Genomic DNA, 212,430 nt, shown 5'->3' with positions numbered 1-212,430 from the left:
CACCCACTCCCACACTGTCCCTTCTGCCCTCTCCCTCCCCCCCCTTCCCCTGCCTCAGCCTCTCCGGGGGTCCTCCCCCAACCCCCACCACAAAGTTGACATCCGCCCCCGTGGCTCCCACATGGCACCCGGTTTCAAATCCGTTGCTGCTGCCGCTGCCTCTGTGACACCCCCAGGACAGGGCAGAGCAGGGGCGCCCGCAGTCCCTTGAGATTCCCCAGAAGCAGCTCGCAGAGCCTCTCCTCCCTCTTCTAGGCAGAGGGGGAAAAAAAAAGAATCAAAAGTAATTGCCCAAGGAAATGGTGGGTGTGGTCGTCTTTTTAAATGTTTTTAAAAATATTTTATTATCGCCAGCCCACCCATCAATTTGGAAAGCTGGAATTTGCTCTTTTTCCCGTCACTGATTTTGAAGTCCCGAGCCAGGGCCGAACGACAAAAGCAGGTTAAAGTGATTAACCGATTAACCGATCTGTGAGGAGCAGCTGGGGGAGGGCAGAGGGCGAAGGGCCAGATCATTATTCTTTTTTTTTCCACACTCTCTCTCTTCTCTCCACGATTATTGACCGCCCCGGGGGCCTGATCACAAACCCTGCTTGGCCAGGGAGGCGGACACTTCGTCGGCTAGCGTGGCGAGCTGGGGCGAGTCTACCATGTCGATGCTGCCCGTGGAGGACACGTTGCTGAGGTGCCGCGGAGACGTGTCCCCGGACACCACGGGCGACTTGTACACGATCTCCGCCCCGTGGTCTGTCTTGGCTTTGGCGTTCTCGCGGAAGGTCAGCTTGTGGGTTTCGATCTGCGAGAGAGGAGGTAGTTGGGTGGGGAGGGGAGGAGGGGTGAATTAAGCCATAGGAAGGGGAGCAAGTCCTGCCTGCCCCCCACCCCGGGGGGCTGCGGTGACCGTGGTCTGGTCTGGTCACCGTCCCGGAGTGAACACCTGCGCGCAGGTCCTCCAGCGCCTGCCTGCCAGCCACCCGCGTCCCTTGGCGCCGTGTATGAATATAGCCCTGGGTGCACGTCATTTCACACACGTGTAACCGTATCCTAGGAGTGGAATGGCTGGTAGGTCAAAAGACATGTGCATTTTATCTTAATAGATATCATCAAACTGCATGGGGCGCCTGGGTGGCTCAGTCATTAAGCATCTGACTTCGGCTCAGGTCATGAGCTCACAGTTCATGAGTTCGAGTCACCCATGGGGTGAGCTCGAGCCCCGCTCCGGGTAACGCATAAGCCCGGGGGAGGCCCCGCTTCTCTCTCTCTCTCTCTGCCCCTCGCTTACTGGTGCCCTCTCTCTAAAAAAAAATATTACCCAATTGCAAAGTAAAGCATGAAGGAGAAGCTGGAGATGATTAAGGGACATCCCCAGAGTCACTGCCGTCCAACCGTGAGCCACACACACTCCTCCCCTTCGCCTTTGACTGAGGACTTTGGAGGTGGCGGCAAGCGTGAACCGCCCTGGAAGGTGTGCTGGAAACGATGGTGCCATAAAGTCCTTTTTCAAGGAGAGACACAATGACAGGGCCAGGAGGCCAGAGGTACTTAGCTCCAGAGGATGCCCATGACCCTCAGAGAGCCTGTGTGGCAGATGTGAGCAGTTGTAAGAGCTCCTGCTGAGCCCGGAAGTGGCGGACAGGAATTCTCTCCTTTTTTTGGGTCCTAAGACCTTTGTGCATCTGGCGAAGCCAGAAAGATGGACACAAGCGGGCAGGCGCTCAGAGACCCACAAGCGTTCTGCACAGACTCGGGAGTCCGTGGACCCCGGCTGAGAAGCCCCCGTTGTGGTGGGGGGGGGCGGGGCTTGGACGTGGGTTTAAGTCCCCAAATCTCCCAAACTGAAGGGCGCTCTGGAGACGGGGGTCCTGCACTCCACCGCTTGTTAGAGCTTCCTGCCCATCACAGGAGGAAGTGGGGGACTAGACAGGCAGGGACACTCTGGGGTCAGGACAGGGACTTCTGAGTGGTGGGCAGGGCCAGGCCCACCCTTTCTCAGCCAGCACAGAGGTGAGTTAAAACGGAAGTTCACACTCTGGCTTGACTCTAAGTCATGTTCTTAGCTGGTTACAAAGTACCAGGAACCTTCCAGAACACCATCTCCTTTGGGTTTCAGCACCACCCGGGGATGTGGATATTTCGGTCCCATTTTGCTGAGGGAGAAACGAGCTGAGAGCACTTGCCCGGCCTGCCCAGGTCCCACCTCCAAGCAGAGTCAAGCCCAGAGCTTTGCTCAGGACATAGAAGCTTCCAGAGATGGGCAGAGACCTTCCTTCACCCAGGGAATCGCCAATGCCCAGGCCTTAAACCGGGGAGGCGGTCAGGTGACAGAAGCTAGAAGAGCCACCTGGCTTTTGCAGAGAACCTTCTCCACAACCTCAGAGAACTGGGCCCTGCCTCACTTCCCTTGAAGCACGCGGCCTCCCGGCCCCTCTTTTACCAGGGGCCAGGCACTGAGATGATATTTCTGCACCTTGGAAGCCCAGTCTGGGGAACCGGGTCCACCCTGCTGTCCGGGGTGGGGGTGGGGGGGTGACAGGGGGTGCTGCGGGGAGCCAGAGAGCGCAAGGCCATCCAAGGGCGTGAGTACCCCGCCCTCCGTGCCCCGGCCTTCAGGGAGCTCGCCTGTGGTCAGGTCTGTCCTGAGGTCTCAGTCTGCGGCCTCTGCTTTAAGTAAGACCACACCAGCCAGTGCTTCTCCAGAACCGCCCCCTTGGGCTTTGGCCTCACACGCGGCATGGGGCATGTCCATTCAGAATGAATGGTGTGACGGCTGCCACTTCCAACCAGCTGGGCCACTTTGGCCAGTGCCCTTTCTCACGCTGGGTTGGGTCTCAGAGTCTGTGCCCATTCTGGGACACCCCTTCTCCTTCCACCACCCCTCTGTCAGCTGCTGGGGGGCACTGCAAACTGGAAAATGGGCCACTTCCAGAAGTTCACGGCCGCTGGAGTGGGTGGGAACCCCCCAGAGAGCACTTTGGCTGCGTTTCTGCAGCAAAGAAGTACAGCCATAAGACCACATCCTGTGATGCGCCCGGAGGGAGCCTGCTCAGGGCCACAAGCCCTGGCTTCCCCTTCCCCCAGCTCCCACAGCGAGACCCGAGGACTCCAGAAACTGCCCGGATCGCCGAGGCCCTGGGTCCAGCAGCCTTCCCCGTGGACGATTCTGTGACCGACAGGCAGGGGCTCTGCGGGAATCTGGATTTCAGCATCACCGTTTTGCTCTGACTGCCTAGTGACCCACTTACAAAATCAGGTTACGCTCCCTTTACTCGTTCTGGTGCGCTGGGGTTGGCTTTGGGGATGGATGGCCACTTCCTTCCATGGACGCTTGCCAACCACAGGGCCGACCGCCGTCACGGAGGACAGCGGCGCTCACCTTTCTGGGCATGAAAGCATCACCTGGGGGCTTTACAAACTCCAGGTGCCCAGGCTGCACCTGAGACCAATCAGAATCTCCAGGTGGGGTCTGGGCATCAAATCTGGCAAGGCTCCCAGGTGACAGCAATGGCCGGCGAAGGTGGCTCACCCGATGAGTCCTGGTGGTTGCTGAGAATCCACAGGAAGCCAATTAGTTCAGGCCCCTCAGCTTTCCTTCTCTGGAAAACCGGACCAGGTTCGTGCACCGCACTCCATTAACAGCCATGTCTAAATGCAGCCTCCTCCCCACCCCGCCCCCTTTTACCTTTTTATTCCCTCCACCAGGGACGTGGGTGATGTTATCCAGGGACCCGATCTTCGACTGGACTCTGTCCTTGAAGTCCAGCTTCTCAGATTTTACCTCCACCTGGCCGCCTCCTGGAACACAACACACACGGGGGCACCAGGCCTTGAAGGAGGGCTAAGCAAGCCATTCCAAGTAGACCCCAATCCTTCGGAGTAGACAAGACGGTCCTTCATTTAGAAGGTAGTCTGGGCACAGGTAAGAGCCCTTCCCAAGGGCTGGACAACAGTTTGCTCTCTAACCAAGGTGTGCATCAATATTTGCTCAACAAATTCTTCCTCCTTAGTTCATGCAAAGGTCAATGACAACTCAGGGTAGGAGAAAAGATTCTAAATTCTAAAGTGGTCGGCTTCCAAAGAGTGAAGTCTCTCTTGGTCAACTTCCTGTAAAGCCACAGCCCTGCAAGGCCTCGGAGTGAAACTAAATGGCAAAATGCACCCTAACGAAGGAAGGGCCCTGACCCCTCCCCCTCCTCGGACACTAGGCGTCGCACCCGAGTGTGGGAGACGCGGCCAGAGAGGGAGACAGACAGACATCCTTCCTTTCTGGGGAAGGATAAGGCCACCCAAGAAAGCTGCTCATGGCGTGAATGGTGGCACAGCTGAGGGATGGTTTTCGCTGGGAGAGACCAAAGTCCCACAGCAAGTATAAGGGAAGCCGGAACGTGATGAGAGACGATCCGGACTACATCTCTGCCAGCCTTGTCTCCCCTCCCCACAGGAATGCTTCAGCAAGTGCGGATTCAGCTCTGAACCGGGCCCACGGCAGAAGTCCCCACTCTGGACCCCCGGGCAGGAGTTAGAATCTAGATCTACGCTGGGCAATACGGTAGCCACCAGCCCCATGTGGCTACTTAAATTTTAATTAAATACAATTAGCTCATTTTGTCCACTGCACTGGCCACATTTTCAGTGCTCAGTAGCCACGTGTGGTTGGGGGCCACCGCACTGGACGGAGCAGGTCTAGAACACTTCCATCAGCGCAGAGAGATCTCCAGATAGCTCTGATTTTCTTGTGGTGTGGGAAGGGGAGCGGGGAGGGAAGCATGGCAGAGCTCCAACGGCATTTACTGTCGAAACAAAGTCACGGCCGGAGTTTGGCAATGGCTGGCGCAGGCGGTGACGTGTCCCCTGTGTGGGCTGGGAACCAAACTGGAACATCCACAGGCCAGCCTTCGGGAGCCAGATCAGGCCTGTCCCCAGCTCTAGAGGCTCTGTGTGCAGCCTGCTTGGAGAACCAGGTTAGGGCTTAGGACCCGCCCCCCCTCGTCACGTTGGCTTGGCCACCATGGCGCCGTGCTCAGGAGTGAGATGGGAGAGCCACCCCTCCCAGGGCCCAGCAAGTTCCACCTTCGATGCTCCCCTCGTCAGCCCAGCCCATCAATCCTTCCCAGCCACTTTAGGAGAAGGCACCACCCAGTCCCGTCCCGCACCCCCCCCCCCACCACCTTCCCCGCCTTCTGCAAGGGCTACCTGGCTTATGATGGATGTTGCCTAGCGAGCCACACTTGGAGGTCACCTTGCTCAGGTCCACTGGTTTGTACACTATTTGCACCTGGAGGCGGGAGAGGACGAGGGAGAGACAGAGAATAAAACAGGATGATTTAATTACGGGGTGTAACCCCACGAAAAGCAGCTGTGTAAGTCCAGGCCCTGCTTGGACGGCGTTTCCTGTCCGCCGCGAGGAAGGCACCCGGTCATGGTGGGAAAATGTGTTGTTGGATTTCTGCCAGCCCTGCCCCAGGGGAGGTAGGTCTTCAGGGAATGACTGTGGGATTGAAGTGCCCTCGGTCCCACAGGGGGAAAACAAGGGTATTTGTCACTGTGCAGGGCCCACACCGTTCGTTTAAAAGAGTCACTGTTTCCTGAGCTGAAAGTGACACTGCATTCGGTGGGGACAAAGAAAGGAGGGATCCATAGGATCCATTTGTACCGCACTTGGACAATCTTGTTGGACAAGCCAGAAAGCCACATCTGCTGGTCCTCAAAGAGGAGCGGGCAGAGTGGGGTCGGTGGGGGCGCTTCCTCCCAGGAGAGGCTCCCACAAAGCCCAGCACCGCGGCAAGTGTGGGGACCTTCGGCAAGCAGCACCCAGAGCGGTTTGGCAGCTTGGAGGTAAGAGCCAGCTGGCACCTGGATAACACAGCGTCCTGGACATTTCGGTTCTCGAGCTCAAGGAGCAAAGCGACAGCAGGAGACGGGCAGACGGCACAGAGGACCCAGCAGGTCCGTCCCGGAGAGATGGAGCACAGCTCGGACACACACAGGGCTCAGAACCGGCCCGGGGCCCAGCACGCAGCTTGGCCACACTGCCCACTGCCCACCCTCCCGAGGGGAACGACAGCCGCTGAGCGCCCCACCGATCTCAGCCCAAGAACCGACTCCCTGGATGGGATCGCCCACAAGGAACCCCGCATCGGCAGATGGGTTTTCTGGAGGAAGCCTCTAGAAAGGCGTGTCTGTGAGGGGGTCCCTGGATGGTCACTGAGGGACACTTCCCAGGGCCTCCAGCAACCACCCGTGTGAGGCCACAAGAGGCCAGTCACCACGGAGTGGGAGCCCGGAGTTACCCAGGAGAGAGATGGCCTCCAGCCAGAGAGCCAGACAAAAAAGGAGGGAGATCTACTTCTGTCTAAATCACCTGGAACAATTCCAAATGATTTTAGTTAATTAAAATCGTGCTGGCGTTTGCCACTTCTTGATGGAGAGTTGACCGAGGCCAACAGGCGCCCTTGGCCTGTGTCTGTGGAGTGAGGCAAGGGGAGAGCCCAGGTGTGGCAGCCGGCACCCGTGCAGGTGGACGGGCAGGGGGTGAACAGTCCTGAGGGAACAGGGTCTGGGAGACAGTGTGCTGAGAGGCAGGGAAGGGGCCACGGGAGCTCCTCCTGGCACGAGAAGAGAGGGAAGTAAATTCTGTGACCCAGACTTCCCTCTTTCCCCTCAGCCCGGATGAGGTAACCTGGGGAGAGGAGGGTGTGCAGAAGGAGGCAGAGGGGACAGGACTGCCTGAGGGTAGGAGCCAGTGCAGGGGCGGCAGGAAGAGTGGAGGCCCCGGGGCAGAGCGGGGGAGGAGGCCAGGCCTGGAGTGGAGCCCAGAGCCCGCGGGAGGCAGGGAGGATCCCAAGGTGGACAAGGGAGCTGGGCCTGCCAGCTGGGACATCCCCTCCAGGCTAGGGAAGGGAGGGCCACAAGCCAGAGGCCGGAGGGCCCAGGCCAGGGGTCTAGCGCCCCCAAAACACCTGGCTAGGTGCCCAGAACCCCCAGCCGCCCTCCACCAGGAGAAGAGCTTTCTGTGAAGGTTCCTACTGCAAACCAGCAGCGGCCACACTCCAAGGACAATGCTCAGGGCCAGCCTGAGATATCCCGCGGCTCTTTGCCAGGTCACATAGGTTAGCCGGAGGCGGGCAGAGAGGGCGGGAGCACAGGAGGTGCCCTCGAGGAAGTCCCCTCATGTCCTAGGCACTGCCATCAGCAGTGGGAATGTACCGTCTGCCCCGAGCTCACGCCTGAAGCTACCTCTGGACCCCACAGCCCAGGCCCCACCAGCACAGCCTCCTGCCGGCCGACCAGACAGGAGTTAAACCAGAGAACAGGCCTCGCTCCTCCGGCCAGAGCCAAGGTCTGCAATAGTGATACCAGAGATCCAGGCGGAGCTAACACAGCAACCAGCACTCTGCGCGGAGCCCACAGTTGTGGGCCAGGGTGGGGGGTGGTCCTCACACCTTCCCCTTCCTTCTGGTAGCAGTGGGACAGGAGAGCAGGGCTGGGGACACAGAGGAAAACGCTGAGCAGACACTGGTGAGGAAGCGTTACGGAAGCGCCATGCAGCTCAGGGCGGGAGACAGACTCACATTGCAAGAATAAACCTCGGGGCTGGGCGCAGAGGTGCGGGCCCAGGCTGGGCACGTTCTGGAGAGACAGCCCGCCTGGGGCTACCACTGTCCCCCGCCCCCTGCCACCCTCCTGGCTGCCAGCCAGGAGCAAGGCACCTGCTCTCAGAAACCGTCCCCCCAGCCGGGGGTGGACCTCAAAGGGGCTCGACCCTCCCACTTTGATGTGTTTAAATGTGGTTTCCAGTCAACCCAGAGGCTGGGGTAGGGGCCGCAGAGAAGAGGGGCCTGGCCGCGGGAGGCCCAGTCCGTACCCACGGTGAGTGACCACGGAGTGGCCGGGAGGGGAACAGCAGAGCTGATGGAGTGGGTAGGTGAGAGGTGAGGAGGCCAGCCCCAAACCTCAGGGACTCCCCCACTAGGGACACCAGGCGTCCCCACGACATTTGGAGGGAGCCTAATGTAAAAGGGTCCAAGGCAGCATTTCTCTGTCAACCCCCAAGCGCCACAGGCAGGGTCCCCTGTGCACTTTTGGGGGCTATTTTTCCCCTGAAGTCTCTGCCAGGAGAGGGGCCGGTTTTACACCTGAGCCGAGGCTTGGGGATCTGCGAGGGAGACAAACACGAGCAGGGACTGGACTTTTCCTGCTCTGAGTGAGGACAGCAAAACATCGCGTCTGCTCATCAGAACGGACGTGCCAGCCGCCCACAGGGCTGTCCGTCCACGGGGGACGAGGGGACAGAGCCCAGTCTCAGACGCTGCCCCTTTCCTCCCAACCTCAAACGGGCGGCGGGGCTCCCAGGAGCCCGTGCCGGGCGGTGGGTGGGGTGGACCCGGGGTATTATGCCGTGAGGACCTGGCCTCCAGGTTTGGGCCAGAGAGAGGCTCAGCCATCCTCCTGTTCTGCAGAGGCCGGGGCCCCACAGGTGCTGGGGTCCCACCCCTCCTAGAACCGTGGACACGGGTGCAGGGAGCCTGGGGGGCACAGACTCTGCCCCCGAGGGCGGTTTATTCTCTGCAATGTCTCACAAGTGTATATTCTCATGCCGCTTGTTACAAACCAGAACCACGGAACGGGCCCAGGGAAAGTGTGACGATACTCACACTGCCGCCTCCTGGCACGTGTTTGATATTATCCTTTGAGCCACACTTGGACTGGACGTTGCTAAGATCCAGCTTCTTATTAATTATCTGCACCTTCGACAGCCAGAAAAAAGGATGAATGTCACATCACGCCCAGACGCACCTGCTCTGCCCTGACACACTCCGCTTCCTGCCTTGAGGGCGGGGACCAGGTTCCAGGCGGAGGGCAGGAGGTCTGAGTCACAGCTTCCACGCAGCCCCCCCCCCCCCCCCAGGAAGGCGGTTCCGGAACCGTGAGTGACTGTGGGAGGGGCAGGCTCCACCTCACCGAGCTGGGTTTGCAAAGCACAGCCACCGGGAGGCAGCTCTTCCCTTCACCAAAGGGCTGCACCACGGAGGCCCCCCAGAGGGCACATCTGAGGCCTGGAAATTGCAGCTGAGCGGCCGCCAGGCTGGGCCGGAGCGAGGTGTGCTCGATGACGTGCTTAAATGAATGAATAAAAAGTGCCATCTGTGTCCTCATTCGCACACCCACCAGGCCCGCCAGAACGTTCGCGAGACCTTTCTGTGGCTGTGCTCAAGCCTGTGGGCACTGCGATTACATACAGATAGATCTCCCTCTATTTTAATCCCAGACCCCACCCAGACCTAGAATTAGAATCTCAGTCTCCCCTTGGTGCTTCGGCCGCATGGCGAGGTTTGGGGATCGCTGCCATCACGGGGAAGAGACACAGATGACTCTGGAGAAGACGGATCCAGACACCCCTCCACGTGAGGGCTTTGGCACCTGGAAGGCAGGGTAGGTGCCTGACCTTCTATCCATCGGCTCACCCTTGTCCACAAGGCCGCCAGGGGCTTAAAGGGAAGCGGGCACATGTTCCTGAGGAGCTGTGGTCCAGAAAGCTGTGGTCCCCCTGTGTTTCTAAGAGGCTTCTCTCTCCAGGCACCAGGGAGGCGGTGCGGGGATATCACTGTTTTAGCGGTGAGTGATTTTTTTACCCGATTTGTCTAACAACGGAAATGCACAGACGACCGTGGCACAGAGGAGACCTCCCCGTTACCTCTGCTGGGGCTGGGCGACCTCTTTATCACAGGTGTCTTGCCCCACAGGCGCTCCCTGCTTGCAAACTGTGCCTTAGTTTCCCATTCATCGCTGATAACAGCGGCCAACTGGATTTCCCGAGTAAGAGCCAGCGTGGCTCTCTGAAACTCTGGCAATGGCACCGAGATCTCAGCGTGGCCAGGCGGGGGCCGTTGCTCCAGAGACGCAGGATCCGTGAGGATGGCTGTGGCTGGGGGTCGGAGCCCTGGCCCGGCTCCTGCGGGTAGAAGGGTCCCAAACTCTGACCCAGGAGCCACAGTCAGCCATCAAGGGTGCCACAGATCCTCACAAAATGGGGAAATGAGGACGTGATAGCAAAATTCTGTCCATCCTACTTTTTGGTGTGAAAATGGCCTTTCCTTTATTAAATTATTAGTTATTACATTACATTGATAGTAGACCATATTTAGCATTTTGAGATGTCCTTAGTCTGACGGAATAAAAACAGAGTAATCTTCTCTCAGACCCCATCCCTTTTTTTTCCCTTCGTTTTCCTGGTCTGGATCTAAAAACCTGGTAAGCACATATCTAACCCCCCATTTTTTCTTTCTTTCTTTTTTAATTTTTAATGTTTATTTTTTGAGAGAGAGAAAGAGACAGAGCACGAGCAGGGGAGGGGCAGAGAGAGAGGGAGACACAGAATCCGAAGCAGCCTCCAGGCTCTGAGCTCTCAGCACAGAGCCCAGCGTGGGGATCTAACTCACAGACTGTGAGATCATGACTTGAGCTGAAGTCAGACACTCAACCCACTGAGCCACCCAGGTGCCCCCTAACCTCCCTTTTTCATTTTTTTTATGTTCCTTTAAAATAAAAAGCTATGGGGGAGCCTAGGTGGCTCAGTGGGTTGAGTGTCCGGGTCTTGATTTCAGCTCTGCTCATGATCCCAGGGTCGTGGGATCGAGCCCTGCCTCAGTGTGGACCCTGCTTGGGATTCTTGGGATTCTCTCTCTCCTTCTCTCTCTGCCCTTCTCCCCTACTCTCATGCTCTCTCTCTCTCTCAAAATATAAAAATAAATAAAATTAAAAACTATGTATTTTTCATTAGAAAAGTAACATAACATTATGATTTTGAAAAATAGTTTAAACAAAGCAAAAAACGGTTTTCCTGCCACCCTACCACAACCACAATTTCATTTTGTGATATTCCCTTGAAATCACACATATATAAATAAAACTACCATCATGTACATATAAATGGTGGTAATTACTTACATACAATAATGTATCTTGCTTTAACAAGTAACATCATCTGCTAAGCATCTGCCTTGTCTACAGTCATCAGAAGGATTATTCTGGGCACCTGGGTGGCTCAGCCGGTTAAGCGTCTCACTTCCACTCAGGTCATGATCTCACGGTTCATGGGTTCGAGCCCTGCGTCAGGCTCCATGCTGACAGCTCAGAGCCTGGAGCTGCTTTGGATTGATTCTATGTCTCCCTCTCTCTCTGCCCCTTCCCCGCTTGTGCTGTCTCTCTCTCTCTCTCAAAAAAAAAAAAAATATTTAAAAAACTTTGTTAAGAAATAATAGGTTCTATTCCATTTTGTGTTATCTGTGTGATCAGACATTTGTATCGATTCCATTTTAAATAACAGGAACAGCCTCACCACAAATATCCTTCTGCAAGGAGCTCTTTCCATATTATGGATTATTTCATAGCAGAGTCCCAGAAGTAGAATTTCTGGGTCAAAGTAATAAATACTCTAAAAATTCTCCGTACACCTCTGCAAGCAGCTTCCTGAAGGGGCTGGGTCACTCTACCCTGTGAGCACCGCTGAGAAAGTCCGTTTCACTGCACAGCTCCCAGCATCAGGCAGGTAAAGAATCGGTCTGCTTTCTTTGACTTAAATAAATGGGGTTGCATCGTTGGCTTATTCTGCATTTTTTTTATTACAGAGTTGCTCCTTTGCCCCCTTTTTGCTCATAGGTGACTTTTTTCCTACAAATGTTTACATCTTTATATATTCAAAGTCTTCCTTTGTCTTCTCTTCTCTGTTGTTTGTTTTAAAGTATACGTATTTTGAGGAGGAGACAGAGCACTGCAAGCAGGGGAGGGGCAGAGAGAGAAGGAGACAGAATCCCAAGCAGGCTCTGCCCTGTCAGTGCAGAGCCCGATGCGGGGCTCGAACTCCGGAACCGTGAGATCATGGCCTGAGATCACAAGTGGGACGTGCAACTGACTGAGCCACCCAGGTGCCCCTCTTCTCTGTTTTTAAACGTAAACACCACCCTCATCTGGGGTGAATGGGTTGGGAGAATATCTAACTCCACCTCATCCTTCGCACCTGCCGTGCCCCTAACTTAGTGACGAGGAGGCCACTTGAGGCCCCGGGAGGTTAAGTAACCTTCTCAAGTCAGTGGTACAACCACAGGCTACCTACCTACCTGCGTGACAACAAAGTTTCGTCCCAGCGGTCCTTAAGCCGGGGTTCTCATACACCAAGTACAAACAACACTCTCTTGTGAGCCTCAAAATTCTCTCCTGCCAGCAAGGGGCTGCAGGGACAGTGCCTCGGCCCCGGCCTGTGCTGGGGCAGCAAATGGAACAGGCTTTCTCACACTGCTTCTTAAGGAGCTACCGCCGCCCTCTGCATAGTATCTTTGAATCCCTTCGGGCCACCCTCAGATTTTAAGGAGTGGGACATGAACTCCTTCTGTGGGGATCATTTTTTACTCATCACTTTCCACTGGATAAGTCCCAGAAGCAGACTTTGCCTTTCACAAAGGAATTGGAGCTGTTTAGTATTAGAAAACACACGCAAACACATGAAATAGCAAAACAACAAAATTAAAAGGATAATGGTAAAAGAAGCAGAGGTCATCAGGACTGACAATTAGACATCATTACATTGAACTCCAAGCTTCCTGGAAGCCAAAGCAAAAAGGGAAACTCGATGGGCTACCTAACTCTCCTTATCTGACAATAAAAACCAGTTTTTCAAGGAAGGTAACGTTATTTTCTGAACTAATCCATTTAAAGAGATTCATCAAATGAAGCAAGTGACATTAAGCAATAATAAGATCTGCAATATACATACAATTTTTTTTTAATGTGGCTTTTTCTTATTCCAGTCCCACACCAAAAGAAAAAAAGGGCAGCAAGTTTTTTTGTGGGATTTGGCAATAGACGAAGCAGACCTGAATTACTGTTAGTCGTCAAATTAAGTCAACACCCTTTACAGAATGTTAGATTTACAGAAGGGGGATAAAAGAGTTGGCATTACGAAACTGAAATCCTGAAACTTAATTTCTCAGCTAGAACAATATGTGTGATATTGACCCTCAGCCCTGGCCAGACACTGAAAATCCTCATCAAAGGACAGAACAATGTTTTCGAGGCTCCAAATTTTGATCTCGGGGACTCACAGTCAAGGGAGAATTTCCTGTGGTCAGGGTTTGATCCTAGAGGAGAGGCTGGGGTGGAGGGTGACTAAAGGACATGAAGCTGTCCCAAACCCTCACTGGGCCTTGATCTGATTCCGTTTGAGCTCAGAGCTCTCAAGATGCTCCAGATGGCCCAGTCCTCCCCCAGGAGCTCCCAGGCTGGCCCAGTGTCCACTGGCTGTCCCCGGAAAGGCCTGTCTCCAGCATGGCCTGGTGCTTGGTGGGCCCATCTTGGCTCCACTAGGGTCAACATACCCAGTGCATCTTCAAAACGATGGGATTTATACAAGATTGTTCAGAAAGATGCCATGTGCAGGGGGAGATGCCCAGAAGGTCAGGAAATTGCAGGGCTGTCCCAGGGGAGGGTCCCAGCCCTGTTCTGCAGGACCTGGCACCCTAGCTCAGGTTTAGCTCAGTTATAGCTGGCCCTGACCCAGGAGAGGCAGACTACCCCAGGTACAAATTGACTTAATTTACTCCATGTAAAGGTCTGACGTGTCTGTTTTTTTAAAACAAAAATTTTTTTTTTAACATTTGTTCATTTTTTGAGAGACAGAGTGAGACACAGAGTATGAGCTGGGGAGGGGCAGAGAGAGAGGGAGACAGAATCTGAAGCAGGCTCCAGGCTCTCAGCTGTCAGCACAGAGCCCGAGGTGGGGCCCGAACCCACGAACTGTGAGATGATGACCTGAGCCGAAGTCGGACGCTTAACGGACTGAGCCACCCAGGCACCCCTAGACGTGTCTGCTTTTTAAAATGAGAACTGGGACTTTGTCACTGACTATAATAAATGTTAAAGATACAGACTTCAGTTCTCCAGGATGGAGACAGACACAGCATTCTGTCGTCATCTTGTGGTTGCCTGGAATATTGCAGCCCAAGGCTTTCAAGGCCCTTCAGCTCCTGCAGGTTTCGGTCCTGCCTGGCCGATCCCAGCCACGGGCCTGAACATCCTCAGAGAACGTGACTTTAGCTCCATCTGCTCAGAACCAACCAGACCACCCCATGTTTGGGCCCCCGTGCCCTTTTCCTGCCATGACTTTGTAATCCTTTCCCACCCTTGGCAGCCACGGGCACTGCCTTGGTTCTCCAGAGCAGTCAGCCTTGGCCCTGAGTGAGCTCCTCCTCTCCCACCCTGGGCGGTCCCTGGGGCCCCTGTGCTTCCCACTGACACAGAAGGGCTGCTGAGGGCTCTCCGCGGCGTTGCCTTAACCTTGCTGGGCCCTCACCCGCCCGGTTATTCAACTCTGATTCTCCCAACCTCAGTCCCCAGGACCCACTGACCATGGAGCCTGAGGCTGGCTCCCTGCGGGCAGTGCCCTCCTCCTCCTCTGTCCTCTCCTGTCCTGTCAGGGCAAACTCCCAGCTGGTTCACCGCAGACCCAGCAGGGACCTCCCTCTATCGGCTGGCAACACCCCTTAGCTCTTGTGTAAAGGAACAAAACTCCAGCCTAAACCCATGTGCCCCTGGCCACCCCAGCCCTGTGACTTCTAGTTTTATTCTGCTTTTGGTCTGAACATCTCCAGGGTGTAGTTTCTCACTGTCTTCCTTCGGCCCATGTGCCTGGCACTCAAAGACCAACAATGGTTCCAAAACGGGCCTGTCCTGTCTTTTCTGACTTGCTGGTGACATATCACATTGCGGGGGACAGTCCATAACACAGGTGACCCTCAGTGATGCTGGTCAAGTGACCCTCAGTGTGGTGACCCTCAACCCTCACTGTGGGGGACCCTCAGTGGTGTGGGGGACCCTTAGTGTGGGGGACCCTCAGTGGTGTGGGTTTAATTTAATTCCTGGTATTTAAAAATTTCCCCTTTCAGTTACATGGACTTTCTATGTCCTTCTGTTTTTCTTTTAATGTGGGCTGGGACAAACAGGGCTGGGACAAACCCAGGGCAGGGCTGCAGGACACAGGGGCTGGCCTGGGTGGGGAACGAGCCTACTGAGGCAGGTGGAGGGAATCTGAAAACAGGGTCAGGACTGAAAGAGGAAAAACCAGCCATCAGATCCAGGGTACGCAGGAGACCCTAGTAGTGGGGGTTGAGGCCAGAGGCCAGCAGGATAAGAATTTGGGGACACTGGGCCTCAGCTTGCACATTGGGAACATCTGGGGAGACTCCCCGGGAGATCCTAATGGGCCGGGGGTAGGCTCTGGCACCAAGATTTTTCAAACAACCCACCCCCCGGCCCTCAGGTGATCCTCTAGCAGTCAGGCGGAAGGGCTGCTCCCCCAGGGAGCTGTATGCTTGTCTGCGTGGCTGGCCTGCCTTCCCTTCTCCCCCAGCCCCTGGTGGATTCAGCTGGTTCTGTTAAAGTGGCCAAGTGCTTATCTGCGATTTCAAAAATAATTTCGTTCTGGGACGACTGGGTGGCTCAGTCCATGGAGTGTCCGACTTCAGCTCAGGTCATGATCTCATGGTCCGTGAGTTTGAGCCCCGTGTCAGGCTCTGTGCTGACAGCTCAGAGCCTGGAACCTGCTTCAGATTCTGTGTCTCCCTCTCTCTCTGCCTCTCCCGGGCCTGTGCTCTCACGCACACGCTCTCTCTCAATAAATAAACGTTAAAAAAAATAATTTCATTCCGGACTCTTCAAGCAATACCTGCTCACAACAGCAAATCGTGAAAACAGAGCGAAGTACAGAGCAGTAAACAGGTGTTTTGCATTTTTTTTCCAACCACTGATTTACATCAATCCTCTGCGGTTTTCAGTCTCTGCAGGTTTGCAAACTGAACCCTTTACCTCCTCCTTCGGTGTGAGCATCTATGCAGGGAGCTATATTGTTCTTCAGACTCACAGCGCTGACCCTTTTGCAGCGTAAACACCCACAGAACTTGCTGCATGCAGGGACGCCACAGGGCCCCCAAAGGTCTCAAGGAGACCTCAGGAGACCTGCAGTCGGGGCCTTTTAAAGGTCTTCTCTGTGGATCCCATGTGCCTTCTTCTTTCCTGTTTCTTTTCCCTTCATTTCCCCGGGAGATTAGTGTTGCTCTTTGTCATGGCTGAAGGTTTCTTTGTTTCAGAAAATTTTCTGGGTTTTCCATGGGATTTAAGAGAAGCTGTTACTCCTCCCTTTGCCACTTTCCTGCCTCCTCCCCCAAAGAGTCCTGGATAGTTGCCCTCTCCCCTTTAACCCTTCGGTAGACGTGGACAGCTTTGTGCCTGCGCCCCAAATTGGGAGCATTTCCACGCTGAGCATTGGTTGCTGGCTCTCTTCCACTGGACTCCTCTTCCCCCACAGACGGGGCAGTCCTGGGTGCAAGGGGCAGATTCCGGCCCTGGGAGGGTCTCCAGTGGGACATGCTCAGCCCCGGCCCCGAGTTCTCTGCAGAACTGCTGGAGCCAGGCCAGGAGCACCCACACTTTCCAAGCTGATGTCGGAGGAACTCAGGGCTGGTGGGGGTGCAGCCTGAGCTGGTGGGGGTACAGCCTGGGCTGATGCAGGTGCAGCCTGGGGCCAGCAGGAAGAAGTGAGTGTTTGCTGCTGTGTGACAGCCCTCGGGCTGGAGATGCTGATGGTGACAGTTTCTCTCTTTCAGTGACGAGTCATTGTGAGATGCTGGTCACAGCCACCATCTTCTTGTAGGTGCAGGACTGGCTGTGTGGGTGTTTTGTTTCTCCTTTTTCAAAGCAAGGAGCAAACGGTCACTTTTGTTTTTCCTTTTTCAAAGCGAGGAGCAAACGGTCACTTTATGTCGTGAGAACAGGGCACACACACCAGACGCTGTCGGTGCTGAGGGGCCTATGCGACCACCAGTGGCCAACACCCCACCACCTCGGAAACACTATTCCTGCAGATCCCTCTGCCGAGAACCTCCAGGAGGGGCCAACTTCAAGTCAACACCCCGGCTGCCCCAGCTTCCAGCCCCTTCTGGAAGGAGATGGGCATGTTTACAAGGAGCAGCCAAGGCAAACACTGCAGAAAAGTAAACACGGGAAGTAAACAAGGCCAACTCTGTGGACCAAAGACCAGTGGCCATGAGACCCAGGGCTTTACCCCAGGAGGCACCCAGGCCTCCCGACTGGGCAGGACTCTACAGCCCCGGGATGGGAAAGGCCAGGGAGAGGTCCTGAGGCTCCATTGGGACCAAGGCACAGGGTTTCAATTAAGGCACCAACATGGACAGAAAGCGCTGAGACACCCTCCCCTCACGGTGACCCAGACGCCAGCCACGAGCGATAAATAACGTCAATACTGCAAAGGCCCCCGCTGTGGGGGAGGCACATGGTTCTAACTAGAAGGGAAACATTGGTTCCGGATGCCGTAATGCTCCCCCCAGCACAGCCAGAGGCTCGTCGCCCCCCAAGACGGCCCAAGCCCAGGAGGCCAAACACATCTGTGCTCCTAAGAGCGGAGTCGTGGTCCTCTGTCCCCCATACATGCCACCTATTCTCCCTTCTCCACTCCCCTTCCTGGTGCTGGAGGGGGAGACAGGCTGTTACGGGCCAACCCGTGTCCCCCAAAATTCATATGCTGATGTCTTAACTCACAGTGCCTCAGAACGCAACTGTATTTGGAGATGACGTCTTTAAAGAGGTGGGCCCCTATCCAGTATGACTGGTGTCCTTCCAGGAAGGAGAGACTGGGACACAGAGGCACCAGAGAAAAGACCACGTGAGGACACGAGAAGGCGGCCATCCACAAGCCAAGCAGAGACCTCATAAAACACTGGTCCTGCTGATAACCTTGACCTTGGTATTCTGGCCTCCGGAACTGTGAGGAAATAAACCTCTGTTATATAAGCTGCCGAGTCTGTGGTATTTTCTACGTCAGCCTTAGGACACTCATACAATGGGGGGGCAGGGACATGAAGAGGAGGAAGGGGGTCCAGGTCAGTCCCTATCTCCCACCACCTCACGCCCTTGGACGCTCATGTCTCTCCACCTTTAGGAAACCCAAAGATTTCATGAGCGCCCACCGGATCTGAGGAATTGCTTGTTCCAAACGGCACCCCAAATTTCCTCAGAACTGAGGATTTGAGAGAAACCTAACCTAACGTCTAACGAATGCCAGAGGCACTCACCTATAGACTGCTTGCATCATGTTCTAAATATAAGGTTGGGGAACCTCTGCGGGTGCCTCCACTTTGAGAACGCCCAGGCTTTACCCCATGGAGAGACAACCAACCCTTGTCGTCTCAGATACTGTCCCGTCAGCAGAGGCCCAAACAGGAAAGGAAAGAACCAGTACTTTCTCTCCCCTGAGCAGGGAGAGCACTCACGGCTTGGTGGGGACGCCCAAACAGAATGGAACCATGACGTGCCGTCTTTCCTTGAAGAGATCCGGGAGGGACTGGGGTGCCATGTGAGGTGAGAGTCACTGTGGGGGGCACCCACACACCTTCTCCTGGTTGTCCTGGGACGGGCACACACCCAGCCGGCCTCTGAGCGCCCTTACCTTCCCGCCTCCTGGCTGGTGCTTCAGGTTTTCGGTGGAGCCGATCTTGGATCTGACATTCTTCAGGTCTGGCATGGGGACGGGGGCCGTCTGCAGGCGGCTCTTGGCTGAAGATGGCGACTTGGGTGGAGTGCGGACCACCGCCACCTTCTTGGGCTCCCGGGTCGGCGGGGTTGGCAGGGACGGGGTGCGGGAGCGGCTGCCGGGGGTGCCCGGGGAGCCGGGGCTGCTGTAGCCGCTGCGATCCCCAGATTTCCCAGATTCACCTGGAGAGAGAGGAGGGGGTGAGCCCAGTGCTTGGGGTGGGTGGGAGCCAGCAAAGGCCCGGGGTGAGGGGGGCTGCCTGTCCTGAGGGCCCACTCCCAGACTCAGAGCCAGTTAGGCAGGTGGGAACAAGGCCAGAAGCTCAGCTAAACCAGCAGGAGGCTGTCCTTGCTCTCATTTCTAGAGAAATGTCTCTTCCTCTGGGCCTTGTTGCTTAGGGACCGAGATTCCCTGTTTCCCAGAGAAGCAAGAGAGTGGTCACCAAGGACCACCCAGTAGCCTTCCCCGAGGGGACCATCTCTGCCCCACGGCCCTGGAGTCAAGAGAGAGATTCCAACACACTGTGTGGTCCCAGAGAAGTCATGTTCCCTCTCAGAGCTCAAGGGCCTCGACTCAAACAGGGAGGGAATTATAATGCCGCAGTGAGGGGCGCCAGGCACAGATGCCTGTAGATGTGCTTTGTAAAACCAGCACAATTCTACATGGCCCTTCCCCGAGTAAGGGTGACACAGTGACAGGACCAGGGGGGTGCCCTGGTCTGGGTCTGTTAGACCCTTTGCCCACTGGGTGGCTTCTAAGCTGTTCAGCAAGTTCAAGGCCTCTATCCCAGCAGGCCCCTGCGCACACTCCCTGACTCCTCTGTGGTGAGTGGGGTCGACGAATGTACGCCTGCTTCGTGGCCACCCGTCTCTAGCTCTCCAGACAAGCCACGCTGCCTCGTGCCGCCGTGCCCTCCCCAACAGCTCCCTCCCCCGCTGCGCCCATGCGCAGTGATCCCTGAGCCTTTGCAAACTTTTAGGAAGGCTGCTGGGACTGTTCTCTCCCCGACAGACTCAGTCCCGGGCTCCCTAGCAGCTTCCCCCCTGCACTTCCCATGCCCCTGTCCACTCCATAGTTACTATTCCCTCTGCCCCATGAAGCAGTGTTTCTCCAAGTGTGGCCCAGGGGCCCCTGCATCAGAACGTCCAGAGCCTCGAGTCAGAAATGAGACCCATAGGATGCAGATCCCTGGGCCCGTCCAGACCTGGCATGACGGAGCCTCCTGGGCTGAAGGCCTGTACTATGGGTTCTTCCCAAGCTCCCAGGAGAATTCCTTCTTCTTCTTCTTCTTTTTTGTTAATGTTTAGTTATTTTTGAGAGACAGAGAGAGCCCCCACTCACGGGGGAGGGGCAGAGAGAGGGAGACAGAATCCGAAGCAGGCTCCAGGCTCTGAGCTGTCAGCACAGGGCCGCACATGGGGCTTGAACTCGTGAACCATGAGATCATGACCTGAACTGAAGTGGGACGCTCAACCCAGTGAGCCACCCACGCAGGTGCCCCCCAAGCTCCCTGGGGACTCCTGAGCACAATGGAGTCTGACAGCCACGGGGCTGAATGCTGTGCCGGTGTGAGGGCCCGGCTCCCCTCAGCTTTGGGGGTGTCTGGGCTCTACGGCCGCCTCCAAGCTTCCCAGATCCCTTGGCCCCTTGCGCCAGGAACCTTCTGTACCAAACAGGGACCTGTAGGCTCCAGCCTGGAGAAGGATGGCTCTTGGTTGGAAGCATCATGTGGCAGCAAAAAGGCGACTTCTCCCATCAAGAGGACAGCCACCCCCATTTTTTTGAGTTTGAATTTCCACATCTGTTGGATGTTCCTAATGTCATCAAGCTCTGGTAACAGGACAGGTGAAGCTTTTTTTTCCTCCTTTTCCACATGGGGAAACAACAGACAGGGCCTCCGCTCCAGGTTCAGCCCCCTGTCCCGCCCCCCGCCCCCCAACCCGGCCTCCAAGCACACAGGCTGATCACTGGGCTTGGTGTTAGTTACAAACCCTTTCTGCGCCACGTAATTGCACATTGACCGTGGGCAAACCACTCAGCCTCCTAAGCCTGTATTCCCATCTGGAAAATGGGGAGAGCGGTCACAGCCCACAGTGCTGATTTGAAGGCTGGATGTAGTAACAGGGGGGAGTGTTTAATACATGTGTGTTTAATAAATGCCCGCAGGAATTTCACACCTAAACCTTGGTCCAAGCTTCCAGCACCCACCAGCAGCTGGAGACACGTGCTCCATGCCCCCACCAAAGCCTCAGCTGGAGTAAACGAGAACACGCAGGAATAAAAAGGCCCATCAGACAGACACGTCTGCATATGCCACACACGAGGAGCAGGAGTTCTGACGGTTCTGAGTTCAGGTTCAACATGTGAAACGCACGTTTCAGAAGCAGGTCCTCTCCCCTCCGCTCTAAAAACCTAAGCCAGCAAATGGCCACACACAAAAAGCAAAGTGCCCCACGGGGCACTCAAAGCGGCCTCAGAATTACCTCGCTCAGATTTTGCCCCTGCAGGGGGTGGTTTTCTCTGCACCTGCTTGGTAGCTTAAAAAGAAAAATCCACAGGAAGACTCATTATAATGAAGCTTACACAGGGCCTCAGTGAGCTCTTCATGCTGTCTGTAGGCACCAGCCATGCCCAGCCAGGCCAGACGGCGGAAGCGAGCCAGGCAGGGAATGTGTTCAGAGAGCAGGGGTCCCGACTGGCAGGAGACAGGGCGAGGTGGCCCGCAGGGGAGATGTGCGCACCAGGAAGCTGCCACCCAAAAGCAGGTAAGACCCGAAGAGAAATGCATGTTCCCAGCTGTGTGAGTCAACTAGCTTAAGGCCAAGTAAAGAAAAGCAGGATCAAAATCACTTTCAAAATCCAATCACAATTCTGTGAATCACCCTTGTTATCAAATGAATTACATCCAAGGAGAAACAACCAATGCGTGTTAATGAGCAGCCGTCCTCTTAGGCACCACCCCAGGGCAAAGCAGGCAAACACCACAGCAAAAACACACACACACCGAGGGCTCCGAGCTCCCTGCCTGGGCCAGCGCAGGGCGGAGAGACCACTGACTAGTCCAGGCCTCTCGAGACCCGTACAACATCCACAGGCCCCTGAGCACCTCCTTAAAGCCAACACAGGCCAGACGCCCCTTGAGTTGTGCAGAATCTAAACCCAGTTGCCTGGGACAGACACCCGGGGGCTGTGGGAGAGCCTGGCTGTCTCCCATCCCCCAAAGAAGGCAACTCTACACTTTATAGCACCACTAGGAGCAGGAGCGGAATCGCCCCCTGCCTGGTTCCCCAAACTAACTGGGTTTACTCACATGGGCACAGGGGATCGGGCAGCGGGCAGGTGCTCTGCCGAAGGGCCCACTCCCAGGAAGTTCAAGTGTGCAAGGGCCACACCCAATGTGAGGTCACCCATAGTGACCTATCCAGAGACACAGAGCCACACGTCTCACTAGGGGGCTGAAAAACACCTCCTGGGGGCCCGGGACTTGGGGGTTAGAGAACCTCAGCCAATCTCCTTTCCTGCCACTGTTTTATTTTTTTAATTTTTTTGACATTTATTCATTTTTTGGTAGAGACAGAGCGTGAGTGCAGGAGGGGCAGAGAGAGAGGGAGACACAGAATCCAAAGCAGGCTCCAGGCTCTGAACTGACAGCACAGAGCCCGACGCGGGGCTCAAACGCACAGACCGTGAGATCATGACCTGAGCCGAAGTCGGACGCCCAACCGACTGAGCCACCCAGGTGTCCCATCCTGCCACTGTTAATCACACGGCTGCATTCTCCTCATGCTTAAAGTGAGCTGCTTAGACTTATTCATACAAATTCTTAGGGTCTTGATTTCTTCACTGATCAAAAGTGGGGATTCAATGATCTACCTCGGAAAATTGTCAAAAGGATTACAAAGAAAATGAGCATCTGGCGGTTAGTGAACTGTAGGTGCCCGTCAGCTACCAGAAGTGGCTAACTGTCAAGGGCCTTTGGAGAGGAGGAGGGCACATGCTGACAGCTGCCCCTGACGTGGATTCCAGGATGTTCTTCTTACCGGTGCCCGGTGGGGTCTTTGGGGAGGGCGTGGTTTTCGCTGGAATCCTGGTGGCATTGGCCTGGCCTTTCTGGCCTGGAGGGGCCGCTCCCCGGGGTGTGGCGATCTTCGTTCCAGCTTTACCGTCCGCCCCCTGTGAACCGAAGCACGGCACAGTGGTTTTTACGATCGGGGAAGGTTACTATCACCTAGAGTCAGTGCCAGTCCCACTCAACCTCCTCGATTCAAAATGAGGCTAAGATCCAAAACGACCCTTCGCCTACTAGGATGCGACAAATGTCTTCTACAGTCTCATGGGTTTGCCGGTACACCAACCCACAGCCCCACCCAAACGCCACATGCCCTGACTACCATTTTCCACAACAGGCATCAGCATGAGTTGTGCTAATGTGTTCCATAAAAAACACAACAGGGCTTATAGTGAGGATCAAGCTCTTTATCCACCCAGGGCCCATCATGGGCAGGACACTCCTATATGGACAGCCACTTTCTGATTCTCTGTAGGGATTTATTTATCTGACTGATGGTGGTTGGTTTCACCAGAGAGCCGCGGAGACACCGATGAACCTGACCTCGAGCGCTAACAGAGCTAGGTCATTGTTTTCTTCTCTCCCAAACAGCCCTCAGGTTTCAGTGACTCCTGAGTGTGCTGAGAGCCTTTGGCGGGGTGAACACCAGCACCAATCAGCCCACCGGCCAAAGGTCCAGAGCCCCCAGGCACAGCCTGCTGACTGCGGGCAGTTACTGGCTTTGACCTTGACACATAACGCAAACTCAAAAAAGAAACGGACATTCACCAAAGACAAGATGGTTCGGCAGAGGAGTGACCTTGTGGGACAGGCATTGCTGTGTCCAACCCAAATGAGGGCAATCTAGAAGCTCTCTCCGGTGCCAAAGGGCGGGGATTTTCAAATCAGGGTCCCATGGGGTGCTGTGGGGGCTGCTCTGAGGGACTAACGGAAGCGGAGATAAATGGTGCCACGCCCCCCTTTCCCCTTTCAACCAGACTTGTCTTTGCTCTACACGGTGCTTCCAAGTAAGAGTTTATCCGAAGGAAGGTCTTTGTGGCTAAAAACAACACACATCTGAAAACCATATGAGAGCAGCCTGATTCTTTTCAAAGGCGGTTTCCTTACCTTGACTTTCATCTCCTTTGCTCCAGAACTGCCAGTTCGGGGTGTGACAGAAGAGACGTGTTTAGGAGAGGAAGATGACTCTGGGCACACGGCAGGGCTGGAGGGTTTGATCAAAGGGTCTGAGCTACCAGGAGTGGGGCGTTTGGGGCTAAGGCAAGGCCTATTTTTCAGGGTTTTAGCAGAGGAAGGTGTGGATGTCTTAAACATAAACATAAATAAAATCAAAATAAAAGTCAGCACATGGGGGAGGGGAACAAACTGAAAAAGGACAGTAACTAAAAATAAACATGGCAGGTCATGGTTTAAAGCAGTGATCTCCAAACTGTGTGGATCACGTACCCTTATCCACCCTTCTCGTCCCTAAGAACAGAAAGCAGCCACACACCCTAACGTCCTCATACTTATTTATAGGTGAAATATGTATACTATGATGCCAACATAGGATGTATATTAAAAAACTTATGTATGACAGAACTTTTAAACGAGAAGAGGAAAAAAAAAAACCCAATGCAAGTTCTAGAATGTTCTTTAGCCCATTGGATCTTCTTAGGCCGCCCCCCACCACCCCCACTTTGGAGACCACTGGTTTAAAGGTGTTTCATGCCCAAAGAGTTAATGGAGATTGCCAAAGCATATGATTCTTAGGGTGTTTTTCAAGAAAACATCCCCAATGTGTCATAGGTCAGAAGGGCCCCACTTTCTGCTAAATTCCAGGTGAGGAACTCATGCCGGCCTGCTAATCCTTGGCCACCTTCTGCCACACTGAGAGTATCATGCTTGCTAAAATCACGACTGTGCTTGCTCCAAGTCTTAAAGATTCTGTCTCATACCTCAGGTCACACACACATACACACACACACACACACTTTCTGATTAACGTCTCAAACAAAACGTATCTTAACATTATCTGGCGAATCTTCATCTGGCCAGTGTTCACTCTTGAACACACTCTACCTAAGGATACAGCCTGGTCAGTGGAGCAGATGACCTCACGGACGGAGCTGCCCCTTGGAGGACAGGGAAACTGATTGACGATTGCTTGTCCTAACTGGCTCTGGGGTACTCTGACTGGGAAGCTTGGTCGCCTGGAGGAGGTGAGCTGGGAGGAGGAGGGGTCACACCTTCAGGCTTAAAACCCAGAGGCCTAGTCCAGATGTGTTTCAGAGAGGAAGTCAGAACTACCAAGCAGGGTCCTGACCACAGACTTCATTAGGCTTCTTGGTTGTATTTCCTCATTGGCCTTGGACCCCCATCCCCCCAAATGGCTGAGGCCCTCTGTGCCAGCCAGCCATGGTGAGGAGGAGGCCTGAGGGGTGGGGAAAGGTGTGGGGGGAGGGACACAGGCCGAGGTCCTGGAGCTGGTGACAAGGAAGGTTGCGGGTGGGTACTCCTCCTTCTCCAGCTGCACAAGCCCCCTTCTGCCAACAGCACTCCCCACCTGGCCAAGGTTCCTGAAAGAACTGACCCTTCGGTGTCCAGGGCGGGGATGTCTTACCCAAGTGTGCAAATGCATGAAGAAAGGAAGGCATGCACGCATGAGGCTGGGATTCCCCTAATGTGCATCATGACTGCCTAACAGCTACGGCCTAGGGCAGCTCCCAGCTGCCTCATCAGGGGGTCTGGTGATGGCAAACCCTGACTTCCTACAGGGCAGGCAAAACACATGCCACCCAACTCCTAGGGCTACACTCGGCATCTGAAGACCCCATCGAGGCTCTGGGACAAGTTAGGACCCAGACGCTTCAGGCAGAATTTATACTGGAAATTTTAGATGCCTTTAAGAAAACTAGGTCTTCACCTAGAGCCACAGGGGGATTTTCTTGGGGAAACCTTACTGTCCAGTGACAGAAGAATTTTCCAGGATGCAAAGTCATTAAGGGAGGAAACTACAACTGACAGAAAGCCCTGAGAAAGCCAGCACGGCCGTGGATGCATTTTTGGTGGGAGCAGGAGCGTCATTCACGGTTCCTCGGGTTGGTTTCTGAAGACCGACCAAAGCTTACGTCAAACTGGCCCCATGGCAAGATTTCAAGATGGCGTCTACTGCACCACGTGTCTACTTAGCATTTAGGGGAGCGTATCGCGTTTCCCTCCTCGACTATCCTTCCCAGCGTCGTCAGCCCCTCCTGGCACTCCACACCAATCAACCAACCCATCTGCTTAGAGTTCTGAAAGCATGCATCATTTCCTCATGCTTCCGGGTTTTGCTGTGCTGTTCCCACTCCTCAGAATGCTGCTCCCACCTCTGCCTCGGCAACCCTCCTTTACCTTTCCTTCACGGCCTACCTCACTGGTCCTCTTTTCTTGGACTTTTCCAGAACCCTCCACCTTAGGTGAGAGGTCACTTCCTTGATCAACACTCCCTCAGCCACCTGAGTAAATGATATTCTCTATACACCTTAAATATGTGTGTGTGTGTGTGTGTGTGTGTGTGTGTACATACATGTTTGCTGATCCTAGATCTGCAGTGGGTAGTGTAAGATTCAAACTTTACTGCAGAAAATTCAAATGTATCTTCGTTTACTGTGAACATCGCATTTCAATTCTAATGGCGTTGCAGTTAGGAGCTCTTACTCATGAACCTGCCGACCGCCCTTCCCTGGCAGAAGCATCAAAATGGATAAATGCTGGAACTTGAAAAGTTTGCATGAAACTACAAAGCACTTTTAATGACAGTCATCCTTCCGCGGCAGATGCTCTGCACGTGTTACATACAGAAATTAATTCAGACAAGCATGGCTTCTCGATAAACTGGATGTTGGCAGAGGCTCACGGTTTCATCAGCTTACCTTGGCTTTTTTGTCATCAGCTCCCGTCCCATCTCTGCCTTTACTGACCATGCGAGCTGATAAGATACAAAATGAGAATGTAAGTTACCCCCATTTGCACAGCTCCCAGAAAGAGCCGGACGTAGTCAACGCTGATTTCTCGGGATCAGTGCAACGTGTTTGGTTCAGCTGGGCTTGGTGGGCATTCAGTTGATTTTCTTTCCCCTTCAATCTGTCTCTCGTTGTTAGTATCAACACAGCACACTGGGGTCATTGCTTGGAGCAGGCTGGCCGAGGGTGGGGACATGCAGAGGGGGCGCAGTGAAAACTTGTTCCAGGCACACGCGGACACGGGGGCAAATCAGGATCGGAGACAGCGCAGACCCATCTCACGGGCTCCTTTCCTGTCTTAGCCAGGGTCAACCTCCTCCAGCAGGGACCACCTCCATGCCAAGGAGGGGCATTTGGAGGCCCCAGGGCCACAGATGGGGAAGCTCAGCTATGCTCCGACCTTCTGTAGGACCCCCCCCCCCCCCGCCCCGACACTCATGCTGTCACCCAAGGTTCAGGGTAAGTGAGTTGTCTGCCCAGAGCCTGTCCCTCACTAGGGAGGCTACAGTCGCCAGCCCCAGCTGCCCCCTGACAAGCCCACTCCACACCAGCCCGGGAAGGTCTTACTGCCACCTACAGGCCCTCCCAAGGGGAGGAAAATTTCCATTGTCCAACGGACATCCTTGCCATTTTCCCAAATTAGCTACAAACTAGTTACTGTCGAACAGCTTAGCAGATCATCTCTGGAGTTTGGAAACAAAACACTGCCGGCTTCTGTGTGTAAAAGCCGCACCCCTTGGTGAAACCACAGGTCCACCAGCACCATCTCTAACCCCTTTTCCTTCGGTTGACGTTCTTTGTTGACAATTGAGGATAGATTTTCATCTTTGGTTTCAATATCATATTCCCCCTGCCAAAAGGCCAATGGGGTCTCCTGGAGGTTCACACTGGCTACTGGAGCCTGGATTTCTAGAGTGACCCGAACTGATGATCTAGCCCAGAGATTTGCACAACGTACTGCTCAGCAGCACCACTGGGACAGGTTGAAAAAACACAGATTCCTGGGCCCACCCAAGACTCGTAAGCGTAAGGTGGGGCTTAGGAATACGCGTTTTCATAAGAGACCCAGGTAGACTGGATTCACATCTTTTGCCCAAATCAACCACGGCCACCATGTCACAACAAAAGCAGCTGCTAGATATGCACTTCCCAAATCGGGTGCTACTGAACGGGTCCTCTTCCAGGAGATGTTAGCAGGTGGGATCACATGAATTTGGGAAATCCATACTCTGTATCTTTCTCAGAGGGTCATAATGTGCAACTGAATATTAAAGGTTCTGACAAGTCCTGCTGCAGCAAACCTCGCTTCACTTGGCTTAGCTTGTTTTTCCCAGACTAATTGGACCATGGAACTCTTTTTCCCCTGGATACATCTATCGATAGCCAGTGTTCATAAAACACCATTTCAGGAAACGCTCTTATCATCTGCCGCATCACAGGTATTTGTCCCCTAGTATTTTGGAATTTAGGGTATTTTAAAATAAGATATATGATTTCTTTTTTTGGTCTTCAACTTTAATACAGGTTCCTTTATCTACAACATTTCTAAGTTCTCTTGACAAGTAAAATCTAATAAAAATCGAATAGAGGTTTGCAATGGATGGCTCAAGTAACACCCATTTCTGGGCCCTCCAAACACGCGAGAGGTCCTAAAGGTATGAATGCGCCCAACTTGTAGCCTGGAGGCCTCCTCTGGCCTCCTCGTCTTCCTGACAGGACACAGAGACCCCAACATGGGGGAACCTCCCCTCCCACCTCTCCGGCTCCCCAAGGGCTGCTCTGGTAGAGTGGGCTGGGGCTGAGGCCCCTGCAATCCCAGCACAGGGTTCCCCGGGCTCTGCCGAGGGCGGGGGAGGAGAAGATTCGGGACAGGAATGTTTGTTTCTGCTCATTGTCTCCCCTGCCGCAAGGCAGGGCGGGCAGGGGTGGGGGCTGTTAAACTGAAGGCTCAGCACAGGCTCTCGGCTGCCCCCAAATCCTCATACGTGTGTCGTGTGCTGTATGTGATGTGTTGTCCGCTGACAAGAGCAGCACAGGCCAGGCTCACGGCCTCTGTGTCTCTGGGCTCGGAGAACCTTCCAGAAGGTGCTGTGCTGACCAGGGAAGAGTGTGACGTGCACAGCAGACCCGCCCGGATTGTGAATGTGGCTCTGTCACTTACTGCTTGGTGGCCCTCAGCAAGTTACGTTCCCTCTCTGAGCCTCACTTTCCTCATTTGCAGAGCGGGGCTCCTTATGCCCCCTTGGAAGGGCTGGGAGGGTTCTAGACAATGAATTTAGGGCACACAAGTGAACCGGCTGTTATCCGCCCTGGGGAGGGCGGCACACCGACCAGCTGGGGGCTGGAGGACCGTTGTAATTCAAGTGGCCAGAGAAACGAACGGGGCGGAAAGCGCTGGGCGGGTGTTGGTGACATGCAACATGGCGGGCAAGCGTGAGAGCAGCACGTGCTACCAGAGCCTGAGGGGCAGGAGGAGGCCACGGGAGGGTGCGCAGCAGTGCCCGGCTGGTCGGTTGAGAGGTTCTCTCTGGGAACCTCAGAAGCAGCAGGACTCAAGGAAGGGCCGGAAGCTTGGTGGCAGTGCCCGCAGCCTGGGTGGCACACGAGGTCACCAGGAAGGCGCGAAGGAGCCCAAGACACAGACCTTTGAGTTGAGGGACCCGGCTGATGGGCTTCCCTGGCAGAACAGCTGCAGGCTGCTTTTCGAACGGTTCTGGAAGGTCCGACTTTTTTGTGTCCTCTCCCTCAGAAGGGCCCTGGGGCTCTTGCTCCTCTCCAGGGGGGCCGGGAAGTGCAGCCCCTTCCAAAGCCACCTCTGAACGTGCCTGTTCCTTCTGCACGTTGGCTTTGATTTCCACGTGGAAGGTGAACCCGGGGGGCGTGTCCTGCCCTTCCGCCGTGGGCCCTGCACCGGGCCCGGGGGGCTCTGAGGCCTCGATCTCTGTGGAAACTTGGGAGAGGAAATCGACAGGGAGGCGGATGGCACCCTCAGCTGCGAAGCCGGACAAGCCAGTGGCTCCTCTGGAAACTGTCTGGGGGGGTGGCCCGCCTCGGACTGGGGAGCTCTGCAGACCTGGGGCGACGTGGGAGCGAGGGGAGTCCTGGGGCGAGGACTCATCCACATCGCGGTCTTCATCGACATCCTTGCCCCCCCGCCTCTCTTTGCCATGGTCCCCCTTCAGAGGTGGCCCCTCCTGGCGCAGATCTCCCACAAGCTGGTACTCCAGTAGCTCCGCGTCATGACGACTTCCCTCTGTTTCCTCTAGTTCTGTCCCTGAAGGCTGGTGTGTGGCCTCCCTTGGGCCATGAGGCAGGATGGGGGCCCCGGGCGCGTGCTGGCGGGGCAGACCTGGGGTGCCCAGGTCGGCGGCCTCACCTCTCTGGTGCCCTGGCTCCCCAAGGAGGATCTCCTGCACAGCCTTGACACTCCCAGGCTCCGTCTGGAGATATCCAGGGGAGGCGGGCTTCGGAAAGGCCAGACCCCCCTCGACCCCATCCCCTGGTTTTGGTCCCCACTCTTGGTGGGGCTCCTGAGGGCCACCTGTTGGCGAAGGCGGTTGGCAGATGGGATGATGCTGGGAATGGTGGGAGACCACAGGGGCCTCTGGCTGTTTCTCCCCCACAGGCAGCACGGAGGCCCCGGAAGCTTCTCTGCCGTGGTCAGGCTGATTCTGAGAGCTAAACACATTGGCCAAGGGCCTCGAAGGTACCTCCCTCTGCTGGCTGGAAACTCTCAACTCCTCTGGGTTTGAAGAGGCAGCAATGGCAAATGGTTGGCAAGGATGCATTAATTGTTTAAGAGAAGGAACGCGCTCTTGAAATAAGAAAAGGATGTTTAAACAGCATCACGAGGCCAACTAACAAAGAACGAGGAATGCGGGCTCTGGGCTCATCTTTGTTGTTTTCCTTTGCTCAGAATGAAAGCTCTATTGGCTTACCTAACACTGACTCATTGGGTGACACTGGGTGAGCACCTCCCCTCTCTGCGCCTCAGTTTTCTCATCTGCAATAGGGGTGCTGGACCTGGTGACCTCTACGGCCCCGCTGGCACCAGCATTATCCCTCTGTCACCGGCTCTGGGTGGCCTCGGAGCACGTCTGCATCCAGGGCTGCCTTGTGCTGAATCCACTAGGCCACAGAAGCTTCTCCTTCTCTCCAGGGACACTGAGCTTCCTGAAGATTCTGGCCTCTAGATAGGACCTGGCTTGAGTGCCCCAAGGATCTCTTTTTTCTCCCTCTCTCTGTGTTTCCCCTTTTTGCAAAATGAAACCAGCGGGTACCCCTAAACCAACCCAGCCTCAAGCTCCACGCTCTGATAGATTTGGAAAATCCAAAATTTATCATCATCAGGAACCGTAAGGTTCCTATACACAGAAGCACAATTCAGATTTATCTGGCTCATGGGTCAAGTACGGGCCTTTTGCATAAGGTGCAGCAGACCACTGTGGCCGTAAAGGGTCCTGCGTGACAAAGGCATCGCCAGCCCGTGAGACCACCGCATTCACATGGTCACACAGCTGGCGGTTGGTGGAGGTCACGTCACCCTTTCTGGCTCATCCCGGTGGCGTTCACGCGAACCCTCCTTAAAGAACCTGACCGTGTACTAAGGACAGGAGAGGCATGCTCTGTGGTACTCCTAATAAACATCCTTTTTTTTTTTTAATTCCCACCCTTTAATCCTCCCATATGGTTCCAGCAGGACAACCCATACAATTCCTCTAAACGAAACCTAGAACCCCAAAGATTCGGGGGACTGGAAGACCTGAGGGGAGGGTGGTGGAGAATGCATGTGCGGTTGTGGACGCACGGCTAACACATGCCCGTCTTCTCTCCCCACCCGGGCAGAGTCTGTAGCTGCCTGTTGGCTCGCCTCCACCCCCACCCTGACACCAGGGCCTGACACCAGATCACGATCTCATTCATTTCCTGCTCCTGCCATCAACCACGGTGCCTGCCACATAGCGACGACCAACGACGGAATGCTGCCTGGTGAACAGGAAAATAGGCTCATTTCTGCTTTCTGCAGGGTCTGCAGCACCTCACTGGGACTGTTGGTCAGCCGCTGGGAAGAAGAGCCCAAATGACAGAGACGCAGGGACCAGACAACCTGATCAGGTGCCTCAGCACCATGGCTTCTCAGCAACCAACCAGCTCAACAGACCAGAGGCTGAGGCAGATGCTAGTCTTCACACCTCCCAGACGAGCCATGCATCCTTGCCTTCTGGAAAAGGCTTTCCTCCGAGAGCTTTCTAGAAATTGCTCTCGGTGAGGACATTACTGTTCTCCAACAGACTGTAAGACCTGGAATGACCTTCATTAAAAAAGAGACCAAGGAGGGGGGTGCCTGGGTGGCTCAGTCGGTTGCGCGTCTGACTCTTGGTTTCCGCTCAGGTCACGATCTCATGGTTCATGGGATTGAGCCCCAAATCGGGCTCCGTGCTGACAGTGCTTGGAGCCTGCTTGGGAGTCTCTCTCTCTCTCCCCCTCTATCTCTGACCTTCCTCCATTCACGTGCTCTCTATCTCAAAATAAATGAATAAACATTAAAAAAAAAGAGAAAAAGGCCCCCAAACATAAATAGTGAACACGTCTTGAAAAGTCATCAATATTTGATTGTACCGTGTGTGTGTATTGACTGAACCGATCATCGTGCAACTATATTTCTGGAGGAAGGAGTGAGGCTGGGAGAATATTGTATTCAGTTCCTAGAATACTATGAAGTGCTCAGTAAGTAATAAACATAGCAATCATCTTGCGGCGGTGGTGGGGGGGTGGTCCAAGGTAAACAATATTGGGCAAACAGTGTGCAGGCCTCAGGACTCTGGATAAACTTTCCCCCCACATCCCTGTCAGGAGGCCTGGTCTTCATGACACAGGAGAAAGGTCTACCCCTCCGTGTGACAGGACGTGGGTAAGGCCTTCCCTTATCTGACACTCTGCTTCCTGTAGTGCCATCCTAAAACGTCCTTGTCTGGCAGGTATTCATGAACGTGGGCTACCAGAGGCCTTCTTTCTGCAGCAGAAACTGCAAGGGTAAGATGTAATAACTATGCTTTTGTTAGATGGCTCTTTCTAAATCTGAAAATTGACTACAGGCCTTTAGCAAATAAAGTGTGTTTGTGGATCACGAGCATGTCCGATTTCGCTGGAGGGAACAGGGCTCATCAATTTGGACCAGCAGTCCTAATCAAGTCCTCCTTAGGATCAGAGGTAGAAACCTCCACGTTTTCCAGATCTGGTGCCAACTTCCCACTGCAAATGTCTACCTGGTGTTCATCTTTATAGCTACATGATTCTAGGCCACTGATGGGAAAAAAATGTAAAAATTGAGTGAGCACAGGGGCACCTGAGTGGCTCAGCTGGTTACACATCTCACTTTGGCTCAGGTCATGACCTCGCGGTTCATGGGTTTGAGCCCTGTGTCGAGCTCTATGCTGACAGCTCAGAGCCTGGAGCCTGCTTCAGATTCTGTGTCTCCCTCTCTCTGCCCCTCCCCCCCTCTCACACTCTGTCTGTCTCTCAAAAATAAATAAACATTTAAAAAATTTTTTTAAAAATTTGAGTGAGCATGAAAACAAAGTTTCCACAAAAGATGTTGGCCTGATTTTTTCATTGCATGGAATATGTTGCAGGGACATGAAGACCTAGCCTGTAATAAATATTTGTAGAAAAAACTCAAATCCACTTCTATGGAAATAAATGGTCATATCCAGTGGTTGTAAAAGCCTCTCATTTCACCTAAGCCTGAAAATCATGATCTGAAAGAAACAGGTGGCAGGGTTCTAGTTATTTAACACACAGACTGGGGTTCTTCCTTACACTGATTATCCCTTCTAATATTTTCTGAAGCTCTCTGTGAGTCTAAGAGTGAAAACACACCTCTCCATGCTATGCGAAATGAAGTTAGCCCACTATGGGGCAATGAACGGGCGCCTGGGTGGCTCAGGGGGTTAAGTGTCCGACTTTGGCTCAGATCATGATATCATGGCTCATGGGTTCGAGCTCTGGGCTGACAGCTCGACCCTGGAGCCCGCCAGAGCCCGGAGCCTGCTTCAGATTCTGTCTTTCTCTGCCCCTCCCCTGCTCATGCCCTGTCACTCTCTCAAAAATAAATACACATTAAAAAAAAACCAACAACCCTCAATGAAACACTTCTTTGGGCCCAGAGTCTTCCTAAAGCCAGATGGCCCCAATGCCAGCACTAGATGTTGGACAAATCCCGTATCACTTTCTGGAGAGAAAAAAAGTGTCTTTCTAGCTCTCTGGCAGTCTAGAAAGTTCCACATGATACAGTAGACTCTCCAGTTCATCGATGCAGCAGGTGATAGAAAATGAACTTAGTGCCATATTATATCAGAGGTCTCTATTTCCTGAGATAAGGAATTTTTTCTTTTTAAGTTTTTTTTAATGTTTATTTATTTTCGAGAGAGAGAGAGTGAGTGGGGGCAGAGAGAGAGGGAGACACAGAATCTGAAGTAAGCTCCGGGCTCTGAGCTGTCAGCACAGATCCCGATGTGGGCTCGAACTCACAGACCGTGAGATCATAACCTGAGCTGAAGTCGGATGCTTAACCCTCTGAGCCACCCAGGCACCCTGATAAGGAATCTTTAATATAAAATTAAGTTCTTAAAACATTTGGGCTAAATGATTACAGAAAGTTGGTTTCCTTGAACACAGTTTTGGTTCCTGAGAAGAAAATCATAATAAGGTCTGAATGTTGCACAGAAGAAAGTTAAAAAGAAATTGCTTGGTGGAGATATGGTTGAGGCCTTGCTCCTGGGACAGGGCCAGAGGGCAGCCTGAGGAGAAAATCACCTATCATTCACATGTGAGTTTCTGTTGGACACTCTTTCTTGACTCCCCAGGCTGGACAGGGCCAGCCTCTCTCAGGACACTAAATACCTTAGGAATAACTCAGAAACAGTGTTAGGAAAAAAAAAAAAAAAGAGGTGTGTGTGTGTGTGTGTGTGTGTGTGTGTGTGTGTGTCTAGAGTTCTTTCTATGTCTGATTAGCCCATCTTTGATAAGAACCTCCTGGACCCATGAATTAGGGCCCAGGTGCGAGTTTTCTTTGCAGGGTAGAGCCCATCTGAATGCTGCCATCTCCCTTCTCCTGACCCCCAGGTTGTGGTAGGCGATTCTAGCCCACTGACCTTGAGTCACATGTCCGGCGGCTTGGTCTTCCAGGTTGGGGGTGTCTCCAATGCCTGCTTCTTCAGCTGGTTTATGTGTCAACAAATGAAGAAGATATAAGCAAAAACAGTTATTGTTTGCCAGAAACCACGTTCTTTACATCTTCCAGTATTTTTCTGAAAACATTCAGGAAAGGCACATCTTATGAGTAAGTACCAAGGGGCTGAACCTCTGGTTTTCTGCAAATATTATTGCTGGGGATGTCTACAAAAGCAGGTTACTAAATGAACCCCACCGTACCCACACACTTTGCAGGTGACCATGATCCTGTAGGAAAGACCTTCTCCACAGTGGGCCCAGGGTCCCGAGTGCCCCACTCAACAAAGACACGCAGGGTGGGTGAGGTCAGAGAAGCAGTTTACTGCTCAACCATCACCACGGGAACCACCACCTAGCGGCAGGTGCACTCCCAGCCCCAGCCAGTGCTCTGGGGGCGCTCAGGGTGCAGGAAAGCACAAGGCGTGGGCTGTGGAGTCAGGCTGGGGTTCGCATCCAGCCACCGCCATTTACTTAACCTCTCGGAGCCTCTGTTTCCTCACCTAGACCCCCAAGGTGATGAAAATGGCTTGTCTCGGAGGACGACGGTGAGGGTGAAAATGAGAATTTGAATGACTGTGTTTAGTGAGATGCCGGGCGTATGGGAAGTGCCCCACAGCTGTGCAGGTTCTTTTCTCCAAACTACTAGGCAAACCCCTGTAACCACCTGCCAGGAGTAATTGCCACCTGGTTAGGAGGAGGCCGGGAGTGAGCAGCGTCTAGGGTGTCTTGGGCTCACCCCAAATGAAGAAGATCACATCATCAACAGTGACAAAATCAGTAAGCTTTACCGCAATGCCAATTTCTGCGCCGTGAAAAATCAGGACATTTGCTCCAGGACAACAGATACAATTGCGTACAGGAGAGTTTATAAAGCAAGTTGGTGCACACATTGACGTGCACTTGCCTCATGATGCCAGAAGAACCAACATGCATGCCCTGATGGATGGAGACAGGGAAACCACCACCCCTAAGAAATGCCTACAAGTTGCTGGCTGGGCCACGAGTCTTTTCTCCCAGACCTGAGATGGTTACGATTTCACGCCTAAAACAGAAATGCCAAGTCACCAGCTCAGGCCTGCCGTGGAGGGCAAGGAGGAGGGAAAAGAAAGATTCTCTGGGTCGCTGGACAGCTGCATGATGGCCTTATAAACACTGGCCCGCTGGCTGTCCCAGAACAGCGGCAGTGAGGGCCGTGAGGGGACTGGCAGTGGGCTCCCCAACCACCAGATCATAAACATGACCTTGCTCTCGGGCCCCCGCAAGCTGACACTGTGCCACCCACGAGGTCAAACAATGACAGCTTCAAGCACAGATTTTGTCTGAGTTTCTGACGAGGCTGTGGTAGAAAGGTTCAGAGTGACAGCAGGTCCAGCTAAGTGGCATAGAGTCCTGGAGATGGAGAACACGGGGAAGGGGGTGGGGGACACATGGGAATGACATCACTGCTGTGGCACTGGGAGGTCACTGCACTCACACGCGGGTGCAGAATTGCAATATCCTGGCCCCGGTGCGTGTCAGACACTGGAGGCTGCTGATAACCCTGACGCCCCCTCACTCCCCAGTTCCCAGCAAGGGAGGTGCTCAGAGAGGCCAAAGGGAGGAAGTAGGGTGTGTGGCCGTGGCTGTGCCATCACATCGCTACACGGGCTTTCCGCATCCCTGAAGCCCCAAGAGGCAGGGGCTCCCATCCCAGCAAGGCAGGGATTCCTGCTGTGGGGCGGCCACAGTGCATCCCCAGTAGACCTCAAAGGAGAAGTTTCAAGAATGTAAGACACCTAACCAAGGACGAAACTAGGTTACACATCATCCAGGTCAACAGCTGAAAAAAAGCCCCCCGAATCTAAATCCTCCCTATCTCGTTGAGGATGTAAAGGGTGGAGAGGGTGGCTTGGGAGCGTGGAGGACGGGCTGCATGGCCACCACCCACTTCAGCCCCAAAGGGAGGGTTTCAAGGCACCACTCGGAGACACTTGGTGCGTATCCCCTGTGGTTAGCGACACGGCGGACCGCTGTCAGAATCCCACCTGGGAAAACCAGAGGAGAGATGGGCTGGCCCCGCTTTGGGGGCGGAGCAAAGGGTGTGGCTGCAGCCCTGGGGTCAGTCTGCACACGCCAAGTTTGCTTGGGCAAAGCATGCCCTTGTGTTTCCCACAGACCCGATATGGACACAGGGAGGCAGCAGCGTGGAGGCGCCTTGGACCATGGCCGGTGGGCTCAATAGAAGCAAGCCAACTTCAGCAGAAGGCTGGAGGGGATCTTCAGATTCCAAGGGGCTGAAGAGAGCGAAGTGCCTGCTGGAATCAAGGGCAGAGGGAGGGACCTTTGGGGGACGACTGGGATGGAGGAGTCTGGAAGGATTCCAAACAGGTGCCCACAAAAGAAAGAGTCGACGTTAAACGCTGCAGAGAGCGTGAAGCCGCGCACAGTAGTGCTGATCCAGGACGAACTTTCCTGCCTCCCGTCCCCTCCACCTCCCCAGCCCCAAAGTGGGGGGCTGCAACCCTGAATGAGCTTGGGCTACTGGATGGGACCAGACATTCTAACCAGCACTCGCAAACGGTGTTTTGCGACGAGACTAAAGTACTTTTGATCGCTTAAGCAGTGATGAAAAAGTCAGAAGAGGGCTACAGTTTTCACCCTGGAGGGGAAGGGCTCTCCCACTGAGTAAACTATACAGGCACAGGGGTGGGGGTGGGGTACAAAAATCAGGTTATCCAAGAGCTCATCGTTGTTCAGCCTTCAAACGACCTTCACTGTCAAGGACGAGGGCCATCCAGCTTCAAGAATACGCCTCCATCCATCTCAAAAGACCAACTCACAAAGCAGAAACAGTTCTGACGAGTGGAGGGAGGGGGTGGTTGCCGCTGGACCTCTGCATGGGGGTTCTCAACAAATGGAGCCCCGAGAAAAAGCTGCAGTTTCCCAAAAAGCTGCTGTGAGCACTGTCTTCAGGAAGGAAACAAGACTCCTGTCTGGGGACGTTTTCTCCATTCTCCAGTGCTGGTGACATCCTGTCTGGAACTCTTCTGCACATCTTCTTCAGTGCCCTCCCAATCCAGAAGCCAACAGCTGAGCATTTACATAAGCTCAAAGAACACTACCAGAAGGCGACGGCGGCCAGAGCTCTGGGCTGAGCGAGCCGTTTCCTAAGGGTCCCAGGGGGCTGGAGGCCATCACCATTTCTGGTAGGTGCCCTGTCTGTGCGACCCCCATCATGTGTGCTGACAGGACAGTCTCGTCACGCCTCTTCGATGCAGATACGTTGAAAAAGCTAGTTCTAGAAATGGATGCTAGGTCACACTGCTGAGCTCCCTAGGGGCTGTCCCATTAAGATCCTCCAAAGGCATGGGTCAGTCATGAGACCTTGCCACACGTTTGGGTGCCCCAGGCGGTAAACTGTCTGTTAGGAGGTGACCCTGTCACTGGGCAGAGCCCTAGCAGGAAGGTGGACTGAGCCCAGGGGTGATCTGCCACCAGCCTGCCTCGGAGGACCCTGCAGAGAGCTTGGAGCTGATGTGCCGGCTGAGATGGAGGGAGAAGCTGGACGGAATCCAGAAGATCCTCCCTCCTCTGGGAGGCTGGCGGGCAGCCACGGAAGCCATCGGCCATCAAGGCACCAAGATTGGAATGACCCAAGATTCCCAGAAACCGGGAGTCCTCCCACGTTGCTGCCTCGCTGGGAGACAGCATAACCCCTATTCGCACCCACTCCTCCTTGCAGGGCGGCCGGGCACCCGGCCAGGGCCGCCTCCACCCAGCCACGAGAATCACCCTCACCTGTGGTTCCTTCTGGGATCTCCGTGTGGGGCTGAGCGGCCGCCTGCTCGCCGGGGGCTCCCTCATCCACTAAGGGCGCTGTCGCGTCTGGAAACCGAGAGTCGCCTTAAGGAGGCTAGGAAAGCCAGGCCAAGCCCCTCACCTTACTTCTCGAGTGGGAGCAGGCAGGGGCGGGGAGGCAGGAGGGGACTCGGCGGCATGCAAAAAGCAACACCACAAAGCAACACCCAGAGCCGCGCCCCTGCCTGATGTTTCCCCAGGAAGCACATGAATATCTTGCTTGGTGGCACCGCCTCATGAGATGCCCAGGCCATCTGCCGGGGACAGCCTCCGTGTGGATGCTGCAGCAGAAGAGACTGCCGGGGACGGGCCCAGGTGTTTTAAAGAGGAAATGTCTAAAATCAGATGGCCGTGAGGCTTTGAGCAAGACCTTTGCCCTTTGGGCCTCAGTTCCCTCATCTGCAAAATGGGAAAATCATGGCCAGGTGACCTTCAAGTTCTCGTCCAGCTCTAAGCCCCGTGTCCTGTGAGTCCGTGACTCACGGTTAAAAGCACAGACTCCCCCAGGTGGCAATGAACAGGCTGGTCCCGTCCAGAGCTGGGTGCTTGACAACAGGCTTAACAGATGGTCCACCTGCAGAGCAGAGGCCACAGTTAAAAACCCACCACCAGGAGCTGCTGTCAGCCTCTCATCAAGGCGAGCACCTTCCAATTCAGCAGTCCTCCCCAAGCAGTGCCCTGGCATACTCCCAGGCTGTTCCAGGCAGACATAAGGAGTTGTCAGCTTTGAAAGCTTTCCAAGAGTCCGAGTCAATTTAGTCAAATGGAATCCATTTTAATCACGGTCGTCTCGGGAGCAGGCGGAGCCGCCTGGCCAAGCCCAGCCCCAGCAGAGTCCCCTTCCTCGTGGGGAGGGAGTGGAAACTCTCGGGGCCCACACATGTACAGGATCCAGAGTGCAGCAAGACTTGGTTGGAAGATCCTTCCAGAATAATGTTGATGGGGCCACTGACAACCATGATTTGGGAGGCTGCTATGAAGTCTGGCATTAGTATTTGACGACCTCAGGGAGGTAGCAACTTGCAAAACTGTCCTAACCAGATCAGCGGGAAATGTCTCGCATCAGCAGCTCTAAGAAGAAGCACAAAGAGCCCTTGGCCTGGGTATTCTCTTCACTAGGCTGAGAACCTGGGGGGGGGAGGGGGGCGTGGGGGGGGGGAGCAGGGCCACACCTACTTTCTCCCCCACAGATGGTCCCTTACACCAAGCAATTGGCAGGCACTTTCTCAATTCATTCAAAGGTGGACACTTGGGGAGATGCCGGGACACGTTCTCGTCTTGTGACAGCCTCCAAAGTCATGGGCAGAGCCAGGAGGAGGAGAGTACTGAGAAGAGAACCATGAACCTCCCTGGGGATGAATGGGGAGGGATGGAAGGGCAGATACCTCAGACTGGTTACTTAAGAGCCATTCTCAATGCACTTATCCCTTGATTTCTCCTACTTATGAGTCTGGAAAGCAAAACGCTCCGTATTCCGGCCTCCCCCTTACAGCCAGGCGTGGCCATGAGACTCAGCTCTGGCCAATGAGACATAAGCGGAAGTCGGCTAGGCGGGGCTTGCAGGAAAACTGCTTTCCTAATAAAAAGGAAACACATTTGATTTCAGGGCCCTTTTAGCCAGGCTTTGCTACTTTCCTCTTGCTTGGAAGGCAGATGTGATGCTTGGAAGTGCAGCAGCCATCTTGTAACCACGAGGCAATAATCCAACCATTACAGATGGCAGAAGATAAAGACAGAAGAGCACTGATCACGCTGGAGACCTGCTGCCATCCAGACATGTTATTAAGTGAGACCAACAAACCTCTTCATATCTAGGCCCCAGCTAGTTTGGTTTTCCATTACCTAAAACCAAATGCAGTGTTGACTGACTCAGAAGGGAAGCAAGAAAAGGTGGTCAAAATCAGGACCAAGCAGCTCTTCAGGAAATACAGGAGGAGCTTTATAATAACCTAGACACCAAACGTCTAGAGAGGACAGGTCAGAAGGCGTGCTGGAATGCACACCTCGGCCAAGGTCCAGAGCCCTGGACCATGCCGAGAGCCCAAGAAATGAAGGATACTAGACCAGATCAGTCCCAAAGTATGAGCTTGGAGATGTGCACCGACCCGCCCCCTTTCTCACCCAAATGGCTGCACTGGGACCTGGTGGCTCGTGAGAGAAGAGCAAGGGGGGCGGGGGCTTCTGAAGGAGTGTGGGGTGGGGGGACAGCTGCCCATGGAGCAGGGGCTTTGTGGAGCTCTGCTCGGGCCCCGCTCGGCCACAGACCCAGCCTCTCCAAACGCGGCTGCCTCAAAGCACACACACGATGAAGGGGCCCAAACACGGCACCGGAGAGCGAGGCACCAAAGCAGGGCTTGGCTCCCGTGACATTCCCGGGCCTGAGCCCATCCTGCAAAGCACCGAACAAGCATGGCCGTCAGCCAGCGGGAGAGGCAGCAGCGGACGCGGCCGGGAAGGGTGGCACGCGGGGCTCAAAGCACGGCTAAGCGCAGGCTGGAGGCACGGAGGAGCTGTCTCAGGGAGGCAAGGAGAGGAGGGCCCACCTTCTGCCGTTGGCGTGCTCTTAGCATCCGAGGTTTCAGAGCCCGGTTCCTCAGATCCATCATCAGCGGGGGTCTGCAGGGGAGACTCTGGAACATACACAATGAGCCCCTCAGAACGGCTGCCGCTCCCCACCCCTCCTTCCGACTGCAGGAGGAAATGGAGAGCAGTGTCTTTCGGAGCCGAAAACCACCCAGCGCGGGACCCAGATGGATGGGGCGTGGCCACGTGATAAAGTCACAAGGGGGACCAATCCCACCCCCATCCCAACACGACGGTGTCCCCACAGCAGGGTCATCAGGCCAAGATGCAGGTGCTCGTTCCTGGACAAGAGGAGAAACTGCCTTTTAATCAGCCCGCGGTTTCAGCAGAGACTCGGCCTCATGCCGACAAAAGGGCAGCCGACACTACGAAGCCCGCTGCTGTGTCTTTCCTGACCGAGAGGCTCATGGGAGAGTGTAACCCTTCATCGGCGACAAGCAGAACGCCTGGAAACCCAGTCCGATCCAACTCCTTCCTCTGAAAAGGGCAGACGCAGTGCCTTCTAACTGGACATCGGATCGTGTGTCTGGACTTCACCCAGCTCGTTTCCTAGAAAGATCTCCAAGTACTGACCAGCAGGACTGGAGTCGCACCTGAAATGTCAGCCACAGTTACCTAGGGAGACAACTGCCCTTTCAGAATCCGAAGCCAAGGAGGCTCTGGTGGAGCCCGGGAAAGCCACTCCACCTGGGGGTGAGGGCAGGGTCTGCGGGGCTGGCCTGTGTACAAAGCAGAACCCCAAGACGACAAAGGGCAAGCAGTGTTCCACTGCACTGAGAGATCCGACACCCACGGCTAAAATGCCGCCAGTGGATACCCAGCCCTGGGGGCGACCGTCCGGCCAAAGAAGGACCAATTCTAAACAGATTTCCAGCACACCCACAGCTCCCTGGTCCTGGGGCTTACACAAACCTGCAAACTGCCTCGAGAAGGCTTTGGACAAATGGCGAGAAAGCATCTGCAGACTGTGTGCTGGGTCTTGTTATTACTAACCAGGCTTGACTGTCAGAGCACAAGAGCATATGGAGAGTGCCCCAAGCATGCTTGTCCCCCAAGCAGCCCCTCCCCCACTCTGTCCTGGAGCCTGCCATCCTTATCATTAGAATTAGCCTTATTAAATTTCTTGGAGGGACAGAAAGGAGGAGGAAGAAGCCTTTTCCGAACGTCTTAGCTGGAAGATCTAACAAGTTAACCCTTAAACACCTTTTAATTCCTTAGGGTGCACTCCTCTATCAGTTAACCACCTGTCACCTCACCCACCTGGGGGCTCTTGGCTGTATCCAGTCCTTGTCCAACTTTGAGCCTCCACACAGATACTCTTTGTTCTAGTATTTTATACGTGGTTTCTTGTCATGATTCCAAATAGTCTGTCACTTATCTAAAATGTTGCTAGTAAAGTGACACAGCTTCTGCCAAGTTATACCGCTCACGCCCCATATAGAAATCACTCCTAAATCCTTAGAAGCAAGAACAAATTTGATGGGAGTGATGGAAATCTCTTAAGTATCACTTGCTTTCTTGGGAAGTATACTCTTTAGGTAAGCAAACTATCTACAAATGTTTCCCTTTCACAGCAGTGACAAAAAGGCTAGCAACTTAAAATCTGCGCGCGCGCACACACACACACACACACACACACACACATATATCATATATCATATATTTGTTTTAGCACAGAACTTCTGATCATGTTTTATGTTAAAGAACTGAGCAGTTTTAGCAAACGTACCTTAGACAACTCTGAGACACAAAATAACTTGTAAACTCGTTCTAACTTTACAAATTGAATTTCATTTCTCCCCCCAAAAATATGAATGGTAAAAAACACTTTTTTTTCCTTTTTTTTTTAACGAACTTTTTACTTAAGAACAGTTTTGGATTTATAGGAAAAAAAATTACAAAGCTACTACAGAGAATATACCCTACACCAAGTTTCCCCAGTTATTAACATCCTATACTATTAGGTATATTTGTTGCAACGCTGTATGTATTTTAAATTTAATTTTTAATACCAGCCTACCCTAAACAGAATGTCACTGGCATAATTCACACCAGGCAGAATTCTAAGTTGGATTCCACCCATGAGGGTTTAATAACGGAAGTTCCAAGGGGACCTGGCTGAGTGACAAGGGGCAAAACAGATGACAAGGAGCTGAAGACGTCCCTCTGATGGGGCAGCACCGCATATCAGCCCTTGACCTCAGAGAGGAAACTCCGCTTGTCATCTGTCAACCGGGGAAAGTGACATCTGCCCTCAGCAGTTGTTGTGAGCATCGCCTGAGACGCTGGTGGTGAAGGCCTTTGCAATCCTAGAGTTCTAGAAAAATGCCCCAATTACCATTTTAAGGAAGTTCCCTTATAAGCAGGGTGGCCATAAACTTTATCACCCAAATTGGGACACTTGACTGTGGAAGCGGCAATGGTCATCATGACACAGAACAGAGACTTGCACGTGGATGTGTGGGCTCAGGTCCTCAGAAGAAGGAGCTCTCAGGGCCCCAGTGAGGGGGTCAAGGCGTCAGGGGATCAGGGGATCAGGGGATCAGGGAACAAGGCAAATTCTGGCTCCCACCCCAAGCTGCCTCAGCCAGGTAGGGCTGCAGGGATAAAGCGGCGTGCCACTAACCTTTGGGATCGAGGTCCTGGGGGCCAGTACCCTTCATTCCACATGGCTGAGGTCGGGGTGGGGAGAGAAAATGGGAAGGGGCTGTAGAGCCACGGGGGTGGAGGGGGACAGCAGGGGAAAGAAAATCAAGGCAAGAAGGGAAAGAGGGAAGGAGGAAAAGGAGACCGTGGGAGAGGAGGCGACGGGGTGCGGGGGTGGGGGGAACGGAGTGGGGGACAAAGGGAGGAAGGGCACCCAGCAGGACTCAAAGGAGAAAGCAGATTCCCTCACTGCCCTCCATGGGAGCTGCACCTTAGCAGCTCTGGCTGGAGCCAGGCTATGGCCTGGGAGAGGTAAGGACGTACATTTCTCACCACCATTTGGAGCCTGACACCCAGAGGGCAGATCTGGCCCCCTGGGACACTTGGCTGGTGTGGGTATTTCCCCCCACTCCCCTCCCCCAGCACCTGGGGCTGGGAGGCCCCAAGAAGGCCAGAGGGCAGCCTCTGAGCTCCCCAGGACAGTATATCCACTCTTCCTCTACCAGCCAGGAGCCCACCTGTCTGATGCCCAGGTTCCTCTGACTCCTACGCTCTCTGCTTCAACAGAGAGACAGAAGTCGCCTTTGAAACCAGGCCCCACAATGAGTCCTGCGAGCAGGGACTATCATTCCTCGTGCTTCCCCAACCCAGGGGTCCTTCTGGTGACCCTACCTCCTGCAGGGAACCTTCCCAGACAGATGCACCCAGAAGAGCACCCTTCCCACTTTGGAGCCCCACCGCCTCCAGCCACTGCTCCACACCTCAGGGTGCAAAGTATTTTTATTATTTTTAGCACTGAAAGAGAATAGCAGGCTGTTTGCTATTTTGTCTCCTCAGTAATGGGTCTGGAGGGCAGGAATGGAGGTCTTCTTACACTGGGTATCACTTGGCAATGACAGAGAGGACAGCATGAGAAGCAGGAGAGAGGGCTTGGTGCCCTCCATAGGACTCCCCAAACTCCGTGGACATGAAACACAGGTGTTTGGTGGGGGGGAGGAGGAGGTCGAGAAAACTTGGCCCAAAGACTGTATTATAGAATATCTAGGGGTTTAGGGGCGCCCGGGTGGCTCAGTCGGTTAAGGGCCCGTCTCAGGTCACGATCTCACAGTTCATCAGTTCAAGCCCTGTGTCGGGCTCTGCGCTGAAAGCAAGGAGCCTGTGTGGCATTCTCTCCCTCTCCCTCTCTCTTTATGCCCCTCCCCCACTTGTGCACTCTTGCGCTCTCTCTCTCTCTGAAAATAAATAACTAAACTTAAAAATAAAAAAAGAATATTTAGAGGTTTAGAGGATCCAGTTTGTTAGTATAGGTACAGCAGGAATCTCAGCGCTGACCTTGCTGAAAGAGGGCCCAGACAGGCTCTTAAGGAGGAGATAAAAATAAGATACAAAGCCCAGTATTTTTCATGTTCATGAATGCTGCTGATCTAAAGGTGAATAGATTGGGCTAAAGACTCAAGAGAGCACCGGGTATTAATCAGACTGACAGGCCCCTTGCAATCTTTGTCATGCCACTGTCCACACACGTGTCAGACTCTTCTTTGGAAGGGTACATTTTCAAACGGCCTCACATTTTGAGTTATCTTGGCCCTTTCAAATTATGAGGCTTCACTCTACTGACAACCCAACACAATCAAGTATTTAAAATTCCTTTCAAGAGCTTGTTGTTTCGGGCCAGCCCCTTCCTGAGCAAGCAGGTTGGCGGCCACCCACCCACGCCAACCCCGCCCCGCCCCCCAGGCACCTGTTGCGCATGCGTGGCTGCGCACTCACCTTTCAAGCCCTGGTCCACGTCACCCTCGTGGTCTTGCATTAGGGTGTAGCTCCCCTGAGAGGGGAGGTCTTTCCTCTCCCCCGTCCCGTACGTCCCAGCATGATCATCCATCACGGTGAAGTCCTGGCGGGGTTCAGCCATCCTGGGTCAAGGCCCACCTGGGGAAGGGAGATGGGAGGATGAGGACAGGCAAGCTGGGCTGAGGGGCCGAAGCGCTAGGGGGGTGGGGGTGGGGGCGGGGAGAGAGGGCCCACCTCCCGGGGGCAGACCGATCTCTGCCCCCATCCCCTCCCCGAAGGATGCCCAACCTCATCCGCCTTGCCCGTTATGCGTATGTGCCCGTTTTAATTCACCTGCATCACATCGCTTCATACTCAGAACCACCAGGTGGGCAGGTTCCCGGGCCTGGCTCGTGATGCCCAGCACTCTTTCCACTTCATTAAAATACAAATGCTGCCCACTAGTAGCTTGCTTACTTATTTATTTTTCTTCCCATTAAAATGTAAGGCCCATCAGGAGAGGGGCGCCATCAGCAAGTGAGGAAAATGACGCACAGAGACGCAATGGGATCATTCCATCACGAGGCAACAGCGAGGCAAACCGACTCTTGACCCTTGTCCAGCCTGCCCCCCCGGAGGTCAGGGCTGGGCCTCCACTCACCTCAGGGTCCCCCACCAGACCTCTCGGGTGTGCGTTCTTGGGGGTCGGGCTCAGAAGTCCCTAACAGCACCATGCACACACATGCACACATCGCTCCCTAGAGCCCCAGCAGGAGAGAGTACTTCACGTCCACAGAACGCACTAGAAAGTCATTTGCTCATACTCTGTTCTCATCTTTATTGAGAATATTTAGTGCTTTATTTTAAAAGTAATTCATAACTGTGAATTCTAGATTTTTGAGTATGCCATTTTGTTCTGGTTCATCCATCCTACTTTGGCTTATTCCATTTTTTTTTTCATCTTTATCTCTGTAATTTGAGTCTCCTCTTTTTGTTATCTTCCTTTTAAACATTTTATTTTTAGGTGATCTCTACGCTTAACATGGGGCTTGAATTCATGACTCCGAGATCAAGAGTCACATGCTGTAGTGACTGAGCCAGCCAGGTGCCCCGATATTGTTCTTTTAAATTACTTATGCTATTATTATTTTTTTTAATGTTATTTGTTTTGAGAGAGAGAGAGAGAGTGCACAGCCCAAACTCACCAACCATGAGATCATGACCTGAGCCGAAGTCAGACTCTTAACCACTGAGCCACCCAGGTGCCCCCAAAATGAATTCTTTTTTTTTTTTTTTAAAAGAATGAGCTTAGCAGGACCTCTATCCTAATGGTCTGTTTCCCTTAGAAAGCCCCCAAACATCAGAACCCCTCTTCTAAGAGGGACTAGTTCCATTATCTGAGGAAACTACTGCTCCCCACTCAGCTCTAGGAAATAGCATCTTCCTCCCTGGTGGAGCCTCTCGGAGCGTCCCCGGTCACCGCCCAATGGCTCATCCCCAAGACTGGTCCATGAGTCACTCCATCTGGCTGAGTCACCAGATGCCTCACCCTGGAGCAGTGGGATCGCCCCAGAAGCTCAAGGCCTCCCAGACTGGCTAGAGACACTGGCCCAGGTGAGCCAGGCCAGCCAGCTCAGGGCACCTTGTTCAACCTGCAGCTAAAGATTTAGGGAAGGCTGAGAAGTTGAGCTTCATGGTTTTGCTCTTTAGGTTTGATCAATTCCTTTCAATGACCAAGCTTCCCCTCCTGAAACATGGTGGATGGAGGTATACAAGTAAAACTCTGATGTATTGGTTTCCTCTTTTTTTTTTTTAATATTTATTTATTATTGAGAGACAGAGAGACACAGAGCGTGAGCAGGGGAGGGGCAGAGAGAGGGGGAGACACAGAATCCGAAGCAGGCTCCAGGCTCCGAGCTGTCAGCACAGAGCCTGACGCGAGGCTCAAACTCACAAGCCGTGAGATCGTGACCTGAGCCGAAGTCGGATACAACCAACTGAGCCTCCCAAGTGCCCCTGTTTGACCTTCTTGCATGTTTTCTCTGCCAGGTGTCCTTTAGAACATTTTTTCTCAAATTCTCAAAATTCCATTGGGATTTTGGGCTTATATTTTGTGCCAAAATGATAACAATTGCTCTCTTCAGAATATTTAGCGTTCCTACCCAAAAGCATAGTGTGTGTCTTCCCAATTATTCCGGTTCCCAAATCTCTCTGGGTGGAGGTAGGGGGGTGTCATTTGCATTTTTCTGGTGCTGAGCTCACTCTCGACGTCTTGCTGTCCTTTGTGCTGCCTTTGTGAACAGGACCCTTGCCCTCATCGTGCTGACGACTCATGAAGGGCTCTGGGTTTCCTCAGTGGAGGTGACCAGGCCACCGTTCCAATGCTGGAACTGGCCCCGAAGTGATGGGTTCCCCTCGACGTCTCCAGGGGAATAAACGGGAGAAGCATTTTCTGGGCCTTGATCAGACAGATGTGATCTCTTAGCAGAAAATCTCTCATCAATGAGCTTGTGAAAAGAAGCTGGAAGGATTCAGCAGGGTTTGCAGGAGAAGAATGCAAGGGTGAGGGAGGGCATTCTACTCTTTTCCCTACTCTTGAGGTCAGTTTGCCCCCAATTCAGTGGCTGCTCATATTTTAATGTTTATTGTTTATTTATTTTTGAGAGAGCATGGGGGAGGGGCAGAGAGAGAGGGAGACAGAGGATCTGAAGCAGGCTTTGCACTGACAGCAGAGAGCCCCATGCGGGGCTCAAACCCACGAACCGTCAGATAGTGAGCCATCATCAAGCTGAAGCCAGACACTCAACCGACTGAGCCACCCAGGTGGCTCCTGTTGCTGATATTTTAAAATCACAGGTTTTAGAGAAAGCGGTTCTTTCAAAGGAGCCTGGGAGGCGTGAGACACCAGGGACCCACACGCACTATAGCTCGCCACATTCAGCTCCTGGCTAAGTCGAGAAGTCCCAAAGCCCACCTTCCACTTATGCCCTGCACAGACAGGCTCGCTGACTAAAGTTCTCTTCTTCCAATAAATGGTACCACCACACATCCCAGCCCTAAGACCTGCAGCCAAGGACAGCAGACTGAAAACACGAAAATAAGCACAACCCCCGAGGTGGGTACACAGCCCAGACGAGACATGGTCACCACCCCACGGATCCCTGTAATCTAAGAGGGACACACAGACAGGAAAATAAACACACTGGGAGCTGTTTTCTTAAGGCTGCACTCTGCTTTCTTATTCTTCTAAATCAACCAATTCCCACCACCCCACCACCCCCGCCCTCATTTCCTACCTCCTGTTTTCCCCGGCAGTGACTTAAGGGCAGTGGGGTGGGAGGTAGGGAAGAAATTGTAGGAAAGGCACAAAAGTTGAGTTAAACCTGGAAACTAAAAAGGGCCACTTTTTTTTTTTTTAAGTTGATTTATTTTGAGAGAGAGAGGGAGGCGCAGCAAGAGAAGGAGAAAGAGAATCCCAGAATCCCTGAATCCAATCAGGGCTGTGGTTACTCAGTCTTTTTTTCCTTTTTTCTTTTGATTGAGGAGAAAGTCACACAACCGAAAATTAACCATTATATATATATATTTTTTTTAATTTTTTTAATGTTTATTTTTAACAGAGAGAGAAACAGAATGCAAGCGGGGGAGGGACAGAGAGAGAGACACACACACACACACAGAATCCAAAGCAGGCTCCAGGCTCTGAGCTGTCAGCACAGAGCCCGACGCAGGGCTTGAGCTCACGAACCACAAGATCATGACCTGAGCCGAAGTCAGATGCTGAACCGACTGAGCCACCCAGGCACCCCCAAAATTAACCATTTTAAAGTGAACAATCCAGTGGCATTTAGTACATTCACAGTGTTGTGCAACCATCATCTCTTACTAGCTTGGAAACATTTTCATCACCCCAAAAAGAAACCCTGTGCCCATGAAGTGGTTTCTCTTGAACCCCCTACCCCCACCCCCTGCCAGGCACCAATCTGCTTTCTGTCTCCATGGATTACCCTTGTTGGATATTTCAGATAACTGAAATCATTTAATATGTGGCCTTTTTGTGACAGGTTTCTTCCACTTAGCCTAATGTTTTCAGGACTCCTTCATGTTGTGGCTCGTGCTGGGGCTTCATTCCTTAATAAGATTCCGTTGTACGGACATAACACATTGTGTTTACCCATTTATCCTTTGATGGATACTTGCAGTCTTTTAATAAATTACAAGTTCGGAAACAAGCTAACATGGAATTTTTATTGTGACTTTTATCGGATAATGGTGAAATTGGGGTGGAGGGAGGAAAAAGGTGTGGGCAGGAAGGGGGGATGGTAGAAGAAAGAGAAGGGCAGGGCCCCCCAGGAAATCTTCAACTTCTTCCTCATTTCACCAAGGCTGGGCCCCCATGGGGCACAGGGATGTGTAGGTGAGACCCCGGGTCCCTTTTGCTCCCAAAGAATAGGGCCTCCGCAGGCCTCAAGACGGAGCAAATTTTCTGCCCGGCAGAATTCACGTCTTCTATGCAGCTTACCTGAAGCGGTACCTTTGTTTTCTGAGCCTCCTAGGCTGCCCTTTGAGGTGTCCGGTGGTGGATGTGGGAACCCCAGGCACCTAGTCCAGATGAAAGGTGACCTCTGAAACACCGCCAGGGGGCCCTGCTCACTATTTGGAGCTCATCTGCTGTTTTCCTGGACATTTCTCCATGACGACATTGAGGCTCGCTACAAACCTGAGAGGTGGGCAGGACCCAAATCCGAGACAGGTAAAGGGCCCCCAGAGACTAAATGACTTGCCCAAGACCACTGAGGCAGCCTGGGACCTTACTTAGATTTGAATACCGCTCCCTCAGCCCTGCTGCCCTCTGGGACGTGGACTCCTGGCATTCTGATGCCTCCTTCCGCTCCCCACCCAGGTCTTTCCTCCTGTACGGTTCCCCCGGGGGTCTGTAGGTTTCTTCTGACCTAGGGTAGTCTTCACCTGATGTAGAGGAAGACGAAATGGCCTTCCTGCGCCTACTGCCATCCTTCCTATTCTTCCTCATTTTCTTACCCACAGCAATGCAGTTTGGTAATCAGCAACTCAGGTTCTAGAAAGCTCCTTGGATAAGCCAGGGCCACACGGGACACCCTTGTGGCAGCTTTGGAGTATTAATAGCATCTATTTATGTGAGCCCTGTCTATAAGCCAGTCACAGGGGCTTCAGAGAGAGGGAGAGTTTCTCTGTAATACAACCACCTCATGAGAGGAATCATTGTCTCCACTCCCTGGACGAGAAAGCAGGCTCAGAGGTTCTGTAACCTGCTGAGGGTCACACAGCAAGCAAGGGGCAGAGCAGGGTCTGAACTTTGATCTTTTGATGATAAAACCCATCTCGAGGCTACTATATCTTACTGGTTCCTACTGGTGCCTTCCCAACAGTCTAAAGAGCACAACCCTTTTCTCCTCCCCTCCAGGACTGGGCGAAATGACGCTGTCCGGGCTGGAGTAAGAGCGGAGGGCAACCCTGGCTCTCCGTGCTCAGGGCTGGCAGACTCACTACCCAATCCCAACCGAGCTTTGAGAGTCTGAATCTCACCTCCGCGAGCGCACCTCAAGGGCAGGGGTATTTCAGGCCAAGCAGCAGCCTCGCTAGGGGGCAGCAGACGCCTGGCGGGCGGCGGGCTTCTCCCGGAGCAATGACCGCAGGCCCCGCCGGGGTGCCTGCTGTGACTCAGCGGAAAGCGGAATCGCCCGTCCTGTTCCCTGGCTCCGTTCAGACAAAGGGTGATAGCCCCTGGACCCCCTCGGCTTAAAAATCCCACACTGCCATTAGAGAGTGGTGACAATGCACAATTTTGCAAATATGCTGAAAACACTGAATTGTACATTTTAAAGGGGGAATTTCACGGCACCGGCACCGTAGGTATTTCAATAAAGCTGCCATTAAAAAAACAAATACCCTAAGTGGACCTCTTCTCTCAGATAGCTGAAAGATCAAGTAGAGATAATCTAGAATCTAAAAATAACCTTCCAGTGAACTTTGTTCCTCAAGGTTATTTTTGGCTCCTGCATCCCATTTTTCCTTTGCTCTGGTCCCTTTTTTGTACCATCAGGAAGGAGCCAGTGCACTAGGGTGGAAAACAGGATTCCTCATAATGACAAGAGCCGTGTTTCAAGTGTCTCCAGGTATTGACTTATTTAATTCATACACCCGTCTCTATTATTACGCCTACTTCTGCAGATGGGGAAATTAAGGCACAGGGAGGTTGAGTAAGTTGCCTAAGGTCTCAGAGCAGGCATGTAATGGAGTCAGGGTTCAAAGCCCAGGTGGCCTGACACGGAGTCTCACCTCCTTAAGCGGTCTGTTAACGGAGACTAAATACAGTAGTGATTGAAATACCAGATTAGGAATACCAGGACACTTGCTCAACTAAATTAAACCTTTCACTTCCCTTGAAAATTGCCTCTTTAGGGGGGTGCCTGGGTGGCTCAGTCAGTTAAGTGTCTGCCTCTTGATCTCGGCTCAGGTCATGATCTCACCGTTTGTGAGTTCAAGCCCTGCATCAGGCTGATAGCACATTGCCTGCTGGGAATTCTCTCTCCTTCTCTCCTTCTCTCTCTGTCCCTCCCCCTCTTGTGCTGTCTCTCAAAATAAATAAATAAACTCTTAAAAATTAAAATAAACAATTTTTTAAAAGAAAATTTCCTCTTTGTATTTACACTGTATTCTTTAGTGCTTATGGTCCAACTGTTTTACTTTAAGACACAGAGATTAGTGAAAGGGCAATGCATCCCCATCTCATGGGCTGAGTGAGGTGAACTCTGGGTCCCAGGTCATTAGGAAATCCCTCTACTCAAGAAGCAAGGAGCCAACCGTATCCAAAGGAAGAGAAAGAGTCTCAAGGGCTTAAATCAACGCGCCCTTCAGGCTGACTCCTGGCAACCATGATGCTTCAGAGGCCCTTCACTAACAGCCAGTCCCAACTGTGAGGGTCTGAGGGGCCGCGTCTCCTTTTGTGTCGCCTTCACCTCCCCTGCCCCTCATGGGTGGTGCCCAGCACAGAGACAGGCACAGGGAAGTCCTCACTTGCAGGAGGGTAAGACGACATGGCTCCTCCCTCAGAGAAGCGCTAAAATGTGAGCTCATGGTCACATCATAGCACAGTGTGCCACAGAATGTTCTAGAACCAAATTTGAACAATAGTAAAAAATACCCAGATTTTAAGCATAACTGCCAAATTAAGAGGAGAGAGGATAAAGGAGCTCACAGTGAGGGAAGACTTAGGTTGGTAAGAAGAAAATGGAATAATCCTGGGCGTCCATCCAAAGAGAACAATCAACAGTTGTATGAAAGCATGAATGAAGGCTGCTTTTTGGGGGGTGGTGGTGCTGCTGTGCACACACAATGTGTCATGGCTGATGTCAGCTGGCTAATGTCCACCATCGTAAGAAAATTCACAGATTGTGTCTGAGAGGACAGTTCTAGTGTTAAGCTTAAGGCTTCTGTTTTATTTCATTTTATTTTGCTCACTAAAGCCTTCTCTCCTCCTTTGTAACGGCTGGTATAGTGAAATGGGGCTGTAACATCTGGCTGGGTGATGGGTCAGGCTTGGGTGGCCTTTGTTTACAGAAACGCAGTCTCTTTCCCTCCAACCCCCTTTCTGGTAAGTTTTTGATCAGACTTCAATGAGGACAGTGCTGTCGTGTGACATCCTGATGGGTGGTAGAGACAGGCTGCTGAGCCTCTGTCTTGTTCAGGAACTGCCAATGTCCCTGACCACCACTTTAATTCTACCTGAGATGAATCCCCTGAACTCAGAGCACCAAATGGAAAAGGAAGAGTTTCTTGTGATGTCAGCCAAGAAAATCAGAGCAAAAAAACCTGTTTTTCTTGGGAAAACCACTCAATCTTTAGAGAGAGAGGAGAGAGAGAGAGAGAATGCACTGTTTTATAAAAGTGATTCATAGTCATCATTAAAAAGTTAAATACAAGAATGTGAAAGAGTAAAGCAAAATAACCACTTTTAACATTGTTAGGGAACTTCCTCGCAGACACCTCTTCTGTGCACACATAGAATTTTCCCTAAATGAGACTATGCTCTATAGCCTATTTTACTCACTTAATATGCTGTATTAATAAGCTTTATTTCTGGTTGATCTTTAGTGGATATAATCTGTAGCATCACAGCTGTGTCTGCCTCCCAGCTCCAACAGGCAGCAAACAGTCTACAAACCAACACAAGATTACACTTAAAAAGTGCTGAGGTGGGGGAAACTTTGACCCCCCCCCCCCCACTTTTTTTAGCCATCCATAATCATCCCTTAGGAAGAATGGGTATTTCTAGAGTCAGGCACTGTTTACACATTTTTATCTCATTTAATCCTCCCCACAACCTATGTGAAGTAGGGAACGTTATTATCTTATCTCCCTTTTATGTACTGAGGCTCAGTTGCTCAGGCTGGGGAGTAGGGGAGGCCGCATGTGGCTTTGAATGTGTAGTCCTAGGGTGCGTATGACATTGGGTGCGTGTGACATTGGGTGGGTCTCTGGAGACCTCCACCAGGAACCATGGAGCTCCACTGCACAGTCCTAATGTAGGAGGAACCGCCCCAACTACACCTTTGCGAGGTGCACCCGTCCAATCTTAGCTCCATTTTGCAGCTGGGGAAACTGAGACACAGAGAGGCTGAGGCTGAGGGACCTCCAATGGACCTAGAAATCGTGGCAGAGCTGGGGACAGAGTCTGGTGTGTGGCCATTTGCTGGAAAGCTCAGCTCAGGAATGGGAAGTCGGCTGGTATTGAGCACCAGAACTGACCCCAGGCAGGGTAGAGTGGCGTCTCAGACAGGAAGACGTGGCCACATCTGATGAATGGGACTCCTCAGTCAGGCTCTTGCCTCAGCAGCGCCTCGGGTGCCAGGAAGCCTCTCAGAGGCACCCTGGGGCCATGTGCCAAAGAGCATCATGGGTTCTGAAATGCACCTGCTGCACCATTAGCCATTACTGGCACTGATGGATGGCACTCTGGCTGCCCCCTTCTCAAGGCACTTTGAGAACACTGCCCAGCCTCACCCTCACAGCAGGGTTTGGGGAGGCAGCCTCCACCCTGCCCCCTCTACTCTAAGCCCAAATGTGAGCCTGGAGGATGCTTTGCTTTGCCGCCCTCCCTGGGGCTCTCCGTGAAGCAAGGTCTCCTGATCTTAAGATGCTATCTTTGTGTCTCCCCGACAGGTGCACCTAGAGGCCGCTCAACCGCAACTCCTTTTGTGACACACACTGAGTCCAACCTGATCAGTTGAATGAATGGCTGGACTCCCCGAGCCCATGGCTTCTGAGATGCAGGCATCAGCTCCAATCTTCTTGAGGGACCCTTGTTCTCAGCTGAGAGCTCTCCATGGATTTGGGTGGAAAGGACACCTGGTGTGGAGTCAAAAGCCCTGGGTTCGAGGCTGAGTAGGGACCACTAGCTGGTTGACACTGGGCCAGTCATTTGCCCTCTCGGTACCACGGCTTCTTCATTTGGAACATGGGCATGATGATACCTGTCTCACAGGGTGGCTGTGAAGGTCAATGGAAACATGCCTGAGAGAGAGCACTTTAGTGAACTGTTCTGGACTCATGTAAGATGCTGTTGTCATGACAGGTGAGTTATGAACAGGAGAAGGTACCTGAAGACGAGAAAGAGGAGGCTTAGCCTGAAGGGATAAGATAAGGGGCCAATGTGAGGGCCTTGGGCCGTGCCTCTGCCCTGAAGGAGGGGGAATAACGGCCCAAAGAGGGGAGAGGCAGCATCGGGGCAGCCCGGGGAGAAGAGGAAGAACGAGGGAGGCCTTCCGGAAAGGTCTCAGAAGTAGTGGAGAGAAGGTAAATGTCAAAAGTAGAATGAGGGGGTCTGTGCCCCCCACTCCTCCCCATGCAGGTGCCCCGACAATGACGGACAGGCTCAGAGAGGGCGTGCGAACCCCTGCGGCACCCAGTCTCAGCTTGCTGGGAGCAGGGCCCAGGGGTGGGGTGGGAGGCCGGAGTCTGCCGGGACATTTCATTAGATGGGAGCCACAGAGGAGAAAGGGAGGCAAGAGAAGAATGAAGGAGGAAAGGCAGTCGTTTTTACGATGTTTTCATCTCTACTTCTTGAGTCTGAGGACATCTCTGAAAGACGCGGAGGAGAGGAAGGTGGCGGGAGGCTGTTGCTAATTAGCAGTTGTCCCTCAGTAATGAGCAGCCTGAGCTCAGCGCCATCCCAGAAGGGTGCAAGAACCACATGCTAGAAATGCCACACCTGGGCAGGCGCGCCATCCCTGACTTCCTCCCTTGACAAAGGTGCCCTGACACGGCATCAGGGCCAGAGTCAACGACAGTGTGGTACAGGGGCATCAAGCACAAGCACACACACTAAGGCCAGGCTGCCACTTACCAGCTGGGTGGCCTTGGATGAGTCACTCAACCTCTCAGAGCCTCCACTGCCTTGTCCATAAAATGTGGGGTTTAAGTGAGTTAATGTGTCAGGTGCTTAGGACCATCACTGGCTCCTGGACAACACTACGTAAGCTCCACCTGTGGTTATTATCATGACAACCTTATCACCCATTAATTTAGCCAAACCTTTCTGTATCCTGTTTGTATTTTCAGACTAAACAGTCTTCACAGGGCACAGAGCCCCACCCCACTTTAGATCTAACGACACGTGGTGCCCCCTTGGCCCTCCCGATGCAGCCTCTGGCCAGCCAGGGCAGATGGCATACCCAGTGAGATCATCCCCTGGTCCCGTGACGCCTGGAGACAGGGCCAAAATCGTGTCCTGGAGCACCCTGCATGAAGCTGACTCCTTTGTAAGAGGGATGGGGGAGAGGAACACAGAGGCATGGAGAGAATTCCACCTTGTAATACCACGTAAAAAAAAGTAGCTTTAGAAATGTGCTTGTGCAGAATTTTTACAAACACCAACAACAAAAATAACACACACACACACACACACACACACACACACACACACACGCATACAAGAAGTCCTAAAGGCTATGTACTGAACAGAGGTTTTCTCTGGAAAGGGAAGTGGAATTAGGGAGACTTTCTCTCATTGGTCTACATTTGTGTTTTATTTTTTATTTTTTATTTTTTTTAACATTTATTTATTTTTGAGAGACAGAGCGTGAGTAGGGCAAGGGCAGAGAGAGAAGGAAACACAGAATCTGAAGCAGGCTCCCAGCTCTGCACTGACAGCAGCGAGCCTGGTGCGCGGCTCAAACCCACGAACTGTGCGATGGTGACCTGAGCTGAAGTCGGACGCTTAACCGACTGGGCCACCCAGGCACCCCTACATTTGTGTTTTATTATACTGTTTTATAGACATATATTAGGCTTATAATCTGATAAGAAGCAATAAATACCCTCCCATTTTGGCAATGCAACCCATCCTTGTAACAGCCAAGGATTTTCCCACAGTGCACTTCTCCTTCGATTCAAATATCACGAATTGCCTGCAGCCACGGGCAAGGCTGGAAGACACTTAACATTGATTCTAGGCATCGGGGCCACTTTGTGATCGATCACGGAGACAGAGGCTGTTGAGGGTGACATGTGCACGTGGGGCTCTGACTTGAGGCCGTAGAAGCACCACCAAAGGCACCTGACAGGGGTGAAGGCCTATGGGGCCAGTGGGGACCCCTGGATGGGAAAGGCTAATCAATGCTGGGAGGAAGGTAATGAGACCAAGGGGTCGGGTTTGCTAACAGCTGATGTGTAGTCTTTCAGGGACACTTTTTTTTTTTAATGTTTATTTTTGAGAGAGAGAGAGAGAGAGAGAGAGAGAGAGAGAATCCCAAGCAGGCTCTGAGCTGTCAGCACAGAGCCTGACACAGGGCTCAAACCCACGAACTGTGAGATCATGACCTGAGCCAAAGTCAGACACGTAACCGACTAAGCCACCTGGGTGCCCCTGAGGTACGCACTTAATGCGTATGACTCCATGTTATCAGCGTGAAGCAAGAAAGAAGTACAAAAAACTTAGACACATAATGGGAAATACATTCTACATGGAAAATGAGGAAACACCATACCTTGGGGGTGTAAGCCAAGGGGAGACCCTGAACGCCTGTTGGTCATAAGCGGGAGGCATTCATGTGACTCAGTGCTGTCTCCTCTGCCTGTATCTGAGCTGCTGTTGGGTCTTCCCAGGGTCTCAGGAATTACCATCAGCATCAACATCTTAAAGGAATACCGTAAACCACTGAAGTGTAACTTTCAATAGGCAAATTTTATGGTCTGTGAGTTATTATCTTAATAAAGATGTTTTTAAAACATTGCAAAAGAGGCTCGAAATTAAGCTTATTTTCTTTTCCTAAATCGAAAAATACAGATGCCCTTCTGCTGTGGGCGGGGAGTTGGAGCCCTGGGCCTGAACAGCTCGAAAGTGGTTCACTCCGAGGACCGTCTGAGATTAAGACGCTTGCACACAAACCTCTTCTCTTCTGGGCAGTCTGGCTTTGGCTCAGATCCAACCCCCAGGGCAAATTTTTCTGTGATAAAACAAACCACAGAGGTGGCTTTGCAATGTTTGTACCATCTCAGAAGCTTTCACTTCTTCTGTGGGAAGAGCAGAGGTCCTGGCCTTGGTCGGGGCGGGGGTTGTGGCTCCCCACAGTGCAGAGGGGGGGCCCAGGAAAAAACGCTGGGCCACAGGGCACCGCCCCAGGTGGGTGGGCCAGCAGGGAGTGGCAGGTGAAGATACCTTTGCGGGGGAGGCACAAGGTCACATCCATTAAAACACAGAACTGGCTACGCGCAGGGAAAGGGAGGGAAAATGGATGGGAAGAAACAGGCTGCTCACCCGGAAGGCTGTTTTGCCACAGAGATGGAGGGTGGGCCTCTGACGGGCCCTCCGAGCCAGCAGGCCCGGGCTGTATTCACCATCTTGTCCTCCCAAGCTCAGGGTGTGCAGATGCCGATAGAGGCAGGGATCGCTGGGGAGGGGCTCGTGCACGCACGTGTGCGCGCGCACACACACACACACACACACACACACACACACACACGTCCGGTGTCTTGGGGAAGGGGAAACACCACGACGCCCTCACTTCTGAAGCCTTCACCACACATGTCCCTGACCCCACATCTGTGGGATTAAGCTGGAAACCTCCACGTTCCTGAGACACAGGTAGGGATCCTGTGACCTCCCTGCCCTCCCTCCACTCCACATTTGGTCCAGCGTTCACCGTCATACTTGTCCCCTCATACTCTAATTGTACCCCATTAGACTCCCCATTAGAGGTTCTCTGAGGGTGGAGACTCCTGCACTTGTCTTTTTAAACCACGGTAAACAGCTCAGTTCTTAGTGCGGTGCTCGGTAAACGGGCTAGGTGCTCCATGTACCTTCACAGACCGACGTAGGAAAGAATGCGCACTGAAGGCCACACGGCACACTTTGTCAAACGGCATGTGCCGCCCTCACCACGCCACTCTCTCTCATGTCCGGGCCTTTGTGCGTGCTCGTCTCCCAGCCAGGAAAGCCCTCTTCTACTTGCCCTCCCCTGCGTCTGGCGAACTCCCACTCAAGCTCTAGAAGCCCTTCCTGGCTCCGCCAGACGCCCTCAAGTGTGCCCAGTAAACGCCTGTTGCACGGTGTTGTGATTCTCTGGTTGCTTGGCACTGGTCCAGGAGGGTTAATGTCCTGAGGGTGGGAGGGCCGTGCCACCTTCTTCACCACCGTGGCTTCAGCGCTTGGCCCACACCCGGCCCAGAGAAGGTCCTCACTAAACTGGCGAACCAATGAGGGTGGGGGGCAGGGAGATGGGTGTTGGTGGGATGGAGGGGGGAGATGGGGCAACATGAACTGCTAGCACTTCCCAAGCTCACAGCTCATGCGGTCTTGCAAATCTGACAGCCAGCCTGTTCCCTCGTACGGGCCACCCAGCCCCCTAACAGCCATACCTCTGACAGCCCCCAGGAGAGAATGTTCCCCTGTGATCGTGATCGGGGAAGGAACTCAAAATCTCCCCCACCCCTTTGTAAACCTCAAGTGACCAAAATGAATGGGATATAACTGCTATGTCGGCTGGGTGTCGGGCTAACCAGGAATGACCTTAAGTTTGTCATCTTTGTCATCAAGGTCTCTCCTATTTTTGTTCCTTCTCCCCCTCCCCCCAAAGCAGACCTTGTTCTCCAGGCATTTGTCTGGGAGCCCCTGCTTGGCTAGGACAGATTCATATAATTCTGGGTTCTCAAGCTTGGAATGGACCTTAAAAAAGAGGCCCTCGGGATGCCTGGGTGGCTCAGTCGGTTAAGTGGCCGACTTCGGCTCAGGTCATGATCTCACAGTTCGTGAGTTCGAGCCCCGCGTTGGGCTCTGTGCTGACAGCTCGGAGCCTGGAGCCTGCTTCGGATTCTGTGTCTCCCCCTCTCTGCCCCTCCCCAGCTGGCACTCTGTCTCTGTCTCTCTAAAAAATAAATAAATGTTAAAGAAAAATTTAAAAAAGAAAGGAAGGAAGGAAGAAGGATAGAAAGAAAGAGCCCCTCTATGGCACAGAGAGGTGAAGTGACTTGCCCAAGGTCACACAGCTAGTCAGCACTGAAGCCAGGATACAAACCTAAGTCAGGGGGACATTTCAATGAGGATACCCCAAGTAAGATAGAAAACCACTGTTTTCCATAACATCAAACCCATGTGTTTGATACTACAGGTCAGATGCTATCCTGTTTACTTAAAAAATACCACGTCTTTGCTATACAGGCTATCTTTGCCCAAGTCATAGATTTTACTTTTCACTGTTCTCTTTGAGTCCCCGTCACAATTCTAGGACATCAATCTGTGTTTCCCGTCAGGGAGGAGAGAAATGATCTGATTCCTTCAGGCTACACCAACAACGAACGAAAATACGACAAAGTAAGTTCACTGCGTACAGATCACTGAATTTGCTTCTTTTTACTGAAGAGAGATAAGGACATCAGAATCCGAAATATGCTCAGAGGGAACATGTCATGGCAAGAGAAGCTGTCACCAATGCAGGCCATGCATGAAGTCCACAGCTCTTCTCACATGTGGCCCTGGGGACATTTTGGGAGTAGATGCTCTGTCACTGGGTGCCTGGGGGCTCAGGATGAAGCCACATCATATGATTATCTAAGAACTTGTCACCCTGTCACCCACAGTTCTCAGTTCAAGACAAAGAGCAGAGTAATTAGAAACCATGTAGAAGACTGTTTACGATTAAACAGCTCTGTGATTTCCTTTTCATTCTTGTGGCTTACTGTGTGGACAGCATTTTCCAGGGAGCCATGAAATGTGCACTTGTAAGTAATATCCAAGGGATCAAGAGTGTCTAAACACCTGAAGCCAGTGATTAAAGGCTTGTTTTAGGTGAAAAAAATATAAAATTAGTTAAGATGTTGTAACAGGATACAAACGGAACTGATTTTACTTAGAAAAACCTCGTTAAAAAAAAAAAGTACAATGTGACCAAAGGTATTATCAAGTATAATTTGGATTATTTGTATCCTAATTTAGATACTTATCCCTAGGGGCACCTGGGTGGCTCAGTCAGTTAAGCCACCAACTCCAACTCTGACCAACTTCGGCTCAGGTCATGATCTCGAGGTTCATGGGTTCGAGCCCTGCATCGGCTCTGTGCTGACAGCTCAGAGCCTGGAGCCTGCTTCAGATTCTGTGTCTCCTTCTCTCTCTCTGCCCCTCCTCTGCTCTCTCTCTCTCTCTCTCTCAAAAATAAATAAACATTAAAAAAACTAAAAAAAAAAAAGATACTTATCCCACATCTTCCAGATCTGGTTTGAAAAGATTAATTATTAAATCTTTTTCTCTTAAGTAAAACTATGCATTTGCCTTTAGTTAATGTGGTAGGCAAGAATGGCCTCTCAAAGAAGTTCAATGTCCTAACCCCCGGAACCTACGAATCTGTTAACTTTACATGGCAAAAGGGAAGTAAGAAGGTAGATGGAATTAAGATTGTCGCCCAGCTGAGCTTAAAATAGAGCGCTGATCCTAGATTATCCGGGTGGGCCCAGTGTAATCGCAAGGGTCCTTCTACGTGGGAGATGGAGGGAGGAGAGTCTGCGTCAGAGCGATGTGACATTAGAAAGACTCAGCTGGTCGTCACCAGCTTTGAAGATGGATGGGGCCATGAGCCAAGAAATGTAAACAGCTCCAGGAGCTGGGAACGGCAAGAAAGCAAACCTCCCCTAGATTCTCCAGAAAGGTGTGCAGTGCCGTCGACACCTTGATTTTAGCCCAGTGAGAGCTGCGTCAGGCTTCTGACCTCCAGAACCGTCAGATAAACGTCTGTGTTGGTTTAAGGCACTAGGTTGGTAGCAGTCAGTTACCGAAGCAAACAGACAAGTAAGTCTGCTCACTCATGTGGACTGGTACTTTAACGACAACTGGATTTGGGGGAAAGGAAGGAAAGAAATGGACTGGGACAGCACATCTGCCATGTGCCGGTATCATGGGAGACCCTGAAGTACGTGCCACACTCGGTCTCCCCCACCCTCCAGTGAGGTAGGTATTAACAGCGCCATTGTTGACGGCTCTGAATCTCCAAGAGGTTAAGGCACTTGTCTGAGGCTCCCCCTGCTACAGTGGCAAAGCCTGGGTGTGAAGAAGTCTGCTTGCCTCCAAATCAGTTTCTATTCGACGGCATGGCCTTCCTCCACTCAAGCTTAATGATGCAAAAAGCCCACAGGGCTTGCTCTGTCCCACTGAGTACCAGGAGAGCCCCAGAATGGTGGCTCTCCACCTGCCCTGCCGGGCCCCCTCCTCCCTTCTCTCCCATATGCCAGCAGGGTTGGGGAGCAGGCCAGAGGTGCAAGAGAGCTCCTCCCCACAGCTCTGGCCCTTCCATGGCCCCAGCCTCTGCACCGTCCATTGGAGGGGCCACAAACAAAGTAATACATTGCCCCTTGGTCTGTGGTGGAGGAAGGAAATAAATCAGGTGGGGAGTCTGACCCAGGAACTGCACTGATGACAGCTAACCAATGTGCTCTCATACCCCGTATGTATCTGCAGACTAGGAGTGGGCCCTTGTAGGAGGAGGGATCTTTTCCCGCTGTGAATGGTGAGGTGTATGGAAGAGACCTCTTCTCCCAGGTGGGAGGAAATGGGGTGGGAGTCACCCCTCCGGGCTTCTCACACTGATTGCCACACAGCCCCAGGCTTGCATATTCTGTGTGCTGAAATGGCACTCGTGGCTCTCACAGCGTTCTGGGTGTTCCGCGAACACACCTGGGCTTAGTTCAAAACAGGAGTCTGCTTTGGGAGCTGTCCAGATGTGGGTAGCTAATGATGTGATGGGGGGGGGGGAGGGCCTTTTCCTAATCAAAGGATAGAATCCTGTTAATTAAGAGTAATGCCTTGTGCTTAAAAGGCGCAAGTTCAGACCCACCCGTTAGTCTCTTCGGTTAAGATCACTTTTAAATCAAAGCAGCCACACTGAGGTTGTAGGAAGCATCTATTATTAACAGGCAGAGAGAAATGGGCTCCTAAGTGAGAGGCTCGCCAATCACCACACCGTGGAGGGAGGCTTGGGGGCTGATTGAGGCATGTCAGCTGTGTACTGAAGTTTATAGCAGCTTTCTGTGCACACATGCGTTACTGATGCTGTGCTTAGAGGCTGTGTGTATGTGTGTGTGGTGGGGTACCATGCCCATGCCTGTGCACACATGCCCTCCATTACGGAAGGCGGCCCCAGGATACCTTATGGGCAGCAGAACAGGCCAGGCAGGGAGAGGATGATATAAACAGGACAGAGCAACCCCGGTGGCCTGGCCTTGGCTGAGCAGCTGGAGGTACTACAGGGACTAGGTCAGCAAGCAGATTATGGGGAAGGCACGTACCAGCCCCCACCAGAGACCAGAAAAAGGAGCAGATGTGGTTCCTGCCCTTTGGTGTATTCAGTCTGGCCAAGGAGAAACATATACAAATACTGAACGACACAGGGATAGTTTCAGAGCAAAGCGACCCCCATGGGCAACTCTATTCTCGGAATGCTGCCTACCACGTGCAGAGGCTCCAGGCTGGACAAAGGGATGGACGGTGTGCTCCCTGCTCTCTCAGATGTGGTTTGGGAGGGAAGACAAAAAGATAACCACAGTCTCAGACCAGAAGAGAGAAGGCAGATTGGCTTGTCCCCCAAGAGTCTGATTCTGTGAGCTAAGTACGGCGAACTTAGGCTAAGACTTGAAAGGAGAGCAGGCCCAGAGCAACAAACCCCTTCTTCTTGGCTGGAGAGGGTGGTGACAGGGTCATTATCAGGCAAAGGGATCATCTCCAGGCAAAGGGGCACCTCTGGTCAAGAGGGTGATGGTTGAGAGGCAAGACGTTTTGGAGAAGCCCAGATCAGAGAGACTTAAGGCCAGGCGCCAGCTAAAGGCCCCGAGCCAACGTCCAGGAGAACAGTTCCCTGTGCAGCCAGAGCAGCCAACAAGCTCTCTCTGTGACGGTCCTGTTTGCTGGAAATTAACAAGGAATGAAGAGCGTTCTTCCTGCAGGTTTGGTTCCGGGGCTGGTAGTGGAGCTGCTAATTCTTGCAGAGTGCAAATTCCTGCACTGCCTGAGTTCCGGGGGGTAAGTAAACTGGCCCTGGCCGTGTGCCCACCTCTGACCGCCTTTCAAGGGTGATCCTTGAACCAGAAGCAGTGGCAGGTTACATAATTAAGCTTGAAGAGGTCCTGGCCAGAGCTTCCTCATTAGAAAAGGTTGCAGCAGCATAAAGCCTTGCGAGGGGAAGGAGGGCTTGGGGAGGGAAGAAGAGGGGAACAGATGGGGTGGGGACTGAGGGAGGAGGCATCACAGCACCCAGGAGGGGATGCCTGGCGTCTCCTGAGGCAATGGAAAGGCCTCTTTGGAGGGATAATTCTCAGTACACCATTAGCTGTCAGAGTCAGCAGACCGACCACAGTCAATTTCCAAATGCCAGTGACAGGCTCCTGGATACAGCAGCCCTCTCCAGAGACGTCTGCCCTAGAAGGCTGTAACTGCAGGCAGTTCCTTCCGCAGTCACTGTCCAGCCAGAGGACAAAAATGTGCACGCTTATCTGAACAGAAGTGTTCCCTTTGCTTTTCCCAATTATTAACCTGTGGTTGTTAAACAGCTTGAAGGATCAGAGGTCCTTCTAGGAGGAGAGAAACTCAAAAAGGCGTTCCGCTCAGAGTCCACCTTCTGTCTGGTAAGAAGGTTATTTGACTCTGCAGATGAGGCAACAGAGAAGCTACGCAAGTTGCCCAAAGACACCCAGCTAGTCGACAGCAAAGGAAGACAAGAAATCAGCCTCCTAGAGCAGATGGAGGCACATGGTGCCAGAAAGCAGGTTTCCATTCTCCACAGAACTGATGACTTTACAACAGCGTGGTCACATGCTCAAGTCCCTGCCTGCTCATAGGCTGACCAGTTTCTAGCCAATGGCGGTCAGCCAGCAAAAGTCTAGTGACCGAAGCACCAGCAGGGGGCACACTCTCAACTGTATGGCTGATGGTATCGTTTGGGCAACTGTCCAAGAAAAGTGTTCTTTTAAATTAATTTAAAACCCACAGTATAAACTACTCTCGGAAAAGAAGAATAAATTCATGCATCATTTAGGTCCAACACACTCCTTTTAAATATTCTAATGACCACTAATGATTGTATTTTAAGGAAACAAACCAATAATGCAAAGTGTAAACAACAAATGGAAGCCTTTTTCTGAATTCAGTCAATTGATTGTGAATGGCTGGAGAGATCATTCCTCCTAAGAAAAACCCGCAGGAATGTAGTTCAAACCCATTGCTCACTTCAATCTTCTCAAACCTAACCTGTTCTGGTTTATCTATTCGGTTTTGTTTTGTTTTTTAAGGCAGTAAATATAACAGAGCAAAAGTTCCACGAGAAGACATTTTAAGGTGCAGATACACTTGAGAGCACTGGGAGAGGGAACCCTCAAGCCAGAGTGGCTTCTTCCTGTCCAGGAAGAAGGTCAACGGACCTGGGATCTGGCAAGTGGCCTTATCTTCCCCGAACAAACAAGGCTTTGCCTCAGTTTCCTCAGTCCTAGGAGGACTGTCCGCAAAGTTCTATAATCTCCCTTTGGCTCCACCAGGACAAGGGGCTGGAGTACAATGTGGGGACCAAGGGTGAGGTGGAGAAAGTGGCTGCCACACGGCAAGGTAATAAAGGGGTGGACTGTCTGTAGAGAATCCAAAATCAATAATAAAACCGACTAACAGCCAGCCTGGTTTTATGAGCGCCATGTGCCTACAATCCTAAACGGTATTTGTGCTAAAATACTCCTCCTCAAAAATGTGTTCTTGGTCTCTAAGTTATAAACAATCGGTGTCATTGCCGGTGAGTGTTAATAACATGTATGTAAGGTTTACATTAGCACTTTAAAAAACGTACCCTTTAGGAAACCTGGTTTTCTCCATAGAAGTCACTTGGAGAACTCCCAGGTACACAATTGGCCCCAACATATGTGGAGTTGGCTCCACACGGTTGTTGCAAGAGAAAGTTGTTAACAGTTCAGAATTGTGAGCTTGCTTCGGGCACCATTTGTGGCTTCAGTCTTAGTGAGACAGCACGTTCCTGCATTTAGGAAGTAGGTTGTAAGCGTGAACCAAGGTAGTTCGGCCACCTAGGAGCTGACTTACTTTAATGCTGTCCTTTCGTGGGGCCACATGGAGATTTTTATTTGTGTTTAAAATTTAAAAGAGCGACACTGAGTGTGAACTGCCAAGTGTAATATTTGTGCTTGGTAAGTACAACTTTTACTCACACGTGATATATTTTACTGAGTCTGAATAATATATTTCAAATGGAAACGTCTTCTTTTTTAATTGTTGAGTTATCGTGTTTAAAACTAAAAAAATTAAGCAGTAAAGCAGTACCTCCGTGGTATGATTTAGTGGTTGCTAAATTACAGGCAACTTCTGTAGATGTCTCACTTTCATGAAAATTCACTTATTAGTAACTGAACAGTGATTTACATAAATTATCATTATATCAGGCTGCAACCAACAATCAAACCTCCATAGATATAATAACAGTTTAATAAGTACTTGTGCTTTTTGTCCTATTTGGTACCATAATATTTACTTTTCTTTTTTGTAATTGTGGCATAATTATATGTATGGAGTTCTGTCAGAGAAACATTTTCTTCCTTCTGTTTCTTTTCTGGCCATTATTACTATCATTTCATTTCATGGTTATTTCTGAAGATCATTCTGTGATATAAAGGAGGGGAAAGTGAAGTGACAAGGTGCCTAGCAGCTCATACCACCGTTCTGCAAAGTGGCTTGTGATGGGTGAGCCAACCCCTTCCACAATCAGCCAGGCTCAACCATCCACAGATCTGCAAGAGAATGAAGGTTAATTTTTCCCTGAACCATCAATTTCCCTGCTAATGTGCAATACTCCATGTAAAACTCAACGATGTGAAGGTTCAGGAAGACTTCTCAGGGCCAGGGATGAGAAACCTGAGCAGGGCCCACAGAGGGTGGTGCTGCATTGGGGTCTGGCCCTTGCCCAGCCTCGAAACCAGAGGCCACCCTCACAGCAGCCAGAGCATGTGCTCCCTGTAGCCATGACCTACTTCCCGGTCTCCCAGCGGGGGGAACCGGGCAGGCATGACAAAGCAAAATTAAGCGAATTTGGAGTGGGCTCATGCCAGAAAAGCTTCTAACAGTATGTACCTTTCTCTAGGGACAGGAGGCAGGTGTCCCGAAAAGAGGAAGAGTCTGATCTTGGAAATTAAAAAAATTGACCAGAGGGAAATGGAAAGAACACAGGCTTTGAAGATGAAAGACCTGGGTTCAAATTCTGATTCTGCAATTTACTGGCTGTGTGATCTTGGGCAAGTGACTTAACCATTCTGAGCCTCAGTTTCCTCATTTGTAATGTGACACTATAACCCCACCTTTAAAGGCTGTGCTGAGATGAAGCAAAATTGTGTCTGTCTTCTGATACCTGAGACCATCTCAGCTCTCCTACGTAGTTTTCAACAATGACATAAAATACACTCCAGGGACAGAGCCAAAGCCTCATGGGGCTTAGGCGCCCCTCTGCCTGCCCTGCCTCAGGGCTGCCTTGGTGGTCAGGCACAGGGATTTCTCTATGCAGAGTACACCACACTTTTTCCAGAAAGGAACTTAGCTTGCCAGAGGGTGGACAGCTTGCCAGCAGGGGCTGGGCACCCATTACCAGTTCCCCTGGGAGTGTGTGCTTCAGAGATCTGTAGCAGCCGACAATGGCCAGGTATTCCTGACATTTAAATAAACACGTGCAGGGTGCCTGGGTGGCTCAGTCAGTTGGGCGTCCGACTCTTGATTTCGGCTCGGGTCACGATCTCACGGTCATGGGATCTAGCCCCACGTCAGGCTCCGTGCTGACAGTATGGAACCTGCTTAGGATTCTCTCCCTCTCCCTCTCTCCCACTCATGTTCTCTCTCTCTGAAAATAAAATAAATAAACATAAAAACTTTTTAATAAACACATGCAAACTGTGGGTAATGAAGAATAAGTCATCCTAACCCTCTGTACTTAGAAGTAAGGGGACCGGATGGCAGGTAGGAGAGAGTAATAAGGAAAGAAGAAAGGCCTAAGCAGTGATTTAAAAAGTAATGGAGGTTTTGTTTTTGACTGATGGTGGAGCTAATATTTATTGCAATCCTTTACTGCTTATTTGTGCCCCACCCACCTACAGTAACTTTCCTGGTCTGTACAATGGGTATAATCATACCCTTCCCAGGCACTGAGCCTGCCCCATGTAAGGTGCATAATAAAGCTTGGCTGAAGCGAAATATGAAATTAACATATTGTTACCTAGGAAAATATCTTTCCCATCCTGGTTTTTTTGTTTGTTTTATTTTAGAGAGTGGGGGAAGAGGGGCAAAGGGAGAGAGAATCTTAAGTAGGCTCCTCATGGAGCATGGAGCCTGACACAGGGCTCAATACCATGACTCTGGGATCATAACCTGAGCTGAAATCGAGTCAGATGCTCAACCAACTGAGCAGAGGATTCCCTACAGTGCTTCAAAAATATACCTGCTAATGCCTGGACCCACCCTAGTGATTAGGATTCAACTGGCCTGGGGTAGGGCCTGGGCATCATGTTTTAAAAGCTCCTCAGATGAACCTCATGTGTAGTTAGGTTGGCAACCAGGGTGCAGGTGCTGGGGCCACAGCCCTGAGTGACACGGACACGTCCTTGCCCTTGTGAAGGCACCATTAAGGGAGACAGTGGACAATCAAGTGAGACAAGTGTCACAAGAAAGGCCAGAAGATCACAGGAGCATAGAAGGGGCACCTGTGTGGCCTGGGGGGTGGGAGAGAACCTCCCTGAGGAAGCGATGCTTATGCAGAGGCCTGAGGGATACGGGTAAGTTAGCAAGGTGAAGAGAGTGGCAGGGAAGAATAGTCCACACAGAGGGGAGACGAGATGCAAAGGCCCCAAGGCAGGAGGCTGCAGAAAATTTTCAATCACCTAAAAGATGACCCATAAGGCTGGAAGATGACAGAAGCAGTGTCGCCTGATGTGTGAAGCTACTGGAATTTGGGACTTGTTTGTCACTGCAGCATCATCCTGGCCTTGCTGACTGATACAGAGATTATAGTAGAAAGACTGAGGGCCAAGTCCAGCCTGGATTCAGCTAGGAGGGTGGGCACGTTGGGAGAATGTGGAGGTGCCAACGGTGTTGAGGATGCTTTAAGAACAATCTGGCTGGAAGAGGAGGAGCCAGCTAGGATGGCCAGCCAGGCACCCCTGGATAGCAGTATTTTTAAGCCTCTCTATACATCCTGCCAAACTGCCTCCTGCCACTAGCATCGTATGGGGGCAGACCTGAGTAAATGCTATCTCTGAACGGGGGCAGGGACCGAGGGCCACAGGCAGAGGGAGGTGCGGCCCTGGAGGGGAGGATCCCCACCTCTCAGAGCTTCTCGTTCTGCCTGGCCCACGGCAGGCACTGAAATGGTCACTGCATGAATAAACAAATCTGCAAACATGTATGTCTGCACTCCTATCACATGTCCAACACAAGGGACAAGGAGAGAGAAGGAAAAGAAAAAGCAAGGCATCATGGGATGAAAGGCACTAATGGGGTGTGCAGGAGTCAAAATTAAATTCACCCACATACAACGCAGCAAGTTTTCCTAGGAAAATCTGACCCCCTCTTGCACTGAGGTCTGGAGATCGGCCTCCTCTGCAGGCCAGTCTCGATCTGATTCAATTCCAAAATCCAGGCAGCTAGGAAGATACAGGGGGGACACTGGGTGTGTTATGAAGTGCCGGTCCCCAAGTGTTGCCCAGGGAAGGGCAGCAACATTACCTAAGGAAACAGGGAGGGATCTCGCAGCTGCTTCTCTGCCCAGGAGCCGGTGGACAAAGAGCGGACCTCTGCCACAGAGATGAAGGCAGTTCCCGGGCCCAGCAGTGGGACGTGCTGTCACTCCATTGGGATGATTTTCCATAAGCGACTCCTGATTGTTACTTGGATTCTAAACCGGCAGGAGCAGCCCCTACGGGCAGAGATGGGCTGAGCGGGGGCTGCAAGGGGGCTATGGGTGCACAAAGGTCTACGGGCAGGATGGAACTGATGCATCCGTCCTGCGGGCCCCAGGGGCTGCGTGGCCAGGGAGGGAGGGAGGGCATGACATCACAGTCACCCCGGCAGAAAAGCCAGGTCTGTGAGGTCATGGAGCTCTGGGGCCCTTCTCCCCTGCCTTGGGCACTGTGTTTTGTTTTGTTTTGTTTTTGTTTTTGCTTTTTGGTGTTTTTTGCCTTCAAAGAGGAAGGAATGGATGAACAGGCAAGAGAAGAACAGAGGGGAGGAGGCTGGGAAGCCAGCCCACCACTCTCCCGTATTTGGGAGTCAATACGCCCTCCTCCACTCCCCGTGACCCTTGCTAGTGAGGATGGACTGAGCAAAGGAGCCTTCAGAGTCACAGGTGACTGAAGCTCATGTGGCCCTGCACCGGCATCTGAATGGGCTTTGGAGATTCCAGACTTTGCACACTTGATGGGGCCACGGCTATGTCCTGAGGTCACTGTCAAGGACTGGGGCGGGGCGGGGGGTGTTCTCTCTCCTCTTCCTACAGATTTGCATAGGCCTGTCTCACCCTGGATTTCAAGGCAGACAGGGCTTAGTTGTGAAATGCAAAAAAGGGGACTTGTGAATTCCAGAGAATGTACTGAAGGATCTTTTAAATCCAAACACTCAGCTACCACTTGCTATGTGCAAGTCTCTTTTCTAAGCACATTATAAACCCAAATTCACTGAATTCTTTTCACAGCCCTATGAGGTGGGTATTGTTATTTTTACACCAATTTTATAAATAAGGAAACTCAGGCACAGAGAGGTCGAGCAACCTGCCCAAGCTCATATGTACAGCTAGAACATAGCAGGGCTGGGATTTGAACCCAGGCATTTGGCTCGAGTGTGTGCGTAAAAGCTCACTGCCATGTGAGAAGAACTGTAGGACAAGTTGTTTCCCAGAAGTGAGAGTGGAGTTCCACTTCCTCACCGGTTTGTATCATTCAAGAAGGGGACTATTCCTAAAGACTAAAGTGGGTAGGTCAAGGTTCCACGCGGTGGTGACAGTGGCTGAGTCAATGAACAGCTGCGGTTTCCTTAGGTGCTGCAGAGGTGAGAGAAGATTCTAATGAGCAAAACTAAGATTCCCTTTTATGAGAGGAAAACAGAACCACACAGAGCCCTGGAGGTAGGCTGGCCCCCAGCATTCCCTCAGTGCCCATAAGCAAAGCTGCGACAGTCAGACCACATCCAGCTGCCTGTCCCCTGGAGCTGTCTCAAGAGTAAAACACTATGGGACTTCTGGGCTAAATCGGCCACAGAGGGACAATTCTCTCCTGATGGCTCTGGGGACCAGTCCTAGCCTGGTCTGACATCCTGGTGGGGACCCAGTCCCAACATCATTCTCATCTCTGAGCCACATTCCCATCCCATGCTCAGTGAAAATCCCTGAGTCATGATAGAGGACAACCAATGCTGGAGAGAAGCCTTCAGGTAACACCTGCTCCAGGCATCCTCTCTTGTAAGAGAACAGTATGTCAAGACACCTCAACATAATAACACCTTTACCATACATATAAAACTAACTTATAAAACCCCTGTGTGTGTGTGTGTGTGTGTGTGTGTGTTTCTTCCCTAGCCAGACTCAGTTTCTTATGGGCCAGGACTGAGTGGTTCCAAGTAGCCTAGTGCCTGGCACATAGTAGGCCTTCAACTGGACGTGCTGAACGTTTTTAGAACTTTTAGACACCTTGGCTGGGAGTTTTGATAAAACGTCCCTTCGTTAAAAGACAGCAACCAACAAGTATCAGATCAATGGAACCCTTGAAGAGCAAAACATAAGGCCTTCGGATCGGGAGGCTGAGTCGTCCAGGGTCAGTCATGATATTGACCAGAGACAGGACTCGGAGTGTCCGTCAGCAAAAACCATTTGCTGAGGGTCATGGGCTCAGGTGCTTTGGACCTCCTTAAGGGGAATCTTCAGTCCCTGCTCCTCCCTTCCAATAGGATGGCACCAGAATATCCCAAAGTAGACAAAGGGCTGGCCTCTGCCACAGAGATGAAGGCAGTTCCCAGCCCCAGCACTCTGCAGTGGGATCTGCTGTCACTCCTTTGGAAATGACTTTCCATAAGCGACTCCTGGTTGTCACCCCAATTCCAAACTGGCAGGAGCAGGACCATATGATATGCTTCTCCCAAGCTCTCAAAATCCCCATCTCAGGAAGTTCTTCCTGCTGTCTAGCTTGAATCCTTCCAGATACAGTTTAAACCAGACAAACATCCCATAAGTATATTAGTTTAAATCTTCTAAGTTAGTAACTCACACTTGAAAATGGTGACATTCAATTGAAATACAATTTCTTTTTTGACATTTATTCATTTTTGAGAGATAGACAGAGAGAGCTTGAGTGGGAGAGGGGCAGAGAGAGAGAGAGAGAGAGAGAGAATCTGAAGCAGGCTCCAGGCTCTGAGTTGTCAGCACAGAGCCTGAAGAGGGGCTTGAACCCATGAACTGTAAGATCATGACCTGAGCTGAAGTCAGATGCTTAATTGACTGAGCCACCCAGGTGCCCTTCTTCCTCCTCCTCTTCTTCTTCTTCTTCTTCTTCTTCTTCTTCTTCTTCTTCTTCTTCTTCTTGTTCTTCTTCTTCTTCTTCTTCTCCTCCTCCTTTTTGTTAAAGTTGCTAAGAGAGTGGATATTTTTTTCTTTTTAAGATTTTATTTCTAGGTAATCTCCACCCCCAACGTGGGTCTTGAACTCACAATCCCAAGATCAAGAGTCACATGCTCTACTGACTGAGCCAGCCACGTGCCCTGATATCTTCCTCCAAAGTACAATTTCTGATTTATCTCGAGAAGTTGGAATGATCTGGCCATACTGGAGCCACACTCCCACACGACACTATCATTGGCTGAGGCCTCCCGAGTGCCACTCCTGTGTGGGCATTTGGTGACCTGCTTCTTGTCTGGACTCTTCACACCTTGTCCCTCGGGGCACCAAGCAATTCACTGTCACCCACTTACCTAAGCAATCATGAACCCCCTCTGATTTCCCTCCAAGCCCAGTGACCCCAGGCCAGGCACAGTGCTTCCTCCAAGGTCTTCCGTCCAGAGGGGGTTGCTTTTTTTCGTTTTAATGTTTTTATTTATTTTTGAGAGACAGACAAGAGACAGAGTGCGAGCAGAGGAGGGGCAGAGAAAGAGGGAGACAGAGAATCCGAAGCAGGCTCCAGGCTCTGAGCTGTCAGCACAGAGCCCGACACGGTCATGACCTGAGCTAAAGTTCGGTGCTTTCCCGACTAAGCCACCCAGGCGCTGCCCAGAGGGGGTTGTTACGGGAAGGAGGGCTGAGTGTCCTGAACTCTCAGAGCTGGCTGGTGTGCACTGAGAAGAGTAAGCGGCCTCCATGCTCTGACCCAGCTGACCCAGTTTGTCTTACAGGACACACTCCCAAAACAGATGCCAGGGCATCAGCTCTGGGTCTGGAGAAGAGGACTTTCCTGCAAGGGACACTGGTTGTCCATTCCGGAAGAGAAGACTCCCCACGGCCTGTTCTGCGCTGGTTCTCACCGACTGAGAAACACTCCAAATTTGTGCCCAAGTCTATACGGAGAAGCACGTAAAAGTTCTTGTCCCTGTTCTTTTCATCATAAATCCTACTACAAGGACAACCAAAGGGAAATTATCCTACATTTTCATTTAAAAATCTGGGGAGGGGAGGAAAGAGGAAACTCCTTTGCAATCAGATTTTCCCACATTCACATTTATCCCTTATTAACCATTAATGGCTCATTCATCACGCTGTAGAACTATTGTGCAAAGATGCATACATTTACCCCATGCTGGCCTTTTTGACGTTCATTATGAATTTAATTAGTATTAAGTATCCACAGTGTGCCAGGTGCTAAACAGCAGATGAGGGGCAGATGCGATGAAGGCTCCGCGTCGCCAGTCAGCTGTCTCTCTAACTGCTGAGGTCTGCAGCTCACATTCCCTGCGGAGCCGCCCCACTGTCTCAGGACTTCAGATATGTCCTCTGCGGGTTGGTGGGGAGCTGAGGAGTGTGTCTGTGGACTTCCAGGCACTGGGAGGCATTTGCAGGTGACGTGCCCTGTGCAGCCACCCCATACTTTGCCAGAGCACTCCAGTCTGGTGTCCTTGAAGGACAGAGAAAGGTCAGGAGGGCAGAGCTGAGCCCCTGAAATCAGGCCCAGTGCTGGAGAGCCAGGCAGGAGGTATACAGCCTGGGGAGAGGAGGCCCCTTGAGGCAGCAATGCTCAGGCTGGAGTGTCCTCCAGGCAGAGGAGGAGGAAGGGGCCACTGTACTGCTGAGCGTCGCCCCTAAGGGCTGAGGGACCACGGGAAGGTTACCTAGCCACCCTGAGCCTCAGTTTCCCCCGGTGAAAAAATGGATAGAATCTGCAAATTCAGTGGGGCGATATAGTGATGACTGTTTAGTCATTACTGTTTTTGTTTTGTTGCTACTGTGAACTCCAGCCAGGCAGCTGGTCAACAGCGTCAGGGCACAGGAGAGCAGAGGCCTTGGGGGAAAGCCCAATCCATCACCGAAACAAACAAAAACAAAAACAAAAACAAAAACAGGAGGCCTAGGATCTGTACAAAGCATGTGCATTGCAGGTGCATATAGAGCCCAGGAAAAACACTTCCAGCACCTGCATTTTCTACCTACAGCCCATCTGGAAGGTTCTCTGGTCTAAGGCAGCCAGGTGCCCAGGCTAGCCCACAGAGGCCTAGTAACAGAGTCTATGTCTGCAATAGACCTCAGCAGCTTTGAGCTGCCAGGCCCACCTTGAGACCTTTGAATCTTTCTGAGCTGTGAGCCCACTGACCTCCGCTAGAGCCCAGAAGTGGAGGACGGGGGTAAAGGGAAGGGAAGGGAAGAAACGCGAACAAGGCAGAGTAATTAAGAGCCAGCTCTGGTTAGAACCCACAGGTTCCCACAAGCTCGTCTGTGAGTGTGGCCACAGGAACTAACCCGAGCGGAGCTCTCTGCACCGGGTATGAGGAAACCTCCAGGGTCCTCCCCAGAGTAGGGGCAGGTGAGGGGCCAGGAAGAGGGGCTCTGGCCTCAGCAGGAGTGAGGGTGCATTGGGAGGAGGGCAGCAGGGGCAGCCCTTTCCTCCAGTTCCACCTTGCCCGGGTGGAGGGGAACGTGGCTGGGGTGAGGGTGGAGAGGTGATGACAGGCAGGGCTGGAGAGGTCAGACAGAGCTGGAAGGTGGACAGAGCAGCAAAGACTCAAAGACACCAGAAGAGTGGAAAATGGAGTCACTGAGGTGAATTTTTTCAAAAATTTTCAAAATTTTTTTCAAAATACTTCTTGTTGATTATAAAAGTAACTCATGCTGCTGTTGGAAGTTTTGATAATGAGAATCGTTACTAATATGATAAATTTTTAGCCACACACACACACACAAAAGAAATACAGACCTATTGGATTTGGGAAAATATGCAGTGCAGAAGGCAGAAAGTGACAGTCCCTCTGTAACCCATCTTCAGTTCCACAACCTGGCCTCCGAGAGCTTAATAACACAGGGGCATGTTTGCAGATTATCACGGTAGGTGTTCAGGAGTGTAACTAAGGGCTGGTCGCTCACTGTGCCCCGTCATTTATATGAATCATTGCCACTCCTTACCACAGCCCGGAGAGAGAGGTGCTAGTATTCCCATTTTTCAGATGTGGAACCAGGCTCAGAGAGGTCAAGCTACTTACCCAACGTCACACAGCCAGGAGGGGACAGCCAAGCGTCAAGCCTGGTCTGCCCTCCTCCCAGGCGTGCACCCTTGCCACCACACCTCATCTGCAATTCAGGAGGGCGGGAAGAAGTAGGTAAATAAATAGCATCTCATGTCTGTTTCTTGAGTAAGACATGGTAACGATAAATGACTGAAACAATACTTGGGGAAAACTGAGCTGCTAAGAATAGGCCAGGCAGGTGCAGGGAGGGCTGACCTTCCAGGAGCCTCCAGAGCAGCTTTGGTGCTAACAGGGGATGCACAGACTTTGGAAATGACAGGAAGGTGACTCCAGGAGACAGCAAGGGAGCAAATGGCCAAAGTGGACAGAAAAATGAATGAGCCCACTCCACTCGCGGGGCTTACCACGTGAGTGGGCGGAATGGAATGGCGGTTCTGAAGTTCTTGTTCACACCGCGACGTGTCCGACCGCAGCATGCCCACTACTGGGAAGTGCTTCATCTCCGTGGGCAGAAAAATCTCATTAACCTAATGGATATTTTCCAGCAACAAATGCTGCTTCTGTTATTTAAGCACACCAGAGGGGAAAGCCATTCCACCTGGGACACCCAGGCATCCTCCAGGAATTGTGGACTTTCTCTAGGAAAATTAGCAGGCATTTTTAAGCAGGGTGTATGCTTCTCCTTTCAAAAGGAGTAAAGCCAGTTCAGCCTGGCTGAAAAGTGCGCCCACGACTGGCCAGGTGGGTCTGAGAGTCCCCCTCTGGCACTCCAGCCATTGCCGGGGAAGCCACATGGAGCCTGGGAGGGGATGTGCAAGGGGAGGAAGGAGACCTGTGCTAGCTGAGATTTGCCATGGACGTGCTGTGTGGCTCTGGGGAGGTCACTTTCCCTCTCTGGGCTGTTACCTCATTTCTCAAGTGGCTCTGGCTTCTGTTAAAATGCCAAACTCGTGGGCCTTAACACCTTGCACTGGCACCTCTGTGGATTTTTCTCAGTATAACCTCAGAGAGCAGGAGAGGTGTGGGGGGAAAGGTCCCTTGAGAAGGAAAAAAGGCACTGAAGGGAAAGTGGTGATCCACTCTAAGGATGTCACACATCTGGGGCACCTCCCAACACTTCCACCTGCTGGCCCCTTCTTCGTCCTCCCTCCATGCCCCCCCCCCCCCCCCCCGCCCATCTCATCGTCAACAGAGGCCACAAGCCATCGTCGACAGAGGCCATCATGAGAGCGCTGGGTGACTCTGTCAGGAAGGCAGCAGGGGAGGTCTGGGCAGTGGCTAGTTGCTGGGACCAGGTGGCCCCTGGGGGTCCTTCCACCTCCATGGTCCTGAGAATTCAGGGTCCTACAGGCCAAGCAGAGTGACCCTTAACTAAAAAACAGTGGGAGATGCTCAGGGCCGGGGGGCACGAACTTCTAGCCGTGGCCGTGCCTGTCAGCCTCTCTGGAGAGAGCCAACGGACAACACGGTAATTAAAACTGAAATGAGGCCCTCTGAGGATTGGAATGTCTCTGAGAATTGCTCTGTTGTACCCGAAAGAGGAGACTAGAAGTGTCTTTCTGCTTCTCTGGGTGCAGGAGACCCCAAAGAGCAGGGTCTCGGGGCCGCATTCTATGTCCTTTGAGGAACATGGGGGATTCTGGAGGGACTCTGGCAAGGCCTTGGAGCAGAGTGTGGAGCTGCTCACGAAAGTTACTCCACGGGAGACAGGCCGCGGTGCCAGGTCCCCTGAGGCAGGGCTGCGGCCGGAAAGCCCCTCACCTTTGTCCCCACTGCTGAGGTTCTAGAATGGCAGCTTCTGTTTTTTTCCCCCCTTCCAAACAGTAAGTGCCACCCGGCTAGCAGTGGGAGGATGAGATCATTTGTGTGAAAGGAAGAAGACAGAAAACAGCACTGAAGTTGTTTTTGATATAAAAGGATTGGGCACGAAAATTGTAAAGTGGTGCATCATCCAGCCTCGCCCCAGAGAACTCATCCATGGGCGGCTCACCTGGAAGGCAGGCTACCAGGCACTCTGGGGACCAGGGTGGCTCGTGGGGCTAGTTTGGGTTGTCCCAAAGCTCAACAAGGCTTGGGCACTTAAATAACACAATAGCTCACCTCCCCTGTCCTCCTGCCCCATCCACCTCTATCACAAGGGAGTGCTCCAGCAGGTGCTCTGTGTGTTCAATTACACACTTCAGATATGCTGCACACACACACACACACACACACCCACCCCACAGTGTGTGTGCTCCTGGTAAGTCGGATTCCTGTAACTCATCCGGAAGGCCCTTCGTCGAAGACAATGATGCGCCCAGGCTAGCCCACAAATGTCACAGAGGTTCCATCTCTCTGAAATTAGAGGATGAAGAGTTTTTCCACCAGGGATGTCATGCCTGTCAGCTTCCCCTGGGGGGGCCTTTGAAAGAACCCTCCTTCCAGATATTTTCATCCGTCTGAAGTGAGCATATATATGAGCCTGAGCATATCTATGAATTTAGCTTTAAAAAAATACACACGATGTAAAACATCAACAGTTGAAAAGAGTTCAGAGTGAGTGACAATGACGTTCCCTGCCAGCACCCACAATCTCTCTCCCCAGAGGCTACATCGAAACCTGATTTTCATTTTCCTCCCAGCCAGACTCCACATACACAGCCTCATTGACAGGCATTCTCCCTCTTTTTTATTCAAGCGGGAACACAGAATAGCTCCTCCTTGTCGACCACAGCAGTGCATTTCGGGCGGAGGGGGGGGACCACACTTTAATTAACCAGTTCCATATCCATTATTTCCAGACTTTGGCATAACAGACGGCTCCCCAGTGCATCCTCCCACAGATGCCTTTGCTCACATACCGAGGATAAATTCTTAGAAGTGGCAATGCTCTGTCAAAGGGCATCTGATGGATCAGCCACATTTCTCTCCAGAGGAGGTGACAGCATGCGCCAGCCGGCTACAGGGTTACCTCCCCTCCGGATCTCTGCTACCTGATCCACGGGACAGTGGCATCTCTCTGTGGCTTTATCAGCGGTCCTTTATAACCGGTGAAGTCGAGCATCTTTTCAGTCCCCACCTTTTTTTTTTTTTTTCTTGCTTTTTTCCTGTAAACTATCTGTTTTTCTCTTTTCCCAGGCTTGGTATTTTGGTAAGATGTCTGGGGCAATTCTGAGGTGTCCCAGGACCCCCTGCTTGTTCTGGATGACCCAAGGTCCCTTAAAGCTCTAACAATGTGGATTCTGCGAGCAGGATTCACAACCCGAGGGCCCGGGGACCGCCCGGGTTCTGCGTGGGCCCCGCCACCCCCCAGGAAGGGTGTTGGACTCCCAGGGGCAGCTCAGGTATCAGAAACGTGCCGTGGAATCACCCGAGCTCGGGTGTTATCAATATTTCACAGGATTTATCTGGCAGGATTCAGCAGGTATTGGATCAATAATTCATGTCCTACCCCTCCGCCCTCACACAGAGCTGCTGCTTCATAGGAAGTTGCTCAAGTGACTGTTGAAAGAATAAATCATTAACACCTGTCTAATTGCCCCCCCTTTTTTTGTCCAGAGTAAAGTTCAAATGGGTTCAGTGGAACTGTGTTCACAAATGCTCACAAAGACTCCTAGTGTAAGGATGTCCACTTCCTGAGAGCCTCAACCAGCTTCCCTGCAAATTACTAAAGCCCCTTTCTTTGGCCCTGGCAATCAGGGTTGCCAGATAAAATAGAGGGCAACCGGTTAAATCTGAACTTTGGATAAACAACAACTGTTTAAATGTAAGTATGTCCCAAAGACTGCGTGGGACATACTTTGTGTGTGAGTTTTCTGGGGCCACTGCAATAAATTGCAGACTGAGTGGCTTAAAGCAACAGGTATTTATTCTGTCACTGTTGTGGAGGCCAGAGTTCCAAAATCAGATCATTGGGACAAAATCATGGTGTTGGCAAGGTCTCCCTCCTACCGGAAGTTCTAGGAGAACATCCTTTGTTTCCCTCTTCCGACTCCTGATGGCTGCTGCGATCGACATCACTCCACGTCGCCCCAACCGGTGCCTCGATCATCAATCACAGGGTCTTCTCGTCTCCCTGCCTCCTTCTTGTAAGGACACAAGTGACTGCATTTACCACCCGCCCAGACAATGCAGTAGAATCTCTCCTCAAGATCCCTCACTGAATGACATCTGCAAAGATCCTTTTTGCCAAATAAGGTCATAGTCACAGGTTCTGGGAATTGGGATCCGATATCCTTGGGGAGCATTTATGTAGCCCATCACACTTATACTAAAAAAAAACACACAAAAACTGTTGTTTATCTGAAGTCCAAATTTAACCAGGCATCCAGGGTTTTAATTCGCTAATTCTGACAGCCCTCCCTGGGCCTGAGCCTCTCACCAGGAGGCAGGGACTTAAGCGGCTCACCTTCAATTGCTCACCACCCCTCCCAGTATGAGCTTAGGGACCAGGCCTCACACCCAGTCCTGCCCATCAACATCTTTGGTCTTTGAAGCAGGGCTCATTCTGGTTTTCGGGAGAATCTCAAGGCTTAGACCAATACAAAGTCTTAGCTTTTTAAAAGATTCTGGCAAGTAGTGTACATATTTCCCCTTTTAACACTCAAAATGCTGACCTGTACCCCTCCCCACTCCAGGTCATTTGTGTGAAAGCATTAAGAGAAAAAATAGTGTTGGAATTGTTTTGTTGTTGTTAAAGATTTAATTTTTAAGTAATCTCTACACCCAATGGGGGGCTCGAACTCACAACCCCAAGATCAAGAACTGCACACTCCTGGGTTAAATGAGTGATGGGTATTAAGGAGGGCACTTGTGATGAGCACTGGGTGTTGTATGTAAGTGATGAACCACTAAATTCTATTCCTGAAACTAATATTACACTATATATTAATTAACCGCAATTTAAATAAAAACATGAAAACTACCAAAAAAAAAAAAAAAGAGTTGCATGCTCCACCAACTAAGCCAGCCAGGTGCCCCAGAATTGTTTTGATATAAAATGATTGGGTATTAAAATCATAAAGTGGCACATCACTCACAAATATATGAGTTACATACCTGCAAGTCTCTTTAAGAAAGGCCTTGGGGCGCCTGGGTGGCACAGTCGGTTAAGCGTCCGACTTCAGCCAGGTCACGATCTCGCGGTCTGTGAGCTCGAGCCCCGCGTCAGGCTCTGGGCTGATGGCTCAGAGCCTGGAGCCTGTTTCCGATTCTGTGTCTCCCTCTCTCTCTGCCCCTCCCCCGTTCATGCTCTGTCTCTCTCTGTCCCAAAAATAAATAAACGTTGAAAAAAAAAATTAAAAAAAAAAAAGAAAGGCCTTAAGTTTTGGGGTGCCTGGGTGACTTAGTCGGTTAAGCATCAGACTCTTGGTTTCAGGTCAGGTCATGATCTCACGGTTTGTGAGTTCAAGCCCCGCATCGGGCTCTGTGCTGACGGTACGGAGCCTGCTTGGGATTCTCTCCTTCCCTCTGTCTCTGCCCCTCCCTCGCTTGCTCTTTCTCTCTCTCAAAATAAATAAATAAACTTAAAAAATACTCAAAAAATAAAAGAAAGGCCTTAGGTTTTCATCAGTACTGAATTCACTCCCTCATCCATTCATTCATTCACCAAACAATTACCGAGCCTTTATTCTGTGCCATGTGCACAGAATTCATGTGCTAGGCACTGAGGATACAAAGATGAACAAAACATTGGCCAACAGATGGATGTGTTAGGGAGCCTTATTCCCTGGGGGAAGCCCAAAAAAAGTGGAATGAGATAACGTTGTGGAAATTAAACACCAAATAATGGACACTAGTAATGTGAAGGAGGAGGGTTTTAATCAATTTGCTTTGAAACTAGTCATATAGAGAGAAACCCCATTAATTTACTAATTACCTTTAAATTCTAGCAACCACTTTTAGCCTTTAGTTATGAAAAAAAACTTGTATTACAGGATGTGTTACTTAGGCAGGTCTGTGTTAACACCGTGGAGGTTTTCCCCTCTTTCCGGGTCTTCCGCATCCCTGGAAATGTGGGTGATGACCACGAAGCAAACCATCAGGGCATCCCTACCGGTTTGGCCCAGAGCGGGGTTACTTGGACCTTCATCTTCTCCCTTCACCTGCACTGCTCCTTGCTCCCCACTGCTGGGGTGCAGGGAGCACTTTTGGGGGGACACAAATTATGACCACTCACCAAACATATCTTATGCTGAATAGACTTTTTTTTTTTAAGAAGGAAAAGCCATCTTTTCATTTATTTATCATAATGTACAAATCCTTAGGCTAAAATTCCAGGTCACTGCTATATATATATATATATGTATGTATATGTGTGTGTGTGTGTGTGTGTGTGTGTGTGTATATACACATATATACATACATATATAAAACTTTTTTTTGTCCTGGGGAGGGGTGTGGAAAGCAGTGAGGTCTCCTCTCCCCTACCCTCTACTCAGGAACTGGCAGTTGGTAGGATCCCTCAGGCTAAAACAATGAGTGGAGAGCCACGGACGGAAAAGCCAGGGGTGAGGTCTGCTCTTGAGAAGCAGAAGTCCTGGGTTCAAATCCCCTGTTGGTCTAAAACTAGCCATGTGATCTGAAGTACCACTTAGCTTTCCTGAACCCCACTTAACCTCCCTGAACCTCAGTTTCATGATTTGTGAAAGGGAAAAGAATTTTTACAGGCTCACATCAAGAACTAAATAAGATCTGGGTCACCTGGGTGGCTCAGTGGTTAAGTGTCCCACTTCAGCTCAGGTCATTGATCTCATGGTTCGTGAGTTCGAGCCCTGTGTCGGGTTCTATGCTGACAGCTCGGAACCTCGAGCCTGCTTCATATTTTATCTTCCTCTCTCTCTACCCCTCCCCTGCTCACTCCCTGTCTCTCAAAAATAATAAATAAACTTTAAAAAAAAGAGAGAACTAAATGAGATCATATCAACTGTAAAGTACTATCTGCTTATTAGCAATTTGGGGAATGGGGAGTCCTGACATCACATCACGTAGGCCACCCAGACGTGAGCTCTTCCTCACGCTCACGTGTTAAAAAATGTTCCTATGCTACGTCCCTCTCCCAAATACCTAGATAAGAGTGTTAAAGTAACTCAGGTTTTTAAATGAGACTGACCATTCCCTAATTAGTCCAAACTAGAAAGATATTAGGGCATCCAGAAAGCCTCATCATCCTAAGTGTTCTTTGCAAACTTGGGCCCACGGGGGACAGGGTCTGTTCTACTGGAAGTTCTGGTATCTATTATGTGGCCATAGCCTTTGATGATGAGGTCCCTGCACCCAGAGGCACAGATGCGGCCAGCACACTCTGGTCTGTCCAAAGGGCGACCAGGAGAGCTGCCCTCTGCCCAGTGTTCCCATGCTCCTGACTTTGCTTCCAGGGCTGTGTGCAAACCTGCAGCTCCCACCCGGGTCCACGAGAGCTAAGCAGGCCTGTGCTCAGTGCTAAGACTGACAGTGTTCTTCCAGGTGGCCCCATTTTGGGGTGCTTTTAAGAATTTTCTTGAAGAGCAACTCGTATTACTCACCCTGAATAAAATTTGTAGACTGAAATGATTACTGCTCTGTCTTTCCCCCAGAAAAATCCAACAAAACAGAAACTAGGGTGGGATCTCACATACGGTATAGGGTTGCCTTTATAGCCAGTGGATTTAAAAAAAAAAAAAAACAAGAAAACTTGGGGAGGGCGCCTGGGTGGCTCAGTTGGTTGAACATCTGACTCCTGATTTCGACTCAGGTCATGATCTCATGGTGTGTGAGTTTGAGCCCCTCCATTGGGCTCTGCGCTGACAGTGTGGAGCCTGCTTGGGATTCTCTCTCTCTTCCTCTCTCTCTGCCCCTCCCCCAACTCTCTGCCCCTCCCCCCCAAATAAAAAAAATAAACTTAAAACAAATTTGCGGAGTAGGTGGGAGGCAAGAACAGAACTGAGAAATAGCTTGTTGCAGATGCAAGAGTGGCTGTGGGAAATGTATTTCAATACCATTAAAAGTACCTGGTGAGGTTGCAAATTCTGAATATGTAATATGTGTGACCCAACCCCATCTGTGTGAGCCCCCCTTTTCTGTTCCCCATCACTCCCCCTTTTCCTGGTCCTAGAGCATGAACCACAGTAGTGTAGACATGGGGGAAATCAAGTGGATGGTTGTATGAAGGGGATCAGACGGTACACCAGGAGGCTGGGTACTGCAACCCATCCTCCCTCCCTCCCTCCCTCCCTCCCTCCCACCTTGACCCTTTTTCCTAACAACAGCCGTCTGCCTGGTCCAGGGAAAATGTCCACTTTCAATGAAATTTCTCCCTGTAGACACTGCCCGGGAACCTGAATGTCATCTCCCCTGAGTTTACACACCAGACCCCTCCTGGCCACCTGTGCCAGCCTTGGGTCACACATACCCCTCCACGGAAGTGTGGCAGGGGTGGAGATTTTTGATGCTTTATGTGAACTGGAAGAAAAACGAGCTGTTCTGTTTGATAACTGTCGACCTGCCCACGACACTAAATTTGGTTCTGCCGTCACCGGCAACATGAAACAACAGCCCAGTTTAGAGGCTAGCTTTCGGTTTAAGATACCTTCTCCAGGCTCAGGTTACATACGCCCCATTCAGGGAGGCTGGAGGGCACAGTTTCTCTGGTCATTAGCACTAAAGACATGCCTGTTGGCCTGGAGAGCGGACCCAGAGGGGAGGCACTGAAGGCAGGAGGCACAGGAGCTGCAGAGAAGTGTGATCTGGCTGTGTCCCCGGGCCGAGATCTCTCTGGGCCTCAGTCTGCTGCCCTGCAAAATGGGGATGATAATCCCTGCCTCAGAGGGCGGGGGTTGTGTAGTGAGGGTTAAATAAGGCAATGTTTTTAGTAAAATAAATGCAACTGGCTAGTACCGTTATTATCAGCATCTTCATACAATAAAACCAATCTGGACCAGTAGGCAGTGCATTAAGTTGGTCTGAAGTAGGGAAGTCGGGCTGGGGTTACACACCTGTCCTGAAATACTACCCACCATGCACACGCCTGAGAAACTGGGTTTCTCCGTTCCCTGGGCAAAGACAGCTAGACGGCAGCCCAGCTCCAGTCAATTCAAATCCCAAGAGCAAGTGCTTCCATGAATGAGACTTCACCGAGCTCCTTGCCACCAAAGAGCCAACGGAATATTACACCCCCTTGTCAACTCCAACCTTTAATTCAATCACTCTTGCCTTAATCGGTTCCCGACCCGGGCTAACCACCCGGTAGCCGGAAGAGGCTGCTCCCGGGCCTCATTAGAAATAGAAGGTTCTGTACCAAGTCCCTGTCTGATTAGGAGGAAACTGAAAACCCCCAGGGAAAATGGAAGGGCTCCTAGGACGTTCCATCTGGGGGTGTCAGGAAAGCTCCAGCCCCTCTCCAGAGAAGTCGGCACTGGCAGGGGCAGGATATCACCTGAGGTTATGCTACGGGCACTTCCACCCACTGTCCTGTCCTGCACCCTGGCTTTAGGCCTCCTCTGGGAAGAGGGGGACAGATACGACCCGTACAGGCTGGACTGCAGCCGCCTATCCATCCATCCTGGGCGCAGGCCCTGCTGACGGGTGCTCACCCCTGGGAATGAGCCTGCACCGTCTGGCCCGCAAGAGGGGGGCAAGGGGGCAGCAGGTGTACTATTTCAGGCATCAGGCTCCACTCAACCCACGAGAGACATCAGGTCTGGCGCCTGACTCTGGCTCCCGGGAGGGATCCCCACTCCCTGTGGTACCTGTCTTCTGAGAAGCTCAAATGAGTTGTCATAGATGGTTTTATTTCAGTTCTGCAACTACCCAGTGAGAAGGGAGCCCACATTATCATCCACTTGGGGCTGGGGGACTGCACAATCCCCATTTTACAGATATAAAAATGGAGGCACAGGAAATCTTTAACTTCCCCACAGGTCTCTCAGTTGGTAAGTAGGAAAGGCTGCAATTAAATTCAGGGTTTGGCAAGCCCACGCAGTGGGTGATAACGGGTCCACAAAATGAGGTGATGGTTAACTTCTGGAATTCATTTTTGCCAGCAATAAATGATAAGGAGATCTTTTTTTTTTAAGTTCTTTTTCACTTGGCCCAGATTGTCAACTTATAACATGAATCCTGCCAGTTAAAAAAAAAAATTTTTTCCCATGCATTTCCCATCAGGCATCAAGCATTGGTTCATAATTATTTATAGCACTTTAGTGACACTGAAAGGGACTTATTTCAATTTATTCAGTCTTTATTAACACTCTGCAGGGAACAGAGTGCAGCCATCACTCCCTGCAGTGTTAAAAAGGGAGGGACTTCAGAACGACAGGAGGCAGAACTGAACCCAGTAGAGATGCCCAGGAGGCACATCCCACAGGATTAACCCTGGGGAAAGATTAAATAGGGTTAAAGCAGGTTCAGGTGAGTCTGTCACCGATAGCTTCTTTATTCAAGCGGATTTAGGGATGTTCTTCGAAATCCTTCATTTCTAAACTGGGCTTGTGGTGACAGCACCAGCTGAAACTCAGCTGCTGCATGTGGGTTGGGGCCAGTGTGGAATTTCCCTGTTCTTAAGGAAAAGACAAGACGAAAGTGGATGGCAGAAGGGCTGGTGACTTCCAAACTGCTATTCTTGGCAACGGGCAACTTTGAAAGGGACAGGTTCACATGAATCTACACCACAATTATTACCGAACCCCAATACAGCAAATTATATACAACTATCTTACTTGTATATACATCCTTTGCTTGGCTTATTAACATACCTCGACTTAAAAAAAAAATTTTTTTTTTAATGTTTATTTATTTTTGAGAGAGAGAGAGAGCAAGCGCACATGAGTGAGGGAGGGGCAGAGAGAGCGTGAGACACAGAATCTGAAGCAGGCTCCAGGCTCTGAGTTGTCAGCACAGAGCCCGATGCGGGGTAAGAACCCACGAACAGAGAGATCATAAGCTGAGCTGAAGTCAAACACTTAACTGACTGAGCCACCCAGGTGCCCCAATATACCTTGACTTAAATTCGGATGCGTTACCAATACTAAAGTTGAAAGCTGTTCAGGTGTTCGGCAAACCCAATATATAAAGTCTAGACATACAACAAATAAGGGAGTGAATATTCACAGTTAAATATACAATTATAATATGTATATGTCTATATACTTTAAACCAAAGAGATTTTTTACATTGTCAACTTCCCTTGGGCATGAAAGCACTTGGTTTTAGATTATTAATTATCCAATAAGCCTCTTTTTTGAGGGGTAGGCTGTGAGAGGGAGCGTGAGTTAAGATAATGGTTTGGAAAAAAGCATCTCTGAAATGACCTTCAAATATATGGCTGCACTGGACTTGGTCCAGGACAATTCGGCTGACACACAATTTAGAACACTGGTCCTAACTCAGGTCCTTTGCCATGGAGGAGGGAAACAGTTCCACGTTTCAATGAATTAGTCTTTCCCAGCACTTCCTTCTTGGCATTATGTGTCGGCTAGAGATCACATGACAGCAATTATGGACCCAGGGGTCTTCTAATCCCCTTGGTGTCCTGGGGAGAAGGGTATATAGATGAAAGTGGCCAGATGATCCTGGCCTTTCTGTGCTACAACTGCAGACTAATCCTAAAACAACATCATCCAGCCTTCCTCGAAATATAGAAAACCAGGCCACAGGTGGGTAGGAAAACCAGAAGCTGGGACCAGAGAAAATTGTGTCCCTCTTCTACTGGATGCCTGATTGAGCAGGACAGCGGACAAGAGCAAAGGAAAGACCATGAATGGAACACTATTTTCACCAGCCTCAGATTTAATTCTAACGTGCTGATTTACAATGGTTTTTAATTGTTGGATCTTGATCTAAAATTCCTTCACTATGGAGAATTAATATAGTAAGAGGGATTTACGTTTATTTTGAGTTTGATGGGGAGAGTTTTGCAACACTCCCTTAAACCAGGATTCTATGTGAATGGACTCAAAGTGCTGAGCTAGTCCTGGTGGGCAGGGAAAAGATGGGGGGAGAGGGTGGGGGACTGCCCACCATTCACTTAATACCAAAGTCTCCACAGTAGGTCCTGTCCTAGCTGTCACCATGCAAGAAGCAGGAAAGAAGGACTGTAAATATTCATGGCTGGGTCCACAGGGCCTGATGTCCACAGCCAAGGCCTCCTCCTACCACAGCCAATCTTTCACACTTGTTACAATAACTCCGTCATTTAAATAAGATGCAAGCTAATGAGATTCAAGTGCAAAATGAAAGACAAACTCTTAAAACCATTAACTTGTTTTAGGAAAATCCAGTTGAAGGCTTTGGGAAAATTTCATAAAGATGAGTAATTCTGGGGGCACCTGGGTGGCTCAGTTGGTTAAGAGTCCAACTTCGGCTCAGGTCGTGATCTTGCAGTTCATGAATTTGAGCCCCAAGTTTGAGCCTCGCATCCCGTGTGGGACTCTGTGCTGACAGCTCAGAGTCTGGAGTCTGCTTCCGATTCTGTGTCTCCCTCTCTCTCTGCCCCTCCACAGCTCACGGTGTCTCTCTCTCTCAAAAATAAATAAACATTAAAAAAAAAATTTTTTTTAAGAAATTAAAAAAAAGATGAGTAATTCTGGAGGCGCTTGTGTGGCTCAGTCTGTTAAGTGTCTGACTCTTGATTTCGGCTCAGGTCATGGTCCCACAGTTCATGAGTTCAAGCCCCGAATCTGGCTCCCTGCTGATACTGCAGAGCCTGCTTGGGATTCTCTCCCTCTGCCCCTCCCCCGCCCCTCGAGTGCAGTCTCTCTCTCTCTCAAAATAAATAAATAAAGATTAAAAAAAAAGATGAGTAATTTTTTACTGTCAAACAAAATGTTACAGACTGTGAACAAAATAGTAAAATGCTAGAGAGATTCTGCATTCAGATTCCTCTGTAGTGTAAGCCCTTTTTCCAAGGAGCTAAAATCTGAAGTCCTAACCAACGTATTATGAGTGTGGCTTAGGTAAAAAAAAAAGACAAGAAATTCCAACCAGCTGATCCAAACACCAAGAGCATCATTTTGTAATGGTTTTTCTGATGTAATGGCTTTGAAAAACTAACGTATTATGACCCTCAGTTTTCATTTCATAGATAAGAAGGCTTGTTAAACCAGATTTAGTAATTCAGATATGAACATGCTTATCAGAGGCTTGGGAGTTCCCTGGATTCAGAACATGTCCATTTTGTTTTGTTTAACATTTCCTGCTTGACCATGAAGCCTGCTTACCAGTTTACCAAGTTCAACGCATCTGTAAATCGTCTCCTCCACTGCCTTCCATTACCTTCTCAAGCCCATCCTCGCTCACTTTTTATTTAGTGAGTTACAAGTAAGAGCTCTGAACCCGTGCGTTAGCTAAGCCAGGTCACCATTCCCGGGATGGTGGGAGGGCGTGGTCCGGCTCAGGCTGGCATGTTGATTACACAGTCTATTCCTGGCGTGGAGTGGATTTCAGGAAGGAAGAGGACAGAAGCACGGACAACAGATGACAAGTCATTCTGCTTGCCTGTGGCAAGAGTTCTGTCTGCACATTTAAACACGGGCGTGTGTGAAGTCGGGGAACCCACTTCCAGCCTGGCTCCAGGGGTAGCTGGGCAGGTGCCTACTTGTAGTTCGAGCCTTACTCAGTGTAACAATTTATCTGTTACAAGGATTCCATCACTAGGGTCGGTAGATGCCTTTGAACATTCATCCAGTCACCAGCGTTGATCCAGAAGCTGCTGCCCTTGAGACCATTCACTGAGCAATTTACTAGGTGCCAAGCCCTGGGCTAAGCACTGCATCACCCCCCACCCCCTTTTAAACCTCACAGCAACCAGTGAGATAGGTACTGGCATACCCCAGTTTGGGGACAACACCAAATCCTTGGGGGACAACACAGCTTGGGTCCCACAGTGAGTGGGGGAGCCGGGATTTGCACCCAAGAGGTCTGATCAGAGTCCACACCCTTAAACAACTGACCAAATGTGATACCTCTCTCTGCCGCCGGCCAGTGCCCTGCACTGAGGGCCTGTTGAGGAAGAAACGGTGTCTGCCTACAAGGTATTCACAAACCTTCCTTCAACAGCTGAGGCACAAAATACATTTTGGGGGGATTCTTTCAATAGCGTCCCTGATTGGAGCAAGTACAGAACCCGCTAAAATGTCAACAAAGCAAAAACAAATTCAGATAATCCACCTGGAAGTCATTCAAATTTGTATTTTGTGGAAGCCGATTCTAGCCCACATAGGTGCACACCTGCAGAATGCTTCCGAATCAGAGAACTCAAAAAGCTCAAAACCCATCCGAGCTGGCCTCACACTGCTTCCCCACACTCAGGCAGAGGCCATCTGTGCAGAAAAGGAACCTGGAGGTGGCAGGAACATGGCGCCTGGAGAAGGAAATGCATTCTTGGACAGTAACCCTTCTGGCGAGGTAATTGGGGTGAGACCGACGGGTATGGTATATGTCTGACTGCCCACACAGGGTACAGGGGAGGCTGTGGGATTACAGTGGCCTCCAAACTTCTCCCAGGGTGGAGGGGCAGTGAGTCCTGGGGATGAAGGATTCTAGGCAGTCCCTCTATGTCACAGCATAAAGGAATACTTCCTGCAGAGCTTGGGCCCCAGGAAGCAAGAAGCAGGAAGCACCTTTGCCAAGGGAGCCCTGATATTCTTGCATGAGGCCCTTTCCACGCCCACCCAACTCAACTCACAGCCACAGGCTCAGAGCTGGTCCCACTGGTTGGTGCCAAAGCTTCAATCTGTCACAGGGGCAGGACCTAAGATGAGAATCTGCCGTCCCTAAAACTTCAGTGATTTGACCCTGACCATAGCGGAATCTATGTCATGAGCCCCCAGTCTTGATTTCTAGCCTCCTCTGAGTCAATCAGACCCAGCTGCTCTTTTGTATGATAGGGCGGTCTTGAAAACCTGGGCTTGGGGCTTCCTGGGTTTAAGGTCCCTGGGATATTTTCTCTTTGTTTTATAAACAGAGGCACAGAGGCTGAGTGAAATCCCTTGCTCCACGTGTCAAGGCTAGATCAGAAATTGTGAGCTTTAGATCGTGTTCCAATTACAGACTCTCTCAAAAGCTCATTTTGTGAATCAGTGGCTCTGGAACTTGAATACTCTCACTGGGTCAATGTTACAGAGCACGCTTGGGTTTCCAGGCTAGCCCACGAAGGCCTGTTAAAGCCACGTGTAGCTGAGAAGGGGAGGTGGCTAGTGTCAGACATCCCAGCTCTACCATTCCCTGGCTGTGTGACCTTTAGTGAGTTACTAAACCTCTCTGTACGTCAGTTTCTCCATATGTAACAGAGACAGTAACAGCACCTACTACCAAAGGGGGCTGCCGTGAGGACTAAATGAGATCATCTCTGGGGAGCACTTAGAACAGTGCCTCCTTAAAGGCACTTGAGGAACATAAGCTGCCACGTTAAGAGGACCAGAGTAACAATGTTTCAAGTACTAGTGACATTTGGGGTTGGATACTTTTTGATGTGGCAGACTGTCCTGTGGCTTGCAGGACCTTTGGCAACATTCCTGGCCTCTACCCACTAGATGCCACAACTCTTCCCGAGCTGTGAAAATAAAAAATGTCTCTAGAAATGTCAATGGCCCCAGGAGCTGAGACCCACTGTTTTACAGGAAAACAGCGGAGAGTCCCGGCTGGAAGATCAGGTTTCTCTCTCTGCTGCAGCCCGGTTGGTGAGGCAGGAGTCTTCTCCTCCCAACACTTGCTCAGGTGCCCCTCCATGCGAGTGTTCCTGCAAGGCACTGGCAGAAGCACCTAGGGTGGTGAGTTAGGGGTGACTAGTCAGGTGGATATTTCTGGGGGTGTAGAGATGTCGGAGGGCAGTTTTTGAAGCGGGATCATGAAAAGGGCTGGGTGGGAGGACAGAGAGCGGCAGAGGCTGATGGGGTTTCCCACCTCTGTCCTTCTGACCTCGGGTACCAGGAGCACCTACAGTCCCAGAGATGGCAGGGCAGTATTGTGTGGTTTCTCTCCCTCCCCCCCTCTTCAGCACTCTTCTGGACAACCAGGGTGACATGAGCCGGGAAGTGCTGTACCAAGAAGGGGGGTGGCTCGGAAGCAGGGGAGGGAGGGTGTGGAGGTGCACCAAAGGGCAGAAGCAGGTTGAGGGGTGCCATTTGGACACTGAGCAAGGGACAAACTGGACTGGATTTGTTCCCAAACCTTCCTGATGCCATGACCTTGAATAGGCACCCCCCTCCCATTCTACTTTCTCTTTGCCACCTTTTTGACCTGCATTTTCCCATTTTACCCATTGATTTGTTACATGGGTATGGACCAAATACCTATTGGATGTCCAGCACTGTATTAAGCCCCTGGGCATGTTTTTATTTGTTTTTGAGTGATTCTTTTTTCAAGGTGGAGTAAGGACAAAACTATCTAGTTGGAAAACTATTACACGTTTCACTAGAAAACTAACATCCTTTCACACACACAAGCTGTGAAGCCACTCAGACCATATACATAAATGCTGAAGGAAGGGGGAATAAAACACAATTTCTTAAAGTGGTCAACAAATGGGCTTCATGAACTGATGTTAAAAGGGCAGAAAGGAAATCCAACCTAAACAAAGGGCACCACAATCCTGTCATACCTCCAGGCTGGCACTGCCCTCAAAGGGCATGGGGGTCAAAGGTCATGTTCAGTAGAAGGAGCTCTTCTCCAAATGGAATAGATCTGACCCTTCTCAGTTTAACTGATTCTAAGTTTTCTTCTTGCAATTTATGGGAATAATCCATTTCTTTTGTTCCTGTCAAGGATGCTGAGCCTAATACCAGAAACCAGTTAAAAGCCACGCCCTTCCATCAAGGGCAGGTGCAGACGAGGTCTGTGTAGGGCAGGCACACACAGTCATGGACTGTCACTCGTCCAAAAAACAGCAAAGCCAACAAAACTCTCCTGCAAACTATCCAAAGGCAACCCCAAGAGTCAAGCCAGGTTACTGCAGTAAACACAACCCGTTACAGAAGCAACTACTGATCAAGGAATTGATCAGCTCCAGGAGTCACTCCAGACCAGGCACTGGGATGGGGGTGGGGTGGGGTGGTAATTTGTTTATTGTTTAGAGAGACAGTTTGGGGATGGAGGAATGGATAAGCAATTCTTCCCTAGCAAACCTAAACAGCATCATAAAATGCAAAATAATACCTTAGTTAATTATGGACATGTCATTTGAAGGGATGGAGATAAAAAACAAAAAACAAAAAACAAAAACCACCCGCCTGAGCACAGGCAAGGTGGCTTGGAGAGCCAGGCCGCTGTCGCAGGTTCCATCATCCATCCCAACTCAGCCCAGCTGGAGCCGGGGCCTGAAGGTTCCTGGGTGCCAGAGGCTAAGTGAGGTCTCCCGGGACGTAAAGGAGCTCCACCGGATGGGGATTGGGGACAGGAGTCGATGGCCCTCGGATCGGTGCATGGACATTTCCTGTCGCAGCGTGGGCACACATGCTGCATCCCTTGAGATCCCGGGGTGGGGAAGCCGTTTAGTTCAAGCACGCTCAGAGCCGCGCTCAGAGCTGGGATGGTGTTTCCCGATCTGTGCATGAACACCCAGCCCCTGGCCCCGATATTTCCTCCGTTAGCAGCCCCCCAGGCCTTGCCTACCGACAGCCCCACCAAAGCGCCAACACATTTCAAAATGGAGCAAAATCACGGACGTCTGGACTGCGCTTTGTTCCTAAGCATTGAGCTAAATGTGCTCGCTCCCCTCAAAGCTCCCTTTCCCCCAACCGACAGGAGGCGACCTCCCCGCCCGGGGTCCGCCCTGGGCAACCTTGGCCATGGACTACCAGTTCTCAGGGCGGCTAAGAGACCCTCGCTCTGCAAACAACCAGAATTCCGAGCCCAGCTCTAAGTTAGCGGGGGTGGAGGAGGTGGAGGGGGGCGAGCCGAGAAGAGCCTGGAAGCGATCCTTGAGCCTCTACTGCAACCCGCCCGGGGCGGACCCAACTCTGCAGGGAGGCTGGGCACTACCCGGGCTCCGATCTCCGACGCCACAGCGGGAAGGTTCGGCCTGGCCCCAGGTGGACTCTCGACCCTGAGCCGGGCCATTTCCAGGACATTCAGATCAATCTGTGCAGCTCGTGTGGATGATTCGGTTTCAGAGATGCTCATCCCTCTCGGAACTGCGCCCCCGCATCAGTTTTCAGCGATAGAATTAACCAGAAAACCGGGCGGACGAGGCTCTTCGCAGGAGAGCGAGGCTCGGACTCCTTTGCCGGAGGCCCGTGCTCCCCTTTCCCGCTCCCCACTCCCCCGCTTCGTTTCAAGGGTCGCGGTGAACTCGGGCTTTTAAGTTAAAATCTCGCACGTTTCCAAAATAATATTCGGCCACAATAATAAAAAATACATGAGGGACGCTGATTTGGGTGGCTGCGGCCGCCGGAGGCCAATGAGGAAGAGCCACCGGCTCAGTCAGGGTTGTGTGTGTGTGTGTCGAGGGGGGGGGGGGTCTCCCTCCTGCCGCCTCCGGAAGATGGAGGGGCCGCGGCCTCGCCAGTCCCTAGGGTTCTCAATCTCTGCTGGGAAGGGGCGGGGCCACGCCCCAGGGTCCTTTCTCGGGACGCGTGTGGTTTCCATAGCAACCTCCCCTCCGTGCCCCCTTCCCCCAGACATCTCTGGAAAAAATGGGTGTGGCCCGAAGCACCAGACGAACCCTTTTGCCCCCTCCTCACATTCTCCCGCGTGAGAAGCAACAGGGCATGAAGCGGAGAGGGTCTCCGACTGCGCGCTGTCCCCGCCACCCCTTGGTGGGCAGCCTGGTGGAGTGTGGCCCCCCAGGCTTCTTGGGGTGTAGGGAACCCGCAGAGGGTCCCCCCGCGGCCACCCGCAGAGATCTCGGAGACCTCCAATCCCAGCCCCTCGGCTCGGTGGACGCTTCCTGGCGCGCGGCCCGGCTCCAGGAGGGGGCCGCGCGGGGTCACGCCCGTTCCAGGCATGCCCTCGGAGCTGTGACTCGAGTTCCTTGACCCCAGCAAGCCCGAGATCTAACAAAGCGCTCGAAAATGAGGGGCGGAAAATAGGGGGAGGGGCGGGAGCCTTGGTTAAACACCCTCATCGATAAGAGCCAAAAAACTAGGGCTGGCAACGCAGATCACGTAAGCCCTACAAACAAAGCAGCTAGTCCCCGAGAAAGATTCCAGGTGAACGCCCCCAGAGCTCAAGCCCACAGCAAAACACCAAGATTCCAGCTCTGATTACCCCTCTCCCCCTTTAATTACAGTCCTCGCCCTGTCCTCCAAAGCCCAGCCACCCGGCTTGGCACGGAACCGTAAAGACGTGACACGCCGCAAAAAGATGGCACCTCGCGTTTGGAGGGGAAAAAAAGCAGGGGTGGGAGTGGGAGGAGGCACAGCCTACTCCTCCCCCCTCCTTGCCCACCCGGGTCCACACCCACTGCCGCAGTGAGGGGCGAGCCCTGCGCGCCAGCCCCGCGCCTCCGACAGGGAGCGCACACGCTGGACGCCAGGCGCAGAGCGCAGAGAAAGGGGCCCGCCCCGAAATGCACCTGCAGCCCCCGCGCGCGTCTGTGCGGGGCTGCGGCTGCTAGCGCGAGCGAGCGGGGATCCGCCGATGCCGAGTCTTTCCACATTGCAAGGCCAGGTGACTCCAGCCTTTCGCCTTTCCGAGCCTCCACATCGGGATCCGCGCACTACCTTCTCTCGGGCACGGCGCTGCTCGCGTCTCGGTGCCAGGCGCGCGCAGGGGGAAGGGCGACTAAAGTGACAGCGCCTGGACCCCTCCCCATCTCCCCGATTCCACTCCCAGCCCCCAAATGTCCCCTGCGGGTTTTTGAAGGAGGAAAACGGGGAGGGGGTGGGCCACCGCCTTAAATCAGGGGCAGCGAAAGCCCCAATGGAATTGCTGCCGGGGAGGTGTAGGGAGGGGCAGGCAGGGAGTCATCTTTTCTAGAACCGGATCCATACCTTCCTGAAGGGCTTATAGCAAACCGAAGCAGAGAAACTGGATTACAGGTTCGGTTTCGGGGGTCGTCATTGGACACCCCCAACACACACACACATAGACACACGCCCATTGCGGCAAAAGGTGACGATCCAGAGTGCACAGCAGCCCCCTCCCCCAGGTCACCACCATCCGCGCCCCACCCTTCGCGCTCAACCTCTGCCGGCTGTCGCATGGACACCCCCCTCAGCACACATACACACACACACACACACACACACACACACATACACACGCGTAGGTGCATCCCTTGCATGGGTCCTCTTTCCAAGACGCCCCGGTCCCAGCTCCAGGGCGCACAGGGCGCAAGGAGGGGCCCCCGCTGTTGCCTCGGACCTATGCTTACCTCATGAAACCCATCTCTGCGCAGGGGGCGAGGAGCTGGCAGCATGGGGGTGCAAGGGGGCGGACGGGGAGGCAGATTTAGGAGCTACGCGCTTACCTGATAGTCGACAGAGGGCGAGGACAGTAGAGGAAAGAGAGAAGAAAGTGGCTGTGGTGGCGGCGGCAGAAGGTGGGCGGCGGCGGCGGCGGCGGCGCTGCTGCTGCTGGTGCCGGAGCTGGTGGGTGGCGGAGGTTGCGAGCGCGCGCACCAGGGAGAGGGCGCGCTCCCGAGGCCGACGGGCGGCGCAGGCGCGAGCAGCGGGAGCGCGAGCCTCCCCAAGGGAGGGGTGGGCATCGAGCGCTCCGTGGGCGTTCTCTCCTCCGGCCACCAGTGGGCGCGCGCGAGCGCCCCACCACTCGGCCCTCCCCCGCCGCCTGGCTCACTCCTCTTGACGCCTCCCTTCCCTTGTCTCCCTTCCCCCCCGCACCTCGGGCCGCGGCGCTGGCCGCCAAGCGCACGCGCGTTCTGTGGCGCACGCGCACCTTGGGTCTCCTCCCGCGGCTGGAGCCTTTGTCTTGCCTGAGGGGTCTCCGCCCTTGGGAGAGTCACTCGGTTGCCCCCTGGGTTCGCCAAGGGGCTGGTGCTCAGTCCCCAGATCCGCTGCCCCTTATCCATCCTGTCCCGGGGGGTGATGTCCTATTTCAGAAATGTCCTGGGCGTGTTTCCACGTAGCTCCCCAGTCCGTCCAGCCTGGACCTCAAGGCCTCCCCCTGGGCTCGCCCTGCTTTTCTCTGGCCGGGCATCCCGACCCCCCGAGTTTCCCTGAAATGGTCTCCCTCGTTGGAGATTTGTTTCCCTGAGTCCGCTTCCTTTCTACCTGCCTTCTTTCCGCCTTTTTTGTTACTGACCAACGTGAATTCCTAGTAAATCCATTTTAAACAGGCTAATTCAGCCTGGAGCCTGCTTCGGATTCTGTGTGTCTGTCTCTCTGCCCCTCCCCCGCTCATGTTCTGTCTCTGTGCCTCTCAAAAATAAATTATAAAACATTAAAAAAATTTTAAACAGGCTAATGTAGTTGTAATACAGTAGTGTTGGGTTTTTTTTTTTAAATAAGGAGTACTCAAGTCTATTATTTACATAACCTGGATCCTAGAATAAAATTTTAAATTAGATGAAGTTTCCAATGGCACTTACCACGTTGCAAAGCATTTTCACATACACAGTTATTTTTATCTTGTTTGTTGGAACACCATTATACTGTAAGTAGAGCGTAGGGTCTGAATTTCCCAAATGCCTGCTGGAGACTCTCACCTGAATAGCACACCTCAAATTGAAACTGACCAGTGGCTTTTATTCATCCGGTCCCCCAGTCCCCCGACTTTGTTTGGCCTTATTTGGTCTATCCAACATTTAATTTAACGCCCCCCCTTCCCCGGCAGAGGGGGGCTTTATATGTTCGGGGCTTGGGTGGCAACCATCTTGTACTAGGGGTATGGGAACTTGTCTTGAAGCTTTAATTCACATAGCACTTATATTTTCTTCTTAAAAGCCCAATAGTGTATATTACACATTAATACAAAAAGTAGGCTGTTAAAAATGCTTTATTCACACAAGATTAATATGTTGTTATTAGGAGCACTGGTAGATGATTGGGGGGGGGGGGGCTAATTTCTTAAACCACTAGTTCTGAGTCTCCAGAACTGACCTTTTTGTTGTTGCAACTGCTATCATCCTAGTTAAACGCTGCTACTTTGTTTCTGGAAATGTAGTCACCTTACTGGTCTCCCTGCTCTGTTTCTCCCTGTATAGCCCACCCTGCACCCCCTAATCAGATCAGTCTTTAAAAGCAATTTCAATCATGGTGCTCTCTTGCTCAAAAATATCTAAAGTTTTCTAACTGCCCCCTAAATGAAATTAAACTCCTTAGCCTTCAATTCCCATTATTCAAGGAGCCCATGTCTCTCCAGTTTTCTTTACTCTGTGGCAAACAGATCTTGTTTGGCATTTCCCCACCTCTACTCTGGGGTTTTCCTTTGCCTAACAAAGTCCTTGCTCTTTCTCCCCTCCCCTTTCTCCCCACCCCGCCCCCAATGTCCTAGGTAACCTTCAAACCTTAGCTCAAATTTTACCAAAGCCTCCCTTAGTCACTCTAACTGTAAGGGATATTTCCAACCCCTAGAAGGAGCTTAGAAGAGTTACTCATCTTTCCCAAAGTGAAGAGGGGAGTGGAATTAATAGCTCTCTTGTAGCACTGAAGTTGTGTTATTGTCGCCAATTGTTTTCTTTCCCTTTTTCCTGTATGGGGTTTATTATATGTCCTTGCCTGTTACTGTGTGATCTGCACTGCCTCTGCCTTCTATTTCCCCATTGATGTTTGACTCGGCCATTTGATGGTTTTTGGCTACTAGAATTAATGGACATTATGTAAATTTGTCCCAGAAGAAGCTTTAAGAGGCATTGCAACTTTCTACTACTTTTGCTCTTTCTTTCACCACCAGAATGGCATGTCCTGTAGAGCTGCACCTTCAGCCTAGGTCCCAGAATGGAAAAAACACACAAGCAAGTACATATAACATGAGTAAGAAATGCACATTTATCGTCTGAATCACTGAGATTTTGAGAGCTGTCATCACAGCAAAGCTGATGATACAGAAATTCAATGAGAATCTATATATATAGGGGTGCCTGGGTGGCTCTGTCGGTTAAGCGACTGACTTCAGCTCAGGTCATGATCTCACAGTTTGTGAGTTCGAGGCCCGCATTGGGCTCCATACTGACAGCTCAGACTGTGGACCCTACTTCGAATTCTGTGTCTCCCTCTCCCTCTGCCCCTCCCCTGCTCATGTTCTGTCTCTCTCTTTCAAAAATAAAAAATTAAACATTAAAAAAAATTTTTAATGAGAATATATACTCTTATATATACATTTCTTTATAAAAATCTATATAATTTATATATATATATATTCTTACACAGTGTGTTTGTGTGTGTGTGTGCATATGGGTAAAGTTCCACATGCAGAGCCAACAAATAGTGGCCATTTTATCATCATGTTCGTTATCAATGCTTTTGCTACACATGATTTTATTTCTCTACGTAAAATAAAATGTAACAGTCAAATTAACAGTCATCCTCACTCAAATTTCCTGTTTCCTTTAAGATTTAGGTAATTGTGAACTGACAGGGGCCTAATGACACTGTGGTGCCAAGACACTGAATGATCACATTTGTCTACGTTGAACTGAAGTAATGAGTGCTCAAAACAACCCTAAACAGATCTGTCATTCTGTCATTTAACTGTATATGATGTGGAGTTGGTATTCTTTCCAGATAATTTAATCACCATAGGTAGCTAATGGCTGACTAATTCAGGCCAAGAAATACATCCCGTCCCTTTCTCCCTGCCCTTCCCTCTTGCTGAAATAGAAATCTCATGGCCACAGGGGACCTGGGTGGCTCAGTCCATCGAGCGTCTGACTCTTGATTTCAGCTTGGGTGCTGAGCTCATGGTTCGTGGGGTTGAGCCCCACATTGGGCTCCCCGCTGACAGTGCAGAGCCTGCTTGGGATTGTCTCTGCCCCTCCCCTGCTCATGCACTCTGTCTCTCTCTCTCTCTCTCTCTCTCATAAATAAATAAATAAATAAATAAATAAATAAATAAATAAGTAAACAAACCTAACAACAACAAAAAAGAAATCTCATGGCCACATTCAGCATTCTATGCCCACCCTACAGAACCATAGAAGGTGGAATGACATAGGGATTGGGTTTCAGAAGAGTTAGGTCCTAATCTTAGCCATCTTGTATGATTTAGGTAAATTCATTAACTTCTCTGGACTTCAATTTCTTTGTGTAATAGTGTCCCACGTGGGACTGGAACTAAGCTCCAGATACGCATAGAATTTGGGCAGTCTGCTACCGAATCTATTCATATACTATTTCAGTCAAGGTAGGCTAAACTGTTGTGATAAACAGACCCCAGAATGTAATGGCTCAAACAGCACTTCCTTCGCAGCCTAGGGGGCAGTGTTCCAAGTCGGTGGGTGGCCTTCTCCACATGAGGCCCAGGAACCCAGACTCCCTGCATCTTGAGTCTCTGCCGTTCCTTAGAGTCTTGTTGTGTGGCTTGTTTGAGGCTGGGTCATCGTGTGCTGGGTCCAGTTGGCAGAAGGAGAAGGAGCAAATGGAGGAAGCACACTGGCTGTCTTAGAGGGTGGACATAGCGTCTAATCACATTTGTAATTTAGCGTCTAATCACAGTGTTGTAATTTAATCACATGGCCACCCCTAGCTGCAAGGCACACCAATAAATGTAGAAGAGTTGTGTACCCAAGAAAAAGAGAAAGGATTAGGGTGGAAGTTTCTGCCATGCACATCTTGACTTATATTCGGGATGAAAAAGACCCTTGGGAAAAGAACCTGAACTTGGTCTATCATAAGATTCTCACACATGTGACTATGTCAGCGGACCTTGTGGTAGGTAGTAGATAACTAGAGAAAGATGACAGCCAAATTTCAAATTAAGTTCCAAAGAGAGAAGGCATCATTGGATATCTTTCTATCGGGGCACCTGGGTGGCTCAGTCGGTTAAGCATCTGACTTTGGCTCAGGTTGTGATCTCACCGTTCGAGGGTTCAAGCCCTGCGTTGGGCTCTGCGCTGACAGCTCAGAGCCTGGAGCCTGCTTCCGATTCTATGTTTCCCTGTCTCTCTGCCCCTACCCTACTTGTGCTCTGTATCTCTCTCTCTCTCTCTCTCAAAAATAAATAATTAAAAAATATATATCTATTAATGACAAAGTCGCAGGTACTGTTAATACTACATTCAGTACTGATATGTTAAAATTCCAGTAAAGGTTGTAAAAATAAAGACGAGCTTTTCCCCTTTCAAGCTAACAACCCCTATCTTCTTTTTCTATGTAGAGAGGGGCTTAATAAGTCCATTTAATTGAATTAAATAAAGTCTACAATGAGATGAAATGATCATTTTCTTTATGACTGAGTCAGTCTGAGATTTAGCTCGGACAAAAAAATGCAGCACAACAGTGGTTTAAATAAGAGAAAATTTTATTTCTCTCTTACATGGAAGTCCACAAAGAGGAGTCAAAGGCTGATCTAAAAGTTCCAAGACCTTGGGTCCCTGGGTGGCTCAGCCAGTTAAGCGTCCAGCTCTTGATGACTCTTGATTTAGTCTCAGGTCATGGTCTCACTGTTGGTGAGATTGAGCCCCTCGCTGGGCTCTGTGCTGACCGTGCGGATCCTGCTTAGGATTCTCTCTCTCCCTCTCTTTCTGCCCATTCCCACTCGTGCTCACACTCTCTCTCAAAATAAATAAATACATAAACTTAAAAAAAAAAATTCTAAAACCTTCCTGGAGCCCATGTCCATCGGTTTGGTTTCTCTATCATCCTTAGCACACTCCTTTTGGGCAGCAAAATTCCTGTCCCCTCAAAGGTCCTTTTAGCTGGACTAAGAATCAACTTGACATGAGACAGATTAACAGCAGAATATCAATTTACATGCATGTGGGGAATCCAGGTAGACATGGACGTTCCCAAGACAGGTCAGGTAAAATGAGGTATATATGTCATTCTGAACTAAACAGAAAGGGGTAGGGGGTCTGGGGTTTCAGAGGAAAGAAAAGCACTTCACAGGACAATAAGAGCAGATATTTGGTAATTAGATGTTTGCCCTGCCATTACAGATGGGTCACTCAGATACAATTTATCTCTGCTAATAACCCCTATTCTGGGAAAGACCCCCAATTTAGATTCTTCTATGTAGGTAAGGGAGGATAAAAAGTTTCTCTTGAGCCTACAGGGTCTCAAGTGCCTTCAGCTCAAAATAATCCATATGCCAAAGTGGCACATTTGGGGATGGAGTGGGAGGGGGAGCTGTCCTGAAACCCTTCACTCCCCCAGAGTCCAAAATGGCTGCTTAAACTCCAAACATCACATCCCCAGAAAGGAGGAAGAAATAAAGATGAGAACATCTCTATCCTTTGAGGATATTTTCTGCAAGTCACATATGACATTCTCGTTAACATCCTGCAGGCCGGGATTTTCACATGGCCTCGCAAAGCTGCCAGTGAGCCTGGGAAATGTAGTCTTTATTAGAGAGGGCCTTGTGAGCCGATTAATATCAGCTCCAGGGGGAGGAGGGGGTATCAATTAATAACCACAATAATGCAAGGAGGCCATCTCACCTGGTAATTCCTCTGAATGAGCAACCCATTTTTTCGTTTTGAAATAGTGTCCTGAAAACATTTTTATTTTTATTTTTATTTTTTAAATGTTTTTTAATGTTTTTACTTATTAAAAATATTTTTTTAATGTTCATTTTATTTTTGAGAGAGAGTGAGAGACAGAGTGCCAGCGGAGGAGGGGCAGAGAGAGGGAGACACAGAATCTGAAGCAGGCTCCAGGTTCCAAGCTGTCAGCACAGAGCCGGAAGCAGGGCTCAAACTCACAAACAACGAGATCATGACCTGAGCCAAAGTCAGACACTTAATCGCTTAGCTGACTGAGCCACTCAGGCACCCTGTGTTTTTATTTATTTTTGAGAGAGAGAGAGAGAGAGAGAGAGAGAGAGAGAACATGTGTGGGGGAGGGACTGAGAGAGGGGGACAGAAGATACGAAGCAGGCTCTGTGCTGACAGCACAAACTCATGAACCCTGAGGTCATGACCTGAGCCGATGCTTAACCGACTGAGCCACCCAGGAACCCCCCGAAAACATTTTTCATAACAAGACATTTGCTTTTGAGACATGTGACAGCTTTCAAGACCAACGTGTCTTTATTTTCGATATAAAGCCAAAGGCCCAGATTCATGGGCTATATACCCAGCCTCAAATGTATTTGTCCTGCCTAATTGTCTGCTAGGCAAGGTGTTTTGTTGAGACACCTACAGTCCTCTCTCAAAGCCAACATAGGGAACTATCAATATACTACAGCTAAATTGGAAAGTGGATATTGACAGACAAATACATCACAGTACAGAAGGCACCATCACCAGATTTGCCTAAATGTCAGTTCCCCCAGTTGCAGTTAGAATGCAGGTTGATTTACATGTAAATTTATAAACACCTTAGTTATGTAAAGTGAGGCAGATCCATGTTTTAATTGCTCTGGACATAACCTCTCACCACTTACTGTTTAGGCTCAAGTTTTCCTATCTGTCTTTATATTTCCCAAATGCCTCTAATCACCTCTCCTTCCCTCCATTTCCCTGCTGAGGCCATGGCTCCTTGCTATGCTCCCCGAGGTTCTGGCAGGAAGCAGGATGAACTTCAGACGAAGGTGTAGGTTACACATGACTCAGCAGTGCAGCTCTATTGTCAAAAAAGCAAAGATGATTCTGGGGCTAGAAATAGGGACAAGGCATAACGGATCCGTGAGCTCATCCTCTCCTTATATTTGGCTTTGCTCAGACACTCTGGATAACCCAGCCCTAGGGGAGTGTCAGGTAATTTGGGGAATGCTCAGAGAGGACGCCAAACACAAAACTTGAAAAAGCTGAGCAGAAATTCCTTTCACTTAAACCATGCCATCATTTGGAAAGTTCCCACTCTATGGAGGATATAGTTAGGATTTTAAGATCTGAATCAAATCTCATTCTCCCTCTGTCTTTCTCCATCTATCATCTGTGGAGAAAGGGAGAGGGAGAGAGACACAGTTTGACATTTGTACCTTAGGTTTTACAAGCTGTTCTTTATTCAGAGAAAATATCATCATCATTTCTTTTCCCAAGTAATACTAAGTTGTAAGTACTACTAGTGATTATTATTAGTGTTCTGATTTTTTTTTTTAATTGGAGAATCTGCTTGCCTTTTTTTTTTTTTTAATTGGAGACACATCCATTCATGCTTTCAACATCTAAGACACCTATGACCAAGACCTCAAGCTGCTCACAGCGTGGCAATTTGCAAGTGTCTTATTAACTTTGATCTTACACATTCAGGGTTAGCCAATTTGAAAAGGCTACATACTGATTCCAACTATATGACATTCTGGAAAAGGCCAAACAATGGAGACAGTAAAAGGTCAGTGGCTGTGTGGGTGGGTGGGTGGGTGGCAGGGTGGGGGGGCAGGGAAGAGTAGAGCACAGAGGATTTTTAAAACAGTGAACTATTCTCTATGATCCTATGATGGTAGGTACGTATCATTGTGTGGTTGTCAAAGCTCACAGAATGGACAACATGGAGAGTGAATCCTAATGTAGACTGTGGACTTGGGTGATAATGATGTGTCAACTAGGTTCGTGGGGTGTAACAAAGGTACCACTCTGATGCCGTATGTTGATAGTGAGCAAGGCCATGTGTTGGGGCAAATGGGGGGCAAATGGAAACTCCGTAATTTCTACTCAGTTTTGCTGTGAACCTAAACTTACTTGAAAAAATAAAATCTACTGTCTACTAAATTACATTTAAAAAATTGGGGAAATGCAGGGGCACCTGGCCTGGGTGGCTCAGTCTGTTGAATGTCCAACTCCTGATTTTGGCTTAGGTCATGATCCCAAGGTCATGGGATTGGGCCCCACGTCAGGCTCTGTGCTGAGTAAGGAGCCTGCTTAAGATTCTCTCTCTCTGTCTCTCTGTCTCTCCCTCTGACCCTCTCTCCCACTTGCATGCACATGCTCATTCTCCCCCTAAAATAAAAAAAAATTTTTTTAATTGGGGAAATGCAAAAAAATTGGCATTAAATATCACCTAGGCAGTTAGTAGCACACATCCTTTAAAGATCAAATCCTAAATAATGACATATACTCTTTAATGATAAAGCAAAGTCCCTGATGACATCAGTGGGTCAGCTAGGAGATTAAACTGAGGGTACTGTTTCTACAGCATTTTTTTTTCCTATACAAGAGACTACCTGTATTTTAAAATAGTAAGTAAAACCTATTAGTCCTGTGTCTAGCATTTCAAATAAATAATCTCCCTGGAAGGGTTCCTGGGAATGTATTCATCACTTCGTTCCAGAAAATTCTGAAGCACCAGGCTGCCCAGACTGTTCTTAAAACATTGCTGGGCAAAGCCTGTCGCATTCCTGACAGCAATGAGCCCAATGATGCTGTGATTTCCTGGTGCTCCTCCATATATGAATACAGACAACGTGGTTGCTGACAGTTGACATAATAGAGAAGCCCTCTGGGGCTCTGAGACACTCTCCTTTGCTCCAGTCGGGAATGATTCTGCAGGTTAAGTAGTCTGGTTTCCCTGGCATCAGAGAATGTCACCCTCTGACAGGCTGCCCTTCTAGAATGACACACGATGGTCTGTTCTAAACACTGCTCTAGTGTAATGTGGCTTTACATGAGTTCCCAGATCTTTAGTCTTAAATTGATAGAGAGCCCTACACTCGCTCATGCCTTTCTCCTGTATTACTGGAAAAATCAAAATGAAGAGAATCAAAATATTCTGTTGAGTAAGTGGTCATTGGCAGTTCCAAGAATTTAGAGGTCTGTATTTACGTTTTGGAAATACAGACAATCCGTCTTATTCACGATTCCAGATTTGTCAATTTGCCTACTCTCTGGAATGTATTTGTAACCCCCAAATCAATAGTCGCGCCATTTTGCAGTCATTCACGGACATGGGCAGAGTGGCAAAAAAATGGGATGGGCCCAACTGGGCACGTTCCCAGCTGAGGTCAAACAAGGCAATGCTCTGCCTTCTCCTTCCAGCTCGCACACTGTAAACAAGTGTCTTTTCATAGTCTGGTGCCACACTTTTTGCATTTTTGTGTTTACTTGTTGGTGATTTCGCCATTTAAAAGGGCCCTCAAACATAACGCTGAAGTGTTGTCTAGTGTTTGTAAGCACAGGAAGGCTGTGACGTGCCTCACCAAGAAACTATGTATGTTAGGCAAGCATCATTCAGGTATGAGCTGTTGGCCATGAGCTCAACATTAATGAATCCATATGTATTAAATAAGGTGTTTTATTTTATTTATTATTATTATTATTTTTTTTTAATGTTTATTTATTTTTGAGACAGAGAGAGACAGAGCATGAACGGGAGAGGGGCAGAGAGAGAGGGAGACACAGAATCGGAAGCAGGCTCCAGGCTCTGAGCCATGAGCCCAGAGCCCGACGCGGGGCTCGAACTCACAGGCTGCGAGATCGTGACCTGAGCTGAAGTCGGACGCTCAACCGACTGAGCCACCCAGGCGAAATAAGGTGTTTTAAAACAGAGACACATGGGGGCACCTGGGCGGCTCAGCCGGTTAAGCATCTGACTTTGGCTCGGGTCACGATCTCATGGTTCGTGGGTTCGAGCCCCGCATCAGGCTCTGTGCTGACAGCTCAGAGCCTGGAGCCTGCTTTGGATTCTGTGTCTCCTTCTCTCTGCCCTTGCCCCACTTGTGCTCTGTGTCTCAACAATAAATTTTTAAAAAGTTAAAAAATAAAAAATAAATTAGAAAAAAAGCAGAGACACATGTAAAACTGGGGTACATGTTATCCATCTGATGAGAACGTTGTGACCAGAGGTCTGTAAGATTCTAAGCCTGTATTTCCCCTACAGGCAGTATGGCTTGATATTTGCTAGTCCAGTGTGCATGGCGACTTTCGAGAACATAGCTACCGTGAATAATGGGAAAGTGAGTAATGGGAACCACAGTTTGGTAACCAGGGACAGAGGTCCAGGGCAGAGCTCCTGGGCACCATAGACGTGGGGTGGCCTGACCATCTCCTGTCTGAACATTACCGTCCAATTACAATACAGTCTCTATGGTTCAATGAATCACCACACTCTCTTGCTTTTATGCCTTTCGTGAGCCTAGATCCATCTCTCATCTCTGCAAAAATAACTCTTTTTTTTTTTTAATTTTTTTTAACCTTTATTTATTTTTGAGACAGAGAGAGACAGAGCATGAATGGGGGAGGGTCAGAGAGAGGGAGACACAGAATCTATAACAGGCTCCAGGCTCTGAGCTGTCAGCACAGAGCCCAATGCGGGGCTCGAACTCACGGACTGCGAGATCACGACCTGAGCCGAAGTTGGACGCTTAACCGACTGAGCCACCCAGGCGCCCCTCTGCAAAAATAACTCTTACTTGTCCTTCAAGACTTAGCTCCCCTGAGCCCTCCCTTTCAGGGCCAGGTGTTGCCCAGATGTCCCATTAACCACACTGGGGTGTGATTGCTTGTGCACATGCCTGTGTCTATCTGAGTGCGGTGCTCTGGGAGGCCAGGGCTGAATTCTCTTCCCTTCTGTACCCTTAGCCCATAACACAGTACTTGACACACAGCAGGTGCTTCAGAAACAGCTGATGAGTGAGTGGCTGGCAGACTGAATGGATAAAGGAACAACTGGGTGAGATATTTCTAAGAAACAGGTGCTGACTGTGGATATAGGACAGCCTGGGAGCTCAGTTTATTCGCAATCCAAAAAACTGTTCATGCATCTGGAAAAAAAAAAAACACAAAAAACCCAAACAAGTACAAACCTAACACAAAGAAAAAAAAAAAAAATATATATATATATATATATGCCCTTTTTAGGGGATCTAGAGTGAAAAAGGCCATCTGGCTTGTTTCTTCCAGCTTTCTAAAAGCCCTGAATCATTGTTCAGACTGAACAGCCATTTATTAAATACCTCTCACTCCCTTTCAAGTTTTGCTGGCTTTATTGGATTCTGAGATGGACCAGGAGGAAATGTGGCTGGCAAGGAACAGAGGGCACCCCTCTCCCTTTCCTTCTCTCATGCCTGTCTTGATTGGAGCTGAACAAGAGTCAGGAGGCCAATAAGAGATCAGCAAATCTAATAATCCTGTGATCATGATTTTCTTTAAAGCTTACAGGCAGATTCAAGCTGAATTGAAACTGTCCAATTTCTCTTGCCATTAGTAAGGATACAGCAGAGACGGGCGTGCACGCACACGAACACACACACTTCCCTTCCACTCAGGTGCATTGCTCCTTTCTCTGTGTACAGAGCTCGCTATTTATCCTCTTAACTTCTTCTCCAAAAATCTTTTACCAGCCCCTTCTCGTCTTGTCTATTCCTTGGGTCCCAGGTGGCTTTTTAATGGGGTCAGCCCAGGATCAGCCCAGGGTCAGCCCAGGAAATGCCTTTGATGCATCCCGTAGCTCCACTGCTGATGCGTTTCCCCATCTTTCTCTTTCTCCACTGGCTGCTGGCCTTCCACGCTCTGCGGTCCCCCATGGCCCCCGCCTCTTGTCATCTGGACAGTGCTGCTGTGCAGCTTAAATCATCCCCCCACTATTGTTTTGGGGGAGAGGGTGAGGCTATGCCTGGAACGATGCTGGAATGAAAAATTCCAGAACCCGAACCCTAGAGCCTTCTAGAAGTTCTGAATCCACTTTAGGAATTGTCTTTATCAATCCTCTCATTTTACAGAGAGGGAAGCTGGGGCCCCAAGAGGGAAGCCACTGAGTGATATAAAGGTAGAGCTGGATTTAGTTATTTATTTTTAATTTTTTTAAATTATTTTTTTTTTTTGAGAGAGAGAGAGAGAGACGGAGTATGAGCCAGGGGAGGGGCCGAGAGAGAGGGAGACACAGAACCCAAAGCAGGCTCCAGACTCTGAGCTGTCAGCACAGAACCCGACACGGGGCTGGAACTCAGGAACTGTGAGATCATGACCTGAGCCGAAGTTGGATGCTTCACCGACTGAGCCACCCAGGTGCCCCAAGGCAGAGTTGGATTTAAAGGCAAGTCTTACAGTTCCCAGCCCAGGGTTCCTCTGCAGCACAGCTGAAATGGTGCTGTTAACAAAGGTTGGTGTTGTTTCTGATCAGGGTTCCCTACTGGGGGAGATTCTGCCCTTGGGGACTTATGACGCTGTCTGGAGACATTTTGTGTTGTCACCACTGGAGAGGGAGGGCTACTCATATTGGGAGAGTTGAGGCCACTTGTAATTAGTTATCAAAAGTGGGATCTGGTCACCACCCTATGCCAGGCTTGGCCACAGCCTGTCTCACGGACGCTTCTGTGTGCCTTCTACCTGGAGGTGTGACTTCTCAGCGAATCCACTTTTGGACCATGTGAGCATTTGCTGTGGGGCCTGTCCTGAGCCATGTGGGGTATATGGCAGCATCCCTGGCCTCTACCCACTAGATGTCATCGTACCCCTCTGACTTCCCCTCCACCACCACCAACCCCGGGGAGGAGCAGGTGAATTTTTTTTTTTTTAATATTGAGGCACAACTTATATACCATAAAATTGGGTGAAGAATTTCTATGACTTTGGTTGTCTAAAAACCTACTAGAAATTCCTCATAATTAGTACTTAAATGTTTGACCAATTGATTTGGCACTGGGCTGTCCCCAGAAAGGCATTTACCTGGACCCAGTATAAAGATGGGATTCTTGTGAGGGATGTGTGTGTGGGGGGGGGAGGGGGATGAGGTCTGTGTGGCGCTCTTGGTGGCACAGTGCCCAGTGGTTGCATGGGGTCATAGGGCTATTTCAGACCAATGAGTTGTAAAGGGAGGTGACAGGTGTCACTTCCGGGCTGGAACATTCGATTGCTGGTGAAAGTTCCTCCAGAGCTCTCGCCACCTGCTGAGGTGAGTGTGGAAGCTCATCACAAGATGGAACCTCCCTCCATCAGGATCTCTGCGTGATTACAACAAGATCCTCACGGGACATGTAACCTGAGCAGAAAACAAACTTTGGTAAGCCATGGATACTTGGGGGTTTTTTTGTTACTCCACCGCAGTCTCGCCCATCCTGACTGTTACAAGGCACAAACACAGAAATCAGCCGTATTCAAAGAAACCATCCAATTCAAACCAGCCCGTGGAGTTCATTCATGCAGACATAATCTGGGGTTAAAAAGAAAAGCTCGTGAAGTTAATTAACAAACAGTTTATTGAGTTAAAAACACCAGCAAGCTAAAAAAAAAAAAAAAACTTGTTTGTGTTATGTTTCAGTTGTTTACAAATTCGGGAGGGTTAAACAGAGCGTGAGCACAGTGAGTGCCCTTTTTCTCGTGCTGTGTGATGTGGGAGATTGACTCTCACAAAGTCATAGAGGGGCTTTTGTGTGTAACAATAGCATCTCAGGGCCCAGTGCTTTGCTTGTTCATCCACAATAACTGCTTTCTCTTGCAAGTTGGGCCAGTGACTTTTGGTTTGGGACATGGAATCAAAATTATGAATAGACTAAAGAAGAAAAATGACACTAAACGTGATAAATACAGGGGAGTGTGTCTCTTTAAGGAAGACACATGTGAAGACCAAACTAGATAAACCGGAAAGAGTGGACCAGTGACGGAAGCAACTCTTTTACAAAGAATTCTTCTGCCCCAATCCCCTTGGGGCCCTGAAGTGTTTGCTCCCATGTCCCTGAACTCCCAAGTAGAAGGCAAAGGGCAGGGAAATGTAAAGCTAAGATCCATTGCCCACTGAAGATCAAAGGCATGTAAAGATAAAGCATTTTGTAGATGAGAAAAATTAGATTCAGTATTCATGTAATTAAAAAAAAATCTAAAGGGGCGCCTGGGTGGCTCAGTCAAACGTCCGACTTCAGCTCAGGTCACTATCTCGCGGTCCGTGAGTTCGAGCCCCGCATCGGGCTCTGGGCTGATGGCTCGGAGCCTGGAGCCTATTTCCGATTCTGTGTCTCCCTCTCTCTCTGCGCCTCCCCCGTTCATGCTCTGTCTCTCTCTGTCTCAAAAATAAATAAATGTTAAAAAAAAAAAAAAAAGAAAGTAGGAACTTCTTTAAAAAAAAAATCTATGGCTTAAACTTTAAGCCTAAAGAGAAAAAGTGAGGCAGGCCTGTCCGAGATCATTTTCATCACCCTATTTGTGTGTGCAAACATCATCAGGTGGAGAGACCCTTAGTGTCGATTCGTTTTTAAGATTCCTAATCGCCAATGCCACTATCAAGCTGTTCGAACTGGGCAAAATGCTCAACTTCTCTGTGCTTGTTGCCTCTTTTGTAAAATAAAGGGGTTGGAATAGATGACCCCCGGGGGTCTCTTAGCTTTTAAAAAAAAATCTGATTCTTTGAAAGGCAGCATCCTGGAGGGAAGCATGGGCCCATCTTTTGTACACAAATGAGGCATTTTCTAACACAACCGACCTTCCAAATCTGACATTTTAACATCTAAAATAACTTTCTTCCAGTTAGACTGGCTGCTGGAAAAAAAAAAATCAGGTTTGGCAGCATCCAGGATGCCTTGGAAATGAATGCCTTGAGTTGGGGGCTGATGGAATCGGGAGCCAGTGCACTCTGGGTGCGTGCTACAGAGGACAGCAGCTGCTCAAGGAGGGACAGCAAGAACAACTAGTGGTCCCAGCCAGTCTCTCAAGGTCTGCCTGCCTGTTAAAGAGTCAGTCTTCATATACAGGGAGGCCAGGCCGTGGGCTAGACATGGGAGAATGTGGACACCTCCTGTTTTGTCTGCCTAAGAGTCTCTCCCCTTTTCTTGGAGATGTATGTCCTCTTCTTTAGAAGAAATATCCTCCTGGGGGCGCCTGGGTGGCTCAGTCAGTTAAACGTCAGACTTAGGCCCAGGTCATGATCTCATGGTTTGTGAGTTCGAGCCCAGCGTTGAGCTCTGGGCTGACAGCTCGGAGCCTGGAGCCTGCTTCAGATTCTGCGTCTCCCTCTATTTCTCTGCCCCTCCCCGCCCGTGCTCTGTCTCCCTCTCTCTCAAGAATAAATACACATTTTTAAAAAAGAGAGAAATATCCCTTTTGTCCGTTTGAACCATGTGGTTCTGATGGGGTCCTCTATAATGGTGTCCACCTCTCTGTCTGTGCAAGTGGGTTTGTGATCCAAACTGGGCTGACCCCAGGACTCCGTCTAGCTGTAACTGGGAGAAGAGGCTCCCTTCCTCTCCACCCTTTCCAGGGCTCTAGTCTCATGGAGAAAGTGCCTCTGAGAGAAGCAGGAACAAGATGGGGAGAGGCCTGATAGGGTCTGAGTCCCTGCCCGGACCTTCCCTTGCCCTCCCTGCAGCTGAACCCACAGCTCCCCCTCTCTACCCAAGCGAGTTGCAGGTAACCATTTACAACTCATGAGGCTGGGCTTGTGGATGAGAAAGAAGGAGGAGAAAGTTCCGGAAGCTTTTCTGTGCGTTCAGCCTGCGGAAGCCAGCCTTGGAAATGTGCATGGAGCCAAATCGATGGAAGGTGTGTCCAGCCCAATGACCACTCTGGAAGGGTGGGCAGGACGAGCAACAAAATGCCTCTGGGAAGAGAATTTATGGAAGGGCAAAGAATCTCAGTCTTGGTAAGTGGGGAAAGACGGAAGGGGAGGGGGATGGAGAAATGACCAAAATCTTAGGAAGTTTGGGGAAAAGAGGATGAGTGGAAAACAGTGGTTAGGGGAAGAAGTAGAGAGGCAAGAAGAGATGACGTGCCATTGTGTTGAAAGACATTTTTGAGAACAGGATCTGAGAAGAGGTCAAAACAGGATACTTTAAGTCTTAAGTGAATTGAGGAGGGCCATTACTGTCCAGGAGAGGGAAAAACACTGTGCTACAGAGGAGTATAAACCGACATTAACAGGAAACTCACTTGAAATAGATTCACTCTGACGCTCCCCTCCTCTTCCAGCTCTGTTTACCTTGAAATGACCTCCAATTGCTCAAGGACAGGTTCTACCTTATGTCCAACGTTCTGCCCGCAAAAATGAACGAGACAGACTTTCAGCTGTGATGAGGTGTGGAGGCAGCCTTGCGTCATCCCACCCTCTTCCCCTCACCCTGCCCCTCCAGTACCCAATCCCTTCCAACTTCCCACCCACCTGAGGCTGAGATCCTCACTCCTTCCCCTGGTCCGCCAGGCCCCTCTGATCTGGCCCTGGCTTTCCCTCCTTCCCCACTGCTACCTTGAGGCCGCCCCAAGGAGGTGACCATTACGCTGAGCTCTAAATGACCAGAAGGAGCCAGCTGGGAAGATGGGGGCAGAACGTGCCATCTGGGAGACAGGGCAAGCTCGAAAGCCTTAAGTCAGAAATAAGCTGGCAAGTGTGGGGACTACAGAGAAGGGGGTGTGGGCAGGGTGGGGAGGGGACGGTGTGGACACAGCCCAGCTTCAAGTTAGAGACATTCGGAGCTGGAAGCAACCCAAGAGGTTGGGCCTTGACCCAACACCGTTATTAAATTAAATTAATCAATTGAATCTTTAAAATTTGAGATAAAATTGACACGTAACACTGTAATACCACCTCCTTTATTTTAAAGGTAAGGAAACTGCAGGTCAGAGAAGGTTAGCACTGGTTTAAAAACATATCGTAAAAAACTGCACAAGTAATACGTGAAAGCCTTATTGTTAAAAATGCAAAGAATACAGAAAAAGTAAAAGTCCCCTTTGGCACCACCCTACCCACCCTGCGTGCCCCAATCTCTTTCCCTCCGGCCTCTCCAGAAGAATCTCTTTCCCTCCGGCCTCTCCAGAGGAAACTTGGGCCAGTCGGGAGGGTATCTTTCCTAGCTTTTAGGGGTGGTGGACACATTTGTTATACACACATTTAGGCATGTATGGTTTTATTTGTGCTTTTCCTTTGCATCAGTGAGATTACACTTTAAAAAAAATTATTTTTTTACATTTATTTATTTTTGAGAAACAGAGTGAGACAATGCGTGAGCGGGGGAGGGGCAGAGAGAGAAGGAGACAAAGAATCTGAAGCAGGCTCCAGGTCAGCACAGAGCCTGATGCGGGGCTCAAATCCACAAGCTGTGAGATCATGACCTGAGCCGAAGTCGGATGCTCACTCAACCGACTGAGTCACCCAGGTGCCCTGAGATTGTACTTTAAAAAAAAAAAATTAAAAATGTTTTATTTATTTTTGAGACAGAGAGAGAGAGAGAGAGAGAGAAAGAAAGAATGAGCAGGGGAGGGGCAGAGAGAGAGGGAGACACAGAATCTGAAGCAGGCTTTAGGTTCTGAGCTGCCAGCACAGAGCTGGATGCGGGATGTGGACCCATGAACTGTGAGATCATGACCTGAGCCGAAGCTGGATGCTTAACCAACTGAGTCACCCAGGTGCCCCAGTGAGATTATACTTTTTTTTTTTTTTTTTTTGCTTTGTAAGCTTTTTCCTTTTTGTTCATGTGGATGCGTTGCGTTCTTTTTTACCTGCTATGTAATATTTCAGGGCTAGAGGCAGTGTATCATTTAACCTTTCCTGTGTTGTGCATTTCCTCTGGGCATTTAGGTTGCTCCTGGTTACTACAAATAGGGCTATGGCAAATGCCTTTGGACATGTCTTGAATACAAGTAGAAAGATTGTGGTCGGGTAAATGGTAAGCTCTGGAATTCCTGGGTCAAGGGGCACGCAAAATGACATTGTAACCGATACTGCCCAAGCGTCCTCCAAAACAACTGTATCAAATCACACTCCCACCCAAGGTGCACGATGCCGCCGGCTCCTCCTCAGTACCACCTCCAGCGCTGGATCTTTCTAATCTTTGTAATTCTTGATGCTCTGTTGGGTAGACAGTGACCTCTCTCTCTTTTCTGTCATCGTTGTTCTGGTAGTTCTTATTTACCTATTTGGCAAAAAAGTTTAGGCTAACAGAAAAGTTGTGACAACAGAGTTCTCAGAGACCCTGCATCCAGCTTCTTCTAATGTTAGCATTTTATGTAGCCCTAACACAGTGATCAAAACTAGGACGTGAATGCCGGTTCGGTTCTATTAACTAAACTTCAACTTTTATTCAGATGTCACCCACTTTACCACTCATGTTCGGGTCATTTTCGGTTTTGCTTCCCTAATTACTAGAGAGATTGAACATGTTTTCATATGTATTTTGGCCATCTGTGTTTCTTCTGTAAAATGCCTGCTCAAATTCTTTGCCCATCTTATATCCTGTTGGATTGTTTGTCTTTTTCTAATGATGGGTAGAGGTTCTGTATTTAAGAACACTTCCAAGCTCACCCAACTCATTAGCAACCAAGCTGGGAAGAGAACCCGCGTCTGACCTGATTCCCTCTTCCCAACATGAACGCCCTGTCCTCAGTTCTTCTGTCTCCCCTTTCCTTAGTCCCATGCTTGGTGGTCCCTACCTGGGAGATCATGTTCTTATCAGCATCCCTCAGAGAAGCGCAGTGGGGCCAGGCTAGCTCATTCATTTCACTCAGCATTACTGGACTAATGACATTGGCAGCCATCTGGGATGGGCCTTTTCTGGACCAGCTCACTTTCTGGAAAGTCTCATCTTCCTTGGCCCTGAGACAGACTACAAAGAACGTTGGCTGCCGAGGCCCAAGAATCACCATTTGGCTGATTATCCCTTCCTTAATTGCCGTTCTGGCGATCATAATACCTCCTGCACTGGCAGAACTGGGAGTGTTGGGGGTCCTGCCATTCCCAGAATGCTATCCAGGATGCTCTGACTTCCTCTCAGGGCATTCTCTCATCCTCCAGCCAGAGCTCCAGAAATTGACAGGAGATAGGGGCCAGGGTGGGCACTGCCACGGTCAGGGGTGCGACAGTGTCATCCCTCTTGGCTCTTCTGGTCCCACCCAACCACTGGTGCCTTGAGAAGAGGGGCTGTGCCTTGTTTCTTTGAAATTCTCTTCCCTCTGGCTCTAATATGGGGCTAACGAGAAATCTTGTCATTTGCAGTTATTCTAGACAAAGATGGAGATCAGACAGGGGTACCATTTGTCCCTAGTCTGGTCCCAAACATTTGGAAGGGAGGATGGTGTAGTGTTTTGAATGGCGGCCTCCCCAAAATCCATGTCTACCCAGAACCTGTGAATGTGACATTATTTGGAAAAGGGGTCTTTGTGGAGATAATTAGTTAAGAATCTCCCGTTAAAATCATCCTGGGTGATCCAGGTGGTCCCTAAATCTAATGACAGGTGCACTCATGAGAGAAAGTCAGAGGGATATGAGGAGAAGAGGAGAAGGCCATGTGAAGATGGAGACAGAGACTGGAGTTAGATGTGGCCACAGGCCAAGAAACGGCTGGAGTCACCAGAAGCTGGAAGAGGGAAGGAAAGTTTCTCCTAGAGCCTTCAGAGGGAAAACAGCTGTACTGATACCTGAATTCCAGACCTCTGGCCTCCAGGCTGTGGTTTTAAGCTGCTCAGTTTGTGGCATTTGTCACAGCAACCACATGATACTAACACAGAGGGGAACCAACAAGGACACTAAAACCCATGATCCTTGAAGGGACAATAGACATCATTGGCCCTTTTGCTGCCTGAGTAGGAAAGTGAGGGCCACAGGGAGAGGTGACATGCCTCTGACCAGTATGAATGGAGCCAATGTGTTACATTTATATAGAGCAGCTGTGGGGTGGTTTCTCTTTGGCAGACCCACAGGTGACAGGTGGAGAGCAAGACACTGACTCTTCATCATGGAAAGAAGATGGGAATTTTCTCTGTAGCAAATGGAGGGCAGGGAATGGAACTTGCTTACAGCACCTGTGTGAAACATTCAGCTCCTTCCCAGACCTTCTCCAGGGCCTGGGGAAGGACCTCAGAATTCGTCTTTCTGGTGAGTTCCCAGGTGATGGATCAGAGATCATACAGGTAGCTGCTGCTCTATGGCAGTGCTCCTGAGACTTTCATAAACGCATGAACAACCTGGGGGCCTTGTTAAAATTCAGATTCTGATAACCCTTTTTACCATCTGACCCTGCTCCCCCTGCCCTTCATCTCTAGCCACAGCTAATTAAGCCAGGGGTATGCACCCGAGTGAAGGACCCATGGGCTCACCAACAGCCAAGGACAGGACCCTGCCCAAATAGAGTAAATCTAATACATACTTTTTTTCCCCCCTTGAGATTCTGAATGGTGTCTTAATAGAAACCATTGCCCATTGGTGGTGATCCCTGGGCCAAGAGACCATGATTGAGGCCAGTACCCCAGAGTTGGGGCCAGTACCACAGTGGGCCAAGAGCAAAATGCATGTGCAGAGGCAGTTGGCTCAGGGAGGAGCGGGGAGGAAGTGGATACCCAGAAACCATGCAGCCCTGGGAGGCAGAGAGGGCAGCTTTGCTTTCTGACAGCTTTCTAATTTATAATTCCCCAGAGGCCCAATTGAGCTGGTGGCCCTTGTGTCCTGAGAAATCTCATATCCTTCCAATAAGTTCTTCTTTTTGTATGAGATATTTTGAGTAGACACTTACTTCTTAAAGCCAAAAGGCTCCTAATTAGTGAGAATGTATCTGTGCCCTCTTCCACCTGCTTTTTGGCGGTAAAACCCTGAGTCAGGAACTATACATCCTGTGACTGCTCATCTCCAGGACCTTGGACAGGGCCCTGCACAGTTGGTGTTGGGGAGCGTGGACTGGATCTCGGTGGATAATGTGTACACAGGAGTCAGAGGAGGGTGGAAGAAACACATTCCAAGTGAGTGGAACAGTGGGGCAGAGGCATGGAGTGAGAATAAGCGTGTACAGGGAACCACACACACACAGAGGCTGGGGGCTGGTAGGAGGCAAAGTTGGCTGGCAGAGAAACCTGGTTGTGGCTGGCTTTCAACACCAGACTGAGAAGCTGGGGGTTGGTTTGACGGGCAGTAGAGAGGCATCTGAAGTCTTTCAGCTGGAGGGACGTGACAAAGAACAATTGTTCTCTTTTCTGTAACAAAGATCCCAATGGCCCAGGTGAGAGGTGACGTCTTCAAATAAGTTTGTAAAAATGGGAATGAGAAAATGGATTCTAGAGATTTTCCTAGTGCCGAATCAATAGGAAGTGGTAACTGGTCAGACTCCGCGGTAAGCCCCGGAATGGAGAGTATTCCATTAATAAACCAGAATAAGGAAATAGAGATCTAACCTCACTACTAATCAGAGATATGCAAATTTAAAGAGATGCTGTTTCTCATTATATCAAATTAACAAAGATGCTGGTGAGCGTGTGGTAAAATGATCACTTCCCTACTTTACAGCATACACAGAGGATGAATTGTCACAAATATGATTTGGGAAGTAATTCAGCAAAATGAATGACAACCTTCAAAGATTTTCGTATCCCTAGTTTCCCAGAAATAAAATGGCTAGATCTATCTTACAGACACCTTCTCAAATATATAAAGTAATTTGCAGCCAAAAATATTCTTCATAGGGCTGTAAGAAACAGATCAAACATCCATAAGAGAATATAAAGTCTATGTGGTTATATCTGCTATAGAATACTACATAACCTGCTCCAAATAAAGGTTCAAGGGTTACATAGAATATTTATAGCAAAATACCAATGTATATTGGTATGCATATTTGATTGTAACTATGTACATCCAATTTGACGGCACGTCCAATGTGATTGCAACTATGTAAATGTTGCATATATCCAATGTGTATATCCAGTTTGATGGTAACTATGTAAGTGAAACACACTAAAACCTCTGAAAGGAAAAAAAAAATGACTGGATGGAAATATACCAAAATTTTAACAGTGATTGTGTTTCCCCTCTACTCTCCTGTCCTTTCTACTTTTTCTCCAGAGTGCAATAATATAACAATAGAAAGAAGTCCCTGGAGCCTGTCCGGAGGATGGTAACTCATACCCCAATCCCTGCCTCTCCCTCACTGACTTCCCCTGTGCTTGGCTCTCCTCTGCAGAAAGAAACGCACAGACTGGGAGTTTTGCTGTTTTGTTGCTTCTTTGTCTCCTCTGTTCTGTAAAATGTTTCATTTTCAAGCACAGTGCTGGGTACATAGGTGCCTGTGCGAGGGATGTTTGTGGACCAGTACATATGAATTTCCTGTGGCTGTTGTAACAAATTACCACAAGGCCGGCGGCTTAAAACAACAGATACTTATTCTTTCACAGTTCTGGAAGCCAGAAGTCTGAAGTCAGTATCCCCCAGCTGAAATCAAGGGGTCAGCAGGCTCGTGCCCCTTCTGGAGGCTATGGAGGGGAACTGGTTCTTTCCTTTTTCCAGCTTCTGGTGGCTGCTGGTGTTCCTCGGCGTGTGGCTACATCATTCTCATCTTTGCCTCCAGCATCACAGTGCCCAAGCCACTTCTGCGTGCAATTCTTCTCAGCTTCTTTCATATTAGGACTCCTGTGATTACACTCAGGGCCTGCTCAGATAATACAGGATAATCTTCTCATCTCAGGATCCTTAGCTTAATCACATCTGCAAAGTCCTCCTCTCTCCCCCCCGCCCCCCACTTCATGGAGGGGAGCATTCACAGGTTCCAGGGACTAGGATATTGATACCTATTGGAGGGACATTATTCAATTGACCACAGTCAGCTTTAAGGATTAAGCAAGGTTGGGTGGAGATCAGACCCGCCCTTGGCTTACACTCTCTTGGCTGCAGCAGTGGATGGCCTGGAGGAGACCCTGGGCTGTGACCGGCCAGGATTCTCAGGAGACCTGCCCTTCCTGCCAAAGTTCACTTCACTGACTGGGTCAGAACTGCAGGCACGGTGAGGCTTTGCCCAGGCTGGGTTACGAGGGGCCCGGGATTTTTCCCAGAGTAATTCTTTTCTCTTTGGACTCAGGGGCTTCCTGCTTTAAGAAGACCGAGTATGTGGGGGACATTGGGCTGCAGGAAAGCAGTCCCTGAGAGGCAAGCACTTGCATTCCAGCAAGGGTCTCCTGTTTATGAAGGATTCTTGGGTGAGTTTCCAGGTTCCTGGTTGCCTTTGTCACTGGCTTGCTCTGTGACCTCAGGCAGGCTGCTTTCTCTCTCTGTCCTCAGTTCTGGGGAGCTCTGGAAGATGTCTGGAGGCTCTGCTAACACTCTCACTCAGACCTCACACACCTTTTTCCCTGCCGATCTTCTCTACTATTCAAGTCCCTAAAAGGCTGGGGGAAGCTACTGAAAGGCATTTCTCAGAATACCCCAGAATTCTAGCAGCCCAAGGGTCTCCCAGCAGCAGCCTCAGTTTCCCTTTCCAGCTTCCCTTCCTGGGATCTTTCCGAGACCACGTCTCCCGATCCCAGGTGGGTGCAGACTTCCATGCCTGGTGGAGCTCTTGTTGGCAGTCCTAGAGGCGAGAGGCTAAGTCCTGGGAAGAGTTACTCCTAAAGATAAAACTAAGCATTTGGAAAGTGAACCAGTGGTGAGCACGGATGTGTTCCCAAACAAAATGAATAATTGCTCAGGTGTGTGTGGGAAGGGCATCTGTGGGCCTCCAAGAAGAAGGACGAGGTCTGGCCTCAGGGTGGGAGGCCCATACGGAGTCCAATCTCCCAACAATGGTCTACGTGCTGGCGGCCACAAACACGTCTTCATGGTGGCCCGATTCTTCTTCTTCTTCTTCTTCTTCTTCTTCTTCTTCTTCTTCTTCTTCTTCTCCTTCTCCTTCTCCTTCTTCTAATTATTTCTTTTGGGGAGAGTGGAAGCGGGGGAGGGGCAAAGAGAGGTGAACAGAGGATCTGATGCGGGTTCTGCACTGACAGGCTGACAGCAGCAAGCCTGATGTGGGGCTCAAACTCACAAACCCCAAGATCATGACCGGAGTCGAACCCCAAGATCATGACGCTCAACCGACTGAGCCACCCAGGCGCCCCACGCTGGCCTGGTTCTATGAGAGGGGATGAGCCTCAGAGCGTGAACCATCTCCAAGCATTAAGGACATTCAGCGGTGCTGTGCTGGAGCTTTTTCATTTCATAAAATATCAAAATACTCTCAGACCTTTTTCCAGGACACCTCCACCTTCTCACAACAAGCTTCTAAAGCGTTACCCCTGGGCCCGAGGAGCTTCAGAACTCTGCTGATGAGTAGGTTAGTATATATTTTTGGAATATCATCCCTAATTGTGGTTATTCCAAAGTTCCCTAATGGAATGCCCCTCCCTGGCCCTTAGGGTGTGAGCCCGCCTGCTCTTATCTTACTGACCAGCAGGTGGCAGCACAAAAGCGCTTAAAATTCAGCATTGCTGGAAAAAAAGGCACAAAACCTTCCTTGCTTCCATCTAACTACAAAGGGACCCACCTGCCTGGCTTGCTGGAGGTGTCCTTGTTCACCTGCCCACCCACCACATCCCACTGGGCCTGGATGGAGCGACCAAAAGAAGAGGATGGCTCCATTTCTGGGAGCTCAATCCTGAGGAACTATAAGCTGATTTGGGAAAGATGGCATGTGGGGGCATTTAAGTGCTGTCCTGGAGATTTCTGCTCTAAAACCTGGTTTCTTGTAATGCGATAATGTGTATGCCTAGTCTGTTGTCAGTGCTTGGCAGATGTTAGCTGTTTATACCCTACCTCACCCCATTTAATCTTTATAACAAACCTGCAAGGTAAGTCTTAGCAAAAACCGTTCTACAGACGAGGGTATTGAGGCGCAGAGGGGTGGCCTTGGTTGTTCCGTGTCACGGGGTGAGCGCATAGCCGTGCTGAGCTTTGAGGTCTCAGTGACCCAGAGTCCAGCTGCGTCCTCCTGCGCTGGCTGAGGAGACGCTTCACCCTGAATCACAAACCTTCCTTCTCAACACGCACAACTACTCCTCAGGGAGAATGGAGGGCTGTACCTCCTGAGAGGCACAGGGTAGAGGGCTGAGTAGACCTCGAGTTCTCCTGGAAGAGGAATGCTTTGCACACCAGGATGTGTGCGGGAAGGGGTGTTGAGGCATGAAGCTGGCCCCAGCTGTTGCCCTGGGAGGTAGAAGACCAGAGTTGTGTTCTATTTCTGCTATCCCATTGCTGTGTGACCTTGGGTAGGTCCTGACCCTCTCTGGGCTTTCCTTTCCTCATCTATGGATTAGAGCACCTCATGGGTCCTTGCTGGTTCTCACTCTCCAGGGAATCCAGAAGGGCACCAAACTCTTCATTAACTCAAAAAGGCCAAGGCTGCCACTATTCACCTCATGGGGTTCTTGCCGGGATTAAATGAGGCCACAAAGAGAAACGCTGGGTAGCCCGAGCAAAGCACGGCCCCGGCGCCAGGCCTCGGCCACCTGGAGCCCTGCATGTGGCCTCAGGAAGCTGGTTTCTGCCCTGGCCCCGTCTTAGGCTCCACCTGTCACAGGTGGAGCTCTCCCGGAAGCAGATGCTAAAACGGAGTCAGGAATGCCAAGGAATCGGAGGAAGCAGGCGGGGCGGGGCCGTCAGACAGGGAGGCAGGCCTGCCTCCATCTCTGCCGGGGCAGCGGGGCTTGGGGGCAGATGTCCAAGCCCTGGCACCGCTGTCTTGCTTGGTCATGAGCTGGCCCTCCGAGTCTCCCATCTTTCTGCAAAGCAATCTGGGCCGGAATGAGGAGATGGCCCCTAGAGGGCGCTGTCGACCACAAGCCCTCCTTGAAGGGGCGTCTGAGCATCGCATTGCAATGTCTGCCTCACCAGGAAAGGGCCGCCCTGCCCTCTGGGGTGGGAAGTCCAGGCATCAGCACCCTCACTCCCTCAGGCCCCAGGCGGGCCTGGTGGGGAAGGGCTGCGTCGGAAGGGAACAGCAGCAACAGGAACAGCAGCCCAGGTGCACGTGTGCGCACAGGTATGTGCGAGGGCCCAGTACCGGGCCCACACATGCATGTGGAAGTACGTGTGTATATGCATGTGTATCCGAGGTCCCTGTATGGACGTGTGCGCATATCTTCACGCGTGTTCAGGTGTGTGTGTGCACATGTGCAGCATCCTGTAGCCCTCTGGGGGAGGGGGGCTGCCAGCTCTGGGCACCTCTGACAGGTGGCGGCTTGGTCCGGCCACCTGGCTTCAACCCAGTCTCTGGGAAGCAGACCGGCAAAGTGAGGCAGAGCCCACAGCTAAAAGGAGACGTTGGCTCTGGGGTCAAGGCGGGAGCAGATGCCCGTGGGCCACCAGAGGAGCAGCACTTACAAGATTTCTGGGGCCCAGGCTCAGCCCCTGACCCGTATGGTTTGTGCTCACCGCAGCCCCTAGGTAGATCGTATTATTCTTCCCATTGTCTAGACAGCGTGTCCTCTGAATGCTTGCCTCTGCCGGGTCGGGCCGTGAGGACAGAGTCCGACTCGCCCTTCCCTGAGTCCAGTTCAGACGTGGATGGAGGGTGGGGCCTCCCCCCCTCAGACCCTCCCCTTGAGAATCTTCCTCTTGGAGGTAGGCGTAGGCCCCGCCATGGGGACACCCACTGCGCAGGCCCCTCCCTGACCACAACTTCCTGGGAGACAGGTCCTTTGTCCCCCCCTCTGGGGGCGAGGGGGCTGAGAGCCCTCCCCACCAGGCCTGGTGCAGGGATGTAGCCCACCCCTGGGAGGCCCAGTGACGCAGGGCAGCAGTGGGGAGGCTGCTTGGGCTGGGGGTGAGCCAGGGCCTGCGGAGGCCCCTCTGTCCGGGCCAGATGGCTGCCGGCTCCAGTGGGAGGAGCTGCCAGCTCGGCCGGTCAGTGTCCTGGCCCAGACTCCACGCTCTGCCCTTGTCCGGCTCGGGTCTTCAGGTGCCGTTTGCGGAGGGGTCAGTGAGGGGGCTTTCTTCGAGATGCCTGTTACCTGCACCCCTGCATACCCAGGGCCCAGCCAGCCCCTCAGAGTCCCATCGCCACACTGACCAAGGCCCTGTAGGAGCCCAGGGAGGTGGCCTGCACAGTGGGGCCTTCTCCACCGTGTCCCCTTTTCCTCCATAGTTCATGCTGGATCAGCCCCTCATTCATTCGTTCATTCATTTGTTCACTCATTCATTCATCCATTCCTCCATTCCTCCAACAAACAAATCAAGCGCCTAACGACATACCATCCCTGTTCTGGGCTCTGGAACCACCTGGATGAACAAGACAGAGTGGTCCCTGCCCTCATGAAGCTGATGCTGGACTGGGGGAGATGAGAAAACTAGTAAGCAGGTGTAGGGGAGAGTGACTGAGACTGGGCTTTCTTTAGAAAGGGTCTTCAAAGAAAGTCTCCCTGTGGGGGGGGGCATTTGAAATGGGACTGGAAGAAGAAGGAGCCAGCCAGTCCCAATCCTGGGGGTGGGAGGAGCAGGAAGTTCCAGGTGGGGGAACCCTACTGGGGGAGGATGGGTGTGGGGGGGTCTGGTGTGCACTCCCTGACCCGAGGAGGTAGGGGCAGGGGTGCAGGGTGTGGAGGGCTTGGGGGGAAGTTGTGGCCAGAACTCAAAGGCTTGTGGGCATTGGATTTAGGAGAGTAATAGAAACAGAATGAACATTCATAAAGCATTATGTCAGTCACCTGACATAAGCCAACTATTCCAACCTTCCCCAAATCCTATGATAAGTAGAGTTGTTATTATTATTCCATTTTACGGATGAGGAGACCATGCCCCTAAGAGATTAAATCACTTGCTCAGTGACACGCTGTGGGTCAGTGGCAGAGTTGGAATTTCTGGGGGGACAGCTGGTTCAAGAACCCTAACCGTTGGACCACACTGCCTCTGTGGATATGATTCCCTCACCTCCAACATAGACTCCTCCAGGAGGCCTTCCTGACCCCCGGGTTTGTTTCCTCTGCTTAAGCAACATATAACCGCACCATCCAGCCTAAAAAACCACGGGGGTACTCAAGAGGTCATCTTGTTTATGCCTCTGCCTCCAGGTAGATATGGTATTATAAGTCCCATCTTGAATATGAGACTGCTGAAGCCAGAAGGGATTGGTCCGTGTCCAGAGTCGGTGAGGGAAGTATGGGAGCCAGGGGTGTGGTCGAGGAGCAGTAATGGTTCAGTTGGACCCGACCATGAGGAAAAGATAGGTGATGAGGGATGGGACCTGTCCACCAAGCTGAGGAGCCGGGGCTCTGGTGTGGAGGGTGGGCAGTGGGGGAGAGGGGAAGTCACTGCCCAGTAAGCCCTGGGAGCAAATCCTGGCCTTGCCGAATAACTTCGTGTGAGTCCTGTGCCCTCTCTGAGCCTGTTTCCCACTCTGCACGATTTGGGGTTGGCACCTCTCCCAAGAACCCTCCAGGCCTTACATGGACTTACTCTGTGGCCACTGCTTTCTTACAGTCCCAGCAAAAAATGGAGCTCTGTTGGGTAGACACGGAATATCTTTAATGCCCTGATTTCCTTTTGACCGCGTGTGGCTTTGCTCTGAGGTATTCTGCCGGACCTTCTAGAGGCACGTGTCTCCAGGTGCTGGTTCACAAGGGAGCCTGGGTCGACATGCTCTCCTTTACCTTCAAGCCCTTCCTCTCGTGGAGCCCCGTCCAAGGCAGGCCGGCGTCGTGGGCCTGGGCCTGTGCGTGGCCCAGCTCTGAGGGCGATGGCATTGGTGGCATCAGAGGAATCAGCTCCTCCGAGGCCCCAGGGGAGGCACGAGGAAATTCGTCAGTGTCCAGGCTGGCATCGCTCCAGCCCTTGGAGCTATCGCTGTGGCCATCCGGACCAACGGCTTCATCCTCGGATATGGTGGCAATCTCGGCTGTGTCCTCTTCAAGGTTGGTGTCTGAGTTCCCTGCCAGGTGGCTGCCGGCCCCCTCAAACTTGCTGGCTGTGTGGACGTCTGCCGTATCCTCCCGCTTCTGCGCGGAGCCAAATGAAGGGGCGCCACGCAGCCCAGCCACAGCCTGGGCGGGTGTCTTAGCTCTGCCCTGGCCCGTCCAGAAGAGGGCAAGCTCTTGGCGACAGGCGGCCACGGCCAGGCTGGTGAGCAGGGTGCTGGACACCAGGTACAGCAGGGCGGGCTGGCCCATCTGCATGAGGACCATGGCGACAAAAGTGACCAGCAGGCCCGCGGCATAGGCCGCCGTGCAGGCCACAAAGTAGACCTGGCGGGAACGGACTTGCACATCAAAGCGGTGACAGTAGGCCACCAGAAAGCCAGGGACCACAATGTCACCGAAGCCGAGGATGGAGAAGGGCTGGTCACACAAGGTCAAGGATGAGAAGCTCAGCCAGGGCACTTTGAGCACCATGGGCAGCCTCTCGCGGCTCACGGAATCTACCGGGCCCGCTGCCACCCCCACCATGATGCTCTCACCGGTCCTGGTGAGGAGGGGCGTGACGAAGACAAAGAAGACATCGAAGGCCAGCAGGGCCAGCAGGAAAGAGGCACAGTTCCTGAGCGTGGGCAGCCGCACGCGCCGCAGGACCAAAAGGCAGTAGGCCACGCCCAGCGCGTCCTGCAGGAGCCACGCCCAGCTGTCCTCGTTCCGGTGGGCGATCCAGAGGACGGTCACCGCCGCGCACAGGCCGCCCAGCAGCAGCAGGGGCAGCTGCAGGCAGGCGCGGTGGCCAGGCAGGGGCCAGCGGTATTGCTGCAGGGGCAGGTGGCGCACCAGGGGGGCCAGGCAGCTGTAGAGGCCGGTGCCCGCCCCCAGGCCGAAGACGGCGATCATGACGTAGACAAAGCAGTCGTAGAAGAAGTAGAGGAGCAGCATGATGGAGCAGGACATGGTGACCACCGCGCCCGTCATGGCCGGCGTGAAGTCCACCGGCGCGCCCTCGTCTTCCTCCTCCTGTCCCCGCGGGGCGGCCACTGCTTCCTGCCGGTGGTGACCGCCGGGCCCCCCTCCCCCCCGGGCCTGGCGCCGCTGCAGCCGGTCAGCCTCGGTCAGGCCGGCCCAGTAGCCGCCAGCAGCCACGGTGCCCACGGCCAGGATGAAGGTGATCACCATGTTGTAGTCGAGGACGGGCTCCGGGGGCGCATACAGGGCCACGCGGACCTCCGCGCTGCCGTGGGTGTGGCGGAGGATGTCGAGCATGTCGTTGTAGCGGAGCACGGCCACAGGGATGGTGAGGCCGGGCAGGGGCTGGTGGGGGTCCTGGGGCGCCGGGGTGGTGTCTGAACACTGCTGGCCGCTGACCCGGCTCACGATGAGCAGCCCGTGGGCGCCTTGGCCCTGAGCCAGCCAGCCCTTGGCGTAGAAGCTGCAGTTGCCCCTCATGACCATGGCGGTGGTGTGGCGGAGGGGCCGCCGGCGGGGGGAGCCGGGCCGGACCTGGCGGGAGGAGTCCTTGCCTGGGCACCAGGGTGCCATGGTACCATCGTACAGGGGCAGGAGTGGGGCGTGGTGCAGGTCCCGGGGCAGGGTGACATAGTCGGAACTGAACAGGATGCAGTAGTCCTTGCTCCAATTTTCTGACACCACGTGGACCACGCCATACTCCCCCCTGGCAGCGGTGTTGGTGAGGAGGAGGAGGAGGAGGAGGAGAAAGAATCCCAGGAACGCCATCCTCCTCAGCCACCTACTGCTGCATCCCAACGTGGCAGCGGCTCCCAGTGGGGTCCCCTCTCCCAGGGGGTGGGTGTGGCCCTCTGTCATAGAGCAGCCCTGCCTCCTGTCTGCGAAACCAACCCGGGCCCCACCTACCTAGTCACAAAGCCGTGCAGCCCAGGCTCAGGGTGGTGCTTTGGAGCACGGGGTCCCTCTCAGGATCCTGTTCCCTAACACTGCTTCCCGCACAGAGGTCACCTGGGTCCCCACTCTGCTCAGTCCCTGGTGGGTCTGGGTCAGGTAATCTGAAATACCAGGTGGGAGGATGGGATGGAGGATCCCAGACACAAAGTCTGGACCAACTTGGCCCCTCACTGACTGGGTGACTGGGCAGATGCCTCTTCTCTCTGCACCTGTTTCTTCAGCGGCCAAGAAATGAGGACATTGAACAGAGAGTTTCTGAAGCTATTGCAGACTTTTATTGAGCAGTTACTAAGTGCCAGATACTTTATCTGTACTCAGCGGGCCCTTGCAAAGAGGTATTACTATATCCGGCCGGCCTGAGGCTGCATGCTGTCCTTCAAAGTCCATGCCTCTTTGTATTGACACATGACCAGAATTTCATTTCTAGCCTCCCTTGGAGTTAGGAATGGCCATGTGGTCAAGTTCTTGCCAATGGAATTGAGCAGAAATGATGGGAGCCCTTCAGAAGCCTGAACAGAGACCATGAGGCTCCTTGTTTGTCCCTTCCCTTCTCACAAGCCAGTCATGGGCAGGCCATTGACTATGGAGAGGAGGAATTGTCCTAAGGGACAGAAAGAGAGGAAGGAAAGGAACTGGGACCCCAGATGTCTACATGGAACAGTGTGTGGAGGGGGGGACGTTCACTGTGAGATACATTACCTTCCTTGGGCCATTGGCTTCTTGTGGATCTCTCTGTTACAGCAGCTTAAACTTACCTGAACATTCCCATTTCATGGATGAGGAAACCTGAGCTCAGAGAAGCCCACCCCACAGGCCCCAGCCCCCCGCCCTCAGATCCAGCCCCCCCTGCTCACACCTCCCTTGTCCAGGGAGCTACCTGGCTCTGCCCCCGGGCCGGAAGCCTCACCTGCTGCTTGTTCTCATCCTTCAGGCCTTGGCTCCAACGTTATCTCCACCACCATGGCCAGGAGCAAGCAGGCCCACTTGTTAGCTTTCACTACCACAACTCAAGATTTTGTTTGTGCATTTCCTTGTTTACTTTCTGTCTTTCCCTGGTCGAGTTCCATGAGGACAGGGACATTGTCTATCTTTCTGCTGCTCTCAGATTCTGGAATAGCAAATGATGCTCAGAAAATGTGTGGGATGTGTGAATGAATGACCCTGTCTTTCTTCTCTCTCTCTTTTTTTTTTAAATGTTTATTTTTGAGAGAGAGAAAGAGAGAGCACATGCACGGTGCAGAGAGAGGGTGACAGAGGATCCGAAGCGGGCTCTGTGCTGACAGCAGAGAGCCTGACGTGGGGCTCAAACTCATGAACCGTGAGATCATGACCTGAGCCGAAGTTGGACTCTTAACTTACCGAGCCACCTAGGCACCCCTATAATTGACCCTGTTTTTCAGTAGAAGGGACCAAGGCGCGGGGCAGTGAAGAGACTTTTCCAAGGTGACACATGGGTGATAGAGACAAGATTGAAATCCAGGCTGTGGGGTGATGGAGCTTCTGGCTACCCCTGCTGTGCTCTGAGCAGTGTGCTCAGGGGACAGTGGTCAGCCCACTTGTCCCAGATGATTGGGACTGGTTAGCAGATGGATTTGCTGAAAAAAAAATCACTTGAAGAGGGGACTCCTTAAAAAGTCACCTCCATACTTTACATTTAGTATTCGGAGGTGACGCATTTGGAAGGTAACGATGTCATCAGGGTGGAGCCCTCAGGAATGGGATTGGTTTCACAAGAGACACAAGAGAGGTGACGGGAGGATACGGTGTGACGGCGGCTGTCTGCAAACCAGGAACAGTGCTCTCCAGGGGAACCCACTCAGCTGGCACCTTGACCTCACACTTCCCAACCTCCCTGAACCGGATAAAATTGTGCTTGTGGTTTAAGCCACCCAGTCTATGGTATTTGTTATACGGCCCAAGCTGACTGAGACAAAGTCCAAAATCAAGGTGTCAGCAGGGCCATGCTCCCTCTCAGACTCTGGGTAGGACCCTTTCCTCACCCCTTCCTCATCTGGGTGGTGGCTGGCAATCCATGTTACTCCCATCTCTGCCTCTGGTCACACGGCATTCTCCCTCGTGCTACATTGGGGCCCATCCGATGACTTTATGTTAACGTAATCACATCTGCAAAGACCCTATTTCCCAATAAAGTCATGTTGGTAGGCCCTGGGGTTTAGAACATTTTGGGGAACACAGTTTGACCCATGAAGCACATTTTATTTTAACTTTCACAAGGTGCACAGGCACTGATCTTCTGAAGGCGTCTGCTTTGATTATGGGTCCGTCACCTGGAGTTCCAAGTCGCCTTCCTTGTGAAATCCATGCTGATGAGACACTGTCCCCAACATCCAGCTTTGGGTTCTTTGGGGGTGGAGGGCAGCCTGAGAGGACCTCGCAAAGTGGTCGGCAACTAGAATCACGTGGACTCTGTCAGGCTCCTCCCACCCAGGCATTTCTTTACATTTGTCTCACCACCACCTGAGTCGACAGCTGATTGTGTGACTCAGATCGTGTCTTTCAACGGAATTTTCATGAGCGACAACATTTCTCCTTGTTTGTGCCATTCCGTTTCATCCATTGCGACAACATTTAATTCGATTATAAACAGTAATTTCCGTGACAAGGGAACTGTCAGAAATACATTAGGGAACAAAGCCAGTAGACTGGTGAGCGTACCCCAGCTGGTTCGGGGACACGCGGCAGGGCCCAGGGATGGGGGGCGGGGCAGGGAGGCTGCTAGCTTCTCCTTCTTCTCCTTCGTGGGCTCCCGTTGCTCAGGGGCAGTTAGGGAAGCAGGACCTCTCTGCACCCCAGCACCCAGGTCCGAGCACGGCAGGGCCAGCCAGCCTCTTTTTGAGGGCTGCAGGCCCCCAGCTCCTGATGTTCAGCTCAGACCCTCGCTCAGGGCTCTGCTCTCCCAACATAGGGAGTCTTGAGTCTCTTAAAAGTCAACGACCAGCACCCCTGGTGACTCTGGTTAAAAACGCAGATGGTAACAAGTTCAGGCGAAGATGCGGAGAAATTGGAAGTCTCTTAACGTTGCTGGTGGAGTGGGAGACGCAGCGGCCTTAGAAAGCGGTTTGGCGGGTCCTCAGTAAACGAAGCGCGTAGAGTTACCATACGACCCAGCAATTCCAGCCCTGGGGTATATAACAACAGGACTGAGAACAGGTATTCAAAACAAACAAACAACCAAACAAACTTGCATGTGAATGTTCACAGCAGGACCATTCACAGCAGCTTGGGATAGGTGGAAAGGACCCAAATGTCCTCCAATGGATAAATGGATAGAGCAAGGTCTCTCTATTATTCAGCCATAAAAAGGAATGAAGTTCTGATACGTGCCGTGATATGGATGGACCTTGAAAACATTATGCTGGGGTGCCTGGGTGGCTCAGTCGGTGAAGTGGCCGCCTTTGGCTCAGGTCATGATCTCGCGGTTCGTGGGTTCGAGCCCCGCGTCGGGCTCTGTGCTGACAGCTCAGAGCCTGGAACCTGCTTTGGATTCTGTGTCTCCCTCTCTCTCTCTGCCCCTCCCCCACTCACGCTCTCTCTCTGGCTCTCAAAAAAATGAATAAATGTTAAAAAAAACTTGTGCTAAGTGAAAGCAACCAGACACAAAAAGAGAAATATTGTATGATTCTACTTTTATGAAATCTCCAGAATACAGAAATCTACAGAGACAGAAAACAGGTTCGTGGTGGCAGAGGCTAGGAAGGTGGTATGGGGGGGTGACAGCTGAATGGGAATGGGGTTCCCACTGGGGTGATGACACAGTTCTGGAACTAGACCAGTCTGTGCCCTGATTTGGGGTTCAGAAATGTAGGCTCCTTCCCTTCCCTTGGGTTCCTGGTGCCCTGGGCTCAAAGGATTCTCTTTAGGCTCGTTCCCTCTGAGGCTCTTCCTAGGACCTGGCTCACTGAAGTGTCTATCCAATCTCTGCACCCAAAGACCACTCCCCCACCCCGCCCCCACAGCCCTGGAGGTGTTCTTCTCTGCGACTGCTTGGTGCCCAGACAGTGGCCTGCACCAATGCCCTGGTAGGTGCCATCACACAAGCCTCAGCAGCACCCACCCCCTCCAGATTCCATCCCTTTCCTTGAGGCATCCTCTGTGTCCGCAGCTTCTGCCCCCTCCCTGCTGCTCTTCTTACGGCCTGGGATCTCAAGGTCACAGTCCAGGGTAGGCCAGGGGCAATGTCTCTGCCTTCTGTTTAGAGGACCTAGGGGACACCTGGAGCATTTATCTTCATCCGCTTGGGGCAGCAAGGGCATAGTGGGCCTTAGCCCGGTGTGGCTGCTCAGGAAGGGTGGGGTAGGTGCCCAGCTTACCTGGCCCACTCACTGCCCTCGCTTCCTGGCCCAGTGCTGTCCTAGCTGCATGTTCTAGAGATAGTGCTCCCTCCTCGACTCCCCCAGTAACGAAGGCAAGAGATAGGAGCACCCACAGGTCTCCCTCCGTGTCATCCCCTACCCTAGCGGGGTGCCGGCTGCATTTTCCCAGTCTGCTCTTGAGGCCCTGAGCATATGGCCCTCACCCTTGCTTCTGTCCCCACCTGCCTTGGCCCAGTGGGCAAGGAGGTTGGGCGGCAGCCATCTTTCCAGGACCCCTTGGAAGGGCAGGGGGAGTGAGTGGGTGGCAATCTGGTGACTGAAGGTGGTCTCTGGAGTTCTCTCCAAAAGATGATCTCACTGATGCTTCCGACACACTTAAAGCTTTGAAAAATACACATGGTGCAGGCCAGTCTTGGGCCCGAGCCCGACCGGCAGGATCTACAGAGATTGTGGGCTGTCAGAGGTCAAGATAGGAAGCGATGCTCTGGGATAACACAGGGACAGGGAGGCTGGCAGCCTGTGGCCAGCCTGGAGGCCAGGCTGGGTTCGGGAGTGGGCCACCTGATGCCCGTGCTTTGCAGGTGCCAGCTCTGACATCTGGCTTTGTGTCTGCGTGCTGTTTGTCCACAAATTAAGGACACTGAGGAATTTTCCCAGGGAGGGTATCAGAGGGGCAAAGAACTCCTTCTGCATGTGGGCGGAACATGGTAGAAGCTGAGCGAGGCCAGCCCGGGCTCACATGCCACTGCCTGGTGCTCTGGGGCAGGTCTTGTAACCTCTCCGTGCCTCACTTTCCCCATCTGTTAAATGGGGGTAACAGCCCCTGGTTCACAGGGTGGTATGAAGCGTAGGTGAGGTCAACAAGTGAGAGGCACCCAGTAGGCACTCAGTCCATGATAACATTGCTGGCGTTGGAATGCAGAAACCAGCTTCGGTTTGGACTGAGGGTGGGTAGTTGAGTTTGAAGTCGGGCCCGATGAAATGATCCTGAGAGATCCTTGAGCTGGAGGCCCGTGAACCCCTTGCATGGACTGAGCAGAGCCTGTGGGTGCAGGGAGACCCACAGAAGCTTCTGGTGGCCTGGGCTGCAGTTAAGTATCATTTTAGGGAGTGGAGGGATGGTGGATGTTGGGAAGGTGGGAAGGGCCTGCTGGGAATCAGGATGGATGTACAGAACCCTCACTACTCCCACCCAGCTGAGCTCAGCAGCTGGACATCGGCTGTGGCATCTTTGGGCTGGTCCCTTCCTCACCTGGGACTTATCTCCAGCCAGACCATCTGAATCCCTGAGGCCTCCTGCTCACCAACCCCCACCCCCCCACCCCGCCCCTCCCAGAGTTGCTCTATCTGTCCTGGCCTCCTGAAGCCCAAGCCCAGTAACTTCAGTCACCTGAAGGCGTGGAAAGAACCCTGGACGTGGACCCAGAGGACCTTTGATCTCAGAGGAATCACCAGGCCTCGGTTCCCTTGGCTGTAAAATGGGATGATTCCTGCCTCTGTGAGTCACTTGAAGATTAGATAATAAATATTATAAAGGATTTTACAGATTGCAAATTTACAAATGCCCACAATTAACGTATTATTATTTGGATTCTAAAACCCCCTTTCCTCCCTAACGCGTGTTTTTCCCACATCTGCTTCTCTCCCCAGTCCTATCCCAGGGCATCTGACCCCAGCACAGCAGAAGGACTGAGGAGGCCTGGGGGTGGGGTTGGGGGGGAACTGAGGACCCCAGGACAGGGGTCATGTCACACTCAGAGGCGGAGGAGCAGGAACCAGAAAACCAAAACCCCACGGTGCGTTTTTCCTCCACTGGTGCTCTGTGCCCATGAAGGAGGGTCCCAAGGAGAAATGGGCTCGAGTCGAGTACTTGAGGGGAAGACCGCCTCTGGGTGTGGTGTGGAGAAGTTCTTCCAGGCTTGAGCGAGGGGCCTGCCCCACAGTGACCCCCACGCTGCAGCTGCCGGCCTCTCCCCCAGTGAAGCCACGTGTGTGTCTGTTGGTCCGTCACACTCCCACTCACCCAGCCCACAAGCTGAACCTCAGGGCACAGTGACCCTCAGAAACCCTATCTGGGGGCCTGCCCTCACCCTGGACCCCCGGGGCCGTGGGCTGGGAAGGGTTAAACTCTGGGCACCTGCTCCAGGTGGCCCCTCCTCCCTTACAGTCTCTGAATGGGAGGCGTCCTGAGGCTCATCTGGACCAGGCCCTGCCTGCTCAGGGACCCTGCAGGCAGCTTCTTTGGGGACTATCGGCCTCCTCTTGGAGGTGTCCTCTGCTCTGGGCCTTGCAGTTGTTTGCTGGCCCGCGTCTTGGGGTGCTGAGTGCACAGCAAGAGCTCAGAGGGCACCATCAGCCACCGCAACCAGGAGGCTCAAGCAGGAGAGAGGGCGCTGCCCCAGCTTGGCCCCTCCGGACCTCTGGTCCATGCAACCCCCTGACAATGTCCCCCACTCCTCCCGGGCTCCTCCGTCCTTGGGAAGTGCCCGTCCCCACAGCCTGACTTGTGTAGGAGAAGCCTTGCTCTCTCACCTCATTGGGTGAAAGGCAGAGTGGAGAAAGGTGCCTCAGTCATGGCCCTGTGACACTCAGCAGGCGCTTCTGGTCCCTCCTGGTAGACGCGTCCCTCTCCAGGGCTTCTCTCTCACCAACCCCCCCTCCGTTGCTCTGGAAGCTGTCACCCTATCTCCGTCCTGCTGCCCTGGTCCCCTCCCAGCGTCCCTGGCTGGAGACCCAGAAGCAAGCCCCAGGCTGGTGGAGAGCCTGTGTGGGACCCCCTCCCCTGCCCTGGTAGTGCAGGCTGTGGCTCCCACACACCGCTCTGTCTGGGCCTTCGGTCCTGGTCTTGCGGCCTGTGTGGCTGTGAGGCTGGGGGCAGTGCAGGGAGATTAGCGCCCCCAGGGAGCAGCCTTCCTCCCAGATGGCCCCTTGGATGGGCTGAAGGCGGGTGTGCCCCACTCCGGCTCCCCACGCTTCTGCAGCAGGATTACGTTCCAGCCGCCTGCAGCGGTGGCTGTGGTGTGGCCATCGCCCCCTTCCCGCTGCCTCCCTTTCCTGGCCTCATGCCCACACCTGCTGCCTGTGCCCCGCTTCCCTGAGTTGGTTCCGGGAACCTTGTCTCTGGGTCTGTTTCCGGGACAGTGTCAAGGCCTCCCTAACTCTACTTCCTGCTGCCTTGGGGCTGGGACACATTCCTGTCTGGTATCCTTGCCATACTCTTGCTCAAACTGTCTCCGTGGCCCCGGTCCCATCCATGGTGTCCTTGGCCAGCACTGCTCACCCATGGCCCTTCTCTCCCTATGACTCACCCCTTCGAAGAGGCGTCCTTATCGGCTGGGCTCCGCTGACCCGTGCCCCCAGTGGCTCACCTAGCACCCCAGCCTGATGGGTGTGAGTGGTATCAGGTTTCCCAGCCCCACAGTGGCCCCAAAGACTGCAAAGTGGCCTCCGTTTCTCTGCTGCGCCCTTCCCACCCACCCCCGCACAGTCCAGACCTTCACAAATGCTGGTAGAAAAGATAAATATTATTTACAGCAGCCATGCCCTCACAGCTGACACCCTTATCTCCCAAAGCCCTGCTCTAGTGGCCCGGTACCTCTAGACACGGGAGGGTCCAGTGGGGGCTGGCTGGTTGCCCCTAGAGTCACTTGTCCTGCTCCAGGATGCTCAGGCAGAAAGAGGCCAAGTGCCCTGCCCCTTCTATCTTTGCTTAGCTAATCACGATGCCCCAGAGAACATCTGGGGGCCACAAACTCCCTGTGACCAGCAGAGAGGCTGTCCCCAGGGCCAGACCACTGAAGCCAGTGGCAGGGTGGCCCTGAGTAGCCACGGTCCCCTTATGAGGAGACTGGCTTTGGCTGGGGCACACCCTGGCTCTTGCTCACCAGCCACGCGGTCACCCTCCCCCCCGTCTTTCCACAGAGGGGGAGACACCAGGGACAGGAGGTGCAGAAATCAGGGTGCAAATATTATGTGTGGCCAAGGAGGGGGAGCCTGAGTGGCCTGCGGGGCAGTAAAGTTCCAACGGTGCAAGGCAGCAAGGCAGGGCTTTTCTGCTGGAAGTGCCACAGGGCCAGATGAAGTTTCGGTGGCTGGGGAGGATTCTAGTGGCGCGGCCGTTTGCCTGATGATGTCACCTGATCTATAACGACATCGCCAGGGCTTCTGCCTTGGTTCCCATCGGTATTGGAAGGCATTGCCAACACCCAGAGGCACCATCATGGTGGTTGGGATGCTGTCACAAGAGTTTCCCATGATGCCCCTGGCAGCGAGGACAGGCCCCAGGTCTCCAGTGGGCTGACATCTTGTGCCGTGGGAGAAGACACCTTTTGGAGGGACACGTGTGCTGCTTTGGATTTCCACCTGGCCACTTCTACTCCATTTTGATGTCGCCTCCAGGGGGGCCTGGGGCAAGGGGGAGCCAGGAGCCGTGGGACCGGCCCAGTCTTTATAGGCTATTTCCCGTCATCCCCTGGCCCAGACTGGGTCTGCTCTCATAGGCTGAACTCCCGCTCAGCTGGGGGTTCAGCGAGGGGGGACCCCCCAGGATGTCCATGCCAGATGCTTCTGGGGGCGCAGGGTGTGGGAAGGCACTGATCCCCTCCACAGACAGAGCGGCTGGCTGAGCCTGGAGACCGTCTTCCCCTCCCCGGCCCTCGAGCTCAGACGGCCGTGGACGGCTTGATACTGTGGAAGCTGACACGGGTCGGGGAGGTGGGGATGGACATGGCGCGGGCCACGCGGGCGCGGATCGAGTGCTTGTCCTGCCATCGGTGCCACCTCTTCCGGACGGCAGAGCGGACCTGTGGGCACGAAGCGGAGCATGATGTCCGAGCCTGGGTCTTAGGTCCCACCCCTCCTTTCGGGCTGCCACGAGCAGCTGTACGTGTGATGGGTCCACAGGTGCTCGGGATGCAGGTGTGAAATGCACGGGCCACCCGGGAGGTGGTGACATTCACATCGCCAATGTTGTTTATTTGCAGATTTGTTAGAGGAGGGGTGCCCTTTGCTCATCCGCACGAAGGCGTCATACGGCCTTTGCCGTGAAGAGTTCCTACCTTCAGCATGCATGCACGCCCTGCCCAAGGGCTCAGCCCTTCCTGGTTTCAACAAGCCTTTTCATAGACTCATTGATGAGGCTGAAGCCTTGGCTGTGCCAAATGCCTATGGGGGCAAAGGAGTGGGCTTGTCACTCCAGGAGCAGAGTGGGCAGGTGGCGGGGACCCTCCTGCGGCTCCCTGCAGCATCCCCATTAGGGACCCAGGGGCGGGGAAGAAATGGCTGGCACGTGGAGGGCAGGAGGGGGCTGCAGACAATCTCGGGTCCCAACAGGCCCCCCCTCCATCCTGAGCTCTGGGACCCCGGCGTCCTTACCTCACTGTTGAGGAAACAGTAGAATACAGACACGAAGAACCCCTGGGGTGGACAGAGAAGGTGGGTCAAGGGCCTGCGGCAGGTGTGGCCCCACCCAACCTCCAGGCCACCACCCCCTTCCTCTCCAGAGCCTCCTGCCCCTCCAGAGCCCTGCCTGGAAGAATCCCCACCGCAGGAGGTCGGGGGACAGCCAGGGCCAGAGCAAGGGGCGGGCGGTGGTACCTGGAAGGATTCTAGGAAGGAGTTGAAGTAGATGAAGACGACCCGGGAGACCTCGTCCTCCCCGGGGTTCACAAAGAACAGCATGTACGTGATGCCCAGGAGGGGAAGCAGCACCAGAGTGGCCTTCACAGCCTTCCTGAGGTGAGGCGGGGTGGGGAGGCCCAGAGTCACAGCCCATCCCGGGACGGGTGGTGAAGAGGGCTGGGTCTGGGGGCAGGGTGCTGGGTTCCCAGGAATGTCTGAGACGGGGAGCCGGAGTTTTGGGAGGGACTGTCAGACCTGTCGGGGGGAGACCCTGGGTCAGAGGCTGGGCTCTCTGAAGCCCCCAGGATTGGGGGAGGGAGGCGGGCCGGGTTACCTGTACTGAATGGTCTCAGATGTGGTGGACGCCCGGAGTTTGGTCATGAGAATGCGGACGATGTTGAAAAGGAAGATAAAATTGATCTGTAATTTGAGCACACGGTGGGATGGTGTGGGCGTGTGTGTGTGTGTGTGTGTGCAAAATGTTGGAGGGAGGGCGGGTGGACAGGGCAGGGCCTCGGCTGTCTCAAGTCTGCTCTTGGTGCCCCTGCTTCTCTCCCTCCACCTTCGTTCATGCTTACACATTCCTGGCCCCGTGCCCCCGCCTCTAGGCACGGGGACCCTGTCAGTCCACAGGAGGCACCCTTCTCTCCTGCCCCCCCCCCACCCAGGTTCTTACCAGCAGGACCAAGATCATGGGGCCCTGGTAGATGTAGTCAGTGTATACCCCAGGCCTTTTGCCAAACCAGCACCTAGAAAGCCACAGAGAGAAGGTAAGGGGGGAGGCCCTCTGGGTCCGGTTCGGTGGTATGGGGAGGGGCAGTGCTTGGCCAGGGCAGGACTGGGGCCAGAAGTCAGGATCTGGGTGCCTCAATTCCAACCCTGGCAGAAGGTCAAGATTCCACCACGGTGCCTCAGTTATTCCATCTGCAGAATGGACACCACGCTATTATGAGATGTAAAGCTGGATACATGCAATGTGGCAGGGAGGGCAATTGTGGACAGAGCACAGAGCGGCACAAGCAAGGGCTCAGCACACCACTGGTCCCCTCTGTCCCCACTGTGGCTCTGGCACAAGCCCACTGACTAGTGGTTCTCTGCCCCTGTCACGCAGTGGTTCCCCAATAGCTAATGACCTCTGAATCTGTTTAATTGCAGCCTCAAGGCAGAGATTCCAGAGGCTCCACCTGCTGGAGAGGCAGAACCGCTTTTCATCTTCTTGAATGTCCCTCCAGAAATCTCTTGGGGGGTGGGGGATGGGGCACATGGGAAGTCCCATGTCCTTGTGCAGAGACAACGGCCCCCAGGGTATACAGACCCACGGTGCCTGGATCTCATGATGCTTCCATAAACCAGACGCTGAGATTTTTATGTGAAACCTCTTGACCTTTTAAAGGTTTGAAACAAAGTCAAGGTTTCGAAAGACACCAGGGAGACCAAATGCAAGCCGTCTGGGGCCAGGTCTAGACCTTAACCCCAGGGTCTACAAATTCTTTCTGGCGTCTCACACCTGGATCCCTTCTGCTGCAGTGTCAGCACCTTACCACTAGATGGCGCTCCAGAGCCACTCAGACCGACTTTCTTAAGCCAGGCGTCCTTTTTCCCCCAAGACGCAGACTCACACACAACTGGGTCTTCCTGTCCTCGCCTGTAATCACTTGCCCACCTGCAGGCACAGGCACCATCGGCCAGGGTTTACGATGCTCCTGCGCCGGACCCCAACATCCGGAGCGTTACTGCCAGGCCCCCCATAGGTGTCTGCAGCTGGCCGCTCTCCCAGCCCAGGCCCCCACCCTGCCCGCTGTGCCAACGAAGGGAGAGCCCGCCGGGCGGAGTCAGGATCAGCCTGGTAAATATGAGTATCATTTTCCAGGCTCCTTGTCCAGCCCAGTGAGGTTGTGGGCGGCCCCCTCCCCTCTAGGAGGGCGGAGGGGGGACTTGTCATTGTGATGGAGATCAGCTGGAACCCCACTCAGACAATGGGCCCCTGAGAACGCTTTGGCATGGAAGGTGCTGGCACCTCCCAGGCTGTCTATAACCATATTTTCTGCCTCTCTCTCTCAGTGATTCTCAATCTTAGCCCCTAAAATCCCCGGTGCTCACACTCCAGACCACCACCAGATGTAAGCGTCCCACCCTTGGGAGGTCAAGCCTGGGCGTTCGAACTTTTTAAAGCTTCCTGGATGATTCCAACATGAGCCAAGGCTGAGAATCACTGCAGCAGAAGTCTAATTTTCAGGGGCAATTGGGAACACCCGAGACCAAAGTCATCTCAGGATGTCAGAGCTGGAGGTTGGAAGGACCCTATGAGATCATCAAGATTAATTTCTACAAAACCCATGGAATCTTTTGTAAAACAAGTCTTAATATTTTTAGTGCCAGACATTATTCTAAATGCTTCCATATACAGGAACTCGTGTCATCCCCACAAAAACCCTTTGCGGGAGGCACTGTTGTTAGGATGCCCATTTTACAAATGAGGAAACTGAGGCATGCTGGAATAACTAGCCCAAGGCCATATAACTACTTAATGACGGGTCCATGATTCAGAACCTGGGCAATCTGACTCCAGAGACTTCCAGGGGCACTTATGCTGTTCTATATGGCGTGAAATCGCAAGACGGATACAGGAGCCTGAATTTACCCATCCAGCCTCCCCTAGAGCACAGCACTGCTAGGGATCCTCGGACTGAGTCCAGCCCCCAGCACTCTCCCTGTATGGACGAATAATCACCCTGACTGGGCAGGTGATGTGGCCGAAGGTCCTAGGGGAATGTCAGGCAGAGCTGGGCCAGGAGACTGGACCTCGGGGCTCAGGGGGCCCTGAGGGCAGCGAAGCGCAGGAGGTGACTCACTTCTCATTGTCGTAGTACAGCTTCCCAATGGCCCAGGCCACGATGATGGGGAAAGGCACACCTGGGGAGAGACTGGCTGTCACAGAGCCCATCAGTGGGGTCTGGAGGACGCAGGGCTGGAGGACCCCAGGGCAGCCCAGGGTCTAGAAGTGGGCAGGGGTTCCCCAGGGTCGAGCTCATACTCACTTGCCCAGCATGCCTCCTTCAGGGTGTTCCTGCTGCCTCCCATCCCCAAATGGTGCTCACCCCACCGCCCTGAGCTGGCTCTGGTCTCCCAGCTCCCCCCTGCCCCAGCCAGCTGGCCAGATCTGGGTGAGGAGCGGGGAGCCCGGCTGGGGCAGGGGGCCTGTGCGCTCACCCCAGCCGATGCAGATGAACATCCACTTGCGCAGCCGGTCGGTGGAGTAGGTGAGCACGATGGCCGTGTGCAGGTAGCAGCCCTCCCCGAACATCCAGAAGAAGTTGGTCACGTGGAAGTAGTTGTAGGCGGCTGTCACCAACCTGCACCAGCCCTGCCGCCCCACCCCCACCCAGAGATGACACTGAGATGGGGGACAGGGGTGTGGCAGCGGCGGCACCCCACCCTGGGCTTGGCGCCTCCTATCAGCCAAATTCAACCCCCCCCCTCGCCGCTCCTGCCCAGGGAACCGCTCCTGTTTTACTGGGCCCCTTTCCCACCAGGGCAGTCCCACCCAGACCCTTCCCCTGACCGTGGGCCTGCCCCCCCAGGACACACCACATTGCTCTGGTGGACTTCGGGGCTCATGGTGAGCTGGACCACAAACCACGTGGCATTGCGCAGGATGAAGGCCGAGACGAGGTTCCAATGGATGATGTTTCGCAGGCACCGGATGCTCCTGGGGGGCAGCAGGGTAAGGGGGGGGGTGACAGGAACCAGGGGAGGAAAAGAGAGATGAGGGACAGGCCGCCAGCGTCACTCCAGCCCTGGCGTATGGATGGGGAAAGCGAGGGCAGGGCTGACTGGCTGTGTCATACCAGGAGGTGGCGGCAGGGTCCCTCCGGATGCCCCCAGGGCCCTTCCGACCTGAGACCCACCCAGACCTAAGCTTGGTGGCGGAGCTGGCCACACTGCCAGTGCTCCAGGGACCCGGGGCTGCTGAAGGGGGTGCCTCCCATGGCCCCCTCCCCTCCCCGCAGCTCCCGGGTCAGAAAACACAAAACATAAGAGGTTTCCAGTGGGATGACTCCCTCTGAGCCTTCAGGCCTGATGCTCAGCTCCTGCTCCTGCCCCCATTCCTGGCACAGACCTGCCTGGCATTGCCACCTGCGTCCTTGGCAGTAGTTCTGGACCCAGGCAAGTCCAAGCTCAAAGGCCTCCACCTTCCTGGCCTCCCAAATGGGTGCATCTTGGCAAGGGTGTGGGTGGCCTAAGGTGAGCCCCGTAGCAGTTACTGGGCTGGGGGGGGGGGGGCAGAGATGACCCTGCCAGAGGCTCCAAGAGACCTGGGGCTCCCGTATCTGTCACCACCTCCCATCGAGGCGAGGGGGCAGGGCGCCCAGTGTTCCCTGCCCAGTGCCGGCCCTCCGGCATCTTACTTCTGTACCCTGCTCAGGGCCTGGGGCCAGCACTGAGTCTTTCTCACCTGAGCCGCAGAAAGAGGACAAAGGCCACCAGGAGGGCCACCAGAGAGATGCAGTGGCCCAGGTAGTTGATGATGACAGCGACATGGTAGTGTACCTTGCTTTTCTTCTGAGGTAGGAGAGAGGGACAGACGTGAGGCTCCCACATAGCTGCACCCCTGCACCCACTGGACACGTGAGGATAGCCCCCTTAGGTGGCCGAGACGGGGTTGATAATGATAATAGTTATTCACCTTCCCGAGCCCTGACTATGGTCAAGCATGGCCCTGGAGCAGGGCCGTCCAGTTTGAGACTGTGTCTGTCTATCTGTCCCTGAATCCCATGCTCTGCCCACTGCTCCATGCTATTAGACAAATCCCAGCTAACTCGGGTCTCCACATCACACAGGGTTCCCTGCTCCACGTAAATGAAGACGTGTGCACAGCCCTCACGGTTCCATTCTGTTCGATCCCCAGGTGACCCTCTTGGGCACGGACACCAACCCTCTAGGACTTTTTTCCTCATCCATTTCTTTTTTTTAAAAAGTTTATTAAGTTTATTTATTAGGGAGAGAGAGAGAGAGAGCACAAGCAGGGGAGGGGCAGAGAGAAGGAGAGACAGAATCTCAAGCAGGCCCTGCACCATCAGCACAGAGATCCACGTGGGGCTTGAACTCATGAACTGTGAGATCAAGAGACAGACACTTTCACTGACTGAGCCACCCAGGCGCCCCTCCTCCACTTCTAAGTTGAGCCATCATCTCTTTGATTACCCAGAATCCCTCCTCGCGGAGGGAACCTGCCCCTAGTGGCCACGGAAGGAAGGGCAGTTGCATCCACAGAATCATTACAGACCATAAGAACTCTCTAGGCTCCATAACGCACTTTCCAGGTCCTACCCCTGGTCCAGGGGGTCTGCTGGGAATGAATGGGACCCCTTCCCGGGATTATAATGAAGCCCCCCCTAACCCCCCGCCTCAGTGTTACCACTTCATTCACTGCATAAAATAAAGGAAGCTGAGAAGTGCTGTGGTCTCTTCTTTCCGGAGTAAGTAAGCTCCCTGAGGCATGAAGCCTTTCCACGTCCAGAGTGTTTTCGTATCTCTTGTCTCCTCAACCCGTTAAGGCCACCATGTAGAGGAGCTGGAAGGGAGTCTATACCTTATTTTGCAGAAAAACAGGCCTAGAAGTATGTTGACTCATTCAAGGTCCCTCAGCCTCAAACCATCTCTTAACCAGCACGTGCAGACTGGCAAGGTGCTGAGACTGCAGATGTGGGCCCCACGCCATAATGGGGGACTGGTGGTCCCCATTGCCCAGCTCTATGCAGATTCTGCCCCCCGAGAGCAAAGCCCCTCTTCACCCTTTCCTGGGTCCCGAGAGGGGCACATGGTAGAGCTCCATAACTGTGTGAAGGAAGGACAAATTTTGTTGAAAAGCAACCGGCTTTGCAAAGGGCAGGGGTGTGAGGGGGTCCCTGTTAGCACCTCCCTCCCCTCCCCTTCTTGGGCCCTGGGGTGGGGCCAGGCCATGAGTAAGTTCACAAAGGTCACGTTCAACCTTTTAGAGCTACTGAAGAGCTCCTGGCTCTCCACAGACCTTCCTGTCGGAATTCCAGAATCCATGGGCATCAGAGCTGGTCCTAAGGGATCGAGTCCAGCCCTACTCACTTTCCAGATGAGGAAACTGAGGCCCAAACTCACTCACCCAAGAACAAAGGATGTACCTCTGCAGCCGGCCACCTAGCAGGCACCCAAGAAGAGGCCGAGCCCTCCCTCCCCTGCTCTTCCCAGAGCCCACCACATCCCTCCTGAAGGCACGTCCTCACTGAAAACCTCTGAGGTCCGGAAGGCCCAGGAAGCTCTGTTCTAAGGGGCTGGTTTGGAACATGGCAGGAAACCACATTAGCGGCTCAAGCTCAGAAGGGTTGAGACCCACTGAGGTATAAATGGGGACAGACAACAGAGAGGCGGGGGCAGACAGAGAAGTGGGAGAGAGGGTGGGGGGAGAAGGGGAGCAGTGGGTATCTGTTGGCACCGTGGAGATGGGAAGGGTCTCTGAGAGTCTGGCATACAGCCAAACCCAGAGACTCCAGAAGATATGCACACATGCAGCCTGTCTGGAGCTTGTACTTAATTTCCTTTCATTAAATTTCCCACAAATCAGGGGCGCCTGGGTGGCTCAGTGGGTTGAGCGTCCGACTTCGGCTCAGGTCATGATCTCGCAGTCCATGAGTTCGAGCCCTGCGTCAGGCTGTGTGCTGACAGCTCGGAGCCTGGAGCCTGTTTCGGATTCTGTGTCTCCCTCTCTCTCTGACCCTCCCCCACTCATGCTCTGTCTCTCTCTGTCTCAAAAATAAATAAACGTTAAAAAAAATTTTAAAAAAATTTCCCACAAATCCGTGCGGCGAAGCCCCTGGGTGATAACAGTACCTGTGGAGCTAGAACGGCGTGATGCCCCAGCTTTGCTCACTTGCCCAGGTGGGCAGCATGAACAAGACATGCAGGGAACCCCTTCACCGCCACCTGCCATCAGCCAAACCCGCCCCTGGACCCCCACAGCAGGTTGACCCTGGGTCGTTTGGTTGGAGGAGGGATGAGTGGGATTTATGAAGCACCTACTGTGTGCTGGGCACTGTGCCAGGTGCTTTACAGATGTCACTGCTTTCCTTTCTCACAGTGGCCCTCTGAGGCTGTCCTTCTGTCTCTGTTTCCCCAGCTGAAGAGGCTGCGTGATCAGCCCAAGCTGCCTGGCCAGCAATGGGAATCCAGGTCGCCTTAGAGACCTCTCCTCCCCTCTACCCCATGGTGCCTTTCCGGGAGACAAGCAGGGACTGAAAACAGACGCCCAGGACCCTCGGAGGGGCTAATGAGAGGTTTACTCCCCCGAAGATGAAAACTGGGCCAAACCATTCATGGGGGCCGCCTCTGGGTGACTCCTCCGGCTACAAGGCCCTGTGCTGCCTCCTGCCACACCAGCCTGATGCAGCCTGAGAAAGGGCAGCCTGTGAGGTGACAGGGCAGAGAGCCCAAGGCGACTGCCTGAGACACGGCAGGGCCACCCCAAGAGATGGCCAGCATTACCAGGAGACCTACCAGCCACTCCAGAGACAGCTGGACACCCTTTGACATGGTCAGGAATACTGAGACGTGGTCAATGACACCCACAGAGAACGGCCAGCAATATCCTGAGACGTCTAGTGATACTTCAAGGGACCCCAATGACACCTGGGAGATAGCCACCATTAACTGCAGAAGCGGCCAGGATACCTGAAGGACAACGGACACAGCCAGTCCCTGGGCACCTGACCAGCACCCTGTCCCTGTTCCGTTTGGAGACCTAGGGCCGGCTGGTGCCCTGAGGAAGGTGGCACAGTGTGGCCCTAGGGCAGCGGCCCCTCCACCGCACCCTCGGTGACCAGAATCCAGTAAGTAACGAGCGCCCAGCCCACTTCCACCAGACTCTGCGAGACACACCTTGTCCCCAACGGTGGCAGCGTCAGACCTGTCCCAATGCCTGTTCAGGATGACTCAGTGCATCCTCCCTGCCGGGTCCCCGCTGCTCTTGTCCAGTATCCCAGCCCTGGTGTCTCTCCCGCCCCCGGGCCGTCCTGCTCTGTGGCTCCTCCTCACCAGCAGGTTTCCAAGCTACTCCCTCACCCCACCGGTGGGCACTCCAGCTCCTTGTTCCTCCAAGTGGGGTCCCCAGACCAGCGACACCAGCATCACCCAGGAGCTTGCAGGAATCTGAAGACACAGAATCTGAAGCCCTGTCAGACGTCTGAATCCTCGTTTTAGCAAGAAGCCCCAGTGATTCTTAAGCGTTTCAGAAGTTCTGGTCCAACTAGCATCGCTGTGAGCAGTGAGCCCCAGCCCACAAGCCTACACCCCAGAATCCCTTTCATGTCACCTCACGATGTGCCCCAAGGACCAGGCTCCCCAGCTCAGTAGAGTGTGGGGGAGGGGAGCAGATTGTGTACAAGTGTCATGGGAGGGGGGGATGAGTCTGGGCAGTGGGGGGGGAGGATGTCACTGCAGTGAAGGGAGACAGTGTCCGGGGGCTGCTGGTGTGGAAAGTGGGGGCCAGTGCAGGGTGGCACTGGTGGGGGGTGGTCAGTGCCATTGCCCCAGGTTGGGCCACGGACTAGTTGGGAGCTCGTCCCCTGGTGGTGGTGGCTGTAGGCCGTCTCCTCCCTGGCCTGGCCTCTGGGAGCCCTCGCAAGCCCCACTTCACAGACCTTCTGCAAATCCATTATCTGCAATCCCCTAGGGTGCTGGTGCTTAATTAGGGCTTAGCCCCAGGCCCAGAGTGAGAAGCCTGCTGCTCCATTAATTGGAGACTTTTCTCTTCCTCTTCTCCATAGCTTGGGAGTGGATGGGGGGGGGGGTACGTCTTGAGAGCGGGGAGGGGTCTGGCGAGGCGAGAGGCTGGCAGAAGGGAATGGCATTTTCAGTAATTAAATTAATTGATTACCCAGAATGCCAGGCAACCCGGCCAGCAGGAGCTGCCGGGGAAAGCTGGGGGGGGGGGGGTGGGTGGGTAGAGGGGGGGGTTGTTCCCAACAAGTCGGTAACCAGAGGTAGGGGTGGCTGGGTTACCGGTCTCCTCACCAGTGACCCCCCACCCCCCTCACCCCAGGTGAGAGGAGAGGCAGAGGGGTGGCAGGTGGATGGAGCACCCTCCAAAGGCCAGGACGCAGGCAGATATCTACCAGGGGGCAGACACTGTATTACCCCCGCCCCTTTCACAGACCAGGAAGCTGGGACTTGGTGAGGCTCAGTCTCCTGCCTGGGGTCACATAGCTTGTGTGCTGGAATCAGAATCCAAACCATCCACCTCCAAGGCCCGTGCTGTCCCCGTTACACTGCCAAAGAGGGGACTGAGGAGAAGCTGGTGTTTCCCCAGTCCTCCTTCTGCCCCGGACCCCACTGGTGGAGATGGGGAGACAGACCCCTGTCATGGCAGACGGGGTGGGAGCCACAGGGTAGCCAACTAGAAGGACCGGGCTTAAATTCGAGCAGGAGGGATTTGGGTGGACCATGAACTTCTCCTGACGTTTGGGGGGCTCCAACGCAGGGGGGAGGCTGGGAGCCGCTGTGCTGTCCAGCTTTGCTCAGGTTCAAGAAGGTGACAGACGCCTGCCCCTCAGGGGTGGGGGAGGGTTATTTGTTTTAGGCCAGGAGGCTGGCCACCCGACCTACAGTTGGAGACACATCATCCGCCTCAGGCTTTGCAGACCCGCAGGTCAAGGTGGGGTGCAACAGGGGGCTGGAGATGCCTTGCCTTCGCTGCCTCCCCCACAGCATCCCCTTGTGGGCGTGAGCTGGGCTCTAAGAGGTGTGCTGACCCGGCTTTCTGCCCATGAGCCCCGCCTCCTTTCCTTCCACTTCCTCTACTGGGCACCAGGTAAGGAGCTCCCCACGAGGCTGAGTGGCCTTCTCCCCCACCCCACAAGCCCAAGTCTTCTGGCCCAACTATGTTTCCTGACCCCACTTCCTTCCCCCAGGCTGGAACTGGATGTGCAGCTCAGGTGGCCGGTGTGGAGAACGGAGGAAAAGCTGTCCCCGTGCATGCAGACGGAAGGAAGGAAGGAACAAGGACCCAACGCATCTGTGTCAGCCGGTGGCTGCCCTCTTGGCTCCCCTCCCCTGGAGATGGCCACTCAACGGGTCGGGTGCCCGTGCAGCAGACCCAGATCTGAGCTGGGGCCTGACCCACCCTCTACACGGGCAGACTCACCTCCCCACTGAGGATCTCCTGACATTCCGAGTAGTTCACACGGGCGGCCCAGCTGCCATTGGCCAGGCACTCCCGGTAGCCGTTGTCTGGAAAAAGGAGAGAGAGTCAGAGTGATGCGTGGGCTCCTCTCCCAAAGAGCAACCCAGGCATCTGTCTGTCTATTGGGCTGTCCATCTATCCATCCATCTGGGCCAACACGAGGGCCTGCTTGCTGGGGGCTCTGGGGTTGAAGTTGAGGAGAGAAGCCACCTGCTTTTCTGCCCACCGGCCCCACTGGGGGCTCAGTGAAGGCCCCAGTGCCCGCCCGTGGGACCAAGGCTCTGCCCACCCAGGTTGCCATGATCATGTTCACGGGACTGGCCCACGGGCAGGCTTGACCAGCTTACTGTGGCTGTCCCCTTGCAAGGCCTTATATGGCAACAGATTATGTGGTAGGTGCCCTTCTGAGAAACGTTTCACATGGGGTGGGGCTCGCAGAGCAGGTGTTGGGGAAGGTCCTCATGGTGACGTTGCTCTACAGCAGGATTTATGCTGGAGGGTCATGTGGTGGGCTCCTCCAAGGTGAAGACCTCTTAGGACAGAAAGTGACAGGTGGCAGGAATGTGCTGGGGGATGTCACGGGTGGTGGCCCTCACAGGATCCACTACAACCAGCTCCCAGCCTGGCACGTAGCACTTGGAGGAAAAGGCAGGAGGGCAGCCCCGGGAGGTGTGGGGGTCTGTGCAGCCACCACACTGGACTGTGGCCCGGAACCTGTCACCTTCTAAAGAGATGGGGAGCAGCCTTGTGATCTGAGCTGAAGCCTGACAGCAGCGGGACAAGAGTGAGATGATGGGGTGGGCGGTGGGGGGGGGGGGCGGGTGGAGATGTGCCTGCCTCCCGGAAAGAGGGCGCCATGGTCTGGCCTTCAGGACCACAAGGCTGAGGTCTCTCTAAAGTGCTCCCTCTGGGCTCTGCATGCCAGTGGGGAAATGAAGCTAAATGCATTTTTCAAGCTCTGCCCAGCTTCCCTACCCAGCTGAGCTGGGCTCTTGGGCAGAGTTGGCGAAGGAGCTGCTGATTCCCTAATTGCTAAATGAGGGATAAGCAACCAGAGGGCTGAGGGCGCAGCGACTAGGATTTCAGGAAGGTCTGGAAGGAGGCGAGGAACCAGGGGGAATCCAGTGTGTCTGCCACGGACCAGATGTGCCTGGGACCACAGGCTGCTCTGGGGTGTCTGCAAAGGAAGGGACTTTGGGCAGAGATCGGGTTGGCAGAGGCATGCGGTGGGGGAGGGGAGACAGGGATGGGGTCTTGCTTTAAGCAAGAGCATGGCTCTTAACCCAGGCCGCCTCGGTTCAAATCCTGGCACCACTCCTTCCTAACTGCGTGACCTTGGGCAAGCCACACAACCTCTCAGCTTCCTTATCTGCAAGAGAGGAACAAACTTCACAAGGGCGCCTGCCTCGATGGTTGAGCGAGCATTTTTAGGGAACATGTGCCGAGTGCTTGGGGTCTACCCGGCTCGTAGTGTGAGCTATTATTTTCATTATTATTGTCTCGGAACTATTGCTCGTATAACCTTCTGTGAGATTCAGGACATGTCACTGATCCCTATCAGAGTGGGTACTGGCTGGGGTTACAGAGATGCCTCCTTGACTCAAGCTCCCCCCTTGGCACCCCGCGTGTCGGCGGCGGGGAGGGGGGCAGCCTGGAGCCCTCTCAGGACAGGTTATCCGGAGGGAGCAGGCTTTGGCGGGAAGGGAGGAGGTGATCCTGAAAAGAAACACGCAGCGAGTCGTTGCCAGGGAGGAGGCGACCTCCTTGTCTTTAATTGCTGAGCTGAGCAGTCCTCCCGGAGAGTCTTGCGAAAATGGATTATTTTTGGAAAAGCTTCCCATCCCTTTGAAGATCAGATACAGCAGGAGGAAGGGCATTTCGGAAAAGGTTTGGAAGTCCTGGCAGTGCCTCATCAGCAAATGAATTAATTAGGGCCTAACGGTTAGGTACAATTCTGGGTTCCCGGTCACTGCGGATTACATGGGCGTATCCCTCATCTTTCTGGCGCTGGGGGAGTCTTCCGGCCCCGCCTCCACGTCCAGGGACCATCGCCCAGCTCCTCTCCTGGGATCGGAGAGGGAAGAGCAAGGGAGCAGAGAGAGCACCTCACTCAAACCTCCCTCCCAGCCTGCAGGTGGCGAAACTGAGGCCCAGTTACGGGCGGAGCTGGGGCTAGAACCCAGGACTCCCGGCTTCCACTTGAGGCAGGCCTGCCTAATCAAGCAGCACGTGCCCAGGCACCGACGCCTTTATTGGGGTCACGCCAAGTCACCTTGGAGACAGGAGTGGACGGAGCTCATGGGGAGTGGCAGGACTGTAGCCACAGAGAGCCTGGCCGGCCCCACTCAGGAGTGTGGACTTGACCATGGAGGCAATGAAGAGCCGCAGGAGGCTCGACTCCAAGCAAGGGTGTGACAGGGTCAGATGCTTGGACTGGGGCCATGGCCCCGGCGATGGAGGGAAAGTAGTCTTGGACGTGAAAATCACTTTGGAGGTGAAGTTGAAGGATCTGGCAACTGTGGAGACACAGAAGGGCCTCTCTCTCCCTGGCAGCAGCCTCCCTGTCCCCACCACGCACCAGCCCCAGTGCCGCCTCCTTCCTGGGAGCTCCGGAAGGACTGGGCATTGTGGCATTGTGAGCGGAGCCGTGGCCCTGCCTGGCGCTTTGTGACCTCAGACGACTGTCAGCCTCTGCCTCAGTTTCCTAATTGTGAAATGGGCCCTACTAAGTTTTAGGCCCCGAGCCTCGAGCTCGAGCCCCGAGCTCTCTTCTTAGGTCCTTCTGCCCTTCCCCCCACCCACACTTCTCGCACCCACTCAGTCTTTCTACTCTCAGGGTCCGAGATGTGGTTGCAGACACGTGAAGCTGTGTGGACTGGCTCCCCGCCCTAACTGGAAGCCTCCCCAGGGACTTCCCACCCCTCCTTGGTTGCAGCCACCAACCCTAACCCCTTTATGTGGCTGGTAAAGGAGAGGGGGCAGAAGGAGGAATGTGGGAGTTCTGAGCTGAACAAAGTCTTAGAAGCCATGCTATCCAGCCTTCTCCATCGTCAGACCAGGGGCCAAGGGCCGTAAGAGGGGGAAAATGTGTTAAGGTCACATGGCAAGTCTCCGAGTGAACCATCCGGTGTTTGTGGTCACCCTTGGTGCCCCCGTGGGCCTCTGAGCTCAGGCTCGCCAACCCCAAGAACCCACCCCTAGGGACCCCCACCCTCCCCTCAGATGGGACAGGGCCCCTGGCCCACAGCTGCTGTTCTCCTGATAAGCAAGAGCTGTGAGTCATTGGCAGGGGAGAGCAAATTAGTTCTGAGGGGGACAGGCAGGGTAGCAAGTTGCTGCAAAGCCTGGAGGGGGAGGCTCAGGACCTCAGGGTGGCGAGGTGTTTACATGGGGATCGAGTATCCAACGGACCCTGGGCGGTTCTGCCCCACTCCCAGCAGACCTGTGGGCTTGCATGCCAGGCCAAACGCCCTGCCTGTGGACCTAAAACTGAGCCCCCTGCAGGGGTTTGGTCTGCAGAGCCCTGGACAGACCCCCTAACCTCTCTGAGCTCAAAGTTGGGGCTATTCTGGAGATTCCTGCCCTACCTCATAGGGTTGTGGTAGGCTTATCCCAACTAACCCAGTCTGTCAACTGCAGAAGAAAGTGTCACACAGACGTGCAGGCCAGCTCCAGCTTCACCTCTTACCAGCTGGTGAACTTGGGGAAGTCCCCTAACCTCTCTGAGCCTTGGAGGTCTCGGTATATGATGAAAACTGGATAGTTATATAGAGCATCTTCCAGGGATAGTATGGGAATTGGCAATAAAGAGCACAGAGCTGGCCTTTGGTAAATGGTGGTTGTATCCATGAGAGGTATTATGGTATTGCCATTATCGTTATTATCCGCCCCCCCCCCCCACCTCCAACAAGTCCCAAGCTCTTCCCATCTTGTCCCACCTCGGCAGATGGTCCGCCCTCCAGAGGCTTCCTTACTTGTGGTGTTGTAGCGGACACCGTAGAAATAGGCAGGGCAGGGTCGAACCACCAGCTGCCCCGCAGGGCTCCGGGGCCAGCAGGTGCCAATGAGGTCCACGGATGCATTGCATTGCAGTCCTGGGGGGCAGAGACAGCTGGTGAGGCAGAGCAAGATCCCTACTCCGGTGTCCTATCCACCTGCCCACACTCACCCATCAACTGGGAACAAGATGGGAGCAATGACCCCAGTGTAGAGATGAGCTCACCCTATGCAGGGGAGACATCAGGGAAAGCAATCTGAATTTGATGCTATGACACTAGGGAGCCAGTGTGGGTTCTAGAGTAGAGGAGGAACAGAGACAGTTGAAGGTGGTGTTAAAAGCTGAGGTCTTGGCTGGCATTTAGAAAAAATGCTGGAAATGCTTCAGCTCCTCTGCTCTGTAGCCTGAAGACACTTCTCTTGGCCCCTCATTTGGTATAGATTGGACCTCTGAGACTTCACTGTCTGGAACAGCCTGGAACCTTGATCTAGCCCCCTCACACATGTACGGAAGCAAATCACATCTGCTCTGGCTCCGAAGTTGGCCCAGCTTCTCCCTGGCCTGATAACCACACTTACTGAATGCATAGTGTTTGTGCTCTAGACTGTGCGGGGCCCTAAGAGAGGACTGATTGAGAAGGGAACTATGGGGAGAAGACGGAAGGAGACACCACCTCCGGGGGTGGGAAGTAGCCTGGAACACCGGCTTTTGACTGGGCTCCGCCACTAATTTGCTGTGTGACCACAGGCCTGTCGCTTGCTCTCTCTAAGCCTTCGTGTCTTTAGAGTGAAATTAAGAAGTTGGATCTGATCGGAAATTCTTAATCGCAGTCTACTGGAAGCTTTAAGGGTTTGTAGAGACTGAAATTAAATGAAAAAAAAAATTGGCGTATACATGCATCTTAATTGGGAAAGGGACCATGGCCTTCACTAGATTCTCAAAGAGGTCTGTGACTCAAAAAAGCACGTCACAACCCCCTTCCCAGTATTTTCCCTTTGTTGAAGAGCTTTTTGGAGAGGAGCGTGCGCGTGTGTGTATGTATGTGCGTCTGTTGGGGCAGAGCTGGACCACAGTAATGCTTCTGGAATGAGTAGGAAGGCTTTTGGTCTCTAGTGGGTGGAGGCTGGGCCGAGGGTGGTCCTCGCACCCCTCCTGACGCTGTCCCTTCCTTCTCTGCCTTTTGATGCCCTCTTCCACATAAGGTTGGCACACCAGTCCTGTTGAGAGCCAGTGTGCCCATCCTGATGGGAGGGGGTTAATAATTCTGGAGACTGGCACAAGAAGGCACGGGCAAACCAGGGAGAGCCGTGAACCAACGCAAGGGCAGCCTCTTCAGGGCCAGGCGTCGGCAGCTGCCAAGCTCTGGCTGGGCCCACCTGCCATCATCTCCTCCTCAGATTAGCCTGTAACTCAGTCTCTCAGGAAACAGCCTGGGTTAGGGTGGTGTCCTTTAGCGCTCCTGAGCGGCACTCGTACCCACTGCTGGTGTTTCTTGCTCATCAAAGCTATTCAGAGGCGTTCCTATGAATCAGGGCTTAGGGACAGAGGCCTTGAGGCCAAGTGGTTTAATTGAAAGAGGAAGAAGTCTGGATCGGGGCTGACTGGACACGAGGAGATGGCGGGCCAGGCCAAGCCTTGGTGTTGTGCCACAGTAGAGCCTCTGTGAGTGGTTGCTGGGGGGGGACGGGGAGGGGAGTGAGGAAAGCAGGTTGAGATTTTAATCTCTCCTGGGTCATGCCTGTAGTGCTGAGCCCAGAGGAGGGGGAAGCTGGAGGCAAGTGGCCATGGGGAGGGAAGGATAATATTATGGGCCATGCTCTGCCTTTTCAAGGCCCGTCTTCGTCTATTTCATTGATCCTCATCCACCCTGCCATGTCCTTAGTCCCTTTTTACAGATGAGGAAACTGAGGCACAGGGAAGCTAAAGGACTTGCTCAAAGTCATGAGTCAATGAGCGAAAGAACCAAGAAACGTAGCTGGGTGTTTTCGACGCCAACCCACGTATTCTTTCTACGCCACATTTTGTGCCAATAAGGGGAGGGGAGAAAGTCAAGGAGACAGCAGGGAAGGGAGCAACGCTTTTGAGGGCTGTGTTGTCCAGGCACCTGCCAGGTACTTTGCATATACCCTCTGATTTAACGACACCATTGTACCTTCCTCGGACAGTTGTTCCTTCACTCACCCACTCATTCATTCGCAGTGTCTCCTGAGCTGGGCACGGGGGAGACTAAATGGAATGTCACGTGTGGCAGCATCTGGAACTCGTCTAATGTGCTCTCTCAGTGTAAGGTCTAGATCCTACCCCCCTCCCTGTCCTTCTCTCTTCTGCCTTGGCCATTTCCCCGGAGCCCTTTTGGCAAAGAACAGAGGGCAGGCAGGACTGGACACCAGCCACAGCCGGGGCCAGTCTAGAGCCAAGGCAGAAACTGGCTACTAGGCAGATGGCCCTTCTGACCTCGAGGACCAGGTACCAGCCAATGGCCAGAGCCCTGCCCCTTCCACAGCTGGTGGGGAGGTATGGTGTGGAAGTGGACACAGCAGACATTATTTGCCCTTAGTCTGGTATAGATTAGGAGTCGGTAGCACCTACTACAGGTCTCACACCGCCTGCTAACACGAGTGCTCATTCCGTTTCACAGGTAAGGAAACCGGGGCCCGAGCAAACTGTTTATGCAGAGTTCCACAAACACTGGGAAGCAGAAGTAGGGTTTGAATACTGGCTGTTGACACCTGCCCAGGGCTCTTCCCACTGCACCACAAGAGTCCCCGGTCTGGGTCACTGGCCCTCAAAGCATTTGGTTGCACCATCTCTGGCCCCTGCTTGCTCAGTGCCTCTCTCCCACTCTCTCTCTCCCTGCCTCCCCCCTGCAGCTCACAGAAGGTGGGGGACATGACCTTTACATGAAGAGCCCAGAAAATCCTAGAGGGAATGAACGTCTGTGCGAATCAGGAAGAAAGGTAGGGAGAGGCTGCAAGAAGGAAGAAGAGAAGCCACCACCCAGCCTACCAGCGGGGGTCCTGAACTGGGCCCAAGGGCGGCTTGGGGGCGTGGCCAGACGGGGGCGGGGTCAGATGCACAAGGCCAATCAGGAGCGGCGGCGGGGCTCAGGCTGGGAGACCCCAGCAGGAGAATTAAGGGGATTGGCCTTGTGGTTGCTGGGGAGGGACCAAGGGATAGGCAGTAAAAGAGGAGGAAAAGGAGGCTGGAAGAGGAGAGGCAGGGACCCAGAGGTCGAGGGTAGGGAGGAGGCGCCGAATAGGGCCTCAGGCGCCGAACCTGGCACAGCAGACTTTCCGCCTTCCCGCAAAGTGCTCTACCTCCTTGGGGCCACAGCCCTTGGTGGCTCACGCAGGGATTCCAGCTCACCGCTCTGCGGACACGTGGTCCCTGAGGATCGGGCAGAGCCCGGGCCTCCAAGGAAGGGTGTGTAGGACTTGGCGGGCAGGGGAAGCAACATTTGTTGAACATTGCTGTATACCCTGCAGTGTGAAGGGTGCTTCGGGAAATTCACGCCGCTAATTCAATCCTTTTAACCACTTGAAGGGAAGGAAAGGGGGGGAGGAGGGGTGGGAGCAAGTGGGGACGGAGAGCGGGGAGAGAGGAAATAGGAGACAACGACACTGGGAGCAAAACAGGGAAAGGCAGACAGAAAGCCAGGAGGAAAAGGTACAGGGAGAAGTAATTCCAGAGGTGCTGGGGACGGGGAGGGAGTGGATCTCCTAGGAGAAGGAAGGAAGGGAAGTTTCTGTGTCACTCAGCATGGGGGCTGCAAGGGCCTAGAGGTCAGGGCTGTTGGACTCTGATTCTTGAGCCAATGTCCCCTCCAGGTCCCACTGGCACAAACGCCCAATCCCTCCTGCTCTCCTGGCGGGTGTTTTCCCGCTTGGATATCATAGTTCTGGGGTGAGGAGCGGTTTGGACCGGAGTAACCCAGCCTTGCAAATAGCCAGGTGGATTCCCCAGCCTGGAGCAGGAAGCCTGAACTATTATTTTAAGTCAACTCCTCCCCACACCGTCCTGTCCCAGGACGCCCCTCCTGGCCAATTAAGTTATAGATGGGGAGGAACGATGATTTTGGTCTTTATTCAACAAGTTTTTACCGACCATCTAAGAAGTTTTCTAGGAGCTGGGGACACAGTACCTGTTTTAGGGGCTGAGAATACAGTAATGAATAAACTAAGTGTCCTGCTCTTAGTTGGGGGTGGGAGGTAGGGGGTGCGGCAAACAGACAGACAGATAGACAGACATATCTGTGAAGCAGTGAGAAATGCTATGAAGAAAAAGCAAGCAGGACAAGGAGATAAAGACGGCCAGGACAGCTATTTTAATTTGGTGCCAACATTTAGGCAGACAGACCTACAGGAAGAGAGAGAGGGAGCCATGTGCACATCTGGGGGAAGAGTGTTCTAGGAAGAAGTAACAGCAAACACAGAGGCCCTGAGGCTAGCGTGTACTTGGCATGTCTGGAGTGTTAACATTCCTATAACTTGGTGGCTCACCCCTTCCTGAGGCAGCCAGATCCCTTCAGAGTTTTATTCTGGAGGCAGGGGTGGAGCTAAGCGGGCTAAAGTAATGCACAAAACTTTCCTGCATCTTTCTCCACCCCCACACATGCATCCTCCGATGCTCACTGGAGCACTGCGGTCAGACTGTCCCAAATCCGTGCAAATGGAGGGAAGAGGGGAAAGGAACCACGTGGGGGGCTCCTCCCTGCCTCTGACAAAATCCCTGCTGAATCAGGGTCCTGGGGGGCCTGTTCTAACAACAGATGAGAACCCTTTGAAGGTGGCCTACTTAATGCTTGTGCACAATCGGGTGCGGGTTCCTCCCCCCCCCCCCCGCCCCGATTACATAATTCCTCTCCCAGCAGGCTCAGGGTCCAAAAGCGCTCAGCAGATCCTAGATACCTTCAGAAGGCAACCTGAATCTGGTTCCTGTCCCCAGTTATTTTGGGTCTTCCCATCAGCGGCTTCTGAATGAACCACAGTAGGTGGGCACTTAGCGACAGCCCCGCCGTTGTGAGGTCTAAGCTCAAGAGAGGGACTCGGCCAAGGCTCGCCAGAGTGGGAGCAGCCGGGCGGCCCACGGGAAGCCTCTGAAACACACATGCTCGTCCATTCAGAGGAAGGCGCAGTCGGGATGAATGTGCAGGGGTTTCGCCCGGGTCAGCCGGCACGGGGAAGGTGGCAGAGGGCAGGCAGAGAGTCCTGGTGTTGTTTCGGCCGCCTTGTGGTTGGGCTGCCTTGTTTTGGGCTGGACAGAACAGAAAGATACCTCCGCAGGGTATGCGATTCATCAGGACAAGTGGGCGGGAGCCTCCTGTCCCGTGGGTTTGCAGGCTCTCCATTTTTGCATTCCCAGCTCCTAGTACAGTGCCAGGCGCATTGTAGGTCCTGAGGGAAATCGGGGGCTGTGTGTAAACCCACTATGGGTATGGGAAACTGCAGGGGTGACTCTGCACACTCAGATGACCGACCACCCCGGGCCCTGGGCACCGTGGTTCTCCGGGTAGCCACATACGGGGCAGCCCATTGGGTTCAAATCTTGGGGCTACGGCTGAGTAACTGTGTGTGCTTGGGCAAGTGACTTAACCTCTCTGAGCCTTAGGTTCCTCTTCCGTAAAATGAGGATAAAATACTTCCTGACAATACTGTTGTGATGATTGAATGAGATTGAAGTACTCAGAATGGGGTCTGACACATAGTAGGCACTAAATAACCATAAGCTATCGTTAATTATTGTTAACGTTCAGGACCTTAAGACGGGATAGGAACTGATGACCCTGGATCCTTGTCAACAATATCATTTCATTTGTCTCCCACGTCACTAGTCAATAATTCTATTACTTTCTGGCATTGCCACTTTCATGCCATGATTTTATGAGTTGCCAAGTCTATGATGAGCTTTGGCCCTGGGGACCCACCCTCTCCCTGCTCCTGGCATGTGAGAGGACCCCCAAAGGCCCCAGCTCAGTGCCAGCCTCCCCGGCCAGACGCCCATCCATCTGTCCTGGTCCCTCCACCCCACCCTCACCATCTGTCTCTACCAGTGCCCATTGGTCTGGGTAGGTCTTGGCACTGGAAGATAAATAGCTTGTTATCAGAGGCTGTTGTGGAGGGTGATGGATTATATGCCATGAAGCCAGCCAGGCTGGGCTGGGCTGAGGGTAGGGGCACAGAGTACAAATCACTGGGGAATGAACAATATTCATCATGGCCCGTTGCCTCCCAGGACAGGTGACACCAGCGTGGGCTCAGAGATGTCACTCCTCCAGGGCACAACAAGCAGGTTAATGGGGGCTGACCTGGCCCCAGTGCACGGGGAGCTGTGGGCAGGACCTTTCATCTCAGACTCAGCCTGGTCTCTTCCCTCCCTGTCTCTCTTTGCTAGAACTCCAGGCTCTTGCTCAAGAATGTTCCTCTCCCCCATGGCCTAGCTTAGCCAACTTTTACAGCCAGATGCTCCGGGCTCCCGGAACCTCCCCAGGCTTCCTCTTCCCGTCTCATTCCACCAAACCCACCTGCTGGTCTTCAGTCAACTCTAGCTTTGGCTCAGAGCATTGGCTCTTCTCTGCCGGCTCACGCACACAGTCTCTCAGAGACTCACTGTTAAACCTACTCCTTCAGGAAGCCTTCCTGGATTCATACCACCCCCGGTCTATCCTCCCTGCCACCTTCATCGTAGTGAGGAATTCATGGCTCAATGCCAGCTATACAGTAAGCACTTTCAAAAGCCTGCTCGTGTTACCAACGATAACAAATAATACTCAGTAGTGGGGCGCCTGGGTGGCTCAGCTGGTTAAGCATCCGACTTCAGCTCAGGTCATGATCTCACCGCTCATGAGTTCGTGCCCCATGTCAGGCTCTGTGCTGAGAGCTCAGAGCCTGGAGCCTGCTTCCGATTCTGCGTCTCCTTCTCTCCCTGCCCCTCACCCACTCATGCGCTGTCTCTTTCTCTCAAAAATAAATAAACTTAAAAAAAATAATACCCGGTAGTGGTAGGCTCTCTATAGTTTGTGACATATTGCCACAAAACTTAGTGCATTTAATTGTTACAGATCCTTGGGAGTTAACACCCCTCCCTGACTTTACAGTCTGGGCAAAGTGAGGCCCAAGGGGGTCAAGGGCATGCTCATTCCTGTGGCTACTAGAAGGGTCCCTGGGGCAGAAGGACAGGACGGTGCCACTTTAAGCATGGACCCAGTTAGCCTTCTCCAAGCCCAGTGCTCTTCCTCTCCCCTCCCCAGGCTCCCCCCACAGTAAAAGACCAGCAGGCCAGGAGGCAGCCGCTCCAAGGTGTGGAAGCCTCCTCTCCCCGCAGGCCCAGGATCGGAAACCAATGCCTTCTGCTTCCCGGCTGGTGCACAGTGTCCACCTCCCCGCCAGCATGCCCCTTGCGTTTTGCTCCATAGTACATGTGATGTGGGCCTGACTCCCAGGCCATACCGTGAGCCCCTTTTTGTCCCTCTCATGCCTTGCATGGGGCCCGGGACACAGTAGCTGCTCAATTAATGAGTTGGGTTGAATCAAGGGGAGACCCGAAGAGGAAACGGAGTCACCAAAGAACAGCGAGCCTCCCAAAGACCTTCGGGTGCAGGGCCCCCCCTCACCTTTGTGGGCAGCAGCACCCCCAGGACCCTGGTTAGAGTGGCCGGGGTGAGGGTTCGGGGCCCACACCCGAAGCTGGCAAAGACGTGGCCTCAGAAACCAAAGACCTGGCTCTCCCGTGTGTCAGTCTCCTCCCCTGTACAAATGCCGAGTCTTAAACTCTTGTGAGAAGTAAGATAATCATCCCAAAGGGCTTTGTCAATGGTGTGCGTATACAAGTCATTAGTAATATCTGCAATTATCCAGTAGTTTCTACTGAGGAGGCATAGAGCACGGGGTTAAAAAGTGTATCTGGGAGCCAGGCCGCCTAGGCTCAAATCCTGGCTCTGGGACTTACCCGTTTTTCTCTGAGCCTCAGTTTCCTTAGGTGTAAGTGAAAATGGGGGTAACGTATCTCAAACGCCGCCAACAGTACCTGGCGTGTAGCTAGCACCCTACGGTATTGCGCTTTGGGCATTTTTAGCAGCACAAAAGAGCAGCCTTGACTTCCTCGCGGGTGCCTGAGTCACCGCCCAGCCCTCCGCTCTGTTGGTTCTCATGGCGAGGGCTGGGGCGACTTCCCCTGTGGCCCACCCCAGAGCCGGGGAGATAACCGCGTGGCGCACTTGCCACACGACCCTCCTGTGCCCATGGTAGATGCTGTGATCTCACCGCAGCTCTCCTTCCCACCCTACTGACGCCAACTTTAGCACGCTCCTCCCACAGTGCTCTGCGGAGACCTGACAAATTGCGGGCAGCTCTGGAGAGGAAATCCCTCTGCTGCCCCTGCCTTAGGGCATGGCTCTGTGTGCAGGCCCTGGGGGACCCGGGGGCGGGGAGGGGGTGGGGGGCTGTGGTGACCTGGGATCTTGCAGGATCAGGGGAGGGGGACTCACCGGAGATATTGCTGGCCAGGGACAGGCTCTCGCAGGGCTGGTCCTGGAAGGAGGCGGAGATGGCGTTCAGCCCCAGGAGGAGAAGGGCCTGTGGACACAGGGAGACGAGGGACAGGGTGAGACCGTGCCGTGAGCTTCCTGCTTCCCCTCGCTTCTGTCTCATGCATGTCTCTTCCCAGACACCCCATCCCACCTTGCCCTCCCCCTGCCCCCATGTCATCTGTGCCTGGAAGGGCTTGGAAGGGAGGCTGGTAACAAGAGCGGGAGCCCAAGTTCCCAGGACAATGGTGAACCTTCTCCCTGACATTCACTGAGGCTGTGCCCGGGGCAGCCACCTCCATCCCCATGGGATCCCAAGGATGACCCAACTGTGTCCCAACACACGCGCGCACACACACACACACACACACACACACACATACACACACACTCACACACTCACACCCGCCTGCTGAGCACTTGGGGGCTCACAGATATTCTTTAATAGTGCACCTGCCGGCCTCCCTCCCGGGCTGCAGGCGGTCGGGCCCAGTTTAACGAGCTGCTTCAGGCTCTCATCCCCACCCAGCTAATTACCAGTCACTACAAATTGTGCCTCCAGGTTCACGGAGCCCTTTTACATCTGCCATGGTACTTACCTCTCCCTGGGGCTGGCATGGCTGTCCCCATTTGCAGATGAGGAAACTGAGTGAAGGGGTACTTGTGTCTGGAAAGGGGGCCTGCCTTATTCCAGGGAGAACTTTTGCCCCTTATCCTCCCCGGGGGCTCCCTGTCACTCTGATTCCAGAATTTCAGGTCACTTGGGAGGAGAGTGGCATGGGCCCCACACCAGGAGGGCTGCCCCTTCAACTAGCACCTTCCCACCATCATTGCGTCCCCTTTGAGGCCACCACCCTCCCATGGATTTAGAATCAAAAGAGACAAGGCATCCAGCCCTGTGTTGCCAGGGGCAGGTTACTTGGCCTCTCTGGGCCTCGGTTTCCTCACCTGTAAATGGCCCTCCCTCCCAGGTTCCCATGAGGCAGTGTGTATAGAGAAGTCCTCTGTTCACTGCATTCAAATGTGCTGACATTACACTGTGTTTCGGGTCTACAACAGGCACTCAACAGGTCACGTTGATTGTTATTGAGTCATAGGTGAGTGGCAAGGCAGTTGTCTCTCCTGGGACTTGATTTTCAAGGGTATTAAGAAGCACATTGAGGGCTGGGGGCGGGGGGCGGGCATTGTAACCAGCCTCCTCCTTCCATCTGTTGGACGTGGGTGCTGAGGTCCAGCAAAGCTCTGTCTGCCTTTTTAAATTTCTTTCAATGTTTATTCATTTATTTTGAGAGAGAATGAGAGGGGGAGGGGTGGGAAGGGGGGAGAGAGTCTCACACAGGCTCCACACTCAGCATGGAGTCTGACACGGGGCTTGATCTCGCGACCGTGAGATCATGACCTGAGCCCAAATCAAGAGTTGGATGCTTAACCGACTGACCCACCCAGGCGCCCCTCAAAAACTTTTTTAAAAAGACAAACTCAGTAACAGTCTGGGCATATTGGAGCTTGGGGTAAAAGGGAAAATCAGTGATAATATTAAAATATTGTTTATCATGATTATGAGATTTTGGACACCCTTACATTTTGTGCTTGGGGAGAATGACTCATTCGCCTCACCCAAGTCCCGGCCCTGCCCTGAGCCCCCCAAGCTGGACACCCCCTATCCCATCCCTCCCCATGTTGTGTATCTTCCCTTCCCTTGGACTCCTCCCCACTCACCCTTTCGAACCTCAGGACCTTCCCCCAGTCCTCAGAAGCAACCTGACCTGCCCTTTCCCAGAAGCGAGCCTTCCCTACTCACTAGCCATGAATATCCGCTCCCACCCTGCCCCCCCACTAGTGCCACCCACCTGCCCCGGGACCTGCTCCTCCCCACTCCTGTCTCATGATAGAGGCGGGCTCTGCTCCCTTCACTCCTACCTTCCATCCCAACGTGGAATCGAATGCTCCCCACTTCCGGTTGGAGTCTGTCCTGCCCCCAACCTCCTGCAGGAAGCCCCCCCCTTGGCCTAATGGTTCACCCACACGTCCGCTCATCGCTGTGTCCTTAGTGAGCCTTGTTTATTCCAGTCCCTTGCTGGACTCCTGTCACACTCCGTCACATCATGGGGGTCTTTCTGTTCTTACTGGGCCAAGCTCCAGGCTAACAAGCACACCCCCAGCCCTGTACCCGCCCCGCCCCCAGTCTGTGCCCAGCACTTGGGACGCTCAGCTAACTGGCTCTTAGGACTTGGGAGTGATTAGAACAAACCCATTCATCTGTCTGGCCCCAAGGAACTTCCAACACCTTATTAATCAGTAATTAAACTTCGCAGTCCCCAGAGAGATGGGGAACTATCTTTACCCTCGTTTTCCAAATGAAAACGCAGAAGGAGAGAGAGAGAGGAGGGAGCCACTAGGCCAGCCAGCGGCTCGCTCTCGCTAGCTAAGCAAACAGCAGTGTCCTCACTGACGAACCCTGTCCTCAGCTCAGCACAGGCAGCAGGGACCCAGCGCTCTCTCTCTCTCTCTCTCTCTCTCTTTCTGTCTCCACCTCCAACACACACACACACACACACACACACACACACACAATGGAAGTGAGGCCCCAGAGCCAGTCGCAGGCCACTTAAAGAAACTGGAAACGCCCTATTTGAAAGTAGCAGCCCCGTCACCAGACATTCCGCCATCATCCTTCTAATCCTGAAGCCGTGCTTTGTGCTCGTGCCGTGGTCTTTCAGACCCCCCTCGAAAGTACACCGTGTTCTAGCCACATTGAATCACTTGTCCCTGCCCAGCTGCGGGATCCCGCTACTGTCCACGCACCTTTGACCCTGCATTTCTTGGCCCGCGCACCCCCCCTCCTGGCCCACCACCTCACCTGGTGAGCCCCGCAGTCCCGGAAAGCCAGTTCCGGAACCCTCCCCGTGGCAGCTCCTTCCCCAGCACTCCAAAGCAAAGCAACTCAGTCCCCTGTCGATGTGCCCATGTCCCCCTGCGCATCCTCTGAACCCAGGTGCTCACGACGGTCACGAACCTCTGGCTGGTCCTCAATGCCCGGAATCACCTCGCTCCAAAGCACTTACTCCCCTCGGTTCTGATTAATGGCAAATACACAGGCAGGAAGGTCTTAGCTTGGCACCTTTACGTCCTAGGGTTCAGGGAGGAGCAGAGTGAATCCAGATTCATCACGAAACCAGACCACATGCCGTGCAAAGGACAAAGGGCTAGCCTGTCCTTGGCTGGCTGCCTGTAACCCCAGTCCTTCCATTTCCTCGCAGGTGATGGCTCCCAAAGTCATTTTCTACCAACAGGGTTTGCACCATGCAAAGAAAAAAACGCTTCTTAAAATTCCTGAATCACCCTCTCCTCTCGGGAAAGGTCGGCTCTGTACAGAATCGGTGCCTGTGCCACGTTTTTCTCTGAGGAAGGGTCTGTAAAGGCTTCTAGCTCATTCCTCAATCCACTTCCATGAACACTTCCAGAGTTTTCCTGTGTATTTCTACCCCCCCCACACACACACATTGATCTCCTCTTCAACATTCACCAGATTTCTAGCTCCATCCACAAGTAATTATTGCATGAGAGGAACAGGCCCCCAGAATTTCCAGGATATTGTTTGTTTCCTTCCAAGGCTGAGAGTTCTTTTCTTTTAAATTTTTTTTAATGTTTCTTTATTTTTGAGAGACAGAGACAGAGACAGAGAGTGGAGGGGTGGGGGCAGAGGGAGAAGGAGGCGCAGAATCTAAAGGAGGCTCCAGGCTTTGAGCTGTCAGCACAGAGCCTGACGCAGGGCTCGAACTCACAGACTGCGAGATCATGACCTGAGCCGAAGTCGGACACTCAACCGACTGAGCCACCCAGGTGCCCCTTTTGTTTCTTAACTTTTATTTATTTTTATTTTTTTGAGAGAGAGAGAGAGAGCATGTGCAAGCAGGGGAGGGGCAGAGAGAGAGGGAGACCCAGAATCCAAAGCAGGCTCCAGGCTCTGAGCTGTCAGCACAGAGCCCGACACGGGGCTCAAACCCACAAGCCACGAGATCATGACCTGAGCCACAATCGAGAGTTGGAGTCTTAGCTGACTGAGCACCCAGGCGCCCCTAAGGCTGTGAGTTCTTAATCTGGGGTCCACAAACAACACGAGGAGGTGTGAAACCCTGTAATTAAATGCAACGTGTTGTGGGTCTTGAGAGCCATTTTCCCAGGGAGGGCACAGAGCTCCCTCCACTGCTCAGGGAGGTCTACCACCCAAAATACATAGCCAGAGCTTACGGTGGGTGAGGTCACATCAGAGGCCCAGCCCTCCACCAAATGGGACCAAAAGTGATTTTGGCCTAGGTCCGCCACTTTCTGGGGCCGCTCTGCTAGCTTCTCCCCTCGGTCATTAACTCTAGCTGCTGGCTCTCCTTTCAGAACCATTTCTGACAAGCCGAGTATTTAGGACTTTAGGAGGTTTACTATTCCCCAACAGGTGGTAGAGAAAACCAAAATGGCACCAGGAACCTGAAGCTGGCGGAGTGCTAGGCTCACTCACTAGGTGATGCCTCGCTTCTGTACAGAAGCCCGGCAGCTCCAAGGCCCCAAATAAAACCTGCGCCTCAGTGACAAATTCCTCCACTCACCAAGGAGTCAAACCTTGGACATTAAATCTGAGAAGGCCAAGGGTGCGTTGCCGCTGGATTTACAGCATGACTGTCCAAGGACCCAGTGGGTCCCTGTTCCAAGGGAACTGGAACAATGCCCCGAGGAAGGGGCACTGTTCCAAGGAAAGCATGCGGGGCAGGTCTCATGCTCTCTGTTTTATAGGGGTTTATGGTAGAACGCAAGGTCCTAGAGCTGTTTTTAGCAGCTGGGTGGGGGCCAGGATCCAGGGGGCAGGCCACCTGGGTCTGATTTTCAAGTGGGTAGTAGCTGGAGGAAGGCGGATGGCCCAGATCAGGGCAGGGCATGGAAAGAAGGGATGGGCAGAGGAGAGGGAAGGGTGCAGGGGCTCTCAGAGAGGGAGGGTGGGGGGTGGGAGTCTGACAGCTGCTGCCCGTGTCCCACCCCCAGGCCAGCACAGTGGCTGGAATTGAAGCTGCCATCCCAATTCCCAGTGTGACTCTGGCATAAAGGTTAATCACACCCAGAAATGCTTATTAGAGACCATAAATAACTATGCTGCCGAAGCTCAATTCGCTCTTTAAGGCACAAAAGTGCAATTTCCTTTGATGGGATGATTGGGTGATTAACCTTTTAGGGAGGGTCCTGAAGGGCCACTGGAGGGAGAAGAGGGGTGGCCTGGAGGTGCGGGGGGTTGCCCCCACCACCCAGGAGTTCATGAAAAGCAAGGAGAAGGGCCTGCCTCCCCCCCCCCCCCACCCTGCCACCCTCATGACTACCTCTGATGCTGGGCTTGGGACGGCCCCCAGGAAAACCTCTTTTAGGGGCCAGGGACAAAGCCATAGCCATATTCCAGAGTGATCCCTCCACAGGATCCCTCCTGCTTCTGCTGAGTTCTGAGCCCAGTCCTGCCACTGATTTTGTGACTTTGGGTGAGTCACCTGGGCCTCTAGGCAATGCGGTCTTTCCTACCTGTACCCCAGGGAGGTGGGCCACATGGGGAAAACAGAGAGAGAGATCACTTCTGAAACTTAAAGTTCTCTGCGTGTGTCCATGGACCGAGTCCATAATTCGGTCACTCTGGGCCTCAGAATCTTCCTTGATTATGGAGAGAGTTGAACTAACACAAGCCTCTCTCTCTCTATATATATAGATGATAATGTCTTTATCCATTCATTCAATGGACACTTAGGCTGTTTCCACGTCTCCACTATTGTAAATAATGCTGCCATGAGCATGGGGGGGGGGCACAGATCTTAGAGATAATGATTTCATTTCCTTTAGATATGCATCCAGAAAGTGGAATTCTTGGCTCATACAAAAGCTCTATTTTTAATTTTTTGAGGAACCTCCATACTGTTTTCCACAGCGGCGGACCCAATTTACATTCCCAGCGACAGTGTATGGAGGTTCCTTGCCCTCCGCATCCTCGCCAATAGTTGTTACTTCTTTTTTGATAGTACTTATTCTAGAAGGCGATACCTCACTGTGGTTTTGATTAGCATTTCCCTGATGATGAGTGAGCACCTTTTCATGCACCTGCTGGCCATTTCAATACCTTCTTTGGAAAAATGCCTATTCAGGTCCTTTGTCCATTTTTAATTGGATTATTTGTGTTTGTTTTGTTTTGTTTTTTGTTCTTTGGTTTTTTTTTTTTTTTTTTTTTTTTTTGCTAGTGAGTTGGACACATTCCTTATCTTTTTTTAGATATTAGCCTCTTATCAGGTATCTGGTTTGCAAGGTGCTGCCTGTTTTAAGTAAAGCCAAGAGAAGAAAATCTAAATGTGAAAAAGAGGAAGGTCATAAATCAGGATTCCTTTAAAAAGCTAGCTCCCCTGTTGCATTTAAAAACTGGGATCTGGTTTGTAGAAGCAAAACATATGCCCAGGCAACTCTTCAGAGGCAGGTCTGTGCCTACAGGGCATAGATCTATAGACACAGAGTGATGGTGGTGGGGAGAGGCAGGGCCCACGTGCAATTGTGGTTTCCGCCCTGCACAGAGGTGCCAAACAGAGGGATCACCGGGAGCTAGAATTGCAGGCTGTGCACGAGCAGAACTGAGACCCTCCGGGGTGCATTTTCTGATCCATGCAGAGGTGCTCTGGACACCAGCCGGGGTAAAAATAGACTTGGAACAAAGGACAGTGAGGCCACGTGCCCTTTCTCGGCCCTCGTGACTGCCCAGGGCCTTTGCCCCCTCAGCAGCCTCCGCTCCCCATCCTGCCCCGGCCAGGTCCTCCCACGACAGCCTCTTTTTGTAACAGCCACAGCCTGTCCCCACCTCAAGGCAAAGAGCCTGTGTGTTTCCCCAAAAGTGGGTGGGTTGGGAAAGATTATTTTAGGCAGACGAGAAATAATTTATTGTTACATTTAATTAACTGAAATTGCTGTTGTGCAGAGAGGAAAAAATGGAAAGGAAAATCTCCTGCCTACAGATCAGGGAGGGGGGATTTCTGGGGTGTTCCTCGCCCCCACGCCTTCTCCCTGGGGTCCTGGGCTCAAGGTATGCCCTGCCCCCTCCCCTTGCTGCTTCTCTCAGCACAGCCGAAAGCACTGGGTGCCTGCTTCACCCACCCCAGGGGCAGCAAGGACCTACAAGACCCCAGCTCTGGATGTACACAGACCCTTCCAAAGATTCCAGGTATACTGGCCATTGGATTATAAGCACCCCGAGGGCAGGGTCTCCGTTTGGCTGACTTTGTACCCACGGGGGGGCCTGGCACAGAGTAGGTCCCACTATGCATTGAACGAATAAATGACTGACTGACTGACTGAATGAATGAACAGGCGGGTTTTTACTCTCTGTCTCCTTTGACCACGAGGTCCTGTAATTATCCCCACCAGGACATTTCCTATTTCCCGTTCACCAGCATCTCTTTTCCTCTAGCCGTGAGGAGCTCTCTCTTGGACGCTTAGCTCTTAGTTCCTTAGAGGGGTGCTCTGAAGGCAAAAACATTTTGGGGTGGGCAGTGCAGGGCTGAGATCCTATTCTGACTCTGGCGAACTTGTTCCATGGACAAGTCATTCCCCTGCCCCCTTTCCTGCCTCGGTTTCCTCATCTGTCAAATGAGGAGGGCAGTGGGTTCCCTACATTCCTTTCCAGGTCCGAATATGCTCTGCCTTCAGGACATACGGGAGAGTAGAAATCAGATCTCCAACTCCAGCGCCAGAAAATTCCACATGGGAATCTTTTATCTGCCCCTTCCTTCCTGTGTGACCTTGGGTGACTTAACTTCTCTGAGCCTCAGTTTCCCCATCTATGAATGGGGCTAATGAGGATGAAATAGTTACACCCTAAAGCTCTTGAAGAGATTCAACAACAGGGTGCATTTAAAACAGCCTGGGGCCGAACACATGGTAAGCCATTAACGATCGGTTATGAGAACCATTATTGACTTGGTGCAAGTGGCTTCCTTCCTGACTTGGCCCTCCTGTCCGGAAGTTCCTGGACTGGTCCCCCGGGACCACCCAGGGCAGGCGCACCCACTTTGCACCGGTGCTCTGTTCCTAGCCGCCAGCATCCACCTGTGAACGTGTGTGGTGGGGATTCGCTGGGCACAGGGAAGGGAGGTGGGGGGCGGCGGTGCCCGGAACATGGCACCGGTCCCATCCCGGTCTGCTCTCCTTTTCTGCTGCTTCTGCCTTCGTTCTCACCCTCTCTTGGTAGGAATCCCCCTTAGATCCACTCATTAGTATTTTCCCACAGCTCATGCCTCTCATCCTCCCTGCCCCCTCCCACCCACCATCCCCTCTCTGTCCTGGTCTCAACCTCCCCAGCTCTCTTAGTCTTCACGAGTCTCCATTTCCCTTCCTTCCTTCCTTCTTTCCCTCCTTCCTTCCTTCTTTCCCTCCTTCCTTCCTTCCCTCCTTCTTTCCTTCCTTCCCTCCTTCTTTCCTTCCTTCCCTCCTTCTTTCCCTCCTTCTTTCCTTCTTTCCTTCCTTCCTTCCCTCCTTCCTTCCCTCCTTCTTTCCTTCCTTCCTTCCCTCCTTCCTTCCTTCTTTCCTTCTTTCCCTCCTTCTTTCCTTCCCTCCTTCCTTCCTTCCCTCCTTCTTTCCTTCCTTCCTTCCTTCCTTCCCTCCTTCCTTCCTTCCCTCCTTCCTTCCCTCCTTCTTTCCTTCCTTCCTTCCTTCCTTCCTTCCTTCCTTCCTTCCCTCCTTCTTTCCTTCCTTCCTTCCCTCCTTCCCTCCTTCCTTCCATCTCCCTCCCTACTCCCTTTCTTCCTTCTTCCTTTCCTCTAATCGCTAGCTTTTACTGAAGGCTTGCACGGTGCCAGACTCTCATTTTTCTCTTTTAATCCTTCTGGACCCCAAGAGGTGGAGCCTTTATTCTCTTCCCACTGCACAGATGACAAACTGATGCATGCACAGTTGGTAACTTGTTCAAGGTTGTTTACCACAGTGAGCGGAGGGCCTGGGATAGGAGCCGTGTTCCATGCCAGGATTGGACCCCTGGCCAGGACAGCCTGTTTCCCTGACCGTCCTGCCTACTTCCCTACTCCCCACCCCTCCCCCCAGCATAGATCCTCCAGAAGAAGAGGTATAGGTTTCCTTTGCCTCTTGATCTCTGGCTCGGGGCCACAGCCTGGCTTCCCAAGAGCTGGCAGTGGCAGTCAGACGCTGTCAGGGGACTCAGGAAGGGTTAAGTTTGGTTCTCAGAGAGAAGTGGAACCTGGATGGGGCTCTGATCTGGCCCCTTGCTCTTGGAAGCCGTGAGTGGCTCCCAGACACTGGGAAACCACCCCCGAGGGCGTGGGAGAGGCAGCTGCTCCTCTGGGAGACGGAGCTGAGCTGCTGGGGACAGTGTGTGAAGTCACCGGCAACACAGGTGTCACTACCAGCTGTGTCCTCCTCGGCTCAGCCTGCTCTGCGACAAGAGTAAAGCAAGGAGGATTTCGGGGTCGGCAAAAAAGGGATATCCTTTGAGAAGCCCCATCTTAAAAGGGATGTGAAGAGGGCCGGGAAGGCAGAGTGAAATCATCTGACGTGTGGAAATCAGGTCCTATTAGAAAACGGCTAAAGGTTTTGAGGCTGGGTTTTCTGGAGAAGCAGCTGCCTTCTAAGGCCGTGAGGGGCTGGTTTCAAGGGGCTCCTTGACCACCGAACCCCATCGAGCAGGGTCATTTACGGCAGCGATTAGGAATAACTATATACTCATCCATGAGATAGAAAATGGCCCCGTCTGTTTCTTTGCCTGTAAAAGGAGCAAATTAGATGAAATCCGAGGTTTCCAGACAGTCCTTGGCATCTGGGAGGTAGAAAATTCTGTGTCTCAGGCTTCACCCCAGGAAGTCAGGTTCAGCAGATCTGAGGGGAAACTCAGGAGTCTATTATTTAATGCTCACCAAGTGATTCACCAGAAGTGAGGGTAACTGAACTAACCCAGTGGTTCTCAGCTGGGGGCAATTTTTGTCCCCCACGAAACATGTCTGTAGACGTTTTCGGTTGCCACAGCTGGAGGAGTGCTATTGGTGCTTAGTGGCTAGAGGCTGGGGAGGCTGCTCTACACCCTCAAATGCAGGGGGGCAGCCCCCACGGCAAAGAATGGCCTGGCCCCAAATGTCAACAGTGCTGAGGTTTGGAAACCGGGGGCTGGAGGGTTTTGCAGCGTCCTCCCGGATCTGAAAACATGCACCTGCCAGCCCATCATGGAAGCTGGGAGCGGGGGGGAAAGCAGGTGGTGGGGAGGGGGGTGCGTGGGGAGGGGACCCTGGGAAGAATGGGAGAACAAGGGAGGCAGGTCTGTAAGACAAAAAGAGGCCTTGATCTCACTCCATCCAGCAAATGCCCCGTGGGGGACCTTGGACCAGTCATTTATGAAACTCCTGGCCTCAGGCTGGAGGCCGGGGTCCTTCGGGAATGGGGGTGCCTGGCCAGCTGGGCAGACAGGAGGTCCCTCACCTCCCTGCTCGTGCTGCCCAGTCGGCTTCTCCAGGCCGGGGTATGCATGGGAGGTGCAAAGCCGAAGCAGGAAGTGCCTGCCCGCGGTGCAGCCAATGCAGGGAAGTGAGCCGCCCAGGGACGGCATCGTGTGGCCGCCTCTTCCCCCAAATAGGCAGGCCGGGCTGGCCCAGCCTGGGCTCTGGAGCAGCCTGTCCCCAGGGCCGGCATATCGGAGGCAGGAGGCAGAGCCGGGCCCTGGAGCAAGGGAGACTTCAGGCTCCCTTATCTTGGGCAACCCGGGGCCAAGGCCTAGAGCCAACGTGGGGCTGATTTCTGTGAGCCCTGGGGTGAGCCCACCACAGAGGAAGGACCTCCCTTGTCTCCCCAGAGCACTGCGACCACTCAAGGTCATGAGTCTTCCCCCGACCTTAGTGACAAGGTGCAGCTTGATGAGTGAAAACCAGGAGGAGGAAGGGGCCCGCACAGAATTGCCAGGGGTAAGGGCTCCGAGGTAGCGGAAGGATTCTGCCCTCCTGGCCACGAGCTCTTGCTGCCTCGGGCCCCCAGCCACTGCTGCCCCCGAAAGAGCCGCTCTGGCCCTGTCTCTGAGTCCTGACGGCAGGAGGTGCACAGGTGCGGAGCAAGGCCGGCCGGCCGCCAGGCTCCCATGAAAAGCGAACCAGGGATTCCAGGCCATATATTCTGGCTCCAGGGGAGGCCTTGAGACCAGTGCTACTCAAACGGTGGTCCGCATGGGTGCCTAGCTGCAGACTATCCCCGAGAGTAAGCGTTTGGGAACCCCGATGTGAATTGTCCTTGCTGTGATATCCCTGCGTGTCGTCACAAGACTGATCTCCTTGAACAACAGGGTTAGACCAGCTCTGATGTCCACCTCTCCAGGGCAGTCGGGTGGTGCAGGCCGCACGGTCATCACTTGCAGGATGACCAGGTGCCAGTCCGCCACAGACTGGAAAAATCCACGTGGTCCTTCCCTGGAGCCCGTTTGAGAAGCCCTGCCTTAGCTGGAGGAGAGCTGATGGAGGCCGGCTTATCCGGGAGGCCCCCTGGAGGAGGCTCCGTGGTTGGGGCCAGCATCCAGGGCAGCAGAGGCTGGGGTGAGGGGCCTTCCCGGAAGAAGTGGGGGTGGGGGGGTCTCACCCAGGGAGTCTGGTTGGGGACGGGCCCCTCAGCACAGAGGCGTTTCCTTTTATTTTCGCTCATGGTCCAGATGAGGACCAAGCCTGGCGAGGTTGCGTGACTTGCCCAGGAGGTGGCGTGACTTGCCCAGGAGGTGGCACCTGGTGGGCACCTACCGCCTCAGCGTTAGGGTCAGTGCTGCCTCTCGGGGCTGCTCGCTTCTCGGGGGTGTGCGTGTGCCTCGCGTTTCACAGCCTGGCTGCAGCCATCGTGGCACAGCTCTCGGGGCCCAGCAAACTGGAGGGAATAACACCAAAGATTGCCCCCCACCCATAGGGAATGGAGGGGTTAGGATCTGGACTGAGAGACGGGATCCCCTGGAGGGAGCCAAGAATGGACCCACTACCTTCCTCCCGAGTCCTCTGCCCACGTCTGTCTTGCCTGGCTGTTCCTGCCTCGTTACCAGCAGAACCAGGGCAGGGATGTGGAGGGAGACCTGGGCCGCCACCACGCCTCCTCCCCAGCCCCAGCTTGAGGACCTAAGTGCCCTGCTGTCTGAAGACCGCAGGGGGTGCCTGGGTGGCTCAAGTTGGTTAAACGTCAGACTTCAGCTCAGGTCATGATCTCGCGGTTCATGGGTTTGAGCCCCGCGTCGGGCTCTGTGCTGACAGCTCAGAGCCTGGAGCCTGCTTCGGATTCTGTGTCTCCTTCTCTCTCTGCACCTCCCCTGCTCACACTCTGTCTCTCTCTCAAAAATAAATATTAAAAAAAAAATGAAGACCCCAGGTTCTGAGAAGTTTCTTGCACCTTTGTCCTCAGCCCAGCCCCAAATCTCCCTCTAGCAATGTCTCTCACTGACCCTGCCCAGACCCTCATGATGTAAAGTGATGCCCTTGCCTTCTCATGTGGACAGATGCCCCCAGTGCTATGGGGACCGGGGTGGGACACCGGGCAGGGCCGGAATTGCTCAATGTTACTAAGTGGCACTGACAGCGTAGGGCTGGATAAGCCATTGAGTCACAAATCCACATGCAGAAGCAGAGGAATCTGTCTAGCTTGTCATTTCTGTGTCTCCTGTCGCTACAGCACCTCTGCGAGCACAGACACTCGTGCAGCAGGAGGCAGGATCAGGGAGACCCCTCGCCTAAATTCCACATCCATGATGCGCCGTGTGTGCGTGGAGCACTGGACTAGGTGCCGGAGACCTTTGTTTTTATTTTAATTTAAGAGACTCCTCCGGCCCTGACAGCTCCCAATCTATGGCGGGAACAGGGGCTCAGGGGATGTGAGTGACCAGGGGTCCGTGTGGGGTCTGGCTAGTGAACGTGTGGAGCATCTGTGGGAGGAGGGCCCCTGTTGTCTGAGATCCCACCATGCACGAGAGGAAGGAGAAGACCCAGCAGAAGCACAGGAACAACCAGTGAGAGATGTACTTCGACTGGAGGGCTTCCTGGAAGAGGGGGTAGGGATAGTTCAAGACGACTTTGGTAGACGTGTCACATAGGATTGGTGCAGAGACTGGGGGGGCAGAAGCATGGCCAAAGGCAGGGTGGCAGTTAGACATGAGTATTCTGGCTGGAGGGAGGGGGCAGTGTGACCGAGGCGGAGGGACAAAGGATCGATGGCTGCTGGGAGCGTCTGATTCTTTCACCTCTAGAGAGGGACAGGAGGACCCCATGGGGTCATGGGTGTGAGCCCTGGCACAGAGGCATCCGGCCAAGAGAAGTGGGGTGAAGTGGAGAGAAAGGGCAGGAAGAGGGGGGAGAGCAGGGGCGCAGGCCAAGCCTAGGACACAGGCCTCTGTCCAAGGGCCAGCCTCTCAGCCTCCCAGCCAGGCACGTGTGGCCCAGGGGGTGACCACAGAGAGTGACCGTCCACTGCTGAACCCACAGCCCCCGGGTGCCCGGGTGCTCCTCTGGGAGTCAGTCCTCTGGCCCTGGCCTCGAGCTGGTGGGTGCCACGCACCTCACGGGTTTGACTGCGCTTAGAGAAGACAGGCCGGGGTGTGACCATCTGAGGGGGTAGCAGGTGGGGGCACGCTATTGCAAATGATGCAAAAATGGCTCAAGATAGACAGACAGACAGACTGCGTGTGTAATCAGTTGGGACCACAAAGGCAGCAGGCTGTGTTCCTTCTGAACTTGGGGAGGAGAACTCAGCCCAGGGGCCGGGGAGCGGGGGGGGGGGGGCAGCGGGAGGCTGGTGAGGGGGAGGGGAGCACTCCTGTCTGCGCACACTCATCCGCAGCCTTCACACAGCGAGCCTCAGCCTCAGAGCATCCCTGCTCCCCGGGAAGGCTAGCGATGGGGTGGGGTGGTAGTTCTTGGAAGAAACGAAGAGGGGAAATGCTATCTCTGGCCTCCAAAGCAGGGCACACATTCTCTTGGGCGCTACGGAGAAAGTACAAAGCCAGAACGGCCAAAAATGACACACAGGTCCTTTTTCGTGCTACCACCTCTTTCTCCCTCTTTCCCTCTCCTTCTCTCTTCCTCCCTCCTCTGTCCTCCAGGCCCTTCTGTTCCTGATCTCTCTCTCTCCCTCTCTCTCTCTCTCTCTCTCGTGCCAACTTGAGCCAGCACCTCTGGCTCAAGAGGTACTCACCTCTGCATCACCTTTAGTTTCTGTCTCTCTGTCTGCCTCTCCCTCGCTGTCTGTCCGCATGCCCACATCTTATGTAATAATACAATTGTCCATCCTGAGCAGGCCCATGGCCTGCTGGGTCTTTGCTTCTGTGAGTGGGATTGGGGGCCCCCCATGCAGGAGGCCTGGACCCCGGAGGACTGTGCCTTAGCTTTCTCCTCGACCCTCTCCCTGAGTAGCCAACCCCCTTCTGGACCCAGCTGCTTCCTCCAGGCTGCATAGCCCAGCCCCGCATCCTTGGCCTCCTTTCCTCTCCCCACCCAGCTCTATCCTCACAGTGTCAGGGCTGGCACCTCTGGAAACCCCTGAGCCCTTCCCACACCCTGCCAAGGAGGCTGGGGAAATACGGATCAAAGCGGAGAAAGTCCCTGCCGTAAATGAAATGTCGCAGCCATCTTTTGCCCTAGCCCATCACTCGCCTCCAGGTACCTGCCAAACACACTGGGCTGAACATTGTCCCAAAGGTCCCCTAAGTCTCCCACTGTGCCTCAGGATAGCCCCACCACCTCTGAACACTCCAAATTGTAGTCTGACAGCCTAGAACAAAGCTATGGAAGCAGCTGGACCAGTCTGGCCAGTTTCTGTCCTGGACTCTGACCTAGGTGCCCTGGCTCACCACCAGATTGGCTGGAGGTCGGGAACCGATGGAAAGGTGGAGGGGGGGCTACCCCACGAAGCTCTCCTCTAAGCACCTCACGGGGGGGGGGGGGGCAGCAGGGCCAAGGTGGGATCATGAAATCACCTGTGTTTATAGGGCAGGAAGGGCACTCACAATATCTTCATTTGTCCCTGAAACAGCTTCACGGCTGCTGCACGGACAGTTGCCAAAGAACACGTCTGGCTTGAGCCTTTGAGTCGGCAGCTCTGTGGACACGGGACCTGTCTCCCAGAAACGCATCTCAACGTGGCCATTTCACAGAAAAGGAAGCTTACGTCCACGCTCCCCAAGCTTCCTCCCTCCAGTCCTCCCCACCTGTCTTCTCTCCATTTTGCCGAAGTAGACACCACTTACTCTGAAAAGGTTAATAATCTGTGGCTTAATAGGTTCCAGCTAGTTGTTTTCAAAATCATTGTTTGCATCAGTGAGTTAATCATTTGGTATTATCCTCCCCACGTGCCTCTACTTTTATTATCAAATTCCTTCACATATGTCAGATGTTCAGAGAGCCGATTTCAGGCGCCTCTGTCCTTTGACCTTTGCCCTCAGCTGACAGCAGGTGACCCCGTCCCTTCTCCCTGGGGGACTGCGAAAAGGACTCTGGGGCAGGGGGAAGATTCTCCACTGCCAAGCACTCCTTCCTCCACCTCCCATTTCCTCACCCCTCCTTTGATGGTCCTCTTTGGATTAATAAAATTTGGCAAGATTTATTAAGTGACTACTATCGTGAATATTTATTAAGCACTTACTATATGCCAGACACTACATTTGTGCTGAATTTCACCCCCGACATCTCACGAAATCATGGTGATTAATCCCATAAAGTGGGTACTCTTTTCTCCCTTTTTACAGATGAAGAAACTGGGGTTCAGAGAGATGACCTTACTTGCCTGGAGCCCCCGTCTGCTTCACGGGATGTTCCCACCTGTGAAAGAAGATGCTGGCTGCCACACTGGGGGGCAGTGAGGGAGGGCTGACCGAGAGCAAGCCTGAAGACAAGCACTGAAAAAGGACTGGGTGATGTTAGTTCCAAGGGACTCTGAGAATCTAAGCAGACAGGGGTCATTTGTAATTAACAAATTCATTCTTTGAATGTAAACCTGTAGCTAAAACGGAGACTCGGCCTTAGCTCCAAAATGGACTCACGCTTCCTTTTGTCGATGCCGTCGTTGGTTAGGGGAGAGGCAGAGCTGGGAGAGATCACCCCACCCCGCTCTGCACAGAGGAGGACACAAGAAAGGCTCCAGGTCACCTGCTGCCAGCCAGCTCGCCTCCGGTCAGGGCAAAGGGGCTAGAGTTTCATGAGCCAAGGCTCTACTCTCAACGGATCCTCTAAATCACTGGGGTGCTCTATTGGCTATTTGTTGCGAGCTGTCTCCCTTCCTCCGTTCCTTCCTTTTTAAAATAGTGTCCTTCAGGGGCGGTTCCACTCTTTTCTGCATCAGAGATGGCTTTTCTGCTAGGGTGGTTTTGATACGACATCTGCCTCTCGCGGGAACAGCAAGGCGTCCACTGTGATCGCGCAGTGGTAAACCGGAAGGAGCAACAAAAACGCCATCCATCCCGTCAACAAACATTTGTGAAATGCCTACTCTATGCGGTGGGTTGGGAGGCTCAGTGCTGTGGAAAGGGAAAGACGCAAAAATGCTACGTATTGAGCGACGCCCAAGAGCTCTTCCTCCAAGTTGCTTTTCCTGCATGATCCCATTTGATCTGAAATGCAAGCCATCCTTGCACCTGTTTCTGAAAACAAACTCTGTACCAGGTGCTACCCCGGGTGCTTTCCATGCGGGAACTCTCTCACCCTTACCTCAACCTTCTGAGTTAGGTATTGCCTCCATTTCATAGCCAGGGATGGATACTCAAGTTTATACAGGGTACTGAGCCCAAATACCAAGTACCAAGGTCCCATAGCTGGGGAGGAACAGAGCTGGGAACTGAATCTGCTGCACCCCACTTTTCCCATGTAAGGTCATGGCCCTAAGGAGTGTTTGGACACAGATCTTTCACAGAGACATGAAAGGTACCCGGGAATCGAGTGCAATACCCCTGTTTATAGACAGGGAAAGCACGGCTCAGAGAGGGACGGTGACCTACCTTAAGTCACACAGCTGATTAGAGGCACAACTGAGACCGAAGTCAGATTTGCCAAATCCCAGGCTGATGGTCTTTCCACCCCGTAACTGCTGCATGACCAGCCCCTGTGCCTAACGCCTTCCTTCCGGCCACACCATGGTCAGGGCTCGGGTCTATGGGTTCAGCACGCGTCATGGGCACTGGGGATGCTGCCAAAGGGTCCCTTGGACCCTCCAAACTCCTTCTGTGCAGCTGAACCCCGCTGGCTGCTGACGCTGTCCAAGGAGCAAATGTCAGAGAGGGTGAGAAACGGATTTTCCACTTGGACTGATCCTCACAGCCTCTGCTTTTCCACGGGTCTGTATCCTCCTTGGGAACTGGACAGACCCCTCCCTAGAGATTCGTATCGAATCCAAATGTCCTAGCCTGGCTTTCAGCCCCACTCTCCTCCTTTGCACCTCGTTTGTGGCCAGCCCAATTGTCCCCACCCAGCAAGGCAGCCTGTGGCCCCGCCCTGGGCTCACTTGTTTGCCCTTCTGCCAATGCCTCCCTCAAAAACTGGCTCCAGATTACCTGTCAAAGAAAGAATTTGGAAATGATCCAAATGTGCGCCAGTATAGGGATCCAAGGTATATCCACTCATAAGCAGCAGGCAGATGTTGACAAGCTCCCTCTGGAGGCTCCAGAATAGGATGGGCCAGACTTGGGCTGTGACACAGTAAGTGACGGGGTGTGCCCGATGGCCACAGCGGTGCCCAAACCTGCACTTGAGAAAGGGCCTACAGGGATTATCTCAAAAATGATAGCAGTAGCTGTGTTAGGAGGGTGAGGGGGTAATAATTGTCCCTTCTGGTTTCCAGACTTTGTCTTGCGTTGTGAGATTGCTCTTAAGACAAGAACAGTAGCAATAAAACCAGCAGCCTTTTCAGAACTCACTCTCTTTGAGGCCCCTGGGTGGCTCGGTGAATAGAGCCTCTGACTTCGGCTCAGGTCATGATCTTGCGGTTTATGGGTTTGAGCCCTGCATCGGGCTCCGCGATGTCAGCACAGAACCCTCTTCGGATCCTCTGTCCTCCTCTCACTGCCCCTTCTCCTTCCTCTCTCTCCCAAAAATAAATAAACATTAAAACATAAGAAGAACTCACCCTCACACTCCCAGAGCCCACCTCTTAGAGCCACACTTGGGTCTCCCTGCAAGGAGCTGCAGCTGGTGGGTGGGTAACCCAGAGGTGCTCGATCCCCCTCTCCCCTGGGGGCAGAGACAATATTTCACCTGTCCCCTCCCTTGCATCCACACACATTCACCTGCACACACTCTCCCCACACACTCTCCCCCCAGTTCTCTGTAGCCAGGGCAGTGCTCAGCCCACAATAAGGGTCCCAGAGTGGTCCTTTCCCAACACTGGCTGACTTGTTGGGGACCAAACTGGATTCTGGATGAATTCCCCTAAATTCAAACTGACAGAACTAGGGGCACCTAACTGGCTCAGTCGGTAGAGCATGCGACTCTTTTTTTTTTTTTTAATGTTTATTTATTTTTGAGACAGAGACAGAGCATGAGTGGGGGAGGGGCAGAGAAAGAGGGAGACACAGAATCCCAAGCAGGCTCCAGGCTCCAGGCTCTGAGGCGTCAGCACAGAGCCCGACGCGGGGCTCGAACTCGCGAACCATGAGATCATGACCTGAGCTGAAGTCGGACACTCAACTGACTGAGCCACCCAGGCCCCCAGAGCATGCGACTCTTAATCTCAAGATCGTGCATTCTAGCCCCATGTTGGGCATGGAGCCTGCTTAAAAAAATAGCAACAATAAAAATATAATAATTACAGACTGACAGAACTATCTGGGTTCTCATCTGGCAGAGGTCTAGGATGAGATTTAAGTGGCTTAGAACATTTGCTGATAAAAGCTAACAAAACAAACCCTTAGAACAACAGTGCCTAGGTTTGAGTTTTTGTTCCACCGCTCACTGGCTGTGTGACCTTGAACAAGCTACTTAGCCTCTCTGTGCTTCAGTAATAATCCCTACTTCCCAGGGCTGTTAAGCAGACTAAGTAACTTAATATTTGCAAAGCAGGTAGAACAATGTCCCGCAAGTTGTACGTGCTACATAAATAGAAGGAACAAGTAATTTTTTGACTGAAATGAGCATTAGCTGGCCATTCATTCGCTGCCTCTCCCTCATTCGGTATTTATTGAACACCTACTGCGTTCATTAGGCCAGACATAAAGGGCATACACATCTCACCATCTAGTAAGAAAAACACACACATAACAACAGAAAAAAAAAATTGTTCTTTTAGGAAAACGTGACAATTCTAAGCAGAGAATTACACAGGATTCTAAGAAAGGCCGGAGAAAGAACATTCGGCTATTACCACGTAAACTTAAAAAACAAAGCAACACAAAAACTACACAAAAAACCCCAAACCTACAGTTCAGTTCTCTGAATCCATTTAAAAGATCCAATTCAGTTTAATGATTTGTGAATTCAGAGCAAGGTTGGGTACACACTAGCCTTTCGGAAAATATTCCCATTCAATGCCATCTATTCAACCTCTCTGGGTGTTTTCCTTCCTACCTTCCTCCCCCAGTCTTGATCACCCAGAAAATAATCTCTGGGTTCACCGCTCGTCCTCAGTTAATGGGTGGAGGAGGGGACATGGGTTCAAGCAGCCCGACCCTCAGCAGTTTTTAAAAACAACTTATAAATATTTGGGAGGGGAGGGAGAAGATGGAGAAGAAGCTTGGGTAACTGGTAACGTCTCTGCCCTGGCCGCTGTTACATTTAAAGAATTTGGCTGAACTGGAACCACTTGGGAGCTGGTATACCTAGAGTTGGTTTAATTACTGCTAGAAAACTGAAATTCAGTCAACCCGCACCCCTCCCCCAAATCCATTCAATTCTTTTCAATGTAATCGCTTTTAAACGCTCTGAACCCAGTCAAGCTGGTGTTGTCTGCATTTGTAGCCCAGGCCGTCCACACGGACCCTGCGGAGTCGGGATCCTCCGGCGAGAGCTGGGCTCCCCGGCCGCGGTGCCGAGGCCCACCCACCTCTCCCTCCGGCGGCTGCTTACGCGCCTACACCCGGCGAGCCGAACCGCTTTGGGAAGCCCTGGGCACTGAAGTGGCGGCTGTCACTACCCGCGGGCCGGCCTGACGACACCCCCAGCCTTTCCCCGGCCTACGCCGCCCTCGGGCAGCCCCGTCGCCCCCGAACTTGAGCCGGCAAACGCTGGTCATGCGATCGGACGACTTTTCTAAACTCCGGGCGCCGGAATCGCATCGCCAGGGCCGGAGCGGAAGAAGCAGGAGCCGCCAGCCGCACGGCGCAGGGACCCCGAGTGCAAAGGCTCGGGGAGCGAGCGAGGTGCTCCCGCCGGCCCGCCGCCGCGCAGCAACTGTAACCGCAGCCGGATGCACCGTCTCCTCCCCGGAGACTGCGATATTGATCAAAGGCCGAGAGACACGGGGGACATTTATCTCCCCAGACTCGCAGCTTAACGAGCAGGGGAAGGGGCAGGAAGGAGCTCCCAAGAACCAGGGCGGGGGCGTGCGGAGAGGGGGGGGGGCTGCTGAGAGCGTGCTGGGGTCCGCGAGGAACCCATCTCCGGAGCCTCCCGACCCGGGGTCGGGGTCTGCATGGGAGGGTGGGAGATGGAACCAAGTTTCACTCCCAGAGCCTAAAGCGATTCTCCGCACAGAGCTGGTTGCCCGGGTGGGCGGACCCCCTCCTCCGCCAACAGCCCCGCAGCTTCGCCACAATGATGTCTTTTTTCACTTGAGTCCTCCCCGCCCCCGCCACGCCGGCTCCAGAGATCCAGCGAGAGGGACCTGTGTGTGCACAGCCCTCCCCGTTGACCCCCATCACACCCACAGCCCACCCGCGCCCCGCGCCGGTCCGGGGGCTGGGGACGCCCGCTCTCCAGGGCTGACCCGCTCGCTCTTACCTTGACGAGCCGGAGCTGCGGGCGCCGTCCCATCCTCGGGCTCGCTCGGTCACCGTCCCGGACGCCTGGGTCCCTGGGACATCCCAGAGGGGCCGGCCGGCGGTTGAGGGCTGGGGCGGCGCGGGCTGGGCGGCCGGGTTCCCGTGTCGCTGCCCGGCGCCGAGGTGCCCGGCTCCGCGCTCCCCGGCCCCGCAGCCCAGCCCGGCCCCGCGGGCTCCCGCTCTCCCCGGCCCGGGCTGGTCCGGCCGCCGCTTCCCGACTCAGCCGGACCCGCAGCCGCCCGGCGTCCCCGCCGCCTCCCCTTCGGTCCGCGCAGCTCCCCGCCTCGGCTCCCCGCCCCCTCGCCTAGTGTCCCCTCCCCTCTCTCTCCCCCGCCTCTCCTCTCCCCTTCGGTCCCTCCTCCGCGCCTCGCCCCTCGGCGCGCTCCCCCTTCGCCTCCTCCGCGCCCTCCCCTCCCCTCCCCTCCCCTCCCGGACCTGCTCCCTGCGCCCTCGCCGCGCTGACCCCCTTTCCCTGAGCCCAGGTTTGCGGCAGTCGGCGGGACGCGCTGGCAGCGGTGGCGGCCGCCGCAGCCTGGGATGGAGGCGGGGGGGGGGGTGGCCTGCGGGGGCGGGAGAGGTGGCAGTCTCCCGCCTCCCGCCTGGCTAGAGGTGGGGACCTGGGGAGTCCAGGGAGTGTGGGGGGTCTGGCGGAGCCCGGGTGAATCTACGAGAGCGAGGCTGTTGGAGACCGGGGAGTAAGGCAGCCCCGAATGAGCAGGGGCGCCGCGGAAACCGGGTGAAGCTGGGAACTGCGTTTGGGCAGTTCCCGCCCTGCAGCCGCTGGCCAGAAGGTCCCCGCCGCCCCACTTCAGCAGGGCGCGGGCGTCGCATCCGACCCCCGGCACCTTTGGCATCCACATGTCGGGGGCGCGCGGAGACGCGGAGCTCTGTGGGACGAATCCTTTTCATTCATTCATTCGTTCATTTTCATTCATTCGTTCCTTCACCCATTCATTCCACAGACTAAGCGCCTGCCCAGTTTGGTCCAGGCAAGGGGCTGAACCCGGGACCCCTAAGAGGAAAGGAGACGGCGGTGCTCCGCGGGACCAGCGGGCACCTGAGCACCGTGGAGGGGAAAGACAAGCGCGCATTACACTACAGCAGCGGAAAGCAGCTAGGAATCCAGCTTGCAGGGCGCGGAGGAGGTCACAGCGCCCCCTGTCGGCCGAAGCCTCGGGGGAGAGGTCAGCCGCCCCTCCAGACCTCTGGGTCTTCATCTGGCCTTGCCTCTCTAGCTCCCTACGCAGCTCCTAGCTCTGGGAAGCCGTTCCCGCCTCCTCCAGCCCCTTAAACTTTCCTCTCCAGCCCTTCCAGTTGGACAGACTTTTTGACTTCTAACCCTTCCTGCCTCCACGGGGGAGCTGAAGAGAGAGGCGGGGCCACCCGGCGAAGCCTCAGCCTGCAGCGCCTGGCCAAGTCCTCTCAGAGCAAGCCCCGAGGACTCCTGGGTGGAGGAGCACGGTCCCACAGTGGCGGTGAATAAGCTTTGACACGAACTCTGAACCTAACTGCCCTGGATTCTGTGCCCTGTTGGGCCCACCCGCCTCCTCCCATCTACTCACTTCTTATATTATGCAAGAACCAGCGCGTTCCTGGTTCCACCTGATTCTTCACTTAGAAAGGGAGTTACTGTAAGGGCTAGCGTGGTTCAACATGCACAGCTTACTTGTGAGGAAACTGAGGCACGCACACTAGGTGGTGACCTGTCCAAAGTCCATAGCTGGTTAGCCTACTCCTTAGGTTCCTGATTCCCAGCTCAAAGTGCCTGGAGGGTTGGGCTCTGAAGTGGGGAGGGGCATTGCCCAGGAAGTCAGCTGGTCACACTGGCTTAACCACACAAGACGGCACTTTCTAGATGAAGCACATAGTCCCGAGTCTTGCAAAACCCCCATTAGGTTAGTGCTGCAGAGCTGGTCACGCTGAATCCGGCCCAGACTCACCCCAACCAATCCCAAAAGAGATGGATGGGCACACCAGCCAGACTGCCAATTTTTGTCCTCAACAAAAATTGAATGCAGGGGTGCCTGGGTGGCTCAGTCGGTTAAACGTCTGATTTCAGCTCAAGTCATGATCTCAAGGTGTGTGAGTTCGAGCCCCATGTTGGGCTCTGGGTTGACAGCTTGGAGCCCGGAGCCTGCTTCAGATTCTGTGTCTCCCTCTCTCTGCTCCTCCCCCACTTGTGCTCTCTTGCGCGTGCTCTCTCTCTCTCTCTCTCTCTCAAAAGTGAACATTTCAAAAAAAAAAAAAAAAAACTAAACGCACAGTGGTCTAGCCTAGTGCAGGTTCTTGAGTCAGGCAGCCTGAGTTCGAGTCTTGGCTATTCCACGTACAAGCTGTATAAACATGAAAAATGACTTAACAGTGCCTCAATTTTCTCATCTAAGAATGGGGGTAGACTTACCTCATAGGGTTGTAGGTTGTTTTAAATGAGTTAATATTTGTAAATGGCTTGGAACAGTGCCTGACACGGGCTTAGTGAAAGTTAGCTGTAGTCGCTATAATATCATCGTCACCACCACCGACACCACCACCACCATTATCAAGTGGACCTGATGCTCCGATGTATAGGCCTCATGGTCCCTCCTTCTAGGCAATTCTTTGTGGGAACAGAATTCTTGATTAGAAGGTCACAGCAGCAGTGGATTGTGGGTGGAATCAGAGGAGAGGAAGCTGGTGGGTCCTCAGGGAGGTTTGCCCAGGCCCTGATAAGTCCTTGCTCTCCAGCCTTGCCCAGCCTTGGAGCTGACTCTCCAGGGACCAGACAGCTCCAGATTTCCAGATTCTGTGTTTCTCTATGTTTAATAAACACCATCAAATTCTGCCTTTCTGAGTCCCATTGTCCTCCCCTAGACTTGATCTTTAAATATGCTAATGCCATCGATTAGGCTGTAATCATGCCTTGTACTTCCTACCTTTTTGGCCTGGGATTCAGACCTTCTCTTTCTAAAGGAGCATCTACAGGGGCACCTGGGTGGCTCAGTTGCTTAAGCATCCGACTTCGGCTCAGGTCATGATCTCCTGGTTTGTGAGTTCAAGCCCCGCGTCTGGGTCTGTGTTGACAGCTCAGAACCTGGAACCTCCTTCGGGTTCTGTGTCTCCCTCTCTCTCTGCCCCTCCTCCACTCATGCTGTCTCTCTCTCTCATAAATAAATTAAAAAAAAAAATAAAGGAGCATCTATAGATGGTACAATTCCCCCCTCCACCAAGTGGACTGTCTTGATTTCACCAACTTAACATCCACACCCCACTCCCACTCTGGGGTGGGAAGAGGAGAGCTTCTATATCATTCCATTACCTACCTACTTAGAGTTTTGGCCTTTACCGCTTAATTCGGGGGAGGTACAAGAGCCTCCTGTTTAACATCCCTTCTGTAGAAGGATTCCATATCCCCTTTCATTTGTCCTGAAACTGCTTCCTTCCACCTTCAAGAGCCTGGCTCTCATCCCCTGGGCTTGGTGAAGCTTCCAGTCCCGAGGCCTTCCGTGCTCCTCCCCCATCTCAGCCCCAGCTGCTCCAGCCAGCCAGCCTGACAGCTGAGTGGTCTCCTTAGCAGCCTCCCCACCCCCCTCAGGGCAGCCCCCTGCTCCTGGTGACCATTCCCTTCTCAGACTCTCTTCTGACTCCCCCTTACCCTCCCCTCTTCCTGTCTAGGCCCAGACCAGAGTCACCTTTGATTCATTTAACCTGCCAGATTTGGAAGAAAGGAGAAAAATGAAGAATTTAAACAGGAATAAGAGACACTTCCACGTCCTTCCAAACAGTAGGAGAGACAGATGATGCCCCCCTTACCTATGGGTTCTGTTGACTTCAACCATGGGTATCCCAGTGAGTTTGATGGTCTGGAGCAAGACTAGTGGTTCCAGACTCCTTGGGCGAAAAAAACAGTTCTTGATTTTTAAAGTCTAATCTATTGCCGGATGATATAATTGCAAAGAACAGTGAGAACGCATTATTAGAAAAAGGAAGCAACAGATAAAGACATACAAAATAAAAGCCCGATTTTTAAAGCTTTTAGATCCAGTGGACTTAAAACTACTGTCAAGGTACCTAAACATTTCCTAAAAGCTTACTGTCAATTTCTGCACTTGCCCTGTCATGGACTGGCAACAAATTGTTTGCAGAGGGATCGTGCTTGGAGTAACACTGGTCTAGAATGCTTCTTCAAGCGTAAGGTCAGGAAAATGGCCTCGTGTAGGGAACAGCTCATAAAACCACCTGCACATTGGGGAAGATGGTATTAATTACCCCATTCATCAGTGCATTCATTCAACAAATATTTAATGAGCAGCAACTATGTGACAATCACTGTTGGACGCCAAGGTTAATAAAGATAGTCCTCAAGACGGTCACAGAATGGAAGGGGAGACTTTGATAAATAATTAAAACCTAATGAAATTAGGTCAATAACAGACCAGGCACCATGGGTATGGAGGCAGAAATATTAATTCTGCCTGGGGCCAACGGGGAAGGTTCTACCAAGGAAGTGATATTGTGCTGGGGTCTGGACGAGAGACAGATGTTCAATCCCATATGGCCAGCCAGCACTCTATAAATGAGTTAATACATGCAAAGTGTTTAGTGCAGTGCCTGGCAAATGGGAAGTGCTTCAAAAACATTAGTGGTTCTTATTATTAAATCTTACAAATCATCATCATCATCATCATCATCATCATCATCATCATCTTATCATCATCAACCCAGATCGACCCATAACTTTATCTTGGGTTTGTGGGTTTGTAGGTAGCTCAGTTGGGAGAGGAGGACAAATGGGGCTTTGCCCACCCCCTATGTTAGAGGAAAGATCTAGAGGAGGTGGGTTGGGAGTTGGGTATTGAAGGACACGGGTATGGACAGGTGGAGAAGAGAGGAGGCCTTCCAGGCAGGAGGGTCCCTTAGAGACATAGCCAGAGGAACAAGTGCATGGCAGGGGAGGAGACTGATCTGATGGGGACAAGAAATGGGGATGCAGTGGCTGGGTGAGGCTCAGCAGAACTGAGGGGGGGAGGGGACAGGCTGAGGATCCCCTTGGATAAAGGACTTGATATTATTCCTTCTCTCATTTATAACAACAGGTAATAACAATAGTAATTAGGATTCGTATGGTAGTTTGTACCACATAGCTCTTTCACAAACATTTTCTCATTTAATCCTTATAACAACCCCCTAAAAAAGGTATTAATAGCCTCACTTTACAGATGAGAAATCTGATCTCAGAGGTTGATCTCTTGCCCGAGGTCACAAGGCTGGCTTTGACACAGGCAGGACTTCAGCCTGACGTCCCCAGCTCCCACTCCAGATATTTTCCAGTGTACCAGAGACATGAGCTGAGCCTAGACCCCTAGGCAATTGTGATATCACCCAGAGGAGATCATAGCTCCAAGAAAATGAGTCTCTAAAATCATTCTTTCCTTCTACTTTCTCAGTGGGAGGACAAAAGAGGGGAGTAAAGGCAAGCCACAGGACAAGCTTGGTAGTGACATAGGCAAGGTGGATCACTCAGAGTTCTCAGGTGACCTACCCATTCCTCCTCCTTCCCCCCTCCCCCAGTCTGAATCTGTATTGATCCAGGGCAAGTATGCTTATCCTGGGTACAATTACCATGTTTTTGCACTTATTAAGTGTGGCCAAGAGGGCCACTGAAGTTGTTTCTAAGAAAACTTTTTAAAGGCGCACTGAAGTCAGAAGGGTTGACACCATGGGAACATTCTGGAAGCGAAAATAGATCAGAGATGCTGGCCATTTGTGCAGAGTCAAAAGGAAGGGCACACACTCACATATTTTCACAGAGAAATAGCATCGCTCTAGCCTAGTGGTTCTCAGCTAGGGGCTTCTCCCGCCCCCCACCCCAGGGAACATTTGGCAAAGTCTAGAGACAGTTTAGTTTTTCACAACTGGGGAAGAGATACTGACATCTAGTGTGTAGAGGTCAGAGATGTCACTAAACATCCTTCAATGAACAGGACAGCCCTCACAGCAAAGAATTATCTGGTCAACATATCCATAGTGTGGAGGTTGAAGCACCATGGCCTAGACAAGTTTGGTACCATGGACAGCAGAAACCTGGGCTTTCCATGGGACTATGATCCAAACCTAGACATTCTATTCTGTCTGAAAACCACAGAAAAGCAAGGGTTCCCCACTCCAGATTTCCTGAACTCCATCATTTTTGAAAACACTGAGGCTCCAGGGAAGGCACTGAGGTAATACCATGGTGGTGGTGTGTGGGGGGGGGGGGGGTTCTGCTTAACGTCCCCCAGGTGGGTAGTTGGTAGAGCCAGGACAGGACTTAAGGGCTCTGGGGTCTTCTGTGAATGTTCTGTATCCTACTCCCAGGTTAGTGTTTAGCCTTCCCCCCTCCACTCTTCTATAAGTATCGTTTGTCCCTTTTTTCTGATTCTTAAAATCCTATTCAGAACTAGGAGAGGTCTCATAGAAACCTGCTCGTGTAATAGGTAAGGTGCTATTATTTTTGTTTTACTGATGGGTACATTGAAGTCTAGAGGCTAAATGTGCAATGTGCCTATCTGTTTCCCTGAAGAGCTGTGAGCTTCTCGGAGGGCAGATACTGCTTCCTTTTCATCTCGGTAGTCCCAGTCTCTGGCAAAGTCCTGCGCCTCAGCAGATGCCAAATGAAATGTTTACAGTTAATGGTCAATCTTACCATCGGATTAGACGCCAGGCTCCTGCCTCCAGGACAGTGCACTCTTTAGGGATCTGTCCTCTTCTGGATCCTTCTGGACCCACCGATGTAGCACTTCCTGTTTTGGAGTTTGATCTCACCCCAGCCTTGGACTCGGGCCCCCCAGAACAGGCAGTTACACCTTCCTGGTGGGAAACCACAGCACTGAGACTCAGCCTGGCCTTTTCACTCCTTCTTTCCCCTCCCCTCAGGCCTTAAAAAGGGCTCGGGCCGATCAGATTTCCTTTCCAGTTTGCTGGGAATGTCTTCACCACACCCAGAGAAACTTGGGAAAACTGGCCACCCTGACTTTTACTGGCCACTTACAACTCACAGAGCAAGACAGAGAGACTGAAGAGCTGTATTAACTAGCTACAATATGAGGACCTCACGCAGACTCTGATTCAAACAAATAGGAAAAAAAAAAAAAGACCTAGAAATAAACAATTGGAAACAGGAATTCTAATTAGAAATTTTAAAGTGTGCTAATGGTATTGAGTTCTTATCTTTTGGAGATACAACCTAAATTTTGACAGATGAACCGGCATGGTGTCTGGGATTTGCATTAAAGTAATGCGAGAGGAAAGGAAGTGGGTGGGGATGTTGATGAAACAAGGTTGGCGGTGAGTTGCTAACTGTCGAATCTGGATGATGGGTACATGGGAGTCTATGGTAACATTTTGCCTGTTTTTATGCACTGCAAAAATTTACAGCATGTGGGAGCTGCCTGGGACCACTTAGGGAGCACATATGGCAGGGTTTCCAGACCATCTTCCTTGGAACCCCAGGATTCTGAAGAGATGCCTCAGGGACTGAAGTTAGAGACGAGGCGGGAGGAGAAAGTGGCGATGGGGAGATTGAGGAAGGGGCTCTGAGGCTGCCCTGGTTTTTGGCCAGTTTTATGTATTAGGGTTGTACAGTAGCTGTCATTTTTTGAAAAATGGTTCTTCCCAGAGGGGGAGGCAGTTTTTCCAAGACCAGGGGTACTGGGGGCAGAGCTGGGCAGAGCCTGGTCTCCTGACTCTCAGATTGCTGCACTCTGTACTGATGCGTCAGGCCTCAGGCCTGACTGATGCCCTGTGGCCCCTGCAAGACACTGTGGACCTGAGACCTCGGTCCAGTTGGCTGTAGCTGGGATGGGGGCCGGTCACGCTACCCCTGCCTTGAGGTGCCTGTAGGCAGGCTGTCTCCCATGGGCTGCTCACTGCCTGATTTCCTAAGCCAGGCCTGTGGCTCAGAGCCAGGCTTCGCTTTGCTGGCTGCCACCTGGCCAGGCCCCAGTGGCTCAGCTGGACGTGGGCCAGCACCCCCAAGTACGCCTGAGCCACAGAAGTGCTGACTGGGGCTCAGCCTAATGGCCACACAACAGTAGTTCATTCCAGAAGAGGAAGGCCTCATGCTGCATGGGTCCCTCCTGCATGAGAGGACTGGCCTGAGGCTGGCCAGATGGTTCCATCCCCATGTGGCCAGGGCAAGGGGGTGATAAAGCCTGAAGTTATTTCATCCCACCTGCACGCTTGGTAGGGGAAAAGCACAGAGAGCTTCTGAGTCATGGGGCAGAGGAGAGGGGGAAGAGGAGGAATTACCTGTAAGATGGGTGGGAGGTCCATTTACAGGAAACAGAGCCTGGCTGGACTCGTGAGGGCACAGAGCGAGAGTGGCTGTGTCAGCGATGGAGAAGGTCATGGTGGTTGTGCGGGGACCTTCCATTTGCCCCTCCATATCTACCCTCCACATTTCCCTACCTGCTGTGTCCCAGTCCCAGGCTGACCGGTGTGAACTGTACCAAATGGCTTCCTCACGCACCCACCTTCTGTTGGGTTCGGCCAATAGGAAGCCGTGACTGTAGATGAGCTGAAGAGAGGAGAGTGAGTTGTGTATTTATCCCACTAGCTCTTTCCCTGTGGGGGTGGCCATGGCATGGCTGTGTCCCTTGACCAGGGGCCCCTGCCGCTCCCACAGCAACCTCTCTCCAGAGGTTCTGGTAACTTCTTTCTCCCCTCTTCCTCCCCTGGTCTCTTTGGATCTCAGAAGAATCAGTCCTCGCTGGCCTCAGGATACCGCATGACCCCCGGTAGTTTCCCCATTCTGTGCAAATCTTTGTAAACAGTCTTTTTAATAAACCCTTCTGGAATTATCCGATTCAAGTGGGTCGTGCATTTCTTGCTAAAACTTTGGTCAGTGCGGGCTGCTCAGAAGCTGAGTTTGCAGACGTGAGACAGTGCACAATGAATCTTTTCTTGCATGTGACTCTAGTGAACTAGAGGGATGGTGAGGCCTCCCAGGGGGCCTGACTGGAGAGACAGAACAAAGCTCGGTGCAACCTAAAAAAATGAGTAGAGACCCCAGTGGAGGGAGTCCAGCTGGAGGCATGGCTGGTAGAGATGTCAGGAGGACATCTCCCCAAACCTCACTGGAGAGATACTGCTATGGGGTAGGGAAGGGCAGGGGGCGGAGGGGTCCAAGACAAAGAGTAGCAAAGCCAGGCTGTGCCCATGCCTGTCTCACTGTGCTGATGGAGACAGCTGTGCACTGCATGACTCCAGGGGTACCGCGGGGGCCCCGGGCCTGTGGCTGCTAAACTTCCAAGGATAGCCCCATTATCTGGACCAGAATGTCCTGCCCAACCTACGTCTCCAGGCTTGCTCTGGGTCCTCCCCTGTAGACATCCAGCCTCCAAGTTCCCTGTCCTGGCCCTTGTCCTTAAGCTCTGCCAGCTTCCTGAGTGCCCTGCCCCATCTGTAGAACTAGAATCTCTATCCTGGATGCCACACTCTCCAAGCCCACTTCTCTCCTGCACCAGTTCCCACCTTATATTAGGGTTGTGTCCCCACACCTGCCCTCCAGCCCCGGTTCAGCAGTCTTTTTGCTGCATGATATTGGCAAGTCACATCTTCTCTCTGGACCTCAGTTTCCCATAGTGGGGGCTAGAGGTATATTAGGGGACCTCTCCTGTCCCTTTCAGACTTAAATAAATCCATGATGTATGTCCTTTGTCCCAATGACAGATGATGCAAGAGAAGAGAGTGTTTTACATATTCATCTTGTATTCCCACAGCACCTAGCAGAGGGCCCAGCCAGCAAGGGTTGGATGGATGGACTGATGGGTGGGCGGGTGGGTGGATGATAAATCTCCCTGGGGTGGAGAAAAGCAATTCATTACATGGCCCTAAGTTGATAGAAATGTCCCCTGGGAACTTCTCACTGCCTCTGCCCACCTCCTGACTAATCCTGCGTGTTCTCGTTTGTAACCTGGTGCCCTGAGCAGTCTCTCCCTTGGAAGTGCATCTGGAACCAGCCCTAATAGTTGCTCTGTGAAGGAATATGACAGACCAGCAACCACAGTCACCTCCAGGGTGTGAGTTTGGGGGGCTCGAGAGACAGGATGCATTCCTTGTATTCCCTTTTATTCTCTTTGGATTTTTTTTTAACCATGAATTACTTCTATAATATAAAGGAAGTTTTGTTTTTGTTTTTGTTTAAAATTTTTTTAGTGTTTATTTTTGATAGAGACAGAGAGAGACAGAGTGCGAGCAAGGGAGGGGCAGAGAGCGAGGGAGACACAGAATCCAAAGCAGGCTCCAGGCTCTGAGCTGTCAGCACTGAGCCCGACGCAGGGCTCCAACTCACGCGAGATCATGACCTGAGCCGAAGTTGGGCACTTAACCCACTGAGCCACCCAGGCGCCCCAAGGAAGTCTTTTTGAAGAAAAACGAATACACTAGAGGCTGATAAGTATTTGTTTCTTTCAAAGAGAGGAACTAGGTAGCTGAGGAGTGAGGCAGGGGTGAGAAACAGGGAGGAGACCCACTTGTCAACTTTGGTAACCATCCTTTGGTAACTTTGGGATTTCATACCACGTACGTTGATCATCTATTAAAAACGAAACACAAATTTAAGGAATCACTAACCTGAATACAGTATTCTTATAGAAAAATGGGGCACTTGTATTTGACAATAGCTCACTTCCTCCTCATGACAGCCCTGAGTAACCATTATTATCCCTATTTTCAGATGAGGAAACCGAGGCTCATAGAGGATTAAAGCTTTGCCCCTATCTCCTTAGTTGGTATAACGTGGCATTGAGACTCACACCCCAGTTTTCTAATCCTGAAGCAGGCTGCCAGAGAGGCTCAGCTTACCAAATATACTTCCATTACAGAAAAACAAATTGGCATTTTGACATGTGACTCAGTCTCTGGAAAGTTTGTTTATTGTGAGTCAGCCCCACTGAGTTCTAGCCTGCTGGAGGCAGCTGAAATAACAAAGTTCCCAATGCTGCAAAGCTGAGGCTGAGACACAGGGCCGAGGAGACCCCAACGAACGGCACACAAGAGGGGCTCCCCAGGCCACCTGTCGCATTTCAACTTCTCAACTCTGGAATTCTCAGCTTCGTTTTTGGAAATTTTACCTTACACTTCACTCCCTCTAGAAAGCCTCACCGGTGCCCCAGACTAGCTCCGTGAGATGCCCTTGCCACTCAAAACACCCTTGTCCCAAGTCTGCCTTCCCTGCTCCCCGAAGCTCTGTCTTGATCACAGCCACGTTCCTGCACACCTAGCCCAGCCCCGTGCCCAGATCGTAGCAGGAACTCGACGGACACTTGTCAAATGAATGCATAAACCAATGGCCAGGGTCCTGCTCCTGCCAGGGCACCTTACTTGTCTCCTTTTCTACGGTCTGCGTCTGTGCTGATCACAGGTGCTCAGGAGTGCACAGGGGCAGCCACAGGGAACAGCCGCCTGGGGAGTCGTGCTGGCCAATTCTTGAGTCTCTCTCCAGGGATGAGGACAAGGGTTGGGCAAAGTGGCCGCTCATCTTGTCAACAAATGAGCGTTGGTCCCTCCCAGAGGGCTAGTCCCTTCCCCTCTCTGGACCTCCCAGGCTGCCCAGCCCCCAGTTCGAATTTCTCACAGACCCAGGGATTGGAGTGGAGTGGGGGTGGCAGTGGGTGGGGGAGGGGCTGTGGGAGGCCTCAAGGGGCTCCTGGCCCCTGACGTTGTCTCTGATGTTAACTCGGGAGAGCTTGTGGAAATTGCTCATTTCTGTGTCTCCATCCCTCATCTCCCCCTTTGCCTGTCCCCGCCTCGCCTCCCAGATCTCCGCAGCCACGCCTTCCAGAAAGATGGGAGGAGTCAGAGGAGACTGAGTTCCATTCTGTCTGGAGCTTGTTCTAATGGGCTGCAGCCCTCCTCATGCCCTGACACCCACCCGGTCTCCACAGCCCCTGCCCACCTCTAACATCCCCTCCTAATAGCAGCTACCTCTCTTCATTCTCCCCCAGCCCCTGGCTGGGGGATTTCTGCTCCAAGGTGAATGTCAGCCTTCCTAAGCCCTGGGAGAGCTCAGGCCTGGTAATGAGCTAAAGCTGACCTGGTCTCCGGGCTGAGGCCACTGCATTTATTACTCCCCCACTGCAGCAGGGCCATCGCTGGTCCCCAAATACTTGCTCATCACTATTCCATCAGCCCAGTGGAGCCATTTATTGGGCACCTACTATGGGCCAGGATTTCACAGCGGGAGGGACAGTAGTGTTGGGGACATGGCCCGTTTCCTTCTAGAGCTATAGTCTTGTAGGAGCAGCTGCAAAGTAAAGGGGTCGGTGTCCAAGAGGAGACATCACCACCGTGAAACCAACAGACCTGGAGTCTGGTCCGGGTCTTCCTACCAGCCAGCTGTGTGACCTTGGGCTAGTCCCTTCCCCTCTCTGGACCTCAGTACTTCTATCTGTAAAATAAGGAGCTGAACTAGGTCGGCCGTATCCAAACTGCAATTTGTAACCCATTACAAGATGGTGAGGGGTGCCTGGGTGGCTCAGACGGTTAAGTGTCCAAATGTGGCTCAGGTCAAGATCTTGCAGTCTGTGAGTTTGAGCCCCGTGTCAGGCTCTGCGCTGATAGCTCAGAGCCTGGAGCCTGCTTCGGATTCTGTGTCTCCCTCTCTCGCTGCCCCTCCTTTGCTCGCACTCTGTCTCTCTCTCTCTCAAAAATAAGTAAACCTTAAAAAAAAAAAAAAAAGATGGTGAAATAAATCTAGTGAGTCAGAACGAGCATTCAAATATTAAAAAGTGGGGGTGCACCTGGGTGGCTCAATCGGATAAGCGTCCAACTCTTGATCTTGGCTCAGGTCATGAGCTTACAGTTTGTGAGACTGGGCCCCATGTCGGGCTCTGCACAGACAGTGAGGTGCCTGCTTGGGATTCTCTCTCTCTCTCTCTCTCTCTCTCTCTCTCTCTCTCTCTCTGCCTGTCTCTCATTCACGTGCACACGAGCTCTCTAGATAGATAGATAGATAGATAGATAGATAGATAGATAGAGATAGACAAACTTAAAAAAAGGAGCAAACATATCAGAGCACCACGCATCGTAGAAGTAAGTGTTACACAAAGAAACTTATTTCGGCTGTGGGTATGTGTGAACACACATGTGTTTTGTATCCATGTTGCTTTGTATGTGCTGCCTGATGGTCTGGCAAGGAGTTTGCACACTGATGTGTTGGTATTTCACGGATCTTCATGTTTGTGAGGACATTTGGGACAAAATACTGGAAACTCTGTGTCTGGCAATCCAATACACAATCAGATGAACTCACTTAATCCCTCCTTCTGGAGACGAGGAAACTACAAACCGGAGGGAAGTGACAGTGAGCACTAGAGGGCTAGAACCTAGCCCCAGTCCATCGTCCCCCAAATGGCGGTGTGCTGCTGTGGGGGGGTGGGGGGTGGGGTGTGATGGGTAGAGAAGAGGTGGTATTTTGGGAGGCCAACCAGGGAGTCCTCTGGGAAGGTGGCTGCCTACTTGAAAAGCCTCGAAAAGTATTTAAAATAAAACAGCTCAGCCTGGCTTCCCTCCCCCACAGAAGGCGGCCTCCACCCCCGCCCTGCTGGATCATTCCTTGACAGACACATTAGTTAAAGCCGAGTTAACCCTCGACACCCAGTCCCCAGCACCAGGGCAAGACCTGGACCCCAAGGCCGTTCCCTCCCTGGCAGAGACTGGATGTTGAGCAGGAGAAGGTGAACCCACAGCCATACTATTTTTAGTCCAAGAATTGGTTGCCAGGGACATTAAGCTAATTCCCTGCCGTGTATCAGAGAAGTGACAGTGGTGCTGTTTGCAGAGTCTAATTGCGGGGATTTATTGTAAAATGCAGCTTGTCAGGGCTGCCGTGCCTGGGGTTCAATCTCCTTGTCATCGGAATCTGAGCTATTTGCCGATTTCTTGGGTGGGAAGGAAGGGAGTGTGGTGGAGAAGGGCAGGCGCTGGGCCCTGGTACCCTGGACAGCTCTCGGCTGACCCTGTACCAGGAGGCGACGGGATAACAGGGATGGAAACTGGACTGGGGCTGAGCAGGAGGGGCCGGACTGCTGGGCCCCCAGTGGACGAGACTCAACCTTGACTTGCTTTGTGCCTTCAGATCTGGAAAGGCTCCTGCGGGACCAGGCTGACAGCTTTTCCTTTTACCCGCGGATAGTTGTAGCACAGGGGGCATGGATGGGGGTTAATTAGCAGGAGGGCTTTCGGTTAGACAGAAGGAGGACCTCCTTGACATGAGGGTGCTTGGTGGAGGCAAAGAGGGGACAATGTCTGATCTCGGTGGTGGTTGTTCTTCCACCCAAAGGAGGGAGATGAGCAGGGACCTAGCAGAGCCACTATGTGCCAGGCACACTGGGTGGCACCTTGATGGGGTCTTAATCTATGGCCCAGGGCGTTTCTGCACCCATTGCGTAGATGAGGAAACTGAAGCTGGAGTGAAGAGACTCACCTAAGGTCACACGGCAGCCAGGAGAGCAGAGCCGGGATTTCAAAGAGAATGTGTCCAACTCCAGAGTTTCGTTCACCTGCTTTCACTGACCTAGGATCCCAGGAGCTGGAAGGAGACCTTTATTCCTCTGCGCCTGAGATTCTGGGGGCAACAAAACATTCATTCACCCATCTTTCCGACGAACGTGCCAGATACTGCACCAGGCCTCTGGAATATATAGAAATAGAACGTGGTGTCCACTCACAAGGAGCTCACGTGGAGAGGTCATTCCGTCCAGCCCTCTGCCTTACCTCATCCTCTCCAGAGACAGCAGTCTGCATTTCAAATAGCTCAGTAAAGGAAGACCTGCAATCCTGTGTCGGGAAGCTTCTGGTAACCCCGGGAAGGGATAGGGGAAGGACAGCTTGGACTCTTAGCGTCTTGGGGGACGGCTGGACTCAGGCCTACTTTCCTTATTTAGAAAGCTGGAGTAATGATGCAGAACCACCTTATGGGAATGCTAAATGAGAAAGGGAAGGTTGAATGCCCCTGGCCATGGGTCCAACTTGCCCGAGACGAGCCAAAATTGGGTTGATCACTATAGCAAAACCCTGTGATCGGGCAGAATTGTGGGGATTCTTCACAATTATTTTTAAGTTGTATGTATATATATACATACACACATATATATATGTATATATATATATATAATGTATACATTATAATGAATGTATATATTAACAGATACCACAGAACTCACACATGATACAAGAATCAAAAAGTATAATCCTGAAATTTCCCCTCCCTCCCTGGCTTTTAGCTGCCCAGTGCCTCTCTCCAGAGGCTCCAAGTTTATCCATTTCTTGGTACCCTTCCAGACGTCATCTGTCTATTCACATAAACAAGCAATTATGGCTGCACATTCTTTTTGTTTCCTACAAACATGCTTCTTTGCACCTTGGTTTTGTTCCCACTTAATTTATCTTGGAGATTGTCCGAAATCGGTCTACAGAGAGCATCCCCAGTCATTCCTTTGTAATGGCCGCATAATACCCCACTCATCAGATGACCATGTTCTCTTTAAATTATCCCCAGGGATGGCATTTAGGCGTTTCCAATATTTGGCTCTTATAAAGAGTGCTGCAAAAAACAACCTTGTTCCTAAATCTTCTGACATATATAAGAGTATAGCTATAAGAGAGGGGCGCCTGGGTGGCTCAGTTGGTTTAGTGGCCGACCTCAGCTCAGGTCACGATCTGGAGGTTTGTGGGTTTGAGCCCCGTGTCGGGCTCTGTGCTGACAGCTCAGAGCCTGGAGCCTGCTTCAGATCCTATGTCTCCCTCTCTCTGTCCCTTCCCAGTTCATGCTCTGTCTCTCTTTCTCTCTCTCTCAAAAATAAGTAAACATTAAAAATTTTTTTTTTGATTTTTAAAACATTTTGAAAAAAAAATTTTTAAAAAGAGTATATCTATAGGATAAATTCCCAGTAGAACTGCTCACCCATGAACATGTGCATTTATAATTTTGACCCTTATTGCCAAATCGTCCTCCAGATAGATCGTGCCAATTTGCACTGTCTTAGGGTGGGTTTCCCTGGAAGCAGACCCTAGGATAAGGATTCAAGGGCAGGTAGTTTATTTGGGGGGTGATCCCAGGAAGCCCTAGTGGAGGAGGGGAGAGTGAGACAGGGAGTGGAGGAAACCAAGCAGGTTACCCCTACAGTGACTGGAGCTTAATCCCACGGAGGAACTTGGAGAGACTTTGTGGGGCATGGTCCTCGGAGTTATCCCACTGGGAGCACGAGTGCACAAAGGTAGGGCTCCTCAGGAAACCAGGGTGCCCCGTTGCCCCACACCTTCACCGATAGCGCATGGTTATTCCGAAAGCCCAGTCCTCCTTTCCCTGATGCACATCCCTGCGCCCCATCCTACACTAGCTCGCAGACAGCCTCTGCCCTGCCCACCCTGCTGCCCCATCCCAGGCTGCCAACTGACCATTCTGCCCTCGAGGGGTCCCTGCTGGCTGCCACGCCCTGGGGAAGGTTCAGAGGTGCGTCTCAGGTGACCAGACACGAAGCTCCCTGAAAGGAAACTTCATCTGGCACTTCCTTTGTGCCCTACCCCCGCCCCCTCCAGGCATCAGCACGAAATAAGGCCACTCTACAACTGCATAACTGGCCCAAGAGAAGATGCTGCCCTCAGTCCCCAGAACCCATACCCTGCACGTCTGCATGTGAACCCTTGGGGGGGTGGGCAAGGGGGGAGGCAAGGCCACACAGAGGACATAGACAGAGACGCCAGGAGTCAGCCTGGCCAGAGCAGAGTCTGGCTGCCTCTGGAGGTGGACAGGGCTGGTGTAGGCGGTGGCACTGCCCTCCCGGCTCAGGACACTTTTCCCTGCTCTGCCTTGTCTCTACACCTGCTCTCCTGCCAGGCTGGCACAGAGCTCCAGGGTCCCCCTCACTAGGGCCCCTGAAGAAGACTGGAGAGGGGATGAGCTACTGATGAGGGTGCAGTCCTACCCTGTCACTTGCTGCAGGATTCCGTGCCCTCCCCTAGCTTGTGTAACTGATGGCTACTGTCCCCACCAGGACGCTAGCAGTCAGCCTCAGATGCAGCAGAATAATAACAAGGCCCAGAGCAGGACCCTGGTCAGGGGCACTAGCCCTTGAACCAAACCTGCAGCCAACAGTGACATAAACAAGGTGTTGAGGTGGGAACAGAATGAGCATCCTGACATCTGCTGAACTAAGCGGGGGTATTCGCTACGGCCTCTCCCTACCCGAGTCCTTTTCCCACCCGACCATTAGTAGAAATGCCAGAGAGAAAACCCAGCACTCACGGCAACTGGCTCAGTGTCAGCGTGGGGGAGAGGGCAGGTTGAAGGGAGCCTGGAAGCTTGGGGGGCACTCCCTATCCCCTCCCCCCAAGTCCGACTCGTAAACACTGGACGAGGCCTGGCCCCTCTCTAGGTCTCAGCTTACTTCTCGGTAAAGTAAGGATGCTGTGCTGAACGCTACAGGTAAATGAGCAGTGAGCACCTGTTTATCATGTTTATTATTATTTATTAGGTAGGGAAACAAAGTCGAACAACACGCGGTTCCTGCCCTCAAGAAGCCTTCTGTCCAGCAGCAAATAAGCGTAACCGAACAGCCCCATGGGAAAAGAACAGAATAAAGTGGTGTGGGAGGGTCACGGGGCACAGATGAAGGACTGGTTGATTCTCCCAATAAGGAGACACCACAGATAGCCTGAGGCATCCGAAGTGGGCTTCAGAGGATGGGTAGGAGTTTTCCAGAGGGACCTCGGTGGCTTTTCAATACTTCCAGGGCCAAAACTCTATTCCCTAGTCTGCCTCAGCATTTCCAAACTGCATCCTACAAAATTCTAGCCTCTTCGAGATGTGATTTGAGTGCTCTCAGAAGATGGAAGAGGTTTGGGGAGGCAATGTTCAAATGAAAAGGGTTTCTTTGCTGCAGGACTCATCAGAGCCTTCACTATACTCCCTGCATTGTGAATGTCTGAGAAGAGGGCAGAGACTAAGGATACCCCTTCCTTCCTCTCTCATCTTGAAGAGTTCCACACAGTCCAGTTGGGAAAGGGCTCTCCCAGCGGTAGGGGTGGGGGTGGGGGGTTTCCAAGTGAGCTCGGGCCCCAGCAGCTCCGGTGCCTCCCTCGGCATCAGGGCACAGAGGCCTGGGCTGACTCCCAGCCCCCTGCCTGCCACGCAGGCCGACATCCATCCGTCCAGGCAGGCCTTTATAAGCCCAGTAATCTCCAGAGGACTCTTGTCCTGCTTCCTTTCCCACCTACAGCCAGGCAGGTGGCCCTGCGCATGCTAAACAGGCCTGCCCCTCAGCAAGGCCCCAGGGTGGAGAGCCGGAGGCTAGGCGGAAGCCCGAGGAGGAAGGAGAACGCACCTCTGGCCAGCCGGGCACGGCTCAGGCCCGTGCTCTGGCCTGTCTGGGCCAGACGGGTTGCTTCTGTTCTCCCTGCCGCCATGCTGCACTTGGCCGGGGTGGGCTTTCCTGGTCCCCCCGGGCAGTACAGGGCCTCTGGAGCCAAGGGCTCTTACCTAGAAGCCCCACATCACCCCAAGCTGGACAGAAAGGGAAGTCCAGACCAGGGGAACACAGACTAACACCACATTCCCTCCTTCCTTCCTCCCTTCTTTCCTTCTTTCCTTCCTTCCTTCCTTCCTTCCTTCCTTCCTTCCTTCCTTCCTTCCTTTTCCTCCTTCCCTCCCTCCACCCTTCCTTCCCTTCTTCTTTCCCTCCACCCATCCATCCATCCACCCACCCACTCACATGAAGGGCCTCAAGCCCCTGTTCTGTACCAATCAGTGTGGAATTCACAAGATATCCATTGCTGATAAAGGAGACCTTCCTTCCCTCCCTGCCCCCATGATTTCTTTCTTGCTCCTCCCTTTATTCCTTTCCTCTCCTTCATTTCCCTCCTCCTCTCCTTCCCCTTCCCCTCTTCCTCCTTTCCTTCCTCTGCCGTTCCAGCCCCCATCTCCCTTTGATGTGCACTGAATGCTCATTACGTACAGAATTCAGACCCTGACCCTCCAGACGGGAGCTGGATGCCCACCACACTGGATGCACCAAGCGGAGGAGGCAGGGGTAGCCTGCTCTGTCCCCAGAATAAACTCTCTGGCAGAGAGGTGGAATGAAGGAGCAGAGAGCACCAAGGGGGCCAAAGAAAGGACTCCAACATTCCTGAGAGCTTACAAGCGCTGAGCCTGTCCTAAGGGCTGTTACATACACTAGGTTAATTTCCTCAGCCCCAAAGTGTGTGAAAGTGGTGTTATTGTCCACATGTTTACCCATAAGGGACTTGAGGCTCAGAGAGGTTATGCAGTGGGCCCAAGGTCACACAGGAGTGAGTAGAAACCAGAGGCTGTTGACTCCAAAGTGCCTGCTTCTCGGACCAGGTGATATTGAAACAGGAGTTGAAGGATGTGACGGGGCCGGACAGCTGGAGAGACTGGTGAACTGGGGCTGAGCGCCAGAGTGAGTCTGTGGGAGGCTGGCCTGGCTGGGGCTGGGGGGTTGGGGGGGGGCGGGGAAATCAGCCAGGATGGAGAATGGAGGTGAATTGGGATGAGAAGGGACTGCTGAGCAAAGCCGCTGGCAAGACAAGAGGGTGGGGCTGGCTTCCCAGAGGTGGCTCATCAAAGACCCCATGACAGAAAGACTTCTGGCCAAAGAAGTGGGAGAAACACTGGGGATTCCTCGCAAAAAGGCACCAAGACTGAGAAACGTAAGCTTCTCCGATTTATGTGCTGCAGGTTATGTTGTGGGTATCGATTTTTTTTTTTTAATAAAATTTCATTCTGATTTCTTAAAAAAGAAAAATGAGCACAGATGCATGTGGAGACAAATGGCTTGGTATAAAGCTGCTTCAAGGGCAATGGGGCACAGTCCCCTGGGGGAAGGGGTGGTCCCACCCCTGGCTGCGGAACGGTGCTGGGGGTGGGCAAGCAGGCACGAGAAAGACACGGGGATCAGAGAGGTCCCCCAGACATCAGTCCCTACCCACGCCCTTCCCTCCCACAAGCCACTCTGGGTTGGAACGTATGCCACCTCCACGGGTCATGCCTCTGCTGGGACACCTACACCAACCCCCCACCTGATGTCTGGGGTCTCTCCTGCACCACCCGGCAATTGTGTGCCTAGGAAAACCACACCACCTCTCTGAGGCTCTCCTCTTCCGCAAGCGGGGATAATGCCACTTTGTGGATGCCCTGCCTACTCCACGGGAATGTTGTGGTTACAGAAAATAAAAGCACTCTGCAGAAACTACAAGTTTCCCCCAAAGGCAAGGATGGGGTATTGATGCCTCCCCCCTCTGCCGAGCAGGCCTTCTCCCCCAGAGGCCTCCCTCACTGGCACTCTCTCCTCTCCCCTACCCGCACCCTACCCATTTTCTGTTCCTGGAGTAGGGGTGGCATGGGGAGGCGGGGCTGTGCCCCCGAGGGGCTGGTTAGTTTCTCTTTGGCCCCCTGTCCCCAAATCAAGTAGCCGCCCCCACAGAGTGCAAGTCAGACAACGGTTTCGCTCCTGAGCTGCTACCTCTCATGCGTCTCTATTTGTAAATAGATTTTTTTTCATAAAGCAGAGACACTAAAACAATGATATAAATACTTATCTAACGCCTCTCTTTTGCCTGTTGAATCTAAGATAGCGTTTTATTTGGCGCAAGATTTAAAGTAACCCCAATTCCCAAGTACAGATGCGTACCTTCTATTCAACAAAACTGTGACCAGTCTCTGCTGAAATTAAGTCTGACTTCTCCCTGAGCGCCTCTGGAGATACTTTAGTTTTCACAGCCCACGGTCTGGAACTATCCATCGACATTTGCAAGCAGTTTGCAGTTCTTTTGGAAAACCCTTTCCAGGTGCTGCCACCTGCCATGCTAATTGCGCCCTTGACTACTAATTTTCTAGGTGGGAATTCACCTGCCTTCCTCCCCCTGCACTTTGCAATCCCTTCTGCCCAAGAAAAATTTGGCCTTTAAAAAAAAAAAAAACCTATTTCTGGGGCACCTGAGTGGCTCAGTTGGTTAAGCGGCTGACTCTTGATTTAGGCTCAGGTCATTCGTGAGATCTAGCCCCGCAGCGGGCTCTGCGCTCACTGTGCAGAGCCTGCTTGGGATTCTCCATCTCCCTCTTCCTGCCCCTCCCCTGCTCACGCGCACATTCGTGCTCTCTCTCAAATTCATCTCAAATGAATAGATGTTGGGGCGCCTGGGTGACAGTCAGTTATGCGTCTGGCTTTGGCTCAGGTCACGATCTCGCGGTCCGTGGGTTCGAGCCCCGCGTCAGGCTCTGGGCTGATGGCTCAGAGCCTGGAGCCTGCTTCTGATTCTGTGTCTCCCTCTCTCTCTGTCCCTCCTCTGATTGCACTCTGTCTCTGTCTCTGTCTCTGTCTCTCTCTCTCTCTCTCTCTCAAAAATAAATGAATATTAACAATTAAAAAAAAAGTGGTTAAGGATCAGACCATCCCTGGTTTGAGTCGCCATCCCTGCTCTGCTCGATGAGCTGCTTAACCTCCATAATAAGCCTGTTTTCCCCTGACAAACAGGGATGATAATAATAGCACCTGCCTCATAGGGCTGTTGTGAAGATTGGATACGAGTCCATGCACTGGCCTGATGCGTGGGTGGCAAGAGATCCTTCGGCTGATTGCAGTGGCCCAGGTTACAGATCAATGTTTCTCCCACTAGACAGTGGGTTCCTTGAGCACACGAGCCAGACCTTACTCATCTCGCAGCCCGTCATTTATCAGGACAGCTCTGGCTCGACCTCATCCATGCTGCCTTCATCCAATGCTCCAACCTCATGGTCCTTTCTGTTCCTTGAGACCCCACCATCATTCATCCTACCCCTCTGTATTCCCCTAGGTTTAAGTTTGTGTACAAATGATCAAAAAAACAACAACAAACAAACAACCCCCAAATAGTAGTGGCTCGAAGGAGATGGAAGTCTATCTTTGTCTCACACAGACATCTGGGCAGGTAGCTCAGGGCTGATATGGTGTTTCAATTTTAAGGCCTCGCACTGTATTGCCTGCCAGGTGTGACTCATGAGCTCTCGGCCCCCAGCTTCATGATCCAAGATGGCAACACTCCCGGCAGCCAATGAAGGAAGGGACAAAGAGGAAAGTTAAAGGGTGCATTGGTGTTGTCTCTTAAGGAAAGTTCCAGAAGCTCTCACAGGACCCTTTCACTTACATCCATGTACTAGAATGTGGTCGTATGGCCACACCTACCTGAGAAGGATGCTGAGAAATGTGGTCTTTATTCTGAATGCCCTTGTGCCCATATAAAATTTCTATTTCTTTTTTTTTTTAATTGTATGTTTTATTTTTATATTAGAGAGAGAGAAAGAGACAGAGTGTGAGCAAGGGCGGGGCAGAGAGACGGAGACAGAATCTGAAGCCGACTCCAAGCTATGAGCTGTCAGCACAGGGTCCAACGTGGGGCTCGAACTCACAAGCCATGAGATCATGACCTGAGCCGAAGTCGGACGCCTAACCGACTGAGCCACCCGGTGCCCCTAAAATTTCTATTTCTATGGAAAGAGAAGAGAGTGAATATTGGCAGGAAACTAACAGTCTCTACCACCCCCACACAATGCAACACAAATTTTTTAAATTTAAAATTAAGAAAATTAATTGTGGTAAAATACCTAAGATTGACCCTCTTAACCACGTTTAAGGGTACACTTCAGTGGCATTAAGTACACTCACAGTTGTGCAACCATTACCATCACTGGTCTCCAGAACTTCAAAAAAAATATTTTTTTAACATTTTTATTTATTTTTGAGAGACAGAGACAGAGCACGAGCTGGGGAGGGGCAGAGAGCGAGGGAGACGCAGAATCCGAAGGAAGCTCCAGGCTCCGAGCCGTCAGCACAGAGCCCGACGTGGGGCTCAAACACACAAATCGCAAGATCGTGACCTGAGCCAAAGTCGGACGCTCAACCAACTGAGCCACCCAGGCGCCCCTCCAGAACTTTTGTCACCTTGCAAAACTGAACCTCTGTCCCCATTACACACTAACTCCCCATTCCCCCTCCCCCAGCCGCCGGCAACCACTGGTCTACTTTCTGTCTCTCTGAACCTGACCACTCTAAGCACCTTGTATAAGTGGGATCACACAGTGTTTGGCTTTGGTTTATTTCACTTAGCCTACTGGCCCCAAGGTTTATCCGTGCTGTAGCGCATGCTAACACTTCATTGTGTACAGTCCCAGAGTAATTTCTGCCGTTCCTTGATTTTGGACCTGCCCTCCGACTAGACCCGAAGATCTCCATTCTTTGGCAAAATTGTGTCAGAGGATTAACACGCGGCAACGAGAAGGCTCGATGCTGGGGGGTGGGGGGTGGGGCTTGGGCAAGGACAAGCTTTATGCTCCTCTCTGCCCTACAGCAACTTTCTAGGCAATAGCTCTCACTGCTGCTTCATACGTAATTGTTCAGTGATTGACAAGTCACAGTCTACCATCACTGTGGGTTAATCTGGGGACACTGAGACCAAAGACCCCACAGATCGCCCAGCCTACCTTCTCCCATGCCTTTTGTCCAACTTCGGGCACCTTGTCCCCAAGCCTCTCCTTATGTTCCCTGAAAGTCCTTTTCGCTCCGTCTGTTCTCAGTTGTGTTTTCCTTGCTCTTCTCCACTGCAGGAGAAAGTGGAGAGCTTGAGAAGGGGCCGGTCAGGGTTTGGGTTCAGGCTCTTGATGGGTTGGGGAAAGGATAGGTGGGGGGTGGGCCCACAGTGTGCTCCCCAGGAAGACCTCCCCTCCCCCAACTCACATCTCTGCCTTTCGCTCTTGAAGATTACATGTACATCTATGGGGGGCGGGGGGATGTACCTGAATACACCTGGCTCTTTACATAAATACATCTGGCCTTGTTCCCGAATCTTCTGAGAGAAACGGTGAAAATAGAAGCAAACAACAAAAAACAGATTCCTGGGCCGCACTCCAAGCCTACTGAATTGGAAGTTCTGAAAATGAGGGACCAGAAATCATTTCTAACAAGGTCCCCTGATAAGTCTAACATAATGAGCTTGGACCTGGGAACCACTAGTGCACAGAGGAGTTTGTGGAACTGGACAGCCTTGAGTCCAACATCTGTCTGGTGCTTGTGTTAAGCTGTGCCACCCAACCAAGTTGCTCAGCCTCTCTGAGCCTTTGCCCTACAAGGTGGTGGTGAGAAAAACATAAAATGATGCACGTAAAGCATTTAGCGCACCACCCGGCATGCCCAGCACCCTAATGAGGAGGGAGCTGATTTTACAGTTATTATTACGTCATTAATTAGTATCATTGAAATGCCTGGCATAGCCCACTCTAGTTCTGAAGGGTGCTGTCGCCAGGCAAGGCCCCTGGAGAGAGGGTCTCAAGTTGAAAGGCAAACAGATAAAAGGCAGCAATGGGGCTATTTGCTAGATGCTGGGCTCAATGAAAGCGTAAGCGCCAGGGAGCCCAGGGAGATGAAAGGAAGGATGCGCCATGTTGGTGATAGAACCCGGGGGGTGTTGTCTGCCAAGCTCACCCCTGTAACTCCAGCCATCAAGGCAGCTTTCCGCAGCAGCAGCAGCAGAGGCTTTGAGAGGCCTCGGGGCAGGGAATTCATTAGGGGGGGATAGTCCTCTGGGCAGCTGGAGCCACGCTAGAGCCCCTTGCTCCTGGCAGGGAAAGGGGGTGAGCGAAGGATGGAAGTCCATGCTTTTCGAGGGCAGTCTCGAGACTTGGTGCCCAGGTTGCCTCCTCCAGCCTGAGTTCAGGGCTTCCCTGCCTGTCCCCTCTGCCTCTCCCACTGGAGAGTGGTGACTTCTCCCACATTACCCCGCACTGCTGGCCCCTCCGCCTCCGTTCTGCAAGCCCACTGTGCTGTCTCTGGGCCCCCTTGCTCTGTACTCGGTAGGCTATCCCTTGGCTCTTGGTCTCTGGCCCTTGGCTCTTTCTCCTCAGTCTGCACACCCTAGAGAGCCTCTCCCTAGACCGTCCCTGTCCAAAGCAGGCCAGCCAACTGCTCTCCATCACAGCACCTACCTATTTCCTTCGTGGCATCTCCACAATCCAGAATTGTCTTGCGTATGATGCACTTGCTTATCGTCCGTCTCCTATGGAGGGGAACATATGAGCTCTGTGGAGGTAGGAATTTGTGTCCTAGTCGCCTCCCTATGTCCAAGACTAAAACCCAGTGCCTGGTGCAGAATGGGGGTCGGTGCACATTGCCAAATGATTTCTTTACCTGGTCATCTTAGTCCTTATCACCTGGCAAAGTGCCAGGGACCGAGAGCTGCCTAATAAAAGCTTGCTGACTGAATAGATGATACCCTCAGCCGCTCCGGAGTTGGTTTGTTACCAAGAAATCTCCTTAGAGTGATCCTAGGGCTAAAAATCTATTCAACAGTATTTACTGAACAACTACTATGGGTCTGGCACTGAGAGAGGCTCAGGGGATGACGCAGAAAAGCAGAGCCCCCAGGGGTGCCTGGGTGGCTCAGTCGGTTGGGTGTCCGACTTCGGCTCAGGTCCTGATCTCACGGTCCATGGGTTCGAGCCCCGTGTTGGGCTCTGTGCTGACAGCTCAGAGCCTGGAGCCTGCTTCAGATTCTGTGTCTCCCTCTCTCTCTACCCCTCCCCAGCCTGCACTCTGTCTCTGTCTCTCTCTCTCTCTCTCAAAAATAAATAAAACATTAAAAAAAAGAAAAGAAAAGCAGAGCCCCTTCATGGTCTACACTACAGAGGAGAGGAGGTTAGCTGGGAGGAGGGATTTTCTGGGAGGCGAGTATAGATGCTCTCCACTTCCGTCCCATCCTTTTCCCTGAATTTCGGGATCTTCTAACACACCATCATCTATCATCGTGGTTTGGGTTTGCAGGTGTGGGGGGTTGCTGGCAGGGGGTTGAATGTTGGAGGAGGAGCCAGAGGAAATTGCTCTTTTTAGGCAGGATCAAAGCAGCCTCAGCACAGCTACAAAGCTTCTCCGTCCCCTGTCCCTGTCCCTCAAAGCCTCTCCCCTCCCCAGTCCCCAGTCCCTTCGCTCCCGCCCACTTACAACCCAGACAGCCTGCAATCAGGCACCTTCATTACAAAGACTGATGTCGCACAGGAGATGGGGATCTGAGAAAGCTTCTGCTGTGTCTGACTTTCGTGGTGGGAACGCGGGGCCCTTGGTAACCGGATCGGCACAGCTCCGTGACTCTGTGCCGACCGACCAGGCTAAGGCAAAAGCTTCCTAGGGGGACCTGGAGTGAGTCCTGGGGGCCTAGGACAGCCAGCGGCATGGGGTGCCCCGAGCAGCAGACACAGAAACAAGGGTGGGAGGGAGGCCGTGGGGCTGGAGAGCCGGAGCAGGAAAGGATGAGAGTTTTGGGGGCCCCAGACAGCAGAACCCTGGAATTGCCTCGACACACACGGCCTGTCCAGAGGGTCAGTAACCAGAAGGGCTTTCAGCGACCCTGCGTGCTCCAGGGGCTGAGGTACTCCCCGAGGTGAACCGCAGGCTCCAAAATACGAACGTCCCATTCTGCTTGCCATGGCCTGAAAGTTTGTGCCCAAATTCGTATGTTGAAACCTCATCTCCAATGTGATGGCATTTCGAGGAGAGGCCTGTGGGAGCCCTCACGGATGGGATTAGTGTCCTCATAAAAGAGACCCCCGGGGAGCCCCCTCGTTAGGACACAACGAGAAGACTGTACGACACAGAATTTGCTGGCACTTTGATCCTGGACTTCTCAGCCTCCAGAACTGTGAAAGATAAAGTTAAGCACCCGGTCTGTGGTATTTTTGTCACTAAGCCACTGCTAATGGGCCTGGTCCCCTCATGTCTCTGAGGTACAGCCACACACACACATAGCCACTTGGTCAGAGCCCCCTATATTTCAGGGTCACCCCATTCCTGTAAATCAGGCTCTCAGCCCGTGGGAGTGAGGGATACCCAGGCTTCCCTCACCCCACTGCATTGCCCACGCAGCCCCTCGGGTCTAGCAGAGACCCTCGGCCTGGAAATGAGAAATCTCCGCCCAGAAAATCCACCCCAAACCCTGAAACGCCAGAACTAGAAGGGGCCTTGAGATCTTTAGTCCAACCTTTCTTCTTACAGAGGGGAGCTGAGGCCCAGAGAAAGCAGAGACACCCCTCCCGCCCCCCACCAAGGGCTGGTGCTGAAATCTGGTTTCGCAGACTCACCCCAGTTCTTTTTATTCTGCAACGCTGCCCAGTACACAGTAGGTGCTCAATATATACTGGCTGAATAACTGAACGACTCAACGGATGGATGAATGGATGGATGGTTGGATAGGTTGGTTCGCAACTTTGGAAAAGGAACGAAGACATCATCCTGACTTCCTGTGGTGTGGTTAGCTCCGCAGACCATGCCTCGGAGATGTATCAATAAACCAAATGATCAATTAGACACAAGCCAAAAGTGCATAACGCACTACACGGCAGCGACCAAATTGGCTCTGGGAGCAGCAAACTGTGCCAGACCAATTTAATTTCCTCTCCAGTGATAGAGTGACAGGCTCACCGGCGAGAGGGGCAAGAAGGAGCTGTCATCTGTCTTGATTTCAGGGCGGCTCTTTGGTTCTGTCCTACATGACATTCTCATCAACTTGCCAAGGAAACACTGTGTTCCAGCGTCCCCCAGGGGTGGACAACCAGCCCGAGGCTTCACACCGGAGGCCTTGTCCCCACGTCAACTCCCCACGGGCACTGCGCTCCCATTCAGACGCCAGCCTGTGCGTGCCTTCACCCAGGGGCCCTCCCGGGTGCTCACACCCTGAAAACCGGAGAGGTTCAGATGCAGACATGCACACACGTGTGGGCAAGGACATAACGTGCACGAGGCCACAGAAATATATACGTGTACTTGCAAACATGCGTGTGTCATACTGAGATCTGCATGCCAGGTACGGGGCCACACGTGAGCCCAAGGAGGCCGGCATTTGAACCCGAGAATGTGGTGGAGGGGAGGGCAGGGCGGGGCTGAATTGTTAACCACATGCTACATCAGTGGCTCCCATAAGTGCTATCCAATTGAAATAGAATTCAAGCCACATATATTCTTTTCTTTTCTCTTTTCTTTTTTCTTCTCTTTTCTTTTCTCCTTTCCTTTCCTTTCCTTTCCTTTCCTTTCCTTTCCTTTCCTTTCCTTTCCTTTCCTTTCCTTTCCTTTCCTTTCTTTTCCTTCCTTCCTTCCTTCCTTCCTTCCTTCCTTCCTTCCTTCCTTCCTTCCTTTCCAGAGAGAGAGACAGAGTGTGAACAGAAGAGGGACAGAGAGAGACACAGAATCTGAAGCAGGCTCCAGGCTCTGAGCTGTCAGCACAGAGCCTGATGTGGGGCTCAAACCCACAAACCACGAGATCATGATGACTGAGCCACCCAGGTGCCCCGCCACATATATAATTTTAAATTTCCAAGTAGCCACATTGAAAAAGAAAAAAAAAAGTGGAGCCTGGGTGGCTCAGCCGGTTAAACAGCTGACTCTTGGTTTTGGCTCAGGTCATGATCTCACAGTTCATGGGTTGGAGCAGTACAGAGCCTGCTTGGGATTCTCTCTCTCCTTCTCTCTCTGCCCCTTCTCCACTCATGCTCTCTTTTTCTTAAAATAAATAAAAGTAAATTTATTAAAAACAATAAAGAGGAAAAAAGATGATGGGGTGCCTGAGTGGCTCAGTCAGTTAAGCAGCCGACTTTGACTCAGGTCATGATCTCGCAGTTAGTGGGTTCAAGCCCCACGTCGGGCTCTGTGCTGACAGCTCAGAGCCTGGAGCCTGCTTTGGATTCTGCGTCTCCCTCTCTCTCTGCCCCTCCCCTGCTCACACACTGTCTTTCTCTCTCTCGTTCAAAATTAAATAAACATTAAAAAAATTTTTTTTAAGAAAAAAAGATGAAACTAATTTTAAGCTACATGTTTGCTTTTTGCACTTTATGCTAGCTCAGTACATGCTAAATATAATCATTTCAACATGTGATCAATAAAAATATTGAGATATCTTATTCTTTTTTTATTTTGTTCAAAGTCTTCAAAATCCAATGTGTATTTGATGCGAACAGTGCATCTCAGTGAGGATACTAAATTCAGCCACACGTATTTCTTGTTGGATGTGTTACATCCGCGTTTGGATTTCACAGAATATACAGTTGGGAAGGTAGGTTCACATACCTAAATTCTCCCAAACATATTAAAAGTTTTTAAATAACTGATCAGTATCCGTTTTTAAATTTAAATTGGTGTAAATGGAATAGTTCAGCCCCTTCGATGGCCTACCCACATTCCAAGTGCCCAACAGACACGGGAAACACTGGCTACCAGATGGGACATCAGGCTTGAAGCCCCTCAGGCTGACGTCAGACAAAGGCAGGGGCTGCACGGAGGGGGTCTCGGGCGGTAAGGGGAGCTACGTTAGAAGGACAGGCAGGGGTCAAGTGTCCAGGGCTGCGGGGCCACTGAGGAGCTTCATCCCACTGGCGGTGGGGAATGGAAAGGAAAGGAGGGTTAAGGAAAGCAGAAAACAGGAAGCCAAAGGGTTTCCTGATGGCTGCTCCAGAGGCAGGTAAGGGGGGAGAAGAGCAGAGGGGATCAGGGGATTACAGATGGCATTGTTAGCCTCCTGTGGGCATCTCCCAGTCCCCAGGACGCAGCCTCAAGAGCCCGCTCCTCCCCAGGAGGAGCCCTGGTGTTGCCTACCTGGGCTGGTTCTGCCCATCTCCTTAGCCACAGGTATCCCCACCTCGACCCCCACCCCCACTGCCACCTCGGCATCCATATAACCAACCTCCAGCCATTTGGACAAGCTCTTGCTGGCCCCACCTCCAACTGGGAGGTCCAGTCACTGGAGGGTTGGCTGCCCGCACCTGGACGGGCCCTGGTGACATCTGAGGCCCTGGCAGAGACAGGGGAGGAGGGAAGACAGTCTTAGGGGAGGACTCAGGAAGCACTCTCTGTTCAGGATAGACAAGGCCACAGAGGGAATGGCTCATCTCTGGCCCAGGATGTTTATGGCTGCAGTTCAGGTGATTCACAGGGCTGGGAGCTGGAACTCACGGAGGGGGAGCCCAGCATCTCTCTCTCTCTCTCCCTGCCTCATCTTTCCACAGGGCCCCTGGGGCTTCCTCCCTGCATGGCCACCTCAGGGAGCCCCTAGAGGCTCAGCCAGGAGCTGCAACGTTCTTAGGATCTTACCTTAGAAATTTCGAGTATCAATTCCTCGCCACATTTTACAAGTCAAGCACATCAGCAAGGAAAGCCCAGATTCAAGAGGCGGAGAGGAACAGCTTCCACCTTTCAGAGGGAGTATGGCGTTCATGCATAGAAAAGGAGGGGGGGGGGGTGCCTGGGTGGCGCAGTCGGTTAAGCGTCCGACTTCAGCCAGGTCACCATCTCGCGGTCCGTGAGTTCGAGCCCCGCGTCAGGCTCTGGGCTGATAGCTCAGAGCCTGGAGCCTGTTTCCGATTCTGTGTCTCCCTCTCTCTCTGCCCCTCCCCCATTCATGCTCTGTCTCTCTCTGTCCCAAAAATAAATAAACGTTGAAAAAAAAATTTTTTTTAAAAAATGAAAAGGAGGGAAAAGACAGCGGCCACCTTGGGGACAAGCTACCCTGCCCACTCACCCGGGATAGCAGCTGCTTTACCTGCTCCCCACATCCATCAGCCCAACATTTCTCTCACTGTCACAGCCTTCCGTATGGAGGCCACAACCTCAAGGACACATTATTGAAAAGATCGTCTTACCTACAACAGAAACCCTGAAGAGTTGAGATGTCTCTTCTATGCCTCGCTGCCCTGACCTTGACATGTTGGGTAATTTGCTTCCTGGATCAATGTGTCTCACGTAGTCCCATCAGCCTTCTGCTGGCGGCCCAGTGCTTCTAGAAACATCCTGAGTAGCCTGGCTCCCAGCCCCCCAGGGCGCCAAGAGGTCTCCGTATCTCACCGACAGGGAGGGCTCTGGTGCTGGGACTTGAGACAGACGGAGGAGGAGGAGGAGGGTGGGAGAGGAGGACAGAGGCATGGGGTGGACAGAGCAGGAAGAGAGGGTGCCAGAGGGCTGTGATCGCGGCAGGCCTGATCTGGAGGAGGTTCAGTTGCCAGGGGCCGCCTGGATTTATGCTCTTGACCTGCACACCAGCCACCTCTGTCTACTGAGGCCCCCCCTGCTGCATTTCAATTCAACAGTTGTTCCTAGCCTCACCAGGTAAACTGCAAACTGAAGAATTACGTTGTTTCTGGGAGGGGGAAAGAAAGATGAACAGCGAAAGGGCGGGGGGAGGGGAAGAGTAGCACCCTTAAAGAAACTACTCAGCTCCTTGTGTAGAAATGCACGCGCTTGCACGGAGAGAGCGATTCGTCCAAACGTATTCCTCTCACCGGGGCGGAATGTGGCAGAACAATGAGCTTGGGCCACGCAAAGCAGAAACTGCTGATGGAAAGGTGATTTCTGCTCAGGGGGGCAGGGGCTGGCCTCCGTCTGGATCCCTTTCATTGCCCTACAAAGGGCCCTTTCTTCTGGCCGGACTGCACCAAGTAATAACAACCAGGGACTTTTCCTCGCCCCGATTTCTGAGCCTCTTCAA

General features: G+C 52.5%; 3 protein-coding genes and 1 long non-coding RNA gene across 21 annotated transcripts; 1 reads left to right on the top strand and 3 right to left on the bottom strand.

Moving 5' to 3' along the window:
* Positions 1–317: 317 nt before the first annotated feature.
* On the bottom strand, positions 318–96,427 carry MAPT (microtubule associated protein tau). Of its 18 annotated transcripts, XM_027052020.2 has the most exons (15): positions 96,268–96,425; positions 45,716–45,874; positions 41,260–41,346; positions 38,657–38,743; positions 34,801–34,866; positions 29,292–29,597; positions 26,558–26,613; positions 23,769–23,966; positions 22,633–22,765; positions 21,076–21,129; positions 18,509–18,774; positions 8,652–8,744; positions 5,191–5,272; positions 3,680–3,792; positions 318–796 (listed from the first exon to the last, which is right to left on the bottom strand). In XM_027052020.2, the coding sequence occupies exons 2-15, from the start codon at positions 45,855–45,857 to the stop codon at positions 581–583; spliced, it is 1,899 nt and encodes a 632-aa protein (XP_026907821.1). In that variant the 5' UTR covers positions 45,858–45,874; positions 96,268–96,425; the 3' UTR covers positions 318–580. The 18 variants fall into 18 exon arrangements, with proteins under 18 accessions (XP_026907821.1, XP_026907824.1, XP_026907823.1 ...); XM_027052023.2 differs by lacking the exon at positions 8,652–8,744; XM_027052022.2 differs by lacking the exon at positions 38,657–38,743.
* On the top strand, positions 70,322–73,863 carry LOC113596953 (uncharacterized). Its single transcript, XR_003417772.2, has 2 exons — positions 70,322–70,602; positions 73,629–73,863. It is a non-coding gene; the product is annotated as an uncharacterized LOC113596953 (long non-coding RNA).
* Positions 96,428–124,932: 28,505 nt separating the features above from the next.
* Positions 124,933–127,149, bottom strand: SPPL2C (signal peptide peptidase like 2C). Its single transcript, XM_027052016.2, has one exon. It carries the CDS (start codon positions 127,075–127,077, stop codon positions 125,044–125,046), a length of 2,034 nt encoding a protein of 677 aa, XP_026907817.1. The 5' UTR covers positions 127,078–127,149; the 3' UTR covers positions 124,933–125,043.
* Positions 127,150–135,085: 7,936 nt separating this feature from the next.
* On the bottom strand, positions 135,086–181,164 carry CRHR1 (corticotropin releasing hormone receptor 1). Its single transcript, XM_027052004.2, has 13 exons — positions 180,869–181,164; positions 159,906–159,993; positions 151,401–151,520; positions 147,388–147,473; positions 141,673–141,779; positions 140,805–140,925; positions 140,427–140,580; positions 140,069–140,129; positions 137,893–137,965; positions 137,551–137,636; positions 137,193–137,328; positions 136,971–137,012; positions 135,086–136,399 (listed from the first exon to the last, which is right to left on the bottom strand). The coding sequence occupies exons 1-13, from the start codon at positions 180,899–180,901 to the stop codon at positions 136,259–136,261; spliced, it is 1,248 nt and encodes a 415-aa protein (XP_026907805.1). The 5' UTR covers positions 180,902–181,164; the 3' UTR covers positions 135,086–136,258.
* Between the last annotated feature and the right edge of the window lie 31,266 nt (positions 181,165–212,430).

The sequence above is a fragment of the Acinonyx jubatus genome, chromosome E1 (assembly GCF_027475565.1).
Source record: "Acinonyx jubatus isolate Ajub_Pintada_27869175 chromosome E1, VMU_Ajub_asm_v1.0, whole genome shotgun sequence".
NCBI lineage: Eukaryota > Metazoa > Chordata > Mammalia > Carnivora > Felidae > Acinonyx > Acinonyx jubatus.
The sequence above is the reverse complement of the archived record's forward strand: the minus strand, read 5'-3'. Positions and strand labels throughout refer to the sequence as shown.

Excerpts from the sequence above, each read along its gene's own strand:
- MAPT (XM_053211717.1), bottom strand. The coding sequence starts at position 45,857 with ATGGCTGAACCCCGCCAGGACTTCACCGTGATGGATGATCATGCTGGG. Across the intron at positions 26,614-29,291 it reads CCGGGTCCCTCAACTCAAAG|CTCGCATGGTCAGTAAAGGC; the intron begins GTCTGTGTCTTG and ends GTATCTTATCAG. Across the intron at positions 23,967-26,557 it reads CTGATGACAAAAAAGCCAAG|ACATCCACACCTTCCTCTGC; the intron begins GTAAGCTGATGA and ends TTTATGTTTAAG.
- SPPL2C (XM_027052016.2), bottom strand. The coding sequence starts at position 127,077 with ATGGCGTTCCTGGGATTCTTTCTCCTCCTCCTCCTCCTCCTCCTCACC.
- CRHR1 (XM_027052004.2), bottom strand. The coding sequence starts at position 180,901 with ATGGGACGGCGCCCGCAGCTCCGGCTCGTCAAG. Across the intron at positions 147,474-151,400 it reads TGTCCGCTACAACACCACAA|ACAACGGCTACCGGGAGTGC; the intron begins GTAAGGAAGCCT and ends TCCTTTTTCCAG. Across the intron at positions 141,780-147,387 it reads AGGAGATCCTCAGTGGGGAG|AAGAAAAGCAAGGTACACTA; the intron begins GTGAGTCTGCCC and ends CTCCTACCTCAG.